The sequence below is a fragment of the Opisthocomus hoazin genome, chromosome 19 (genome assembly GCF_030867145.1).
Source record: "Opisthocomus hoazin isolate bOpiHoa1 chromosome 19, bOpiHoa1.hap1, whole genome shotgun sequence".
Classification (NCBI taxonomy): Eukaryota; Metazoa; Chordata; class Aves; order Opisthocomiformes; family Opisthocomidae; genus Opisthocomus; species Opisthocomus hoazin.
In genome coordinates, this window is record NC_134432.1 from 12,183,856 (window position 1) to 12,395,683 (window position 211,828).

General features: G+C 44.6%; 7 protein-coding genes across 36 annotated transcripts; 4 read left to right on the forward strand and 3 right to left on the reverse strand.

Annotated features, from left to right (window-relative positions):
* Positions 1-1,959: 1,959 nt before the first annotated feature.
* On the forward strand, positions 1,960-6,113 carry LOC104329248 (torsin-1A). The gene is made up of 5 exons (XM_009934351.2): positions 1,960-2,146; positions 3,320-3,588; positions 3,671-3,846; positions 4,785-4,912; positions 5,051-6,113. Exons 1-5 carry the CDS (start codon positions 1,960-1,962, stop codon positions 5,293-5,295), a joined length of 1,005 nt encoding a protein of 334 aa, XP_009932653.2. The 3' UTR covers positions 5,296-6,113.
* A 704-nt stretch (positions 6,114-6,817) lies between these two features.
* On the forward strand, positions 6,818-10,581 carry LOC104329838 (torsin-1B). Its single transcript, XM_075439116.1, has 5 exons — positions 6,818-7,014; positions 7,364-7,629; positions 8,880-9,055; positions 10,074-10,201; positions 10,304-10,581. The coding sequence occupies exons 1-5, from the start codon at positions 6,834-6,836 to the stop codon at positions 10,579-10,581; spliced, it is 1,029 nt and encodes a 342-aa protein (XP_075295231.1). The 5' UTR covers positions 6,818-6,833.
* Positions 10,582-15,967: 5,386 nt separating this feature from the next.
* Positions 15,968-20,275, reverse strand: LOC104329828 (torsin-1A). The gene is made up of 5 exons (XM_075439115.1): positions 20,044-20,275; positions 19,286-19,551; positions 17,443-17,618; positions 17,224-17,351; positions 15,968-16,223 (listed from the first exon to the last, which is right to left on the reverse strand). The coding sequence occupies exons 1-5, from the start codon at positions 20,258-20,260 to the stop codon at positions 15,973-15,975; spliced, it is 1,038 nt and encodes a 345-aa protein (XP_075295230.1). The 5' UTR covers positions 20,261-20,275; the 3' UTR covers positions 15,968-15,972.
* Positions 20,276-20,719: 444 nt separating this feature from the next.
* On the reverse strand, positions 20,720-26,825 carry C19H9orf78 (chromosome 19 C9orf78 homolog). 2 transcript variants are annotated; one of them, XM_075439675.1, is made up of 9 exons: positions 26,643-26,825; positions 25,557-25,616; positions 24,866-24,917; positions 24,585-24,655; positions 24,314-24,391; positions 23,722-23,919; positions 23,108-23,244; positions 22,257-22,355; positions 20,720-21,695 (listed from the first exon to the last, which is right to left on the reverse strand). In XM_075439675.1, exons 1-9 carry the CDS (start codon positions 26,726-26,728, stop codon positions 21,604-21,606), a joined length of 873 nt encoding a protein of 290 aa, XP_075295790.1. In that variant the 5' UTR covers positions 26,729-26,825; the 3' UTR covers positions 20,720-21,603. The 2 variants fall into 2 exon arrangements, with proteins under 2 accessions (XP_075295790.1, XP_075295791.1); XM_075439676.1 differs by having other exon boundaries at positions 26,648-26,794.
* A 146-nt stretch (positions 26,826-26,971) lies between these two features.
* USP20 (ubiquitin specific peptidase 20) lies at positions 26,972-48,440 on the forward strand. Its single transcript, XM_075439362.1, has 24 exons — positions 26,972-27,056; positions 30,481-30,595; positions 30,984-31,037; positions 31,710-31,772; positions 31,917-32,048; positions 32,619-32,715; positions 32,906-32,975; positions 33,555-33,668; positions 34,778-34,856; positions 36,201-36,642; positions 37,525-37,662; positions 38,967-39,079; positions 39,530-39,702; positions 40,190-40,284; positions 40,839-40,872; positions 41,310-41,355; positions 41,628-41,808; positions 42,279-42,405; positions 43,185-43,354; positions 43,987-44,068; positions 44,434-44,542; positions 44,944-45,046; positions 45,295-45,366; positions 46,299-48,440. The coding sequence occupies exons 2-24, from the start codon at positions 30,515-30,517 to the stop codon at positions 46,457-46,459; spliced, it is 2,736 nt and encodes a 911-aa protein (XP_075295477.1). The 5' UTR covers positions 26,972-27,056; positions 30,481-30,514; the 3' UTR covers positions 46,460-48,440.
* Positions 48,441-51,335: 2,895 nt separating this feature from the next.
* Positions 51,336-157,144, reverse strand: FNBP1 (formin binding protein 1). 29 transcript variants are annotated; one of them, XM_075439695.1, is made up of 20 exons: positions 155,949-156,227; positions 123,209-123,324; positions 118,060-118,116; positions 115,422-115,569; positions 102,291-102,353; positions 101,355-101,459; positions 87,370-87,498; positions 85,484-85,630; positions 79,553-79,750; positions 78,569-78,595; positions 78,002-78,097; positions 72,101-72,187; positions 68,851-68,865; positions 68,666-68,701; positions 64,860-64,969; positions 61,896-62,028; positions 60,681-60,802; positions 60,074-60,213; positions 59,502-59,660; positions 54,492-56,825 (listed from the first exon to the last, which is right to left on the reverse strand). In XM_075439695.1, the coding sequence occupies exons 1-20, from the start codon at positions 155,970-155,972 to the stop codon at positions 56,791-56,793; spliced, it is 1,947 nt and encodes a 648-aa protein (XP_075295810.1). In that variant the 5' UTR covers positions 155,973-156,227; the 3' UTR covers positions 54,492-56,790. The 29 variants fall into 29 exon arrangements, with proteins under 29 accessions (XP_075295806.1, XP_075295810.1, XP_075295832.1 ...); XM_075439691.1 differs by lacking the exons at positions 54,492-56,825; positions 78,569-78,595 and adding an exon at positions 51,336-54,476 and having other exon boundaries at positions 78,002-78,184; XM_075439717.1 differs by lacking the exons at positions 78,569-78,595; positions 155,949-156,227 and adding an exon at positions 157,093-157,144 and having other exon boundaries at positions 78,002-78,184.
* A 4,765-nt stretch (positions 157,145-161,909) lies between these two features.
* GPR107 (G protein-coupled receptor 107) lies at positions 161,910-202,969 on the forward strand. Its single transcript, XM_075439048.1, has 18 exons — positions 161,910-162,049; positions 168,562-168,687; positions 169,511-169,561; positions 169,800-169,888; positions 170,541-170,704; positions 172,479-172,513; positions 172,714-172,770; positions 173,581-173,691; positions 175,221-175,354; positions 176,235-176,310; positions 177,320-177,393; positions 177,975-178,092; positions 179,092-179,222; positions 181,106-181,149; positions 189,671-189,720; positions 190,452-190,535; positions 191,325-191,449; positions 197,776-202,969. Exons 1-18 carry the CDS (start codon positions 161,939-161,941, stop codon positions 197,870-197,872), a joined length of 1,677 nt encoding a protein of 558 aa, XP_075295163.1. The 5' UTR covers positions 161,910-161,938; the 3' UTR covers positions 197,873-202,969.
* The last annotated feature ends 8,859 nt before the right edge of the window (positions 202,970-211,828 follow it).

Consider the following 211,828-nt stretch of genomic DNA (forward strand, 5'->3'; position numbering starts at 1 on the left):
TCCTATTGTTGTATAGGAAATATATGCCACCTCCCTCCCACATGGAATGGAGAAGATCTATAGATGTGTCCCATGCTACCCCTTCTTTTTGCACAGATGAGGTAATTCTCCTCCCCTGCGTTGTTTCTAGAATATCACTTTGCATTTCCTACCTGCATTTTCAGAGACGCAGTCCCTTCCAGGCTGGTGAGACCTTGTGAAAGGACACAAGACCACAATAAAAAATTTAATAGGGACATCTCATCACCCCCTTTGCATATCAGTCAGGAAAAGCCCCAAGCCAGCCAGGTCTGAAAGGGTGAACCATAAACTGTGAAGTTGATTCACCCTTTGCAAGACACAAGTTGTCACTACGCGTTATCCCAGAGACCCTCGGGGGTGACAATTCATTTCAGTGTTCATGGGACCACGCTCTGTTTCTACAGAGGAACAGTGGAATATCTGCTGAAGTCTCTGAGGTGAGCAACACAGCCTGATCGCACCTTTAATTCAGCCATGCAAATCTATAGATCCCAGCTAAACAGCCTCACTCGAGCTCCCCATCTGCCTTCGCAGGATGACTTTGGCTGTGCTCAGTCCCCTGCTGAACCTGCCTGGGAAGCTCTTGCCCCCTGTGAAGCCTGAGCCGCTGTGAAGGCTGGGTTGTGTGGGATCCCAAGAGATCACGTTTCATAACACAAGCGGTCAGCTCTGCAGATGTCTGTTCTCCTGTTTCTCTCAGGCATGACTCCGTTTTCTGCAAAAGTTGTTCCGCCCTGCAAACCCTGGACTAAACCCTTTGCCTGCCGCCCCATCTAGTGTTCAGCACAGCCAAACGCGGGGGCCGCTGCGCCACGGAAACCCAGAGGCCGGAGAAGTGCCCAGCATTTTTTCAGCGGGATTAACCCACCTTTGTAAAAATCTCACTGGAGGTGACTTCAGGGCAGCTCCGACAGAGTCCAGGCAACGTGGAAACCTGCAAAAGCCACTGTCAGTTCCTTCCTCTGGCCTCTACGCAGCCTCTGGGTCTCCTCATGGAGAGATGGCAGCTGGAAAGCCCAGCGAGCCCTGCTCCTCAGCACTTAGGTCCTTGGCAGCCAAACCCTGGGGCTTGGAGGACATCCCTCTGTAGGTGAGTCACCTGGGAAAATGCCTTGGAATGACGATCTGAGAGCCTAAGCTGTGCCCACCTCAAGACTGGACTGGATGGCGGCTGGCAGCGAGGGCTCTCTCCAAACTGGGAACAACGGGGCTTCCTGGGTGCTCGGCTGCTGGCGGGACAGGGCACTCATTTCAACAGAGATGTCAAACCTTGAGCGTGTATTTTGAATACTAAACAATGCTGCTCAGTGTTTTTTCAATTAGATTGTAAAAATAACTCAAGAATTACTTAAAAGTGCTTTTCACTTTTTTTATTTAAAAAAAATGTTTGATGAGAAAATGAAAGCTGTTTTAGTGTCTGTCCTTCCCCTTTGTAAACGCACTTGTTCGGCAGTGGGGGAGATCATGAAGTTACCAGAACAAAATATCTGCTCTGAGAACTTGGTTTTAATACAGCAGCTTTCTGACACATTCAGTCCCATGAGTTGCAGAGCTCCAGCCACTGCTACGGAAATCCTGGGGCTCTGCACTGCTAGGTGCACAACCCACACCGAACGAAGCCCAAAACAAGCATCGCTGTGTTCCTGGTTAACCACCAGACCTTGGTTAAGACGCAGGGAGGTGCCAGTCCTGCTCTCCCCAGAGCTGGGATTGTTCTGATGAAACTCTCCCTCCACCCTGCAGCGATACCCCGCTCACAACGCTTTCAGTTCAAGGAGCAGTGTGGTAAGTCTGTTAGCTCATTAACACCTCCAGCTTACAGGAGACTTGGCTTCCCTCCTCTTGCATAGCGTCAGGCCCCACGTTCCAGGAAGTTACTCTGCAATTTCTGTTTTTCTTTCTTTTCCTGCTGAGCCAGGCTGGCTTTCAGTTCCCACCATGAAGCTTCTGAATGCTGCTGTATTCTTTATTCTTGTGCCCTCTTTGATACCAGCTTTGGACCCTCTCACCACTTCAGTCTTCGTGGGGGGTGCTGCTGTCGCTTGGCAGCTCCTCTCCCCTCATTCCTGGCTCAGGTGCAGGTTCCTGGAGTGCTGCAATATGAAGGACACACTGAACTTCTCAGGTAAGGCAGTGGCAAGAGCACCTTGTGCCCAGTTATCAGTGGGATCAGCTGATGGTCCTTCCCAGGGTGGTGAGGGCTTCCTTTTTAATGCCTGCCTCCTTCGGTGTGGAAGAGTTACAGCCCACAGAGGCTCTAGAAGGCAAAGGCCGTACTAACCTAATATTGCTGATCTCTCGAGTCGTCACATACCCTGCTTCTCATGGCAGTACTGGACCATTTTCCTTGCTGGTGTCTTGGTTTTATATTGGCAGATGCAGGCAAAATTCTGGAGGTGAATTCAAGGCTAAGAACTAACGAAATAATCCCGTATCTTCTTGAGACAGACACCCCAGTGGTATCCCACACCCCAGTCGGTGGTTGCCTGTAATACACATCAAATGAGTAGCAATTAGTGGTAGGTCTAGATCCAAAACACGCTGCTTCACTTCCCTGAGAGCAGCGGGCTGGCAGTCTTCAGTGACTGGGGAGGAGAGGGTGGTCTCACCCTGCCTGTGGGGAACTAGTGCGTGGTCTAAAAAAGAGCTTATGCAACCATTTAACCATAAACTCCTCATCCTGCCACCTGGAAATCCCCCTTCCCTTTGTCATGGGATTATAAATATTGCTTCATTTCAGCGCTGGGTCACAGATTACAAAATAAATCCTCAACTGTTGGAGACCTGTGCGCCTCCAGGTATGTGTACTCCAGGCACTGTGTCACTTCCTACCGGCTCTGGATCTGGCTGCTTACAAACAGGCTGTTTGCTAGCACTTTAACCACTGAAAAACCATTTGTGGCACTTTTTAAAGAGAACTTGATATAGCAACAGAACCATATTTTTCTATAAATGCGAGGTGTACTAGATGCCACAAAAACAGTTAACGAGAACTTAGCACATGCAGTGAACAAGTCTCTGCAAATACATTAGAACCCACCCCAGGACTTTACAGGAGGCAGAAGCCACAGCACCGCTGAGACTCCTAGTCTCTCATACCAACTGCTCGGTTCCCATCAATGCCAGCAGAAGTCTGATTCACGAGTCTGCTCCTCAGTTTCTCTGCTGAGCCACAATTCTGTCAGGGACGGAGGGGAGAGAACATTTGTTCTCTCTGATGGTCATTCAGCTGCAACCAAAAAAAACAAGGCGGAATAATATGGCATTTTGTGACTCTTCTTTCCTCTCATTCCTTCAGTTATAAAGATGGATTTGGAGCGAAAAGTCTTTGGACAGCAACTTGCTGTCCAGATAGTTCTGAGAGCTCTGAGCGCAAATATGCAGTCCAAGCAGCCCAGGAAGCCCCTGGTGATGTCCTTCCACGGCTGGACTGGAACAGGCAAATCGTTTGTCAGCAGTATCATTGCAGAGAACCTCTACCGGCTTAATATACCAAGACAGAGGTTTGTGCACTACTTCAGCACAGCGCTGCACTTCCCACACCTTTCACATGTCCATCTCTATAAGGTACTTCCAGCTTTATCTCACTTTCTCCAATTTATCTGCAATTGTGAGTGCAAATATCAGATAATTATGTCTCTTCTCACAGGAGCAGCTGCAGAACTGGATTCGGGGCAATGTCAGTGCCTGTCCAAGGTCCCTTTTTATCTTCTCTGAAATGGATCAGATGCCACATGGCCTGATAGACTCTATCATGCCGTTCCTTGACTACCATGAAGAGATTGATGGTGTTTATTATGGCAGGGCGATCTTCATCTTTCTGAAGTAAGGAAAGCCGAAGGCCAAAAGGGAATTACAGTCCCACAGAACCATCCAGCATAGGTTTGTAGGTGACTGCAGCATGGCTGAGCAGCTCAGGGTCCTTTGCTGTCTGTCTTTACAGCATGTTGTCAATGAACATGCCCAGCCATCGTGTCAGCCAGAAGATCTGAGTTATCCCACACTGTGAAGTGAGCTGTCCCAGGGCTGCAAAGGCTCCTATTCCTCAAGTGAATGGCAAACGGACAAGTATCTGTGGTAGCTTTCTAAACCACTGGAGAGGCCACTTCCACCGTGGTCAGTAAATATGTTTTCTCCAGCTCTGTAACACCACCGTTAGGCAGAAAGGTCTTTGTAGGATGGATGGGACTCCCCTAGGGAGCTCTTTAGACGCAGAGAGGGGAAAAGTCACCTACTGAAGGCCACTTGCATGCACAGATCAAGGGGACACAATTCCTCCAGGTGTTATTCCTGGGAAACTCCTTTGCTGAGGGTCACCCCAGCTCTGCTCATATCACACGACTGAAGCAAGCCCGAACCCCAAGCTTTGGGCTGGCGTACCTCTCAGCTGGCCTTTACGTTTAAACACATGGCCAACCACCTATTGCAGCTTGAGGCAGCGATTACCACAGTGAGCAGCAGCTTGTCAGGGAGCCTCCCATACCGCCTGGCCATACGAGCAATCCCCCTGCCCTGCTGTGATGACAAACGTAGCAGCTCAAGCCGCTGTGCCAGAGGAGAGCTCATCCCATCAGACACTGCTGTCATTTGGGAGATAGTGTGGTCCCTGTCACTTCCCACCTCTGGGCAACACCCACATGTAGGGACATGTCACCTCCATTCCAGTGCAGATTCACACAGTGACTGAAACCACTGCCAAGATCTGAGCAATAAAGACGGCAAAGACACAGCTCTACTAAGCCAGTGACTCTCTTTCCTAACAGCAATGCAGGCGGAGATAAGGTAACAGAGATTGCCCTTGATCACTGGAGAAGGCTGAAGAGAAGAGAAGACATTCCTGTAAAGGAGCTCCAGTCTCTGCTCTCAGAGGAAATTTTCAGGAACAGAAACAGTGAGTACCTCTGGGCTCAGGGCTCAGTCCCAGGGCTGCTGATGTGCTCTGTCTTCTGCCAAATGATCCATGAGGCACACAGCAGCACACTGGCCTCCACCACACTCCGATGGTAAAGCTCCCCATTCTCTCTTCCAGGTGGTTTCTTCCACAGTCAACTGATCCAGAAGAACCTGATCGATTATTTCATCCCTTTCCTTCCTCTCGAATACAAACATGTGAGACAGTGTGTCCGGGAAGAGCTGCGCATGCAAGGGCATCCCGAGGATGAAAACCTCATCACAGAGATTGCCTCGGCATTGACTGACTACCCCAGTGAAGAAAGACTCTACTCCAGCAAAGGCTGCAAGACTGTGGCCTCCAGAGTGACCCTGAGTATCTAGGCACTGCCAGGCCAAATGCCTCATCTTCTTGTTGTGAGACCACAGCAGATGGAAGAACCAGCAACTCCTTTCCCCTTCCTGCAGCTCAATCTGCATGCTTGTCCTTGAAGGGATTCAGGCTGTTCCATACCAGAGGCACCTTTTGCAGAGCTCTTGAATAAATAAATACATAGGACACTGCAACAATTATGGTATAGAGCAAGCAGAAGAGGAACATACGTGGGTAATGAGGTTTGCTCTCCTTGCCACAGAAGAAAGTATTTTAAAGAGAGAAATCTTCAGATTTCCCTCACTACAAGACGGACATTAAGCGTGTCCAAAGAAGAGCAGCGAGGCTGGTGAAGGGTCTAGAGCACAAGTCTTATGAGGAGCGGCTGAGGGAACTGGGGTTGTTTTGTCTGGAGAAGAGGAGGCCGAGACCTTATTGCTCTCTACAACTACCTGAAAGTGGTTGTAGTGAGGTGGGTGTTGGTCTCTTCTCCCAAGTAACTAGCGATAGGATGAGAGGCTATGGCCTCAAGTTGTGTCAGGGGAGGTTCTGACTGGATATTAGGAAAAATTTCTTTGCTGAAAGAGTGGTCAGGCATTGGACCAGGCTGCCCAGGGCAGCAGTGGGGTCCCCATCCTGGAGGTGTTCGAAGAACGTGTAGATGTGGCACTTTGGGACGTGGTTTAGCAGGCATGGTGGTGTTGGGTGGATGCTTGGACTTGATGATCTTAGAGGTCTTTCCCAACCTTAATGACTCTATGATCTCCCACTTTTGTGGCAAGAGTATTTGCACCTTAAGTCCTAGTATTGCCCTAATTAATAAATAACGTTCTCAGTATCAGTCTGTTGTATACGTGCTGTCACCTGCGTGTCTCACAGAAGCCACAGAGCAGACCAGCACGGCTGTTCCTGCTCTACAGGCGCAGACACCCAAGCACGATGGCTGGGTTTTCCACGCCACCCAGCAGGCCCCGGTCAGCGGCAGGTCCCGGTTCAGCAGCCCGGCACTGCGGCACCACCACCTCACGCCGACGCCGTTCCACGACCCTGGCCGAGCTGTTGTCGTTGGGGACCGCGATGTCACCGTGCCGCTGACGGGGAAACGCAGAGAACGCAGACCCCCTCCCCAGCCCCACACCGCACACCGCGCCCCGCAGGCCGCAGACAGCTCGGTCCGTCCGGTGCTGCGCTCCCCGCCGCTGGTGGGCCGGGGGAGAGGCGTGGCCTCTCCAGGGAGCGGCACCGCCGCCGGGGCCTTGCCGCCGAGCCCGGCGGGCGGAGAGGAGAGGAGCGGAGGCGGCAGGGCCGGGCCCTGGCTCGCCCCGCCCCTCCCCGCCCGACGCTGCCAATGCCGTCACGCAGCGCCCCCAACGTCATCCCCCCACCGACACGTCACTGCGCGCCGACGTCGTAAAAAGGGCGGCGAAAGCCGCCCTTGCCCTTCACAAAGATGGCGGCGGCGGCGGCGGGGCGGGGCGGGGCGGGGCGGGGCGGGGCGGCCGTTTGCCCGCCCGCAGCCGGCGGAAGCGGGGCCGGGCGCGGAGCCGCCATGCTGCGGGCGGCTGGGCTGCTGTGGCTGCTGCTGCCGGGGCTGGTGGGGCTGGAGCCGCTCAGCGTGGGCCTGGCCATCGGCGTCGCCTCGGCCCTCACCGGCTACCTGTCCCACCCCAGCTTCTACTGCAGCTACGTGGAGTGCTGCCCCGGCGCCGGGCACCGCCTCAACGCCACCGGTACGCGGGGCGGGGGGCGCCAGGCCGCGCTCGGCCGGTAACCGGCCACTGCCCGGGGCAGCCCCCGGTGCGCCCGCCGGTGGCCGGGCCATGCCGAGACCCGTGCCCGGCAGTGGCCGTGCCGAGCTCGCCCGGTGCGTGGCCGATGACCAGCACCCATGGGTGGCTGTGCCGAGCTCGCCCGGTGCATGGCCGATGACCAGCACCCATGGGTGGCTGTGCCGAGCTCGCCCGGTGCGTGGCCGATGACCGGCACCCATGGGTGGCCGTACCAAGCTTGCCTGATGTGTGGCCAATACTTGGCACCTGTTGGTGGCCATGCCAAGCCGAGCTCTCCGTCTCCCCGCAGCGCTGAAGGGGCAGCTGGACGCCAAGCTCTTCGGGCAGCACCTGGCCAAGGACGTGGTGCTGAAGGCGGTGATGGGCTTCAGCAACAACCCCAGCCCCAAGAAGCCGCTGACGCTCTCGCTCCACGGCTGGGCCGGCACCGGCAAGAACTTCCTCAGCCAGATCCTGGCAGAGCACATCCACCCCGCCGGCCTGCGCAGCAAGTTCGTCCATCTCTTTCTGGCCACCCTGCACTTCCCCCACCATGACCAGCTCAAGTCCTACAAGGTGAGGAGGGGGACAGGGTAATCCAGTTACCCCTACTCCCTCAGCCCCCTCGTATGGGGGTTTGGCTGTTTGCGCTGCGCAAGTCCCCCGATAGCCGACGACTGGAGGTGTACAGCTGGGTGTTTCCAAAGTCGGTGCTAGGAGAGACGGAGGGCGAAACGCATTCAGGAAATGAAAGAGAAAGGCACCAAAATGCCAGGAAGTCAAAACTGGGAGTGATTTCTTAGTGCTGTCCTCTCACTGATGCCATCTGCTGATGTCTGCGGTGCTTGCTCCTAGAAAAAAATCCGGTCATTAAAACAGTGGGTGCCGGCTGGCGGGGATGGAGGTGGCTTTCTCCAAAATCAGCCCCTGCGGTGCCGTGTTTTGCATTTGTGGCTAAAACAACGCTGATAGCGCACCAGTGTTGTGGCTGTTACGGAACAGCGCTCGCACAGCCTCAAAGCTGGCTTTTTTCCCCCCACACAGAGAGCAGGCTGGGGTGGGCAAGAGATGGGGAGGGGACACAGCTGGGACAGCTGAGCCCAGTCAGCCAGAGATATTCTGTAACATACACTGTCATCCTCAGCAATAAAAACGGGGGTAGAAGAGGGAAAAAAAGTAGGGGGTGTTGGCTTCCAAGGTGGCCGTTGCTCGGACACTGGTGGGGCATTGGTCTGCATGTGTCAGGGAATGATTCTCCTTGCTTGTTTTTTGCCTCTTTCCATCACCTATCAAAATGTCTTTATTCTTCCTCCTCTCTCGCCCGTCCTGCTGCTGGCCGGGTCAACCTACCACGCACTGTACAATGAGAAAGTGTAGCCTGCAGGAGAGATATTTCAAGTGACTTCCTTGCTTGACATTGGAGATTTCCTGTTTTAATGTTTGAAGGTACCCAAAACTGAGGTACTGATAGATGTGGTTTCTGTGTGAAAGACGAAACACTTTTTTAAAACAAACAAAAACGGCTTTATTTTCTTCAAGATTTCCTATCTCGACCTGGTTTTTGTGCCTTATCCATACAATTATGCAGAAAGAATGAGAGAGTCTCTCCTCTGTGAGCAGGAAAAGAATTCCCATTGAAATTCAGTGTCATGTGTTAAAGGGGTCAGTCACAATGTTTATGGTCCTCTCTTCAGGAAAAAGTATTACCAGTGAGTGTGGGATGCTGACATTTGAAAGGCTGTCCCTAGAGTCTGTCACGTTCAAGCATCTTGCAGTACATCCCCAAAAGACTTAGCTTTTCAGTGGCTTTCAACCTCTTGCTCCAGGAACAACTGCAGAACTGGATTCGGGGCAACGTCAGTGCCTGTCCCCACTCTGTCTTCATTTTTGATGAGATGGACAAAATGCACCCAGGTCTCATTGATGCCATCAAGCCGTTCTTAGACTATTATGAAGAGGTTGATGGGGTGTCCTACAGGAAAGCTATCTTCATCTTCCTCAGGTCTGTAGCACCTATTTCAGTCATTTCAAGATAGTGAGATAAATCTGTGTTTATGATGATAATGATGTTCCTATGGGATCTCATTTGAAGAACAGCAAAAGAACCGCTCTGGAGTGGAGACCATCACTATAAAGCCAGAGGGGAGCCGCGCTGTGAGCTCTTGCGTGGCCTGTGGCTGTAGTGGAGCAGGTCTGATGCCGTGCAGCAGACCACTGTAGCGAGCTGAGCTCATGAGCCTGGCCCAGAGCACAGATCCTATGAGATTTTGGGGAAGTTCTCTGGGATGGGTGTACTGCATACTGGGTCTGCCTGGGATGGACTTAACTGTCTTTACAGCAGCTGGTTTGGTGCTGTGCTTTGGATTTGTCACTAAAACAGTGTTGATAACACACCAATGTTTTGGTTGTTTCTGGATGATGCTTGCAAAGCCTCAAGGCCGCCTCTTTTTCCCATGCTGCTGCCAGCGAGCAGGCTGGGGAGGGCAAGAGGATGGGAGGGGACACAGCTGGCCCAAACTGGCCAGGGAATATTCAATACCATGCGGTGTCCTGCTCAGCAATAAAAACTGGGGGAGAGAAACAAGGGGGGAATTCAACTTCCAAGGTGATGGTTCTTCGGAGACTGCCTGGGCGTTGGTCTGACTGTGGGGGTGGTAAGTGATTTCCTTAGCCTTCCTTGGGTGTGTTTTCTCCTCTTTTCATTACCTATTAAACTGTCTTCATCTTGACCCACAAATCTTCTCACTTTTGTTTTTCCTATTTTCTCCTTCCATCCTGCTGAGGCAGGAGGGAGTAAGCAAGCGGCTGTGTCGATGCTTGGCTGCTGCCCGGGTTCGACCCACCACACACTGATGGCTATTTAAAGAACTGGAGACTTTCCCTAGATTTTGGCTTATGGGTTTCTGCTTTGGTGATTTGTTTGCCATCAAGAAGGTTAGCAATACGTGTAACTGGCTAAAAAAGAAATTCCATTTCAGTTGTGTCTGTTCTCACCACTGTACATTTTTTTTTATGAGTAGCAATGCAGGTGGTGACTTAATTAATAAAGCAGCTCTTGACTTCTGGACAAGTGGAAAGCACAGGGAAGAGATTCAGTTGAAAGATCTGGAGCCCATGCTATCTGTAGGAGTCTTCAACAACAAGAATAGTAAGTCACTGTCCTCAGAAAATTGGGAATTCCTTGTACTTCATAACACAGGGTTCATCTCATGATGCTGCTCTGCTTTTCCCTCTCCCCCAACTCCTCCAGGTGGACTCTGGCACAGCAGCCTCATTGACAGGAACCTCATTGACTACTTTGTCCCCTTCCTGCCCCTGGAGCACAGACATGTGAAGATGTGCGTCCGGGCTGAAATGATAGCCCGTGGCTATGCTGTCGATGAGCAGGTTGTTCAAGCAGTGGCTGATGAGATGACGTTCTTCCCAAAAGAACAGAAAATCTACTCTGATAAAGGCTGCAAGACTGTACAGGCCAAGCTGGATATTCACGAAGATGCTGCGATGAGATATACGAAAGCCAAGCATTGATTACCCTTCAGGTCTCCAAAGCACCTTCAGAGCTTGTGGAAATCTGTGTATTTGCACTTGAGCTTTTTTACTGTTGCAGGGAGTATGGTGAAAAGAACAGAGTGAGCTGTGTAAGCTTTTTAACTTTTGTTTTTTTTTTAACATCCAGCTGTTCATGTCTGAACTGGCTGGTATCTAAATGCTGCCCCCTTTAATTTTATTTTAACCTGTAGAGAATTTGAGTGTGATACATACAGCACTGGATACAGCCTCTCCTGCTTTATTCTTCCAAGTGCTGGGATTATTACGTAACTGATTCCTTCTTTCACAAAAAGTAGACTAGAGCAAATGATAAGAGGAATTCTTCCAGGCAGTCATATTCCCTTCCTTGTACATGGTCTCGTTCATAGGCCAGTGAAATGAGAGGCTTTGTGGTGTGTTCAGGACGATGATAGCGTCTGCAAGGGTGAACACCTTGATGCTTGCAGTAAGAAGACGGTATGGTGGAAAGCTTCCCGTCCTTCACAGCAGGCTTATGCTGTTTGGCTTCTGCGGACGAGAGTCAGCCATTCAGGGCCAGAAGGGCATGATTACAGTTTCTCTCTGAGCTGCGGCATTGTATCACATCTCCTGCTACAGTCATATGGAAAGTCACCATGAGCTCAGAGAAATCTGTAACTTGGGGGGGGAGGGGGGTGGGGAAGTAACTGCTTGCTGCTGTGTTTCTTTGGGGAAAAAAAGAAATTGTAGAAGAGATTCTACATTCTTGTAACTAAGGGGGCTAAGTGAATTTGTGTGGTAACTCCAGGGTCTTCCTAAGCAGAGGGACCCATCCGAGGGATCAGACTGTTACAACATACTAGGCCAGTCTCCTGCTCCTGAAAAGAAAAATCTCTCATGAGGATTTGACTGTTACAGCTTGTCAGGTTAGTCTGCATGCAGGCTCCTGGGCCTGCAGTCTGCAAGATCTTTAGCAGTCCCTCCCAGCTGCACCCACTAGCCTAGGAGAGGGTAACACTACTCTCTCCTTGCTGGGAAGACACTTTCTTGGCAGAAGTTATTTTTAATAGTGTATTTTTATACTGAAGTGTAAGCAACAGCAATGCAAAGCTCTTCCTAGAGAGCCACAAAAAAGGGAGTATGGGAGATGTGAGCAATCAACAATCCCATACCTTACTAGATAAGTATGTTTTATAGGACCTTTTAATGTTAAATAATATCTGTGTGGAAGGGTGAGTGATGAGTTGTTAGGAAGCGGGAAAGATTGATTTAACCTTTACCTACTAGTAAGGCTGGGGTTTAAAACTCTGTTACAAGCTTTAACTCTTTCATCATCTATCACTTGTGGATCAGATATTATAGTGCAAGACAGAAGTGCCTCTCACTTGGTTGATTCTAGTGTGTTTTTTAAAACAATATAAGGGATTGGGCTATTTTTGTGCTGCAGCGTCTACTCCCTCACTTGTACGTAAACTTGCTTTAAGATGCGATACAGAACTTCTAGGTCTCAATACTATTAGGTTAATTCACATTAAAACACAGAACATAGCATTTATGTTAAGCTCTAAATTAAAAGTGTCAATTGCCTTTTACAATGCCACGTGGAGTGTGTCAAATGTTGGCAAACTGTTCATGCTGATGCAATATTCAGAGCCAAATGCTAGCTAGCCATTAACCTGGGGACACGGGACTGCTGCTTTTCATGTCTAGTGTTCTGCCTATTAACTGACTGATTTGTAGGTGGATATGCTGCATCCAGTTTCAGTTACTCCAAAGTACTTGTGCAATTTCAAAACACTAAATATTACTACTGTACTGCAGCTGGAATAAATCCTCATTCACTTTTGTCTCTTGGTTTAATCATTTTCAGGAAAGTACTAGTTTATGCAGTTTTCAAGCAGCTGCACTTCAGCTTTCTGTTAAGCTTTCTTTGTTCTTAAAAATTTGTTTATAACAATAGACAAGCAGATTAAGTAGCCTGTTAATATTAAAACATGTTGACTCATTGTCCTGGTTTCAGCTGGGACAGAGTTAATTTTCTTTCTGGTAGCTGGTGTAGTGCTGTGTTTTGGATTTGGGATGAAAATAATTTGTTGATAACCTACTGCTGCTTCTGGCTATTGCTAAGTAATCAAAGACTTTTCAGCTTCTCATGCTGCACAGGAAGCTGGGAGGGGACAGAGCCAGGACAGCTGACCCATGCTGGCCAAAGGGATATTCCATATCGTACGGTGTCCTGCTCAGTACATCAGCTGGGGGAGCTGGTGGGGGGGGCAATGGTCACTGCTCGAGGACAGGCTGGGGATTGTTCACAGGGTGGTGAGCAATTTCATCATGCATCACTTATTTTGTATATATTATTATTAATATTGACTCTGCTTTCCTATTAAACTGTCTTTATCTGAACCCTGAAGTTTTACTTTTTCCCATTCTCCTCCCTATCTCATGGCAGGGGGGCAAGCAGCTGCGTGGTGCTTAGTTGCCAGCTTGGTTTAAACCACAACAGTCATCCAAGAGCACAGTAAGGAATTCAGCAGTTAAATACAACGCAGTAGAAACAAACACCTACAAAAAAGCCTTAAGGTCTCTACCTGCTCTGCTCCATAGTTATTAACATGTATCTCCTACCATACTGCCAGGCACTGCAGGACAAATATGCCTTGGGTAGCTTGTTCAACCATTCCTCCTCTCTGCACTGTGTCTGGAAAGCTGTCATTCAAGACATCTCTTCACCTCTTCTCTACCTGGCAAAGGCATGACAGGACTACAGGCTGTCATCATATCTCCGTGGGCCAAAGCATCTGCAGCCTCTCTAGCACTGAAAAAAATTACGCACAAGGAAAGTTGTTAACGGAGCTGTCGTGTTCAGCAGGACTTTGCACTGTGCCTGCACCACTCTGTACACACGACAGTTGGCTGTCTGGCCCAGGGCGTCAGGCAGACAAATCACCAGGGCCAGGCTGCGTCTTTCTGTCAAGAGAACAGCACTTCCTACATCGCTGCATTTTAACCATAGCCTCTAGTTTTATGAGCACAGCATGAGATCTTGGAACGTTCTCTGCAGAAGGTTGAATTAAAGCAGCAGTTGCTTGTACTGGACTTGGGTAATTCAGTCTCAGCGACTGCTCAGCTACTCCCACCTGGCCAATGGACTGTTTCTCTAGGGATCACACCTTTCTCTGTGTTGGACATTTTCCTTTAAGTGATCTGATCCAGTTTCAAGCAGCCTATTAAAAAGAATAATGGCCAGAGTTACCCAGTCACAGCAAGAACGACAGGGTGAAGACCTCAGCTTTGAAACCATACAGTCCAAAGGGGAGGAATAACGACAGGCTCGGAAGGATCAAATCTAGGAGTGATTTCAGGCAGACTATTTCTTTTACCCAGATGGCAGATGTTCCTAGCCAGGTCTGCTGTTTTCAAGAACAGAAGACAGATTAAACAGAGGCAGTCTCCACCCTTTGAACATCATTTCTACATCCTCTAGAGGAAGCTGCCATCTAGGGCTAGAATATAACAAAATACTTGCTACCAATCCATGTCAAATACTAGTATTGATGCTGCAATGGCGCACAAAGCTGAACTAAGAGTATTTAATGCTGGAAGAGCCACAATACTGCTTGGTCGAAGTGTTTGTTTTGATGAGAAGATACCAAACAGTAGTAAAAGTTTGTCGTTTTCCCATCTGTTTTTTTCCATTAGCCACTCATTTGCTATAATCAGGAGGTCAAAGAAACAGGTAAATACCCGAGTTCAAAGCACTTGCTGGCAAATACTAGGACTGATAATTTGCATATTACACAACTTCAGAGTGGAACTGGTCAGTGGAAGTTTTACTGACCCTTTTCCCCCCCCCCTTGCAGAGAAAACTTCCAAGATGGTGCCACTGAAAACGTGGGTGGCTTCAGTCAGAGCCTGCAGGGTGTTCAGTCAGTGGTACCACGGTGGGAGGAGGAGACGAGAAGCAGGGTTTTAACTAGTCTCTAGAAGACAAGTTCATCTTTATGACACCATTCAGCGCATATACAGCTAGAAAGTCCACCTCTGCAAAAACCATGTGAGTGTAATTAGTAGCGATGGTCTAGAAGTGCAGTTTTCACTCCAAACTTCACTTGTTTCCCTTTCATCAGATATAGCAGAGAGTTACAACTCCTCCCCACAGCTGAACACTTCAGCCAGAAATGTAGTATGCTCCTCCTTTACAAGTAGTAAGTTTGTGCAAAATTCACATCAAATCACTCAATGCAAAGAACACCAGAAGGTAGCTAAGAAATACATTTCTGATGAGAAAAGTTTATTTTGAATAGAAACTGGAGTGAAAAAAAGCCTCTGCAGTGCTCACATTTAGAAACAAGTCTAACTCTCTTCGCAGTAACTTCAGTTGACACATTTCACATTTTTTTTCAAATGCTTTTGGATGTGTCTTCATCCCTGCCTCAAATGCATATGGGATTGTGAGAAGAGGAAAAACGGAAAACCCTGCAAGCTGGGCCCTGAATTCTACATGCAGGTAAAGAGGAGAAACCTCTTTTCCATCTCCTTGGTGTAAAATTTAACCTGTACAGGTTTCCCATTCAGTTACTCCCTTTCCATGAAGCTAACTCACCACCCAGAAAGCACACTTGTTTCCTTCCTGAGAAGATCACTCCTGGAGAGCACACTGTGGGTAACTTTATACATAAAAAAACCCAAACCCAAATCAGCAACCAACCACACTGAAGTGGTAGTCAATGATTTTAACTAATTTCCCTCTAATATTAAGTCTACTCTTTGAACACTATTCACACCAAAGAGTTTCATATTCTCAGTTTGACACGGAGACCAATTCATACCACTGCTTCGAGAAAGACAACGGTACTGCACAATGTTGGATAGAAGACTCCAGATTTTTTTAATTACAGAATCCCCTCCTTATCCTTACGAGAACCAAGCTGTTAGAGGAGAAAAGACACGCATTTGATTTTTAACGCAGTTATAGGAATATTCCCACATAAGCCCAATGAAGGCTTTCACAGACACAGGAACTTTGATTGAAATTCTCAACAGATAATCCGCATCAAACCAAAACCCAATCAAAATTAGGTCATAGTCTCAGTCCTTCTATACGTGCTAACAGTCCGCGAAACGGTTCTGATGATCAACACATGATCCGAGAGGGATCTTCGGCCCTGTCAGACACAGACCCCCGCATTCATAACGCAGTTCGTTCTTACCTTGGCAACACAAGGCCGAAGTACTTGAGAGCCGTGATTACTGACAGAATAAAAATGCAGAGGCACTGCTGCTTATTTACGCACCAGTTAAAAAAAATAACGTTCCTTTCTTTAAAAAGTGCTTAAAAATGAAGTGTCCTGGGTTCTCCACTTTGTAATTAAGTTAAATTTGCTTCTTCGCAGTTGTAGCAATAAAGCATTAGAAGTCATAGTAATAATCCAGCTTTGCATCCACAGTTTTACATCCTTTATCGGAATAAATTCTCTCCTCTCTGGGGAAGTAGGTCATTTCGTCGGCTATTCTGGTTAAAATGTCTTCATCCACAGCATAGCCACGTGATTCAATCTCAACCCTGACACACATTTTCACATGTTTGTATTCCAGAGGCAGGAAGGGAACAAAGTAGTCAATGAGATTTTTATCAATCAGGGTGCTGTGCCAAAATCCACCTGCAAAGGGAAATCGAAGGGGTTTGTTTAACTCCCCTAGTTAACCACCACCACGGGTTGAATGGGAGCAAGAGGCATATCACAGCCCTCTGCTATACACCAGCAAGAATTCACCTGTGGTTTTAGGGCCCTATAATGAACAAGTAAGTCCAAATACAAGCCCCTTCTCATGGTACTTTGTGCGTAAAGTTTTGGACAGACAAATAAATGTTGTCCATTGGAGCTCACTGAATGAATTCCGACTGAATGCATTTAAGCCTTGCCCCCCAGGTGCTAGTCTCATACCTGCCCCTCTCTTACCCAGAGAAGAACAGATTTTCTATCTCTTATCAGCTCTCCCAGACCAGCTTGTCTTGCTCCTTTTTTTTCAGAGATTGCATCTAACCTTTTAAAAAAATGCAGAAAGTTTGCTTCCAATGCTAATTTTAGACTATAATTATGTTAAAAACCCTTTTCACCAGAAGTCCTGTGCAAGGAAACCTAGGAAGCACTGGACTGCCCACAGCAGGGCTGGTGCGTCAGCCTGCTCCCCATAAATAGCTCCTAAGTAGCTGCCCAAAGGCTTTCAACAAACTGAACAAGACAGGCTAAGTGGGTTGGGGGCCAAGGAAGTGGCTTCCCCATAATATAACATTTTATTGGTTAAAGGTTTTCCAGCTACTGCAACAACTAGCCTTACTGTCAGGATTTGTGTTTGCTTTCCTTTTAGTCCACTACTATGTCAATAAATGCACAGCGCAGGCTTCCCCCAACACACGCAATCCAACGGCCAACAAACGTGCTGGTAGCCAAGCTGCACACAGAGCTCCTCAACCTTCATTTCATCTCAAAAGCCGGCTGTAGGCTGCAAAACTGCATTGTGGCTCCTCACTAGCTGAAAACTGGAAGCCACATCAAGTGCAAACCACAGCTGTAAAAACGCAGTTCACACACTAAAAGCAGCCCAACCCTGTTGTGGAGGAACTTTTACCACCTCAAAAGCAATCACAGTTTTACTCACTATTTTTGTTATTGAAGACAGAAACAGACAGTGCATTTTGCATATCTGTGAGCTGTATATCTTCCCTTGTCTTCCCATTTCTCCAGAAATCCAGTGCCACCTCTGTTATCTTTTCAGCTCCTGCATTGCTAAGTAAAGAGATGACAAAGACTGTAGCTGGAGGTAGTTTTAAAAGGCACTGAGCATACAGAACAGCAAACCCGAGAAGCCACTTCTTACCTGAGGAATATGAAGATGGCTTGTCGGTAAGACACCCCATCCAGAAGCTCATAGTAGTCCAGGAATGGCTTGATGGAGTCAATGAGTCCTGCGTGCATCTTATCCATTTCATCAAATATGAAGAGCGATCTGGGACAGATGCTCACATTTCCCCGAATCCACGACTGCAACTGGTCCTGAGTGGCATAAAATAAAAGATATTGGAATAGTTTGTCTTCTTGACTAAAATATGCTTAAAAGCTGTAAATAAAACTAAACAGAATCCCACGCTGGTTCTGAAAAAAAATTAACACACCAAGAGACAGAATGGGAGAAGCAGGAAATCTCCTTACGAGACAGATATTCCGGTAACCATGGCAAAAATTAAAGTGCACACAGGACAAAAGACGGGTACCACCAAAGAAGAGCAACACAAACAAAGCCCTGGCAAGCAAGATGGTTACTTTTGGCAGCGCTTTGGTCTAAACATCCTTAGGTGTCAAAGCTACAAACAATATTAAACCTGCTACCTGAACAGCACCCGTGAGAAATTGCACCTGCAGGCACTGGCAGAAGTCGAAACAGAATTCAGTTCTCAGCCCTATGTTTTAATCATTCAGAAGTTAAATGAAGACAACTACAAGCACTTCTTAAAGAAAGGCTAGTGGTTTATTGTATTTAGAGGTTTTCTCACTGAACTTTTGCATTTTTCTCTGACTTCAGTGCTACATTTAAGCTCAGTAATGAAGTAATCAGAAAAAAAGGGCTGATCTGCTGGCAGATGAATGAGAAGTAACTGTTCTAACGATTTTCAGTGATTCATCGTTTTTTTTGCATTTTTGTTCACTCAGTCCCTGAACTGCAGAGGCAGCACAGGAAGGTGGCACTGGATGCATTGTGGATAAGAAGCAGCAGCTCCTCCTACTGCCTTGGGCAGCAAGTTTCCCAAGTGTAATCACCTCAAAACAAAAGCAGAAAAGGATCCACTTTAAAATATTTTAAAACAGCTCAGTTGCAAGAAGGGGAAAAGCAAGCTGTAAAAGAGGAAACATATTTCCTCCATTTAGAAATCAGGTTTGCAGACCATCCCGATGCAATTTTTAACATATACAAACAGAATATAAACATTCAGTCTGACAAAACGCAGCAGTACTCATTCAAACTCTGCTGTTAAAGTTCACTAGAACAAAAAAAAAAACTCAGAACACAGGCATCTGAACTACTGCTCCACATGATAGCCACCTGCCTACAGAACCGCGCTGATGCTTACCAAACCGGCAGAACAATCCCAAATACATTTATCTGTACCTTTCTGACAACAGAGCATTCTGTGGTTTTATGTTACAGCTGGGAAATGGATGCACAGAAAAATGAAGTGATCTGTGCAGTGTGCAGTAAAACTGCAAAGCACACCCGTGCCTCAGCGAGCAGGCGTCAGCTTGCCATGGCACCCGGCATGCTTGGAGGTCACGGGAGGCTCCCCAGAGTCAGGAACTATTAGTTTTTCACAGTGCCCACTAGCATTATCACCGAACCACAGAACCCTGCAGAATCACGCTTACCATTAAGTCAGTCACGTCTCTATGCAAAGTGCAGAACAAAAAATAACCATATCATTCTTCCCTAGAGAAAGGCTTAAAACACATGCGAAAAACTTCACAGCCACGGGAAAACCAGCCCTGATAGATGTTAGGGTTTACCCAGTTCTGTACATACGAGTCCAAAACTGGCACAGGGTCCATTTTACTGCTTAAAACAATACCCAGGTTTCTAGTACCGCGCGTGCCCTAACATTTATCAACCAACGCAGCAGCCATGGCAGCAGAGCTGTGCCCCACCGCCACGGATCGCAGCACGCTCTTACCTTGTAGAGATTGATGCTGTGAGAGTGAGGGAAGTGCAGAGTCGCCACGAACTGATGGACATATTTACTCTGCAGGCCTTTTTTATAAATGCTTTCGGCCACTATCTTACTGACGAAGTTTTTCCCTGTTCCAGTCCACCCATGCAGGGAAAGAGCGAGAGGCTTTTTGGCGTTGCTGTTGTTCAAAAAGCCCTTCACGGCCTTCACAACCACCTTGCTCACCAGGTGCTGCCCGAACAGCCTGCTCTCCAAATTCTCCTGCAGAGCTGGAGGGAGAGACCACACCGTCAGCGGCGAGGCGGGAGACGGCCACGGGGTCCCACCGGCTGCGAGAGGGTCCGGCACCCGCCTCGCCGTGATGGCTGCCAGCGCCAGGCCAGGGGGCAAAGCGCCGGCCCAGCGCTCCGCGGCCCATGGGCCCTGCCCGGCTCCCAGGGCCTCCACACCCCACAACGCCCTCCCGCCACCCCCGCAGCGTCGCCTCATCCGGCCCTGGCTCCCCGCACCCCCTCAGCCCCCTGCATCCCCTCAGCCAGCCCCGGTCCTCCGCACCCCCTCAGCCCCCCGCACCCCCTCCACACCCCCTCAGGCAGCCCCGGCCCCCGGCCTCCCGCACCCCCTCAGCTCCCAGCACCCCTTCAGCCCGACCCGGTCCCCCGCACCCCCTCAGCCAGCCCCGGCCCCCCGCACCCCGTCCACACCCCCTCAGCCCGCCCCGGTCCCCCGCAGCGTCCCCTCAGCCCGCCCCGGCCCCGCACCGGCAGCAGCGCGCCGGTCGCTCCGCTGGAGGCAGCACTCCTTGAAGTAGCAGTAGAGCCGCGGGTAGGAGATGATGCCGGTGAGGGCCGAAGCGGCGGCGCCTGCGATCGCCAGCCCCAGGCTGATGGGCTCCACGGCGCCCGCCGGCCCGAGCAGCGGCAGCAGCCCCAGCGCCAGCCCCGCGGCCGCCCGCAGCACGCCCCGCCGCAGCTTCATGGCCCGCCCGGCCGCGCCGCCGGCCCCGCCGCTTCCGCTCCGCAGCGCCGCTTCCGCCGCCGCCATCTTGAGTGCGGGCAGAGGCGGGGCTGGCGCCGAGGGCGGGCGCCATGTTGGACGGGCACCCCGCGGCTGTCATTAGCTCGATGGCGGCCTCGCGCGGGGCGCTTCATTAACTACGGCTCTCACCTCGACCGTTAATTATCAGGGCCGTGTTTGCAGGTGTGGAAGCGAGACGCCGCCCCAGACCCGCACAGGCTCGGAGACAGCCTCATGCATCGGCCTGGCCCAAAGACTTTTCCCTTTTTCTGGAAAAGAGCAAATTCTGGGGCTACCCCCCCCCCGAGCTTCTGCTGCCAAGTGACGGGACACGGGCACCTGCACAGCCCCAGGACACCCCGCCATCACCACCACCAGCACCTGGAACCCAGCGGCGTCTATCCCAGAAGGAATACCTCATTTATGATCACTTAAAAAACATTTTTATTATTTTCAAGTTGCAAATCTTTTGCCTTGAAGCTCCCACCCACCACGCCTCCTGGGAAGACGTGGCTGACATGGCGCCGGGGCCTCTGGCCTCTTCCCCAGCTGCCATACTGACCCTGTCCTACAAGCTGAAAACGCGATTTTCCTCCAATTCAATGGATACAACCTGATCCGATTTTCTTCACAGCTAAAATAAAATGCAGTGAACTGCTACAGAAATAAGTCTACAGGGAGGAAAAGATACAAAACAACATAGCATGTGATATAAAATGACATAAAATCCACGGCACTGGGTATCTGCTGCTGTCTCTCGCGCTGACGACGGAGCCAGCGCCAGGCACAGCCAGCACCGAGATTTCTCCCAGAGCACTCGGCAGCCAGGCTGAGGAGCAGTGGCACCCAACACACTGCTGCAGCGTCTCAGCCATACACGCTCTGCACAGCAAACGCCCTGGGGAACAAACAAGAAGTCTCTTACAAAGTCACATTCAAGCCACCCAGCTTTAAACTTTCCCTTTATATTTACAAGGCAAACAGCACTGCTGCTTTTAAAGGTTTTCTTTTTTTCATATTTTAAGAGGGTGAAAGAATCTGTAAAAGCAAGTTTGTTCTCTCACTAAAAAATGCCAAACATGAAAGCTCCTGTTCTTATAATAGAAGTTTTATAACTGAAGTTATATACAAGATTTTACCAACAAAAGAGTTCACGATCATCTGCAAACTGGTTCACTTCAAGATCACAAGAAAAGCTTTGTAGGTAACACCAGGATGTGAAGGCAGTGACTCTCCCCAACTCCACTTCAGGTCATTGATTAGTGGACAATAAGAACAACTGCAAAGACTTCAGTCCACATTCATCAGTATCGCCTATTCATCTTCTTGAATTTCTCATAGTGATAATCATCTGTTGCTTTCTCATTGAGTGGACGTTTGCGATTTGGAGGAGACCCTTGAAAAGAAAGAAAGGCAAGTATTATTTCCTGTCCTTTCATCTTCTTGAATTTCTCATAGTGATAATCATCCGTTGCTTTTTCATTGGCTGGATGTTTGCGATTTGGAGGAGATACTTCAAAAGAAGCAGAAGGAAATATTATTTCCTTGTCCTTTCACAGGAGAAACTTCCTTAACTCCAGCACTTCCCTTCTCCAGCCCCTTGCTATATGTGAAAGATTACTGCTTTAGCTGTCAATGCTCCCCAGCCTTGCGCCCCTTGCTCTTCAGTTTTCATCAAACCCTTCTCAGCCAGCTTTGGCAACACACTGCAGTTGTGACCTTTGCTACTCCACCCTTGGGCATCTCTACAGACATCCTCCACCCAGCCGGATTCATGTGTGACCTAGCAGGGGTACATTGAGTGCAACAGCCTCTCAGGGCCTTAGATTGCTCCGTTTCCCCACTATCTGAGGGCACCCAGAGAAGAGAAGGTAAGAAGAGCTAGATCATTTCTCTGTGCAAGACCCCTGAAGAGTTTCTGTGTTTCCCCTAATGACATTCCAGATTAGGAACTTACGCTCAGGTTCTGGCCTCTCCGTATCACCCACTCTCAGTGGACGGGGCTTCGGCTCTTCTTTGTTCCTTCGCACTGGTGCATTTAGCTCCTCATGATAAACTGAAAGCAGGAAAACATCAGATAAGGAATACTATCTGGAACGGTGTTATTTAGACAGACATATTTCTATAGCATTTGTTAGAACTGATCTTTAGCAGAAACAGCAGAACCTCAGAACAAGCATTCTTGTAATTGGTTTCTATGGACAATCAATGCACGCAAGATGGGAGACAGCAGATTTCAGTAGCACTATTTAATCAGAAGTGGCCCAAAGCCTCTTCATTTCCTTCACAACACACAAATCTGACTCCAGATCACCCCTGTAGGCATGGTTGGACACAGCAGAAGGCTGCCTTTCCTCCAGATGGCTGCGGTATGAGGGCCTCTCCTGGAAATTAATTCTCATCTCCTATCTAGCAAGGTCTATGTTTGCTTGACCGCCTGTCCGCTTTGGCAGCCTACAAAATGGATTCTCTCAACTATCAGCCATCATTTACAATCGCAGACACGACAGGCATTTCCAGCACGTGCTCAAGACACAACTTGAAGAAAAAGTCTTGAAATTTATGAGGCAGTGTCAGCAGGGAGTTCAAGAGCAGAAAGTTAAGCGATGAGTAATATGTCATTCTCCTTGCTGAAAAAGACCAAGCCATATGGGGTCTATATGAGCATCCCAAAAAAAGGAATCAGACAGCTGCTTGTGCAGATACATGAACTAATTTCTCCTGCATCACACTCTGTCCCAACTGACTGCTTTTTTTCAGCAGAGGAGAGGGTCACACCTGGGTCAGGAGAGCTTACGCGAGACTTACATCTGTTGTGCTGGACATAGTTAACAGCCATGTTGGTGGGAACAAAGGACGTTTCGCTGTCTTTCTTTTTGTTCTGCTGCTCTGCCAGCAGCTTGGCTTTGGCCTCTTCAGTTGAGATGATGTTTTTTATTTTTGCGCTAGAAGAAAAACAAAGAAAAAAATACTCATTCATATCTAGAAAGGTAGTAGGCATAGAAATGCTAAGTGGATGGATTTTGGGGAGAGTAACAGCACTGCTTTGGTATTTGACATGTTTTTTGAAAGGAGGCACTGCTATCAAAACAGACATTTTGTTTCAAAAGCGAACGGGAAGCTCACATCTTTAGTTCACCCTCTTTTAATGCAGGGCATAAACTGATCCTCCAGAAAGCTGCTAGATTCAAGTCACAAAAATTAAGAACCTTTTCCCAGAAGTCATACAATGGAGCTGCACTGGAGCCCTATCCCTGCGTAGAACACGCTGTGCTAGATACTGTGCTGATCCAGAACAAGGCTCAATCCCATCACAGAGCCAAACTGGGGCTGTATAACTCAGCCACACTGCTGCTCTGCCAATCAGCAGTTGCTCATCCTGGCAATTCAGGCCAAAACCAACAGATCGGGGAACGACATACTCAATTCCCAGGTCCACTTCAGGAATGCCGCTCAGCATCTGGTTGGACAGCATCTCCTCAGTCTTCTTGGCAGACGAGACACGGATATTCTCTGGCAGCTCGTACAGAGAGTCCTCAGCGTTCTTAAGCTTCACCTTCTGCTCCTCATTCTCCACAATTCCCTTTCTCTTCTTTAGCTCAGTCTCAATGTACTTCATCCTAAAGAGCAGCACACAAGGGACACACAGCATTTAATTTTGGTTTCGTATTCTGTCGCAGCACTGCTGGCCACAGCTGCATCACTGTCCCGATAGCTAGGAGACAGGAACGAATAATCTCTCCAGAACAGCTCAGCTAACATCAGTTGCAAGACACAACTGTCCAAGAAATGCTCAGATCGCCTAAGCTCTTTCACAGCCATCAGGGAAGGCTCCCGCTAGTATTTTAACGCCCAGCTAGCTGGTTGACACCTCCCATCTTTGTCCATGAAAAAGCCTTCTCAAGGCTGGCAGCCAGAAGGTGAAAGGGCAAGTGAAAGTTTCAGTGAGAACTTGGGAAGGTGTTCTGGGACTACTCAGGGGACACCCAACCCTGAATACGCAGCACAACTTACATGTCAGCATCTTCATCCCTCCTGTTGGTTTCAGCTGAGAATGAAGTTCCCAAGTTTAGATCTTCCTCTTCATTAATCCTAAATGGAAACCACAATGTTTACAGTTTGGGTTTGTTTTGTCTTTTACCTAATTTGACACGTTAGGGTAACAGTAAGTGCCCAAACTGTATTATGTTCAACTCTTCAAAGCAACACAACATCTGGTTATTTCATTACTAGCTGTCATTTAATACTAGTCCAGGGAGAGGTCTTCAGAGCTCACTGCACCCACCTGTCCTTGCCTCTTTCTTTCAGCTTCTTCATGTCCACCATTCCCCCAGATTTTATCTTAAATGGATCATCCTGCAAAATAAGAAATAACAAGAAACCCTCAAGCTTCCCTCTAGTTTAATGCTAGTCTTCGAAATCTGGATAAAACCACATAAAACATTTACATATTGAGCTGTGACAGTCCTACCCCAGGCCAGACTGTGCAGTGATCGCCTGGACCCCACTGATGTTTTCACATCATTACATCTTAGTGCCGAGGTGACGGAAGCGTCTAGCACTTACCACAAGTGTTGCTTCTTCTTGCAACTTCTCTCCCACAAGCAGAGCTACAGCGCTAGTCAAGCAGATGAAGAAAGTAAATTCAGTGGAAGGAAACATATTACCAACATTACTGCATTTCTTTATCTTTCTCTAAATCTAGCAGATGACTGCATACACTGTATTAACACGAAATTGCCAATCTTCCTAATCCCTCCACATGGATAGAGGAACTGTTACTGGTTTGAGGAGATGAGAAGTTAAAGCAGATTTTAGTGCCTTACAGCGAGTCAGCAAAAGAAGGAACCAGGTTCATTGCTGGTGCACGTTTCAGCTAGCTCATCAGCCGATCAACAGCACTAGATGAGAAGCAAGAGGGAAACTGGGGTGGAGGAGGTGTGAAAGTGTCCAATTTAAAGCATGTGTGCAGTACAAAAGTAATCTGGTGAAAATACATTTCATGATATATCCCAATCTTAATCTCTTTTTTCATGGCTGGGACAAAGAGCAGACTTTGCTCACTATAACCTATCTCCCCCTCTTCTCCACCTTCAGGCTTTAATGTAGAAACTCCTCCATCACGAACACAGTTTTGGCACTATCTGATGCGTAACGGTTTCTACTCAAAGTTGGGACGTGACAAGAGAGATATTTACTGTTACATCACACCGTCGGACCAAACACAGCTTCACACCCTTGGTGCTGCGTCCCTTACCTCACCCCGTTGGGTCGCCTTCTGAGGCTCTGAACTTCTTTGGCTTCCTCAACCTTTAACCTGAAGAAAAAACATTTGACTTAGTACTTGATGTTTTGGTTTTAACTAACTTAATTTGATTTTCTGCAGCAAATACGGAATCTTCTAGACAAACTTTGCCCTAAACTTCTGCATATTAGTGTCCACTTTTCTGGTTAGAGAGTAGATAGATACTTTCTGTTTTACTTTATTTAAGCAATTCCATTTATTTAAGCAATCAGAAAGAAACCGCATGGCATCGGCCGGGTATGTCCCTTCATGATGTCTTCCCTCAGCTGAGGAAAGAAGCCCCCAGATGCTGAAAGGCTTTAATAAGCATCAATATGGGAAGCATGAGCCAAGGATCACTGATTTTAGCCCATTAAGCTCTCCAGACAACATTCTCCTGACGGTAAAACAGAGGGTCACTAAGTAATAGGAATTAGTGCAGGGCACCTTTGCTCCTCCGATGACTGACACCAGCTAATAACACAATGCAGCCACTTTTCAGGAGAAGGGGGAGCTAACGAAGCACTTGGTTTACAGCAAAATTACCACCAGCTCTCAAGTGAGCGTGAGGCAGAGGAGTGTTGTCAAGCAGCACCAGCGCCTGGGTGACTGTAAAGAGCGTCTGCGGTAAATTTAAGTATCAGGTCTCTGTACGGGCTGCCATGCCCCTCCGTCCCGGCAGATACTGAGACTTCTCCTCGTTAGGCGCGCCCTTCTGCCAGCAGCTAGGCGCGGTGCAACATTTCGCGGAGATACAACGGCAAAAGGCGGATCCTGCCTGGAACGGACGGGTCTGAGAGCCCAGCATCGCGCCTGCGAGGGCCCCTCCCGCCAGGCAGGCCCGGAGGGGGGGTACGCGTGGGCACGGGGCCGAGCCGCCCTCCCGCCCTGCGACACGACGGCGGTACGTGACGACACGGCGCGACACGACCGGACACAGCACAGCCGAACCGACGCAGACCCCAGGTCCCGTCCCGGACGGCGGCGGAACCGGGCGCGCCCGTAGGCCCGGGATCGGTGGGCCCAGCCGGGCTCGCTCCCCGCCGTCGCCCGACCCACCTGACCTCCTCAGCGACCTGCTCGTCCTCCTCCTCCTCCTCCTCATCCTCCTCTCTCCGCCGGCGGAAGGACTTCTTGCCCCGCATGTCCCGTCCCCGCTGCTGTGTCCCGTCCTGTCCCCTCAGGAGCTGCGCGCCGGGCGCGTTGCACTGGGATGACGTCAGAGCTCCGCGACGAAGCCGGTGTCCGCCAGCACCGCGGCCGGGCAGGAGCTGCCCGCCCCGCCCCGCCCCGCCCCGCCCGGCCCCCGGCCCTCCCCCGGCCCCGCCGCTCCGCCGCCGCCTCCCCGCGCTGCTCGGGGGCGCCGCGGCCCTTCCCCACGCCGGGCCGCAGGGCGCGGCCTACCCGGCGGCCCGGCCTGAGGCGCAGCCCCGCGGCGGGGTGGGGGGCGGCGGCGCCCCAGGCATCCCGCAGGTGAGGGAGGGAGGGGGGGTCCGGGGGGCGGCTGCGCCTCGGGTCGGTGTCTTGGGGAGGGCGGGCGGCCGCGCCGGGCCGGGGATGATGCAGCAGCGGTGGCGGCCGGGGGACTCCTGCGGCATCCGGGGCCTTTCTCGGGGCGACAGCGGGGCCCTGCGCGGCGGCCGGTGGCTGGTCCCGCCCGAGCCCACCGGCGTGCGGGGGAATTTGTTTATTCACCTTCACTCACGCCTGGCAGCGGGAGCGTCTGCAGGAGAGGAGCTGAGTTTGGGGGGTCGGCTGCACCCCAGCAGGGCCGTGGCGGGGTGAAGGGGGGCACTTCCCAAAGGTGCTTTTTTCTCGAGAGCTGAATCTCTGGGTGCGCCGTCGCGTTGGGACCTCCAGCAGCCGATCTGCGCTAAACCCTGGTCTCCTTCGCCCGTTCCCAGAACATGATGCAGGGCAAGCGTCGAGCTGAGAGTCAGAAGCACCTGGGTTCTGGTTCTCCCGTGTCAGCAGGGCAGTTCAGTAAATATTTCTTTCTTCGATATCTGAAGTATAAAATATCGCCAAGAACCGCTGCAGGTACTCCTTTACCTTGGCAGGTTATGCAAGATGAGCGAGCAGACCTGCTAGTTGCTTGGTGGATGAACGGTGCTGAGATGTCTTTTGTTCTTACAAACAGCTACTGGGCAGACCGTGAGTCTGCACGTATCAGAAATTCTTCACAGCTGGCTCTAGCCTTGCTACAAAACCACACAGTTGTTTTAAGCAAAAAAGAAACCCCAAGAAATGTGTTACTGTAGAAGGCAGAGACACTGGGTTTGGCGCAATTTCAGCAACTGAAAGTAGGTTGCAGTTACGGTGGAATTGTTCTGACGTGTTCGGGTACTGTTCTTCCACAGCAGTGCTTGAGAAAGACAGGCTGAAGGACTTGTTTTGAGGGAACTTCTTTTCCCGTCATACACGGTGCATTTTGACAGGCACAGTTAAGCTTTCTGGCAGTGCTTTTACTAAATTCCTCGTTTCCTGAGCGGCATTTGAGAGCTGTGTGTGCCAGCTGAAGCTCTTAGGGCAGAGTTGGGGGCAGGTAAGGATTGAATACTTCCTTCTGAACAGTCTCGAACCTTTTCTGATGCGTTCAGCCAGGGCTGAGAGGCGAAAATCAGATTTTTCCCCCTCTTTTATTCAGAAAGGGAAGCCCTAGGTGGGCAGATCAGCATCGCAGTGCCAGAAAGCTTAAAGGCATAGTTTTAATTTCGAGTAGAGGGGTGGTCCCACGGAATGTGCCAAAACCATCCACGTCCACAAGAATGTGCTTAACGTAGCGTGCTCCAAAAGCGGTGCCCAGTTAGCTGAAGCTGGTGAAGGTGAAGGGGTCTGGAGTTAATTTTAAAACAATATTTTGTTCATTAGGTTTTCTGGGAAACCTCTTCTGGGAAAGGGATGAGAAATCAAGGAAGGTGAAATAGCAAGCATGGCATTGATACTGTCTTTTTTTTTAATTGGACCAGCTGATGTGTTTTAGAAAAGAGGTCGGTTTTGATGAAGGAACTCAGAGCCTGAAAGTGTCCCAGTTTTATGCATTAGTCAAAAGTTACTGCAGTCTTGTCCCTTGTCTTTTAAATCAACATACGTTACATGATACTATTCTTCTCTGTGAAACTGCATAAAATTGCTCAGTTGTTTGTTAAGCATCTCTTCACAGGTTACCCAGAGCCTGGTTACCACCACTGCTGTGTTTTCTAGTATGCAAATATGATGCCTCCCTCCAGTTTTGCTTTGCTCCTCCAGTTTTGCTTTGCTCCTCCAGTTCAGTTTATTCAGCTCCAAAGAGTGCTGGGAAAACGTTGTTACAAAATTATCCTTGAGGTTTGTCTTCTGCCAAGGCAAGGTGCTAGGCAAGCTTTTCAGCTCCCAAGATCAGTGTTGCTGATATGGCTTACTCGTTTGTCCTTTTTGTTTTTTCCTTTTTTCCCCACTGTCAGTGATTCAGACCAGATAATACTGGGAACTCTTTCAAACGTCCTCAGAATGTGAAAACAACAGAGTAGCAACCATGCTGCTGGAGTCATTAACTTCAAATTCATCAGATTTTTCCAATTCTTTTTGTAATGATTTGGGCTTTCTGTATCTGCTTCATATCCTGCGAACAGTAGTATTTTGGACCCTGATCTGTGTTGTTAAGATCACTTGTCTTCTTTTTTCTTTAACAACCACAAGTGAGGTTATTTAAACTATGCTTAAGAAACACAAACTCTTCTCATCTTTCCTTTTAGAGCTGTATGCTATTGAGACATGTTTGAAGTCTTTTACATGCCCACGGACCACCATGGAAGTGTTTATTGTGCTCATAAGCATGCAGCTATGAAATCCGCTGTATTTGTGGTGCTTGGATGTATGAGCTGGGTGGAACAGTGTTGTGACTTTTTGTACAGTCCTTGAGAGTTATGTGGCTTGTATTGTTAAATATCTGTGAAATGGTAAATTCCTCAGAGACTGAAGACTGGTTATCTGTGTTAGAGATCGTTGAAGTCAAATTCCCTCTTGCCCAGTCTGATTTACAACAGTAATCATATTTTTAATGTTAGATAAAGTAGTATAATAACTAAATGTTAGATTCAGATCAGCACAGTATGGGTAGCTTGAAGCCCCTAGACACCATTTGCTAAATACTTGTGTCTTGGGCTGCAGGCCCTTTCACTTTTAATCTTAAGTTTCATGCAAACAAGCTAATTAGATTTGTATCTCTTCACTCTGCGTGTTTGTGTTTGGCAAGAGGAAGTCAGTTCAGATCGCCACATTTGTTTTCCCACCCCACCTGCTGAGCTAGCATAGAACGCCCAGTTTCCAGGGGAAAAGTGCAGTCTAGTCAGGTCCACAGAGTGTTCCTGGTATCCAAGGCCGGTTAAGTCATGTATGTAAAGCATGTATGAGTTATTGGGAGTTTTACTTACTGCCATAGGACTCTGCGTCATTCAGACATGCTACATGATCCAGACAGTCTGGGAGTTTAAGAAGAGGGGGAGTCAGTGCCTCGCTGTACCGCTGTTCTCATTCTGAGGTTCTGGCACATCCATTCCGGGCCTGAAACTGAGCCCGGCAGCTGCGCTGCTGAGGCTGTGCCTGCGTACTGAGCACCCCCCTACACTTCTGAACGCACGTTCCCCATTGTACAGATTATTAGCTTTATTCATGTGTTCCCTTCTTCTCCCCATTGCCTTGCTCATTAACCTATGATACCACAATGCAGCCACTCAGCAATGGGTCAGAACTGTGCTAGCTAATATCACTGGCTCCAGATTTAGATTTGTTTTGATCTCTGAACTTTAAAGATGTATATTGTAATCTATAATATGCAAAACATGCTAATTTATCTTCTTACAATCTGTGAGAGCAAATCTGACGTGTAGCTGAAGGGAGCTATCCTTTCTTGTCCTAGGAAAACACCCCCCCACAGGTGAGCGTTGGTGAAAATGGGGGATACTAGAGACATCTGTCCTCACCTGGATTCCATAGGAGAGGTGACCAGGGATGATCTGCTGCTCAAATCCAAGGTACAGGGTGTTCTGGTTGTCAGTCCTTTCCCTTGTAGCTATTGTGCATGGGTTTGCATGTTTGCTTTTCAAAGAAAAGGTTGCCTGTCTCCATACAGGAGAGGCAGAAACTTCTGCCGGTGCTGACGTACCCTGCACAGGTCCCATAAAGTAAGCCTGTGTTGACCCCATCTGATCTATTCCTGTCATTTTATCCTACTCAGATGTGTGACTTAGCTAAAATGCTGCAAAGCCTATATTTAATTGGAAGTGTGATCTTAAGAAACGAAATACGGTGAGCTGCAGGTTGGCGAGGCCTGTCTGACAGAGAAGTTTCCCACTCTTGAAGGACTGGGTTACTTAAAAGACCAAACAAGCAAACCGACCTTCTTTTATCATGAATATGCAGGGAACTTGCCAGTCTTGTGGAGCTGTGGGACCAAATCTCTGGGCTTGTCTTCAGGTAAAATGGCTTGCTATTTGTGTGCATGATATGGTGGGACTTCTCTTTAATATAAATCTAAAAAAAAAATTGTTCTGAAAAAAAAAGAGCAGGAAGCAAGGAGGGGGTTCACAGTGGAACTATCCACTGTTTCTTGATGGATTTGAAGGAAGAGGCTCCCTAGACTAAAGGCTAGCGCTGTCGGAATGTGCCAAGATGCCACAGTTCACTCCTCAGGTGATTGCCCCTGGTAGTCCCAAGAGGAAAGAACAAGCATTGACTGTCGGCTGGGTCCCGCCTCTGCTGGCACCGGAGAAGGGAGGCTGCGAGGGTGAGACCTCGGAAGACGCTGCTCAGGGCAGCGAGGTGGAAAGGAATGACAAGGGGCGGGCAAGGGCAGTTTATTTTTGCACTGGAATGTCCAGACGTTTTGAGACTGCTCAGATGAGCTGCCCATTGGAACAGTTGCTTTGGAATGGAGCCTTTATGTGGGTGCAAACCTGGTTCCAAGTTTTCTTTCTTATAACAATTCCAGTTTTCCATCTGATTGTGGGCCCTGAATAAAAAGCGGGTTAGAAAACTGGCAGGATCGATTCTGAAGTTGCAGCTGCCGGTGGGACTGGAGTTGCAGACTGTTTTGTGAAGGGTCTAATTTGATGTGCCCATTGTACTTCTGCTCTTTTCTCTCACTAGATCGGTTGTCCTTATGTTGGTTGTGGGGAGTCCTTTGCTGACCACAGCACACTTCACGCACAGGTGAACGTTTCTCTGTTGTCCATCTTAAGACAGAGTTGGATTTTTCCCATTACCTAATCCTCCTCTACCCTGTGCTGGTAGTCCAGTGCTTTAACTTCAGCCAGCTGTCAGACAAGATTCCTTATTTCACCTTTTGATTTTTAGGCCAAAAAGCACAACCTGACAGTGAATCTGACCACTTTCCGCATCTGGTGTTACGCTTGTGAAAAGGAGGTGTTCTTGGACCAGCGGCTGGCAGTGCACTCGCAGTCACCGCCAGTGAAGTTCTCTGAACCGGTGGGTCGGTGTCACAGCGTGGCAGGGTTTTTGTTTACCTGTTGCAAAATTAGCCACGCGGTTTCCGCTGTTGTCCAGGCTTTTGTTGTGATAGGAGCTCTTTCACTGAAAGTGGCTACCTGTAGTCAGAGGACCAACAGCCTTGTCTTAAAGGATCTCCCAGCAAGAAGACTTCCAGATGACTTGAATATCCATTTTGACTTTATTTTTGACCTTTCCTGGCCTCTTCCGTGGGGTGTCTGTTTCTGGGAGGAACCACAACAGCTGTCACATCTTCATTTTCAGTGCATGGCCCATGGAAATCTTAGCTGTCAGACCAGACACACATGTACTTGTGACACTGCTGCATATTCCTGATGCCTCTCTTACCCTGTGTACTGGAAGCAGTAATGGTACTATTTCCACTCCCTCCATGCATTAGTGAGAAGGGTAGACAGTGCAACTGGTTCTCCTCTCTCCAGAGTGCTTTTTGTAAAGGCTGGCTCGATTTGTGTGTACGATAATACCTCTCAAAGCTCATCTTTCAAAGCAGACCTCTCACTGATGCTTATTTCTCTGTCTTTAATCTAGGATTCTCCATTGCCTGCTCACCCTTTGAAAGCTGTTCCGATTGCAGTGGCTGATGAAGGCGAATCTGAATCAGAGGATGATGATTTGAAACCAAGAGGTAACCCTGCACGGAGCTGATGAAAGGGCTGTGAGGGTAACTCTGCATTCTATAGGACCTGCACTGAGAGGTTCCTAGGAGCAGAGTGTGGAGACTGCCTAGAAAGGGCTGAATTCCCTCTCCTTTGGGGAGGAATGTAGAAAGCAGCACTTCTGGAAAGTGTTTCACGCCTCTCTTGTTTGTGCTTTAGGCCTTACTGGAATGAAAAATCTTGGGAACTCCTGCTACATGAATGCAGCACTTCAGGCTCTCTCTAACTGGTAGGCATTAGCGCCTTTCAGTAGAGTCTTTACTGGACTTCACTAAATATCAAAAGTAGTGCCTCTGATCTGAGGCCAAGATGAGTCTTGCAAAGAGAAAACAGCCAGGCTAGATGCAGAAAAATTTGGTGTTTGTTTAGGGCAACAGAAGTTTTACAGTAGGAACTGAGTAAATAGCCAACTTGTGGCTACATACAAGACACGTGTTTAGATGAGTGCTTGCAATAAAACTTCACTGTGACAGAAATGTATTTATCCCATGGGAAGGCGTGTCACATCTCTCTGTTCTCCCCAGTGATACCTTTCTAACAACCCATATCCTAAAATATTTTCTAGCCATCCTGTGGAGAACTAATTCCAGGATCTCCTCTCTATACTGGGAACAGATTCAGATCAGCCTTTTTCATTTGTTTCATGTTAGGAATCAAATCTGCATCTGGAATTGCTTCTTCCTGCAGTTTAAAAACAGTATCTTAAGCATGCTTTCAAAAAGACATGCATTTAAGTTTTGATAAACCCTTAAATAGAACCAGACGAGACATTTCTGTGCACTGAATTCTTCTCTTTTTTTCCTTGCAGCCCACCTCTCACGCAGTTTTTTCTGGAATGTGGTGGATTGGTCCGTACAGATAAGAAACCAGCGCTGTGCAAGAGTTACCAGAAGTTGGTGTCTGAGGTTTGGCATAAGAAACGGTGAGTGGTCACTCGCTAATCTGATCTGGACAGGTTTCATAGTTACGTTAGTTCTGAGGTCTGGCATCAGCAAAGAGGAAATTGATCTTCAGGGTAAGTGCGCAGTCTAAGGCAGTTGGGTGAAACCCGACGTAGATGGGTATGCAAGGACTCCCCCATATCTAGGAGATCCCATATCCTGCTACTGGTGATAAAATGGGCATACTGATGTCAGTGAAAAGAATACATTCTTAATGTTACAACGTTAAAAAGGAAGAGGTTTTTTTTTTAATATAGCTTCCCTGTTGTTAATGAAGCAAAAATGGTGGAGTAAGGGCCGTTTCTGAGTATTTTGCGTGGAGTGACCAGCACTTAATTGCATTGCTCCTGATTAGCACAGGGACTATTGATTTGGATGGTAAAAGCTATACAGAGATTTTTACCGAAGAGAGTGGAAAATGCAGGTGATGTTTTGGGAAATGTTCATTATTATTTCAAATTCTAGACCAGTTCAAAAGACAGTGTAAAATAACACAGCTCTTCTTAAATCTGAAGATGTCTGCTCTGTGCAATCAATTGAAAAAGATCAAACTAGGAATTTAAATGGCATTGCATGTTTGTTTCATGTTAGTTGGTAACAAGGGATAAATAAGATACAGAGCAAAAGTGAACTGTGTCCTTCTGGAAGAGAAGGCTGTAGACTCTGAAGCAATATAATGTCATTCTAGTGTTGGTTCTGACTTACCTCATTTACTGTGTGGCCAGCCCACCCAGATTTTGAGACATTCATGGTGCTGCAAAATCACACCAAGTAACTAATTGCAAAATCTTGCTCTGGAAAGAATCACTTGAGACGATTCAAAGCTTGGACAGAGCTTTAAGTGAAACGTGCACTAGGGAAGAGTCTCTCTGGAAGGATAGACAGACATGACTGCGAGATGCTTTCTGTCTCTGAATTTGTATGTCATCCAGCTCATAGAGAAATATATGCCCAGGCTATGCAGGTGCATAATTATCTTTTGTCCTCTTTAACTAGTTACCACACCCTGTTCTATGGCTTATTAGACAAACTGGCTCCAGGCCTGATAAGCAAACTTAACTTCTTTTTTTATTTTTTCATATCTAAACAGCCCGAGTTATGTTGTTCCAAGCAGTCTGTCCCATGGAATTAAACTCGTCAACCCCATGTTCCGCGGCTATGCACAGCAGGTGGGGCCTCAAAAAAACCATGCCATTATTCTGAAGATGGTGGGGTTTTTCTTCCTGCAGCGGTGGTGCTTGTGTTCAGAAGGAAGAGCTTGCGCTCAGGGGTCCTGCCTGTTTTGTGTCAGTATTAGTGACCTGACAGAGCGCTTGGGTGGGATTTAGGAGACCTGAGTTCTCTTCCAGGCTCTGCCTCTGGCATGCTGGTACCAAATCAGCGCATTTTCCCATGCCAGCTTTCTCACCTCTGCAATTATGATGGTCACCTCCTTTATAAAGGGCTTTGAGATCTATTGACACTTGCTATATGAAAGTTAGGTATTATTTGTTCACATCAGAGCTGAGAAACCTGGATAAATCTGTACTAAAAAGTTAAAGATACGAATGGTTTATATTCTTTTTCTAGGGGATTACAGCAAACGAAATCGTATTTAAAGATAGTATGATTTTTTTCTTTGAAGTTTTTATCAGCGTATCGCTTGTGTTTATTCTTTAGCATAAAATGTAGACATCAAACTATGATTAGAAGATTTACAAGAGAAGTGACAACACATCTCAGCTGTGATACTGACAGGAAATCAAAACAGAGGATTAAAAAAATGACTAATGAAAGAACTTCTATATTTGTCTTTGATGTGAAGTATGTTGGATCGGAAAACTCAGCTATAAAGAGATGAAGTTGAAAGGAAGACAGGGCAGGCTAAAAGCCAAACTTTCATAAAATAACAGAAACATCATAATTAACTTTGTGGAATTGTCAAAATACCAAGTCGCTTTCCAGCAGGTCCTTTGAAGCCAATGTATAAGCTCTTTTACCATGTGTTATGAATGTAGGAGCTTGCACCTGGACTGTGTAGTCTTTGGTTTCTGGTTCCACTCCCTATAAAGATTTTCATCTGCCCTCTCTAAGAGAGGAACTGCCATGAGCAGAAATCAGTGTTCATGAAATTTGTTCTGTGGGGAAGAGTCCGTTTTCTACGGCCTGCTGTATTCATTAGCTTTCTCCTTGTCTCTTGCCTCTTATCAGTGGTAAACCCCTGATAAATAAGCTCATGGTTTGCATACTGCGGCTGCGCTCTGGCTTTTCAGTGTCTTTCAGCTGCAGATGTTCAGATAAAAATTGGGCCTTTTATCATTTAGGAATTGAAAACATTTACATAGCAGACAGGCTTCTTGGTAGATCTCTGTGGTCCTCTCCCTGCTTTAGTAGGGTCTCCTTGTGTTGCAGAGGTGGCTAACCTTTGTGGGCAGCACTGAAAGAGGCTGCGAATGGAGCCATCTCCTCTTTTGCCCCTCTCATTTGCCCCATTTCTGGATGGATACTAACACGGAATTACTCCTGGTTTTCAGGACACTCAGGAGTTCCTGCGGTGCCTGATGGATCAGCTTCATGAAGAACTGAAGGAACCAATTGTTGCAGAGACGAGGGATTTGGATACCAGTGACCAGGATGACAAGCGAGAGGGTGACCGAAGTCCTTCGGAGGATGAGTTCCTCTCCTGTGACTCGAGCAGTGACAGGGGTGAAGGAGATGGTCAGAGTCGGACCACAGCCGGCATGAGCAGCAGCTCCCTGGCAGAGACAGAGCTGTTGATCCAGGATGAAGCAGGGAGAGGGATCTCCGAGAAGGAGAGGATGAAGGACAGAAAGTTCTCCTGTGGCCATCGGCGCAGCAACTCGGAGCAGGTGGATGAGGATGCAGACGTTGATACAACTATGATGCCAGTTGATGGCAGAGCCTCACCCGAGATGCTGCCAGCTCCCCGTCCTGCCAGCCCATGCAGGACACCAGGTAAACACCTCTTCCAGTCGTGTTATTTGTGAGAAGACAGGTTATCACCCTACACAGGGACAGCGTTGTAGTGCAGGATTTTGCTCAGTGTCCCTGGGAGCAGTTCTGCCTTTGTGCAAAATTGCTTCCTTAAGAAAATGTGATACGTGAGCCAGAGAGGTGTTTAGCTGAGTAAAGACTGCGTCCTGAAGGCAGCGGTAGCCACCTCTGTCAGACCTGCAAACACTGTATTTATGCCTTTCACTAAATTAAGAAAAATTAATTAATTAAGAAAAAGGTTTTGTATGTGTACGTAGCTTTATCTGATAGGCTGGCCTGGGGAAATCTTAGCTGTGGAGACGGCGTGGAAGCAGGTATTTGTTCATGTTGGACTGCGGGCTTTGTGGAGAGAAAAGGGAGAGGCAGAGTTTGTGCATTTCTGTGTCTTAGGGAAAAGAAAAGCGCAGCAGTTAAGACGTAGGTGTGGAGTCACCTCAAACTGAACATATCCGATCTTTCAACGCTTCTTTATATAGGAGTCTTACTCTGCCAACTGGCACTGAAGACAGCAATGCTGTTTATGTGGATTAGGGATACAGGAGCAAGCTGTAAAACCTAATTAGTCATAAGTGTGAAAAAATGGCGTTGGTGGTTTTGATTTTTTTTTTACATATGTAATTACTAGCTGTTCAGTATAGCTCTGTATGCACTCTTACCCATGCACTGAGGGAGCAGTATCTGCCAGCCTGTGCAAGCAGGACAGTTTACAGACACTGAGCTGTGCGTACTGGGAAAGGTTCTGTGCTGGAACGCAGCGCTGGGCTGACACTGGCTGCAGTAGGGTTCCCTTTCAGAACTGGGGTTTTCACTAATGCTCTTCTCCCTCCCCGTTTTCCCAAGCAGAACCTGACAATGATGCCTACGTGCGCTGCTCCTCACGCCCCTGCAGTCCAGTCCATCATGAAATGCACTCCAAGCTCTCTAGCAGTCCTCCTCGCTCCAGTCCTGCCAGGCTTGGACCTTCCTACGTACTCAAGAAAGGTAGCGCACTGTGTATGCTGGGAGGCAAAGGGGGGAGCATGCAGAGGAAGAGGGCTTCATTTATAGAAAAGAGAAGGAATCCGTCATGAATCTTGATTAACAGTTGTAAGAAGTGTTGATTCCCGTGGACATTAGTGCTTTCTGAAACAGTACTAGGCAAAAACTACAGTAAACCTGCAGGTAGAGTCAAGCTCTGAGCATAACAGATGTCCTCGTGTGCTCCTGGAGCCTGAAATGATTTCCATGTCTGCATCTGCACGCTGTTTTTATTATTCATAAAATGGGTATGAAGTCTCAGGCACAAGCTCTGTCCCTTTAGGGGAGTGCAGAGATGTGTAAACATTTGTCTGCCAGACTTGAATTTCATAGCATGTGGGCCAAAGAACTGTAAGATGGTGTTACTGAGAGAGAGCTTCCTGCCTCTTGGACATCTTGGGCTCACAATAATAGAATTAAGGCTGCAGATGTCAGTCCAGCGCTGGGAGCATTGTTAGGCTTCAGAGTGGAGCCTGGCCTCTGCTGTTATCAGACGGGTCTCTTCATCCCAGGCAAACTGCAAACCGAAACCCCTCAGCATTGCGTAGTCTGCAAACACTATGGCACGTGCTTATACCACTGTCCCTACAGCTGTTCAGTAATGGCATTCTTTCCTCATTCTTTCCTCAGCTGTGTCCCAGCCCCTTGGCTGAGGTCAGCACAGCCACAGATGTTCTGGCCGGATAAAAAGCACTCTGTCTCCGTGCACATGTGCATGGGGAAGAGGGTTTGTTATTAAACAAAACTGTGTTGGCCAGTCTCTGCTGTGGAGAGTCCTCTCTAGTGCAAGCCACCTGGGAAACACATGGCAAATGTCAGAGTGGGGGGGAAAAAAAGGACAAAGTATACAGGCAGAGAGGGCAGAGGAAGTAAAATGTAAAGCTGAGAGCAAAATGTTGCAAGACCTGAAAAAAGCAGGGACTCCATGTGGCAGGGCCACAGGTAGTAAGAGGATGGAAAACATGGATGGAAACATGTAGTAAGAGGATGGAAACAGGATTTCCAGCAAGACAATTTCTGCCTGCTGAGAGCTGGCACGTTTGTGCTGGTTTAGTTGGCTACCTCCCTCTTCCTCGTGCCACCCTGCGCAGCAGTGTCCTGCATGTCAGCTTACAGCGGGCTCCACTGTCTCGCTGGCACACAAGTGACATCTGAACATGCAGGACAGCACTTGTCCTGTGCTCTTCTTCTGCGGCTGCATGACTCTCCTGAGACGGGAGACTGGGAAGGAGTTGCTACCTGATGGCGCTTCCTTGTCTGTCTTTCAGCCCAGATGCAGGCTTCTGGCAAAAAGAAGAAAGAACTTCGTTATCGTAGCGTGATTTCTGACATCTTTGATGGCTCCATTCTCAGCCTGGTGCAGTGCCTCACCTGCGACAGAGTGAGTCTCCTGGTGGCTGTCAGCCAAAGAGCACAGTCTTCTGACGGGTAGATCTCCTCTTGGGAAGCCGTGCTGCTATTCCCAAACGCCGTGGGGTGCAGTAGGCCCGCTGAAGTGACGATAGGTGGATGGTGGGGGAGCTGTGAGAAACCCACCATGCCAAGAACTCGTATTTCTTCTTAAGGGTCTGTTTCCTTCTCCATGTTACTGAGTTGACCTAGCAATATTACATTCACATTAGAAAACTGATTCCAGTGCTACAAAAACCATGACAAAAGTCATCCTGCTGACAACAGTGAAAAATAATCAGCCAGAGTGAGTTGCTCTTACTGCCAGCCCAGGTTTCTAGCCTAGACAAAATCCAAGCAGTGATAGAAGGTGATGAAGGTCAGGTCCCAGCTCCATTACACGCACAGGAAACTCAGACCTCTTCCTCTTGGATATTTCCAGGTTTCTACGACAGTGGAGACATTCCAGGACCTGTCACTCCCAATCCCAGGGAAGGAGGACTTGGCCAAGCTGCACTCTGCCATCTACCAAAATGTGCCAGCTAAGACGGGGGCGTGTGGGGACAACTATGCCTCACAAGGCTGGATCGCCTTCATCATGGAGTATATCCGGAGGTGTGTTCCCTACGCAGGACCTCTTTTTTCTGGGGTTTGCCCTGCAGTGCTGGAAGGCAGCTGTCGCTAACCAGCGGTGTTTACAGCAGAATGTCACTTGTAACCATTCTGTGGATGACAGTATCTGGTACGGCACAGGTCTTTGAGCCTTTCCATGTGAGCCTTTTCAGTTACTGCTGTTCCTCTAGTTCTGTCACACACCTTGAGATCTCTTGTGCAGCTGATAATCCCTCACTTCTGCCTTTAGCTCAGTCTTGCCCTCCAGAGCAAATTAATAGCTGGTGTAGTTTTCCAAATCATTTCCAGTTTGAGCAATCACAGTAGGAACATCAGCCGAGAGAGATCATGCTTTCCCTGCTCCTCTGGGATGAGTGATGAGCTGAGGACCTACAGCTAGAAGGAAACCCATCGTCCATGTGGGGGTTTGTATGCCAGTGTCCAGCTATTTTATGTATAAGTCTTCCTCTTTATCCCCTCTCTTCTGCAGATTTGTGGTGTCCTGTATCCCTAGCTGGTTTTGGGGTCCTGTTGTGACGCTGGAGGATTGCCTTGCTGCCTTTTTTGCAGCAGATGAGTTAAAGGGTGAGTTTTCTTCAGTGGGGTCTGACAGCACAAACCAGGGAAAAACACATGGAGGAGTATTCCATGTGCATTTTGGAGGTGGATTAAATCTGGAAATCCTGCCTCAGTATTTCACTTAGGGACTGCCAGTACCAAGTTGGCAGGTCAGCATCTCTGAGCAGAAGTGAGTTTTTCCACCTGCTCCTGGGTGGGAAATCCGGGTGAGAGTGTCCTCAGCGAGCAGCAGACATAGCTGTTGGTTAGCTGTGAGTGCTGTCGCTCCTTAGCCACCTTAGTTTCTTCACTTTCTCCATCGACTCCTTAAGCTCTAGAGGACTCAAACAATTTGCTGTTATTCACTTGTGTTGGTGGGCAATGTCGTAGTTTTCTGCTAGTTGACTGCATTCCCTTCTTCCCTGCGCTTACCGAGAGAAGTGTTTGTTTTGATCTCTTCTCACGCTGGCTTCCCCAAGAGGTTGCTTAACTTGGTTTCTCTGCACTGGGTGGAAACGTAGCCATATCAGCGTTGTGGGCTCTGAGTAACTGCATAATGGCTTTCTCCTCTTTGTCTACAGGGGACAACATGTACAGCTGTGAACGGTGTAAAAAGTAAGTTTGCTTTATCTGTGTCGTGTTGTATTTCTGGAGCTTTATTTCTCTGTACTGCTGTCAAACATTTTGCTGTGCCATCGGCCTGGGCATTTCTTCTGCTGAGTGGCATGTAAAATCTGCCTTGCCTTACACTGGAGTTCTGGTCTTGAGAGGTCACTGATCACAGACCGGAAGAGTGCTGGCTTTGGGGGGAAAAGCAAGGAAGAAGGATAGGAGCAGGGAAGTGGCTTGGCAGTAATGGAGCTATTGTACAAGAAAGAAGAGGCCTGACAAACTGCTCACGCCATGCCTCATTTGGGAAGGATGCTGCTGATTTTGTTGGTGCTGGAATTCAGGATTTGTCTTGGATTTCAAAACGAGCAAGACCCAGCCTTGCCTTTTGGCATCCCTTTGCTTTAGACGTTTCTCACAGCTAGGTTCTTTTTCCCCCTCAGACTGCGGAATGGAGTAAAGTACTGCAAAGTTCTCCGGCTACCAGAGGTGAGTAAAAGCACCTTGTTTCCTAGTTTTCTTTAGCAGCCACTGAGGAGGTAAGGAGGCTAGAGGTAGAACAGAAATAGCAGTTTGTTTTGGTGGCAAAGTCCTGTATTCAGACCAGAAGAGACTTCCCCACTCTAAGCTGATGAGCCAGCAGCATTCAAGACTAAGAGGCGAAGAAGTCTTGCAAAGATCAGACGCACAGAAGTGTGCTGTTTCATCAGAATGCCCATGGCAAAACTGCACTTTGGTGTTCTCTGTCCTTGGTCTTTTAGATTCTTTGCATCCACCTGAAACGGTTCCGGCATGAGGTGATGTATTCCTTCAAGATCAACAGTCACGTCTCCTTCCCCTTGGAGGGGCTGGATCTGCGACCCTTCCTAGCCAAGGAGTGCGTCTCCCAGATCACCACCTATGATCTCCTGTCAGTCATCTGTCACCATGGCACAGCAGGCAGTAAGTCCTCCTCCTGTGGCTGCAGGCAGAGGTGAACGGGGATGAGATGGGTATGAGCAAAGCAGAAGCGTGTTCAGGACTCGCTAACACCTCTTCTGGGGTGAAGTGCGGCGGAAGGCCTGCCCCCTCCATTCCCAGGCTTGCTCAGCCTCTGCGCTTTGAAAGGTGAACTGAGCAGCTTCTGGCAGATCCCCTGCAGCGATTTCAGCCTCACCACTGGCTTGGCTCAAACCCTTTCCTGATGTTCAGTCTCACCAAGAAGCCCTTTCCAAGGAAGGCAAATCAGGGTGATGGTGCCAGGCTCCCCTCCTCTGGCAGAGCTTGCCTGAACAGGAATTATGCCTTGGCAGTTTTTTTTTGTCTCTCCGTTCTCTGCCAGCAGCTGATCCTGTTTGTGCTGCTGATGTTATCCCAGGCCTGACTTCGGTCTGCACTCCGAATCCGAGCAGCGGTGTGTTTTCTCGTTACAGGTGGGCATTACATAGCCTACTGCCAGAACGTGATCAATGGCCAGTGGTATGAGTTTGATGACCAGTATGTCACCGAAGTCCATGAGACCGTGGTACAGAATGCAGAAGCCTACGTCTTGTTCTACAGGTGAGCAGTACCCGGGATGCAGCAGTCCCTTGCTGGCTGCAGAACTGCCTAGAAACGTGTGGTGGACGACAGGTTAACCATGAGCCAGCAGTGTGCCCTGGCTGCCAAGAAGGCCAGTGGCATCCTGGGGTGCATTAAGAGGAGTGTGGCCAGCAGGTTGAGGCAGGTTCTCCTTCCCCTCTACACTGCCCTAGTGAGGCCTCATCTGGAGTACTGCGTCCAGTGCTGGGCTCCCCAGTTTGAGAAAGCTGAGCTACTGGAGAGAGCCCAGCAGAGGGCTATGAGGATGATGAGGGGACTGGAGCATCTCTCCTACGAGGAGAGGCCGAGGGAGCTGGGCTTGTTCAGCCTGGAGAAGAGAATGCTGAGAGGGGACCTTAGAAATGCTTATAAATATCTGCAGGGTGGGTGTCAGGAGGATGGGGCCAGACTCTTTCCAGTGGTGCCCAGCGACAGGACAAGGGGCAACGGGCACAAACTGAAGCAGAGGAAGTTCCAGCTGAACAGGAGGAAGAACTTCTTCCCTCTGAGGGTGACGGAGCCCTGGCCCAGGCTGCCCAGGGAGGCTGTGGGGTCTCCTTCTCTGGAGATATTCAAGACCCGCCTGGACAAGGTCCTGTGCAGCCTGCTCTGGGTGACCCTGCTTCGGCAGGGGGTTGGTCTGGGTGACCCACAGAGGTCCCTTCCAGCCCCTACCATGCTGTGGTTCTGTGATTCTGTGTTCTTTTAAAACTAAGTTTTCAGGAATCGCTTATTTTCTCTTCCTTTCCATACTTAAGGAAAAGCAGTGAAGAGGCTGTGCGAGAGCGTCAGAAGGTTGTGTCCCTTGCCAGCATGAAGGAGCACAGTTTACTGCAGTTCTACATCTCTCGAGAGTGGCTCAATAAATTCAACACCTTTGCCGAGCCTGGTCCCATCACCAATCACACCTTTCTGTGCCCTCATGGAGGTAAGGCAGTGCTGCTGGGCTGGGAGGAACAACTCTCAGCTGCACCTTTTCGCTTCGGAAGAAAAGCTCCAGCTGTCATCCTGATCCAGTGTACGCTGCAGCAGGATCTGCTGCTTTGGCAGAAACTCCAGCCAGCTCAGGGAGAGGTGCGACAGTGACCCCATTGTCCCGCTGGTCGGAGGCCCGGAGGGATGTGTAGTGCTGGGAAACCACAGTTTTCAGTTCTCTGTTTGTTTTTCAAAACAAACCTGTAGAAAGCAGATAAGGCAGCATTTATCTGTGTTACCCTATCAGCAAGGTTGGCCTTCAGTGTTTGTTTGGAGAAGGGAGCACGGGCTGCTAGAGAGAGCTGATAACCACGGTTTATTGGTCCACTGCTTCCATCTGTCATGCTGGGGAGCCCTCGTGTTTACAAATCACCAACTGGAAATGAAGCACTTGGTTAGAAACTGAGGCCATGAATTGAGAAACCTCTACAATTAATGAACTCTTGACTGTCTTCCGTCAGCAGAGGAAGCAGCTTCTGGACTCAGGGAGTTTTCACCAAGGAAGATCTGCTTCTCTTTATTTGTGTCTTTGCCCAGCAATAACGAGTTCCCTGGTTAACTCTCCCTCTTGCCTTCCCTCCACAGGGATCCCTCCTAACAAATACCACTACATCGATGACCTGGTGGTGATCCTGCCCCAGAACGTCTGGGAGTATCTGTACAACAGGTGAATATGGCCACTTCGTTCTTCCTCCCAGGGGGTTCTGGTTTTTGTTTCACAGCTGGGGCAGTGCCCCAGACATAATCCCTTCCCAGGGCACCTGCAAGGTACGCAGTGCTTGCTGCGGACTGGAAAAGACTTGTATTTGGTAGAGCTTCCTAATCTAAACCAAAATGAGCTGTGTCAATGCACTGTCCCCAAGCAATATTGTGACCCTTATGTTGAGTAAAGGCAGTCAGAGGGCGTCTGCAGCTGCACCACCTTCTGCAGCGTCTGCAGTGGCATAAAAAGCCACCTCCATAGGATGCAGGGCTGGGAAGCATTTCCCCTCTCCTGCTGTTCTCCATTCCCCTCCCTCTCTCTGTGCGCAGGTTCGGGGGCGGCCCTGCTGTGAACCATCTGTACGTGTGCTCAATTTGCCAAGTGGAGATTGAGGCACTTGCCAAACGCAGGAGGATTGAAATCGACACCTTCATCAAGGTTTGTACGGGAAACATCTGGCAGCAATGGCAAAGGGCGGGGGTGGGAAGTGGAGACCTGTCACAGACAGTGAGTGGAAAAGTCCTGCCCATGTTTTCTGGAATGTGATCTACAGCATGGCCGGGAGACTGATTTTGGGGTTCCCCAGTGCTAGCAGCACGGGGGGTGCAGCCGGAACACGGTAATGCTGTGCATGGCTGCATGTGGACACGAAGTTTGAAACCATCCTGGTCTGTTGCCTGCTTCAGTGAGCAGGAACAGGCTGTGAGGAACATGGTGGAATTATAAGGGGGTTCTTGAGACTTGGCAAGGCTGCCTTGCAGGTACCAGAAGGGGCTCCTCCAGATCTCAGGAGTGACTAAATCCTTCCTGCATGTCTCTGTTCTCCTCTGCTCTCCCAGCTGAACAAGGCTTTCCAGGCAGAGGAGTCTCCAAGTGTCATCTACTGTATCAGCATGCAGTGGTTCCGTGAGTGGGAAGCCTTTGTCAAGGGGAAGGATAACGGTAAGAAGCCAGAGGCCTCCGAGTCTGTTGGGGGCGAGAGGCAGAGTGGAAACAAGTCTGTCTGCTAGGTGCACGTCCTCGGTGAGCACCGTGCCTGGCTGGTGTGACCAGAGCTCAGACACCGGCCACTCGGACTGCCCACAGGTCCCCAAGGGCAGGGCAGAAATAACTACCTCGGGAAATAAGCTGGATCTGCTGGCAGCATGGAAAGTAGAATGGCTTTTGACGTGTTTGTTCTCCTCTTACAGAGCCTCCTGGGCCAATCGACAACAGCAAGATTGCACTCATGAAAGCAGGTGGCCACGTGCAAGTTAAGCAGGGTAAGGCTCGTGCTTGTCGTCTGGTGTTCCCAGAAGGTGAAGCAGAGTGTTCCACTGGATCTGGCTGTCCGTAGTGAAGCGGTGACAGAGCAAGACGGTGCTGCAGAGGATGAGAGTTCCCTGCACATCCCTGTGAGCCAGCCATCTCGGTTCTCCACTGGCAGCTCCTGTGTGACCGCCTTGCTGACGGGAAGCCTGCAGCCCCACATCTGCTGCTGTTCCCCAGCCCCCTTCCACCACTCGCCTTTGCCAGCGTTGTAGCTTTGATCTTCTCTTGCTCCGTACTTCTCTTTACTCAGTGTCTGCTGTGGTCCAGCTTGTGAGATAGCACTGCTTGTGCTGTGCTCACTGGGCTCCCCTGCCAAGCCGATAAAGGTTGCATCTGTATCTCGGCTGTCTCTCAGGGCAGCCCTTTCTGCTTTACTCCTCTGTGACCTTTATGGCAGAGTGCTCTGCTTTCCCTGCCTTGTGCTTTGACCACCTTAAGTTGTGCCTCCTAGGACAGCCTGGAGGAGTGTTTGCAGTCCCTGCCTGGGCCTGGGGTGTCTGAGTGCCCGTTTTTAAGCCCCTTGGGCTCTCAGAGCTCATTTGCCGCTGTGCCCTGCCACCACAGGCTGCGGCTGCCCAGTTCCTCTCAGGAAAGGAAGACGTGACCCTGCAGTGGCCAGTGACGCTGCCGTGGAGCCCCGGTGGCTTCCAGCAGCTGGTGGCCCGACACAGGGCTGGCGGGGACCACTGTGGCTGCAGCTGTCCACGGGCCGGGGGCTTCGGCGGGGCCGGACCGTGCGGCTGTAGGGACCCCTCGTGCCTCGCTGCTCCCAGGGGTGGGCCTGTGCGGGTGGAGGTGGTTGGAGAGGACATCCTCGCGGCGTGGTGCACCAGCCTTTCCCTCCAATGGCTGCACGTCTGATTGCTGCTGTTGTCCCTTTCAGGTGCTGACTACGGGCAGATTTCCGAGGAGACATGGATTTATTTAAGCACGCTGTACGGAGGGGGCCCGGAGATTGCCATCAGGCAGAACGTGGCCCAGGTCCAGGAAGTGGAAAACCTACACGGGGAGCAGAAGATTGAAGCGGAGACGCGGGCTGTGTGACCTGTGCGGGATGGGGCAGGGAAGGTGCGGCACAGCTGCGTCCGTGCGGGGAGGGAAGGCTGGGGAATCCTGAGGAGCCAAACCCCGTCCGTTGTCTGGTACTCGAGGGCGTGTGCAGCTCCCACCGCTGCTGCTGGGGAGGGCAGGTTTCCTCCGCCGTCCTTTCACGTGGCTTTGACTATCGGGGTGATGCTGGGCACGACTGGGAGAAAAGCAGCTTCTCTGTGCTTCGTCTCTGGGTGACGCTGCGGTAGGAGGCAGTGGCCAAACGTTGCCGGGATGTGCTTTGACCCGAGCCCTCTCCCTGGTGTTTGCTGACAAGGAACCAGCACTCCCAGGTTGCCCCCGTGAACTGCGTCTCTCCGCTCCTTTGCAGGTTTTGCTTTTGGCACTTTTTAACTCAAATGTATAAAGATAATGAAACGTTATTTAAGTTTCCAGTGGGCAGTGCTGCACCCAGAGAAACCTGTTATTGGAAGCTGACCAAGCCACAAAGCCTCCCAGTAGTTCTATGCTGGTGGAGCACAGCTGTCACAACTTCCTAGTTTTGCTCTTGATCTAGTTCTTGCAAATTCCGTTGCAATCAACTCAGAAATTTCAAAAGAGGCCATTTCGTTCTTCCCTAGCCCCTCAAGCCCCACCTTCATGGTCCTGCAGATTTGGGTTTTTTTTCTCCTTGTATCTGATTTCACGCGTTCAGCACGTTTTCAGAAAACGAAGCTGGAAGGTGAGCCCTGCTTCCCACTGTACTCTTTGTGCTGAAGCTCCTGGCAGCTCGGCAGCTGTGGAGCAGCCTCCCAGGTGTGGAGCTGACAGGGGTGGTGCACCAGCAGCTTCAACTCCGAGCTGTCGCCAGGTGGGCTTCGCTGGAGCAGGACACAGGACAGCGCTGATGCAGCCTTTAGGCCTCCTGGTTCGTAACCCTGTTCTTAGCCTGGCCCTGCTGTAAGCCTGGCTCTGTCCCCACGTCTGTCACAAGAAGGACGAGGACAGGCCTGCTTGTTCGCCCAGAGCCTGCTGGGCTGGGCGGTAACTGGGTGCTGGGGAAGGGGCCTGGCTGAGTAGTGCCCGGGCTGCTGAAGCAGCGTTTTAGGAATGAGCTGCTCCTGCACCCAAGGTGCTGCCATCATTCCAGCTTCTCCACGCAGACAGCGTTTGGGTACCCGGTGGCTCAGTTAATGAACAAGCAACGTGCTCCCCAATCCACCGCTGCTAACGCAGCCGTGGCCCATCCGCCAGCAGGCAGTGGAGAGAGGCAGGGGGACAGCAGAGGCCATCGCCGCTTTTCTCAGCAGGGCTGTTCGGAAAAGTTCTTTGTTCTCCTCGTAAGCCAGAGAGGCAGCAGTGCGGTCTGGTGCCACGGTGCAGGCGTCTGGCTGCAACCTGCTGGCAGCAGAGCCGGGCAGAGGTGGCCTCTGACGGGCGGAGGAGCCCAGCTGTGTTCGTGCCGCTGGAACCCGAGTGCAGTGTGGCCCCGGGGGTGCCAGGCTCCGCTGGGGCTGGGACCCCGAGCTCCTCCCTGAAGGAGGGAGAGGGGAGGGAAAGGGCACTCACTGACTTACAGATAGAAGGTGGGAAAGGGTGTAGGACAGGAGAATTTGAAAAGAAAAATGTGGCCTTCAGATTTTTTTTTTTTTTTTTTTTAGACCAAATGTTTGCTGCAAACAGCAACTTCTTTAAAAAAGTGTCTGTAAATGGTTCCGCATGTTAATTTTACCATCCTGTTAATTGGATGCTTGTATATACCCAGCCAGGCCCGAGGGGAGGTCAGAGAATGAGCCGCTGTTGGGATTTCTCGTCGTTCTAAGCTGTCTTTGTTAGCCACTGCAGCTGCCTTCAGATCTGCTGCAGAGCCCGTAGGGCTGCATGTCCGTGTTGTCCGTGCCGTCAGAGGATGCTGTACAGACCGTAACAACACTCCTGTGCTTAAGTGTTCTACTTTGTGCTGAAAATGTGTTCCAATAAATACACGTGCATTCAACACGGTGCTGACTGCTGCCTGCCTTGTGCGGCCAGAGGCTCCGAGAACTTCCACGGAGCTTACAGTGTTAACGAAGGAAACAAAATTAGAAAAATAAAACAACTGAACGTCCCTGCTGCCGCGAGGCCTTGCGGGAACAGATCCCTCTCAGTAGGGGCAAGCGCGGTAGCCCAGTCCCCTAGGCCGTACTGCCCTCGCTGGGAGGAGAGCGCCGGCTCCGCTCAGGCTCTGCCCGCAGAGTTTGTGTTCCATTTACCCATTTCAGCCGCGCGTGTTGTCCGGAAGCACGTGCTCTGCCTGACCATCCTCGCTCTGGGAGTCACTTGTACGGGCAGTCGGTGAAGTTTCATTGAGCTGTTCCAGGTTTCTGGCAGTTTTCTGTTGGTGTGTTGCGGGGCTGAAGATCTCACGACCGATATAATCCACTTCCCTGGCAGCGGGAGGGCAGCTTTGCTGCCGGGGCCCCAGCAAAGGCTGTGCCCCATGCCCTGCTCGCACGCGGCACCGGAGCTGCTCCGCCAGGCAGGCGACGGGAGCGCTGCCTGCGAGCGAGGGGCTGGAGGCAGAGCACAGCGCTCTGCAGAGCCGTGACACCGCGGTAACCGCAGCCTGAAGCACCCGAACAGCCAGAGCTGAGTTCGGTTAATGAGAACGTGTTCCTCAGCCACTTGGAGTCACCCGCCGCAACCCGCATCTCGCAAACAAACCCGGTCACCTCAGCAACTGCAGAAGTGCTCAGAACCTTCCGGGAGATGTTCACGAACACCCCTGGGAGGGGATTATCCAGTGTCTAGACAAACAGCTCGAGTGCTGCTCTGGCACAAGCAGAGCTGCACTTCTTGTTGTCCTCTGCTCAAAGCTCTGTTCTGATTCCACTTGGAATCCGACAGCAGCAGTGCTTTGCTCCGACTCCCGCAGTAGGCAGCTGCGGGATTTCTGAACACGCGTCACAAGGCGGCTGGCCATTGCCAACGTAAGCTACATTTTCTGGCTGAACTCTTACCCGTTCTTTCTGCGAATCACTTCATTTCCCCCTTCCTTCATCAAGTCCCTTGCTGACTGCAAGAGAGGGAAGATGAAAGAACTGCTCACGCGTTGGACTGCTGGAGCTAACCTCAGTATTTAGACTATCTGCTCCCTCCCCAGCCTGCTGGGAGTACTGGGGAGCTCAGTTTGCACGCGCTGCTCCTCATGCCCAGACCGTGGCCTCACAAACGGGTCACCTGGATGCTGCCGAGCTGCGAGTCACAGATTGACAGTGCTCCCCCCATGCTGCACACACTGTGTCTCAGCACTGGGAGGGGAATAAGCTCGGCCGCTGGTGACGCAGACCTGCCTACTGCACTGCTCCCCACGGCCCGACCCTCCCCACGCATCCGCGTGGCCCTGCTCGGCAGCCCACTGGTGCCCGGGGCACCTCTGCTCCCCCAGCCGGCCGGCGGACACAGCACCCCGGCCCCTCGGACACGCTCAGCGCCACGGCCAGCACAGGTAACGCTCGTTTTGTTTTCTTCCCCGTTAGTGCTCAGCTCAGGTTTCCAGCCTCCAATCACTCACGGGGTTGTGCTGTTTCTATTTATAGTTAGCACCGCTAATTCTGTTTAAGATAAATCAAAATTGGAGCCAGACCAACACCCCCTCCTGTTCACAGTTTCCCAAAAACGCCCAGAGCAGCAGGCTGTTTGATAAACAGTGCTGATTTGTCCGGAATCGACAGGGATGTTCGTTAGTGCTGGCAAGGAACAAGTGAAAATCTGTTTGTTTTTTTTTTTTAAAAAAAAAAAGGCAATCTGACCTTAGGAAAAAAATCTCTGTGGAGCTGCTTCAGGTGAAGGCACCAGCCAGCTGCCCGTCCTCCCGGGGCGAGGCTGTTCCCAGGGAACGGGGCAGAAGGTGACAGAGGAGCTCCCCAGCCGCTCGCCAGCGTTGGTCTCTGCTGGGGACGCACACGCGGCTCACCAGCCCCACGCAGTCCAACGGAATCGTACGTGTCCTCACCCAGCCTCACAGAAACGGATCGGGTTTTCAGGTGGTGCAGTGGAGGGAAGCGTGATGGTGTTTCACTCAGCTGCAGGTCACACACGCACAAATACAGTATTTGCTACGCTTGCAACAGGCTTATTTTTAAAATCTAAGCAATCGGCATCAAACCCATCTGCCAAGACTCCCAGCTATAGGCACGACCCAGCCCAGCTCTCTCGGAGGAAGAATTCTCCCCAAGCTCCCAGCTCTCATGGCCTCCTGCTGAAGCGGGGAAGATCAAGACCCACCTCTTCCCAAGCACACGAGCAACGTCCACCGGGACAGGGCATTTTTCTTTCTCCTCAGATGACCAAATAAACCCCGACCACTTCAGCTTCTCTTCAGTGCCAGCTGGAAAGGCCAAATCTGGTAAAACAGGGCCTGACAGTGACCCAACAGAACTAGCTGTTGGGACAGGAGCTCCAAGGTACAGGCAGAGCCAAATTAATACTTCAAATACCTGAAAATTCCAGGATGAGATACTATGAAATAAAACCAACAACCAAGTCCCACAAGTAAGAAGGTGTCAGTGCCCGTCAGCAGCCGCCAGACACGAGCACCCCGCTGGAACAGGCGGTTCCTGCTGGTTTGTTGGGAATTCCACTGGAAGCGAAACCCAAATCCATCCCATCGTCAAGGAGAATAAGGAGGATGAGAGAGCAGCTTCGGGGAGTCTGGGGCCATGAAGTTTTACCTGGCTGAAACAGTAAAGCACAGCTGAGCTCCTGCTCTCGGCTGACAATGTCCATGGCCAGGCAGAAGGCTCACCAAGGCCTGGCATGAAGACCAGAGCAGAGCGGCCCCGGCAAAGAGACACTGCCTTTTCATCTTCTCTGGAGGATCAAAAGGGTCCAGGGAAACTGCATTTCTGGAATTAAATGTTTATTTAAATACGAGGATGACTTTCTTTTCATTGTTACAAGGTCAATATTCGCTTTCAAATGGAAGCACTTTATTTGGTTGAATTCTGTCTCCAGAAATGAACGGGCAACACCAGAACCTTTTACATTGGCAATGAAATCACAACACGGAGATGCCACCAAACTCCAGAGATCAGTGCTCAAACACACATACACACACACATATACAAATAAAAAAGTGCTCGACATCATCATGTTAAAATAGAATTTGGCTTCTTTTAGGTCTTTTGACACTTCAGGCAGGAAAACAAAAAACAAAGAACAATATGCATCAAACTAAATGAACTTCTGAAAAATACTCAGCATTAAACACAACTTTCAGTATCAGTAAATACGTTTCTTCTCTATTTACAGGTGTTAAGAAAGGGCATTAGCGACTTTTGCTGGGGATAATGAGATTCCGTAGCTGTACGGCCCATGCTTCCGGGCAGGATCAGTAAATTCCAGCAGAGTTTTTATAAACCAGTCACATATTTAGTCCCTCAGATTTTGCACAAGGTAAATTCTACAAAAATTACTCATTCGTTACCCTGAATAAAGGCAGCGGAATAAACACACATAGGCTCCAATACATGACTGTCAATATTTTTTTTCTTAAGTGTTAAGATCTGGGCTTTCAGGAACTAGTTGCCAAGTTTATAAAAACTCCATACATGGTCTTTTAATAAAACTCTGGAAGAAAATCAGTCAGCTAAAGCTAATGCTCCTTCTAAAGCGCTACGCAGCGACACAGACATTGCAACTGTTCAAATGTTCCACAGAGGCTGACAATAATATACTGTCCACCTAGGTTAAATATATAAAAGCAAACTTTTATCTAAATTTTTTACATAGATGGCACAACAAGAGGCGAAAATGAATTCTCCTAGCTGCTGATTCAACAGTGCATCGGACACGAGAATAAAAATACTGCAGCTAAAAATATTTTAAAGATCTTTTTGCGCACCTGTTGACTGCTTAACCATTTAGGTCCCCTGATAGATGGATGCAACAAAGCCTTCGCACAAAGCCCCGGGTGGGTCACATTCAGCTATCGGAGGCTCACGGATCTAAACAGTTAGGTGACCACACTAGCAGCAATGACAAGGATGGTAATTAAACTGATGATGACTCTTCCGACACCGCTAACGCTGTAGCGGAGTGGCCTCAGCGCTGGCAGCGCCTGCTCTCAGTGCGGGCTCCTGAGCCGCGTGAAGTAGATTAAGAACCCGAACCTTTTGCTGGTTGATGCTCGCGGGTATTCAGCACCGTAACACAGCAGCTACAGCGCTAACTGTAGGACTGAGGGACGCTGTGCTTCTGGAGATGAAATTCGGTTATCTTGAACGGAGAGAAAGGGACAGAGTTCTGAACACAACGTGTGCCCCGCTGGGAAATGACTTCGTCCCGAGGGGGTCGGCCTTGGCAGCCCCCAGCACCGAGAGCACCCGATTCTTGGACACGTTTCTGGGTGCTGACGCTGAACAGCAGGCAGCGAAACAACAGACGTGCGTTTGTCTGCAAACTAAACCTGAGGGGCTTCGTTTTAGGGTCGCTGCCTGTAGTGGCTTCCATATACATTTTCTCAAATTCTGGGGATTTTACAAAAAGTGTTGACGTTTGCCAAGAGCAAGCGGATTCCCCCAAACGATGGGATCGATGAATAAATTAGGCCCTCGGGAGGTACTGAGCAGCAACTGACTTTACGGGGCTCAAACACGTACAAGATAAAATCCTAGCAATGGGAAAGATTCAGGGGAAACCAACGGCTGTAACAGTGAAGTCGAGAAAGCATTTGGCCCTTTCTTAGGCGCTGAGGTCCAGATCATGGGATGTTTGGAGACATTACAGCTCTCTCCACTGCGTGACATGGCAAAGCACAGCATCACTTATCACGCTACTTCTGCTTCAAATAAAACCATGCGAGAACAGGATGGTCGCAATTCCTGTCTGGCTTCTGGGTCGAGGTCCAGTCCATGACAAGGGGGGAGAACGAAACAGAGTGCTGTTTCTTTTTTTCCTCTTTTATTTTTCTAAAAAAATTCTGTTATTCAAACATTAACTGATGAGAACGCACAAGAGGTCATGCAAAAGGAGAAGGCAGGTCTGAAACGCTGAAAAACAAACCAACAAAAGAAAACTGCAAAGAGATTCACAACGAGCCACAAAATAATGTGCCGCTCGGGAAGGTGGGTGCAGGCAAGGCAACAGGGCGAGCATGCAGACTGAAACGAGAGCAAAACGGAGGTCTCTGGTGAACAAAATGGGGCTTCAAACCAAAATGCCGGTGTCTCTGTCTGTGTGTGTCTGTGTGTGTGTGAGAAAGAGCAGGGAGAGAGGAGCGGGCAGAGAGAACAAGCAGGAAAACAGGCGTACATACGTGAGCTCAAAGGCTTTCAGGAAACAGCAAGGTTATAGGGATGTACTACTTGGAATGAGCATCAGCCTAGATTTAAAAAAAAAAAAAAAAAAAGGCTGACAAGTATTAGTGACCTTTTGGGGAAAGCAGAGTATTGAATAATGCATGTGGATCATATTTAATATCCACAAATTCAGAGCCCAGTCCAGCTGCTGTCGCACAGCTCCCGGGGAGGGTTTCCACGCGTGCACCCCCTGCCCAGTGGATCGTATCCGAGACTGCCTGCAGGACTGGCACGAAAGGCACCGTGTGAAATGCTGATGGACCAGCGCACACATTCAGATGGACTGAGGGACAAGGGAGGACAGAAGACAGACCAGCACATGCTTGGGACTCCCTGGTTACCCTTTGCATCGAAGGGCAGCCAGCAGTTCTTTGATCGGCGTCGGAGTAACTGGGTGGGGGGAAAGTTGGTTGTGTTTTACGGAGGGGCTGTGCCAAGCTGGCAGCAGGGTGGGAAAGGCTGTAAGTTAATCTGAGCCACGAGCAGCATGCCATGGAAAAGAGCAGGCATCTGAATGATACTGGGATGGAATTTAGGTCTGAATTTTTCAAGTGGGAACTCCAGACAAGGCTGGAGTCTGGCTTTCCAGGGGTGTGTTTTAACTGCCTGCAGGGTAAACAGACCATTTTGTTTCTCCTTCTGTGACAAGCTCGCCCCGAGGTTCTTGCACCAGCACAAACACCTTTAGGAATCTAAAACATAAGAAAGACAAAAAGAAAGAGACTGGATTAGAAGGAGGCTGGGGAAATCGGGATCCCTCGAGCAGCCCTGCCTGCAGGAGGGTAAAGGCAATACGGCATTGACCAGGACAGCAGCGGCTACGGCAGTCACCGTGCCCCCTCCGGCCCAGCACCACTGGGACACTGCTTTCCTCTGGGAGGAGGATGTAAGACTGGGGAGCAGGACCCTGCCGGCACCTTCTCAGTGCAAGAGAGAAAACAAACGGCTTTTGAATTTTCAGTCTGCAAAGGAGTTCTGTATCTGTTCAAGTGACAGCTCCAGAGACCACGAACGATACCGAACGACAACAGGACGCTGAAACACGAAGGATTTTGCAGATGAATCCCGACTAGCTCTCCTCTCCCCAACAGGCTGCCAAGACCTTTCCTTCTTACGGGAAGCCCAGAAATAAACAGGTGAGTGAAAGCGGTTGTAGCGTCTGAACCCGCCCTTCGTCACGTTCCTGTGCCCTCCGACTTCTGGCCGAGGGTCGGTTTTCTCTGCGGCCAAATGAAGCTGCACTCACACCCAGCAGTGTGATCTGGCCAGAGACTGCTGTATCCAAGGGAATACAAACTTTTGAATCCAAACTTCCCTCGCATTCAAGAGAGCAGGGGAACCTTCTGATCTCCTTTGCACCCACTTCCATAAAAGAAAAAATTCCAAATGACACCGCAAGAAAGTTTTCACAGAGCCACAACAAAATATTTTTCCTGAAAAGGAATTGCATCTGTACTCCGGGTGGGAAGCAGGTGAAAAGCAGCTCTGGGCCACTTGCTTTCCCTTAGCACAGGGAAACTTAAACAAATTGCCAATAAAAAAAAAGCCTCACAGGAATGAGAAAATATACTGTTTATTAGAAGAAGACACCGTAGTACATCAAGCTATAAAGAGATTCCTGACAGATGACAACTCTTTAAAAAATAAGAATAGAAATGGAAGAACCACCCTGGCCGGATTCAGCAAACCTTAGCACAACCCCGAAGTGTCTGTGCCAGTCCAACCAGATGCAGGCAGCTGAGTAACCAAAAAAGCTTATCAACATACGAGGGACTGCGTAGTTATCAAAACAGCAGCTAGGTTAAGCAGAAAAACAGCCTATAAAACCATTTATATTTATACATATATAAAAGGATAAAAACAATTGAAATTCAAGTAACTTTAGTTTTTAAGTTATGTTATATACAATTTTTTATATATACTGGGAGAACTAAGGGCAAGTATTTAACAAAAGGATTTAAAAAGAGCCACAGTCTAGTTTATAATTACTGTTTCCTAAATAATTTGGCAAGCGTTAAATAATCAGACATATCCTAGACAAAAAGTGCATCAGCATGGTTAACTTTTACCTATTTATTTACGTAAGTCAAGGCTCCGCACAACGGTTCCAGCAACCAAACAGCAGAGCTGCAGCACTGAGACCCACGGAGCTGCCTCTAAGGATTTACTGACAGAAGTGGAGGTGAGGAGAACAGACCCACAGCGGCAAAGGAGCTGCAATGCCAACCAGCCCACGGCGCCAACGTTTTTTGATCAGGAAGTTTTAACTTCCCGAAACAGCCTCACTTACTCGCGGGTCACCCAAACAGCCAGGATTTCTGGTGGACGCGAACATGGCATTTTTGTTGGGTGCAATGGGGAGTTTCTACCAAGCCAGGTGTTTCATGCCAGCTCTTTTGCTGCTTCCCAACATCCCTCAGTGAAGGGCAGTTCTGTTCCCAAGATGATTACGATGTTCAAGTAGCACGGCAGGGTCAGTCTCGAGCAGAGAAACCCAGCTAGCTCCTGTGTTCGGCGGCTGGCAGCGCCAGACACCCGACGGGTGCAGGAAAGCCCGGCAAGAAGCCGCAGGCGCGTGCGCAGCGCAGGCCCTTCCCCATCCCCTCGCAGCTAGAGGCTGGCGTCAGCCACAGCACATGAGGTTACACCCAGTACATCCAACTCTTACTCTGCACGTTTTTTAGCATTTCTAATAGTTTCCTGCATGCATCACAAAGAGAAGGAACTGTGTTGGCTCTCATTTTAATCAGGAAGGACAACAATGCTGTTCACAACTCAATCCATACTGTCGGGCCAGTACTTCCATCGGCAGTGATGCACATTTAGATTTCGAGAGGTGAACTTGTACACACGCCAGCCGAGTGAACAGTACCTAACAGAGTCTTTCATTGCTGGAGATGTGACACGTGCATTCAACTCTTCTAAAGAAAACCTTCTGAAACAGAGCTCTTAAAACAACCGTAGCAGCAAACCAGAGGAATAAAAGGTGAACAGGCCTACGCAAACCTACTCAGAGATTGTCTGAAGTGATTTGTACACATCTGTAAAAACAAAACAAAAAAAAAGGCAAAACAAGATAGACATTACTGTTCTTTTTGTGGCAGGGTTTGCTAACACCCTCTGACCGGAGGTACCACTGCACACTCTGCAAACAGCCCTCGTGCAGAGATTTGCCGGAGCACACAGACCCAGCCCGGCTCACGTCAAGACCACCATCAGCACGCGACTTACCTGCCCTGCTCAGCTGGGGTTCAGCAGCAGAACCCTGATGACACAGGCGTCAGCTAACCAGAAAAGCTTGCCAGCTGCCGAGCAGCTTTTCACAAAGCGTTTCTCACAGCCGCACTCCTCGGGCAGAGCTGGCGCCGGCTCACGGCACGGGCACAGCCTGGGCAGGCAGGTCCGCCCGCGCCAGAATCAGCCAGGAATGGCTTCGAGGGTCACAGAGGCACTCGGAGCGGGTGCGAATGCTCCCACCCCTCAGGCGACCAACCTTCAGACCTACCAGCTGCTCAAGCTTCTTTCCAAACAGAGGAAAGAGCTACTGAAGTTTGTAAAGGCTTTAGTATTTATAGTGTCATTTTCAGGAACGTCATAGCTTCCATTTCAAGGCCTGAATGGAGTCACTTCTACTCATGTATTAAAAATCAAATGAGAAATTCGCAGCTTGCAACAAAGTTTGTCTTTTAAACACAGCAGCACCTTCCCAAATCTTTATACTGCTACTGGGACATCTTATGGAAAGGTCTCTTTTAGTTTTTCTTTTTAACCAGAGAATTGAGAGGTAAATATTATAGTTCATTTACATTAAATATGCACAGATATATTTGATTTTGTTCCTGAAATCCAGCAAAATTAGTGGAAAAAACTTAAAAGAGGATCTGAAAAACCTCCATCGTTGCTACAGAAGTGCCTGCAACTGTACCGCCTTCACTGCCAGCACGGACTGCGTTTTTACCACCATTCAGCACATCCCATGACTTACAGAATACCATTAACACACTAGTACGATTTTCTGGCTGGTATCGCAATACTCCTGCAATATTCTCTCCAGAAGAGTAAATTTCAGACAAGCTTTTGCTATTTAGGCCAGCAGGACTGTGTCAGGCTGTCTCAGCCAGCCCTGTGACACGCTTTGCTTCGCTTCCCACCCAAGCTGCTGCTCCGCTCGCCAGCAGGCGCCTTGCTGCAGCGTTCCGCCGGCGTGACCCACGCTGCACGTCCGAGGCAGGGCAGCCACGTGTGTTACTGGAGACAGATTTAGATGCCACACCAGGTTAGCTGTTCCAAGCAGCCCACACTGCTGAACGACCCATCTTCCAGCAGAATAATAATGTTGCTTTCAACTATTGCCATGCACAAAGCGGTCATCTCCGCAGGAGAGAACACAGGGACGAGAGATGGGATCTCCCAGTCTGCGCTTTCTGTTTTGTTCTGAACATGAAGTAAGAAGAATGTACAATCCATGTTCCTCAAAGGTTAATAAAAGCCAGAGGGGCTGAGCTTTTTGCACTTTCTTGCATCTCAGCTGACTCTGTATTTGCCAGCACAAACAAAACTACCGTATCATGGCAAAATAAAACAAGACCCCAGATTTTTGTCTGCAGCAGACAAGGCACTGCACTGGTTAATACTGAATCCAAGACAGTGAACTGATCAAGTTCTCGTGTTTGTTTACAGACACAGTCCTACTCCTCTCATCCTACTGTCCATAAATCCCAATGAGAATGGTTCAGTTTTCTTTTATATTGGATGAGGTAGCTTGTTTCACACCCAGAACTTTAAAGTCTAGGAAATACAACAATAATCTGAAGGATTATGTGACTGAACAACCACATAAATTATTTAACAGTGGACTTCAAACACATCCTGATTTGAAACAGGACTAAAATCTTTTGATTTCTTGGCGTATTACATCAGCAGGTGTTCATGGTGCTAGCAACTGTAGCACTGCTTGCTTATACAACACGCCCATTTGCGAGGAATTAAAAGAGCCAACAAAACAGAATATTGCCGAGTCTGAGCTCTGAATGTCTCCATTATTGGGTGAGCAAGAGATTAGCTCTGGTCATCTGAAACATCAAGGACATCTTCTGAAACATATTGAGGTGGGAAAGAACAGAGGATCTTTTCTAATGTTTTACCAATTTATCAAGGGCCACAGAGTGCTGTGCAGACAGATTTTGGCAAGATCTCCCCTTCCAAACACACTAACTAAATGACGATCAGGTTTCAATCCCAAAGGCCCACAGAACACATCAGGCTCTGAGAAGCCACCACACAGACACCAAACAGCAATCTAAATACCTCCTATGTGGCATTCCACTGAATCAGTTTGGGACAAACAGCTGACTTGTGAAGGTGTCTGAGATGCTACCTGGACATCTAGGGAGAGCCCACGTTATCCCAAACGGCTCTGTGTTTCCTGCACTACGCCGGGCGGGCAATAGCAGCGACAGCTGAACAAGCGCTGCCTAGGGAAGGCGGCGTTTCCCCTCTGGTTTTACAGTCTACCACACCACCCTTCTCCGATCAACAAAAAGCACGTTTTGCAGTACAGCAAGCCGTATTAGTCCATGTACAAAATAATGCACTTTGTGGCATTGTACAGACTTTTTTAAAAGGCTCCATCTGCAACACAGAACAGTTTCAGGGTTGGGTATCTCTGTGGAAGCAAATAAAGTAATAAGAATAGTATTAAATATAAGTCATAGCACCTTTGGCATTTTTGTCCAAATAGACTTCAACATACGACGTAGGGACATAGCCCTCCTCATCTTCGTTCCTTCGGATTCGTGTCCACCCATCACCTTTGTCTTCTTCTATTACATAGAGCATTTCTCCTTCTGCTACAGAAATGGTTCCTTCATTCTGACCTGAAAGACACAGTAACACAGAGCTTAGGCTGTCCCGCACAATGGGAACAAGAGATGCAGTGGGGGGAGCTCAGGGCACACTCGGACAACGTGCTGGCGCAACCATCGTTGCACCACTAGCAGCATGAACAAGCACACGTGATTCCGGAGACAACAGCCGGCACGCAAAGAACCCCATGAACGTGATCCTGACATCAGAGTCTGGGGGCTTTTTCTTGCAGAGTCCGTGCCTGATGGGAGACAAATCACTGTCTTAGTGCCCCCCTCTAAGAAACAGGATCATGCCAGAGCCTCCCACGACCTTTCTTTGTCTATTTAAGCACTACAGGGGTTAAATGAAGGTTTCCCACCTGTCCTTGGCATGTGAACCAAACCAAACAGTAAGAGAAATGGTAGTAAAGGTTAGACGATACCTTCAAATGTATACAGCGCTTTACATGTTCCTATGGTGGGTAGTGGTTCTTCATCATCAAATTCATCGTCAAAATCCGTTGCCGGTACTTTCATCTCAGTCTCCTGACTTTGCTCTTCTGTGTAACTGCCATCTGGGCTGCTCAAGAGAGGAAAATACACAGCAACTATAGCGACCAGTCTCAGGAGCAAAGAGAACAACGTGGTTACCAGGCACTTAAGGCAAGGCGAGCCGCTGGAGCAGCTCAGCAATCCCAAAGCATGCTCAGAACCGGCCGCTGCACTAGCGGCTGCCACAAAGCGATGGGTGAGACACATCATTTTTCCCCATTAAAAGCTGTAAAAAATACACCTATCTCACTCACTTTCCCAGCAGTGTGTGCAGGGGGCTATTAGACATTTCACCATATTTGGAGAAGTAGCTCTTAAGGCTGGGATCTTACATACGCTAAAATCAGCGTGGGCAACACTTCGCGGAGTGCCTACCTTCGGTCTGGTTACAGATGAGTATCTGAACGCTGCAGAGCTACAGTTTTTCCTGATTAACAAGCTAAGGAAAGCAGGTTCAGCTACCAGTCTGAACAGGACAGCTCTGTACAGATACTGTACCTCTCCCGGTCCTGCGCACAGCTGTTCACTGCTGAAGTGTTCTGGGCTTCATACAGCCCGCTCTGCCGCCGGGCCTGCTCGGTCCGCGTGGGTAACCGGCCCTCCACCTCAGCCAGCCAGCCCTGCAAGGGAAAGCAGTCTCACGCATCTCTCACGCTTCGACTTGCAAGGGGACATGTATTGCTTTTACTTTGCTGTGTCATATCTGACGTTCAGACTATGGAACTAAAAGCAGACTGTAAACATACTCAAATTTTCCTTTGGGTTGCAGTTGTCAGAGGGGATAGATTCTGTACTTTCAGTGTACAGTAAATCTACCCGTCTTGCCAAAAGACACACTGAAAACGCAATCGTTTTTTGACACTGGGTGCTGAAAACACTATGACCCAAGAGAAGCAGTTAACAGCAGCTGTTGGGAGATGCTGCTGCTCTAGCCACAATAAAATAAAAAGATATGTGGCATCTTACAGTAGTCTCAGTAACACCAGAAACACAGCAGTCTTGGTGACTGCTGAATGCAAAAGAGGACTAAAGCTGGGGAGAATGAAAGACCCAATGATTTTCAAACGGATAAGAACGCAATGGATAGTAATGCCAACAACTGTAAAAAACATCTAAAATTAATGGGCTGTATCTATTTATGTACACAGCATAACTTAGAGTGAAGTCTTTTCTCAGCCCCATAATCCTTCTTGTGTAATTATAACGGCTTCATGTATTCCAAACACTCCTCATGTCCTTGAGATTTTGTATCTCTAAGAAGCTTCCTGTTAACAGCAGACTCTTCCTTAAAACACATTTTATCTGAAGGCTTCTGTCTTGCTGTTAAGACTATAAATGGTGCTTTACATTTACGTTCCTCTGATTTTCCACAGACATCTGTAACATGATGCTTCAAATTATTTAATTAATTAAATCAACATCTGAACCCCTCTGGAAAGTCCAGAGAGCACTAAATTTTCTTTTACCCACCACTTGGCACCATTTGTTTTCTGTGGCAAACTAAACAGCAGGACTTGTGTGTCTGTCACAAGAGATGGTGCATATTTAAGTTACACAAACAGGCTCAAAGACCTCAATTAGTGCAAGTTCTTAAGTAGCACTTACTCATACACGGTAAGAAAATGCATCAATACATCTGGAAAAGCAATGAAGCATCCGCTTAGAACTGAGCATATGCTGAGCTATGTTTCACCAAAATATCTCTTCCCATACCTCAAATTTCTGAACTTCTAATCGTAACTTTTCAATGTTCTGTCCAAGTTCTGCTAATCTGTGGTCCACACTCGCTGCATCTCCCATCTGCGGGTTCTTGATATACACATCTTTCATTTTTGTTAACGCATCTCTGAGAGACAGAAGAAAAATAAAATGCATGTTACTGTGGCTGGAGGCAAATGCCTTTCTCTAAATGGGGGCAAATGAAAGGATAAACAACTGCCTCTTTTTTAATCTGTGGCTCAAGCCTAATGGGTTACAAAGGTAACTGAGAACATCCAGACAGGGGCTTTTCCATTAAAAAAATGACAGTAAAATCACTTGCCAGAAAAGAATTTGCACTATCAGAGACTGAAAAAAACCCAGTGATGCTTTTACCTATAATGTGACATGACAGAGACATTGTACCCAAGCCAAACTCTTGAAGGCCCTGCACCATCAAGGGGCTCCTCACTCTGCAGGCAGCTGCAGGTTCTTCGTGTGAGCAAGGCCGGCAGCAGGAGCCCCACCAGTGGATCATCAGTGGGCACGAGATGGGCCGTGCTGGTACAAGCACACAACATGTTTAGATCAAATGATTCAAGCTCCATGTGCCCCGCTTGAAGAGCCCTGGCAGAAAAACGACTGAATTCTTGGACAGTGGCCTTGTGCAAGGCCAAAGGAAGAATTTGGTATTGACTTCTAGCCTGACATGTTCTTTTATTTAGTACTATAAAGTCTATTTGCTAACCCTGTGGAAAAAAATAATAATAATAATAAAAAAAAATCATCTCGCAACCACTGCAATGAATGACAGCTTCAGCTTTCTAGATAAGCATCATCCCAGTTTTTGGGGCACAGAAACAGTAGCATCATTATTCTCCATCATGGGCTGAAACCCAGTTGAGAAACTGGGACAAAGAGTTGGAGATGGACGTATTAATAATAAAAATGCAGCGCTAACCGGAAATTCTCACCCTGCCTGTTGCATTTTGTCTTTTGCAACCCAAATACTTCGTCAGATATTTATTCCACACTGCTTAAAACGAAGTTAAATCCAGATGGTTTGCATTTGTCACAGCACTGTGACAGATGGACCCTAGGCCACATAACGAGACCCTGCATCCTGCTCAGTTACAGAGCATTTTTACTAGACTCCTTCCGGGGGCTGTCTTTCGTATCTAACCAGATGCCAAACGCCTAAGGTTTCAGAGTTGTTAAATTTAAGGCTTGCTATGATGAATGTCGTACCGTAAGGCCAAGATTAACGTCATACATGCCTTCACGAGCTCCCCAAGCAAAGCCTGCAGAGCTCTCACTGACAGCAATGTGCTGCCTTTGACCCCAGTCAAGTTGAGGCTGAACTTCCAGGAAAAAAGTTCTCTGCATGATGATGGACATTTCAGAGCTTAGAGAAGGGTGGACTTAAGAGCTGATTTCCTGTATTACTGGCACAGCTATTCAGCTTTTCTCTAGGCATTAGCTGGGGGGGAGAAAGGTTAATGTGAGTCCCACGACTCAAGTTAACACTCTTTATATTTTAGAGTTTCCCACCAAACTCTTGACAATTGCAATCCTGTGCCTGCCTTTGCTTTGTGTGTACAGAAAATGGGAGTAAGTGTGGGTGGCAAGGAAGTGGGACTGTGCTGTGGTTGAAGCCCTAAGAGACAATATTGCAAACGTATGAGTCATGATTATTACTACTTTTTTTAACTCTTCTTTAACTGCTGGTGCTACTTCCTCTATCATATACTATCCTTATTTTAAATAAACTTCATTCTGTTCTGATTTCGTGTCTGATTTTAACGTTGGGTTACCTCAGAATCAATACAGAGCAGAAAGGAAAATCTGTACAGAGACAAGTGTAAGTTACCAAAGAGGAAAAAAAACAAAGCAATGAGAAATCATATAACCATGTGCAGTTTTCCTTTCCTCTTCATGATATAAAAGACAAAGAAGAAAGTTTGGGTTACTAAACAAAATAAATGGGTTCTTCAAAGCAAGCTAGCAGAAAATGTAGGCGCATCCGTACAAACGCAAAGCAGTGTTTAGGTACAGACTAGTACTGGAGAGGCTAAGTCTTGAAATCATTCAGGGAAGAAAAGTTCTGTCTCTTGCAAACACAACAGGCTCAATCTTTAACGCAACTGCAGAATGTGAACAAACACAAAGCAACAAATACAGGCTGCCAGAATCAATGAAAAGGGTGTAACTAAAATAGCCTTACTCTCAAACAGAATGATAAATTAAGCCTTGCAGAAAAAGCATCCACAAAAGCACAGGAGTCGTCATCTTTCTGCTTCCAGGAAATCAAAGCTACAGATTAGAAAGCCTTAAGCTATACACCAATCAGTCAGACCTTTTGACGATGTTACCATGCTCGCAAGAGCCTCTCTTGTTGGGATCTACCCATGCGCATCATACAGTAACAGGCACTGTTCTTAGTGCCGAGAGGCTGATGGCTGTACCTCTGACTGAGGCTGTATTTACATCCTGTATCTTCCCTAAAAACACACCCTCAGGAACAGCTCACACCAAGAAACAATCGTGATCTTTGCCTGGCTCACGATTAAATCGCTGCTCTCCTGCAAAAGACCAAGAAAGCAGCTCCAGAAAAAAGGAAAAACTGACTCCAATAGCTTCACTTCTACCATTCCCATCCTTATAGCTGGATCTTCTCACCTCATGATTCCAAAGACAGGATACCCATTACAGTGAGGTGGGAGAATGGAACAAAGAGAGCGCCAGCTTTTGCCCCACCTCTGAACAACATCAGCCAAAATTAAATAACAAGTATCAGAATCTGAGCTGTGGAGAGCCTTGCATGTCTCAGGTCTTTTTAGCTGTATGTAACCCTCTGCTGCCTCCTTCCTTGGAACACCACCTTAAACAAACCTAGAACCTTGTTCTTCTATGCTAGCTGTTTCTGTTTTCCTATATAAGGCTACCTATTTCATTTTTCATTGCAGGGGGCTAACGTACCTTTGATCCATCTCCTTCTGAATGTCTTTGTTCAGTTCATCAACTTTTTGCTGAAGTTTCTTTCTTCTTTGCTCAGGTGGGAGATTGCTGAAGTCTTCCGGTCCTGCTCCCTGCACAGAGTGGAATGGAGGAAGGTGGGGGAAATAAAAAAAGAAAACCAAAAATCAGAGCCCAGAAGAATCCTTCAGGATTGCATTCTGTAAACAGCTCTCAAAAAATCTGTCCAAAATCACAATGGTCTGAAGCACTGTCATTGTCTGTGCTCAGTTATCACCCTCTGAATGGTCAGGAATCTGTACACCTTAGAAGTCATCTCAGGACTACATCCCAGTTCCAAATGGCTAACGGGAGATCACCAACTAAAGAATGGCAGAATTCAACGGCAAAGCTGAGAAACTATTTTTATCCATAGTTATCATCAGATATTATTTAACAGAGTTCCATTCTCATGTAAGGCTGATCTTTCCCGCCTTCCTCTACACTTTGCTTCAGACAGCATCCACATAAAAGCACTTGCTAGTTTTCACTCCTGTGTCACAGTCGCGCTTCTCATGTGATCTACTAATTGCTGGCTTGCTCTGCATAGTCTGAGTGTTGGTCCTATACAGTTGATTTAGGTCAGGGGTCTCCTGAACACATGAAGCTAATAGAAGTGTTTCCTCTGGGATTCTGCAATTTAAAAACATGCTGCATACTTTCCAGGATCCACATTCCATGTCAAAGTCTCTCAATTTTTCCTTGCTCACTTGTACTAGGCAGGAGTTATATCAAAGCCACAGAATCAATCAATTGGAAATCATAACCAACAAAAAACATTTGAAGACCACAGTGGTTACCTTTGTGTGATCCTGCTTCAAAACCCCTTTTCTGCCTTCAAACTGCTATGCCTCTTCTTGGTTGCCTCAATTTGATATAGCAGATAGATGACACAAAATACATCCATACTATTTTCTTCAAAGTACCACCTATTTTTGTCTTGTAAGCAGGCAAGGGGGACAGTCTGGGGTGGCTATACTGAGCACACATCAATACTAATTAGTTGCACAATAAGGAATGAGGTTCTTGTACATAGTCTTGAATTTGTACAGATTTTTCTTGTTTTGATTTCTGCTCATTCCACCTCCCATTTCTAAGGGGGAAAACTGGTCTATAGGAGAAAGAAGGGTGAAAACACAGAGCTAAGTAACCAAATTCAATGGCCCATCAGCTTACTGAAAGCTTGTGAGCAGAGTTGCAACATTAGTCTTACTGAAATGCCAAATCTCTCTCTGAGAGGAGTGTGATTTAGTGGAAACTGCCACAAAAGCTGCCCATTAGACCCTTTCAGCTCTGCACTGAATGTGCTCCCAGACAGTGCACTCTTTCTTCTGCATTTGCAGAACAAGCTGTTTAGAAAGAAAGTGCATGGGTGTCAGAGGATGGAGGACAACTCCAGACAGGCCACATTCTCCTCTGGTCTAGCCATTTAACAGGCAAACCTCATGAAATTGCTGCCATCCTGATTTTCAGCAGAAGACAGCATGTGAGTCTAGTTAAGCCTTGACCATCTGTGTAATAATACACTGAAAATTCCATTTCATGAGACAATGAGAAAGCAAATGTAAGACAAATGAAGGAAACAACTAAGTTACACTCATTCTGAAACTTTAACCACATGATGTCCTAGCAGCACTTACACTACTTGTTGTGCATGGTACAGAAGAGATCTATTTTAATTTATTCTTTAATGGTAATAATATTTTGCTTGACAGTAACTCCCGCATCACATTAGACATGAGAGTGATTCAATGTATTTTACGGATAATCTACACACTAAAGCCATACATATCTTTTTAAGGCAAAGCATCTGAATATAGCTTTGTAAATAAACAAGCAGTTACACAAAAGACTATATAACATCTTCTCACTTCTAAGCAAAAGAGACAGAGATGCTTGAAAATATCCCCAGTTATACATCACGAGAATGCAATAGATGTGAGTCAAATGAATCTGGAAAAGCATCTTCTTTTGGGTTCTTCAACTTCATTCAAAAGCTCTAGGCTGGACTAAATTCAGTACCTTTGTTCACAAGGCTGCAGACCAAAGCATTAGTGTTGCACAGAAATGCATGCCTGAGACTAGGTGACCTCACTCAGATTTTATTCCATGCTCAATAAGTTCCCATCGTAACAGAAGCTACAGTTCCTCCTCCAAAAGGAAGAGTCAAGGAGCAATTCTTGCACATGCTGGGCACCTTTCATGCTCTCAAGCAAAAAAACACCAGGGCGCGCTCTCAAGTAGTGAGCATTGCCTGCATTTTTAGAAATGCTTGAACAGTGAGGTGGGAGGGGGAAATCTGTGCTATTTTTGATGTGCTATCATAGGACCAGCAGAGCCAGTGCTCACTAGATTTCATTGCATAAAGATACTGGGATTTAGGATGCATATTGTCCCAGGATGAAGGACTGTCAAAAAAGTGGCCGCATTAGGACCAGCTTCTGGGCTGAAGCTACGTATGGGGGGAGTGCGAGGTTCATCAGCCCAGTTTTGGCTTACACAGCTAGGATCCGAGAAGAAATTACAAACAAGCTGGGTTGCTCTGCAGAAGGCACACACAGGTCTCAGCCCTCTCTGCACATCTTTCCGATTCATGCAATTCTTGGGGAAAGGCCAGGTCAGCCATTTATTTTGGGAGGGTATATTCCCACATACAAAGGCTTAGCTCAGCTACACAACACACTAGCATTGTGACCAGGAAAACAACAGATGGAAAGGCCTGGTACAAGTGCATTGGACTACCAGCCAAAAGAACAAGGTTTGCAAGTAAGCGTGATATTTCCATCATTCCTGAGGCCTACCACAGGTCTTGAGTGAGAAGCGATATTGCTAATGGAGCCCAAGTAAGTCACTGTGTTGACAGAGCAGCAGCAGGACCTGCAGCCTCCAGAGCTACAGCAAGTAGCTTTCGTGGCCCATGCATTTCCTCCAACTTAGCTGCTACGAACAGAACAGGTCCACAATGATGTATCCAAGAACAAGGTATGTGTAGGGGGGAGAGCACCTAAAGGCACTGACTGGTGAAGAGTAAGAAAACTTTCAAGCTAATGCAGCTAAGGTGCTACTGCAGATCCTCTGAAACTCTCTGACACTGCAGTCATTTGCAGCTCCTGCATGCTGGCGTGAAGTGGGTCAGCAAACCAGTCGCACTCGTCTTGGGACTGGACTCTCGAAGGGCAAAGCAATGTAGACAAGCTGTCAGGAACATACCAAGGCATGGAGTATCTCACGCAATACAGTCCAGCACATCATTTGCTTTCCCAAATATGTTCACCCCTTCCCTTTCCAACTCAGTAACATATTATCTTACCGTAGTTCAAGAAACCTTCCCAGCTGCATCCGAGACAGAATTTAGGATCCATATATATGTCTATCTCTCCATATGTGAATTCAAATCAGACTGAGTTAACCTTGTTGGTTAAGGTTTACAGAACTTTAATTAATATCATTATTAGTTATTCTGAAGGACTACATAGGGCTGTAAAATGTAGGTGATAATGATGTAGATTTCCAGTAATATCTGGACATGGAAAGCAAACTTTGCAGCTGTGTTACACAAAAAGACATGCATTTCTCTGGAAAAGGTCCAGCAAGCACAGAGACTTCCCCCCCCCCCCTTTTAAATGTTTTAATGTCTACTTATACGGCAGCAGAATTATTCATTACTGTTTTTCTACATTTTCATAGCCCTAGATTATAAAAGTAAATCCTAAACTATATATTAGAGTTAATTTTTTAGCAGCTTATTAGAAAGACTGAATTCTGATCACCTCTATTAGACTCCAGACCTGTGTATTCAGAGTTATCTGATAAATATCAAAAAAAGCAAACACAAAGAAGAAACAAATTTAACAGTTAATTTCAGTGTCATGTCATATGTGGCACAGTGCACATTAAAACACACACAGAAAATTGTGATTAAAACACAGGACAGGCATGCTGTAAATGTGCTTACCAGCTTGAGAGAAAGCTTCAGGTAAAAATTGGAGAGATACAGGGTGGGGGGAGAAAGAGAAAAAACAACAGTGCATCAGTAGAAGAGGAACTTTTTCAGACTGATGTTACAATAAAATGACACATAATCCCCTTGCTGTTGGAAGGCAAAATGGGTAACACTAACGAATCTGTGCAAAAGTTCACAAGATGGGCCAGCGTTATCAGTCAGCTGCCGTTTCCTCGCCAGAAACAGAAATGGAAAAGGGTTCTACCTCTATACACGTGCTTTAGCACTGCAGGTGAAAATCCGGCCTGGGTTGTCTTATTTACAGTGGCTACAACACCAGAGATTTTTCGCATGACAGTAACGCCTCAGAAGTGGAAAAAAGCTCAGAACTTGCAAATGTATGCAAGTCACTTTAGATCAAAAACGTGCTGAATGCAGCCAGGAGCATCAGCCCCTTCACCCCAGGCCTTAAGGGCAAGGGGCAACACGTAGCCACAGCTCAGCGAAGAGCGACGGTACGGCGCTCGGCCGCCAGCTGCAAAAAGCAGGACGGGCTCTCCAGCGATGTCCTAGCTCTCAGGAAAGCCCTCCAGAGGACACCATCCCTGGAACATCCCTGCTGATCGCACACAGTGCTGTCCGGGCAGTCACGCCAAATCATTCCATGTTCTAGAACAGTTCAAAAACAAATACTCAGTCTCAAACGTACTTCGGCTGTGCGGTCAGACAAGGTCAGGACCAAGAAGGAAGAAAAAAACCCTCTTCTCTTTACACCAAATTGATTCTATGACAGCACGGCAAGACATTATTCAAGCTCCTTAAATGATACACGTTGATCTAATTCTTCAAAGGTGACCACATGTCCTGGCACAGAGCCAAAACGTTCTCTCTTAGTTACTCTGGGGAAGTCAGAGACTAAGGCGCAGCGTGTGCTTGCAGAGCCGGCACAGCAGCGTGGTTTGCCTCTGCCCTACGTCGCTTGCACACACAGCTCTCGACAGCAGCGCTGGGGGGCTGCAGAAACCGCCCGGGGAGCAAAGGAGCCGACCACCAAAATTACCAAACCCTCTTCCAGTGTTGCAAGACTTTACGACAGCTGCAGTTCAGCAGGTTTTCAAGGAGACAGGGAAATGCTCAGCGCTGCGTTGCTTTTCTGTTCTGTGCCGAGGAGCACAAGTTAGCCGCTGTCCACGATATAACGCCAGATTTTAAAGGGGAATCAAAACTACGGTCAGCCTCCTCCTCCAGCAATCTGCGCTGTGCCTGTCCTCCCAGCTCTCTGGGGACAGTTGTGAAATGCTCAAACTATGCAACAGGCTTGTAAATGCACACGCTCGCTGTTAAATACAGATCAAATGCATAAGCTGGCAAAGGCCTCTCGCTCTGGGCCACGATCCGCACCGTCAGGCTTCCGAACATCTTCCCATTCAGGAGTTGTCCGTTCTCTCACTACCACAGCTCCTGGGTGTGGGGCTCTCACACAGACGGGCCATTTCGAGCAAAAGCACAGCCCTTCAGGATTGGATTTAAAACAAAGGTGGCTTCACGCCGACGATGTTTCTGACAGTATAATTTAAGAACTACAAATTTTTGAAAAATAACAATTACCATTAGTTACCAGAATTTGTATAGTAATACAAGCCAACCACTCAAGGAAAATATGTGGCCTTGAAATAAATAGTAAAATACTCCATTTGAATTGATACAGTAGTTAAACCTCCCTCAGTTCAGTCCATCAGGAAGTAAACACATGATAATAATCACCGTGCAATGAAGAAACTCACCCTCTCAGCTAAGAGGCCGTTAAAAAAAGCAAACAAAACCAACTCACTTGAGAGAATAATCATACAGGAAGGAGAAAGAATGAGCTAAAATATGCTGCTGAAGAAATTCAGTGTAGGCAGCTTTTGTTTGCATAATTGCTTTAGCACTCCTGTGAACTTTGGCATAGACATGATCAGCGCAAACCGAGATCCTTGTACATATATACAGACAAGACTCATGGTGCGGAATAAATATTTACCTATGAAGCACTCTATAAAAGGCACAAATGTATGCTACATGCGCTAGTTTCTAAACACTACTCACTCTAAAGGCACTACACTACTGCGAAGAATCATCTGCATCAAGACTATTCTTTTGCTGTAAATTCAGCAAATTTGAGAAGGATTACAGACACTGTATGCCGAATTCTTATGCTGTTAAGTACGACAAAAATAGAGAACTTATTAATGGCATTTCCAAATAGTACGTCAGGGGTTGTTATAACCAGTACAGATAACAAAGCAGATCATAGACTGGAAACAATGAAATGCTGAAATAAGTCATATTCAGTCTCTTCCATTTCTGAAATGTATTCATGATTTTACATGAAAACAATTCGGTTTCTATAAACAAATATAAGCAGACTGAACATAAATCTGCATTACAAACTAAATAACTGCTTTTGTCCATTCTGTTGGGTTTTCACAGCTAGAAACTTGCTCACAGCTCCCGGGAGAACAGGGGCATTTTTCCCTCAAATGATCAAATCAATTACATCTCTTCAAAGTGAGCAAATCAGTTTCAAGCTGCCAATTTAAAACAAATCTAGCTTAGTCTTGCAGGGAGAAAATGAAGAGCCTAAGAGCCACAAGCTTCAATAACACATGAGAGAGCATGAAAGCCAGCAAGTCCATGTGTTATTGGACAGTCACGGACACTAACCTCACTTACAGAAAACAAGGTTGAAATATATCACTGGACTTCCCTACAACCAAGAAATAATTTTCTTTCCTAGTGGTCCCGTAACAATCTCCCCATGCTCTGCTTTATCTGGGTATCAGATTTAGAGGTCACGTATCTCGATTCCATGAACCATCACCGTTACAGAGAGTTCAGGGAAGCTTCAGAAAGCTCCACGGAGTGCTCCACGACCAAGGGACAGAACATGTTGCCACACTACTGTAAATCAGGGGTCGGCTCATGATGCTCAAGACTGCATTCGTCGAATAATTTAGAATAAATGCATGGAACCTGTTTGTAGTACTTAACTCTGAATTTCACAGGTCCAGCTACTTTAATTGTGCCAATTTCAGCATTTCCAGGACTAGCAGACGTATCTTTCCTGCAAATAACACAGCAAGCTGCAACTTGCGTCCCACCAAATTTTTGTTTTATCTTTTACAAAGCACATTTCCACAGCACACACTAACGGCGTTGTAAGTGGGGTTAGCGACTGTGCAGCAACGGTATGGGCTGATCACACCATACACGGACTTACAACATATTCCCTAGCCTCAATGGCACACGTGGGTGTCCCTAAAGTCCTCTTCATGAGTTCTTTGTGAATATACAAAGACTGTGTCTGCTGGTGAGTCAGCAAGAGAAAACACATCCGTTACACTGGAGACGAGCACGGCACCTCTGTGTTTACTGCTTCTACAGCAAAAGACAGCTTGGCATTTAACTAGCCTTTAAGCGCAAAGTAGAAGCTTCCTAAAAACTATGCAAATATTAAGAGTTTAACATTGTCATGAAAATCAGAAAATACTGTACTTTTAAATGGTAGCTTACATACACAAGGTCAGAAAATGTGTCTGTCTCTGTGCTAGAATAAACCATGGCTTTAACGACCCCACCCGCCAAAAAATCCTGGTCTTGGCACAGATTTGTACACTTACATTAGAATAACAAGTATTTCCAGGGGCAGGGAACAGAGCAGGTAGGAGAGGAGGTGGTTTGTTTTGTTTGCTGTTTCTGCATGCTCACAGAACAACAAAGCACTGATCACCCAGGCAGACCAACAGCTAAGTGTGGAGGGAGGAGGCTGCACAGTATGTCACAGAGGCAAGAGGGGATGGTAAGGGAAAACATTAACTGGTGCAATGGAAATAAAATCACATTGTAACGAAGTCAACAACTTCCACTAAAAAGGAAACCACAAAAGTCCCCCCGTGTGCCTTACGGAACCGCCTGGAGGCTGGCACTTGAGTAATGACAGTAATACCCGCGTCCCAGCTCCCAGCCCTGTCCTCTCTGCTTCACCACAACCCAGTCTCCAAGGCAAGAGAGGAAAGGCAAGTCTGCGCAACACTGCAATTCAAAGGCGTAAGTTCTACCCCTGGATTTTTCAGTTCAAAAGTATTGCGCTTTAAATAAAGCTGCTGATGTTACTGCTGCTATAGCAATAAAACAAAAGAACACAAAATTAATGTCAACTAGCAGAATACCGAGTCTTCTTTGTCCTCAAAATGGAATTAGAAAAAGCAGAGCAAGCACAAATGAAATTATGACTTATGTAAGTGGTTCCTCATTCTTCGTACTCTTCTGGCTTTAACTTCTCTAAAGCGACAGGGTTGATTTTAAGTGTTATACTACTTTTATGCTGCTTTTTAAAAGAGTTATTAGAAACAGCACTTTCAAAAACTGTGTAAAAGATTTATCCCCCCCCTTCTAGTTCTGATGCATGACAAGTGCTGTAATGGTTCTACAATATTTTCTACAATGGACATTTCTGCTGTTGGGGTTAGAAGACAGAAGCTTTGAGGAAAACACAAAAATGCAATTAGAAAACCATAGACACTGACAAGAGTCAGTGCCTAATTTTCTTTTTTTCCCCCCAAACTGGCTAGGATTTCATATGGGCCGTGACCACTGATACTGGTATTGGCACCTCTATATTAACCTTGCATCTGTTGTCAATTGTCCAGGCATCTGCTTCCTTCTATGAAAACAAGATTCATTGAATTTTTGGTTTGGAAGCAGAAATAAAACCGGACTGGGCACAGAACATATCATTACTAATAATACAATTCATTTTAACAGTCATCAGTGATTTTTCTGCTTTAGTTTCATAATTTCTCTTTTCAAATGCAACTTAAGGTGCCAATCCAAAACTTTATAAGGAAGTTACGAAAACATCCTGCCTCTCCAGACACATTCTGATATCAAAGATTTCACAGAGGAATTGTACGTGAATCCATTCACTCATTTATGTTTCAAGGATCAATTACAACGTGCAGTTCTGCTGGTGGCATTTATCCTGTTAAGGTCTTAGTATCTACCAGACTTGTTCACATTAAGTAGTTCCTTTTCAAGTACTTCTTCCTTAAGCCAGTGCAAAAAAGAAGGACGATCCAGTTTCCTCTGAAATAAGCAAATTGTTACTCCAGATTTTGTAGGAGTTAACAGCTCCGTTTATCAAAAAGCCAGGAAGAACCTGGCTTGACAATTTGGTCAAATACTCTAAAATACTACTTTAAAATGCCTTGTGGCCATCTTTACTGCAAGGTGTCTGGCTCTAGTGGGATTTTGTCTCTGAACAAAACCAGCAGTGCGGAGACAATATTCAGAGCAAATGAAATTATTCAGTGTCCGAAGCCAAACACCCGTTACATTGTACTGTCCTGCTGGCTCCCCGCACAACCTTTCCAAAAGTTGCTTCACTGATGTATTTCTGCACAGATCAAATGTACTTCTGTGTAGAGGACAATTTTCTCTACGTCCTCCTGATTTCTGTGGTAACATCGCAATCCAGTATTTGTCACATTACCGCTCATGCTCCTGAGCAAAATTCAGAATCTTCTGGATTTGGCAGGGGGATGGAGAGGAATCGAGCAAAGCAAATCTTATAAAACTTAATACGGTAAAAGCAGAATTAACAGTATTATCTGGCTGTACTGAATATAAAGTGGGTCATATCAACCACATCAGCTGAAACAAATGCCAACCACTCATTTTTCATCTGATAAATTAACAGGATTTGGGAGTGGTTCTTGATTTATTTTTTGCCTGGTTATAATTCTTTTACTTTTGAAGGTCATACGGCATTTTCATGATCTTTCAGTCTGACCATTTGTGCAACAAATCACCAAGGACCTATGAAATGTGAACCTGACAAGTTTTCAAATCAGACGGAGCAAGCTGCCAGAGCTTTGCAGCCTGTCCCGCTCCGTATTTCTAGATGAACCAAGGGGCCCGAACTCTCCCCTCTGGATCAAGAGACGATGATCTGAACACTGGCCTCCAGCTCTGTGGGATGAGTCAGGGAGGAGAAGTATTTACATACAAACATCCTGGTAGCTAACAGGGGAAGGAAATGAAATAGAAAGAGAACATAGTGAAAGGTTTAAATGAAGATTTAGCAATAGCCTTTCCTTGCACATTTTTAATGAACATGTCAGTAGAAATTTGAGGGATTTCAGAGAAGACTATAGGAAATTGTTCTCATTATTTCACCTTTCACATAAACCACTTAAAGCCAATATGGTACACAGGATTTGTGAGGCTTGCTTGGACTTCTCGGCTAGTTAATACATAAAGTAATGGCCTTTCTTCAGGAAATATTGAAAGCAATTAGTCATCATTGCCTGTACGGCCAAACACTCACTAAACTAGAATTTGTACATTTGAAATACAAACTTGTGAAGTGCCGATGGAACTACAAATTGGTATTTTTAAACCAAGTTAGAAATATTTAGCAGTATTTTTAATATTCTGTTCTGTGAATGGCACTACTGGAGCACCTCGCCTTCAGCGGTGCCTTCCGCTCCCCAGTGTCTCAGTGCTACCCCACACGGGGACGACTGCCAGCCGCCCGTTTGCCACAGCGGCTGCCACCGAGACAGCCACCATCTAGCACGTCCTCCAGGTCTGCTGCTGCAGAAGGAGAACCGAAAGACTGTCTCCTCCCATAAAGGCCACCAAGAAAAGATGCTCTGACCCAAACTGCAACTGAGGGAAGGGGGTACATTTATGGAACCTGCCTTTGGACAGCTTAGAAAATTCCCGCTTCCCCAGTGAAAAGCACCAGTAACAGGATTTTTTTTGGGTTCCGAATGCCCCATTAACTGGCAATTCCCTAGCAAAGAACTGAAAACCACTCTGTACAAAACATGTTTTTTTAAAACGTACTGTCTGCAACCAGATGAGACAAAATCTTGTCTGCAGCACTGTTCTCAATTCTCTGTAATTCACCCCTGAAGTTCCCCACTGAAATAAATCATCTCTACTTTTACCCAACTCCAGCCCTCAGACCTAAATGTCAGTGCAGCCCCTGGAGCAGAATTTGGGCTTTTTAAAATAGTCACTTCCTTGCTGCTACAGCCTGCTCTGAAACACGTTTTAAAATACTGAACACTTGTGTCTCCTTCCTGTAATTTTTATAGGAGGAAATAATTCTAAAGACCTTAACCTAGGAGCCAAAGCCATGCTATGCCAGCAACTTCTCAGCACAACAGCGGCACGTGCGAGCTTCTGGAAAGATAAAGCCTTCTTTTTGTTTGAAAAAAGGGAAAATTTTATTCTGGGAACCTGTCCTTTTACTTACTGCTTATGAAGACCACCAATGAGAGCATTTAATTCAACACAAACACTTCACCACCAGCTTACCAATAGAGCCACAGCTGCTGTCAGCAACAACGCAGCTGACCTGGGAAAACTCCGGCCATGCTTCCTACTCTATCAGCAGGAAAGGAGACAGGGACACTGCACTTGCAACAGTGGAGATGTGACACAAAATGTTGATCCAGCTTGATCCAGAGCCAGGTGAACCCCCAAGGTCAGCCACGGAGGCTTTCAGCTTCTCTGCACTGTACGGTGCATAAACCGGCATCTAACACACTGCACTTCAGCCGCTGGCAGGGGAAAAACCCAAACCCTAATCCCTCAAAACATCTCACCCATGTTTTGGAACTCGCATGGTAGGCTGATAAAGGTTTTGCAGCCAGAATGCCACTTTAAACTGGATGCATCACAGCACTGGGAAGGAAATTCAGTTCAGAAACCAACAAAATCTGTGGACTTCATTAGAAATGCCCAGAAAAAGACATGGTGCCTACAATTCTGCATGCTAATACATGTAGGGAAGGCTGCAAGGACAAGTCAAACATGGAACTTAAAAGTTTTCTCCTAGCCTTGCAATGGTTCATCACATGTATCTGTCCTTCACAGTTGGCAAGAATGGCAGCTGTTGGTGGCCGTTACAAATAGTTTTTCAACTTGGTATTTTTGTGAAGATATTTCATTGACATTTAAAGCATCAAGAATAAAAGCTATGGAAAAAACGCATTTAGAACTAATAAGGAAACAAGTTACAGAGCATGGCAGGATTTAAAATCTTCTATGCACATTAAGTGCTGTTCAAGCCACATCATCTGCTCCAGGAGGCCCAAACGCAGATGTGAAAGAAACTTGTTGGGAAGGTTTGATTTCTTCTGCTGTCTACAGGAATCAAACCAAACCTTCACATCTTATTGACACTCCCTGCTACAGGATGCAGTTAAGGTCCTTGAGAAGCATCAGCCCCACATATTTAGAGCCAGCTGCAATCGACACATCTAGGTAGCTGCAGGGAATATTAAATTCGGTCGTTCCCCACAGTCTCCACCAACATGGCAGCCCAGGTTTAAAGCACACATGTACCATATAAACAACTTTTTTTACCACCTAGAATCAGTTCACCTTTCACATCTCACCCATTTTCTTATCTTAAGACTCAGACTTACTAAGCAAGCTAAGCTTGCAGCGCTTGAAGCACGGGCTGAGGCTGAGCCTCTGGAACAGAAGTCACACACAGAAGCACACTTGGCAGTAAAATCCAGGGAAGCCACCTTCCCAGTACCACAGCAACGTGTCAGATCACTTCAGGGAAATGTCTGAGCTTGCACCAACTGAAGTCAGAAGACTTATTTTCTAGAATCACTCCTAGTTTACTCTCCTCCTCCTGACACAGACATTGAGCTGAATCCACTGTGCAGAAAGGAAAACTTCCTACTTTAAGGTAGACAACATGCAGCATCAGGATCAGAGCAACCCCCTGACTGGTGCTCCTCCAAACCTACTCTGCCATAGACATACGCAGGGCTACTAAATGAACGACTGACTTTTACATGAGTATTGCTCATTGTTTAGCTTTTCCTTCCATACTTTGGACAATCCCTCCTCCCCAACAAACCCAAATGGGTAATTTCCATCAGCGACTGCACTTTTTGTGGTTTCATTGTGGGGTTTTTGACTACAAATGGCTTTATAGGTTGGGATTCCTTGGATTTGTCTGCATGTTATGATAAAACACAATGGATTCATTCACAAAACAAAACAAGTTTTTACGTAACAGAACGTGCAATAAAAGCGCAAGAAAGAAAGAAAAGAGCAAGAGAGAGGTATCCAGAGGAGAACTTACCCCGCGCTTTAGGCTCCTGAAGCAGTGGATTTTGGGTTTGGAGGTCATGAACTCGTTGAAGCGATGGGAGAGGGGTTCCTTTTGCTGCTTGGGAGACTGGGGGCCGTTGGGAACAGCAGAGGGTGAGGCAGAGGCAGGGGGAGGAGGAGGGGGCTGATGGGGGGATGTTAAAAGGGACATAAGCTACGTATAAGAGATGGAGAAGTGACAGAATAAAAACCAAAATAAAAAGATAAAACACAAAACGAAAATAAGCATCAAAACCAATATTTGAAATCCAGAGAAAAAAAACAATTAAATAATTAAATATTAAAGGCCATGGTTCAAAAGAGGGGGAAAGCCGTATTCAAGAGTTGCGGTAAATGAAGGATTGACAAATGGAAGTTTTAGTAAGTGATGCAACAGAAGAATAACAGAAAGTATTTTGACAGGAAGCTCATGCAGACTCTTCCATGCAGCACTATCCCCATAAATTGCCCTGTTCTCGCTCTGTGGACAGCTCAAAATAATGCATATGGATAGAGCTTTCAAATACCTGAATTTAAATGGATCAGATAAGGAAGGTACCTTAGTGCCCAGTAGCGTTTCTATTATCTGGAAAACAACAAACCACATTCCTTCCTGCTTTCAAATCATACCTCAGTAATGTGCATCACACTTCACTCTCACAAATTATCCTACGAATTTGCTCAGGAGGTGGTCCTGGGTTGTGTTTCTGGCTACACTGATGTAAGCACCAGAGAGCCGAGTTCTCTCTTCTACCAGCACAACACGAATGACCCATTTTGAACAAGTACATTTTTGGAGTCTAATTAGAAGTGGTTTGGTAAGGGTCAGAGCAAGGGCGAGACCAAAACAACAAAGCTGCTCTGGGCTTCCATCAATGTTACTGAGTCACCCAGTCCAGTAGGTCAGTCCAGTCACCCTGATGCCTTCTGGTAACCCCAGATAAATGCTGCCATGCATTATGGTGTAAAATATGACAGTGAAATGAAAAAGGTTTAATGGATACATAAGTTAACATGGTCTTTTTAAAAAGTCAACTGCTCAGTTAGTTATGCTCCGTTAGTTGTGCTTAAGAATGAATCGCAGCAATTCCTTGTACCCAGCCACCCAACTGCTGAACCCAGTGCACAGACTGAAAAGATAACGCAAATGAAAAGCCAAGGACAGGTTTAGAAGTGTCAAACAGTAACAGCCCATTCAAGCTTCCCCAATGTAACAATGTTAGTTCGCACATATGGCACTAGGTAAGTGGTACGCAATTCCTTCTCTGAGTTAGGAACAGAAATGGACCATGGCAGAGACGTGACAATTTCAGATAAATTAATATAAAAAAGCAACATAATTAAAGAAATTATACAAGAAAAAAATTAAAGATATAAAGAAACTTAAGTAACCAAAGACTACAACAAAACAGCGTATTAAGACATCAGTTATTAACTATCTAAAAGTCTCTTTAAAAATTTGTAATTGCCCAGATTACTAGACAAGACAGAGGTTATTAACTACACACATACTAGCACCAAGCTCAAGTCTGCAAGTCAGTACCTTATTTTTCTTGATGAACGGCCATAACTTGCCCTTGGATTTGCCACCAAACTTCGGCTCAGACTTCCCATCCGCTCTGGAGTTGGAAAGGCTGGATTCTGAGATCGTCCGCTTCATCGGCTGCGTGAAATCCTCAAAGTCGATATCTCCCGGAGGCTCGAACCCTGATTTAAACGCTTCTATTACCAGCTGGGAATCCTGGAATGGGACAGATCCAGTACAAGTGTAAACATCTCAGGTGAGGACTGATATCAAATTGGTGGCACAGAAAAACAGTACAGGGACAAGAAAGTCCGTCTGTGCAGGAAGCAACTCTCACAGTGCCCAGGTTCATCCTTGGGAGCTAACACTGCTCCAGAGCCCAGGATCAAGACAAGATCAGGGCGCTTTTCTTGGTCCTATTTTCACTACCACACTGTGCTTAAAAAAAAAAAACAAAAAACCAAAAAAAACAAACAAAAAACCAAAAAACCCCAACCTAGGCACAGCATAGTATCCTACCCAAGCAAGGCACTCTGATGTGTAAAATTTAATGCTCCCAGGTACTCAGGTGATAAATGCAGCAAGAACACAAAAACCACCCCGCACAGAATAAAAGTTTCCAACCTACGTAATTCGGAGCGTACTACAACTGGTAACATAAATCTCAGTTTCATAATAGATCTCTAAATAAACAAAAAATCCATGGAAATAAAGCAGGTGAGCTTTAGTCTCCAACAGTCCACTATTCCTGTTAACGAAACTCTAGTCCATTTTGCAAAGGTATCACAGAGAACAGCCATTACTCAAAATACCAACAGGTAAAAAGCAGAGGACTATGGTCTATTTAGGACAGCAAAAAAAATACATCAACATCACTGAAGTATAGGTCATTGTAGTTAACTAAAGACGATGCTCAGGAGCTCAGGAAGAGTAAACTCAGGTCTCCTTATTCCGACCTTCCACTGATCTGCGCAACCCCTAAGCCTGACCACAACCTGGCAATGTTCGCATTCCCTTTCTTTCATTTCCAACACAAAAATCAAAGTTCTGATACAAACATCTTTTAAAGGATTTATCATGTTTAGTGGTGAAAATGACAAAGAGCTTATTACTAACTTTACTGACTAGAAAAGCAATCATACTTCAGTACCCAAACAGATAACTTAAGTGACTCATTGAAAAAATGTAAGGTATAGAATTGCTGGGCATGCAGCTGTAAGTAAATTAGTAGAAAATCCCAATAAAGACTCCCATATAAAGGAGCTCTTCAGTGATAACACTGCCGTAAGTTGTCAAGTTGGTGATTGTGAACTCACAGCCACAGTAAATCGCAGGAGTTTCTCTCACGAGCTTTACCTAACAATGGAGCAGTCCAAGGTCACACAAGCAGCCCAACACCTTGGTGCAGGCAGCAGCTGCGAACTCCACATGCTCTCATTAAAGCCACGAGCCCTTTTGGCACTAACTACTAGATATAAGTCAGCCATACACTGGCTATATACTGTATGTAATGTGTTGCTCTTTCAGACAAGGGTGTGGAGGAAAAAAAAAAAACCAAAAAAAACCCAAAGCACAACATATAGCATTTTTCCTAGTCAGGTCTATAAACACATTTAATTATACAGAACCTCAAATCCAGACCTCAGTGTACCAAGTGCATTTAAACCTAATGGACTCAAAAATTTTATTTTAACACTTTTTTCATCTGCTTGACTTCTAGGTAAGAGAGCTTTTCTATGTTATACTGTTCTAATAGTTTTCTTCTAAGATCATTAGAGAAACTGTGCCACAGCACACAAATATCTTATTAGCCTCCAGAGACCGAGTAGGACCATCCTGTTCAGATAAAAAAAGATGAACTTGTTGCTTTGAAGGCATTTCACAGATTCTGCTCATGTCCGTAGGTAAAATACTCTTAATGAGAAATCTAGTGCGATATAAACATATCCAGAGGCCAGGCTCAGTCAAGCAAAACACAGCTATAGGCAAAGCTTTGCAAGAGTCTTCATGGGATTGTGAAGAAAATTCAGGTCTAAGATCCTCCAACTACCAGATGCACTGTGAAATTCCTACACAATTTTTAGTGAGGTAGAATGCCACTTTCCATTATCTCATCCTAGCTTGATATTAAAAACTTCCTGAGATGTATATATTTGAGATTTTTAATAATAGCCATGAAAGCAAGACGAAGAAAGAAGAGAGAAGTGACTACTAACACACACAAGGTTACACTGGTATTTTATCCTGTGCACGGAGCTTTTCATTTTTTCCTCTTAATTTTACAGTGTTCCCTCCATTTAGTCAAAACATCCTTCCACTACAATGGAGCTAAAAATAACCAACATGCTCCATATATCACAGAGATAATGTCATAACAGGAACTCTAAAGTCCGTAACAAATTAGTTTTATCTGCTACTAGAGCCTTCCGAAGCGAGCTCTGCACAGGTTCACCCAACAGTCACTACTGCTTACTCTGGCAACATGACCTCTGTGTTGTCCAAGTTGTTGGAAAAAGGAGATAAAAGAAGCATATTTACCATTGCATTGGAAACTCAGGGCTAACCAGTATTCCCAGCTAAATCCAGACAGTTTCCATTGCTGTTAGCAGGAATTCTATACACTTCAGTGAGGGCTTAAAGCAATCCTATTTACACAGTTGCAGATTTAGTAACTAAGCCTGAAAGACTGGCCATTTTGCCAGTAGGTGTGAGGCTGAACTTTGTAATATTTCAGCTGCAGAGAATATAGAAAGTTTTAAATCTGTCCCGTGTCATTCTGGTTCTTAATACTATCCAACGAAATAGGGACCCTGGAAGAAAAGTGATCTTCCACAATCCTGCTAGCATCCACATAGGGAGGGAACACGGAGCTGGCTGTGCAAAAGAAGCCTGTTAGCAGTCTGCACGTCCACAGCTTCTAAGTCACTACACAAATACATCCTTCCTTACTATTATAACACATAATTCTCATCCTAGAAATCATAGTGGTTCACAGATACCATAGGAACCACACCTTCACAGACCAATGTTTGTAATAAACCTACCCGAAGCTGAAAAGTGGTCATCAAAAAGCTCCGAGATACCTCCATGAAGCGTAAAGTTCTGCTGCTTGGATTTTGTTTGTCCTTTTTACACAGTAGTGCCAGCTGGTAATATTTTACTGGCAGCAAAAAAAAAAAAGCTGCAGAACTGGCTGGTTCTTACATCCTTTCAGCTAGAGTTGACACACAGTTTGGTACACAAGGTAAATTACTAGAATTCGTGCTTTCTCTGTAATTATTTTCTTTCTGACCAACATACCTTCTGTATTAGTTGCGGCTGTTCTATTTAAAGCTCTGGTTTCAAAACTGAAGTTATTGCACAAAGAACAGAGCTTTAATTTACCCTCTCTTCTTCTTAAGTAACTCTGTATGTGCTAGCTGGGTAGAAAAGGCAAAAATAAAACCAAAGGACACCAAGAGCTAAATAAGAATCACTGCCTTTTGTCAGTGTCATATTGTCTGACTTTACACATTTCAAGTTTAGTGATACTGTACTTTTGTTTATGATTACCAATCCTGGAGATCTCCCCCCAGCTGGGAAACACATGTCTGTGTGGGCCCACAGTTTCACACAAAGCTCTTCCTGCTCAGGCTCTGGGTTTTGCTCACCATTGTACTAGCTATATCATCACCAGCTGTCCTTGCATTCAACTTGTCTGGAATCTGACCTCATTTTCAAAGTTGACTACAGCACATATCTAGTTGACTTTCAAAGAATCACAGCATGGCGGGGGTTGAAAGGGACCTCTGTGGATCAGCTGGTCCAACCCACCCTGTCAAAGCAGGGTCACCCAGAGCAGGCTGCACAGGACCGTGTCCAGGCGGGTTTTGAATATCTCCAGAGAAGGAGACTCCCCAACCCCTCTGGGCAGCCTGTTTCAGGGCTCCGTCACCTTCAGAGTGAAGAAGTTCTTCCTCATGTTCAGCTGCACCTTCCTCTGCTTCAGTTTGTGCCCGTTGCCCCTTGTCCTGTCGCTGGGCACCACTGGAAAGAGTCTGGCCCCATCCTCTTGACACACATCCTTATTCATAAGCATTTATAAGAATCCCTCTCAACCTCCTCTTCTTCAGGTTAAAGAAACCCAGCTCCCTCAGCCTTTCCTTGTAGGAGAGATGCTCCAGTCCCCTAATCATCTTCGTAGCCCTTCCTAATCATCTTCGTAGCCCTTCCTACCCAAAGTTTTCCAAGCTTGGAAAAGACGAGTAAAGCAGACAACCTTCAATCTGAATCTTTCCAGTAAGAGGGGGAACTCTCCTGATGGTAGCATAACAGAGCCCAAACTTGCTTCTTAGAAAGTTAAGGGGTGAGATGGGAAAGGTCTGCTGTAATACTCTGAATTAGTAGCAAAACCAGTACATTATCTGGAAATTGAGAAAATATAGCTTTTAAATTGCTACTGTGTGCATCTATGGCCATCCTTAGAAAGTGGCAGGGCTTGCATGCTACAAAAGGACAGGAAGAAGCATATTACATTTATCACAGTCAAGAAAGTTAGAAACTACTGTTCCAGAGATTAAAAAAAAAAAAATCCTTGATGATATTTAAGAAAAGAGAACCCTTTATGGACATAACTGTTTTCCAGAGAGAGCACACTAAACCCTTTCTGTTTTTTCAGATATAACAAATTTGGCTAAATACATTTTTGTTAGCATGGTGTTTACAGGAGATCCCTTAGTTATCAACGCTCAAAATCACAATTTTCTAATGTCATACTTGCGCACGAGTCACCACTCTGACTTATCTGGCTTGTGTGTTGCCAAGACCTCACCTGAAGATTCAAGCAGAGTGTAGGCTTAGGTATGAATCTCCCCAACACAATCTCACCATGCAGCACCAAAAGCTGTACCTCAAGCAGGGTACACTGTCCTAACATGGGAATCTGTGCCCCAACTCCCCCTTCTCCTACGCTGAAAGGGTAATTTTCAGATTCCTTGGTCTCCTATGCTGCTCTCTGAGAGCAATTGCTGAGCAGAAAGTAGTGGATTCATCTCAAAACTTCAGCCTCAGGCTTATGCTGCCAATTAATGGAAGCCTCCAGGCTCTGGGCACTGAATAGCTCAGAAGAGATTCCAGTGAAAAAGACATACGAGAAATTCAAACAGCCAGCAAGACACATGCTGTTTGTATTTGAAGCACTAATGTGATCCATGAGAAGGGCTGAAAGAGCAAGCAGAGACTTCATTTCTGAAGTAAGCAGATCATTCCTAAAACAAAACAGAAAACACATTTGCCCCCGTGCTAAATGTACATCAGGAAGCTCAACCAAACTCTTTATCAGTCTTTTTAACAGGAAGGCTTCTTTTTAGACCTACAATGATGTTCAGAAATAAAGATTTGCAAAAGCTCATTTACAGATTGCTAGCAAACCTCAAATCTGAAAAGACAGATTTTACACTAAAGTAGAAACTTTGCCAGAGTTGTTTGCAATAATTTATTTAGCCACTACTTCCAATACTTCCATTCTTACGAAATTATCTGGAATGAAGACCTTTCTGCAACATTCAGTTTTCTGACTGTCAGACACAGAGCCCATCTGAATAAGACTTGGTGATCATCAGGTATCTGGAATTATGCCTATCATCTACCTTATACGCAGAAGCCTATTTTTCAATTACAGTATTTCAAGAAGTAATTATCCTAGTAAAATCAGAGAATTTTCCTAAAGAAAAAAAAATATTGAAAAGAAGTGTGGCAGGAGAGACATTTCTGGCCGTTAAATAGATTTGGGAAGTAATCTGAGCACATCCTACCTCAGACAAAGTAGCTCGGGACAAGCAGCTAGTCTTTGTTTTAGTTCCATGACTATAAAGCTCTCGTCCTGCAGCCTAGACTCAGGATTGAAGTCTCCATATATAAGTGATCAATACTAAAGGTGACAATCGACAATCCAAACAATACAACACTTACATTCTTGTGATCAATTGATTCTGCAGCCTTTGTTATTTCATCCAGACACTTTCCAATGATAGGGATCACTTGGCGGTCAACCTCTGCGAAAGTTTTCATGGATTCACCTATCCTCACGATTCTTCTTTCCTCCATCTCTTGTATTTTCTAAAACACGACATTTTATTCAGATCAAATATCAAGATTAACTTCACAGTTTCAAGCTATTTGTCTCCCCAGCATACACCAGCTGCTTTAAAATTTTATGGTTTAATTATATTTTTAAGAACAAACTAGGACAGCTGTTCTCCTGAAGGCACCAAGTGGTATCATTCCCTCAAACATCAAAATGCCAATCTCCGTTACAATTACTGGAAACTTTTCAATTAACTTTTTATGTTAAAAAATGCTGATTTGTCAAAACCCCAGCTTTAGCCTTTTGTAAGGATGACTCCTAAGGTTTTAAGAGAATTTCCGCAACAACAAATTCTTTCATCTTCTGCACGTTCTGAAAGATCTTATTTTCATTCCACTGAAAAACCCAAGCAAACAAAACTCTTGATCTTTCCCCTTCTCCTTTTCCCTAGTAGGTAATTTTTGGTTTACAGGCAGTCCTATACATCATGCATTGTTCACACCAGGGCTTCTCAACACATGCTCCCTGTTGGTCAATGGATTCAGTGCCACGACCTCCAGCACCTATCCCACTGGCCTCTCATTTACAACAGAGGGAAACTGGATGTGGCACAGCACTATTATGACAGATTCTAACGGGATACAGAAGGGCATGAACAGGAATGGCCTGTTTCACATCAGACTGCAGGAATCTTATGGAGCATCGTCAAGTTAAAAATCTCTGTTGTCTTGACTGATCCACTAGCAACAGGAATTCTTTAGAAAACATCTGATTTCAACATCTAAAAGAAAGCACTAGAACTTACTCGTGCAACTGGGAGGGAAAAGGATTCATCTGCAGTACTTTACGAACGCTCACCTACAAATCAGAACACTTACCAGATCTAGCATTAAATATAAATATATTGCAAAAATTTTATATCTGATGTCAGGGATAATTTATCACAAGACATTGATTTGAAATACCATGAAGCAAAAGACGAGGTGTCCATTTAGCTAAGAAGTTCCAGCTATGGATAAAAACACGTATATTTACTACGCAAGTATCAGTTATTTCTCATCATATGATAAGCATGTGACATACCCTCCCTTAAAGAGGTTGTATTTTCCACTTCTGATGCTTATATCCCATTACAATGGAACAGTCATTTCAAACTTCTGTTCTACTACATTAATCTCTCTGGTCAGTCAAGGACAAACTCCGATCTTCGGTTAGTATAAATCTGATGGCTTTTTTGTTCCTTCTCTACCATTTTTCTTTAGGCACCGTAAGACATCATCAGCAAGCTTGCTTAAACCCTTTGACATTCACTACTGCAGAATTATTGTGGTTTAAATTTAAACATCTGTGAAGTCTGATTTGAAGATGGGTTGTAAGGGGCTGTAAGGCTTTACAGATGTAATGATGCCCAGCTGACTCCTGCCCCAACAATGTAAATAATGCTCTCATTCCCCAGCTGCATGGTCACAAGAGTTTCACAGAGCAAGACTGTGAGGATTCCAAAGACTATCGTAATCTGTCCTGACAAGTCAATGTCACCTTCCTCATATACTACTGACCAGTTGATATCTGGTCCAAGAGGAAGGGACAATTTATCCTATCAAGCTCTCCATCTCTTGCGTTGGCAGACTGCATAAAAAATTTGCTAACAGTGACAAAAGTCACCGAAAAGCAAAAGACAGGGTCACAGAATTGACGCAATGTGCAGTACGCCCCTCTGTTCTTACCACAAGATAATGAGCTACTCCAGATCAGTGCCAGCAACCCTTACCTGGAAAATGTTTGGTATGTGTGTGTAGTAATGATCATGCTGCTCACTGTTGAACTTCTGTAGAGTGGAAGAATATTCTGCTTTGCTGTCTTCTGCCATTTGATGTCGCAGCTGGGCTTGCTGCCTCGCCTAAAGAAATGCCAAAAGAAATTTATAATTTATACTGCACAGAAGGAAATTGCATTGTGTTACTCCTCACCTTACCAGTAGGCAGGACAGGAACATTAGCATCTGGGTCTCTGAACACTTCAGCTTTTGGTTTACTCCTGTTTTGTGACACAGTTGATCTATGTCAAGCATAAGGCTGCAGCATACACACTGATGCTGTTCTTCTGTTACAATATGCTATTTCCGTGAACCATTTTGCATTCCCTGAACAAACTCTGCTCACACTACACGTAAAACACCGAAACAAGTTTGCCTCTCTGCTAGCCCACTTAACAGGCATGCACGTTTTCCGTACACTTGCAGACACTCCTCTTGCTCCACAGTATGCCCTGTTGGGTGGCACCTGCTCTTCTCTAGTGAACTACTCACCTGCTGGCTAGCAGTATTTTGGGGGGAAAGAGAAGTGACAAAAAAAAACCCAACAGTTTTGTCTCATTTCACATGCCTTAGCCAACAGAATCATGACAAAACATCTTCACTCACACTCCCGCTGTGCTCTCTGCAAAGTCCTTTATCTGCACTTCCTTGCAGAGCGCTCGCATGAAGTGCACAAGGAAAGGGGAGCCTGAGTAGCAGCTGAGACACGACTCCCTATTTTTAACCACACAGACAATTTGCTTTGCTACCCAGTATAGCAGAGCACTGGACAGTTAACCTCACTTCTTCCCCTAGAACAAACTGTCCTCGAGTGACCCTTTCTTATTTTCAGATTCCTCCCCTTACAATTCCGCTTCCCAAGGCCTTCGGTTATCTGTTTCACTGCCCAACATTATTCCCTTACTGCCTACCCCATCTGTTTATTTTAGCTGCCTTTTCCTTCCTTGCTGTTGGCCTTCATACAGCCACTCTTCCTCCTCTTCCCTTCCTGCCCAGCTCCCTACACCCACACGCCTTCGCTCCCTGTCCTGCCTCCCCTCTCTCCCACTTTGCACCCACCCAGCCAGAGCCCTGCGGCAAACCCTGCTCCCACGCAGCCCCACGCACCTTGCCTACTCCCACCTGCCCCACGGCTGTGGGCCAAACGCTCGCTCCAGTGAGAGCTTTGCCATCCATCAGAGAGAGCCCAGGATTTGGCTTTGCAAAGCCGACCTGTCCTGAGCGTGCACTCACTTGTCAGGCTCTCGCGGAGCCTCCTCTGCCTGCCCAGCCCTGGAACAGAGCTGTGAGCGTCCAGAAAGCCTTCTGTTCCAACCACTCCTGCAATTTCAGAATAACCCCTTTAGCAAAGGAGAAGCAAAGACGGCTTTAAAAATTCTTTAAAGGACTTCTGGGTCTTTCAGGGAAAACTTCAGAATAATTAATTCTAGCATATTCTAAGTGGGCTCCCATTAAAAATAGTTCAGAACGGGGTTATTCTTTGAACTGTTCCAAGCAGACAATAGTTTCCTGACAATAAATCCATGAAACACCAAATCATGGAACATTTTAGTAATCATATCTGGAAGGTAACAGATTCTGCCAGAAGGTTTCAAATCTCAGTTTGCAAAGAAACAGGCTTCCCTCCCATTTGTCCAGCTCGCACATCTCAATAATTTATTTCACCTCAATTCAGCTATTTCTTTTGCAAGTGCAGTCAGCTGTAGGAATTTCCTTGATTGCCTTCACATTCTTTCTACAAAAATAATTCAAGCACAATGAGAAAATGCTGGTCACTGAGTGCATAATAGGAGATGAAACAGCAGCATCAAATGGAAAAGACTGCTACTATAACCAAATAAATAAATCCAACAAATGACAGACTTTCAACTTCGCTTGTTCCCGAAGAGTTTCAACTGTCTGCTAACTCCTGTAAATGATGCACATATAACTTCAGAAAATTTACCTGCTGCAATGAATTTCCAAGAAGCCATATCAATCATATTTCTGCCCAAGGGCTATATAGCTTATTAAACTTTATCATCAACTCACTTACATATAGCTACATTAAACACAAGTGAAAAACAATACAGACTTGTATTACAAACACAAATTTACCAGCAAAACAAAGTCAGCCAGGGAAAGGCGGACAGCTGTCAGAGTACTGTATGCTTGTCTCCCAACCCCTCCTCAAGCCCCAGCTGCCCCAGCTCAATATCCATTTGTGAGGCCCATTCTCTCTGTCTACCGAAGAGCAACCCATTGTTTGAGCTGACTTCTACAACAGCCCTAGTCCCACTCGTACAGCTGTGTCTTTTTTTCTTTTCTTTTTAAATAGTGCAACTCAGGAATTTGTCCCTTGACTCTATTGTTGAAGCAGAAAAACAAGAAATCCATTATTACACATTTCCAGGCAGATCCAGCAAACATTAAGCCAGAGTTCATTTTCATGAGCAGGATCATTGGTTGGATATGAGCAAAGTATCTCTGAGCTAAATGTAGACCGGAGCAGACACTCGGTTTCCAAAACTATCTTAACTGGCCCCAAATAAGAGGAGGCAGCAGATGAGTAAGTAAAATTGGAAACATTCCAAAACCAAGAATTTTTGTGTGAGAGCCCCAGTGATGTTTTGTTTCTCCTGGCCATTTAATGCATTTGGCAAGCTTCAAACAGTTTAAATATTTTTCCAATGAGGTATTTGGATCTTAAAATAAAAATATAAAGAAAGTCTAGAACTTTTTTATTACTTCATTTGAGTATGTCACTTACTCTATCATCATCACTTCTAGTATCAACAGAATTGTATTTTATAGCTAGGTTCCTGCACTCTGCTGAAGCACAGAATGATAAAAATGAGCTGATGACGTTAAGTTTCACACTCAGAGTAACGGATGCAGTGGCCTGGAGCTGCACGGAGTCACAGGAGCTATTTCAGGAGTAATTTACAGTTGAGCTTTACAGAAAATAAATTTTTGCCTTCTTTACTGCTCACTTGTGCATGCAAACAGTTTCAGAGAAGGTATTTTTTTGGGCTTCTTAGAGTTAATATTAAAATATTTGCTCTGACCAGTATCTTCAAGAGGAAAGGCTTTGGAATAACTGGTCTCTGGAAAACCAGACCGTGACTTAGGATATAAGAGGATGATACCGTGATGCAGCTTTCAGTCAACACACTCTCTCCTTTAACGGGGCAGAGATGACTGAGCAAGAGCTCACGTTTCCAGCACCACATGTGAAACCACAATCCAGATCTTCTACAGACTGCCAGATTACTCAGTTGTAAGAGACGCCAAGGCTAGATACTCGTAATGCAACAAAGAATCCCCTCCCCTCTTGAAAGGAAAAAAGAATGAGGTCACCTTTCGGCATCATGAAAAAGCAGAAAAGGGTATATACATTTTAGGGATTTGTGGCGAGAAGAAAAGCAGTTGGCTTTCAAATGCACACTTCTGCCCACATTTGCAAAAGATACACAGATTTTGCACGCTTCCCCCAGAACATACCTTTGTAATATCTTTTTGTCCAGATAAACATGCACAGTGTATATATGTATTGCCTCCCATCCACAGTCTGTCTCTGTTAAGGCAGTTGTTCTCTGGACTCAGATGGCAACAACAAAACCCAAAGGTCACACACGCCAATGCACGTCTCATCAGCAAAAGCGCTCCCAGGAACGCACGGCAGCCCGCTATCGGCAGCACCATTAACCTCGCCGCGGGCATACAGGTGAACTTCAGGCTTCCACTGCCATAGCAATCAGATTTAAACACCGTCACACCAGAGGAGTGCTTTCTGTAACTAACCCTGAAAGGAAACTCTAGGAAAAGGACGTGTAGCTCTGATAGAGCGAACTAGTTAAAAGCACACTAGCAGCAGGTAAGGTTATTATGTATGACCTCTTTTCTCACAGAACCCATAGAGAATTACCATGAAATGTAATGAAAGCCAATCTTTTTCCTTCCTTTAGACAGCCTTGCTAGTTGATGGGGAAGAAAGTAGGGTAGTAAAACTTTCAAAGTGTTGTTTTTTAAAAATTGGTAGAACTGTGGCTGTCTTCAGCACTTTAAAAAAAATTTGAAACATCAGGCCTCTACAGCACCTAACACCAAAGTCCACAGCCATATGAGCTGGCAAGACGCACTATGGCTTCTATCTCTTCTACAAGGTAGCAGGAGAAAAAACAAAACACTATTCTGTCAAGTTTATTTTAACCACATTTCCTGCAGATTTTCTATCTAACCACCAAGTTGCAAAAACCAGATTTTCAAACAGCATCAAAAGTTAGTTCCAGATGTTTAAATGAGTCCGCCAGGAACCCAGAGATGGCAAGTTCAAGCCAAGTGATGGATACCAGGGTGGGACATTGATGGTCTAATATCTTTCATGACTGAAGTACTTACAGAAGTATTTCTTCCAATTTCTTATTTTAAAGGGGAAAGAAAGTTAACCCCGCAGCCCTTTCACTCCGAAGTAACCCGTGTTAGAGAGGTCTGAACCGACTCATCACCTGCTTGAAAAATTCTGCAGTTTAGCAACATGATGCAACTTAAGTAATCACTGTGTATCAGAATGAGACAAAAGAATTACAGACAGGGAAAGTTCTCCATAGTCTTGCAAACATGCAGTACTCGTAAAGCTTTATATACTGATCTGAAATCAATCCTAGTACTTTATGCCTTTGACCAGCAGTCAGGAAAGGAAAAATAAACAGAGAAAGGGGATATGGACATCTCTATGATGGGCACTGTCGATCCTGAAGGCGTGAGAAAATGTTAGTAAGCTGCTATGCATCACACGCTGCCTCTTAGAGAATTAAAAAAATAAATCCTTGTATAGTGTTACTTGCATACACCTTCTCCCCCCAAAATCCAGCTCAATACGAAAGTCAACTGGTGATTAAGTTTAGGAGAATTTTTTAGAAAATAAGTACACTTTCTGCCATTTCAGTCTCCAATACAGAAAAGAACGAAGGATATTTTGCTGAGAAAAATTTCTAAGACACATTCCAGAAACAGCAAGAGGGTCAATAGACACACTGTCTTCTGGGTTTACACAGACAAAAAATGCAGCTCCTCAAGGCTATTATGGTGGGAGTGATATGAATAACTGAAAAGGGCAGAAAAAAGCTTTGGCTGCTGTTCAGCTGATCCACACTAAGTGGAACAGTTCAACCTCTCAGCAGTCACTCTTGTCCAGAATGGCAGAGTTTCCAGTCAAAACTTTGGTGTAGTTTTCTTTCTTTCTTCCCTTCCCCCCTCCCCCCTTTTTTTTTTAAACCCAGACAGCATGTGAGATGCATCACTGCCAGGCCACTGCCTGCCAAAATAGATCCATCTTTGGTAAACCCGAGATCAGACTAAAATGCAAACACCAAAAAAAAAAAAAAAAAAAAAAAATCACTCCTGCCCCCTCTCAACTACCCGGTCCCTTCAAAATAACTTAATGATAAAGGCAGACTCAGAAACACTTCACCAATTTCAGGAATGCTTTCAATTGCTCACAGATTTTCAGCTGCGGGCTCTGGTCCTCCCTCCACAGACAAGCTCACATAGCTGCTCTCTGTTACAAGCGGGCACCATCATCTCTTGGTAGCAGCAACACTGGCTGCGCTTACAGAATCTTTAATAACAGTGGGAATTCTGCCATGGACTTCAAAACAGGGCCAGGATTGCAGGCTTTGATTTACATAGCCTCTAAATCAAGCTCCATTCTTTACTGTTTTACAATAACCAGTCTGGTCCCTTTGAACTGGCAAGCAGAAAAAGGTTTTGAGATTTACTTGTCTGAAAGCAAGAAGGTAGAAAGGGGTGTGCAAAATAACAGACAGGAAAAAGAGAAGAGAAAACTCCTTATTTTTAACATTAGAAGAGGTGAGGAAAAAAATCCAAGTATCTGTGGACACCTGAAATCCCTTGGCTGAATATAACACACAAACGATCAAACAGCTGACATTGGATGGAAAAGTCTTCGTCACCAGATCTCAGGAATTGTTATCTAGTGCAGTTGCATTCCACATAATTCTGCCAGACTATAGAAGTGCTCACTAACCAGAGATACACTATGGCAACAAAACACCACTGAAGTGCTAGCGAGAAAGAGGGACCAAATTAATGGAGCTGCGATAGCAACATAGCAAGCACGGTGCACAGGGCTCTAGCACAGCTTTTGAATTTCTCTGGTCACATCTAAAATACAAAGAAAAAAAAAATCATAATGCAACAAAGACTCGCCTAACTGTCGGTCCTATACTCATATGCCCAGTCCTGCATCATGAGTAAAGCCACAGCTGCTTCCTGATTAATGAATTCCAACAGCTAGCAGTGACCTGAAATTTTACTGAAGTGGATGAGCCCAAGACTTCAGCTGCCTGGCTTCAGACTTTAGCTCTGCCGCAGTCTTCCTTGCACAAATTTGAGTGCTGTATTTCCCACTTACTAAACAAGAGTATTGCTTTTTCTTTTCTATCACATCCAATTTAGTCTGAAAAGTGTTCAGAGCAGTGTTAGTGTCTTCTAAGAGCAGGACCTTTACGTAAGAACGGCAGCAAGCGCCAGTGACACACACCAGAGAAGCCGCCTCGGCACACTGCTCCAAGGTCCCACTGAAGTAACCCTGCCTTGGATCCGAAAGCTTGCCTCCTTGCACTGCCATCCTCATGTCACAAACACTAAATCTCCAAACTCTCTAGGTGATCAAACTGTCAATCCCTGCTAACATTCAGTAGCTTGCCACACAGCTCGGAGAAATGCAATTCCACGAGGACACGTAACAAAAATTTATTACAAAAGAACATGGTGTTTACAGTGGGTGGAAGGCTATGTGGACTTGACGGAGGAGGTAACAAGGAAAGATGTATTCAGAGCAGTGGCCAACAATGCTTAAATGATTTCTGGAGATCTGTTTAGTTGTACTAACATAAGCAATTAAGTTCTGCAGTGTATAAGTGTAAGCATTGAATATAAATAATGGAAATTATTTTAGGACTGTACAATAGATTGCTTAGCTCATACTTTGAATACTGGGCATGGTTCTAGCCATCTCTCTCCAAGAAAGAATTTACAGACACAGCCAATGCAGAATGGATAACCAGGATTGAAGAAAGTTAGCGGTATGAATTTGCTAGCCTTAGAGCCCAACTTTACGGGTACAATCCATTCACTTAAACTGAACAGCTTACAAACAATAAGCTAAATCCTGAGGTCTCTTCTTAATTTTCCCTTAGTTCTTACACAGCTGAAAAGATCTGTTCTAATATTTTGACAGAATAAGGATGGCTATAAACAAGCTTTCCAGCTGCACAGCATAAACTCATTGCTTTGCATTAGGTAAGAACACCGGTTATATTACACATCTGATTCAAACTGCAATTGATCCTTAATTCAGAAGTTGCTCTTACCGTTCTCCTTCACACCCCCTTTCCCTCCCTAACTTGTTTGCTCCTTTAGCAATCTACCTCCCAACAGAGCTGTATTGTTACAAAACTCAGTCAAATTGCTATGTAGAGCATTACTGCCGAGGAGTATTGCTAAGAGCAAATGCAAGTTCAGATGGATTTCTTTATCTTACACTAAAACTGACTGGTGCTTTTCTTCTTTCATCTCTTAACCCCAAACACAGTGCATGCATGGGATACATAAGGATATTTGTTAAGTTTTTCAGGCACTCCTGCTGCAGTCATTAACTCTTTATTGACTAGAAATCAAACCTCCTAAATTAGTCATGATTCCAAAAGGGAAACAGCTGCTGTAGCATCACAGCGTGTCACAGACAGCAGGTTGTAAACAAGGCTTTCTCTTCCAGGAACACAAATGACTGTCCTGAGGGACTCCCTGTGCTACACACTACATCGTCCATTAGGAAGGAAGCTGTTCAGGAAGGAGACTGGGCTCTGCATAACCCAGAGAAATAAGGTTACTGTGAATCTAATGGCCTTAAATCATGTTACCAAGAAAAGACTGCACTTGAATTGATGGGAAATTTGACCCACATCACAAGCAAAGACACAGAAGGGTTTAGCCAGTTCCACCTGGGGAACAAAAGCAAAGCAGCCGCCTAATCGAAGTATGCAAAACTCACCACCGCACAGAGAACACGGGAAAATATTACACAATATCTAACTCTAAAATGAAAGAATTGCACAGGCCAGGCTCTCTTGCACTATGTTCAGGACTAGGTCTCACATACCTTGCCTGAATATTTCACCGAGACACTGCTGCTACACTTTTATAACTTCACAGCAGAGTATAGGTAAAGCAAAGCCTCCTTCCTATATTGCACTACTCACTGCAGTAAGGGGAAGTATTCACCATACTGACGACACAAACACTGTAGAGCTTGCCCATCTCCTAACGCCACCTTCGCATGGCACTACATTTCCCAAAACGCTGAGAAGTTCATTACGCCATTAGATGCCTCAAGGTGGGCAGGAGAAGAAGGGGATACCACAATCCCCGCAGTCACAGGGCAGATGACTCAGCCACCTCCTGAAAAATTAGGCCCATTGAGTCGCTACGGTCTGTAGTAGGCAGGCACCCACAATCTCCCATTATGCTGCAGCGTTTACTGCTGACCATCTTAACTGACTAAAATCTCAGTGATGCACGACGCAACAACGCAGCAGTGAGCTGGAGACCTTCCTCTATGGTTTGTGCGTGGGGTTTCAGCGATGCACGCTGCATCCGGCTCCGTTGTGACTTCAACTGCTGTTCCGACAAAGCATGCTGTGAACTTGGTATGCAGGATAATGCTGAAACACAGACCAGATTTCTCCAGAGCCCAAGTAAAAATAAGTTCGTGCACCCTTCACTGTAAGGAAGTGTAAATTCTTAATGAAGCGATTTGCATCCCACAGCGCAGCAGCCTACAGACTGCAAAAGCAGTTTACCACTTGACAGCGTAACTGTGTTTGCACAGGCAGGAAGATCAGCTTACTCCAAGAATCTTTCTAAGTAGCAGTATTTCTACATCTATGTTCAGTAAGACTTTGCCAGTGATTCAGCTCATGGCTTCCCAAGGCAATGTAAGCAGATGTGTCTTCTCTGGGTAAGGAGGGAGCTACAGACTCTTTACATTGCCTTGAAATGGAGGGTGAGCACCCAGGGAACGTGGCGTAACAAAAGAGAAAATGAAACCTCCAAGTGAAATGTCAGTATCTCTCTGTAGTTGTATTTACAGACTAGAAAATTAATGTCATGGTGATGTTGTATTATGAGGTTTTATGCTTTTATGCAAATCTTAAACTATTCTGGAACTCCAAAAATCATGGATATGGCAGACATAATGTGCTCTGAAAGTCGCAGAGCACTGGGGAAAGTTCCTAGAGATTTCCATAAACTTGAGATGACTTCAATTTCCCTCAGTTTCTCCACTTCAAAAAGAAAACAAAACCAACCAACCAACCAACCAAAGGCCAGTACATCTAAAAACTTACAAGTACCTCAGAGTCAGCACAGGAATAGAACCATCAACTTTTTCATTTCTTTTGTTTTTAGATACGACATGGGATTGGGCAGAGAAGAGAGGAAGGAATGGAATGATAATTCTGTAATAAGAATCTTGGATATAAGTTTGGATAATTTTGGAGTAATTTTTATTTCAAACTAACAGCTGACTTGCAACAAGCTCAAGTAGCTGTAAGCATATAAGAAAGCAAATTCACTAGGAAAACCCCACTGCCCCAAAAAAGATGTCTGAATGTCACAGGATACAAGTAAAATCTTAACACAAGCTCATCCTTTCTGGGTGTGGGTTGAAGATTTACTAGAGACAAGTCAGTCAAAACCCCACAGCAAAAAAAAATACTCACCCCATGTTTTTAGCAATCTCAGAAGATTTCTTCACTTATGAGAGTTAAGGCCAAATTTGCACTTTGTGTCTAAATCTACTACTACTAAACTACTTTCTAAATCCTCATTTACATTAATCTCAAAACCACCCAAGGGGGAACCCTCCTAACGTAACAGGAACAAAAATGAGAACACAGTGATGAGCCCAGACTTCAGGACGGCAGTTCTGGGAACTCATGCACATCTCATTTTTTACTGCTCCAAGCTGAAGTTGGTTTCTGGCAAAATTATTACCTAGTACGCCAACATGAGACCGTGCTACCAAAAGGACAGATCCTGCCTGACACCGAGTACCTCAAACCACTGTCCTCCCCCCTCAGCTGCTGTGCAAATGAAGAGGCAAAGCCTTTACCCCTTCCCATGGCTGGCCTCAGCCGCTTCCTCTTTAAAAAAAGATTCTGAAAAGTCTACTTTGAAAATAAACCTTTCGAAAAGCCAGCTGATTTTCTTATTTTATTGCAAGAAGTCTGCAAAGGCACTACTGGGTACCACATTATCCCATAAAGATGTCAGCTTTTTACTGATTGCAGCGCTAACGAGAAGGAACAAACAATAGAGCGCTTCCTTATATGTACACCAGCTCGGCACTGGTGACAGAGACCATTTCCCCAAATGGTCAAAAAATTGAGGCAGCTCCACTGTGGTTTTTGAAAGAGACTGCTTTAAAGTACATGTCCCAGTGCAATCCAAATGAAGCTAACTACAGCTTACAGCGATACCTACAAGGCTTCCCAGTATGAGCATCAGCATGTCGCACCGTTTACGGAGTTTATAAGCATATTTTCACAGGATAGCTTTCCGCAACACAGTAAGCTTCCTGCCCTGACTTTGCTAAACTGAATTGACACAGCCTTTTGCCAAACTGCACTCTGTGTCAACACATCAACATCTCTGCAGATGTTGGCTGCTGGTAATGCAGAGGCTGAGGGCAGACACGGGAAGGGAGCTCAGGGGCCCGAATCCACTCTCCTTTGATTCCCACACAAAGACTGTGACCATCGCACGGCCTGAACACAGCCTTTTGCTCCATGTTCCTACCACCAAAAAAGGAGATGGGAAGAAACAAAACTAAACACCCTGCTCTCTCCAAGATCAACTACCAGACTGGCCAGCTGCAAAGATGATCAAGCCCACACTGGCCACTGAAGTGGCACAGAAGGCACATGCCCCCTGCATATCAAACCCGAGCCGGCTCTGTGGAAGCAGTTTGGACCTAGGTGCAAAATATCCATACTGCACATGCAGCCCTGCCTCTAAGCGCAGACCTGATGCCCTTTGCAAAACAGTCCTGGAGAAATAAGGAGGAAAGTAACTCTTAATTTGCTTCTCTGTCACTATTCTGGTTACTTCATCCTAGCAAACTGTAATACCAAGAGTTATCCCTTAGGCAGGGCCACATTAAGCGCTGGTAGCTTGCAGCTCTGTCACAGAAGTTCCTGCTGCAGTTGCCGAAGGCTACAACAACTGAAAGACTGAGAGATGCAAGCATTTCAGAGCCTCATACAGCTTAGCATTAGGTGCATTAGGGAATTGCAGCTATATATTCTTTTGATTGCATGTGTCACTGTGATCACTGCAGAATTTTAATTCCACTACTCTATAATGCATGATGTGAAAAATAGCTCTAGTGTCTGGTTGTATCTGCAGGTACAAGCTAAAGTAGCCAAAGTGTCAATCTCAAGCTGAAGAAAATAAGGACAACCGATCCCACTGCTTGAAGAGCACCTTGTTCCGCCAAAGCGAATAGCACTGGCTCTGAACACAGCCAAACTGTCTGCTTTCCTGGCCAGACAGATTTCTGGGAGGTTCTGGGAGTAGGAGTGCAGCAGCCAAGCCAAAAGGGGCAAGAGAAATCAGAACCGCCGCAATAGCAGGAGGAGGTGAAAGTCGTCCTATTGCTTCATTTGAAGCAGAGCAGCTCCTGCATCTCCCTGGAGCGAGTCGGCGAGAGCTGCCCCCAGAGCAGCCCTTGGTTAAACAATATCCCATTTTGCACTTGGGAGTTATGTAAGAGCGGTCCCAGTCACACGGGCAGCGGGGAGCAAAGAAAGGGCATTATTCACAGCCTGACATGGATGAACCCAGTTTAACACATGCACTTGGAAAACACTGTTCTCTCTGTTCAGTAATATTATTTCACATTCCACTCGTTTTGATAACCTTTTCCTTCTCCATCTTACCCCGCTAACTGACTGCAAAGTCGACTAAAGCCTTCTCCTGAGATTAGCCACCACACATAACTGCAACAGATTTTTTTTCCAAGATACCACTGAGCCTCATTTTGCAATAAATAATTTACAAATACATACACTAAAAAGCTAGAGAAATTTAGAAGTGAAGCCTCTCTGCTTCACTTTACAGGGGAAGAGAACCAGGGTAGGGATTGCTTCCCAGAATTTACCTAACGCTATCAGATTGATATACCACCAGTATGCAGCCTTTCACTCTGACCAGAAAAGGCCAGCCTTAGAAAGAGATGTAGAAGTAAGGAGTTTCAACCCTCTATTTCAAACAGTAAGTCATGTCTATGTATCCTTTTGACATGGCCTCAGCTTTGAAAAAAAATCTAGAGCAAGTCCTAATTTTATCTATGAAAAAAATGTATTCTAAAATCACTTTATACAGATAAAGCAGAGATGATCCTCCTCTGCCAGAAAAACCCACATGTGGCGTTACATCTTTAACAATCCTGTGCGTGCGTTCATCTGTAAAGTGCCCTGGCAAATCCAGAAGGCAACAAAGGATCAAGTCTACATGGTGAATTTAAAACTAACAGCAAAGCAAATTACAAGAACAGAGATATTTTTTCCTTTGATATGCAGTAGCGCTTTGGGGAAATTTTCTGAGCTTCTTTTTCATTTATTGTCCTCATCTCTAATAGCATCCTTGATGCTATCTGCTACACAACCTCCATGATGCTCAGCATAATATAAACACCTTAAAGATGTAAAGAAAAGTTTATATTTGATAGCTTCCCAGGACTGAATTGTTTGAGAACAGAATGAAGCAGACCTCTTGTGGAGCAAAAGCTACATTTTACAAGGGCTATCTTGGACTAGAACAGATTCTTTACCTATAATTCCATTTACTTTCCTGTCCCTGCAACAAAATGTTTGGTCTATTTTAAGCTTCAGCTTCTCTGCCTCCCCCTTCCCCCCCCCCCCCCCCTTTGTTTTTTTAAAGAAACAAACAAACAAACCTTTTCAAATGTTCTGGCTATTTTCTACCTATATGAATCAAACTCAGGGAAGACAAAACTGCCCTTACACACTGTAACATGGTGTTTCTGCTCTACAGTACTGCGTCTTCTGAGCAGATGTGTAACACCAAAAGGAGAAGCAATTTAAACACGCTTTCTCCCTCTCCATTGCTTCCTTAAGTTACAGGCACATCACTGGATTTGGACATTTTTGTGCATCCTTCTGCACATCCAACTTTGAATCAAACTAAAGAGAGAAAATAGTTCAAGACGGATAATCTGAAACAGAAATGTACGTTTAAAATCAAGCATACGTTCAAAAGCTCCACTGAATGGGGATCAATGTACAAAAGCCACGAAAGACACTGCAACCAGACAGCAACTGAGAAATAAAAGCAAAAGCTATGTGCCATCTGTGACAAGCATGGATTCCAGGATTCTGCATAACATGAAAAGCTGTCCTGCTGTAAGCCTAGGACCACGAAAACAACCCTGCTAATGCTTCATAGCAACCAATGACATCAGGACATTTTCGAAGTGTTGCTCAAAAGGCAGGAGTTTAGTTCTACCCAGATCACAGAGCGAGCAACAATGTGTGGCCACTGCAAGCACCCCGCCGGGAGCCCTCACAAGCTTGACATCGACAATCTGGGGTGTTAGTTAAAAATGATTTTGCATAGGCTCATTTAGGGTCCTATCAGCTACGTTAAACTCAGATACCACCTTGCTGAAGAAAACTGACTGCATCTGTTTAGAATTTTTTTGCAAATCTAGGTCTCTACAGAGATCCCCCTATTTTTAATTAACTTACGGGCTGACTTAAGACATTAAGCCTCAGAGGGCTTATCCTACCAGTGAGACTGAGGAACTAAATCTATCACACCCATGTTTATAGTCTCTCCACCCTCTGGCTTACCTTTTCAACATCTGCTTTTGTAACATTGATGTCAGCATCCATTTTTTCAAAATACTGTTGTGCTCGATCAGCTTCCTTGCAATCACGTTCAAATCGCCTTTTACTCTGAAAAGGAAAAATAGAAGCTTTCATTATCGGAAAGAAACATGATATCAAAATCTACCTAAAATCAATACCTGCCGCTAAACTCATCTGCTGTAACAAAGATTTTAGGGCTCACTTGTTTGCATTGGAATATATTTCCATATTAAAGCACATCAAAAAACAAAGTTACCAGAAAGACATTTTTTGTTCCGTTCTTCAGGCTGCTTGATTGTATCAACATCATTAGTATTTCAGTATTTTTCCCTGTTAGCATCTCTTCTGCTCTTGTAGATCAAATCACTCAAACACTTAACTCCCTCATTTTTACAGTGCACAACAAGGGAGTTACTAAGATTCACACATTTGCAAGTAGGACTTTTGATTACTGATGTCCCCTTTCTTTATCCTCTCCTCTACTCACAGTCTCATCTCTCATTCATCACATGAATGAGAATTCCAATGTATTTACTTTTGAGAAACAGCACATTACTCAAGAGATGGTCCCATTTAATTTATTCACGCAGTATGAAGCTATTCAATTTACAGTGGAATATCTGAATAGGACCCTTAGGGACTCTCCATTTCCAGGAACGCTTAGCACACTTTTCCAGTCATATAAAATTAAATGCTACTCATGATAGACACACATCCCAAAGAAAGCCAAATGCACTATTAAAACAGACTTTTTTGTGTCTACCAGTGTATTTAATACAGCAGAGTTTTTTAAAAAAATCCCATTACTACAGCTTTTATTCATACATTTCCTTTGTCTAAATATAATGTTTGGAACCATCTCTACGAAAACAGTATAAAAATGACTTAAATGTCACATCTGAGGAGGTTTCCACTTACTGCTTCAAGTTGTTTCCAGCAAGTTTCAATATGTTGTTGTGCCTTTCTGCCATCATGGAAGTGCTGTTTAGAAAAACCAAAGGGAAAAACAAAACATTTTGAACAACAAAAGAACAAACAGTCAATTATGCTCAAGAAGTTCCAGAAAAAAACCCAGAAATTATTCTGACAGCTGTGTTCTGCAATGCTGGTAAATTGAGCAGGTGTATGACGACTGTCTAATGTCTCAGCAGGCTGCAGATGTATATTTGCATCAATTATAGTGGTTGGTTAGACTAAGGCTAATTAATCCCTTTAGCAATTCTACCTTGTATTGTTCACTGTATCTCATAATTATTGGTTTCCCATACCACGAAATCTGAAGCACTTTTATCTGAGGAGTGTTTCTTTGGTTACTGACTGAACACTAGCTCTAAATTAAAATTTCTCTCTACGTGGAATTTATCAAGATGCCCTTGATTGGCACTTACTAACAACTGATGTTTGGTCCTGATTTCCATTCAGACGCAACGTAAAACCCTCTTCTTCCTAGTAACTGGCTGCATGTACAAGGCCAGCTGTTTCTCTCGAGAGGTATTCCATTCTGTGGGTCCCCGCAGAAACCCTCCTCTCCCTCGCAGTGGGGATGTGCGAGCGTGCACACGCTAAGGTGTTACAGGAGTTCCACATACGAGGTGTCAGCTGCATACTAAATGACAAGGAACTTCTGGCATGCCTTTTGGAGCAAGACTCTTCACTGCACTTGGTTTAAATAATCATTCTTAGCCTTTACACAATGCTCTTCATCAGAGAATCTAATATGCTTTAGATATTGCCCCCTCCATCTTCCACATGCCTCACTTTCCCTCATGATAAGCCATTTGTTCAAAGACCATCGCCTAAGTCAACGACCCAGCTCTAAACAGGAATGCTGACGCAGTCCCGGCTGACCACTAGAAGAGGTTACTCCCCTTACAAACCACCCTGTAGAATAAATCATACAGCAAACTACAAACAGGAAGAGAGATGCCTTTCTGCTGTATTATTTACTGGCAATTAGGATGTTTTACTCAAATACAGGTATTGTTTCCTGCAGTGAACTTCACAGAATCACAGAATGGTAGGGATTGGAAAGGACCTCTGGGAATCATCTAGTCCAACCCCCCTGACAAAGCAGGTTCACCTGTCCAGGTGGGTTTTGAATATCTCCAGAGAAGGAGACTCCACAACCTCCCTGGGCAGCCTGGGCCAGGGCTCCATCACCCTCAGAGGGAAGAAGTTCTTCCTCATCTTCAGCTGGAACTTCCGCTGCTTCAGTTTATGCCCATTGCCCCTTGTCCTGTCGCTGGGCACCACTGGAAAGAGTCTGGCCCCGTCCTCCTGACACCCACCCTGCAGATATTTAGAGGCATTTCTAAGGTCCCCTCTCAGCCTTCTCTTCTCCAGGCTGAACAAGCCCAGCTCCCTCAGCCTTTCCTTGTAGGAGAGATGCTCCAGTCCCCTCATCATCCTCGTAGCCCTCCATTGGACTCTACTGCCAGATAATTCCACTGCAATCCATGCCTGCGCAGAATCAGACATTAGCTGTATCTTAAGCAACATGGTGTCAGCAGCCTGTTAGTGTAGAAAAGCTCCAGCTTCAGAAGAGCAGCCTGCCACAAGCTGCCAAAGTAAAAAAAAAGTGCCTGCAAGCACTTTACATTTGGCAGCTACTTGGTTTCCTGCATCTTCCACCACAGCAACTGGTAGTTTCCTCCATCAGAGGGGCAAGATCTGGATCAAATGTCCTAGGACCATCTCCTAGCTGCCCTTCTGGCTCCAACAGACATGCCAGTAAAAAGCCCCAACCCCAAAACTGCAATTCTCCATCACGCCACGTCTAATACACTCCTATTGCCTTAAAAATCATGACAACCTTCAACTTGTCTGCAAGAACAGCAGAACACCACGCCATCCTGGGCACTCTGGATACTATGACCTGTCGTCCCAAACACCGGCTGTTAAGCAGAGATGCTCACCCTCAGCTGAGCACAGGGGCCCTCTCTAGCTCGAACTTTCTGCACACTGTTTATCTCTGCACAAAAATTCTCAAAGCAGGGAAGCGAGGCACAACGTCAGTGACGCTTGTAACGCTGGGCATGTGCCGTGCTCAGCCCCGGCTCTGCTCCTGCCCGCCGAGGAGAGCCAGCGCGCAGCAGCCGGGCCATCGATGGGAGCGTGCCGGCAGCCTGCACCGCTGCGGCTGGGAGAGCCACCCTTTGCCACGAACCCCGATGGTACTTGTGCAGTTCAGACCCCTGCCCACCGCGCTGGGCTTCTCCAAAAACTCAGTCACCACATTACGACATTAAAAAAACCCCAGATGTAACTGTAAGACTGCTGGGGCGGTGGGGAAAGGCTCCAAGTCGCTTTTGGTTCCTTTTGCAGATCCCCATTTCTGTTCAGCCCTGCGTGTGACAGATACAGCATCTTCCTCGGCAGCGGGCTTCGAAACGCTCCTTGTTTCAGGCTTGCTTTTGTAATTAGAGTTTAGGAAAACAGTCCCAGGGAGCAACAAAAACAGTCCCAAGAACTGTAATTTAACACTACATTTTTCAACATTTTGCTAACAAGCATGGAATTCGTAAAAATCTTTGATCAGTGAAGCTGCAAGCGGAATTACTTGGCTGCCTTCGCGCTGCACTGCCGGCCCCCCCAGCCTCTGCCTGCCTGCTCCCCGATCCACCGGCTCCAGCTTTGCTGCGGGTGGGAAGGGACTCGATCCCGGAACGACTGGCCTGCGTGGAACCTGACGCTGCCATGACCCTCGAGTCTTAGGAAAACAACACGCTGGGTTAACTTCAGAGAACACAACTGTACGTAGGGGCTGGAGGATGAACTTGGAATCAGAAGCGTATCAGATAACAGGACTACCCTGAGCTCATATTTTTAAACCGCTTTGTAGTTAATCAATAACGTAATTTTCATTTTGCACAAGCCATCCCTGTTATTTCCAAATTTGCCTTCTCTGTAAAATAAACTCTACAAGCTGCTGGGAGTACATACCGGAGAAGCAGTAAGCCTGAGCAGTATGGCTGTGTCTTCAGATTTTGCTACATTTTGCTCTTTTTTCTTTGAGAAGCTCTTTTACAGAAAAGCAGCACTGAGATGTAAAATGGGCACTACTGAGGTTTATTAAATAGTGAAACCGAGGAACCGATGCCGAGTGACAGTCTGATAAATACAGGTGCATTCCATTTTGGAGATTTCAGTGCAGTATCACCTTTCTTAGTTCAACAATTTTATAAATACATTTACAACCCCCAATTCTTGTTGTGTTATCCCACATATATCCTTGGTATGACAGATAAAGCTACATGTGATAACAGATGTAATATGCATGGAGAGCACTTCTGCTTTTGCAAATATTTTGCCCTCAAAGGATGACTTCCGCCTTCCAAAAACTAATTTTTATATAAAGCAAATAAGTGGCACCTTCCAACTATCTGTATTTCTTCACTGTCTCCATTTTATGGGTAAGAAAATCGAGACAGTATGGTTAAGCGATCTGCTGAAAGTCATACAGGAAGCCTCCAGTTTCCTCAACCCCTGTACTATCTGCAACTTCCGCAAACTCATTTCCTCTACTTTAAAATCCTCTTAAGCAGCGAGTGTCTTTCAGCTTCCCCCTCCCCCCCAAAATATTCAGTACAAATAACTTTAAGATCAACTCTTCCTTGATAAGGTTTTAAGATACAAGCTCTAACTTTAAGAAATTTTTTCATATCAAATAATTGGTTATTCTACACCTGATGAATCGGCAAATTGGAACATGACAAATGATTTAGCAAATCATATGGAAAACTACCATTCTTAATTAGTCACACACATTTCAGCAGCATACAGTGACGAATTTAGAATAGTTGATACAAGACAGAATATTACTTTTTTCCCCCCAAACTAAACGCCCAAACTAATGCACCCTAATCAGGCTTTCTATTTAACAAACTGAGACTATGAGCAAGAGACCAAATTAATGAATCATGCTTCAAGCATGCCAGTAAGACACTTGCAGCAGCGGTGTTGGTTGTCCACGCACCATGATTTCCTCCAGACTTTTTGGCCACATCCACAGCATTCGAAGCATACATTAAAAACACAATAAAGCGAAAGCTTTGGTTTTATTAGTGTTTATTATTCCATCTACCTGAATCACCTTTTAATCTATACTTTGGAGTCTTAAGCTAGCAACCACCATGCCAACTTTAAGATTTCCCTGAAAAATATTTTATCCAAGCATTAGACCTACCAAATAGCTTAAAACAGAGCAGCATTGTCCAAACTCAAACCATAGTGGCTATGACCACAACTGCCCTTTTTTCCTGTGTGTTCAAGCACAACGCAGTTTGGATGCCGTAGGGTGCTCTGAACAACCTGTAACTGCCATGTTTTGACTGGACATCTCCATCCATTCTACACTCACAGGGTAAGAATCAATTATCTAGGTTTTAGGTGAACTCATGAGAGTTAAGACTTGACAGATTTTCAGCACAGTATTAAGTTGCTCGTACCAAGACTGTGGATTTGATCAACTTTTTAAAAAACCATTCATTATGTGCTAAAAACTCCCAGCTCAAGGAATACTCAGCTACAGTAACCTCAGAAGAGTTTTAGGAAGAGCAGGAAGTCCACGTAAAGACACACTGCATGTGAGGCTTTTTCCTTTTTAAATCGAGCCATACCCAGTGTGCTCTCCGCATTACCACACTGACTGTGTTTGTAACAGCTGGGGAGAAAGCCTGGCTGCTGCGCAATCAGAGACAAAACCCTCATTGACTTTTGTTAGGCTCAGATTTCCCCCATGTTGATCAAATCACCGGGAGCAGCGAGCAAGCTACCTACAATACAGCGCCTGTTGCTGCCAGCACTATTACAATAAGTAGCGGTGGGATATTTTTGCAAAACTTTCTTGGTATGCAAGAGGGTTTACACAGCCACACAGCTCAGAGCAGACACCAAAAGCTTGTTAGAAGATGTCTCTTCTTTCTGAGCTTTCGAGAGGCGTAGTAGAAAAGCAAGAGGCAGTTAAAAGCATCTTATGAAGGATAATACAGTCCTACAATTTTGCTGAGGAATTCCTGGGCAATTTCAAATTAAATAATTGCCTGAAACATGTAGACTACCAGCATGACAACGGGGCTGCTCATGCTGTGTCAAAAACTGACAGTGTGAAACATTTTAAGAAAGGCTGTAACAAGACAGCCTTGTTTTTCTTAAGGAAGTAAACAGCAATTGATTGCATAGTTAAACTTAAGGTTTGCATATCTACAGTCTGTTTATATTAGAAATAGTCAGAAAACTAATCTTAGTTAATTTAAACGTATAACATACAGTTCACTTTACAACATCCTATTTAAGAATTTTTAAAAAGTATGTATGACAAGCCTTCTTCATTCTCTTCAGTTTTCAAACCCGATACTATAACACACTGAAAAAACAGTTACCTTGGACTTCTGTAATCGGCACACTCAGCTCATATTCGTAGTCAACATAAACAGTCCTAGCAATATAGTACTTCCTCCTTCAATTCAAACTCTACCTCCATTTTTGCTACAAGTGATTCCTAAAATAATGGCCAGTGTTTAAAGCATACCAGAGGCGGAAATTAGAGAATGTTATTTTTTTCCTCAATTTTCTCAGCTCAATTTGCAAAAAGCCTTGTCAAATGCTTTTCTCTTCCTGGCTGCAGAGACAGGAAACAGTCTCCTCAGAAGAGATCTTTGTTTCTGAGAACAGCAACATGCTCTTGAGGTCTTATCACTCTCATTTGCAGTAAGAGTAGCATAAGATAGTCCTGTGAATGTTGACATGAAACACATGACTGTCTTCACACACGTTCATCAGTGCTACTTCTTAATATTGTGGCATAACTCTATTCTCCTTTGCAACTTCCCATGTGAACCTATTCTTAACATGCACCTACCAACTAGGTGAAACTTGAAACAGGTTGTACAAACATCTGTATAAGTTGATGTTAATTCGATTTGAATTGTCTCCTCCTGAAGTGGTGCATTCCAAAGGAATCTCAGTTATAGACCACTAAGACCACAGTTTCTCAGGCTCCAGACAAAGACCAGCTCAGCTGCACAAGATGATCAGAACTAGCTGCTCAGGCCTCCTGGGAGATGTGACAACAGAATGATGGAGATTAGCATAAACCCAAAAGCCACTGTGGCAGCAATACTTGTGGTAACTTGCTGTTTCATGCTACGTGTGACAGATTAAGTCCTTATACTGGGAATCGTAACTCAAAACTGAGTAACTTCTGCTCAGGCACAGACAAATTGTGCTCATCTCTCAGCAGAGCAGCACTGCACTCCTGCAGCTCGGCAGGACAACTCCATGGGAGCCAAGCTACGGGGATCCTTGAGAGCACTCCGCCACCCTGGCCATCTCCTCCAGTGGTCCCGTTGAACCATCTGGCTTCATGGCAGCAGGCCAGAAGGCCCCGGATTCAATGAGCACAAACACAAGTATGACAGGTCATCTGGAGATCACGTACCCTGCTCTCAAATCCATCCTTGGGGGCTAACCATGTCCTTAAAAGCCCAGTTGTGCCTCTATGAGAGCAAACCTATGGGTGTTTCCAAGACAGAGCGAACATTACTACTAAAAAGTAAGGTATGAAGAAAAGATGTCTGTGTTTTCAAATCCTGCGATGAGAATAAAGGAGCATGCTACTCTAGCTTCCACCTCTTCTAGTCCCCACTCTTGCCACAAAGCTTCTCTTCCACTGATCCGCGACCAAGAGATGCCACCTCAGCAGAATGTCTCCTCCCACCACAGCAATGGTCTGTGACAGTCCCGTACAACTCTTGCAGTCATAAGAAAACTAGGTGATGTACAAGTTCATGCCTCAACAGGCAAAGCAATACCACTTATTTCTTTAAATAGCTGCAACCTTTTATTTGTTTCCATATAGCCATGCATGTATGTGTATACCCATACATGAGTATTAAGACCTGCACCAGATATATAAAGATTGAATGTTAACTAAAGTGCCAGCTAAAGGTGCCCATGCGTATCACGTACCTCAGGCCTTGGGTAAAAGCATTTGCACACAGTTAAGGTATGCTCTACTAGTACATCTTTATTGTTGCTCTTTCACTTTAGGCCGATCTCTGCAGCTGTCTGGACAGAGGACAAAGGGAAAAATCCACACATGGCTGATGCTCAGCCTCTCCCCCCTCGGGCGCTTCACAGTCATGCACTCAGCCGGCAATGTTACTGTTGATAGAAGCCATCTCTCAGTTCATCCCTCTAACAGCCTGTTGCTCTGAAGTACAATATTCAGGTTAATTCACAGAAAATGTGACAACATTTGTCTGTAACCACATATTGTCTAGCAGTCAGAATCCTTCATGTAGTAAATAGAAGTCAATATATTTATTTGAACTATTAGTTCATAGTTCAATGTACCCATCCAAAACTGGCAAGAGCAGGATATGAAGTCCAGTGGTCTCAATTTTAACTCCTAAATCCAAAGTTCACATTATAACTCTCAGCTGGATGGGATATTACTATTAGTTTCCTCTCAAAAATGTTTTTGGAAGCTTTCGAAATAAGCACTTGCATTTTCCATTCCAGAACAGTCCTTCACAGCACAATTATCATAGAATCATAGGTTGGAAAAGACCTCTAAGACCATCAAGTCCAACCATCCACCCAACACCACCACGCCTGCTAAACCATATCCCGCAGTGCCACATCTACACGTGTTTTGAACACCTCCAGGGATGGGGACTCCACCACTTCCTTGGGAAGCCTATTCCAATGTCTGACCACTCTTTCAATAAAGAAATTTTTCCTAATATCTAACCTAAATCTCCCCTGATGCGACTTGAGGCCATTGCCTCTCGTCCTATTGCTAGTTACTTGGGAGAAGAGACCAACACCTGCCTCACTACAACTGCCGTTCAGCCTCCTCCAGGCTAAACAGCCCCAGCTCCCTTAGCCGCTCCTCATAAGACTTCTCTAGACTCCTCACCAGCCTCACTGCCCCTCTCTGGACATGCTCCAGCAACTCAATGTCTTTGTTGTAGTGAGGGGCCCAAATTTAGATATGTGCCATAGTTTGGGGAAAACTAACAATCACTCAGTAAGAATATACAGAAATTATTATGATCGGTCCTAAACAATTTTCTGCATTCTTTCATTCCTTGTAGCTACTACCTAACACTCTACTGGTACAATTTAACTTAATGAAATACAGCTGAAATACCCTCTAAGAAAGAGAGGATGAATATGCAGAGTTGGATCGTTGTGCAGTGTATTTATCGAGCACAACACAATCTCCCAAAAATGCCCAGAGTTTTCTTTCTGTTCATAAACAGCTCCCGCAAAGCTTCTACCTGGCAACACCACTATTTATAGTGTTTAATTTTTATACCCTTATACTAAGATTAGAAGTAAATACTTCTCACTCCATTCATGGGGCTGTAAGCTGGAAGTGGGTCAGTCACAGAACACGAGCTGGGGAAAGAACAGTCTGAATCTCATCAGCCTGACGTTTGGCAAATCGTTTCCCTTCCCTGGCTCACTTTTCCTCTTCCTACTTCCCGCTTTGCCATTAGTTTGTCATTTCTGGAAGGCAGTAATGTCTCTCTGTACCTCTGCAGCACAAAGCACAGCTGTGCTCCACACACACAGACCTTGAGCCACAACCATAGTGCAACACGGAAAGATCCATTGTGCACCAGAGAGGGCCATGTTCTGCCATCCTGTCTCATGCTTGCACGGTGCACTACGCCGTGAGAAGTCCTGTTGAAAACCACAGGACTATTTGCAGAACAGGGCACTATTCAGAATGAATGAATGTGGCAGAATTCCTCCAATTATTTACTTTTCATCAACACCTGAGAGTCTACAAGAAACAGAAAGTTCTCTGACATGTACACCCCCCCATATGAATACACACAAGGAGGGCGCACACGCTCCTCCATAAAGAACCAGACCATTTTTGCCCGCACCGTACCCATAAGGATGCATTCATTCCCCAGTCCCCTTCCATCCTGACACAAAATGGAACGTATTGACATCGGGTAAATTCTCTGCCAACCACAGAACCCCAGCGCTGCACCAGTTCAGTCTGCAGCAAAGCTCTTGGCTTGTACTTGTCTTTCATGCTTGATTGTATGGAGCCAGCCTATCCCCCAGGGGAGGTGGAGGTAGAGGTGAAAGCAGCAGCAGCAAGAGGGATAGTTCATGACTCCCAAATACATTTTTAGCAAAGCTGACATGAGCAACAGCTACACAGAGCTGCTGCCAGAGGATACCATGAGTTTGTGACCACAGATCTAAATCAGAATTGTCCCAGGAGTTCTTGAATTTCTATCCAGACAAGCTACAGTATTGAGGGCCTTCCTCAGCCACAGCTGAGAGAATACCTAAACCAAGCTATCTCCTGTGAAGCTTTAAGAAAAACAAAGAAAAGAAATTCTCAGTGCTTGCGCTGCACTAGCTACATGTTTGCTCAGAAGTCCTCTTCGGTGTCACCCAAAAAGAGGGTAGCAAAAAAACCCAGTGTATATATATATTTTTTAACAGAACAAAGCATGCTGAGTAACTTTGCAGCGATGAGGATAAGCAGATTCCCTCACATAAACAATCAAAATGCTGGTGATCATTCTCTCATATGGAGAGGTCTGCTTAGGAGCTACTATCACAACCAACAACAGTGGCGATGGGTGGGAGTAGAACTCTTGAGTACATTTCCAACCTGGAAAAGTATTACCTGTCAATGCTCGTGAAGTCCAAACACCCCTGTTGACATTACTGGGATCATCTCCTTTTCTTCTGTCAGAGACAAGCAAGACTAAAACCCAAATTTGTAATACCGCAGGGCCCCCAGCTCAAACCAGCCCAAAGTAAGGTTTTGGTGAAACTGAGCTGGCACGAAGAACGACCGCTCAGACAAGCTCTTTCCCTGAACCACTCAGAGGCGATCCCCAACTCATTTGTGTGGCTTGGTGACGGAGGTCTTCATACAGTGAAGGGGAATTGAGTCACATGCATCTGGCCTCAGTAACCTTCAGAAGGAAGGTGGATGGGGCATAACCTTCACACGTAGCACAGAACTGACATTTTCAGCTTTGAAGGAGCTAGCAAGATCCCGGCTGAAGATGAGAATCACTCACATGAGAGCATGGACACACTAAGATCAAGAGAATACAAGAAGAAGTTGAAGTGAGGAACTGTGCTATAAAGAGTTTCACTTCACTAGACTGCTGGGAAGAACTGAAACAGTGCAAGGAGTTCTCCCTCACGCTCCGTGTGAAAAGCAGGCAGGGTGTACAACTAATTTCAGTGACTGTGAGGGCAGAACAACTCATCTGGTACACTGATAACATCAACAAGGGCTATCCTATGGAAGAGGAACTCTTAATTACGATAGTTTAATGCTCTGATTGACCTTTGGTGCTAAAGATATTGAAGTTTCACAAAAAGAGTCTTTGCCTGATTTTTCTTACTGCTGATGATCAAAAACCATCATGACACAAAAGCATGTCATCTGTAAAAACATACAGGTAACCCAGAACTCTCACAAGCTCCAACCAGGCCAGAGGAAAGAGGAGGTATCTGTCTTTTGAACAGCACCAACCCACTGAACTTGCAAATCATCCCACTTGTCCAACCCCCAGACTGTCCTGCCTGTTTCTGATTAGCTGCTTCTTCCTTCACTTTCACCATTAGCAACTATCTTCTATGGAAAAACAGGGCTTACGCGGCCATCAAGCACACCTTTCACAGTAGTCAAACAAATCCAACATATATAAAAATTGCATGCCAAATTAATTTTATCCAGCAAAGTAAGGCTTTACATACTACCATGTTCTGCACTGCTTAGAGGTTATGGGTTTGTACTTGTCAAAGAAAGACAAGTGTGATTTATTATTGTGTGACCCCAGTCATCTGCTCGTGTAATTACACTTTAATCAATAGAGCTAAATGAGCATGAAAACAGAGTAATGCAGGCATGCATTAGACCCCACGTGTTTGAAGATCACCACCCTCACCCCCACGACTCTATTAATGCACAACTCCTACTGCATATCAAAGGCGTTTCCTTCGGAAAGGGAATCTCTTCAAGTCTGATACACTTGCCTGACCACTTTCTGCTGTACCCAAGTTCATCTTTCACACATTTATACCTATGACACCTCTGTGTATCATTTCCACCTTTCAGGTGGGAAATTCCAACAAAAAGAGCAGGGCTGCTTACCTATCTTAGTCATACTGAAATAACTGGAAATTTGTACCATTTTACAGGTATTTGGACACTTCAGTGACTTAATTCAAACTATACAAGACTCTGTGGACAAGAATGTGTGCGCCCCAATTCCTGCATGTGGCCCTAGCCCCAGATGTGATCATATTTTCTTACAGCTTATGACAACTTGGTGGAATTGACAGCATTAGGTTAACAGTTGGACTCGATCTTAAGGATCTTTTCCAACCTAAATGATTCTATGAACTCGTAGCATAACAGCTGATGACGTACCAAGCAGTGAGCATGAGAACTCTGCCAGCAAAGTTTCTGGAAATACCAAGCCATTCATCAATTCGTATCATTAAAGGTTTTGCCAAAGCATCAGCCCTCTGTGATATTTACTCACACCTTCCCCCACCTGCAGATCCCAGCATGATTGATGCATTTGTGTTTTACGGTAGGAAGTGAGAGAGGCTATGTATGAAAAATGCCTGAAGGCAGAAGGAGTTTCTGTTTCAACACCACTTGCTCATAAATGAGAATCTACAAGAAGCAGACAAGGATTCCTAATTCATATAGCTTATATTCATGTTACAAGCACAAAACAACCAACCATGACTGACAACTGTTTTCTGTTAAAGGCTAAGAATTACCAGCAACAGCGGGTAAATACGCTGTCAGTGTCATTCACCCACTTCTTGTATGAGCCATACAAACAACAAAAAAAGCAATAGTTACTGCTCACTTTCTTTACAAGAAAGACAGCAAGTCCTCTTTCATCGCACTTAAAAAGTCTAATACATATGCCAATCACCTTATATGGCCATATAATTGAAAAATTAGGTAAAAACATTGGAAGTGTTATGTCCCTGAAAGATTACACGCCGCTCTGCATATTAAAGGTATGTCTGTATGTTCTGTTCCTCTGTTGACAGACTTACCATTCTAATACTAAACTTAGAAAAAGATTGTAATTTCCAGGACTCTGGTCCTTCACAGCTCTTCAACACACGCTTAATGTTTAGTGGAACTATTTATAAATGCATAAATTTTGCTGGACTGAGCAAGAGTACTTTTGCACCTTTTATAATGGACCAACAGTTCGGAAATGAAAGATAGTGCCCCAATGCTCCCCAGTCTCACTGCACTTTACTGAGTCTTTTTACACCCGTGTTGTATTTGTAACAATAACGCTTAGAATCACTATTTTATGCCAGCTCACCCCAGGGATAAAAGGGTTCATGGCAAGGAAGAAAACCAAAATCACCTCAACTATATGCCCTTCACGCTAGTGACAGGCAAATTAATCAGCTTTGAATACCTACTCTAGCAAGCACATAGGTTCCTAAACTACTAGCTAAAATAAGAGTACTGACATAAAGCTCAATTCTACCAGTCTTGAAGGACAACAGGTTGAAAACCAGATACCCCACCATCACAAAACAAGACAGATAACGTATTTCTCATTAGAATAATTTTTTAGAAAGTTGCGTTGACCAGATCTGGCTGAGAAGCAGGAAAATGTGAACCAAGATCCCAGCAATTCTTTCAGTCAGTCTCAGTAATACAGTTTCTCTGTTTATTTGAGCCTTTACACAGTGCTGCTGGACTCTGCGCTGAACAAGCTTTTGGCTAACAGCGCCTTAAGCACAGATGGGTCTCTGACCTTATTTAGCAGGGATTCTCCTGAAGACATTGCTGTCTGATTTTACAATATTTGATTCAAACGGTTCAGTGACTTGGCCAGGGCATGTAACCCACTTTTTTAATGCTTGGTTTTTTAGCAAAGCTCATGCTTATTAACCACTAATAAATTTTACTTAACATTGAACTCCCCTACCACTAATTATCTGTCTTAAATGGTAACCAATTGTGAATAACAACAATAATAAAAGATCCATTACCGATTTCCTCTCTTGTTTCAGCTCCTGCACATAGCGTGTTAACTCTCCAGTGATCAGAGAGGTCATGTTCTCTGAAATGACCTCATGCTGTCCGGCATAGTCATTCATTTCATTTAAAGTGGCTAGGAAGGCTCTAGTTGATGTATACCTGCAAAGGACAAAAATGCATTTGGCTTTTAGTCCCTTTCTTTTCAGAAAGACACACGGCAGAGGGAGGCTGTATCCTACCTAAGCATTTAGTATTGCTGCATGAGACTGAATATGGATTAGCACATATTCACTTGAAGGAATTTCTCAAAAGGAAGCCTATCCCACACACTGACAGTTGTCTGATAAATTAATCTCGATTTAGACAGTTTGACATTGGCTCTTAACATATCACAGCTTTAGAGCGTCAGGGTTTTTATCAGCACAGCTCTGAGACTTCACTGTTCTAATCGCTATTCACCAAACATTTCTAGTTCTATTCTTTCAAGTCCTACAAGTCAGCGCACAGAGTCATCAGTGTACTCTGTACTGGCAAAATCCTGTCTAAGCAACTAACTTTTTGGCTAGCATAGTGCAGAAAATAAAACTTATCATCGCGTAAATTGGATTTTAATCAGCTATAGCTTAAAAAGTTTTCAAAAAAGTAGCAAGTTTACTAACTGGGTGTTCACTGTATACCCATATTTTTTAGTACCTTCCATCGCAAGGTTTATTTTTTGTATAAAATAATCTCCAATACAGCATTCCACATACTATTAGAAGGAAGAAACAAACATCTGTGCATGCAACTTCAAAACAGAAGATTATGTCACTAGCATGTTCAGCACAGCGCTAACAGAGCTGCATGTAAACACCCCAGCTGGCTGTGCTGGTCAGCTTGGAAACAGCAGCTCTGAAGCAGTGCACTTGTACACACTAGAAAAACTGTTAGTATTAAATGGTAGCAGTCTGTATTGATAACATCACCTAAAGGTGAAAAGGCAAAGCAAAGAGGGAAAGATCTAGTGGAAATAGAGAGGAGTGGTACAAGCAGGGATGAGAAAAGGCAGAAAAAAAGAAACTAAAAAACAGTCCAATACAAGCAGCCACAGTCAAGCTGTGGTGACTCAAGAGAAATCCCAGTTGCAAAACACAGGGGATCAGAGCCACAGAACTACAGGCTTGACAGAAAGCTTGAAAACAGATTGTTTTTAGACAGGCTGTATCAAAGCAGTGTCCAAGGCACCCAAAGGTCATATGACAAATTCTCAGACATTATTTAAGACATGATGAAACTATGCTGAGGTGAACACTGTATTTAAAAGGGCAAAGGACACACAGGATCTTCTGTGCCACATCACATGAATCTTAACTCCAGTATTCTTTTCCAGCAATGAAAGATGTGTCAAAAAAGGTTGTAGTAAACTCAAAATATCCATTTATGGTATAGCTACCCAAAAGCAGATTTATTCCTAGTCCCAGGTAGGGACCAAAACAGCTGATGTGCTAGTAACATAAGCTTCCTTGTGTAAACATTAATATCTCAGGAAACAGTGGCAAAAATAACATTCCCAAACAATGTTAACTAAAAATAAATAAAAAAGAAAATGAAAAGGCTTCTATCTCTGTTAATACAAGACACTAGAGTAACTGTATACAGCAACTTGTGGGTCTGACCCAAAAATCTAAATTAATATAATCATACACTTGGATCCGTATCCAAACTCATTTGAAATGTTTCAAATTTCAAGGTCAAGGGTTTGAGTCTGCTGCCAGGCTCTCCAGAGGCAGAGCAGCCTCCTGCAATACAAGGGTGCCCGGTCAGACCCTGCGATGCCTTCATTCAAAGCTGATGCTTTCCAAAACACAGACATTGCGAAACTTCAGAGTGCTCTGAGGAAAAGGTTCTTGTTCTGGCTTACAGCCTGGCTGTTGGGAAGCTCCTCCTCTAGAAAAATCTCTTCAAAGAATATCTTTGATCTCCTCAAGGGCACGACTGTTCCTAATGACATGTGGTCTGTCATCACCTGTATCCATGTCCCTAGCGTCACTCGGTGAAGGAGCTGTACTTTGACGCTGCAGTCGCTACCTGCGAGCACTACATTAATCCCCGGCCAGCAGGGAGATGCAGTCGGAATACGTGAATCAACAGCCGACAGCCAAGGCTGCGCAACATCCTTCAACAGCAGCAAGTCACACGTCAATCCATCCCAGGATACTGGGAGTACAAACTACATCCTTCACCTTACTCTTCAAGAACCACTGGTTTCTCTGTGATGTTACAACATTATCCCATTAGTAAGTTACTAATCTGTGCTGTCAGTCCATTTGAGTAATTTAATACTTAGGCAGACTGCTTAAGTTTCATGCTAAAATTAGCAACTGTTTCTGTTCCTGCTGAAGCAGTCACGAGTTTCATCTTTCACTTCAAAGAGCCAGGATCATACAGTCTGGCTAAAAGTTTTTCTGGTACATGCACACAAAACAACAACAAAAAAAACAAAACAACCAGGCATCCAGAAACCACAATGTATAAAGGGAATTGAGTAGTTACAGGCCAAATCCAAAAACTGAAAATCCACTCCTTACTATCTACCATATAAGCCTGTTTCTACATCTATGATTTCTATACTCTTACACATGCTCAGTCAGCACTGAATTATGAACATACCTGTATTCTTCCTCTTCTTTGGAGTTCTTTTTGGGTTGGTATTTCTTTGAAAGATTCCTAAAATTAAAAATATATATATATAAAATTAAACTTAAAATCTCCTTTATATTAGCTGGCTAATCTTTGCATGCACACACATTCTGTGGGGCTTCAGTTTTTATTTGCAGTGACAAGACACCTTTCAGAAGTATGACTGCAATTAGCCTTTGATTGCATTGCAGTAGCACTCAAAAGAACGGCCCACACAGTGCTTCAGTCTCTATAACCCCAATAAAGTAGCAGATTCCTAAACCAAGAAGTCAATAAATTAAGGTCATTCATTAAGTCAATACACCTGAGTTCTGGTTCTGCCAATGCACAAGTCTCCTTCACCTGATCTAAAGGAGAGACTCTTTTACAGTAAAAATACTGGTCCTTAGACACACAGGCATGCTTTACAAACTCCACCCAGTAGAAGGTGCTACTCCATATCCAAAGGTCAGCTGGCACGTTAAAGTGTGATTTGCTGCAGATGACACTCCCAGCCAGGCAAATTTGCCTGCATTTAGCAGGATGCTTACAAGGAAGAGAAAAATCTTCATAAAGCTGTGGGAAGCTGCACTGAGATGACAAAAGGGGGATCATTTTATGATTATCAACTGATGCTCGGAGAAGTGTGAAATTTGAAATTTGATTATCCCAATTAGAACAGATGCTTGCATCTCTCATTACCCCACAGCCAACTAATGATTTAATTTCAAAATACTGATATGCTATTCAAGCGATCATATCTTGAATAAGAAATTGGAACATAACTCTTCTAGCACATTGGACAGACAGTACATAGCCCTCACTGTCCTGCCAGTCCCCAGCCAGCAGCACATCGAGGGTTTGGGTGGTTACCACACATCTGTTAAATCCAAACACACCTTGCTGACACTTACCGCTCAGTGCACGCTGCACTCTAGCACAATACCACGCATCTTTTACACAACGCAAACCAGAGAGCTGACAAATCTTACTTAGCAATGTTAAGACCTTTTCAGTGCTGCAGTACTCTGTCTCCTCTATTCTAAACTCAGCCCTAGGATTATATGCCTTCCTGCAGCCTCTGTCACCCTATTGTGAAATGGAAGCCATTTGTTTTAGCTTTACATGGTTGTTTCAGCAATTAAGAATAACATAGAAGTGGTCTTGACAGAATCGTTGTCCAAAGGACTACCAAGTTTCATTGACCTATCTGTGCCAAACGCTTTGGAAGACTCCCAGAAGACACACAGTTGAAAAGAAACTGCTTCTTCAGAGGTTTAGCCCGCTCCTTGCTGCATGCTGGTTTTACTGCTAACTGGGAGACAGCAGGGCCTCTTGTCTCACACTTCTTTCCTTTTGTTCTCCTTAAGGAATTAAGGAGCATCTGTCCAGAGTAGTAGCCAGAACTCTGGCAGATTTGCACAGACAAATATGTGTTTCTCAAAATGTAAGTACCCCTATTGAAAAGGATCCAAATGAGCATCTGCCTTCCAGTCTTCACCTTCTCTGAAAGCGGGATGCTCTGAAACCATGAACTTTTCTCTAGTTCTGTGTACAGCAGCTTCAAACAAAGACGACCAGCACGGCAAGAACTCTGCACGCTGTTCTGCGTGATTACAGTAAGTCTCATAGCACTCTTCAGATGCCATGGGAATGCCTCCCTTCACACACCTGCTTGAAGAGGAAAGGAAAAACCACAAGAACACATGCACAGAAGGCTACACTAATAAGGCATTTTCACACGTGCTTAAAGCGCATGTGTGTCTGCACTATCATGCTGCCCAATTAATGCTGACAGAGCTACTGCCTTCTCATGAACTTTCAAAGGTGTTGAAACGCTACAGAGCTAGAGCAAAAACATCCAGAGAGTACGCTTTCACAGAAGAAAAAGATTCTGAAGTCATATAACAACGATTAGCATCTGGGTTAAACATTTTATTATTTTCTACGTGCTTTATAAAGTACATAAAATATAGAGTCTATATATTTGAGGGTTTCTTCCTCTCTTTTAGTCAAAAATACATGTAGGGTTTTAACCAGGATACACACAAAAAACCCAGAAGTGATACTGAATCCAGAAGTGATACTAAATCCAGTAAGGGTCAATATGACTCTTGCAAGCTGAAGTTCAACATACAGTCGTGCAGTGTCATGACGAGACCACCAGCACTCCCCAGATTCAAGCTCATGAAGCAATGACACCTTCAGAGCTAACTGCAACTAGAGGGAACTAACACATAAGAAGAAAGATCAGCAGTAAAATAGCAATTCTGAGAAGGTTCTGTGCCAGCCTGTGCACTTGTCTCCAATACACGTTTCTATTTGCCTTTCACTCGGCTTCATTTTTTCCTGCCTTTCCAGCTTGTTTCTCTGCTCCCTTATTTCCACTTCTTTGACATCCTGCTCTTTCTTTCACATTTATCATCAATTCTCAGATTATTCTGGTATCTTACACATTTTTTTTTTTTCCAATACGTCTTCCACATCTATCCACTGTCACATTAGGCAAGGCTTTTGACGCGCTTATTGACGCTCGGTGCATGGATTGCCAGGTAAGTGGTGACCGGGGAAGCAGGACAACGGAACACCACTTGGGCACTCGGAGCACAGCGTCCAGCATGTCAACGTCCGATGGAAGTTCAAAACAAAACACAGGAACAAGTGAACACTCTACCATAGCTTTTGCATCCCTTCCTTCCCAACCTAGTTTAATGACTCAACAATTATAATGTAAAACAATTAGCAAAACAATCGTGTCAAATCTGAACTGGACTCTCAAACCAGGAGTGACTGTAAATGGTACAAGCAGGACTTGAACAGGTGCAGGCACAATGCAGAAGGTATGTGACACCGGGGAGTTTCTTCCACTGCTGTAACCAGATAAGCTGGATGCATCCTGCAAGTATGGAGATCTAACTTCACACTTTTAAAACAAAATATTACATATATATCTGCAGAATTATAAAGAGAAAGGAAAGAAACATTTTTAAATAGAAGCCTATTAAACTTTGACAGATGACCAGGCTGAGATGTAGATAGTTAGGCAGGAAGAATAGCCAGCTTGGGAGCCCAGAGACCAAGCAGAAAACACAAGTTTCACAAAAGAAAATAAAGTTGAGGAGGTTTACTTACACTATAAACAAAACTGAGTTAAATCCACAGGAGTATCTTGTATTAACTTGTCCCTTTTTAATAGCATGCCTGCATGTTATGACATGCAGTAATGTGCTGCAGCCCTTTGACACCAAACGGATGTGATACAAGAAAGGTCTGCACCCAGCTCAAGGAGACTTACTAAAAGCAGATGCATTTTTTTGTTTTGTTTGTTTTGTTTTTTTTAATGTCCAGCACTGTATTATCTCAACTGTGACAAGTCTACATTTTTGTTTTTTCTCTTATACCTTTAACTTCTCAGATGACTCCAAACAGCACTGTGTTTAAGAGCGCCTCAGGGATGAATGTATTTGTCCTCAAATCAGACTGGTGGGCAGGGGGACAAATGCAACTATGTGTGGGGAATCAAAATACAGAGAGAAGAAACCAGTTGACCAAGTTGGGTTCGGAAGTCTAGGACAGAATAAGAAATAAAACTCAGGAGTTCAGAGTTTCTAGGTAGTTTTACACGTAAAACTACTTCCCACTTTCCTTAAACGTTTTGTGTGTTTATTTTCATAATCAGTTCTTATCTCCTGAAATTTGTCACCTTAAGAAATTCACTGAGTCTAGTGCATGATTCTTCGTAAGACCCACTTACACAGACACTCTTCTGGGGTTTCCCAGCCCAGTCATTCTTCCAGCTCATTTTGCCTCTGTAACTCAATCTCTTCTCATCTTCATAGGATGTGAGCAATTTGTTCCTGTACAAGTAATTTTCTATTTCCTGCTCGTCCATAGCAGAAACCCTGGGGAATCCTTGTGGCATTCCCCTGAGAAAGCACATAACCATAAAGGCAGGGTTTTATCAACTACCAGCTCCTCTTAAATAACAGGCCATTGTGCATCTCAAATCCATTCTAACACAAGCATCAAAAATTCAGGTGTGTGGCTGTTTTTTTTAAATGCACGTTGTACTTTAGGTAGATACAGATCAGCTAGGACTTCAGATCTCAACATCTATAAATACTGAGAAGACAGAAGGAGTTCTAATATGTATTATAGCAAAACAAAACAAAAAAAAGATGTATGGATTTACTGGAGGAGTTGGGAAGGGTCAGTCCTGCACTCTCCTCTCCAGCTACCTCCGCCACTTCCAGTTTATCACCCTGGACACTTGTGGCTGCCAGCAATATTGCACCACAGCCTCTCTCAGCAGCAGCAGGACTGCCTGGGTGTTGTACTCCCTTTAACCCATTCTCCCCTTGCATTCTTTCTACCCTAGTGGGAAAAACAGGGTAAGAGCTACTTGTTGTGGGAGGGTTCTTAGTACCCCTTCCCCACTTACATTGGATCTGACCTCAAGGAATATGTTTTCTGGGTCTGGTTCACATACATTCCTCTACCTACAACCTGATGGCTGAACCAGACATGTAGAACGTACCTAGCAGGAATTTCCAGTAATTTAGCTACTTGAGATAAATTCACAGGATCTCTGCTCTGTTCATGAGACACATCACAACAACAGTGCCAAGATCATAAAAACATCAAAATTCAAATCTCTGGGTGCAACCTGGCTAACTACATACATGAAATCTCCAAGGGCGACCTGCAGTTTCTCCAACACGCATTCATACAGAGCCCGTCTTATGAAAAGAAACCCTCAACTTTGCCCTACAACAAATGATCATTATTCTGTTGAAGTCTTAAACCCTTCAGCATTCACATGCTGCAGTCCTAATTTCATGGAAAACATTATAATGCTGTCCTCAAAGCCTGAGCCAGTAATCATGCATAAATCGTGAGTAAGCCCTAGTATGCTACTCAGTCACCTAAATAACCTTTCTGTTTGCAAAGCATATGATTTTTAGCAGAGATAATAAAACAGTATCTTACATTAGCTTTAGCGTTCTATTCTCTACATTATTCTCCACTAGCCATTACTATAAACCAAACAAATTACCACCACTGAAACAGTAAATTTACAGATGATTACAGGCTTTGAACAGATGCAACTCGAAGTCCAGAAATGTACATATCAACTTACCTAAGCTGCTTTGCATAGCTGAGTTCAATCTCTGTTCTTTCTTTCACAAACTTGATGTACTTTTCCAGAACATCAATACCACATTGCGTGTGTTTTTCTAAGTTGTCAAACTGGTCCTGCAGTGAATCAAAAGAATAGTTTAGTCTCGCTGAACACAGAGATAACTAAAAATAATTTCCAAAGTGCATATCGCCATAAAGAAAGTGTTATTAATATTTTCCATTACTACAGTTTGAGATTTTTGTAGCAACACAGGTTTTTAATCACCGGAAATCTGTCTTTTAACATGAGACCAATTCAGTAACATTCTTCATTCCTCATTTCTGAATCAGTTTCACTTCAGAAATCCTGGCAATTTTACTGCATACAATCTTCTAATATAACGACATACTTGAAGGGCAAGAAACAGATACCCTCGCCAGTATTTTATTTTTCTCTGAAGAATTAACAGATGTTTCATGAATTTGGGGTCTACTCCTAATTAATAATTCTGATTTTCATCTGAAAAATACAGATTTAGACTCCAGCTTAGTCAGTGTTATGAATTCAAAATATCATTTTGAATAGTTACCAGTCTTTTGACAGAACAGAATTCACTTCCCTTATAGCCTGCTTTGTTTTAAAACAGAAGACACGCTAACAAATGATGCCATAAAACAATGACACTGGCTATTTTTACATAAGTTTTCTTGTCTACCTCCATTTATATACACATGCTACTTTGTTCTTCAAATATTGTTGCCCTGAAAAACAGTCACACATGTTTTCAATAAAATCTTTTTCAATCAAGAACATTCCACAAGTCAGTTTGGGATTTGCAAATGCCAAGAGAAATTAAGCAACCCCAAATCCAAATTAATTATCCAAGCCAGCTTATTACTATCTGCAGATTTAACCTAAAATTACCTTATTTTTTAAGGTTTGGTTACTTCAACACCACTCAAATTCCACAATCATCCATTCCACACAGCACTGCAGAAGTTAATGTTTCTACAAGACTTGAAAAAATTTTTTTAACCTGTGATGCACTGAATACTTGTCCTGACAGAAACACAGTGTCAACAAGGTCTTTAATATCAGCCTGACTTCTGTGACATCAGGTTCCATTATGGTTTACATGGAAAACAAAGTATAAGTTTGTACATCTGCAGTGCAAAGGTTAGATTTACAACATTCTCCAAAAATTGTACACAGCCTTAGATTTGGGTCTGACGCTTAGCTGCCGCCATTAAAGCTTCCGACAGAAGCGATGCTTCTTTCCGCCTGCCAAAGATCTGGTCTTGTGATTCAGTTTGTGGAGCTATCACCAAATGTTATCAAAGCAATACAAGCCCACTTCCTTAGATGCACAGAATACAAAAATAACAGAAAGCTACTACAAAGCCTAGTTTATGAATACGTTGCTTTTAAGCAAATACCACTTTCTACTTTGTAGCCTGTCTGGCTCTAAGTTAGATCGGTATCAGGAGAGATTCCTCCAGCATTGAACAAAACAGTCGTGTGCACAGAAGCTGCTACTCGCTAACAAAACTGCTTTTAACTGCACTTTGAAGGGGAGAAATAGAAAACATGTTGGAAGAGGAAATCTGCAAAACCCTAGCAAGAAGCACATTAAACCAGCAGGTAATATGCACGGCATAGGACACACAGGGTTGGTGTAACTGTGTATTTGCTCTGGTTTAGCATAAGGTACTATTTTAACCCAGTTCAGCCAAACCAACTACGCTTCAGCTTAAATTATGTTAGTATTTGTCAATTAAAGAGTCACTGGAGGGAGAACAGCAAAAGGGCAATAGTATAAAGTTACAAACATAGTAAAGAACTTCTAAGCCCCGTGCTCCAGGAACTAAGAAAAAGTAGTTTAGGGCAACTGGAAAAAAGATTCAAAGTACACAGAATAAATGCCTGACTTCCAGCAATATAAATCACCCTTAACCCAATGGAACATCGTTCACTCAAAAAGAGGATGCATGTATTCTGCAGAAAGGTAAGACATGTACTCAGCCAGTACATATTTGCATATAGACAAATCCTGGTTTCAGACAATCTCACAGCTGGGGAGAATACAAAGACGACCTGGGTAACATCACGGACCGCTCCTCCTCCCAGAGGGCTGAGATCAGGAACATGGTGTGCGGTCTGGAGTACGGTGCCAGAACAACGAGGCACCTTCTGCTCTGCTTCAAGTATACAACCTCTTAAATCTCTCAGATTATGCTGGCGTCAAGAAAGTAGTGCAAACATGGCCTTTTTAAGGTTTCTGATAAAGAGGTCTTAGAGCTATCCCACACCCTACTCTTCCACAATTTACATTATTTTACATAAACACATGCATATAAAATAAATACCCCACGAGGCAGTCCATTACTCACAAGTTTACATGCATTCACACACACTCCCAACTCTGAGAAGGGAAATCTCCGGGAGAGAAATCCACTCCCTAATCCCTGTAAGCAAATTAAACCACCCTTATCAGATATACCATACTAGTAGCAAGAAACTAAGTTAGCATCCTACTGTAACCCCATCCAAAGAGGAAAGACCACGGTTTCCCACAGGAAAGAATGCCTTTCAAGGAGATCCTACCCTTTGAGAGAATTCATACCGCTGACCGCACAGAAAGACAGAGCAGGTTCGCCCTGGAAAGGCAATCTTGGTGATGGCTTGTTCAAACCTTTTCCACCACCCTGACTCAATTCGCAGAGCATCATTTGGATCCGAGTACGAGTAAAAACCTGAAAATGACTCCAGGTAGCTGCCTGGTCTATTATCGCATAGATGGATCTGCTGGACTGCTTCAGCGGCCTCACTACGTCGAGTCTGGTGAAATCAAACTCCATGTTGTGCACTGCAAAGGCGAATGCACCGCGGCGCAGCTGTCAGACAGACCAACTGTGTGAAGATGCTAACTTTCTATTTATAAAGTGAGCAGAGACGCTTGTCCTGCGCTGAGCTGTAACCAGAAGAACCTCAACTAGAGAAACTACAGGCACTGACCTCTGCTATCAAAAGGCAAGGCAAGGTGAAATTTAGTTCCTTTCTTCAGACCTTGCTTAAGGGATGAGTTTCTGTTCTTTTCCAGGCATTGAACAGTTTTGGCCCGAGTGCCATTTCAGAAAGCAGCCAACGCCCCACAACAGCGTGCTACGCTTGGGTCATGTATTCCATTATCAGTTCTCTTTTCTGTGTTCCTTAAGGATGAAAACAGTCAGTAAAATTGGCAACGCCATCACTTGCCAAGCGTGAGATTCCAAAGGAAAGGCAGTGCAGCCAGAGGGACCTAACACAGACAGCCCTCCTTATTTCAAGTAGCAAGCTGAAGGTAGGGAAGGGCTCTGTGTTAAAGCTAATGAAGCAGTGATGAGAGCACACAGAATGCTTTGATCATAACACACAACCCTTAATTCATGGAATTCCAAAGTCCAGGGATACAATCAATGCAAAACCAGAACTTCTAAAATGGAGATTTTTGAGAGTAGTTACCAACAATATCATCCCTTCAATCAACAATTAAAAGATTTTTTTTAAATTAATTTAGTATTTCCAAAGTTTATCACAAAAATTCCACATGAGATCCGAGAAGTTTATAAGAATCTCAACTATTCTGTTGTAAATTGGGTCTAGTTTTAGTATTCCAAACCTTGTGAGGGTTCATCTATCTCAGCTCAGGAGGAACTTGGCTCTACAACCTGGAGCAGCCAAATCAGAGCACCACATGGTTTCAGCACAAAGCCCACCATCCCTGCCAGCGACGGATCCAGGTTTAGCGGGTAACACTTGCCCCTAGAGCTGTGCAGGTTGAGCCATCAGCTGGAAGTCAGCTCAGGTACCTCCATGAGCTGCTGTTTCAGCTTTCAGTTTCAATGTACGTATTCTCCTTCATTTATTTTTGCAGCCTCCTCGCCCTTCCATTTAGGGATAACATTAGTAAACAATAAATTCCACAAGGCTTTAGCATTCTTCAAGAAAAGCAAGAAAACAAGACAAGAAGCATGACACAGTGTTCAGCGAGAATGCTCCCAACAGACCACAGTGAAGGGGGAAAACAAAAGTTCACTTTACACCTGTTTTCTCTGAAAAAGAAACACCAAAACATTTCTAGAAGCATTCACTACTTTCCTCTGACTCACAGACTGGCTTACATATAAGAACACACTTGAGCAAAACGCTGTACTGACAACGAGCTCTGTATCTCAGCAGGCGCCCATCACAGCCTTCACGTTATTGTCTATGTCCTTTGGCCTTCCAACCTGCCAAATCTCATGTTCTCCCATTTTCAAGTCTCTAGACTTACTTACTGTGGTATCAACGGCTTACTACAAAGAATAGATTTTTGACTGACAATCAAGATGTGCACATAATTAATCTACTCATATAGCTGTAACTTGTCCCTCTTCAGATACCACCAGCTTTGCAAGGACAGCAACGCATGCCCGTAGAAGCACTACATGCCTTCCCCAAGTGATGGAGAAGTTTGAATATACAGCTGATGCACCTGACTTCAGGTGGGTGGGAAAGCAGAGCCTCTGCTGCAAGCTGCTTGGAACAAACAGCATCTTCCTATTTGTTCAGAGCTTAACGCGTTTTTGAGCATGCACACAAAAATTAAAGCTCAAAAGTGGGAAGAACAACTTTAGTCATTAACTTAAATGGGAATTGGACAACCAAGTACCCAGAATGCTTCGACAATTTTCTCCCTAAGGCAAAATCTAATTTCATTTCTGTTTCCATTAATTTCTAACTCTCTAACTTCATTTCTGTTTCCATTAATTCTCTCCTGATATTTTTACCACTGCCCAAATAACCTCACATTCGTGCATTCTTTCTGAAACTCGGCTGCATGCTTGTTACACTGACAATGCTTAAAATGGAAATAGTGCTGCCTATTTGCTTTTCCTCATTTTAACGGCTACTTTAAGCTGTCAAATCCCTTCACTTCTCAACTGTTCTCCTGAAGTCAAATTCCCCAGCAATGCAAAGTATTTTGGGAATAAAAAGTTAGCCGTCAAAAAAAAAAAGAAAAAAAAAAAGCAGCTTTCTTCCCATTTCTAAGCCACATAACACAGAGTACAACCAATTATTGAGCAATAAAGAAAGTGTTATTCCTGTGGTCTTTGAAGATCAGCTCAGTACGGTCTGCCTTCCTCTTTCAGGACTGTTTCCATTTATTGCGAAAGAGTTCAATCCAAACCTCAGTCAGATCCAATGATTAATGGGACCTTAACTTGCCACCAAGGGGCTTCAGCCTTAGAATTTAGTGAAACAAAGGGGGCGAGTTACAGCCTCAGGCTCTCTGCAGCCAGACACGGCTCACGCAGGTCGCTGTACTCCCCGCGTCTCAGAAGCGCTCTCACAAACAGAAAGGCTGACGACTTGAGTTCAGCTCCACACCACGCAGCTAGGCCGGAACTCCTGCGATTCCTATTTGGTTTCAAGGGTGAACAAAACGCTAGTTTCTGGGAGACTTTAGCAATTAATTCTGCAATTTTAATCATTATGTCAAACATGCTCAGACGACACTTAGGTGGCAGTGTAATATCTACCAGTACCCGGGCTGAACTGTCAGTCTTCCTGCTACTTCCACAGGTAGCAGCACAGCAGTGCTAAATTAAGAATGCTAATACAGAGACAAGTAGTGAGGGAAGAATATGCTGAAAATTCAGATGCCAGTAACAGAAAAACATAGCCTTTATATTTAGCATATTCTTACTATATTTCTAATCTGGCAAGATAATAAAAGACCCATTTTTCTTAAACATTAAAAATGTTTGAAGACTTTCTACTGCCTTGTTCACCAGGGAGTTTCATTCCATTTCCTCCCATAATGACTTGTTTATCCACTGTCCTAAAAACATAAGTAGGAATAGGGGCATTAAACGTTAATTTTCACCTCTGGTTCATACCTTCTCCTCCCACATCCCCTTTTTAAACACTCTCCCCCATTTCCATAGGCAAAAAGGAATTAAAAGTGAATATCAAGAATACATCACAGTGTTCAAATTCTAAATTACTCTTTTTAGATACCATGGTTTAACAACTTCAAATTATAAAAATAATTAACAAGATGATGAGACCTTCATAGGCTCAGTTAAGTCCCACATGGCACTACAGTGCTAGCAGAGTACAACAGAATTCACATCACAGATCCTCAGAGACCTACAATAAAGCTATATGCAAATGTAACAGTCTTCAGGCAAATGAACAATGAAAGAAAATGCATAAAGTACAGGCTACCACTGCAAGAGCCTTCCAGAAAACAGAGATGAGCAGAAAATATAAAAGCACTTCAGCATCTGTTGACTCAGCCACTATTGATGAGAAACAACTTCCCACAGAAAACTTGTCAGCTATAGTTAGTGAAATCCTCAGTTAATGACAACTAAACAAACATCTGTGTTTATACATGTATAAAGTATGTTAAGTACAAAATGGAGTACAGGACACTAACCTTTTGCTTCATGCAGCACAGACAAGGAGGGCTAATAGCACCATGGAAGACATCCCGATGTGACCGAGAAATCTCTTTTGGGTTTACATTAAAATGCTGCTGTGGCTTTACCGGTTGTTTTATAAATCTGTCCCTCCATTACCCCTGTATATCTGGTTCAATTTCACAAAACTATTTATGATCACATGCATTTTTCATGCGGATCTCCTATTCACCCACATGTTTAATTTCATTTTACCCTTTAAGTATTAAACAAGTTCTTCCCGACCTTTCAACAGGCCTATTTCTGCACAAGCCAAATAATAAACACCCCAGAAAAATCCATCCTACTTGCCCACCTCCACTTGCTCTTCATCTTCATCCCTTAAACTCATTTTCCACAAAGCCCAAAAGATTTGTAACTATTCTTTTATCTCTCCTGATTCACCTCAGAACTTGATCTAGTTAGAAGGAAACAGAAATAGAAATAAGATTCGTAGCTGCACCATTAGGCAGAATGCATTTCAAACTTTGGGGCGGGGGGTAATCCCAGAAATCAAGAGTGGAAACAGACTGTTTTATGTTGAAATATCTTTTATGTTGCTAGATAAACTCACCTCTAATGGTCCTACTTGTTCCAATAAACTTTATGAATTAAGTAGTTATTGGTCTATATTTCAGCCTTTAAATGCTTACTCTTCAGTATTTTTGCAGTTCTAATATTTACACAAATTTTAATTTGGATTTAAAACAATGTTGCCCCAGTATAGCAGCCAAGCGTGGCGACAGGCAATAACCCTCTTAATTGCTCCTGAGACCAACCCCGCCCATCCCACCCAGAAAAACCACCCTCCACAAACCCAAGAGTGACCCCTCCTGCTAATTAAGCAGAAGTGCTGTCTCACAGGCAGGTTTCGGCCGTACCCTAACCCTGCCTTGATGGAAACCTGACTGAAGCCAAACCAGAAGCCCTTCTGAAAATAGCCACGTGAGCGTATGGCGCAGCGGCCAGCGCCTGGAGAGCAAAACAAGTATTACAGCCACGCTGAGGCAAGGCCAGTTCTGGGAGTACAACCAGATCGTCAGCATTGACAGGGAACAAATTAAATTGCAACATCTAACAAAAAGACCCACCTACAGTAAAGCTGCTGTACATCCCCCACTAACAAAAACACGGAGCTTGCCCTCGTACACCTCACTGTAGAGCAGGTGACGCACACCACCAGCCCCTAAACGCCGCAGAGGTCCCCAAGAGCAGGCCACAGCCCGCAGCACAAAGCCAAGCAGCAAGCTGTGGAAGTGGGGCAGGGAGGGAGAGGAGGGAGAGCAACTCCCACAGCAGTAGCATGGAGCACCAGGTGGGCAAGGGGACACCTCCGCCTGCCGGGCAGGGCCCCGGGAGCACAGCCCCAGCACCCACGCTGCTGACTCACTTTGACACCTATGACGGAAGCCTTGCAACACCTGACATGCGGCTCACAGGAGGATGCTTCCCTGTGTGAGCACAGCCAGTGTCATCAACTGCCAAGACATTCACACACACTCTCCATGTCTACATCGCTCTGCTGACAGCTTAAACCGTGAGCTGAAACTGCTCCTTCCTGCAGCAGCCAGAAGGCCCTGAGTCACCACGGCCGCCCGGCCATGGGAGCGGTGGAGCTCCAGGAGGAGCAGGTGCTCCTGCAAGAAACCTCCTGGCCTTGGCTCCAGGGGCTGCTCTCACCACAGCAAACAGCCTTCCTCACCAGAGCCCAAAATATTAGACCCTCAAGCCCTCCACCTCTGCCACCCGAGCGCCAAAGCAAGCCTTCTCCTCCCCCTTAGCCTGGTGTATCCTGCAAAGGATGTGGTAAAGCAGAACTTGTGGTCCCTCTATAGCAACATGGCAAGTAACAATGCTAACACAGCAGCCAGGAAGGAAGGTGAGAGAGAGGATGTGCCGTACGAGAGAGGATGTGGTTGCTGGTGCTGCAGCAGCTTAAAAAGATGCTGCGAGAGGTAAGACAGAGAGGAATGATTAATTCTGGGGAGCGGGAAAGCAGGAAGATGTGAACAGCTCAAGTGGAGCAGGACAGAGCTGATGAACAACAGGTGATTAAAAGAAACAGCAACTGAACCAAAGGATACTGGATAGTTAGGGACAATAGGGTCCTTTTGCAAGCAAAAGGCTAACAGCAGGCCTGATCTTCTGGGAACGAAGGAGATTTTAATGTGAAATTATGTAGGTTACATGCCCTGGATAGTACATGTGGAAGAACATAAGTCCATCTATTACACAGCATTATATAGGTGCTGTTTCATTTTTATTCAGTTACCTGAAAATACCATACAGAGGCGATAGAGACTTGACACAAGTCATCTGCTGTTACCAGTGGGAGACGCTTCTAAGAAAGTTGTGCTACATCTCCTGAAAACGGAAGTGTGCATCTTAGAGGTGTTAAAATTTCATGCTCTTGAAATATTATGGTTTTCTTCAAATAAGGAAAAGGTAAGGCTCAAAAAACCATCATTTGCAATGTCCAAGGATACTTTTCATAGATGGCCATGCTGCAGCAGCCATTCATTTCCTTCAAATAAGTTTATCCATTTTGAGGTTTGAGGCACTGCATGACTTTGCCACAATGAAAACCATCTGTCATAAGCAGACCATTCAGAAATGAACACTTCTTCTCAAGCATACAATTCTGCTTATAAAATACACACAAGAAACCCCAGAATGGGACACGGTTTTGTTTCAAAACACATTATAATGTGCAAATTACAACTCAGGATATAAGAAAGCTCTTAAAGAGCAAGATAATAAGAGAGAAACCTCAACTAATGCCAGATGCAAGGTCAGAAATGCCAACTGTTTTTATTGAAGGACTGAGTGTATTTCAACCTTTTCCTGTATGTGCTCGGTTATTTAAACTGAAGACCAACACGCATCTGCTGCTCCTCCTTTTGGTGCAATTCAACAGATTTAAGTGAACTTATTCCTACTAGGTATGGGGATAAGCAGCAGAATCTAAACCTTAAAATCCAGACTCATTAGCAAAGCAAAAGCTAAGCAAAGGCTCATAACCTCTAAAATCTAGTGGGGCCCAGAGAAATGATGCATCTCTACCATTAGCATTAATGACACCCACGAAACTGATTTAAAAAAACAAAGAAACAAAACAAAGCAATGCTAACCTCTTCCTTCTGCTCATCCTGGGGGAAGAGGAACGGGACAAGGATTTAGTTTTTTGCTGACAGTATCCAGAGCTGCAGACTGAAAGCTGCAATGACCCAGAGGGATTCACTGTTCCGTTCTCTGTGTTATAAACAAGAGCTTTGAAAATGAGCAGATTCTGGTGTGTATCGCTCTGCTGCTGGGAAGGTATAAATCATGAGCCGCAGCAAAACTCCAGAGCCGAGCCGCCTCCCTCAGGAGTTGCAGCATGGTAACAATGCTAAATATATGTTGTTGTTGTTGTTCCAGTAAGGTTTTTCAGTCAACAATGTTGCAACTTTTCACTGTTCTCCAGTACCATCCCACTTCCCCGATTTAATACACACCCATTCTTTTATTCTGAAATAATTTGCACAAATGTAATTTTAGAACTAATTCCCAGTAAATCTTTTGGTGTCTGGCTACATCTCTAGATTAACTGTTGACTGATTTTCATCCTCTTTTTTTCCATTCTGAGAAGCTCTCCCTTAATCATACCAGCTGTTAAAACAAAGATCAACAAGATCTCTTGCCCACACAGTTTCCCCTTTGGGCAGCTGTGTACTAATTATTAAAAATGAACCATACAGTGTTCCTGCTCATGGCACGGATAACTACAATAGAAAAACAAACACGCCTGCTGATCCATTTAAAAGAAGACACACTCACAAAAGGCAATTCTGCCCTCTTATCCAAAGCCATATTGAATTACAATAGTGGAGTCTTATCCACAAGAACAATACTTCAAACTGTAGTAGTCTGTGGGAATGTATTTTGGGAAACTAGCTTTTGGCTCAACTTCTTGGTAAACCAACACCATACTGGATTCACCATGTAGAATATCCAGGCTGTTCTACACGTCCTCAGAGTGCACCGTTTTGTCATTAATGTCAAACCTTTTCAAATACGATATTCTAAGCACGCAGCTGGAGCCTAGGAACTCCTGAATTTCAATCCCGTTCTGCTGAATTCTTTGGAAGAGTAATATTTGGGTGAGGGTTTTGTTTGTTTGTTTTGGGGAGGGATTTGATTATTTTTAAATAACCACTTCAGAAAAAAAAAAACAAACAACAGCGACATTGTTAAACTTCGCAAAATAAGAGTCCTTGATCTCCCTCTAGCTAAATGTAGCCCATATAGGCTACATTTACGAGAAACAAAAAACGTAAAAGCCTTGCCAGGTATGGCTGGTATTCTCAGTAGCAAAACTGATGATCTTCTAACCTCCATTAAATAAATCACTCGTCAGGTGTAGAATTCAGCATGAGTGTAAATTTCTTTTCTACACAGATGCTAATGCAAAGATATATTTATTTATTAAACATAAGAGAACAGCCTTTACTCCTCCGACCCATTTCCGTCTCCTCCTCTGGCTGTGAAGCACTCTAAGGACTGACTACCAAACTCCACTGCAGGCATGGTGTCCTTATGGGATGTTTATGCAGACGCTTGGAAAAGAAAAATGTTGTAAAAGCCACCGTAATTCTCCTAAGTTGGAGGCTGCCTGCTAGAATCACTGGAGCAATGGCAATACCCAGGGCCAAAAAATAAGCCTGCTCCCTGCTCCCCCACACCCCACGTGTGCAATGCCCTTCCCTAAAGTTCAAACGAAAAGTGAAAATCCGTACAGAATGTTCCCTCCTCTCTTTCCAAATTAAATGGAACTAACAGCTGAAAAAAACCTAAAGTAGTCCTTTGCAGATGAGGTTCAAAAAAAACATTTAATATCTGAAATACCATAACATTACAAATACAGACCGAGATTTTTCAAGGGCCACTTCACACTCAGGACCAAATAAGATTACTGCTATGCCTTAAGTATTTCTATCTGCCATTGCATTCCATTTTTAACCTAGAAATTAGATTTGGTGCTTCTGCTCTGATCCAAGAAATAGTTAAAGTTTCCGAAATAGGAGACTTCTCGGAGAGATATGTATACAATGCAGGAAATCTAATGCAATAGCTAGAATGACACTGTCATTCTGAGTACATCGCATTTTAAATGTCTGCAAACCTAAGCATAAATTCAACTTGAATTTTAAACACAAAGGTGATCACTTCAAACTTTGTTAATAAACTCTGTTCAAAGCACATTTCAGAATTCAGTATTATCTACTCACACACTCTGTGGAGTGGAGTCCAGCAACACTGGCAAAAAAAAAAAAAAAAAAGATGAATTCTGGGACTAGGCCAGAAACAGAAAACAAGCAAAGAGCTGAAGAAAAGCTGAAGAGACACTATTCCTTAAATCCATCTACTGGGGTTTGTCACCCAGCTTTTTTTATTACAGTAAGACCCAGCTCTTTCTACAGCTATGAAAATGGCAACCACGACATTCAGCCAACATCCTGTCAAATACTTTCCTATTACCGATCACCTTCCTCATCTCAGCTTTTCAGCCGATAAACACTTCAGAGAAGGGACTAACCCTTGCTGCCTTTGCACACACTCTGCAGTACTTCGTAGTCAGGCCATTTGTCTTGATTTTGATAGCAATATTATTTCAGACTGACCCCACTTGCATAAAATATGCTAATTTTAATCTGAATCTTGCCATGCCTCTTCTCCTCTGCAAAAGATGAGACTGCCTGTATGGCCACAGAATTAATCTATGACTAACAAACTAAAACACAGTCAAACCAAAACTATGGCAACTATAGCACTGACACATCTTGCTAGGGATCAGAAACATCCACCTGTGTATCAGAGCATATATTGCTATCAATAAACAAGGCTTCTCTTGAGAACTTCAGTTTCTTTTCCATTGGAGGGCGAGAGCATATACTCATATTCTCACACGCTCTGTTCTATTCCATTTCTATAAATTTATCCTCTGGTAACCATTAATTCTAGCATGAACTCGTGTTAAATCAAAGTTTAAATCTGAGGAAAAGCAATCGTATTTCCCTTAACCAAATAATCACTGTATGAAGTCTCTCTGAAACTCCACTGGCTCTCCCCCCTCCTCCCAACAGAAGCCCCTCTCAGTTCTCAGTAGTAAGATCGCAGCAAAAATAAATGAATGCATCAAAGTAGGTGGAATAAAGAAGTGGCAATACTGTGCAAAATGCTGACCCACCAAAAGCACACAAAGCATTTGTTCAGTAGTGACAACGAATAATTTAATCTGAGGCAAATTACCAAACAAACATCAATTAAATTACATGCTAGAATACAAGAGAAAGTTCTCCCACACACATTTTGGGTCTGCAGGGTCAACAGAGCAGCACGCACACAGCCGAGCACAATGCTCTGTGGATGGCGATGGAGCCACCCGAGCTACTCACTCAAGGATACTTGAGATTCTCCATGGGACATGAGACAATTACAAGCATCTAAAGAGAGACGTAAACTTACTCCATCACACTAAACAAACATTCATACAAGAGGAACAGAGAGATCCTGTGTCACTGAGCTCTGTAAAATGCCAAGAAATCAGTGTTTCCTACGCTATAAACATGACACTCATTAAACACACAAAACTAGTTTTATAACACAATTATCTCAATCATCCATAGATTTTAAGTGCCCAACCACCTGACCAGAGAGCGCATCTAAAGCAAGTTGTAGCCACAGCAAAGATCCTCCGGCTCTAACAGCAGCCCCGTTGTGCTAAGTGCTGCCAGGGACCAGCTCACAGAGAAACAGGAGACGAGCGGGGAACCACAGCGCAGCGAGCAGGACACAGTGGTTTGCTGGCTGTCTGACAAAGGTGCGGCAGCAACACCACGCTCCCAGCCCCAACGGACAAAGCTCAGGTTCAGTGTGTTAACCATACTGTGTTAACCACACTGTGCTAACCAAGATAACCTAAAATTACAGTTTCTAGAAAGTAGGGCACCTACTGACTGAACAAACCTTCTGGCCTGGCTCCCTACAAAGCCTCTGGCCTCTGTAAGTAAAACAGTCAGAACATTTTATGGAAATACATCAACAATTACACTCTCTTTTGACCAATATGACTTGGAAACCTAAGCATCAGGAATAAATCATGTTTCACCATCCTGAGCAAGAAAAGCAACATCCTTTGATCCTTTGCGTGAGGACTGCTTCCCTCAGCAAGGATATTCTGCTCAGAAGCTGGACAGGCAAGTCTAGCCGAGCAAAAGGGGTAATTCAGCTTTCTTGTGACAACAATCTCATGTCCTTGGGTTCCAAAAAGCCCATGTGAGTATTTTATAACTCATGCTATAACAATGATAATAGTACCATGATATAGATTCCAAGCCTTCACAACGCTTGAATAAGCATGCATCTTCACAGCTCTAATGGCAATCACACCAGTAACAGCCGCCTTCTATTAGTCTAGTTTTTAGACACATCATGAAGAAAAGCACTACCCAATTTAAAACAGTGCTTACTGGAGCTAAGATTAAAAGCCACATGTATGTCACACCAGTCTGATCACTTGCCCATCCTATCTTTCAGTCATACCTATTTGCTTAAGTCCAGTATCAGTGAAGCAAGGGACAGCACTGTATGTTTAGGTTTTGGGTTTTTTTCATTTCACTCCTAAACGTGCAGCTGTGATAGCTTTATATTCAAATCTCAGTTCTGAATAGTGAATCCTTATCAGTTCATAAACCTCAGAAGGAAGTTCGACTGCAGCAGGCAATAACATTATGCTTTACCCATCTAGGCAGCTTTCACTAAAATTTCTAAATAAAACCATCCATTTTAAGACCTTAAAAATAGACTTCTAAAGTTTGAAATTTTTTGTAGCTTTAAAAACCCACTCATGTCCCCCTTCTCCAAGAACTGCCAGACAGAATATTGTTCTGGGGAGAGGGGAGGATTAGTTTACTACATAAGGAGGAAAAAGGAAAAATGATTTTGTGTCGTATCAGTTCTAGTCTGGCATTTAAATACCAACTCACGAACTTAAGATGGAACGGAAAGTACATGTGAAAAAAACAGACTGATTGCATCCAGTCTCATTAAAACCATATTATGTTACTTTACCTAACTGTAAAGGCAACTATTTTTTCAGCGTAACTCCCAGACTGTCCACTGAGATCAAACACGTATCAAAACCTGCAATAAACATATCCATTAGCATCAAGATAAAAGCACTAATAGGAGCCTCATATAATAATGAGCTACACAGTAAAACCTAGAGCACAATGAAACACTAAGACCATTAATACTGCCAGGAAGAGATTCTTACTAACTTGGCTAAGCCCAGGATGCACAACATGTTTCAAATACAGATCTCGAAATTCTTTATAAAGCTGGTAAGGCTACAGCAAGCAGACAAGAATTTTAAACTCTCTTTTAAGGAGTTTAGAACCAACAAAGCTCCTGGTATTTTAGTGACATTGCAGGCTCTTGTAACACTGAAGGCATTTAGAAGTGCTAGCAAATTAATATGCTGCACCAACTCATTTGGTGAACAATCTCATTCAGATCTTAAGCTGCTTGTCCTGTGTTCTGAATGTGTTAGCAGGCTGAAAAAATCTGCGGCGCCAAAGATATCTTCTGAAAGGGTGCTACAGTTTTTCAAGCGTAAAGCTGCTTGCTGTACTTTGGACTGATTACTGGGGCAGCAATAAAAAGCATTCTGTCTCCAAGACAAACAAATACAAGACCACCACACCATATAGATCATGATGTTATTAGTTAAAAGATGAACCCAAACTACAGTTCAATGTTATTAAAATACTCATAATAGAAGTAATGGAGAGCTGCTCGTCAAGTTTTGAGTCGGTATTATAGCACAACATATTTCACAGGATTATTTACTAATTAATTGCTCTACGAACACTACATCATAGAAACATGTGCTGTGCACAGAGCACATGCGGTGAAAATGTGTGACTAAAAACTACACAGCTACATGATCCCGATTTCCACTCTTCTCACGTTCTTGGAAGATCAAGTAGAAGGCTACCACAACACGAACAAATAAACGAGAGGGAATGCTTACATTATAATGTGCTACTTGTGTTTTCCTATCACAGCAATAACAAACCATGAAGCATCAAAACAGCAAGCACAGTGCTGCTCTTTTCTGCCACTCTTGTGGGAGGAAATCTAACAACTGTTCACTTCGTTTCCAGAAAGTAATGGATTCCCCAACTCCACAAGTCTGTTTGGAATAAACAGTGTCCACAAATTATATGCAAATCTGTTACAAATTCACTTCTCCATAAGCCTGCCATTCAAAATAAGCAGCTGATAACATAGCAGTAACAATGAATAAAGCCAGTTCACGTATAAAAATACCACAAACAGCATCTTGCAAGAGAACCATAAATTTAGGTCAGCTTGTAGCTGCACTGTTCCAGCAGCGGAAGAGGAAACAACCTGACATGCAGCATAAGATGTTTCTCACTTGGGCTCACTCTTTTCTGAAGCAAGAGAAAAATTACAGCACACTTTCTGGATCGCTTCTGCACATTTGCTTCAAGTGGAGGAGCCTTCACGCTGAAAGGTGGAGACCAGCTCATCCCATTCGGGAAACAGAAACTCTCTTTTTGGTAACATCCAAACGTGTATTCACGGTGCAACAGCCTACAAAGAGAGATGAAGCGGTTTCCTACAACCCATTATTTTTGAGCAGGGCCATGTGAGGCATCTCAAAATTACATCTTTAAGGAGTAACTAATTAACTCCTTAAATGAAAACACAGTCACACACAAATTCCATCCTCTCTTTATCAGGGATGTGTGAACATCACCCCCCACACAACTTCAAAAGTGTAAACTGGGATGGTTTTAAGCAGATGCCATTAAATATTGATGTTGTTGTATTTAATTTTTTGCCTGACTATTTATTTGAAGAGAATTAATTAGTATATTGGAAAAATAATTCTCTGAAATGTGGCTGTCAGACGTAGAGATTTTTTATAGCATTCAGTGAACAGTGCAATTCTAGTATAGAGAATCTATTTTGATATCTATCGGCATACTATATTGACTTTCAGTGTAAGAAGATACAATAAAATAGATACCCTCTATTTTACTTTTTAACTTAGTCTCAGAGTACAGTAACTATTCAGTAGTTTACAGTTTCATATCACATAAGAACTTTCATAAAAAAACATGAGTGCAAGAGAAATTACTATCTTTTTCCCCAGACTGGAAGAGCCATGAGGTAAGAGAGGTTTGAGACCTGTGTATGACTTCTACATCCTCCAGCAACACGTGCTCCCATCCTTCCACTCTCACTTGTCTTTAATTGAGATTGCACAATTTTCAGGACAGGGCCCACCAATTCCTGGATTGCACAATGCTTACGTAGCGCAGTGGGGATGGGATCTCCAGCAATAACTATGACAAGTCCTCCCAGGTAAATAAAATAAAAAAATAAAAAAAAACAACACATAAGTGGGACTTTTGAAAGAGCATAACACTAAGCAACGCACTTATTAAAACAGCAGACATTTAAGTGCTACAAGGGTTCACATCCTGCAAATTAGACTGAGACACACTCCTCAAAAGCCTTGCTAGATCTATTTCTAACTCATTTATTACTGGAATGAGGTGGTATCAGAACATTTAGCTTCAAAGCAGAAGATATTCAAGGCAACGTTCTCATTTTTTGTGTAGGAGATATTGGCTTTGGATATTACTTCATAATAATAATATTATTATCAGAGCAAATGTAATCTGGGAAAATTCCCCACCTCAAAACCTTTAAAAAAACCCAACCAAAACACTCTTGCCATTATATTGCAATGCCAAGTTACTATCAGCAAGCCTCCTTCCAGTGCTCTGGAGTCTTGGAGCAAGTTATTTGCTGCTTCTATGACACTCAGTATATTCAACTGATCTATAAGACACCCTCCTTCATCAAACAAGACACTTCCTGCGTTGGCACTCGAGCCTGCACAAGGTTATCACACTACACTTTAGTTGACATTTTTAGAAACATACATTACAAATTCTAAAGTACATGGTGAGATGAGTTAATCTTATGAGTAATGCAAGAGAGACAAAAAAGAACAGTGTCTTTGAGACTAAATAATCTACTCATGGAAAGTAAGACGCATGGGGTGGATAGCGCAAGATAATGGGATATTAACAAAACATCTTGTCCTGCTGCAGAACATCAGAAAAGAAAATTTACCAGAGCTGAAGACTAAAGGGTAAGGCATCTGCATATACTGCAGAAAAATTTCTTAGGATACCAGACACATAAATGCTTTAGAAAAACATGTGCCTGAAATGAAGGTTCTGAACATCGCCCTGCCTTACACAGACACTGAGGCAGTGACAGATGTTCGGAGAGCAGAGTCAGCATTACTAAATTAAGCACAATGATCCAAATTTCTTATTAACCTCAAAAAAAAAGCTGAAGAACCTAGGGTTCCAGCTGTTATCTGCACTGAAATAATTGCAATTACTCCCAGAACATCCTCCTAGGGAAGCTCAGGAAGTGTGGGCTGGATGAGTGGTCGGTGAGGTGGATTGAGAACTGGCTGAATGGCAGAACTCAAGAGGGCTGTCATCAGCGACGCTGAGTCTAGTTGGAGGCCGGTAACTAGTGGTGTCCCCCAGGGGTCAGTACTGGGCCCAGCCTTGTTCAACTTCTTCATCAATGACCTGGATGAAGACTTGGAATGTACCCTCAGCAAGTTTGCTGATGACACCAAACTGGGAGGTGTGGTGGATACACCAGAAGGCTGTGCTGCCATTCAGCATGACCTCAACAGGCTGGAAAGTTGGGTGCAGAGGAACCTGATAAGGTTCAACAAAGGCAAATGCAGGGTCCTGCACCTGGGGAGGAACAACCCCATGCATCAGTACAGGCTTGGGGCAGACCTGCTGGAGAGCAGCTCTGTGGAGAGGGACCTGGGTGTGCTGGTGGACGACAGGTTAACCATGAGCCAGCAGTGTGCCCTGGGTGCCAAGAAGGCCATTGGCATCCTGGGGTGCATCAAGAGGAGTGTGGCCACCAGGTCGAGGGAGGTTCTCCTCCCCCTCTACACTGCCCTAGTGAGGCCCCATCTGGAGTACTCTGTCCAGTGCTGGGCTCCCCACTTCAAGAAAGATGAGGAGCTACTGGAGAGAGTCCAGCGCAGGGCTACGAGGATGGTGAGGGGACTGGAGCATCTCTCCTACGAGGAAAGGCTGAGGGAGCTGGGCTTGTTCAGCCTGAAGAAGAGAAGGCTGTGAGGGGACCTTATAAATGCTTACAAATATCTGAAGGGTGGGTGTCAGGAGGATGGGGCCAGGCTCTTTTCAGTGGTGCCCAGCGACAGAACAAGGGGCAACGGGCAGAAACTGAAGCAGAGGAAGCTCCGTCTGAACATGAGGAAGAACTTCTTCCCTCTGAGGGTGACGGAGCCCCGGAACAGGCTGCCCAGGGAGGTTGTGGAGTCTCCTTCTCTGGAGATATTCAAGACCCGCCTGGACGTGGTCCTGTGCAGCCCGCTATAGGGGATCCTGCTTCGGCAGGGGGTCGGACTGGGTGACCCACAGAGGTCCCTTCCAACCCCTACCATTCTGTGATTCTGAAAAATAAAGGTAAGGGCTGAAGAATAAGATTCAGTCTTCTATAAAATGTGATTTAATTGAGCAGCATTGCAAAATACAAGCAATTCCTAAAATAACAGATACGCTAATAAATAGTTAACATATATTATCTCATTTAGACAACGGTAATTAACATTTTCTCTTGGGACAGGAAGATCAAAAACATACTCCTTGTTATATTTTCTTTTTAATGTGAATGCAAAATGTAGAATCAATATTATCTTCTAAATCTGGACTTAAATACAATTCTTTGGTAAACCACACTGCCAAAAACCCCCAAAATAATTCTTCTGAATGCTCATGCTCAGAAATGCTAACCCAGAAAGCAATTTCAAGAAATAAGAGCATCTATCACACCCAAAATGAATGAGTCACTATTGTTAGTGTCCACCAGTATCACCACAAGCAATGTGGAGCAGTCACACAGATTCAACTGCTCTGCAGGACTGACAAACAGGAGCTTGCCTGTTTGTAAGCTTTATGAGAAGAAAAGCCCGCATCTGAAGGCTGACTGCTGCAGCAATTCCACACAACCACTGGCACAACACAGCCAAGGATCCCCAAAACCTATGGTGGACCTACAGACTCCAATCTCAATATCCAGCTGCTCCTTCTGACAGAAAGTCTTCCAGTCCCTTGGTAATCTGTATCAGCTCCTACTATTAAAAATAGCAATGCGCCAGCCTTCCTTATCTTCCCCTTTCACTCCTCCTCACACCTATGCTTTGCTTACTGCAGCTTTCATCCATTACATTACTACAGTTTGTCTGTTGGATTAAAGAGCATTCAAACACAGAATAAATGCCTTTGTTTGAAGAACAAACAGGAACCTACTGCCCAGCCTTTGACTTGGATGGGTAAGAGCTACTGATCTTCATAGAGCAACTGCAGCTTCCGGGCACAGTTCCCTGAATGTCCCATGACTCCCCAACTATTTTATAGCACAGGGGTAGATCATTTGCTTGATGAGCAGTTGAATCACCAAAAAAATATGAAAGAGGACTTGAATCTACTAGATGTGTTATCTGGCAAGCTTGGCCTCTGAACCAGACTGATACAGAGGAGGAGGAAAGAGGCAAACAAGTGCATGCTTACCTACATCCACAGAGGGTCAGGGAATTTCTCACAATTTGACAAGAACATCCCCTCCCACAGCAAGGACAACGAGGTCATTCGGTGTTCTTCAATTGACATAAAGACAATACCTTCCACTTAAAATAGTCTTTGGAAGCTAGAACTCTGGCCCAAAGGTTGACTGAAAATGCTATTGTTCTCAGCCAGGAAAGGGAAAGAGCTTATTTTTCACAAACCCTAAAGTTCAAACCCATCTCCCCAAATAACGGAGCTTTGGCTGCTAACTCCAACTGGTTGGCCATGAACCAATAGAACCAAGGAAGTTTATGGTATGGTAAAACACTTTGGCAGACAATCTCTGCAGTCAGAGGTCTTTAAGATGAGAGCATCTGCCAGCTTCTACCAAGGACATTCAGTATGTCTTCACAGACACTATTAACAAAGGGACTCCTTAAAACATTTCAGCTTTTATAAATTCCTCAGGCCTTCTGGATATATTTGTAAAGGATTCCAATATTCTGCAAAAAGAAAATTACTGCTTACCTAACTTGGTGTGCAGACTGACATGGCACAAGACAAAGTGGCTATGAACCAAGAGCAAGACCGAACAAGTGTCACATGGTCTACCCCATTCTTTTTTTTTTTAGTACTCCTGTATATGAATGACATTCATAATGATCAGTAAGCACACCCAATGAGGTTACTGACATATTATAGTCAATTCTTTTATGAGCACTTAATATATTGACTTAAGATCAGTCATACTGTTTCATTCTTCATTCAAGTTAATGAAAGGATTTCCAGAAAAGCTGAATGCAACCATGACATTTTTATCCTCAAGAAATTCATACATAATTGTAGCCTCTGTAAACACACGCAAGCAAACACAATTTAAAAATTTTGCAAAATTAAGACATAATACAGTATGCATAGGAACCCACACTTCCTCAGTAGCGATTGCTGTTAAAAAATGGTGTATTTCCTGGCTTTAAGATGCTTAATTCTACTAATTTAATATTTGTGATTGCATCTATTTTTTGAATAGCTACAGAACACACACACAAAGCATAGAAAACAAGTTATAAATGCAATGCCATGAATAGAGCTATTTAGTTCATGCATTTTTTTCTTTTCTTCCCTAAGAGAACCTGAGCTTTACACACTGCACCACACAAAGAAAATGTACTACAGTCCCCTTTTTTTAAGGGTGATTTGAGCCTGTGGCTATTTTCTTTTGGTTTTGGGTTCATCTTCTGATTATTTTCAAAATTCTCTTTATTCAAGAAAGCCTCTTGAAGTGCATTAGGGCTTACACATTAGTCCCAGACTGTTTAATTTAGCCCTAATACCTTGAGGAAGCTTCAGGATGGATTGTTGCTATTCTGATTAAGGAATCAATCTCACCCCCTGCTGGGAAGGTCAGATGAATGCCTTGCCCCCAGAGGGAAATCAATCTTGCTGTACTGTCCAGCAACTTCCAAACACCACATGTGCCGACGGATCATGAAGAAAAAAGCACATAATTCTCACACTCTAATTATAAAAAAGGACTCTGAATTTCCACTATCTTGACACTTTTTTTACTTGTTCAGCTCTTCCAGAAACATGTCTTCTACTTTTAACTACTCTGTCAGTATTCCAGATTTTCCTTTGTTCCCAGGGATTAACCCACAAGCAAACCACAAAAGATAACTACACTAAGCCAACAGCAGATTCAACATTCAAGTCAACCCAAATTTCTATAGCCATATGCATGAAAACCATACATATATATAAAAGAACAGCTCTTCTGACCTTTGTGTGAACGGAGCACGCTACTTCGTCATGCTGTTCCTAACTGTCAAGTACTTCAACTCAACTGCTAATAACCAAGTGAAATATTTGTATTTGTATTGTTTAGCTCAGCTGAGGCTTTTGTTAGCTGGTATAATTCAACACACTCCCACAAAGTGTTGGCATCACGATATACAAGCCTTCTATTCAAGATTAAGTATTTTTGAAGAGCATAAACAACTATACAGATCCAGTTTCCAAACAGGCTTAAATTCGGTGCACGTGTTTCATCTCTTCCAAAAACTGTCTTCTTCCAACAATTACAGCTTTCCTATTTCAAGATAGAAGTTTCACGTCAATCACACTGAACCTCTGGAAAAGGAGCTCTCAACAATTTTACACAGATATAAGGATGATGCAGACAAGAATCAGAGCAAAAGCCAATGCAGAAAGACAAAACAGCCCACAATTATCCAGAAGAGGAGGCACAGAGGTGCTCGCAGTTCATATCGTGCTTTACCAGGAACGGATGCATGCCTGCACCCTTGCAGGGTTGTTTCCTGGGCTACTTCATTGTGTCTCAGAAGACTGCATGAAGCCACACAGCCAGCCAAACATTATTCTGTCTTTAAATAGAGTTGGAACCTAGCTATCCCCCCCATTGCAAAAATAAGGCTGTAAATCCCCAGGGCACTGATTTAAATAGGAACCAAGTCACACATGTCATGTGATATGCATTCTCATTACCTAAAGGACTGGCTGATGCATTTGCTCGGCTTACAATTTTGGTTTTCAGGTAAAGCATGCAATAACCTTTATGCCTTGAATGCCTTGATCACCATGGGCAGGCTGTCTGTCCTGCAGGACAACATAGTCTCTCTCACGAGCTGATGACACTGTCTTTGAGCAAAGTAGCAAAGCAGCTACTAACCCATACATACACTACTGAAATGTTTGCTCAGAGGTTTTTTGCACACCAAAAAAATGAAGTCAAGCTGTGCTACACAGTTTTTCACCTTTTGCATGTTGAGTTATGAATGTATGCTAAAAAGCATTTCTGTGAAACACAGATGTTTCACATCTCCAAAGAGCTGTAAGGAAATAAAGGCGCTTGACCAGTATATACAGCTCTCTCCTCTCACCCTTTATGTTTAGGCTTTTCCAGTGACAACATAGGAGCAAAAGTATCTCCGACTGTTATACTTGGGAGATAGAGGCAGGATAGGTGAAAAAATATTTATGTAGCACTATCACCGCTTTCCCGGTTCATCTACTGCCAGTTTTTCTTTTACTACAGCAAACCCTTAGTTACACATTCTTAATGGAGGCCACTCCTATAAGACCCACATTTGACAGATCAACAGCCCTCAAGAGGGCAAGACGTATTTCCCTTTCCCCATTTAACTTTTGTTTGAGAAAACATGCTTCCATTCACCCAGTGCTGCGTGCCAATCATTTTTTTTCCTTTTGTAAATACAAGATAACTTGCTAAAGCATTTATCTTTGCATAGGAGAAAGCATTATGCAGAGTGAAAAATATTATCTAAATGCATAAACCTATTTGCTAAACAATTCCTCAAAGCTTTCTGTACAGAATGAGTGGATGAAAACCAGCAGTGCACGCACTTCTGGATAAAGCTCTCTTTTGGGGATGTGGTTAAATGTTCTTCCACTGTGAGTAAAGATGCAAAACGCAACCACAGAAATCAACCTACATACATTCAAACCAGTAAGTCAACTCTACTTAAATATTACATGGAAACAGCCACATAAAAATAGCAATGCTGCAAAACCAAGCATGCAAAAGAGGACTGCTAGGTCCCTTCACTGCTTTTCTGTTGTATCTATTATCTAATCTTCATCTTTTGCCTCATGCTTCTTCCTTCCCCTTGTGCACCCACTACACTTTCTCCTGATCCCATCAAACCCTGGACTTGCCAGTCCTAATGCACTAATGCCATTGCACACCCTGTCTGACGGCAAGTCACAAGCCCACCTGTTCTACCCCGAGGCCAACCCTCCTCTCCCCACATGCTCTTTATCCAAGTTGTTTCCTTGTTACTGGTTCCTTGCTTTTTTTCTTCTGTTCGAACTCCCTTTCTCCTCCCGAGCTCATTTCTGTTGTTTCCTTGGCCCCGTTAGTCCCGGTTCTCTCATCCTCCCCAAATTCACTGCCAGAACTGCCAATTTGAATTGTCTCTCCTCAAACGACCCCGTTCCCACCATTTTTGGCACTCCAGTCACAGGAACGGCTCCTAGACAAGCAGCTCCAAGTTTCTGTAACTAGATCCTAGTCTGAGCTCTACTTCTTCACCAGCGTGTTTGGTCTCTTCAATCAGCCAGGTTCCTCTCTGGCCACAGCATCTCTTCCCCCATTCCTTCACCCCCAGGTGAGCATAACAAGAGAGGAACCAGTCCATAACAAGAAAAGAACCAGTTTGCTACCACCCAGGAAGCGTAAGCGGTCAGACGGACCTTTAGCATGGCTCAGTGCAGCCATGCCTTTGATCCCCTTTCCCTCCCAGCTGTAGTCCACTTTCTCCCAACTCACCGACCCACATTATCCTCCCTTAACACTGTCCAGAGCCCACTCGTGCAGGACTGTGCTCCAGCCAGCATCCTCCCCCACACCACTGGGTGCCAGAGGAGGAGTTGGAGGGCACAAGAGACTGCCTGGCTCCACCGTGGCCTCCAGCACCCAGGACACAGCAACACTGGCTGCACAGGGCCCAACCAAGGCACGTTCATCTATCCCGTGGGTGACTGCACCATCTTGTCCCACAAAAACCCCTCCAAGGCCAAAATGCACTCAGCACACACTGGAACTTCTGAAGCCTTCAGCACTAATATCTTCACCGAGTACTTGCAAAGTGGTATTTTTCCAAAGACTTACAAGTTTGCCTAATTTGGGCAGACTTTCTCCAGAACAGCAGAACGCATATCCCTGTTCAACAGCTATTGTCTGACAAATTTCAAAACCTTCCTCCAATGAATGGGAGCACTACAGCTTTCCAAAACCAAAGAGGCACCGCGTTCAGTATGTGCAAGACACTAGCCCCAGTAACAACTGAATAATCCTGACTAATCTGAAGTATAGAAAGTGTGAGAAAGGCACAGAAACAAGGAAACTGCAGTCTGAGCATGCTAACTTTGAAAAAAATTGAAGCATCAGAAAATAGATGACTTCAACAGAAAGTGTTCAACAACCTTCATAACAAGAAGAGCTACCAGCTCAGTCTACAATACAGCCTGGGACAAAGAACTGTCCAAGCCACACAATAAGCAATTTCTCAGTTAATCGGAGCCAAGTTGAACTGAATCCAGTTAGTAAAAAGCAGTATTCTCAGTATCTCTGCATAGTGATGATCATTCTCCTGTTACACAGGTAATACTCCTTTACCTGCATATCCACAGACTTAGTTCATTGAGAGTAAAATTTTTGAACTATAAAATGAATAATTTATGAGATAAAATAGTACCTGCTGTTCACAGATGAGTAAGTCTAAACACTACAAACTAGTCCTCCACTTCAGGTGCATAAATGCTACTAGCAGCACCGACACCAGCCTCCCTGAAATCGTAGAATTCACAGATTTGCTTTAAAACCTTTTTAGGTACTAAGCAGAAGCACTTGAAAAACACTGAACAAGAGACAGCCAAACGACACATAATTGATGTAAGAAACCTGTGTTATTTCAGCTACAATAAGAATGATAATCCATCGTGGTGTTTCCTCGGGTTTAGGGACTATATGGATGACTCGGTAGCTCACTGGGGACCATCTTTCTAAACCAGGCATTTATTCCTGAGAGACTCTGTTTCAAGTTTTATTGCTTTACTGGGTTTCTGAGGGTGTCTAGGGGATTGCTGTTGTTCTTTTCGTTGTTTTTCCAATTAGGTTGACTCTTCCCCAAATAAATTAAGGTCAACATTGCAACAGAACTGCTTCTTTACGTGCTTTACAACATGCACATCTGCTTCAGCGATCAGTAATGAACCCCGGCCAATCAACATTTCATTCTTGCACTTTAACTGCACTGCTCTGTGCTGTAAGTAACCCAGAAACTCCATTTTTTCCATTTTTAGATGCAAAAAGAAACCTTTTATTTAACCATGCCAACAAGCCATTCTTAATAAACTGAGCCAAAAGAAATTATTGACCAGGCTAATAGGGTTATCCAGACAACAGAGACAAGGTGATCACGTAAAAATTCCAAAGGGATCCAAATCACCCCTACCACACCTGCTTGAGAGGAAAGACTAAAACCATCATATCCTGTACAAACATATATATACTACTTCTTCCCCCATTTTGTATTTCAGAGCCAAAGCCATTGATCAAGACGAAGGACAAAGACTGCAACATGTCAAGAGACAACAGCGCTTTTGTCTCTCACTGATGTAACCAGCTCACTGTTTTAAAAAAGTGAACTAGCAAAGCAGAGTTTCTAGGGGTGGAAGGAGGAAGAGAAGTTTAATCTGAGAAGCATACAATTATATTGAAGGGGGAAGTTGTTTTAAAATATTTATAAGAACGCTAAGGAAACTCTACAGAGCACTGGATTGGATTCAATGTATAACTAATCTCAGAAGCATTATTTCAAACAGGATGAAAATGAATTTCCAAAAATTTATTAGCAGCTTACCTTTCCAGCAATCAACAAAGGCAATAATGTAAAGCAATGATGTTATTAAGTCACATTGCAGCAGTGGCTCCCACTCTTCATGTGGAGAATGGCTTTTGAAATTCTGCTTTAGAAGAATGTTTCACAACATGAGTAACACTAATGAGCTGCAAAGAGTCCAGAAAAACATCGTCTCATGTTTGACTGCCTTCCCATATGGTTCAAGAAAGGGGGGGGATCTTGAGCAGCCACAATACAAATGGGAAGAGTCTGTGACTGAAAGGAAAAAGATATTCTGCAGTCTTCACTCACCATGAAACACTGTAAATCCCCCATTCTTTAATGAATAGGTAGGAAATAAAAGAATAGGTGGATGACAATATTATAGAAATCGTCCTTCTTACAGCAAAGCAGAGTTGTAAACGAAATTACTCAGACATTCATATGTTAAAGACCCAGCAACTCCTTCAGGTAGCAAAAGGGAGTCTTTCTGCTCCTAGTGCCTGGAAGGACTAAGGGGTATAGGCAGGGACCTCACACCTAACCCCATACTTCTACCCACTAGCTCCCACTTTTAAACTAATGAAAATGACTACGACAGCACTAATTTTAAGAGGCTGCTGCACTACCACCCTGTGCTGGGCAAATGCACAAAGATGTGCGCTGCAGAATTAAGATACTGTGTAATGATTCAACTTCTAAAAACAATTTTGCACCCAGTAATCTGCATATACAGGCTGACCACTTAAAACAGTGAGTGATCCACTGTGAAATAAGAAGATATTAATGTCGGACAATTTTACTACTTCAAAACTGTCCAAGTAACTATGCAGAATACTTCAAAGCAAAATACTCTTTTCATTAGCTGAAGTGCCCATCTCCAGCACTCTATACAACTTTTACTAAGAGCCTTAGAATAACCAAGTGAAAATTATAAATATGATGTATTTATTCCTGACATTTTTTTTCCCAGCCTCTCACTGTATTTGCTTTTAGGGTGCCTTACTCTGGGAGTATATTTTTGTGTGTGAAATTCCAGCCTCTACAGAAGTTTTAAGGTGTTACTAAACAGAAACCAAGATTCGACTAAATACAAAGAGAAAGGGGTCAGGAATGCACAGCTCTGCCTCTAGGAGTTGTCTGAATGATGCCAAGTAAGTTGCAACAATTCACAGCCAATTTACAATAAAACACACTTTTCAGAAGATCATTTGCCATCACTATAGCAGAAGATTTTCTAAGCTGCAAACAATTCATCCACCCACCTTTGAAGGTTAGGCCTATTACCTTATACAATGGAAACTCTCAACTCATAATCAGAGTTAACTCCTGATTTAGCAGGCAAGACTAAATACTTCCAATCCGTGTCCCTGTCCCAACAGAAACCAGTTCCTCTTCCTTTCAGTCCAGGAGAGTAATAGTTAACACCCAAACCCAAAGGACTGGGGGGGGGGGGGGGGGGGGGGGGGAGTGGCAGTGCGAATGGGGTGGGTGGGATGACACGCACAGATTGCTACTGTATGCAAGCAACTGTAGCGGTGCCTAGAATAAAACGAGATGTTGGATTAAGACAATCGGTACATCAAACCTAGATCCAGTTCTGCAGACCACCTTCTAGGGAAGAAAAGCAGCTGATGTGAATAGAGCCTTCATTTAAGATCACATTTGACTACTGTGCCCGGGTAACACCACTACATAATGCCACCAAGGTCAAAATCACCCAGGTATTCCAGATGGTTTCCAAGCGTGAGTCACCACCATATGCAACACCCATAAATTACAAATATTATTGAAGAACAATACTGCATTCAAACAAATTTAAGAAATACAAGATTATAGCTGTCTAAACACGAATTCTACTGATGAAATAGAGATGCAAGTACTGAAAGAGGAAACGATTTATCAGTTACAGACAGCCACTGGGGCCTTCAAATTCTAAGAGCTGCACCTATGTTTCATCATCTGACAAGGACGATGTAGTTAAGACAGCATGGTCTACAAGAATCCCCTTGTTTTAACAACTATGAATTTAGAAATTACTATTACTGAAAGTAATAATTTTCTAAACCATAAAAAGTTCTGAGACAACTGACATTTACAAGTGGAATGAACTTTATAATGCAAAAATAACCATATCCACAAATTGTATTTTTTCATACTAAAGCATACTGGAACACTCTACAAAAAAGGCACAGTCCCCAAAGTATCAGTCACATGAGGAGTTGGCCAACAGAGCCCCTTGCGTAAGGACAGCAAATTAAGTCTTTTGCAAATACAGAATATTCACCTTCTCACAGGCTGAAAGGACAGTGACAGCTGTTAGCAGACACCCAGCTTTCCAAAGGCCAAAGAAAAATTCCATTGAATCACCTTCCTCCCCACTCGTTTTTTAAACTTTACATTGAATGTGGAAAAAACCACAACAAATCCACAGCATCTGTAGCTCTGAAACATTCGTCACAAAAAGATGAATCTTCCCACATTCAATCGCTTCACCGCTTGCACTTGCCGTGCTGTGTGATACTGTTCCGAAGTGACAGAGTTTTTCCTGGACCACTTAACCACAAATTTGCACGTAGCTCCCCCAAACTACATACTGTACCAAAACTCATCATCAAGAAGGTTCATTCCCATCATTACACCAACCATGCAGCCACAGCTTTTCCCACTCAAAAGACAAGGGCAGAAGTGCTGAGGTTACTTTTAGCTCAGCTTGCTCTGCAATTCCTACCACTTGCTTTAAGGGCTTCACACCACACAACAGGACACTGGTGGCACATGTAGCACATGGTAGCATTTTACTAGCGAAAGCACCCTTTGGAATAGCTGTATGTGTCACGCTCACTGTTCTCCCCCATTACCCAAGGGAGGAAGTGGGTGAAAGAGATCCAAGTATGCTGCTACAGCCTATTGCCCCCAAAGCATAGTTGACTGAAGGTATAAGTTGTGTCTGTACACTGGTATACATAATCTTTACTTACCACTTACATTTGCCAAGTACTTAAAAAACATTGCCAATTACAAGAATCAGGCATGAAGTACTATACCCTCCGACCCATTAGCCCTTAATGCTACTCAAACTGGGGTGCAAACCAAAACGATTCTGTCCTGTGGCTCTACATTGTCCTTCATCTATCGCCTCTTCCTCCAGCTCCTGTGTGTTTCAAGTGTAACAGGCAGCAGGACTTTTGCAGGGGTTGGGTAGGCTGTCAAACTGCACAGCACGCAGAGCAGCCGCTGCCACCCTGTACAGCGTGCTTACACACAGGAAACTCGCAGACAGTGACATGAGACCTTCAGGTTTTGCTCTGTAATGCTGGATTGCTTGGAGGCCCCAGGTGATCTCACTATCCTGAGCATTTAGCCTCATAGGGGATATGAATGCTGCACTAGTACCTCTGATAATTCTGCTGGTTATGGGTCCATTTACACCCACAGGGCAAATCTTAAAATGCAACTCAGATGTCTAGATTCAAGTGAAACATCAATAGGAACTTTGCAATAGGATTTGCAAGCCAGAGGCACAGAATACACTCACATCACAGCACAAGGCTAAAAGTCTGTCTCGGGAATAACTTACATGTTGCCGAAGGGATTTTATTGCTTCTGAAGTATAAGGCTTTCTGCAACCAGCTTTTTTTTTTTTTCTCCAGGAATGAACAAAAATTCTACATAAATCTACACACATTAACATTTTACTTGCTCTAAAGAGCAAGCTCGATTTTACTTCTCCTTTGCTACACTGAAAGGAGTGAATCACGAACACACATCCCAGTCTGGTAGATCAGCACATCAGAGACACAGGGTGCACGTCAAGCCTGACCAAACAACGCTAATCTTTCTAACAAACACCAAAATTCTAAGCTACAGTTGGAAACACTTGTTACTGCCTCAATTTTCAGTCCACCAAATGGTTGCACCAAAACATATACCAGATACATCATAAAATAAGCATTTGTTGCTTACAACACCTGTTCCTAAATACCCATTCCTTGACTCCTTAAAACAAATACTAAGTTCTAAGATAAACAGAAACTTAATTTTGTTTCAAAAACACATGCCATGACCAAGAAAAGGAGGCTGCATATATTAAAATCAGGTTGACTGTGTGGTTTTCTTTCCCAGTGAAAGGAAGAGCATGGAAAGAGAAATCAGTGTTTTGGCGTAAATACCCAGAGCACAGAAGACTGTTTTCAAAGCCCTGCCCACTTTAACGTAAAGCAACTCCTGTCAATTTTGTATCTAGAACCATTTAACCTGTTGTTCCAACCCTTTTCACCAGTAACTCGCTATGCTTCTCAAAGTACTACGCTGAAGACATGAAGAATAAATAACACTTTGATGCTGCTGAAGACAATAATTCCACTAACAAAATTTTCGGAGGAAAAAAATAAAATTACACAAAAGCAGTTTGTCACTGCTACAGAAGACAAACATATGACTGCAAATACACCTGCAAAGATTACATAAAACAGAAACAACTGTTTATAAGCACTACTCTACTACTACTGTTCTTGTGCAGAAACATCTCAGTATCGCTTGCACACTTTAAAGAATGCCAAAATAACTACGTCCACCAAAATGTGCTTTCCTGTGTCAAAGCTATTACAGTGTCTCTTACTTTAATTTTGCTCAAGCTATTTCATCTCTCCCCAAAGCATCCAACATGCAGAAAAAGAAGGCAACTGCAGATTTTCGCATAAATGTTCCCATGCAGCAGAGCTGTTTATATACTGATGAATCAATACAGCACCACTACAATACTTCATCAGTATGTATCACCTTTCTTTCTCTGGAGTATATAAACATACCACAATAACCTCTCAGTAAGCTTTTGCTCCCTAATTTACTGCCTAGTTCTAACCAGATTTAGCTATAACGTGACTACAATGTCACAGCAAAACGGGATGCTTACTGAGCTGCCTGCCAGAACAGGTCAGTAATGCAGAAAGGACAGCAATTAGCACACCTAAAATAACTATTTCTATACAGAGACGGTTTAAAAGCTTAGATATGTTTACGTCTTAACTCGCATTGGTTACTAGCCACAAACAGATGAATACAGGAGTGAAATCCTGCAGTGCTTTGCAATCCAGATGACCCTCTGCCACTCTTTCTTGACTTCTCCATTCTAAACACTGTTTCCGCTTCCCTCTTTTCCCCCCTCCCGAGCACAGATTTGTCCAAAGACTTTCAATGTCCCACCATTAAATAAACAGCGGCTTGCACAGTCTCCTGACCACTATACAAGCCCTCAATAACAGCTTCTGCTCCATGCTCCACCATCACATTGCCAAACATGGCTGCATCGTGTCCTCTTTGTGATTGAATATGTGCATCTCTTTTGCCTTTCAAGACTTCTTTTATCTGCCTATCCCTATTTTCTCAGATTAGCAAGGGACCATTTCAAATCGCTATTACCCACTTTTCATTCCTTTTAACAGCTCGATATTTTCCAGTAATGTAAACCGAATGCATTTATACTTCCCACTTCCCAGGCTCACTTCAGAAACAACCAAGGAGCTTTATGCACTGAAACCCTCCCCACCATTAAATCGTGCTTATTTACACACAACACAGAACTCTTCTAATAAAAACCTCTGTCCTTCGCAAGGAGCGCGGAGAGAAAACCCTGAACGGCAGCGAAAGGAAATTTTATCCTCGGGCTTTTCTTCCCTGCAGCTCCCTCTCCCGAAACCGAACCCCCTCGCCCGTGAGAGCTCCTCGGAGCCTCTCCAGCCCCCCGCAGCAGCCGCACACACGCAAACACCCCTCGGTCTCGGCTCGGAAGCCTCCCTCCGCTCCGCAGCCGCCGTCCCGCTTTGCGCTGCTCAGCATTTTAATTTTTTCTATTAATTTTACTAAAGAAAAGAAGTAAGACTAACGACTCCCCGGTGGGATTCCCCTGCGGAGCCCGCACGTAAAAGTTTCTAGAAAACAGACACACACCCACCCCCCGCCAAGAGCAGCCCCCGGCCAGGCCCCCCCGCGCTGCCCCCCACCGCTGAACGCGGCCGCCCCGCCCCGGCCCCCCGCACCGCACCGCGGCCGGCCCCTCCGCACGGACCGTTATGACATGGGGCGGGCGCGGCGCTCCGCGGCAACCGCCGCAACGGCGGCCCCGCTCCCTCCCTCCCTCCCTCCCTCCCTCCCTCAGCCGCTCACTCACCCACAGCTCCGTGCCCCAGCTCATGGCTCCGCCGCGCCGCCGAGGGCCGGCGCTGAGGGGCGGGTGGGGGGCGCTCGGGGTCTCTCAGCCCCTGCCTGGGCTTCCTTCCCCTTCGCTCCCCGCGGACGGAGGGCCAGGTCCCGGCGGGGCGAGGCGGGGGCGCGGCGGGGACAGGAGAGGTGCGGAGCGGGACCGGACTCTCTCACCGCCGCTCCCGCCTCATCGCGCCGCAAAATGGCCCGAGCGGCGCCGCGCCGCGAGGCGGTGGCGGAGCGGGGCGGGGGGGGCGCGATTGACAGCTCCGGCGCACTGCGCAGGCGCAGCCCGCGGCGGGGAACGGGGGGGGCGGGCGAGCGAGGCCAGCACTGCGCAGGCGCGGCCTCCAGTCAGCGCGGCCCCGGTGCCCGCTGGCAGCGCACCCCGCCGCCGCCCGGCCCCCGGGGTCCCCGCCCCGGGAAGCGGCGCGGCGGGCGGCTCTCGGCCCGCCAAGCTTTGAAGTGCGGAGCGGTCCGGCCTGGCCCGGCCTGGCTGGGTGGGGTGGGCGCTCCCCGCCCGGAGGGCAGCGCTGGCGGGGATCCCCGTCCGGCCCGGCCCGGCCCGGCCTCAGGTGTCGCTTCCCCATTTTTTACCGCCCTCTCCCCGAGCGGGGGCTTTTTTTAAGCAAATGTTCCTGTTTTGACCATTTGGAGGGGGGGCAACCCCCCTAGAGCAGGGAACCCACACCTTAAAGCTGACAGCAAGGGCTGAATCCTTCCAACTCAGCAACTCAAATATATATATATATATATACATACACACACCCCCCCCCAAAAATAACCCACATCCGGGAATATTGAAGTTCACCAACACGCAAGCAGAAAAATAACCAAATTATCTGCCTTTGCATAAATGTGGGTTATTGTAGTAATTACGCAGGCCTTGCAGAAAATGGCCCACTTGCCAGAGAAATGAGATTTATTTTGTGCTCGTCTTCCTCTGTAACCGCATTTATGTGAGCTGTGTCACTTAATCTCATTTTACATTTCTGTTCTTTGGCTTCAAGAAATGTAAAAAGAGCATGAGACTGTTATTTTCTATTTATTGCCGCATCTGTTCATGAAAGATTTACATGGAGGGGAAAAAAAAGGGAAGCACATTTATTCACCTGAGGAACAAGGTATCTGCTTATAGAGGGTGGGGATCCTTTTGATGTCAGAAGACAAAAACCGACCAGCTGCTACAAACGTTACCTCCTTCAGATTAATGCACTTCTTTCACTGAGGCTTGGCTATTACCCTACATGAGAAAGGATAAGAAAAGAATAACTTATTAAGCAATTCTAACATTTAGAACAACAATGAAGACGTGTTATGTTAATAACTGAATTGCATTTATTTTTATCCTAGTTCAATTGATTTGTACATAAGAGCAGAATGCTGCTCCTCACACAGCTGTCTTTGAAGAAAGGCAGAGAACAGGCAACACTTTTGTTCATCATTAAAAGTTACTACTTCTAAGGACTGGCTTTGTAACAACTAAGAGACGCTGCTCAACTCATTTTACAGAGTATTTCTTCCTGCTACTGCCAACGTATTTAAATATCTGAGCCTGCCATGCTGCCTACAGCACAACCACAGACCTGAAGGGTTGGTACTCCACAGACTCTCAGGGAAGGAGCACCAAAGCCCGCTGTCCTCAGGCCTACGTCCATCCAGAATGCATTGCAGAAACAGACAACGCAGTTGCATCACAACATTTCCAGATCTTAATCCATAAATACTTCAGTAAAAAGAATGTACAGAGACCAAACAGAAAGCAGCGCTGGTATCATCTGAGCTAAATTTGCTGTGGAATTTCCTTTTGCACAAAGAGCTGGGAGGGGAACAAGGCAAACCTGTTACACCAGCACGGGCAGGGAAACCTGTCCACGCTGAAAGATAAAACCGCTTAACCAGTTACAGAAAGATAAAGGCCAGAAAGGCAGGTTTTGTATTATGATTGTGGTACATTAAAATCCACCATGCCAAAACCTATGAAAAATTATTAAAATTTGTGTGGACAGAGGTTCAAGACAAACGCTAAATACAAGTAATTCCAGGTATTCCAGCGGAATTTCTCCTATCTTTATTATTTACCCTGAAACTCTCCAAGACAGGGACCACCACTTAACATTATTCCTTTCAGTTGTAGAGTGCCTAAAACAGCAGGGCCTGCAGCTTGGTTGGTCCCTAATTACAAATGTAATTAACATCACATTAATAATGTAATGGGAGCATTAAGAGCCCTTCATGCTGAATTATGATGCTGGAAAGCTCAGTAGGTCCCAACCTTGAAAAAATAGCTCAAAACAACACTTAAAAATTATATTCTCTATCACTTCATTACTTAATTCACATAATCCAACTCTGAGCAACACAGAAGCTGGCGGGAGTTTTCCTTCAGCCATGCTGAGAACAAGATCATGCAGATGTTATCTAGATATGGGCCTATTCCTGTAAATTCTCTGATTACCTCTCCTGTTGTGATGACTCAGAACACTCCCAGAGGTAGATCCTAAGCCCAAATAAAAGCAATTCCCTTTTTAGAAGGCCATGATTTTATTTAGGAAACCCCAATGCCACTTGAAAATAGCCCAATTAGCTGCTAAATGATTCAGAAGCTATTTGAAGGAGATAAAATAAATCCCTAAACTACAGTTCAATCTAAACACTTTTCTCTGGGTTTGTTTACTCACACAAAGCAAGAAAAATCACAATTTTCAGAACACATACAAGCATTTCTACTTTCCAGGATACAAGAGGAAGAGGACCCACCTTTCCCCCCTGGAGTTATCACCCTTGCAGCTGCTTCCCTTTTAGTTTTGTAAATCTACCCAGATCATCTACATCCAAAACAAGGAACATGGATGTTTCTTGTAACCTCTCATACACTGGAAGTGAAACAGCACCAGGAAAGGAAGAGGACACACCTTTCCCTAAGGCCATGGCCATCACAGCTGTTTCCTTTCTGCTGTTACAACACTACACAGATCATCCAAACACACAGCAGGAGACCTTGGTTCTCTTTAACTGCCCAGTTGGGGACCAGAGGGGCTTAATAAAGGCCTGATTAAGACCTGATAAACCTCTATGGCCCTGACCAGCCTCACCTGTGGCCTCCACCCACACCCTCCGCCCACGCACTCTGGAGCCCCATTTAAGCTTTGGCCTAAGGAGTTAGTCTTGTTTTGAGGGATGTTGTAGGGATTTTCAGCTCAGCCACAGCTATGCCTGGCTATAGACCCTGTTGAAGGTAGAACCTGGCTCATATCTGGCCTTATCTCAGACCTGCCTCATCCCTGTGGACCTGTCCAGGCATTGCTAGATTGTGTCTGACCTTGGTTATTATCACCTAAACTGCAGATGGACTTCTCGACTCAGCCTTCAGCCTGCCTCATTGCTATGGGCTCACCTGATGCCCTGGACCCTCTGCTGCTCCCAGCTGCTATCCCTGGGCTTGCTCTGCTTGCCTTGCTTGGGGACTGAGGGATGGGACCCTGAAAGGTGAGGCTCTGGCCCTGTTGTTGGTGTTACCATGCTCATCTCCTAGTTCCACGTTCCTCAAGGAACAGCCAGCCTTTGCCACTCCATGGCATGCCTGTATCTTGGCTCATGGTGCATACTAAAAAAATTGACACTTAATCTGCTTCACTCTGTACTGAGGTGTTCCTGTAGGCTGACCCCATGTCAAGATTTTCCTAGCACTGCTGATGCCTTCCACCCAATCTCAACAGTTGCCTGTGATACACTCCTAAAAAAAAAAAAAAAAAATCTGTGAAGGGTTCTAATTAGATGTTTGAGAACATGTCAAAATAGGATGAAAGAGTAAAGGAAAAAGATGTCCAGGCTAAACATGTTTAACTACAGCTGAGAATAACTGTATATGCTAGGAACAGCACATTTAGAGCAAGGCAAATCTTGTCTAGAAGCTACAGTAAAACATATCAATGTAATGATGACAGCTGTGGTTACAGCATATTCATTGCAGACAGCAGCCAGTTTGCATATTGATAGAGATGTAAATTTAAGTACAGGCATCTTTTAACATACAAATTCTTAGAAAAATGCATAGCCAAAGAAAGTAAGCATGTTATAAATTCTACTTTTGAGATCATTTAGTCTAGGTAAGTGGGGAACTTACAGTTATTACAATATCCTAATATCAGTGGAGAATTGCATGAAAAAAAACAAACTTAAGACAGTTTTCTAGTCTGTGGCATAAAAATCACTGATTGCTGTTAGGAAGAATTTTGACTAAGAGAGGCTCTTCAGCTGAACCAGTCCTCAGAATTATAGGGGAAAACCTCATGCTGTTTGACCACTGAGGTAGTCAAAGTTTGCCTGATACTTAGTAGTGGGCGAGGCATGAAAACCTATGCTGCAGCTGTGGTTGCAAGCAGCTATTTCTCAGGAGCCAAAAGTCTCTAGGCTTCCCAGCTGGTCCATGCACAGGAATTAGAATAATTATAACATTAAAAATATTAATGCCAAGCAAATATCTGGACCAGAGCTATCTTTTCAGAATAAATCACCTGATGTTCATGGTTACCGAGGCTTCTTCCCCTCTGCGGGGTGTAACTGCCTGTGCTGATGCTAACAGGACATCTAGCGGCATGGGCTAGCTGCTGCCCGGGAAAGCATCCTGCCAGGAAAACACAGATGGGCTTTTTTACACTTCCAGAGACTTTCTGGAACCAGTCCAGGTTTCTCTGGCTGATGGTGAGATTTCTGTGTTTGTTTATTACCTAAGAGTATAAAAGAAAAAGGGGGAAATTAAATTGTAAGAGGTAATGTACAGTAACATCTGGATCACCTCTGTACAAAGATGTGACATTCTACATAACCTCACTAATATAAAGGTCAAGATTATTGATTTTTCTCTGCCTGTTCACCCTGGCTTGCATTTTACGACTCACCTGGTCCAATCCAGTTGTTTACCTGGCTCTAGATGAAGAAACTTGCATAGCTGTCACTCCATACACCGAAGAGCAAAATCAGAATGTTTGATTTCCAAGAGCAGACAGCACAGGATTCCACACTGAAGAATTATATGTATTTATATTGATGGCTTCCTGTGGGGAAGACATGTTTCATAGTCTTTCAAATTCTTTTTTAGCAGCGTGTTAGCCTAAAAGCCATTTTAATTGCCACTATTCATGTTCACTTTGCTTCTCGTGTTACTCTGGGTTTGAATCACAGAACATTAGGGGTCAGAAGGGACCTCTGTGGGTCACCCAGAGCAGGCTGCACAGCACCGTGGCCAGGCGGGGCTTGAATATCTCCAGAGAAGGAGACTCCACAACCTCCCTGGGCAGCCTGGGCCAGGGCTCCGTCACCCTCAGAGGGAAGAAGTTGTTGAAGCCAGGCCCAACCTGCTTGTTTTGTTTTTAAGCGCAACTACAGCTACCAGCTTCAAATAGTTCAATAGCTTCAAAACTATTCCGGTAAGGAAGCAGAAAGCCGCTTGTTCTATTATGTAACTTTTTTGCTATATTTAAAATTAATACTCTAAACCCAGCTTTAAACAGAAAGGCAGTTTTTTAGTTCTTTGGACTACCTGACGCTCAGACACCTGCTCTCCCCGTAGCTCCCGAGACGAAGCTGAAGCTTGCTGGCCGATCCACGGCTGAGCGGGAAGCCAGGACCCCAAACCCCCCTACAAACTCTGAGGCGGGAAGAGCCGTCAGAAAGGGGCCGTCACAGGGCCGCGGCCACCGCCATGGCCCTCGCTGAGGGGACCGGGGCAGGCGGCCTCTGGGCGGGGGCCAGCCCAGAAGGGCCCTAGAGGGAGAGAAAGCGGCTGGGAAGCCACAAAGCCCCGGTGCCAGGAGACCATCGCCCGTGACGGCACAGGCCCCGGTGCCAGCAGACCATCGCCGGTGCCAGGGGACAGCCCCGCCTCGGTCACGTGCCCCCCCCCGCCCCTTGACTCCGGAAGTGGCGCGGGAAGAGGATGCTGATGCTGGAATAAACATGGCGGCCCGTGGCCCTGGGGCTGCGCTGGGGCGGGCCGCGGTTGCGCTGGGGATGGTGCTGCTCTGGATGAGCCCGGCCGGCGCCCGCGTCCATCACCTCACCCTCAAAGTAAGGTCTGCGCCGCCCACGTCCCTGCTGGCTCAGCCGCCGGCTGCGCTGGGCTCCCTGCGGGTCGCCTGAGGGGAGTGGCGGGGCCGGCCTGGGCCTCTGCTCTGCTCCGCTCCCCGCGCCTCTGGCTTCGTACCGCTGTTTCCCTCCCGGCGCTTCTTCCTCTTGGCAGCTTTCTAGACCCCCCCCCCCCCGCGCCTCAGCCTGCCCGGGCCCCGTTGTGTTGTGCCTTTCCTGTTATTTCCACCTCCCCCCGCGTCCCCTTAGCCCCGTCCCTGCCTTTTTGGCCGTCTGTTTCATAGTCGAGGAGAAAGTGTGTGAAGAGGCCTCGGAACTGCAGTGGTTTGAAGGTGTAAATGCTTCAGGTCCAGTTAAAAGGGAGGCAGAAAGCTGTGTGTGATGAGAGAGGGCTGAACATGGGATTGGGGCAGGTTTCTGAAGGGAGTTTGGGGTGGTTTTTGCTTTTGATCTGCACGCTGCAGTGGTCTTCCCATCCCAATCACGGGTTGCTCGACTCTAAAATGCTGCGTGGCTGTCTGACTGGCCTTCCAGATAGAGTTTGTTCACACTAATTAAGTGATCAGTAGAGGCAGAAGATGATGTTGATGCTGATAGCTCTCTGTTTCAGTTTACAGAATCACAGAATGTTCGGGGTTGGAAGAGATCTCTGTGGGTCATCTAGTCCAACCCCCCTGCCATAGCAGGGTCACCTACAGCAGGCTGCAGAGGACCTTGATGGTCCTAATGGAGTTCTGGTTGTGCTCTGGAAGTGTTGTGTTGTCCTGTGCCTATATTTTAGAAAAATTGTTAATTTAGGGTGGTTGATGGGAAGTGGTGCAGATCGTGGTGAAGATCTGTGGCTCCAGAGTGCTGATGTCGGTTGTGTTTTAAATGAAAAGCTGTGCGGTGGTTACATGGTAGAGGAACTGTGCGTTTGGGGTGGTGCTTTTTTAAGGGCTTCTGTGTTGTTCATGAAGTGCTGTGTGAATCTTTGGAACAAGGTTGTTAATTTTGCTCATGTTGTCAACAATGGCCAATATTTTGCCAATAGAAGCATTGGAAGAAGTTAATAAAGTGGTATATGATTGGGACCAGCATTACTTGGTTCTAACAGCAGTTTAGGGAGAGTGCCAGACTGCAGGAGTTCCCCTTCAGCCTTTGTGATACACTGAATGCCAGGGGGACATTCATGACTTACTCGTAGGGTATTTTCCAGAATATGTAATTGTCTAATGTGTAACCACATGAATATTGTTCTGCTTCAGGAAAGGTAAACTTTTCTGTGAAGCAATAAATTAGGAGGTTTATGCTGGTTACATTATTGTTTAGAGGAATTTGTGACCAACAGTCAAGTGCTGGAAGAATTTCTCCTAGGGGAATACTTTTCCTGTACATAGAGAACTTTCAGGCTGCCCTCAAGCAAATGTTCTCAGAAGCAAACACTATAGCTTCTAGTTGCTGTCAGGGTGTCTCTTAACTGCCTGGATCAATTACTAAATCACATTTGCTGATTTTTACAGTCAAAGTGGGTTATGGTTTTAGTTTCGTAGGTATTTGGTGTGAGTTCCAATACTGACCTACCAAGCACTGTGTGAAGTGCGTTAATGCCTCTGTCCACCTCCTGTATAAACATGAGCGTTCTTGTTAGAGCGCAGTTTCTCCCTTTCTACTTCATCTGTTGCTTTTACAACATTTATGTGAACATCAGGCTCCAACAACTGTACCCTTTCACAAGGAAGTCTCCCTTCTAGTATTCTTGCCATTGGCTCCTTGCTTGTAGGTGTGCCTTGACACTGTGCCAAGCCAAAGGCCATAGATTTGTGTGAGTGTTTGATATTAGGTTTCCTCAAACAAACTGTTATTTCTTAAGTTAGAATAGCCTCATTCTTGTATCTTTGTAATTAGCATGCTAAGGTGAAGCTTTCTTTCGTTGTCAGAACAGCAAGTCACAGTTTGAGTGGTTTCCCGTTCTGAAAATAACTTCTTTTTAACTTTATAAAAGCATACAAAATGATTTATTTCTTCTGAGTTAGAGAAATTATTTGTTTGAATCTTGCTGTTAGATTAACCTTGTCAAAGGAGACTCTCTTCCTTAGTAGCAGTTGTTATCAGCTTCATTAGTTTGAGATATATTTAAAACAAAAACTACAAAAAAATGAAGTTATAGAAGACTGATGGAAACAATTTTCAGAGGTTTCCAGAAGTAGCTGGTAGTTGGAATGTTTCTCTTGACCAAAAATAAGATTTTTGTTGTCTTAACAGTCGAATGCTATAATATTGAAGCCTTATCCAGCAGTGTGCCCTGGCTGCCAAGAAGGCCAATGGGATCCTGGGATGCATTAGGAGAAGTGTGGCCAGCAGGTCGAGGGAGGTTCTCCTTCCCATCTACTCTGCCCTAGTGAGGCCCCATCTGCAGTACTCTGTCCAGTTCTGGGCTCTCCACTTCAAGAAAGATGAGGAGCTACTGGAGAGAGTCCAGCGGAGGGCTACGAGGATGGTAAGGGGACTGCAGCATCCCTCCTACAAGGAAAGGCTGAGGGAGCTGGGCTTGTTCAGCCTGGAGAAGAGAAGGCTGAGAGGGGACCTTAGAAATGCCTCTAAATATCTGCAGGGTGGGTGTCAGGAGGACAGGGCCAAACTCTTTTCAGCAGTGCCCAGAGACAGGAAAAGGGGCAACGGGCACAAACTGAAGCAGAGGAAGTTCCAGCTGAACATGAGGAAGAACTTCTTCCCTCTGAGGGTGACGGAGCCCTGGCCCAGGCTGCCCAGGGAGGTCGTGGAGTCTCCTTCTCTGGAGATATTCAAGATCCGCCTGGACGCAGTGCTGTGCAGCCTGCTCTGGGTGACCCTGCTTCGGCAGGGGGTTGGACCAGATGACCCACAGAGGTCCCTTCCAACCTCTGCCATTCTGTGATTCTGTTATGTTTTGCATAATGCAATGGCAAACTGTCTGAGACAGTGAGAAGGTTGGTCTGAATGAGGCCTTTGTCAGGCATACAGTTAAGTTTGGTAGTAGTGAATAGCCAAAGGTACTGGTTTAGAGGAATTATCCAATGCTATGTAGCAGCTGTGGTGGTAGTTTCTGATTAAAGGTAGTTATTTTTGCAATTAACTGGCTTCCAAAAGGGAAGTGAGACCTCTCCTATTTTATGATACTGTCAAGATTGCAGTTTCATGTTAGATTATAATTTGGAAGAAGTTATTTTTCCGTAGTTGTTTGTAAATGCTTGTGGCCTTTTTAAAGTTGGTAAGTCTCAGGCCTCAATTGCTCAAGTTGAAAATACCTTTCACAGTAATTCATTTAGTCTTACAGACATAAGTCTTGCTATTAGTCTCACACAAATAGGAAAATTCCTTCCATGTAAGGGTAAGCTCTCTCTGATGAAACTTTAACTGTAGTGATAGTGTGATTCCAATTAGATTTTGGGTAAAAAGTTAAAGAACATTTTTTTTCTGCCCATTCTGGGCTGCAGGATCTTGAATACCACTTTCCTGTAATTTTATTCAAATCTTGCAGGATTGATTGTTATCCTAAAGGAGTGGAAGAGGTGGGGAAGATTTTTATGGAAATAAGCTGAGAACTTACTGTATTTTTGGTTTGACTGTAAACTGTTGGTGATGAGTTCCCAGATCATCGCTTCTAAAAGGGGCAGGCTTAACCATTAAATGCATCCTATGTAAATTAAAGTGTATGCTAACAACTCAGATGCTTAAGTATTCACTTGTATGGGTTCACACCTTTGCTGCAAACTTACAATTGAGTATTTCTGAAGTCAGCAGCTGAGTGACTATAAATAAAAGCCAGATTCTTACAATTTGTTAGACCTCCTGTGAGAGGTGAGACAATTATTCGTAAGGCAGTATCTTTAAGCTGTGAGTATGTGGAGCAGCAGGTGCTCTTGAAGGGCGTGCTGTTGCTTGGTGGCAACTGGTGACAGTATGTGGGGGATCGTGTAAAGCTGAAGGATTTGTGAACTAAATGTGTAAACTCTAAGCACTCAAAGCTGAGGTAAAACCAGGGAAGAAAGTGTCTGTGTTGTGTATTAATTATCTTTTGTTGGTGGGAGAATATTAGTACACTGGCAGAGTAAATAAACTTAAGTGGAACTGAATAGCTTTTGCAAGTACTCTGAATTAAGCAGCTGTCTCTGGTCATGTTTACAAGGTGCAAAACACCCTGTGGCTGGATGAGACTGTATTCCCCTCTACCTAATCAGCCAGACAAATGCTTATCTGTCCAGATGTGGTTAAAAATATATGAGATGCTATGTAAAGAGCTAGTATTGATCTTATATTCTGACTGGGAAATTATATTGAAAGCAGTGTTAAAGGAACCAGATGGGCTCTCATTTTGAGCACATTAAGTGACCTAGAACCCAAAGACAGCACAGCTATAATACTCTGTTGAACGAGGCGTCTGCTGTGAGCCATGTGTCACTAACCTTTTTTCCCATCTTGTGAGCGTTAAGGGTTATTTGCCAGGTTAACTTGATTCTATTAGAGCGATTATTTTATTTACAGCTAGATGACAGGTTAGCTGTGTCAGGATTAGTGTCCTGCTAGTACAGTGAGTGAGATTTATCCGTCAGGAATGTTTTATGCAGAGATGTCAAAATCAGTACTGGGGGTAAAGAAAGAGACAGAACTTACTGTACTTCTACAGTTCTTAGCTCAGTTTTCCAGTGCCTTGTCCAGAACAGTTTGTTTGCCTTTGGCAGCTGGCTTCTCTGCTTAGAGTATTCTGCAATCTGATTATTTTTTCCTAGAAGAAGCAGGAGGAAGAAACAATTTTTTTATTTTTAGTGACATCTTGTGAAAGTGCTTTAAATCACATTTTAAACTCGCTTTTTAATTTTTGTTGCTATCTTTCTGCCTTTCTGCCAATTAATTAATGATCCAGTAGGATTGAGGGTCCAGTTGCATACCTATTTCACAGAATCACAGCATGGTGGAGGTTGGAAGGCACCTCTGGGGATGGTCTAGTCCACCCCCACCCCGTAAGGAGGGTCACCCAGAACAGGCTGCACAGGACTGTGTCCAGGCAGGTTTTGAATATCTCCAGAGGAGACTTCCCAGCCCCTCTGGGCAGCCTGTTCAAGTGCTCCGTCACCCTCAGAGTGAAGAAGTTCTTCCTCATGTTCAGCTGGAACTTCCTCTGCTTTAATTTGTGCCTGTTGCCCCTTGTCCTGTCGCTGGGCACCACTGAAAAGAGCCTGGCCCCATGCTCTTGACACCTGCCTTTAAGAAAAGTGTTTAGGAGATCTGCTCTCAGCCTTCTCCAGGCTGAACAAGCCCAGCTCCCTCAGCCTTTCCTCGTAGGAAAGATGCTGCAGTCCCCTCATCATCCTCGTAGCCCTCCGCTGGACTCTCTCCAGTAGCTCCTCATCTTTCTTGAACTGGGGAGCCCAGCACTGGACACAGTACTGCAGATGGGGCCTCACTAGGGCAGAGTAGATGGGGAAGGAGAACCTCCCTCGACCTGCTGGCCACACTCTTCTCAATACACCCCAGGAGAGCATTGGCCTTCTTGGCAGCCAGGGCACACTGCTGTATTGATTTATGATTGCAAAGTAACAGGGATATGACCTTTCCTCGTCTGAGGTGGCAGCGGTGTGTAATGTTTACTACTTTTCGTGTGAGGTCTTTCATGAACTCCTTATTAAAAAGAAAAAAGCTCACTGTGCTTGAACCGTTATCAGCTGAGCAAAGCATGGAAAGGGATCAATTTCTACAGTTTCCTTGCAGACTGAGAGGAAGTAAATTATTCTGCAACTAGGACTGGTAGCAGAGAAGGCAACTGGAATTTTTCTGTTAGAGAAACTAACCTAAGTAATTCTGTTTGAACATGCATACCCAGTTTTGTGTATTTATCCTATTTACAATACACAAGCCCTTGCTAAAAATCATTTGGAGAGATGGGACTCTCTGAAATTTTCTCATCTACACTGTACACATAGTTTTGCAGTGTGTTAGGTGTTAGACTGTCCAAACGTTGACACTGCCTAACATAGAAGATGTGATGAGATGACAATGCACTGTGATTAAATGCTTGGCCAAAACCCAGCTCTCGGTTAGGTAAGATCGCTATGGTCAACTAATTCCTCTGCAGTGTGTTGCAATGACAGTAGCTAGCGTTCAAACAATAGTTGTCTTGATTTGTCTGCAGTCTCTTTTTTGATTTGATAGCAATATTTTATTTAGTCAGTGATGAGAGATGCCAGACATTTAATTTCTTCCAGACTTTTTTCTTGCATATTGCTCAGTAGAATAGCCAGGTAATTAGCAAAGACACATTTATGTAAAGTTCTTGCTGTTCAGGCTAGTGGAAGAGTTGGTTGATTCCAGTGAAATAATTGGTTATATGTGAAGGTATAAAGAAATTTGCTCTTGGTATGATCAGATAGATGTTTGCATGAGTATGTAAGTAAGTGTCGATCTCTGTCACCCTGCTTCCTCTTTGACTGCTGCTGCAGAAGACCCTGTGTGTGATTTTAAACTTTCTTTTCTTACAGGATGATGTGAGGCAGAAAGTGCACCTGAATACCTTTGGCTTCTTCAAGGATGGTTTCATGGTAGTCAATGTCAGCAACCTTTCATTGAAGCCACCTGTGGGCTCCGATGACAAGAGTAGCTTATCAGTAAGTTATTTTGAGTCCAATGACTGCATTAAGCTTCCTGTGAAATTGCCCTTGCACTGCCTTAACCTGTTTGAGGTGTCAGATCCCAACTGGAGGTGCTGTTGGCTTTGTTCCCCACTGCGAGCTGTTTATGAGGATGTGTATGTTGTGAGAGTTATCCTTGAGCACTGCCCATTCTGCTTTAGGATAAACTTTAACTGATCGGCTCCTCTTCTGAACTCGATGCACACATCTGTAACCTGTGCTGACCATAGGTTTCCTAAGCAGTCCTCTGATGTAAGATTTGTCACATTGTTGTCCTGTTGCGTTGCAATGCATCTTGTAATTGTTGCATCAGTAGGTTTCCAGAACAGTGACTGTCTGCAGATCTTTAGAGGACTTTAACATTACATGTTATATACCCATTATATTAGTGATTTTAATAGACAGACTGAAATAATAGGGTAGAAAACAGACCCGTGTTCTTACTCTTCTGTGCAGTTTGACCTCTTTATTATTAAAAGTATTAAATGTTTTCCTCAAGCAAAAGCAAATGGAAAAATACTGAAATAAAAGATTCAGGAACAGAAAGTGTTCTACATTAGTTTGGGTTTGAATCAGCATATATTTTATTCTTGGTGGATATGAATGAAGCAGCAAGTTCATTTATATTTCATTTTTTTTCTATCTAACTAATGAGAAAAAGTACCTGGATTCTGCCTTAAACGTATATTAATTTATTTAGAGAGCAGTATCTTTGACTCTTTCAGTGGTGGTTTGGCTTCTGATACTAGGAGAACCTGAGCTGGTTTAATTTGACAGATTCTTCTCAATTGTCTCATAGGTGGGATTCAGCCTGGATCGAACACGGAATGATGGGTTCTCCACTTACCTGGTAAGAGATGTGAACTGACTTTTCTAAAAGGCTGAGGACATCTCATAGTCTACCTTACTCCAGGAATGGTTGGAAGAAATAATAAAAAAAGGGGCCTTTACATGTGGGTGGTTTTTTAAGGATAATTCAATTTTACAAATTGCTGGACTAAGAATGGTAACCCCTGGCTGGGGGAGGAACATGTCCTGTTTCTTATAAACAGGAGGGCACTTCAAATATGTTTTGCTTGTATTACCAGGATGAAGAAGTGGATTACTGTATCTTGAAAAGGAAACCAGAGCAAGATGTCTCTGTCGTAATCTTACTTCTGGACTTCAAAACCAAAGTGTGAGTAAATAGTGTACACTACTTCTTAAAGTTATTTCTCTAGTTGAAGCTAAGGTAACTTTTGTGAAATTTCTTTGAGCTTGGAAAGCTGCTGTGCACATAGTTTATTTTTTATTGAGTTACATGAGAGTTGAAGGGAGATGAGAATGAAAAAAGTGCAGTATAAAATGGTCCAAGAATTCTTGCTGTGTCTTGGAGGGATAAGGGGACATAGGGCAAAAGAATCATACCTAAATTGTGCTGAAGGCATGAACTTGAAGTCTTGGGTCACTTTTGCAGCTCTTGCACTGAATATGCCATTTTATTGTTTGACTTGAATTATCTATTTGATGAAGGTGTCTTCAAGGCTGCTTTGCTTTCTTTTGCAAGAACAACTGTAACTCTTTGTGTGGAAACATGACTTCTAGTGAGACTCTGGTTACCAAAACTGAATAAACTTATTTTTCTTCAGCTGCTCTTGTATTTGATGTAAATGCATAGTGTGACGTCAGTTCAATGCCAGGCTGCTGCAAGTCATGATCTGGTGCTTGCCTGTTCTCCATGGTAAAAAAAAAAAGGTGATTTTGCTTTGTTGGGTATACATAGGCTGTGACACATAGCCTGTTTATGAATGTTGATGTGTTTTCATTTTGTATAAAACCTCTTTGTTTAGTGTGAAAGTACGGTTCTCTGCAGAAGCTTCTTCATTACCTAAAATTTCATTTATGTCTGAGGGAAATGTTACTGCTTTAAGTACCAAGCCGCTAAAAACTTCCGAGCAGAGCAGCGATTCTGATAAAAGTCCTGTAAAGTCCAATGAAAATACAGACAGTAAAGGTAAGCCTGCTAAACCTGACCTATGAGTGCTCTCACTGCTAGTTCCTTGCTGATGTGCATCCAGCAGTGTCTTGTGGTCACATTCTGGGGTCCCCTTGGGCTAGAACTTGATGCACAGTTTTTTGTAAACCTGTGTGTAGAGCTACCTTTTGGGCTGGTGTCTCTCCTGCTCAGTGATTTGTTTTAACCAGTTCCGTCAGTGAGAGACCTAACGTGACTGTTGGAGACCTATAGGACCTGTGAGGAGGGGTTGAGGTACCTGGTTGTCTTTTGTCTGGCAAAAAGAAAGCTGAGGGGAAGCTTAGTAGCCACAATAGTGGGCTGAAGGAAGGTTGGAAAGACAATGATGCCAGGCTATTTTTAGTAGTGGCACATAATGCAACCTGTGGCTGTTCACCCTTATTAAGTCTTGGGTGTCTGAGATTGGATATTAGGAGGGAAAATAAGACTTTCCTAGGTAGGTATTCCAGCGTTGTAGCAGATAATATTTGGAAGTTGTAGAACCTCCATACTTTGTGATTTTAAACACTAAACAAAACCAGAGCCAATGTGATACAGTACTGATACTAGGCATGTTTTGGGTCAGAAGTTGGATTAAATACATCCACAGGTCCTTCCCAGCCAATGTTTGTGTGAGTTTGTGTTTATCTGAAGAGTTGAAGTCTAGTCTGTCACTTAGAAACTATGGGGATGGAGAAGTAACTATACCAGTTCCATTTGTTGGAGGCACAAATCTTTGTCTGGCTTCCAGACCAGCAGACGAAACAATTTTATAATCTCATCTCTGATGGGATTAGCTCTAAACAGTTCATGTTATCCCTTCTTGGAAGTGTTTAGACTTCAGACTGTTGAGCAGCCTGATCTGAAGTGGTGTGAGTCGGTCCTGGCCTGTCATGTTCACAGGCTTTGATATCATTGGAAATTTTGCAGAGCTGTTTTAACAAGTCAAGACCTAAGGCTGGATCGCACTGAAGAGAATTGATCTGACAGCTCTAGTTTTGCTTTTTCTTGCATTAAAAAGTGTAGCATGCACGTTGATAGTGCACTGAGGTGTTGGAACCAAAAGCAAAGCTTAAGTCATGGAACTTTTGCTGCTTGGTAGAATGGGATGACCTCATGTTTGAAAAGCCTCTTGGAGGAGTGGAGTGAAACTGTGAACTTGTCATGCTGCTCTATTGAAGTCTCCTGTCAATTCAGTTTCTCACGTTCAGAACAGATATTGACTTGTCAGGTCACCTATGCTTTTGGTTTTTGTTTGCTTGTGTTTTTACTGGGACCTTGCTTAGTAGAGACCTGAGAACTTTTTCCTTCCCCAGGGCTAATTAGGACTTCCATATGTTTGTCAGGCCTCATATTAATGTCCAGATTAAGATTAGTCATATCAACAGTACTCAGTCATAATATTATAAGTCATAGCTGTAGACTGTGTGAAACAAGGCTGTAGCCTGCAGCTGGTAAGGATGATCTGCCTCCTGCCTCCCTGTGAGTGGAGGGGTTGGAGAGATTTCTTGGCTAGGCTTTTGTAGAAGGTGTAATAGAAGAGAAGCCTATCCTAGCATTTGAGAATGCATTCAGAAAGAATGCTAGTTGTGGGAAGAGTCCTGCAAGAGTAAGGAGAGACTGGGAAAGAATCTTGATTATTATCTAGGAAACTGCCACGGAGACAAGTATGGGAAGATTTGAGTAAGGTATATGCAGTATGTAAAAGGTGGTAGTCTGTGAGGATGTCTAAATGAAAACACTCTAAATGTACCATTAATACTTTTATGCCTAGGTAACAAGTCCAAAGGAAGTACGACATCCTCCCAGGTACGAAACTATCTGCTGTTCTCTTTCAGAAAGAACCTGGGGGAATATTCTAGTATAAGCATTGACAGAAAGTGGAGAATATTATTGTTCTCAGCCTGCACTGTAAATACACAGAATGCAGTTTTGATTGTGTGGATGATGTAGACAAATGTGGTAGTTACCCACTTAAAAGCTCCAAAAGTCTTTTTTCCTTTTTCCAGAGCATAGTTGAACAAGAGCATCCTGTTCACAATGACAGAGGAACTTTTTCATTTCAGGTAGGGTGTCTGTCAGTGTCTAATCTTAATGTGTGCAGACACTTCTTTCATTGTACTACTTTGTGGAAAGTAAAAGTCTGGTATAGGTGCCTCTCTGACTCTTGTTAAAGTGCTGGAAATCTTTCTTCATAATGTGTGGGAGCTGTTTTAAACCCTTTGGTGTGATATGGTTCTTCTAAATGTCTTAGTCTGTGAGCCTCACCATGTTAAAGTTTGATGTGATGCAGCTAGCGCATACAGATTTCTAACAACAAATAGCTGTGGCCTGACTGATGACTCCCTTAAGGGAAAGATATTCTGTATGAACCCAGATTAACGCTTTGTTTGAGCATATGTGTTTGTTTGTGATTGTTGGTTATGATAAAACACACACATTTTAAATACTGTGATGTGGCACAAACCTCATTTCCATAGCTATCACAGTTTGTATAGTTCGAGGAGGAACAGAATAGCTGTTTATGCTTTAGGGCAAGTGTCAGTAAAAATCCTATGCTTCGCCATGTTAAATATATGACACTTCTTGTTATCTTTTCTCTGTGGTGAACTAAGTTAAACATTGATACCTGAAGGTCTTCAATAAAGGTCTTGGATTACCAGAGTGCATAATCATAGATAGGTGCAATGATTTTGCATCTGGAATTCTGCTGAAACTTGCAGGTATACTGGTGTCCTCAAACAGTATATCTGCTGACAGGAACCAGCTGACCCAAAGTGACTGGCTGTTTTCATGCTTCAGTAGAGATGGGTTCTTACCAGGGCAACCCTGGTGTGAATGAGAGGAATGCTGACTTTCCTATTCCTTATTTTCAGTTTTTTTTTAACATCAGCTCTGATAACCAAGAAGGTCTCTACAGCCTATATTTCCATAAATGTGTTGGCAAAGATGGGCCGGCTAACGATCAGCAGCTATTTAGTCTTGATGTGAGTATAGCTTCTAAAGTATAATTAACTCATTCACTTAGACTGAAATACACAGCTTCCAATTCTAGCTTGTATACCAAGCACACGTCATGCAAGAGTGTATATATGGGGTGGGAAGTGATTCATAGTTGTGCATTTAATCTCTGTGGTGGCATTTCTGAAGGAAGCAACTGCAGTAAGAAGAATTAAAATACTGGTTTTGGTGAAATGTCTGGAAAACTGAAGACTGCGTGTGGGCTGGGTTCAGTCTACACAGTTGTGACTGGATCCTGTAATGAGATGGGAGCCGAAACAGCTGTACGTGTTTTGCTGTGCCCAGAGATCACTGTTTTTTTCTTTACACAATTGCACATATTAAGGCTGTTGCTGCAGTCTAAATTGTTGATATTTGTGAATTCAGTGTATTTGCTTTTTCTGGCATAAGTAAAGATGCATTTTTACAGTGTTAGATGCACATCTTAAAGGCAGTATATTAGAGAAAATGTCTTACTTCTTTTAACATCCGAGGGTTCAGTCCTATGCTCTTTTGAGCCAGAGCGCATTGTCATAGCTCAGGCTTTCCTTTTTTTCTTTTGCCTGTGCTCATGCTGGCATTCATGCTGGTGTATAGTGAGCTATTCTATAATGAATGCTCTTATTGACTGAGGTAACTCTCAGCCAGATCAGAGCCCTGAACTGCTTTTTATATGTTGTGCTGATGCTGCTGCAAGGGAACATGTAGGTGATAAAACTTAGCAGCCCTAACCTAACTCAGACCAGACTACTTTCAATCTGCTTCTGAAGTTGTGTGTTTAGAAGACCAGGTTTTCAAATTCCTGTTGCTTTGACTCACTGAAGAAATTGGAAAGAGAAGAAAACCTGGATAACTACCCTGCTTGTTGTATTTAGCGATGCAGGACATTCTCAGTATTACAAACTAGTCTTGATGCATTATTTTAATGAAGTCCTAGCACACGTAACGGAGCCATTTAGGGGCATAAATAGGATATTAAATAAAGCTTCTGTTTTCTCAGTCACAGGGTAACTAGCTTGCAGCAGAGTGGTTCCTTTCTCTTGCCAGGTGAAGAAATCCACCATAGTAAACCTAAGAGTGAGTTTTTCAGCTATGTATGACTCTCCATACCTAAAATCAGGACTGTTCTAAAAAACCTGCTTGTTCATGCAAGGTTGTAGATACTGTTTCTGAATCAAAGGTGGGAAAACTCTGTGAAGTTTGGTATAGAAAACAACTGTTTGTTGTGAAAATTGCATGTATGGATTATGTTGCATAACTGAAGCACAGGAAGGAACCTCTGTCTTTTTTTGCTTTTCAAGAAAATTATTATTGTGGGTGTAATTTTGCAAAATTTTTTGAGATTCTTGAGGGTGAAGAGTTGCTTTTGTTTTTTGCTTTAAGAGTCTCATAACAGTCATCACATCAGAAAAGCTAATTTTAAATGAGCAAACTTGATTGTGAACTGCAGTTGTTAACTCAGTGCTTTAACAAAATGTTTATTCAATGGTACATGTAACATATCTTTAATATTCAGATAGAAATTACGGAAAAGAATCCTGAAAGCTACCTCTCAGCGGGTGAGATCCCACTGCCAAAGCTTTACATTTCCATGGCTATGTTCTTCTTCCTGTCTGGGACTGTATGGATCCACATACTTCGTAAACGGAGGTAAGCGGAGTAGTTCGGTGTCAGTGACAAGTATGGGCCTACCTTGTTTGATTTTTATTTTTGTATTCCTCGTGTTATGCCCAGTTCACAGTCAGATTTAGTAACTTAAAACTCCAAATCTGGCTCAGTATTGTATGCCTAATGCATATAGTTTATAGTTGAAAACGGGTATTTCTGTCAGTATCATTGCATAGACTATTGTTCTGAAGTTATCAAGTCTTACATTAAGAAATTCTTCAAGTAGTGCATGTGTTAAAGTATATCATGGCAACAAATAAGCATGCTGTTTGACAATAACTTTAAATAACAGGAAAAACTTGATCAAGTTTATTTCATATGGAGAATGGCAGTTTATGGCAGTGGAGAGGCATGAACATTTTTATTATAGTCATAAGTGGTAGGAATTCCTAATTGAAAATCATGCTTCTTAATAGTTATTAAACCATAGCAACAGAAGGCAGGAGTACCTGTGATTCCATTTTGGCTTCACCTCTGAAGTTGTCTGAAGTTCACTTGAGGATCATATTATTTGGTAGTCTGGAGTTCACTTGGTGGTGTGGTGTAATGACTTGGGAGCAGAGGGCAGAGTGAATTATGTTTGGTAAATTTTCTAACAGTTATGATCTCTATGTGCAAGATATTCCTATGAGTTACTGTTTTTAATCAAAGTATTAAAAATCAGAGTTATAGAATGTGTTGTTGAAATGTTATTCAGGATGTTGCAAAAACTTGGACTGCATTATTAAAGGGAATCCTTTTACACTAATAGTCAGCTCAGCCTGGGAGTCACTGTTTAACACTTATAAAGTACCACCCTTGGGAACTGAAATTTTTACTGCTGGCTTTTAATTTATGCTCTTGCTTCTTTTTTTCTTCCCAGAAATGATGTCTTTAAGATTCACTGGCTAATGGCAGCCCTCCCTTTCACAAAATCTCTGTCCTTAGTCTTCCATGCGGTACGTATTAACATCTCTACATTAAGTTTCTCGGCTAGGACGTAGAAATGTGGAATCCAGAGCATGCTGTTAGAGACATCTGCTTTGGCAGGGGGAGAATGAGAGGGAGAGAGAAACGTCTTTCATATTGAAGCCTTGGAACTGAACTGCAGCTGTTTGTTGGAAGCACTTCAGTTTTCATCAGTATATTCTCACTGTAAATACAATTGAGATCGTGGCCTGAAGTGGTGAAGCAGCATGCATATATGAAAGTTGAATGAGTTCCATGAATTCTGGTATTTTGGCCATCTGAGACTGGCCTGAAAGCTTCAGCTACGGTGCTGCTTCAGCTATGTGGCTTGCAATGAATGTTAATAGATGGAAACCTGGATGAATGCTTGTGAAATTCAAGGGCACTACTTTAGATGAAGTATTATGATGTACTGTAACAGACCTAACATTATGAACTTTAACACTTTCAATACATAAAGTGTCTGTTGAATTGTATTGACTTTGCCTTTCCACTGGGAAGATCTCTTAAACAAAGGTAGTGGCAATCATTTAATCTTTCAATGTTTGTGCCAGCCATGATCTTCACCTTCATGGTCATGACAGGATAACTGCTACAAGCATTTTTGGAGTCTAATGCATTGAATCTGGTTTCCAATGAAAGTGAAACTAGAAAGCTGCTAGTCACTTAATGCAACTGAACTTGAACAGTGAATGAATAAATAGGTTACAAATGCAATTGTTTAACTATAGTTAAGTGTGGGAGGCTGTGTGGGAAGGGTGTAGATTATATGAGATATAATCACTAACGCTTAGGAAATACAGCAAATGGAAATGACCTCATTGCTACGAAACAAAACAAGAACGTGGGGCAGAAGAATTCTCTAAGGTGTAATAGAGCTGAGTTTGTACATGCTAATTGGAAAATGAAACTTGAAGTGGCTATCAAGCAGACCTATTTTATAGACATAGGTGGGGTGCTGATGAGTGGCTTGTAATGTACTGTATTTTCTGCTTCCAGATCGACTATCACTACATTTCTTCTCAGGGATTTCCTATTGAAGGCTGGGCTGTTGTTTATTACATCACTCACCTGTGAGTATGTCAGAAGATTGATGTGATGGACTCAAACAATGAAACTGAATTAGCTGTGGGGCTGCCCCTCTCCCTCCCTCCTGAGCAAACTGGAAAATTGCTGATGCTTTGGTACTGTGGTCTGAATGACAAGACAACAATCAGCCCTGTGTGAAGGAGAAAGCTCTACTTATAGAGGGCAGCTGCAGAGAATTGGTATTTATCTGAGTGGAGGAGTAAAAAGAGAAGAAATGCTGTGCTTTTCTTTGTACTAATATTCAAGTGTCTAATTTGCTCTTTGTGTGAATGGTAAGAGGGTGCAGCTGCCCGTGTTTTCTCCTGTTCACGATGGGTGAATGGATGACTCCCCCAGGAAAAGATTGCATATATCGACAATTGTGAATGAAGTGTAATATTGCTGTGATACACAGTTGTAAGCAAGTACATCTGCTTCACTGTCGTAGGATAAACACTTGCCAAAATTATGAATAGCAAGGCATTTGTTTGGGTTTGTGGCTTTACTAACTGTAGGAGAGAACCTGGGCAGAAGAGGAAGTGTGATAAAACAAAGTCTCTCACTGCAGTATCTGTTTCTCTTTCAGACTGAAGGGTGCTCTTCTGTTCATCACTATCGCCCTTATTGGCACAGGCTGGGCTTTCATTAAACATATCCTGTCAGATAAAGACAAAAAAATTTTCATGATTGTCATCCCACTTCAGGTGAGGACTGAGCTGTGTCAGTGCTTACTATCTTACGGGAGAACTGCTTGTGGATACTGTAAAAGGCTGTGAATCCTTCACAAAATAGCGCATATTATCGCTTGTATAAAGGTACTGGTTACAATTTTAGTTGAGCTGGAATTTCCTGGGCCTGAAGCTACTTCTGTAATTTTCCCCACTTTTCTCCCTATATTGAATATGAGATAATGGTGGTCAGTGTCAGCAAATGAACAGCTAGCTAGAAGGTAGGTATATTCATGTTAGAGTAAAACCTGGGCTACAAAAAAGTGCTAAACTACTAAGCAGAGAAATTAAATGTAAGTTGTCACTTCTGAAATGCTTCCTGAAAGGGCTTATGAAAAAAAGGGGGAAAACTGAGACTTGTAGGACCATTGGGTCTGAGGGAAACGTTCTCAGCGTGTTCAGAGTGATCAGTGCTTGTCTCCTACTCCAGGAACTGAAGTAGATAGGAGGGCAGCATTCCTATTTGTTGTAGATAGAACAGATTTTATGCATTTCCAGATGGTATTCCATACCCAGATACAAAACCAGAAGCGTATAGTTAGTGTTTGAGGCTCTTGCAGAGCTCAGGTAACGGAGTGCAAAACGTGGTCAATGACCAGTTTCAATTATTTGCTTAATTTAGAATAATGTATTTAGACTGTTTGCTATCTGTGTGTATGTGAAGTCCTGTTTCTGTGTTTTTAGAAATAGATTTTGCTCTTTTTATCTCATACAGTAGACTGAGCATAGTATATAACAAAAAGGACTACTTTCTGAAGATCAGCAGAAATAAGTTCCAGTCAGTTTTATTTCTGTAAATCCTGTGAAGACACTTCTGAATGTGCAACTTTCTTGACATGGAGCGGCAGAAGAATTGTTCATGTTACTGAATGGGCTCTTTCTGCAACTGTGGGATAGCTTTTCCTGAATTGGCAGCCCGTGTCTAGTATCTTCTTGGAAAGTTTCTGAAGCCATTAGGTGTATTTTGTCCTGTAGGTACTGGCAAACGTGGCGTACATTATCATAGAGTCAACAGAAGAAGGGACAACTGAATATGGACTGTGGAAAGAAATCCTCTTCCTGGTAGACTTGTTATGTTGTGGAGCCATCCTATTTCCAGTGGTATGGTGAGTCACTGTGTGTGTTGTGTGGTTTCTGAGCCCTGATGGTTTAAGCTGGTCCTGAACTAATGAGTACTGACAGAGCCAAAGATACTGCCAAATAAAAAAAAAAAAAGTCAGTCCTTTGGAGTCAACTGTTCTGTCAACTTTTTTAAACTGTATCAGTCTTAACACTTCAGTCTTGTGTTGTGGAAGATACTTGTTCTGGGGATGTTAAAGTGGGGGCAAGGTAAGGTGGGCGGCAATTGAAGTGTGGCCAGCACAGTGCAGGTTATAGGTGCTTTTGAAACTTGGAATTTTGCAGAAGTGCTGACTCTCTTACACTGAGAAATGGAATTTTGCTTTACTGAGATTGGAAACTAGGCTGCTAAATTCTAAAACAATAGTGCTGTCTAAGATCAGTGCTGCCTTCAGGCAGAGTAGCTGCATTTATACTTGGCTGTTTAGAAGAAATAATCCCACAGGGAGCATTTCCCTGCCCTTCCTTCCATGGTGCTTGGCAAGGAATAATGTTGGTTATATAAAAGTTGACCAAAACACAGATAAACACTACTGTTGCTTCTTGCCAGTTAGTCAGAACATTTATCTTCTAAATTCGTTTTAGTCTTAATTGGATAAACAGCTGGTTTTAAAGGAGAATATTAAAGAGCTTCGGACTCCTTGGTTAGTAAACACTGAGTATTCTTTTCTCCAGTATCTCTGGTATTTTTTTCTGAAATGCAGAGTGAATAGCAATGTCTGTCTAGTAAACATGTCATCACTCCAGAGTGTGTAACTCTTTGAGTGTTTCAGAGAACTGTTTCATAATGCGTGTGTGCGTATGTAAAGACACACGCACGGAGGAGATGGGACTAAGCTTCAGCTTGACTTGTGAGGGTGGGTTTCAGCTGTCCTTAACTTCCCCGTTGTCCTCTGTGCAAAGGCAAAACCCTACACAGTTTTGGTGGCCTTCTGCCAAGGCCGAGAAACATCTTCCAAGAAACTTGCGCTACCCACTTGTTCCTTTCCCCACTCCAGTCAAAATGCTGCCACTCTTCTGATGTTGAGAGCATTTGGGTATGGTAAACAGAACTGCAGGAATATTAACTTCAATCATAGACAGACTCCGATTTTCTATGATAAAGGTGACTTCTACAGTCGCAGCTCTTGCTACCTAATGCCAGAATCCATATGTCCTACCTAGCAGTATGCTGATGCAAAACTTGCTTTCCATAAAGGAACTGTATCTGAAGAACAAATGCATTTGGGTGAGCAGTCCGGTAACTGTTTATAGTTTGCAGCCAGTGTTCCTGCATTGTCATGGTACCAACATAAACTGGCAGTGAAGCCTGGGACGTAAACTCCTGCCCCTTTTTCATCTGGATAGTGTCAGTGCAGCTGGTGGGATGACTCATGTGAGCAAGGTGACTAAGACTTGGCCCTTGGATTTGCATTCCTGCAGGGTAGCTTCTGTTATGTAAGTTGCCTATGTAGACATGTAAGCTGTGTAATCAACTATATAAATGAAAAGAGCTTAAAAGAGCAGTAAGATGCCAAATACTTGGCAGTACTCTGAATAGTAGCTCAGCTTAATCATACAAGTGGAAAGCATTATGGTGGAAAATGCCCCAGTTTCTCACTCTGCTCCCTCCCTCCCACAAGGCTTTCTGTAGGCTGAAGGAGGCTTTAGCAATCGGCTTTCTTAATCACAAGGAGGCAGATACTTGAACTAACTGCCTGAGCTGGGGAGGTGGGGTGAAATGTATGCAGTGCCAAGCATGCTCGGCAGAGTTAATTATGAGCATAGCCCAACCCTAAAGAGCTAACAAAACTCGTCAGAATTCTAGAGGACTGCAGTGAAAAGGGAGTGCAAAAATTATAGCTAATCTACTTTCTAAATTATTTTTCAGGTCAATAAGACACTTGCAGGAGGCTTCAGCAACAGATGGGAAAGGCAAGTAATCTGTAATTTTTTTGTTTTATGCTACGTGCCATAAGATAATGCCAGGATTTCAAACATGATGCTGATTTAAAGTATGTAAACTAAAACTGTAAATCTACACTATGCTGTTGTCACACTGCTGCTTTTCCTCAGTGGGTTCATGGGAATAGCTTTTGGAAAATTACCTTTTTCATATATTGCTTTGACTATCAAAACTCATATGTGGAACTCATTTTCTGGTACTTGCACAGCTTTGCTCAGGCTAGGCACGACATCTAGAGCAAATCATCTTGACAGCTTTGCCTTCAGTTCTCAAGCTCGGGTGTTCAGAAGCCAGACTAGAAATCAATTCCAGAATTGCGGACTATTAGTCAAAATAGACCCTGTTATTTCAATTTCTGCAGAAATCTGTTCCTGCCAGAAGAGAGAGAAACAAAGGGATAAATTGGCATTCAGTGTAAAACAGTTCTTGACTTGTCCATGTTTGTACAGCAGCTTAAAGGACTGCTTGTGTAAAGTCGAGTGACGTTTATTGTAGCAGTGAGGAGGAGATGATGCATGGAAAGCCAACCCAAATACGGCTTCTAGAGTGTGTGCTTTTCCTGCCTTATCCGCTCATGTCTTCTGAATTAGTTCCTCAGTTGGCTGCAGATGCAAGCCATGGAGCATAGCACTGGCTTCTTTGGAAGCAGGCAGCCATTTCAATATTCTGTCGTTTGATGGCTTACTCTTCTTGAAAGCTTTAGTTGTAGAAGCTCCTTTGTTGGCAACATCCTTTTCAACCCAGTCTTATCCCTAACTCGTGCCTCTCCTGTCTGGATATTTCTTCCAGCCGTTTCCTTGGCTTCTGCTGAGACACTTGCACTTCAGTGCAGACTGCCTTTGGAGTCTAGTAGGTGACGTAGAAGGCTGGGTGCTGAACTCAGCTCTGTGCAGACCACAGATTGGGTTATTTCTTGCCATCTGTTAAACTGAAACAATACTTAAGATGAACCCAGCATTTTTCTGAGATTCCAGGCTGTTAAAAACAACAACCATACACACGCATGCACACACAAAAACTCCAAACCTAAAGGGGGGGAAAAATACTAATTTCTAATAGAAACCAATGTAAAAGAGGTTAATGTTGATAATGTAACATGGAGGTCATTCGTAGCTTTCTCATTTCACGTGGATTCAGTGACATTCACTGGTGAATTTGTTTTACCTTGTCCACTGAGCATATGTTCTGGAGTATTTATGCTCTTGCTGTTTAAAAGTCAGCTTAAATTTAGGCGCTCCTTGAAGCAGTCTTTCTGCTGAACTGATGACTTCACATGTGTAAGGCCTGGTGCTTAGCTGAAGCCACCATAGGTGACTGCAGATCCGAGCTCAGCTTTCCAGAGGCTAAGGCAGAACTGCTGGGTGGCCTCGGAGTCTGTGACTGTTCTGGTGCTGGGCACTCAGCAGCTGGTGCACGGGACTGAGACACCAAACCTCTACATCTGTGTGGCCTCTCAGGTGATCACTCCGTGCCCACCTTGCACTTGATGGTTCTTATCACAAGGTGGTGCTATGGAGTTTGCTTGACTTCAGAACATAGTGAAGGAGAAAAGTAGCGTGGCGCACATCAAGGATGTGCAGGATGGAGACTGGACTTGTCCACTGTTCATCGTGACGGGTGGAATCCAGATACGAGTAAAACCAAGCAGTTCTGAAGGATGCATTGTAGTGTATAATGGAGATAAAAGGAAATGGTGATCTCAGAAGAACTGGTTGCGTCTATAGCTAATCAGTGCTGCGCACAATAGCCCCTAAGGACTGTTCTTAGTCCTCTGTTCTGCGTTGTTCTCCACGGGTAACGGCACTCATCATGGAAGCTGCTGGTGGATCACCTACTGCCGTTACCATGCTTTATCTACTGATGTTACCATCTGGTTATGCAGATCCCGCAAGTTCAATAAATGTGTGTTGAGAGGTGCTTAGCAGCTGTTATGCTACATTAATAATAGAAAAGCTGTGTTTTCCCTGAAAACTTTTTTTTCCTTAGGCACCAGATTGTGGCCAGGACAGCCACAGTGTTGGGACTCACTTGTGAGGTGTGATGTGGTTAGAGTATTTGGAGTCTGTTGAGAGGAACCCGTGGGGAGCAAGTGGATGGCAATGTGATGCTAGAAGCAGAACGTTACCTAATGATGTCATGCTGCTAGTGTGCCTTGTTGAGAAAACAAAAAATTATTTGATTGCACTGTAATGAGGTAAAACCATTCTTGCGAGACTTATCAATGACTAGTCATGCTCTTGATTCTGTAGCCTGCCCTTGGAGGCCCTGTTCTGCAGAGGTGCTGCTTAATGTCTTGGCTTCTCATGAAGAAAAACGGGGACCAGCACTAATTCTAAAATCACGAGCGGTTTTTTCCACAGATGAAGATAGTTTTCTCCTGAAGTGGTTAGAACTACTGGATCCTCTCATATGCAGTTTAACTGCTGCACTGCCTGTCCTGTGGTTAGAGCTGACTGAATCTTGTGCAAACAGTTCTGGCTGGACTGCCTATTGCTTGCTAGGATTTATTGCCTAGATTACCTCAAAGGCTGCTTTCCCTGTTCTCTCACACAGACTTAATTAACTTATAGAGTGTCTTGGGGAATTATATACTATAAATTCAATAGCTGTTTTTCCTGGCTTTGAGTCTTCTGGTGACCTTCTTGCTGGTGAGAAAGACCTAAGGAAAACTATTTTTGCTTCCTTGTGTCTATTAGAACTAACAGCTCCAGGACTTTGGGTCAGTAGCCTGGTGCTGTTTCCTGACAGTCTGTCTATCTTGTCCTCTTCTAGCTACTTCACAACCTGTTTATTATGTAGCACTCCCTTGAGTCAAGTGCAGCCATGATTGCAGTGTGACTAGACTAGAAATGAAGCAGAAGGCTGGTTGGACTGCCAGGCTTTTTAGCCTTACAGCTGTGCTTGCCATAGGCCTTTGTGCACAAATATTTAAAAGGCTTGTTACAGGTGGCAGTGATTTGGAGTCACTAGATAATGGTCATTTAAACTAGGGGGGTTTTTTTTAAGATTTGCTAAAGTGGGAAGGCTAAAGGAATGGGTCAAAAGCTGTAATTATCCAGGGAGACCTTATATGCACAGATGTTGTGGATTGCTAGTGAAGAGCAAGCATGGCACTGGTACAGCTGAGTTTAAGCTGCCTGGTTGTTTGCTTTTTTCCATTGAAGGTGATCTTTAAAGCAAAATATCTGACCTACACAGGCTTCTTATCTTGCAGAGCAGTGGGTGTAAACATCCCATTTTTAGAAGCTTTTTTCTTCCCCTTTCAAAATCACCACCTTCAGACTTAAGCAAGTGCCTAGCTGCAGCTCTTTGGTCTGTCGCTGTATCCCTTTAGATGGCATCGTGCTCTCTGTCCATTTCTAGGACTGCGTTACAAATGTCTTGCAGATCTAAGGAAATCAGCCTTGCAAACTGAGCTGGAATTGTTTGGGCTGGAAAACTGCTCAACTACCACTACCTTGTTTACAGGCATCATGAGAAAAGGAAGAGAAGGGAGTATGTTGTAACAAACTTGCTTATTTTTGTTTGAAACTCAAAGTTCTTTGGTCACTGGACCTCCTGAGTCTTATGACCCACTCTTGTGTATCATGTCGTCTGTTGTTGGAGGGAGGAATGGGGGACTGGAAACACCACTGCAGTTTTTGTTCTGCTTGTATCTCTGTGTATGTGGTAAGAGATGTGAAACTCGGTGCAATCTGATCACGAACGGTTAGCTATTTTCCTGAAGCACTGCAGCATGTCATAGTTGGCAGCAGAATTGGGGGAAATAAGTTGCAGTGTGTAGCTCCCAGGCAACATTCCCTGTGTGCTGTGCAGTGGGCAAATAATGATTCGTGCTTGCCCCCATGTCAGGAAAAAACATTTGCCGTATTCGGTGTCTTCCTGATCCTGTACCGTGAAAATCCTATGAACAAGGAGCCTGGTCCTGCGTGATGCAGAACGCCCTCTGCTCAGCTGAGCTCAGCAGATGCTGGAGGCGATGGCTGCGTGGAGACCTATGCTAAAACACCTCCGCAACAATTCAGTGAGGAGGAGGGTGTAGCAGAGGGGTAAACACACTTCAGGCAGTACATGGACATCTCAAATCTTGAGATAAAGCTTAGCAGTTGAAGTGTCGAGACCTCAATGGATAGCAGTGCAGAGCTGGGAGATGCTGAGAAATGAAATAGGCCGATTTATGTTCTCGTGTACCACTTTCAGGCACCCTAGATAGCTATCCAGGGTTGATGCAACAACTATGTGTTGGAGATATATTGCTTATCCTTTACTTTGGACTTTCCTCTGACCCTCCTGGGAAACTTCTGTGCCAAATGGCTAATGTGTTTCAGAATATTCAGGATTAGCTAGTCTGTGCTACCTTCTTATGCAGGACACTGAGAGTTGCTCTATCTGTTTGCTTGACCTTTCTAGTATAGGAATGCTTTTAAGCAATGTGCTGTAGGGATCATAGGACCGTACTTCGCAGAGTTACTGCTGGAGTTGCTTTCTGAGGTCGAGACCTATATGTGTGCCTTCATTCTTGGGGAGAATAGAAAACTTCAATTTACTATTTGGTAATGGCACAGATTGCATCTCAAATGGACCGGAGTTAGTGTAGCCCGCAAAGTATTGTAGAAATTCTTTGCTGTACTTCAGTGTGTTCAGTCAAGGAGCGTTATGGTTTGTCCTTGCGTACTGTATTGTCCGGACTTCAGCTCCCTATGCCCTCAGCTGCAGTCCTCTTACTGTTGTTACATACATATTCTAAAAAGGTCAGATTTATTCATCAAAAAGCTACTATTGGTCTGCAAGGCTGTAGTGGATGGTCTGACTTTCTTTTTCCCCATCTTATAGGCTGTCACAGCATTTGAAATTAGCAGAGGGGGCAATCTGAAAAAGATTGAGTATCAAAATACTGTGGTAGGCTATGTTTTGATCAATGCAGATCAGGCTGTTGCAGGCACAAGCTGTTAAAGTAAGTGGTGATAGAGAGGGGAAACTGAGGGAAGCAAGATACAATGTTGTAAACCTTTCTTGGAGGATGGCTTTTGTCTTTTTAATTACCCTATGAAAGAGATAGAACCCAAGTATGAATTCATTTGTAAAACCTTTGGTAGAAAGTCTCTACTTTTTCTTTTTTTTTCCTTCTCTGCAATTAAGTAGTGTTCCTTGAAGAATGGTTATCATACTCGAAACATAAATTTACCCAAGCTTTACTGCATGCTGTGATTGCTGCTGTGTTATCACAGCTTTACAGGTTGGGGCTGCAAGTGATTAAAGTTATAAGTGACAGCTGCTGGCCCAGCCTCTCTCCTTGCAAGTGCTGCTGTCAGTGTCTGGACTGCCAGGCTAAGGTGAATCGAAGTCTTAGTGTCCAGCACAGCAAGACTCAAGTGCTACTGCTTGCAGTACGTTCAGCCTGTGAAAAAGCAATTCACCGGCTGCTGAAGCCAAGCAATGACGATTTTAGATTTTCTCCAGAACAGTGCGTGCTGTAACTTTGAGCTGTTTAAAAAGACTGCAGAATTTTGTAGAAGTGCATTAATACTGACTTCAGTATCTGATAGTGGAGAGAAGTGTTCCTGAAGTTGAGGCAGCTAGAGGGGAGCACTTAGTTGTGAGAAATAAGCAAGCCAGCTTCCAGAGGTGCCTCTTCAGTCTTCCTACTTGATGGTGGTTGTCTTTTTTCCTGCCCTCAGCCTGCTTTCTTGTGCTTAGCCATTCTAGATCTCTGGGTGTACCAATGTGTGACTCTGCAGTGTTGATCATCACGATGAGTAGGTGAGATCTTGAGCTGTGCTCCGTCAGCTGGGAGAGGTGGCATTGTGACACTTCAGTTGGCAGCCAGATCTTTGGCTTCACTATCCTTTCCTCCTATGCACTGCATGAATCCAACAGAAATGACTCCCCAGCTCACTCAGTTGTTGACTGTAAAGCATTGATGGACTGGCAGTTTGAATCACAGCTGTTGAGTTGGTGTTCCTTTAACTACAAAGCCTGGTAATTCTCATGGCCTGTCATTGCACCAGTTGGTGGCAGTTCTTGAAGATGAATGCGTTCAGTTGAAAATAGATCCTTCTGTGTACACACTGGTATGTGGTAAATCACAAGATCTTCATGGTCACACTTAATGTAGCTCTCCTTTAAATAGGACAGTGTTGCTTCCTTGCTTCACGATTTAATGAGCTTGTCCTGCTTTAATCTTTCTCCAACTGTATTATGAAAAGCTTTAACATTAGGTTATCTGATAGAGCACTAGACCCCTGAAAATCTGTAGTTTTTTCTATATAAATGTGGGAAACTAGCTTTTGTGAGGGACGGAAATGAGAGAGTAGTAGCTAAACCAATGTGTCAGGGCTGATTTAGCTACCAAGGATTTCGTTAGGTTCTTGTTCTAGCATTTCCAAGTCTTGCCATCTGTTGCCCAGTGCTCTATGCTTAGCAGCTGGTACGCTACAGATGCAAGTTTAGAGCTTGGGCATTGCTTTCTGGAGTCCAGAGCTGTAAATTGCAAAGTAGATGCTATTCTGCGTTCAGTGTTTCGTATTGCAGTCCAGAAGGGAGCATCCTCCCAAAACTGAGAGCTAGTGTTCCTCTGACATGCTGTGCCATCACATTGCCCCCATGAGCACGGTCTTGCCCAAAGCCAACCCAGCCTGACTGGTGCTCACATTAGTGTTGCACAGGGACAGGCTTTAGCTGCATGGAAACAAGCTTGGTGTTCCTTCACAAATAAGGTTTGCTTTTTTCCCCTTGAGCTCTGGCCCCACATTCTCTTGCTGACATGCCCTGTGCTCTGTCAAAAGTTAAACATACCGTTTAGGAAACGTTTAGAAGCCACTGGCCAGCACTACATGAAAACTACTCTTAGCTTAGTTTGATCTACCTGTCAGTCAGTTTATGCCTTGTGTTAGGTGCTGTGTCACAGTATGTGTGCTGGAGGAGGGTTTGTATCTGTTTCAAGGTGTCCATAGCTTTCAGTGGTTCTCCTGGAACACTGAAGCTAAGTTTTGGAAAGTGACTCTTGATCTTTTTATTATTCAAAGCAGGTTTATAACAGAATTTTGTCTGCCTTCAGTGTGGCTTATGTAGTGGGAATCTGTAACAGTGTATTTTGAATGGTGTTTTTGATGTCACCTTTCCATAAGAAAAGCTTCATTGTTTTTGTCACAGGAAGTGAAGTGTTTCCTTGGTAGATATTAACTTGATCTTAGCCAAAAGGCTGAGAAGGGATATGGCTACTTCTCAGGGCAGCAGTGGAGTCACCATCCCTGGAGGTGTTCAAAAAACGTGTAGGTGTGGCACTTCAGGACATGGTTTAGCAGGCATGGTGGTGTTGGGTTGATGGTTGGACTTGATGATAAGGTCTTTTCCAACCTTAATGATTCTATGATTCTATTGGCTCTCCTCTTCCTGATGTATCATACTGTATTTTGTACTGTTGTGAACCCGCAAGGCTTTATGTGCAAATACATACAGCTTTTTATAAGTCTGCCTTTTGCAGTGGGTGATTTCTGTGAGGGAGTGCAGGTGAACTTAGGCACAATGTGTTGGACTTCCACATAGGATAAAAAATTTATGAGGGCTTGGAGTGAATACCAGTATATATGTGGCAGTACTTTCTGACTGAAAACTTGAGTTCATTGGCTCTAAATTGCATTTCTGTATGCTGTCAACATATCTTGGACGCTTTGCCTCTCCTGTTGTCAAAAAAGCACCAGGAGTCTGTATTTGTAATCCTGCTGTGCCTCTAAAACCTGACTCTTAAACCAGATTTGACAGCTGCTCCATCTGTTGTTGACCTCTGCGCGTTCCCATGAATATCTGCTCTGTTCCTCAGGAGCTGATGTAACCTGTCCAATAAACACAGGTTAGCCCGGGACCTTAGCTTACACAGTTTGACTGAAACACGTGCATTTCTATGAGAACTATTTAGTATGACTTCTCATTCCACTTGTAAGTTATGACTGAGCCATGAATGATAGAGGATACTACTTGGATCTTAAAATGCTTCTGCTGCTGTTCAACAAGATGCTGTGGTTCCCAGAGCCATGATTACCTCAGAGTTGCTCGGGTCAGCTGAAGGCACAAAGCAGGTCAGGAAGTATTCTGGAAAAGATGCAACGTTCCTAGGAGGCACTGTCAAGTGGCACATGGCCCTTCTGACAGGATCGAGGCGATGGTACGTAGTCGGCTGTGTACAGATAAGCATTAGAGGAAGTTTCTGTGTTGCAGAGTGCATGCATATAAAATTCAGTGTAAAAGTGATGTCACTGAGTTGCCTTTTTAAGAGGTAGTTCAGCCCAGCCTAGGAGTTGTCCAGTAGGTAGACAAGCCAGACTGGCAGTCCTTAGAGCACCCAACAAGCTGTGGGACAAATCTTCTAGTCTGGGATTACCCAAGTCCTAGTTTTGCCCACCTGCCTACCTTGTAGACAAGCATCAAAAGAAACTGTCTCATTTTAATTCATTTTAATTCATTTTCTGATGGACTTTTGTGTTCTCTTGATAGCTGCCATTAACCTAGCAAAGCTGAAGCTTTTCAGACATTACTATGTTATGGTAAGTAAAACACCTGTACGCATGCATACAGGGTACATGAAGCAATTCAAACCTTTTGACAGATTACTTGTTGGACACTGCTACAGCTGATGGATGCGAGGGAGATGTTCCGGGCTCTGTGGCAGTGCTGTACTTTGGCATCTTGGTCAACTGGGTTACAATCCTCAAAGCAACTTCCCTTCTTTTCCTAGTGGTTGCATCTTTAAATTGGTCCCAGCTATTTGTAACACTTACTAGTTGCCTCTGGAGACAGCTTGAGCTGCCAGTTGAATTGATGAGCTTGAATAACGTACTGTAAACTTGTTAAAAATTAAACTTGGGACCAAATGGTGCCTTGAGATGCATGTGTGCAGTCTCTGATTAAGTCAGTCGGAGCCATGAGCATACCTCCCAAGAGAGCATAGGCTTCTTAATGATTTCCAACAGCCTCATTTCAGGCTCTTTATAAGTGGTAAGAGAAATAAATTCCAATTATGATTTTTCAAGTTCTACAAAATCCTAATACCTAAAGCATTTTCCTGCTGTAACTTAAATATGTCAGCAATAGCTTGAGTCATTTGGATGTTCAACAAGCAGTAGAGCCCTCGGCCTATATTTTTCCATGTTTATCAAGGAGTATAGTATCTGACATACTGAGTTGCCTGGGAATTGCTTGAGCTGTTTTTCTGGAAAAGGAGGTTCTGTAAGGATGGTGCTATTGTCCTCATCATGCTTTCTCGTTTCCTTCCCAGATTGTCTGTTACATTTACTTCACACGGATCATTGCAATTCTCATAAAGATTGCTGTTCCATTCCAGTGGAAATGGCTGTACCAGGTATTTGCCAGCAAAGGAAAATACATCCATTTCTTGATTTTATTTTTCTGCTTATTCTATAAATATGACTGGGAAAAAAATCCTTAAATTGTTACTTATGTTGTAGTAGAACATCTCAAAGCTCAGTGCTGCACCCTGTCTCCTCCCGATTTTTATCACTGATGTGCCTAAGGTGGCAGAAGCATATTTTTAGTTTTGTTTGTCCAGCAAGGTTACTGGATTATACATGAGATGTCTGAAAGTAATTGCATTATTGATTTTAGTCTTTCAATTTAAAAATGTCTGAAGGAAATGAATCAAGAACATACAAAGGAGAAAAAAAGTCAGGTTTGCCCTGTGTAATTGAGGCCCCAGGGAGCCAGTGAAATAGGCTTTCGTTCTTCCATCTACAAGCTTTATTTGTCTAGTGACTTTTAAATACTTGGTTTCTTAACATATAATCCAAGTAACTGTGCAGGGAGTCTTTGGAATACATTAACTGTTGAAAATACCAAACAACTTGGGGTGGGGTTTTTTTTTCCCTCATTTAAAAGCCAAGTCTTGCTGTAGTTACTTAAAAGCCCTGGAGTGATGGCTGGAACTGAAACTGTATTTAAAGTAACAGGGAAAGCTGAAAGAACAAAGGGCTTGACAGCCTGTAGCCTGGGATTAAAGATAACAGGACAGCGATTACTTTATTTTTGCTGGGGCACAGACTTCTTGGCCGTTAAACCTTATGAATGAGAAGAAGTGTTTTATGACCATGAAGGATTACAGGATTGAACTTCAATCTTGTGTTTTTACTTGCAGCTGCTGGATGAAATGGCCACACTTGTGTTCTTTGTCCTCACTGGGTATAAGTTCCGTCCAGCATCAGACAACCCTTACCTACAGCTTTCTCAAGACGATGAGGATGACTTGGAGATGGAAGCAGTGTAAGAATCCCTCCCTCCCTTTTTTTACTTTTTCACTTCATTTGAGAGAACCAATGTTTAAAAATGGTTTACTTTAATATCTCCAAGTCCTTTTTTGAAAAAGATTAAGATCTGCCCACACGTTTAAAGATGAGGTGTCTGTTTGGTGTGTGTTAAACTACCGAAGAGATTTGTGACTCTGAGCTGGGTATTCCAGTAGTGTGGAATAAGCTGGTAAAGCTTTTCAGGGGGCAAAAAGATGCCCATGAAAATATCAAGTAAAAAAGCTTCTGTGTTTAATCTGTATTGCTGAACACCAATGAGTCTTACAGATTGTTGTTAATGTTTCACATTTGAAAAAACAAACAAAACAAACCCCCCCCCCCCCCCCGTACACACACCCTCCAACCAAGCCAATGACAAAAATGAACTACCAGTCTACACAATATAAATAAACATGGTGTAAGGTCACTTCTGCCTGTAACTTTGCAGAAATTTATCTTAAGTAACACTGAGCTGAGGAGCTGCCAGTGCTCTTCCCTGTTCTGTTCCTTGCTACTAAACCATGAGGCACCGCAAATGCAGTAGGACCTGAGAAAGTCTGGAGAAATTGAAGTTGGGCTCAGGCTAAGTCCCTGTCATTTTCTTTGCAGTGGTTTTCTGAGGACTTAGAAAATGAGTGCAATGTCTGACTCTGTAATAGAAAGTGCCCTAAGAAATTCAGCATGCTGGGAGTGTTGAATACAGCTATAATTGCCACAGACTCTGTTGCCCTAATAGGAGCCGAGCTAACCTAATCTCTTTAATAGTTACATGTTTCATGCATAATTGCAATTCACGTACAGGCTCAGAAGCCTGTTCCTAAGAATTCATTTCAAGTGTGGAAAATCTGCTTTACCTGAGCTTGGGTGAAACAAATCAACACTGACTTTTATTGCAGGGGCAAAAAAAAAAATCAGAATGTGTTTGCCCTCATAGTTAGGTCAGAAGGAAATGGAGCTTATTGGGGAATTGCTATGAGGAGGTTTGAGGTGGAATCCATCCAGAAATGTTCTGCAAGGAGTTTAATTTCTCAGAAATCTCTCTAGTAACAAAGATCATCTTTCCATATGCATAGTTATTTTTGCTCTGGATCCATAAAATCTGTCATTGTTGCAAGCAGAAACCAACTAGTGAGTAGTGACCCTAAAATCACTCTGACTTATAAGTGTTTAAATCTTTTATATAAGAAGCTGGTTTCAGTTTGGAAGCTGGTAAATAAACATCCACATTAGGAAGGCACTGTCTAAACTGGAAGCTGTGGCAGTACTTGTGATGATACAGAAAAGAGCTTTTTTCTGACAAGATTGCTGTTCGAGTGAATTTTAACTTTGCATGACATGCTTAACGAATTTTTACTTGTTTTTTTAGAACTAATAATACGGCACCTTTCACATGTAGTGATTTCAGTAAATTGAAGAAGCTGCTAAATTTAAGAGAATCTGCCAGGAATAAGCTGGAGAAAGTTTAATGAACTAATTAAGTGATTTATATCTTGCCATAGTGAAATAGACATTACTAGATACTCGAGGATCAGAATTCCATGTGAGCCTTTTCCTAGCAAGGCATTTTGCTCTTTGCCTTGGGAGTTTCCATTGTTGTGTCTTGTGGGTTTGTTCCCCTTAGCCTTGCTTGAGTCTTTCTCATCTGACTCATGGGAAGTTTTACTCCATTTGGGCACTTAGCAGGCTAGAATCTGTAAGAGTGTCTTGTTCTTTCTTCCCCAGCCGCATCAGAGGGGCTAAGTTTGCATGTATTTGAAAAGCATGGTGTATACACCTTCTGTGACAGGTGAAGCACTGCAATGAAAGTGTGTTAAATTTCTTGTTGACTTGGTCTTGCTGGTCCTATTTTTGCTGTTATAAATATTAAATATCAAGGCTTATTTGGGAAAGTGACTAATTGCCTGACACCATCCTGACTAACCCTTGCATGAGTGTGTTTTGTCTTTTATGTGACAAATACCCACTTGTCTTTAGAGGCTATGGCAGAAGCTAAAAGCCTGCAAATTTCAGACTTCATGGTGTTCTGCCATGTCTTACTGCCAGTTTTTCTGGTGGTTTTCCTCTCCTAGAGGATTTTTGTTGAAATCGGGCTCTTTAGAACATTTGCTGTAGAAGCATTTAGTTTGTTGAGACTCAACATTTCTATGAGCCAACGGAGGGGAAGGCCGTGAGGTCATCAAGCATGTTTTCCAGGCTTTCTTGTCTTCCAGCAACAAAAAGTGCAGCTCTCTAGCTTATGCCTGTTCTCATGCAGCGCAAACTGTACAAAGCTCAGTCTGGCAGTAAATGTAAATAGTGTGAAGGACAGTGTGGATATCTGCAGAGTTTCAAGAAAAATCCAAAGACGAAGTGTCTGTGACGGAAGCAACATAAGGCACAAGTCCTCCCTCTGTAAATTCTTGTAACTCTCAAAAGCAAAATATAAATCAACAACAGCAAAGGTAATTTGTCATAAGTCTTTTCAACTAACACGCCTCTATCTTGGGAGAAAGCATCCACAAATGTTACAGGACTTTTTCTTTGGTTATACCAGACTTGGTAGAAGTTGTCCTGGTGGAGAGGAGAGAGTGACTAAACCTGAACTCAGGACCAGTCTGTTCTTTTTCAAGTAGGGTCAGTAGCCATTTATCATCAACAAAGTGGCTTTCTGTGTATTCTGTGCTGGGCAGCCTCTTGAGCCCGTTCTGTCAGTACGTGGGCTTGTCGCTGACAGTTTGTTGAAGTACTCTTTTTGAAAAGGTGCAGCCGCACTCGGCAGAAAGAATTGTCAGGCTTCCAGCTATAATGCCATTTCTGGTGCATGAACACAAGAATATAAACAGTACAGTAGATGAGGTGGGGTGAGGAAGGGGAAAGGAAGCAGGTTTGGTGTGGTGGGGTGTTTTTTGTGTTGTGTGAGGGTTTTTTTTGTTTTTTTAACTCTTGCAGTAAGTTGTTTCATTATCGCAGTAAGTTTGCTTTAAATGTTAGGTATCAAAGTGCTCTGCTACGGGTCTTGGGTGAGAATGATGTTCATACATGCATGTGGGGTTAAGATATTTCTGCTGGAAGAGGAATTGCAGGAGATGCCATTAATGGTTGTGTTCTCAATTCAGTAAATCCATCTTACTGAGTGGGTGGAGACTAACTTTGTTTTTCCTTAACATCCAAAACAGCCTCAACACAGTGAACTGTTGTGGTAACGGACCTACCTTTGCTTATGCCTTGGGATCTGGAGTTCCTCACTGTATCATGAGGCAACCTATTCCATGCTGGGACTTCAAGTCTTGGTGGTTGCTTTTCTCTACTTTCTCTCAGGCTGTAGTTTATGGCAGACTGATTCATGATGCCCTCTGTTAGAAGTTTTCTTCACCTAACACATCTTTCATGTGCAGAGATCAGCTTTTTTGCTTAATGGCTGATGAGTTTTCACTCTGATTTGCAAGAGCTGGTAAAGGCTGGCTGCTGCAAATATCATGGTGTTTCTTGTTGGGGCTATAAAACAAAGAATAGGAGAAAAGACAGCGGAGATCCACCACTGTGTAGGGCTGAAAACGTTCCTGAATGTTTAGCCATCTTTTGATACCTTGGATACAATGTGGGGGGCAGGAAGAAAACTATGAAATTTCTGCAGCACATACCACTGCAGTGGAGTGTTCAGGGAACTCCTTTTGTGCCTCGTTTGTGACAGTTATTCCTCTGACAGCCACGGAAATTCTGTCTGGAGAGAGATGGTTTCGTGAGAAGGATTTGTTGCATTTTAGCCACTGCTAGTTTGTGGGCTAGAAATGCAGTTCAGCAAACTGCAGGTGAGGAACATTTACTTGCGGTATTGTGGGTCGGAACTGAAGTCTTGAGATGGCTCAGAGGACTAGAATGAGAGTTGCAGTGTGCTTGGTCTTAGTGCTGATAACCCGATTTTACTGGGCACTAAAACACGTTGACTGGACTGATTTTGAGAGGGAGAGGAATTGCCCATTGTACACAAACAATCTGAGAAAATGAGGACTCAAGAGCTACACTGCACACTTGTCATGAGACAAGAACAATGCTCGTCAGATGGTCTTTAACTCTCACTGTTGAGGAACCCGCCCCGAATGCTCTCCCAGTTCTTTGCTGCCGTTGCACGGCGGGGACAGTAAACGGCCTCTCTGCTAAGAAGTGACATAACTTGACCTGGATGCAATTTCAGTGTGTAGCTGGTTGTCCTTTCTCTCCAGGAAAGTGGGTCATTCCCTCTTCAGCCATAACCTCTGATCATTTTTGTCCTCATCTTCGTGTGTAATGGGTTTGTAAATTTTAAAGTGCAGTGCTGAAATCTAGACTATGTGCCAGGCGGGGTCTTACTAGCTGTGAGTCGAGTGTTGGGACTGCTTTGGTGTCATGCATGTGCAAAACACCTGTTTGTATATCCCAGTATGTCTGCTGCTGCATTGCTGTGGTAGTGGCTCATTTTCGGTTTGTAGTCCATGGTAATCTTCAGCTCCTCCCTGAAGAACTGATACTTAGTTGCTTATTCTGTAATTACAAAGTTGATTATTTGTGACCAGTAAACTTTGTAGTTGTCTTGCTACATTGTCTCGTATTTTTCAGACCACTGCTTCAATTTGCAAGAATCCTTCTGCATTCTAGTCCTGTTCTCAAATCCGTAGCTCTTAGCGTCTTCTGTAGATTTTAAAGCAAGTTCTCTATTCCATTACCCAGGCAATTACTGAAAATATGGAGTAGAAGTGAACGCAGGACAGGCCTCTCTGGAACCACACTCAATGTTCTTTCATTTTTGACAGGAAACCATTAAGTACATCTCAGTGCATGCTTTTCCAATTAGTTATGCATCTACTTTGATGGTTTTGTCTAGCTCATGTTTCCCCAGATTTTTGCCTGTGCAACTGTGGGAAAACCTTTGTCAGCAGGGAGAACTCATGAGATCTACGTGTTCTCTGTGCTGATAGGCATGATGAGATTTCTTCCAGCAAATGTTTACTGTTTACTAATTCCTTCTTTCTCCTTTAAGCAACCTGCTTTTCTCCCTTTTTTTTCTTTCAAGAGGGAATAAAGTTGCTATTTGGTACTCTTCTGGCCCTTTCCCTATTCCCTTAAACACAAGCTCATCTAGGACCACAGTGTGTCTGAACCACTGACAGTCGTGGTAGTCCATTGCTAGGGAGTCGCTGAGCACACCAGTTTGAGTAAATTATTTTTACAGTACATGAACAGAAGCTGATATCTAACATGGAACTAAGTGCGTTATCAGAAGAGTGTGTCTGCAGATTACTTCTCCACTTTGGTGATGCTGTGAAAATGTAATTAGCTAGTCTGATCAAATAAGGCATCCTTACATGGTCAACAGTCTTTGTGTGCTTTCACCAGCTGACAGCGGCATCTCTGAACAGGACAGTTTTATGTATGCTTCCACCCATCCCTTATGAATGTGTTGAGCTATTGGCACTCTTACTTTCTGCATCCAAAATAACCTTTGCAGCACACTTGTGGGCAAAAACTGCCTGTATGCAATGAGAATCATATAGTGCAAAGGAATAAAGCAAATGTCTTGTGCGTGTGAATAGCATGTTTCATACAGAAACAGAGAAAGCTGCTGGGCTGGAAAGCTTGTTGGATAGCCAGGGTAGTTCTGAGAAGTGGTGCTCTTCTGGCTGGATAAACAGTTCAGTCTGCATAATGTTTGAACAGTATTATGAGGCTTTATAATTCAATGGTCAGATTGCCGTGACAGATCCAGACTTGGATGGTATAAAAAGGGTGACCTCTCTCTTGTGTTTCATTGCTACTCATTGAGTAATTTTTGCTATTAACAGGAGTTGGTGTGCGTTAAGCTAATAAGGCTCATTTGGGGCACTGTCCACTATGTGTACGTTTGTAGAATACGTTGTACCTGTTAAAAGCATTGCAAAGAAGAAAGCCTTTAATGCACGGAATTAATGATATTCAGCTGTATAGCAAAGTGGTTTTTTAAGCAAGCTGCTCAAACGTTAGTAAATAAACACTTGTTTTAACTGTTCAACCACCCCTGCTATTCTGTTTCAAATATAAGCAAATACTATTTGCTGGTTTAGTTTAACGATAAATGGGAAGAGCCTTGAGGATGGCAGCCTTACTCACAGCGCCCATCACTGTTGCGTCCAAGATGATACCTGGCCTGCAAAATGGTAGCAATAGGAGAGACCGAGCATCGAGGCTGCTGGGTTTTGGTGAAGAGACACTCAAGAAGTGTCACTTGATATGCGCAGGAACACAAACATGGGCTACTGGTGAAATGGATGGTCCAGTTCGAGTTCAGTTCTCTGTTTCTCCTTTCTCTTCCAGGGTGACGACTTCTGGAGTAATGGAGGGCATGAAGAAGGTCAAGAAAGTGGTGAATGGTTCAGCAGAGCCACGGGGCGAGTGGGAAGGCACGGCATGATGGACTGGACTAAGGCAGCACGTTCAGAGAAACTTTTTTAATTTATTAATATTACTCTCAGTGGAAAGGGAGCAACTAGCACTTCCCAACGCTGAAACTGCAGAGTGGGGTGTGTCTGGGGGGAGCAAAGCAGTGCAAGAAGTATAACTATTCCTCTAATCATAAGAAAATGGGATCTCTTGGTACCTGCAAGGAGTGTGGAGCTTTCCTAGGGATTTTGGGTGGCTTATTCTTTTTTCCCCTTTCTGGATCAGTTAGGTATTCTGAATTGTTTGCAGTTGCGTTCTTCAGAATGTGTAATGCTAATGTGAAGAGAGACCTTTAGTGTGTATGTAAAGTATATATTTTATATAATGCGCTTATATATATACACACACACTTGCTATGTAACATGTATTCTGGGAATTACAAAGCGTGTCAGAAGGTGGAAAAAGAGGATAAGAGATGTAAGTATTCTTTTTTTTTCTTTTTATAAACTCTCCTTTTGGCTTGGACAAAACATTGCAAGACAAGTGAATAGAAACAACTGCAGTTATTTGAGAGACTAAATGGGGTATTGGATCAGATGACTTCTGCCACTACTCACATCAGCGGGGAAAGCTGAAAAGTATCTTGTCTTATCCATGCAGGTGTCCACTTGAATGTGTCAGGTTTTCACCTGTATTGCTATACAGGAAGCAAGTGACTGATCTGCATTAAAAGCACTAGCCCATAGTTCAGTAAGCATTGATGTAAATTCTCCACTGTTCATGGAGTTGCTCTTGATTTGCACCCACCTAACAAGAAGTACACAAGAGGTGTAAGACTGATGCTTGCTTTTTACGGGTCTGCCATGCTATCTAAAACATCTAATTTCAAGCTGTGACCCAGAGCACTTTGATCTGCTTTATACAATATTTTCAAGGTATTTCAAAAGACACTCCTTTCTGGCACAGTATAAACAGTACCAGAATCTCCAGTGGAAATCTGTCTAGCAGATGTACTGCAGCATAAATCTCTGGTTCACCATTATCCTGAGTTACTTAGCCTCCCTGGGTGGCTACTTATACCTCCTTGGCTATGTAGGATTATGATACTGCTATTTGAGATGAGCTGAACTGGTCAAAATGGTATTGCTGTCAAAACTAGGCAACTGCAGCTCCCAGTCCTAGGTGGCTTTTGTCAGGAAAGGAGATCATGACCAGAACACTCAATGCAGGGGAGTATGGAAGTCTTAACTATTAGCTGCAAACTTGCAGTGGAGTCTTTAGAGACACGTTAAAATGCCATGTGCATTTTATCTGTAGTACTCTGGTATCATTACTAAGGCAAGCTGGTGCCCGTAGCTGTAGTAGTAAGGCATAGCAAATGATTGTTAATTTGGGGGAGGACAGAAGTGATTCACTGATGTAATGAGGATAAGCTTTAAGAAAAATAAATGAAGTAGAACTCACTGACCCACTGAAGCCTTAATATTCATGTAGAGCTGTTGACATACGGTGCTGTGGAGCAGAGTGCTTCTGTCAGGGTGACAGGGACAGGCATCATCACGCACCTTCAGATGTGCCAGCATCTCTTACAGACTCATCTAGGAAATGCTTTTCTGACTGAAGGGACTACATCTCTGAGGCGCAACTGATTAGGGGACTGTTAGACACTAGGTTTTTTCATTCTTTACATTTAGAAGGAGGATTTTCTTTGGAACTTTGAACCACTTCTTCCTCAGTCTTGAACCCGGATTGTAGAGCTCTTAGGTGAGCAGTCTGTACCAAGACTTGCTGTTGGAAGAGCAGCATTGTTTTCTCCAGTTGCCACTTCTTTTCCAGCTGTTGGTTCTGCTATGCATCATGGAAATGGTAGAAGCAAATCTATCTGCTTTGATACCAGAACTGTTTTCTCTTCAGATAAAGCATGAGAATAGCTCTCTTCTCTGGGTACAGAGTCCTCTTCTATGTTTTCCTCCTCAGCTGTAACTGCATAGGAATCCCAGCAGTGATGGTTTGACTTTTGCTTTCATTGTCTTGTGAAGATACAGTTTTAGTGAAAACGGGGAGCCTGCAGCTCTGGAAAGGCTGTTAGGTGATCTGTGAGCCTTTTAGACATTCTCTATGAAGAAATCTTCCGCATATTAAGTAGCTGAGGTGTGAGAAATTGGACTAGAAATAAACATGGGTAGTCCCAGCTCATCATACACTTAAATACAATACCTGAAAAACCCATCCTCTCACTCTGCACAGTTACTCTGTCCCTGTGGAAATGTCACGCTCTACATCCAAAGGGCTACTCTGACAGGCTGTAAACTTTGTTCATAGTCATCCACAGGAGACTTAAGTCGGTTGGCACAGAAGTATGTAAGGGATAAGGATTTACTGTCAGGAACAGAAGTGCAATAACAGCATTAATCCGGACATGATGCTGTTCTTAGAACCTGCTAATACCTTTTGCAAATGAGGTGTGAAATTCTGATGGATGTGGCGTTTCACCCAAAAACATGAGAGGCTGTGGCGGGATCCCAGCGTGGGCTGAGCTGGTTCCAAGAGCTGCCTGTTCCATACCTCAGCCTCAGTGGGGCTGCCGACTGGGCGAGTGCTTTTACCTTAGTCTCAGGTTTCCTTTTTTATCTGCACTTTTTTTGCTAAAGTTGCGTATGGTGTAGGTTTATCTGCCAAGTCCCTGGCTCACTAGTCAAAGGCCAAAAAATGGGTGATTGGTTTTTGTCTTGGCAAGAAAAGCCACAGCAGTACTCCAAAATTGTTTTTAGAAGAGCTTTTTCCAAGTTCAGCCCTGAGCTTCAGCAGTCAGCTATACAACCAGCTTCAGCTGGCACTTAATGCAGGATGCTGACCAGCTGTACTGCAGTAACTAGTCAGACCCAAACATTAGTAAAGATAATGTATGTGGATGTATAAGTAAAAAAACCAACAGTGGTAGAATATTCTTAGTGCAGCCATTTCCAAAGTGAGGTTCCACTTTCTCTGGAATTCCTCAGAGCGGGTGAAAAAACTTGTCTTGCAGTGTGGTGCCATGGATTGGACGGTGGCTGGGATGTTGGAGGACGGAGAGAATGGCTGCAGTTGTGCTTCTCACGAAGCACAGTGTGCACTGCACTGCAGAGTGTCTAAGGGAGGGCTACTCCCTCCCCATTCCTCCCAAAGCAAACCCACATCTGCGTGACTGGCGACTGTGTCACTGTTGCTAGTGAAAAGCAGCAGCTTGGAGCTCACCAGGCAGGGTAATCGCCTTTCAAATGCTGGCAGCTGTCTATCTGGTAGGAAGCCCTGTCTTTCACAGGGAGGGAAAATAGAAGAGCTGCTTGTGGCTTACAGACCATTTTGGGATACAGCCTTACTTTCCTGCCTCTGCCTTTCACTGAAGTGAGCAACTAAACCAAATCACCCTGCGAGTACACAGCGGTGTAAGCACAGGAGTCCTGGAAAAGCAGGTCAGGTGCAATTCAGAATTAATGGTTTTGAATGCATTCACTTATGTTGCTGCAGTGCTGGGCACCCTCTGCAGACAAAAAAGAGATCGGCTCAGTCTTCGGTTGTAATGCAGGTTATGCCTCAATAAATCCCTATTGGTGATGGTGTGGAAATGCCACTGATGCACTCCTCCTTCCTGCTGTAACTGTTCAGCAAGCTGTCTTCCATAGGAAACCTCCTTGCAGTGCAACTGCCAGACTCTTGCATTCTTCAGGCTTGAAAATGTTTTCCTTGATGGTTCATCAAGAGACGTACTAAAAGAAAGCAAGACATAATGGGGTCATCTGGAACGCTGCTGCTGTTTGCTCAAAATGTAGCAGTTTGAGTTGAGGAAGCCACATGCTGTCCTATAAAGATGCTCTTTCATGTTGTCATCTAACTCCACATGTCATGATCTGTGCAGTGCATTGTTCAGTGTCTCTCTCCAGCTGAGTGCCCTCTTCCTGGATTTCCATGCTGGCATACCCTGGGAGCATGTCGTAAAAAAATTGCTGCATTGCAGTATTTTGTCTTGGAGCTAGCAATGTGGAAGGTGTACTTTTCTAAGCTAAGTGGACTCTCTGTAGCATGAGTGTGCATCCACCATGTATCCTTGAGCACTGTAACATTCCTCCTGGCTGTGAAAGAGCACATCCTTATCACTCCAGTGTGCACATTTGGTGAAAGTCCAGTGGAAGATTTTTAGTGTGTTAAGTCTTTTTTCCTTACAGTGTGCACCTCCTAAAGAAGAGCAATGCAGTCTGGCCAGTGACAATCAAATTGACAAGAAAGGGGTTTTTTTGTTGTCTATTTGAAAATTGCCTGGCGGCATTTGAAGCAATTATTGGGTATTTGTATGTTCTGTTGAGCTTTGAGAACTGAAGTTGCTTAGCTATTAATAATCAGGTAGAAGTGCAGGTATTGAAGGGAAGGAAACCCTTCCTCCTTCAGTCCACCTGGTTTGTCTGCTTCAGTTTGACCTGTCGTGGTAGCTAACAGACAACTGTTGCTTTAAAGGAAATGTGTTTTATTGATTCTGTGTTGTGAACTCCACTTCAGTCATAAAATGTTTCCCCATTTTTCACCTTTACAAAAAGAGCAGGGAGCTGTGGTCTGCAGTAGATGGAAGACAGAGAGATATTTGAAACATAATGGGACTTTTACACTGTCTAAAACTTGTGATCTTGTGTGTAACTTCAGTGACCTGAATGTTTCGTGAAAACTCAGGTGGTGCTGCCCAGAGGCACTTGACCAATCTTTCCCTGTGTTCCCTGGGGTTAATTTGCTGGAAAACATTGTTCTAAATTGGAATAATCTGGCTTTTCTTGTAGCCACTGGGTATGATGCTATTTTGGGCTTATTAATCACTTTTACTTTGCCATATTGGGAAGCTGTGTATTTTCCCCCTTGTAGTTTCTTGCTTGGATGTAGCAGTGGTCCTGTAATAACTCCACATGATATGTACTTGCAAGTAGCTGGAACAGGATTTAAGAAAAATACTGAGATACTCATGTGTAAAATGATGGTACTGGAAGAAAGTAGCTGAGAGAAGAGTCACTCCTTGCAGGTTGACTGGCTCAAGAACCCATTTATGTTTTGACTGCAGCAATCCTGTAGAAAGGACAATTCTTAATAAATATTTCCCTGTGGGATTTCACTCGGTGTTCTGCTCTCTCTGTAATAAAGTAGAGCCCGGCCTCCACGTTATCAGAAGCACTTTGTCTTGTAGCTAGGATACTGGAGCACGGGGCTGGTACCTGTTCTGTCAAAACAGAGTATGGGTCTAAATAGCTTCCCTTTCCCTTTAGTAACTATTAATAATTAATTCTAGATCCTCTTGTGTCATTAAGCAGCTTTAGGGCACCTTGTACAATGTAGCTCTGAATTCATTTAGTAAATGACCTCCAAAAGAACTCAAAGACTTTCCTGTACAGCAAGGTCCAGTCCCAGGGTTTTTGGTGACATGTAGATATCCTTTTCCTCAGTTCATGTTCAGATGTACAAATGGATTTTTTCAGTATTTTTTTAAACTTTATTAAAAGAACAACACTGAAGAGAAGCAAGGTAGATACAAATCAGAATGGTCTGTGTAATTGGTTTCCCTGCTGTGATGCAAACGTGTAAAATAAAGATTGACCAGAAAGAAGTTTAATGCATCTCATTTTCTGCTTCTCAACTGCTAGCAGCCAAGCTGACCCATTGATTCCAAAGTCTGCTTTTCCCCCTGTCTGACTTCCATTTGCAGCTGTTAGTATCTGCATCATGGATACAGGGCCAAATCACAAAAATCCTGTGTGGAACCAACTTTTCTAGGGGAAAAGCTTTCCTGTTAGTGACCCACAGCGGGGTTCACTGAGATGCCTTTCCTTGAGCTGAAAGGCTTCCAGTAGCACTTGTACGCACCTAGCTCCTCTTTCAGTTTGGCAAGCTGAGCTTGTGCAGCAGTCGCTGTGGCCTGAGTCTCAGAGGAATGGAAGCATTCCTTGCAGCAGTCTGGCAGTGCTGCGTGGGCAGGAGGGCAGGCGCATTAGGGCTTCTCGCTGCTGGCCAGTGTTGTGGTCTCCTTGTTCTACAGGGCTTGGTGTGGGCTTGCCATGCAAGAGAGGACAAGGAGCTGGTGCTTTGAACCTTGGTGACCAGATACAAACTGCGGGTAGAAACCTGTGTTTTAAGTAATATGCTTTGTGGATCTGGCCCCGTTGTCTCAAAGGGGCAGATCCTTGACCTGTTTGTTTTGGGCTGGACTAAGGGCGATTTGGGACTTTTGTAATTGTTCCCTTCCTGAGATGTCAGGATCTAAGCACACATTTCAGTTCTGCAAACTGGTGGGGTTGGTAGGGATGAGGAAGGCAAAGTATTTCTGTGAACTGCTCTTCCTGATAATCCCCCACCCCTCAAAAGCAGATGTCCTTCATCACAAAGTGTAAGTCTTCAAGATGTTTCTTACAGTTTAGCCTATAGTTCTCGTCCTACCACAGAGGGTTACTGCCAGAAATAGGCTGTGTTCTCTACCCTGCAAATCCCAAGCAGCCAGTTCTGCGTTGCCTCAAGCCTTTGGGTGGGTGGTGTTTTACCAGGGAACTAAACTATAAAAAACACATGGGCTTTGGTCTTACTAATGCCCTGCTGTGGAATAAACCAGACTTCATGAGATGAAGGTGGTGGCTGGTTGTTGCACTGGGGTAGCCTATATCCATTTCATGCGGGTACCGCTTGGATGTTAGGTTTCTCCAGACTGAACATCCTTCGGTTTTTCCATCTATTACATATCTGACCTTAAAACATCCCCCCTTAAAGCGACAGCAGCCAAACTCATGCCTGCTGCAAGTGCACAGTGGAGTTAGCTGCGCTGGGCCAAAATATCACTTAGCTGTGCTGAAAGGTGAAATGTTAGGGTAGGGCTGCATAAAGTGGGACTAAATTGTGGGAAGACTCACTTGAGATCGAGACCAAGTGTAGGTTATGTGGGGAAAAAAAATCTTGATTTCTGACTGTCTTCTCCAAGGAGAGACAAAAAGAAAACGCCCCTAATTGCAACAGAGCTCCCAGTATTTAAGGACTATTGCAAGCAGAGATTGTCTGGAAGACTTATGTAGTGGGGGAATAAACAAAACCAGAGCCCTAACACAGCTTTCCTTGACGTGCTGTGTTTGGATGCAAGTTTGTAGGTATTTGCCTGTCCAGAGGAGGTAAATTGTTTTACCCGCTTGAAGGATTTTCTTCTAGTGTCTGAAATTCTGAGCTGCCTTGATCATTTGCTGCTCCTTGTTGCAGTCCAAGCTGCCTGCTGTCAGTGCTCGTGCTCTAGCAACATTATCTTCATGACTGCAAAGAGCTGCCTTCTCTGTAAATCTTGCTTTTTACCTTCCTTTGCCTTCTGAATGACAGACTCTAATGAGCAGGAGTGTGTTGTAGTGCCCTGTGTAGTGAACTCTCAACAAAAACAAATTGCTTTGTACAGAAGAGGTAACAACACTGCTTGTATTGGCACAGCTCATCCTGATACTGGGGTACTCGGTTAGGAGACAAGGACTTTCATGAGTAGGAACAAGTGCATGTCATCCCTTTCTTCTCTCGCTCTCATCCATGGAAAATAATGTGACTTGGGGTGATGCTGCTTCATTGTGACTCTTCTCCCCTGTGGAATATTTTTGGTGGGATAGCTGAGAGATCATACATGAGATGGCTCTTGTATTGCTGAAAAAAAGTAAATGAGCATGCAAGGTGAGGCTGTTAGAGCGGTGGTAGGTGGCATGGCTGAGAATCAAAATGGAGCGGATGGCTTAAAGTTCCTACTACTGCTCCTTCTTGGGATGATTGCGCTGAGCTTGGCAAGGGACCTCCAGCATCCTCGATGAGAGGAGTGGCTAACAACATGGGTCTGCTGCAGCAAGTGTGAGTATATTAGTAAGGGGGATTTTTGTCCCTGAGGGACACAGTTCTGGGGTGCTGATCTTCTGTACTGTCTTCAGTCCTGAGTCATTTTCGTAGGGTGCCACAATATCCCACTGGCGGCCTGTCACCCTGAGAATGCGTGTGCACGCTCTGCTTGCTGCGGGGTGCGGAAGAGCAGTTGTTGGTGCCTCGGCTGCCTCTTCCCCTGAGCTGCTCCGGAGGCTTCGTTCTGCAGGAGCTCTGTGAACTCGGAAGGAATCCCATGCCCGGCATGGCTGTGAAGGTATTGATCTACATCTCCTGGGAGAAGCCAGACTGGTTCGCTTGGAGATGGATCTCATACCGGGAGGCGGCAGCCGAATTGGAGGGCTACAAAAGAACAGCTGCAGTGACCGAGATGAGAGAATGGGGCAGTGACAGCAGATTACAAGAATTAAAGCTGTAAGCCTAAGTGATGATTAGAGAGAGCCAAGAAGATGTAGCATGCTACAAAATGGCTGCATGGTGGGAAATGGCAGAAACGGGTGGGGAATTAATTAGTGTGGATCAAGGCCTGAGCTGTGTAGAGGTGAGATGAAATGAAAGCAGGGGAAAACAAGATGTTGGGAGCAACCTTTTGCCAATGAGATGGGTTTGGCTGCAAACAGTCTCCCTGGAGAAACGGAGGCAGTTCTGTGTTGTTTGAGATAATCAGCACTAGACTGGACAAATCACGGCTAAATGTACTGTAGGGAACGACCGCGTATCAGCTGTGAGCTGGACTAAATGCCTGATGTGGTCTTTTTCCATTTCCTTATCTGTGTGAGAAGTATATTGTGTGCATAATTTCTGGTTTGGGGGTTTGTTTTTATTTTACTGTTAAACTTTGTAGATGCCTTGAGTGAGCTCAGCTGCTGCATAGGAGGAACATAAAAGTACTACGTTAAAATGAAGCTAGTACATGTGTGCCCTAATCCGTATTCCTGGTAAGTCAGGGTTTTAAGTGTTGCTGCAAAAATTGAGCAGAAATATCTGCTGGGATTTACCGAGCACACAATGCCGGTGTGTTGCCATGAATCAGAGCAGCCTTGTGGGAGGCAGCGGTTCAGCCTCTTACAGCAATGAAATTTGAAAAATAGGTACAGGATGATTTTGTATGTGTGCTTGGGTTTTGGGGTTGGTTGGTTTTGTTGTGTATTTTTTTAATTTAATGATTGCAGCGTGGGGTTTGGGTGGACAGACATCACTGACAGTGCAGTTTGCTTACGAAGCTTGCTCAAGAGTCTCATGTCTCGTCTTAACGCCAGACCAGGTCAGCCATGACCAGCCCTGGCTGCTGCTCCTGGGCTGCTGCATGGCAGCACCCGCCGTGGGGTGGTGCCCGCAGCAGACAGGCTCCACGCGCCGAGAAGCTGACGGTCTTACCTGACTCATGAGGAATCTTCGGGAGAGGCTGGCTGCTGTCTGGCTCATGGCGTGAACACCACCACCGCAACCGGTCCCCTGCGCCCGCTGCGAGTGCTCACAGCTCAGCTTTGAACGGACAAAGACACCGAGCTGCCTTCAGAGCGAAGATCTGGGCAGGAGAGCAGACAGCTGGCAGCCTCATACCTTCCCTTTGTTTTGAAGGTCCTTACGTATCTATATTAAAAAAAAAAGAAAAAGCTTTTGTACTGCTCCAAACTCCAGTCTTGCAGTTTTAGGGATACTTCTCTCAAAGATTTTTATTTAAAAAAAAAAATAACATCTGCTGAAGCTGGGCAGCAGAATTGGTGAACGGTGCTGAAGTAACCGTATACGGTGCACCCAACCGCTCCTTCGGTCCTGACAGCGCTGGTGGGTGCTGCGGGGCGTCTTTGCTGCAGAAAGCTGCTGCTGCCTCTGCGACTGTGAGCTTATCTCACTCGGGCACAACTGTGCAGCGCTTGCTTGGTTGCCGTTCTGAGTCGTCTTTTATTTTCTGTCCCTGAACAAATGCCCTGCCTGCTTCCAGTATCGAGCCTTGTCTGAAGGCTCAAGGTGGCTGGGCTGAGCTCTGCAGCTCCTGCGCTGCAGGATGAGCGTGGCAGGGGCAGAAGAAGGTGGTGATTTCCCAGTTGCCAGCTGTGATTTGTGATGTGCCAGGAAGGAAGATCGCAACACCTCCTCCTGCTTGGCTTTGTCTCTGCCAACTGCTGGCTCTGCACAGCGCGGCAGGCGACCGGGAGAACAGCTGGCGAGTTCACCACAGCCACCCTCTCCAGGTTCCCACATTAGCATAACAATTACAGCCCCAGAGGCTGTAAAGAGAATACAGTCTTTCAAAAAATATACTAGAATTTAACAGAGAAATTAATAGCATAGCAAATTGTAAGGATCAGCGTGTCGGCTGCACGTCAGTCTCGAAAGGCAGCTGTGCGTGCAGCCTTGGCGCAGTTGTGCTGATTTCCAGACCTTCCTCTGCATTTGGCCATCACTTCAACATCTGCAATTCCCTTTCCTGGGGAAGGAGCCTGCAGAGCACCATTCCCCCTGCCCAAAAACTTGGGACATCTTCTTTCTGTTGCGTTTTTTCTGAAGCTGTGCTATGTGCTGGTTACTAAAATGCTGTGCTATCTGAAATTAATTTACTGCGGTGCTAGCCAGTAGGGCTGCTAGAGTTTGAGTCTCAGAGTGTTTTGGGTTGTAAATTTTAAATTCGGAGGGCTTTCTTATTTATTTGTATATAGCTCAGCTATCTGAACAGTTACAATAGTCGCTGCCAGCACTTGCTGTTTGCTGTGGCCCGCCGTGAAACCCGGGGCAAAGGAAGAGCAGCACCGCTCACATCTCCTCAAGCTGAAGAGAGCTTCAGAAACGCCCTGGTTGGTGAGCTCAAGGCTGCGGACTCACATTTAAAGCTGCCCACAGTCTTGAAATCATACTTGTATGTAAAATTGTTGTAATCTGAAATTAGGGTGATGCCTGGGAAGCCGAGGTCTGGGTGAGGATGTCCCCAGGACCAGCTGATGCATTCCTGCGTTCCCCATTTATGGCTGTTGCACCAGGATGTTGAACTCGCTCTACTGGCATTTTTTTCAAAACCCCTCGAAAAACAGCTATTTTGGTGGTTCTCCGTGCCAGCAGTGACCACGGCTTGTCTGGTGGAGCAGCCAGCGCTAATGCCAGTAATTTCTTTGGCTCTTCTTCTCACTGAGTCAGATCACTTAAGCATTAACCTTAAAATAGCCACTATTTTTGTAGCTGATATAATTAATCTCGTGTGTGTGTATATGTTCTTTCCCTGTGCTAGGCTTTGAGGCTTCACCACTCCCCTGCTGAGCAACTCCCTGCTTTGGCACAAGAAGGTTCTTAGCAAACCTTGTCTTTTTCATGAAAAAAACCTTGTCTTTTTCATGGAAAAACACAAAGCATGGGCTGTGTGTGCTCTGCTCAGTGAGTTCACTGCTGGGCAAAGGCCGTTTGCCGCTGCCGCCTGCAGTGACAGATTCCTCGCTCACGTGGTCAGTTGGTGTTGGAGCACCTTCTTGATCTCCTTTTGGGTGGGTGGATGCAGAAAGGGGTGTTCAGAAGCCAGCAGGTCTGGGGGTAACGCTGGCCACAAAGACAGCAGTAGCAGACGGAAGGATGCGTCGCGATGCACTAGGAAAAAGGGGATTGGTGAAGCCTGAAGTGTGAGTGTACTCTGTCGTGGGTCTAATCCAGCCCTGGGAAGGGGAGGAGAGAGGTAGGGGATGGGCTGAGCAGTTCCTGCCTCGGTGCACATCCAGGAGCGCAAGTGTGGGACACTGGACGCTGCCCCATCCCAAATTTCTAGCCCCACTGGTGCCCCCAGCCATGGCCAAGTTTGGGGTCCAGAGGATGCTGTGCTTTGGCCATGTTACACCACTGATTTTTCAGGTCTGAGCACATCGGCAGTGGAGAGGAAGAGAGGAAGGAACAGACCTTTTGCGATGGGGCACGGAGAGCGAACACGCTAGAGCAGGGGGACCGCACCTCGCTGCTTGCCCACTGCGCTGTTCCCACGGGGTGACTGCAATCCCGACAATTCGATCCACAAGGATGCGTTGGGGAAAACCCCCGTGATGGCGTCTGAAGATGCTTTATTAAATGCACGCGGCGTGGCGAGCCCACGTGGAACAAACGGCTGCATGGCTGAGCCCGACAGCCTTGCTGCGTCCTGGGGAGAAAGAGCCCAGTGGTTTTATTAAAACGCTTTTAAGTAAACACCCGAGGAAGGACGAGCTTTCTGCAGACGCCGACTCGGCTGCGCAGCCCACGCAGCTCCCAGCTTTTGCAGTCAGAGCGTGGAGCGTCCTTGGATCCTGTCCTAACCTCTGGCGTTGGCGTGGCAGGAGAGGCTTCGGCTCCCGATAAGCAAGACCCCGCTCCGGCCGCAGCAACGACGGCAAATATTGCCCAGGGAATGATCATTTCCATGGCAGCGCCTTGCGATATGGTGAACAGACAGCGGATGCACCGTGAGCAGCACATGCAGTCGCTTAATAAAAAAACAGGCTCGGGCTGCAGTCGGGGAGATGTGAGCGCTGCCCGGGCTGCCGAGGTCCGCCTTGGGAGAGAGACGCGGGGGGATGTGCAAAGCAAAGCTGCTCTCAAGGGCTGGCCCTGCGCTGGGTTTTTCTCTCCGAGCAAAAAACCCGGCTCCTTCCCTGGTGCACCGACCGCACTCAGCTGGACAGGATTGTTTTGTGCCCCGGCCCCTATTCAGATTTCAATCCTGCCAGCCCCAGGAGTCTGTCTGGGCTGGGGCTGTGTTCCTCAGGCTGTAGAAAAATCACTGCCTCCCAGAAACTGCCACTGGTCGTGTTATTTAAGCAATAACAGGCTTAAAGCTAATAATTAGGAAGAAAAAGTGACTGGCTTGCATAGTTTCCCATTACTTTTCTCCTCTCTGTGTGATCTGAGCTCTCTCCTCACTCATGGTGGAGGCAGGGTGGAGTTTTAAATAGAATGAAATCTTTCCAACATCAGTTTAGCATCAGCAGAGCTTGTGCTAAAATGGCTGTGGGTGCACAGGGAAGGTTTGGGACCAAGCCGATCGCCCAGCTGGGCGTGGGACAGGTCGTGCTCTGGCACAGCAGGACACCCCTACTGCGGCGCGGTGACGGCCCAGTGACCACAGATGGAGGGAAAAGTACGGGAAAAATTGGTATTTTGCTGATGGGCAGCAGAGGACGGGGCTGTACAGGGCGTTTTGCAGCAGATTTGAGGACCAAACCGCAATCTGGCGGGGCCTACGGCTGAGTTGCAGGAGGGCCTGTGTCCCTGAAGCTGCACAGAAATCAGTAGGGATGCTGGAGGGAAGGCGTGAGTCTCGCTGTGTTCTCGCAGCCACGTGCTGCGCATCCGCCATCGCTCCTGGCCATCCCTCCTGTGCGTTCCCCGGGGTGTGAGCTGCTGGGTGCCCCAGCTGGGACACAGTGGTGGTGGGTTCTCTTCTGCCTTAGTGAGTTCATTTGTGGAAGGCTGGATAGCAGAGGACTACGCATTTTGGAAACATCCACCTGGGGGACGCATCCATGGAGGAGTGTCAGGCAACCTGTAGCTGGTAGGGAAAAAAAAAAAAAGGTGCAGAGAGGAGTGTCATATCAGCTGCACTCCTCGTCCCCTTCGCTGCGGGAGCTGGGCTTGTTCAGGCTGGAGAAGAGAAGGCTGAGAGGGGACCTTAGAAATGCCTCTAAATATCTGCAGGGTGGGGGTCAGGAGGACGGGGCCAGACTCTTTGCAGTGGTGCCCAGCGACAGGACAAGGGGCAATGGGCACAAACTGAAGCACAGGAAGATCCACCTGAACATGAGGAAGAACTTCTTCCCTCTGAGGGTGACGGAGCCCTGGCCCAGGCTGCCCAGAGGGGCTGTGGAGTCTCCTTCTCTGGAGATATTCAAGCCCCGCCTGGATGCGGTGCTGTGCAGCCTGCTCTGGGTGACCCTGCTTGGGCAGGGGGTTGGACTGGGTGACCCACAGAGGTCCCTTCCAACCCCCACCATGCTGTGATCCTGTGAGTTTTGTGTTTTGCTCCCCGCAGCCCTGCCGACGCGTTTTCCCGTATCCAAGCGCAGCGTCTCCCCCTCCTTGGCTGCTGCCACAGAGGCCCGGGCGTGCCTGGGCAGCTCCGCCGCGGCCTTGGTTGCAGCGCAGGCGG

Excerpts from the sequence above, each read along its gene's own strand:
- C19H9orf78 (XM_075439675.1), bottom strand. The coding sequence starts at position 26,728 with ATGCGGGGCAAGAAGTCCTTCCGCCGGCGGAGAGAGGAGGATGAGGAG. Across the intron at positions 25,617-26,642 it reads CAGGTCGCTGAGGAGGTCAG|GTTAAAGGTTGAGGAAGCCA; the intron begins GTGGGTCGGGCG and ends TTTTTTCTTCAG. Across the intron at positions 24,392-24,584 it reads AAAGAAAGAGGCAAGGACAG|GATTAATGAAGAGGAAGATC; the intron begins GTGGGTGCAGTG and ends GTTTCCATTTAG.
- GPR107 (XM_075439048.1), top strand. The coding sequence starts at position 161,939 with ATGGCGGCCCGTGGCCCTGGGGCTGCGCTGGGGCGGGCCGCGGTTGCG. Across the intron at positions 172,771-173,580 it reads GAGGAACTTTTTCATTTCAG|TTTTTTTTTAACATCAGCTC; the intron begins GTAGGGTGTCTG and ends CCTTATTTTCAG. Across the intron at positions 173,692-175,220 it reads AGCAGCTATTTAGTCTTGAT|ATAGAAATTACGGAAAAGAA; the intron begins GTGAGTATAGCT and ends TTTAATATTCAG.
- LOC104329838 (XM_075439116.1), top strand. The coding sequence starts at position 6,834 with ATGCTGCGGGCGGCTGGGCTGCTGTGGCTGCTGCTGCCGGGGCTGGTG. Across the intron at positions 7,015-7,363 it reads GCACCGCCTCAACGCCACCG|CGCTGAAGGGGCAGCTGGAC; the intron begins GTACGCGGGGCG and ends GTCTCCCCGCAG. Across the intron at positions 9,056-10,073 it reads GCTATCTTCATCTTCCTCAG|CAATGCAGGTGGTGACTTAA; the intron begins GTCTGTAGCACC and ends TTTTATGAGTAG.
- LOC104329248 (XM_009934351.2), top strand. The coding sequence starts at position 1,960 with ATGAAGCTTCTGAATGCTGCTGTATTCTTTATTCTTGTGCCCTCTTTG. Across the intron at positions 3,847-4,784 it reads GCGATCTTCATCTTTCTGAA|CAATGCAGGCGGAGATAAGG; the intron begins GTAAGGAAAGCC and ends CTTTCCTAACAG. Across the intron at positions 4,913-5,050 it reads AATTTTCAGGAACAGAAACA|GTGGTTTCTTCCACAGTCAA; the intron begins GTGAGTACCTCT and ends TCTCTCTTCCAG.
- FNBP1 (XM_075439687.1), bottom strand. The coding sequence starts at position 155,972 with ATGAGCTGGGGCACGGAGCTGTGG. Across the intron at positions 87,499-101,354 it reads CAAAAGCAGATGTTGAAAAG|GCGAGGCAGCAAGCCCAGCT; the intron begins GTAAGCCAGAGG and ends GCATTTCTTTAG. Across the intron at positions 62,029-64,859 it reads CAGAAGGAGATGGATCAAAG|AGATGCGTTAACAAAAATGA; the intron begins GTACGTTAGCCC and ends TCTGTCTCTCAG.
- LOC104329828 (XM_075439115.1), bottom strand. The coding sequence starts at position 20,260 with ATGAAGCTGCGGCGGGGCGTGCTGCGGGCGGCCGCGGGGCTGGCGCTG. Across the intron at positions 17,619-19,285 it reads ACAGCATCAATCTCTACAAG|GACCAGTTGCAGTCGTGGAT; the intron begins GTAAGAGCGTGC and ends TATGCCACTCAG. Across the intron at positions 16,224-17,223 it reads TGTCTTCAATAACAAAAATA|GTGGATTTTGGCACAGCACC; the intron begins GTGAGTAAAACT and ends TTCCCTTTGCAG.
- USP20 (XM_075439362.1), top strand. The coding sequence starts at position 30,515 with ATGGGGGATACTAGAGACATCTGTCCTCACCTGGATTCCATAGGAGAG. Across the intron at positions 34,857-36,200 it reads TCCGCGGCTATGCACAGCAG|GACACTCAGGAGTTCCTGCG; the intron begins GTGGGGCCTCAA and ends CCTGGTTTTCAG. Across the intron at positions 45,047-45,294 it reads TGTCAAGGGGAAGGATAACG|AGCCTCCTGGGCCAATCGAC; the intron begins GTAAGAAGCCAG and ends CTCCTCTTACAG.